Consider the following 288,358-nt stretch of genomic DNA (forward strand, 5'->3'; position numbering starts at 1 on the left):
GGTCTGGTGGAGGTGGAGGCAATGTGATGGTCTGGTGGAGGTGGAGGTAATGTGATGGTCTGGTGGAGGTGGAGATAATGTGATGGTCTGGAGGCAATGTGATGGTCTGGTGGAGGTGGAGGCAATGTGATGGTCTGGTGGAGGTGGAGGCAATGTGATGGTCTGGTGGGGGTGGAGGTAATGTGATGGTCTGGTGGAGGTGGAGCAATGTGATGGTCTGGTGGAGGTGGAGGCAATGTGATGGTCTGGTGGAGGCAATGTGATGGTCTGGTGGAGGTGGAGGCAATGTGATGGTCTGGTGGAGGCAATGTGATGGTCTGGGAGGCAATGTGATGGTCTGGTGGAGGTGGAGGCAATGTGATGGTCTGGTGGAGGTGGAGGCAATGTGATGGTGGTGGATGGTCTGTGATGGTCTGGGGGTGGAGGCAATGTGATGGTCTGGGGAGGTAGAGGCAATGTGATGGTCTGGTGGAGGTGGAGGCAATGTGATGGTCTGGTGGAGGCATTGTTATGGTCTGGTGGAGGTGGAGGCAATGTGATGGTCTGGTGGAGGTGGAGGCAATGTGATGGTCTGGTGGAGGCATTGTGATGGTCTGGTGGAGGTGGAGGCAATGTGATGGTCTGGTGGAGGCATTGTGATGGTCTGGTGTGGAGGCAATGTGATGGTCTGGTGGACGTGGAGGCAATGTGATGGTCTGGTGGAGGTGGAGGCAATGTGATGGTCTGGTGGAGGTGGAGGCAATGTGATGGTCTGGTGGAGGTGGAGGCAATGTGATGGTCTGGTGGAGGTGGAGGCAATGTGATGGTCTGGTGGAGGTGGAGGCAATGTGATGGTCTGGTGGAGGTGGAGGCAATGTGATGGTCTGGTGGAGGTGGAGGCAATGTGATGGTCTGGGGGCTTTGGTGGTGGTAATGTGATGGTCTGGGGGCTTTGGTGGTGGTAATGTGATGGTCTGGTGGAGGTGGAGGCAATGTGATGGTCTGGTGGAGGTGGAGGCAATGTGATGGTCTGGTGGAGTGGAGGCAATGTGATGGTCTGGTGGAGGCAATGTGATGGTCTGGTGGCAATGTGATGGTGGTGGGCAATGTGATGGTCTGGTGGAGGTGGAGGCAATGTGATGGTCTGGTGGAGGTGGAGGCAATGTGATGGTCTGGTGGAGGTGGAGGCAATGTGATGGTCTGGTGGATGTGATGGTCTGGGGGTGGATAATGTGATGGTCTGGTGGAGGTGGAGGCAATGTGATGGTCTGGTGGAGGTGGAGGCAATGTGATGGTCTGGGGGCTTTGGTGGTGGTAATGTGATGGTCTGGTGGAGGTGGAGGCAATGTGATGGTCTGGTGGAGGCAATGTGATGGTCTGGTGGAGGCAATGTGATGGTCTGGTGGAGGTGGAGGCAATGTGATGGTCTGGTGGAGGTGGAGGCAATGTGATGGTCTGGTGGAGGTGGAGGCAATGTGATGGTCTGGGGGAGGTGGAGGCAATGTGATGGTCTGGGGAGGTAGAGGCAATGTGATGGTCTGGTGGAGGTGGAGGCAATGTGATGGTCTGGTGGAGGCTTTGGTCTGGTGGAGGTGGAGGCAATGTGATGGTCTGGTGGAGGTGGAGGCAATGTGATGGTCTGGTGGATGCATTGTTATGGTCTGGTGGAGGTGGAGGCAATGTGATGGTCTGGTGGAGGCATTGTGATGGTCTGGTGGAGGTGGAGGCAATGTGATGGTCTGGTGGAGGTGGAGGCAATGTGATGGTCTGGTGGAGGTGGAGGCAATGTGATGGTCTGGTGGAGGCATTGTGATGGTCTGGTGGAGGTGGAGGCAATGTGATGGTCTGGTGGAGGTGGAGGCAATGTGATGGTCTGGTGGACGTGGAGGCAATGTGATGGTCTGGTGGAGGTGGAGGCAATGTGATGGTCTGGTGGAGGCATTGTGATGGTCTGGTGGAGGTGGAGGCAATGTGATGGTCTGGTGGAGGTGGAGGCAATGTGATGGTCTGGTGGAGGCATTGTGATGGTCTGGTGGAGGTGGAGGCAATGTGATGGTCTGGTGGAGGCATTGTGATGGTCTGGTGGAGGTGGAGGCAATGTGATGGTCTGGTGGACGTGGAGGCAATGTGATGGTCTGGTGGAGGTGGAGGCAATGTGATGGTCTGGTGGAGGTGGAGGCAATGTGATGGTCTGGTGGACGTGGAGGCAATGTGATGGTCTGGTGGAGGTGGAGGCAATGTGATGGTCTGGTGGAGGCAATGTGATGGTCTGGGGGAGGTGGAGGCAATGTGATGGTCTGGGGAGGTGGTGGTAATGTGATGGTCTGGTGGAGGTGGAGGCAATGTGATGGTCTGGTGGAGGTGGAGGCAATGTGATGGTCTGGTGGAGGTGGAGGCAATGTGATGGTCTGGTGGAGGCAATGTGATGGTCTGGTGGAGGTGGAGGCAATGTGATGGTCTGGTGGAGGTGGAGGCAATGTGATGGTCTGGTGGAGGTGGAGGCAATGTGATGGTGGGGGGGGCTTTGGTGGTGGTAATGTGATGGTCTGGGGCTTTGGTGGTGGCAATGTAATGGTCTGGTGGAGGTGGAGGCAATGTGATGGTCTGGTGGAGGTGGAGGCAATGTGATGGTCTGGTGGAGGTGGAGGCAATGTGATGGTCTGGTGGAGGCAATGTGATGGTCTGGGAGGTGGAGGCAATGTGATGGTCTGGTGGAGGTGGAGGCAATGTGATGGTCTGGTGGAGGTGGAGGCAATGTGATGGTCTGGTGGAGGTGGAGGCAATGTGATGGTCTGGTGGAGGTGGAGGCAATGTGATGGTCTGGTGGACGTGGAGGCAATGTGATGGTCTGGTGGAGGTGGAGGCAATGTGATGGTCTGGTGGAGGCAATGTGATGGTCTGGGGAGGTGGAGGCAATGTGATGGTCTGGGGGAGGTGGTGGTAATGTGATGGTCTGGGGAGGTGGAGGCAATGTGATGGTCTGGTGGAGGTGGAGGCAATGTGATGGTCTGGTGGAGGTGGAGGCAATGTGATGGTCTGGGGAGGTGGAGGCAATGTGATGGTCTGGTGGAGGTGGAGGCAATGTGATGGTCTGGTGGAGGTGGAGGCAATGTGATGGTCTGGTGGAGGTGGAGGCAATGTGATGGTCTGGGGGGCTTTGGTGGTGGTAATGTGATGGTCTGGGGGCTTTGGTGGTGGTAATGTAATGGTCTGGTGGAGGTGGAGGCAATGTGATGGTCTGGTGGAGGTGGAGGCAATGTGATGGTCTGGTGGAGGTGGAGGCAATGTGATGGTCTGGTGGAGGCAATGTGATGGTCTGGTGGAGGTGGAGGCAATGTGATGGTCTGGTGGAGGTGGAGGCAATGTGATGGTCTGGTGGAGGTGGAGGTAATGTGATGGTCTGGTGGAGGTGGAGATAATGTGATGGTCTGGTGGAGGTGGAGGCAATGTGATGGTCTGGGGGGGGCTTTGGTGGTGGTAATGTGATGGTCTGGTGGAGGTGGAGGCAATGTGATGGTCTGGTGGAGGCAATGTGATGGTCTGGTGGAGGCAATGTGATGGTCTGGTGGAGGTGGAGGCAATGTGATGGTCTGGTGGAGGTGGAGGCAATGTGATGGTCTGGTGGAGGTGGAGGCAATGTGATGGTCTGGGGGAGGTGGAGGCAATGTGATGGTCTGGTGGAGGTGGAGGCAATGTGATGGTCTGGTGGAGGTGGAGGCAATGTGATGGTCTGGTGGGCTTTGGTGGAGGCAATGTGATGGTCTGGGGGCTTTGGTGGTGGTAATGTGATGGTCTGGTGGAGGTGGAGGCAATGTGATGGTCTGGTGGAGGTGGAGGCAATGTGATGGTCTGGTGGAGGCAATGTGATGGTCTGGTGGAGGCAATGTGATGGTCTGGTGGAGGCAATGTGATGGTCTGGTGGAGGTGGAGGCAATGTGATGGTCTGGTGGAGGTGGAGGCAATGTGATGGTCTGGTGGAGGTGGAGGCAATGTGATGGTCTGGTTGAGGTGGAGGCAATGTGATGGTCTGGGGAGGTGGAGGTAATGTGATGGTCTGGTGGAGGTGGAGATAATGTGATGGTCTGGTGGAGGTGGAGGCAATGTGATGGTCTGGGTGGTAATGTGATGGTCTGGTGGAGGCAATGTGATGGTCTGGTGGAGGCAATGTGATGGTCTGGTGGAGGCAATGTGATGGTCTGGTGGAGGTGGAGGCAATGTGATGGTCTGGTGGAGGTGGAGGCAATGTGATGGTCTGGTGGAGGTAGAGGCAATGTGATGGTCTGGGGAGGTGGAGGCAATGTGATGGTCTGGCAATGTGATGGTCTGGTGGAGGTGGAGGCAATGTGATGGTCTGGTGGAGGCATTGGATGGTCTGGTGGAGGTGGAGGCAATGTGATGGTCTGGTGGAGGTGGAGGCAATGTGATGGTCTGGTGGAGGCATTGTGATGGTCTGGTGGAGGTGGAGGCAATGTGATGGTCTGGTGGAGGCATTGTGATGGTCTGGTGGAGGTGGAGGCAATGTGATGGTCTGGTGGACGTGGAGGCAATGTGATGGTCTGGTGGAGGTGGAGGCAATGTGATGGTCTGGTGGAGGCATTGTGATGGTCTGGTGGAGGTGGAGGCAATGTGATGGTCTGGTGGACGTGGAGGCAATGTGATGGTCTGGTGGAGGTGGATGGTCTGGTGGATGGATGGTCTGGTGGAGGTGGAGGCAATGTGATGGTCTGGTGGAGGCATTGTGATGGTCTGGTGGAGGTGGAGGCAATGTGATGGTCTGGTGGAGGTGGAGGCAATGTGATGGTCTGGTGGAGGCATTGTGATGGTCTGGTGGAGGTGGAGGCAATGTGATGGTCTGGTGGAGGCATTGTGATGGTCTGGTGGACGTGGAGGCAATGTGATGGTCTGGTGGACGTGGAGGCAATGTGATGGTCTGGTGGAGGTGGAGGCAATGTGATGGTCTGGTGGAGGTGGAGGCAATGTGATGGTCTGGTGGGTGGAGGCAATGTGATGGTCTGGTGGAGGTGGAGGCAATGTGATGGTCTGGTGGAGGCAATGGATGGTCTGGGGGAGGTGGAGGCAATGTGATGGTCTGGGGGAGGTGGTGGCAATGTGATGGTCTGGGGGAGGTGGAGGCAATGTGATGGTCTGGTGGAGGTGGAGGCAATGTGATGGTCTGGTGGAGGTGGAGGCAATGTGATGGTCTGGGGAGGTGGAGGCAATGTGATGGTCTGGTGGAGGTGGAGGCAATGTGATGGTCTGGTGGAGGTGGAGGCAATGTGATGGTCTGGTGGAGGTGGAGGCAATGTGATGGTCTGGGGGGGGCTTTGGTGGTGGTAATGTGATGGTCTGGGGGGGGCTTTGGTGGTGGTAATGTAATGGTCTGGTGGAGGTGGAGGCAATGTGATGGTCTGGTGGAGGTGGAGGCAATGTGATGGTCTGGTGGAGGTGGAGGCAATGTGATGGTCTGGTGGAGGCAATGTGATGGTCTGGTGGAGGTGGAGGCAATGTGATGGTCTGGTGGAGGTGGAGGCAATGTGATGGTCTGGTGGAGGTGGAGGTAATGTGATGGTCTGGTGGAGGTGGAGATAATGTGATGGTCTGGTGGAGGTGGAGGCAATGTGATGGTCTGGTGGACGTGGAGGCAATGTGATGGTCTGGTGGAGGTGGAGGCAATGTGATGGTCTGGTGGAGGCAATGTGATGGTCTGGGGGAGGTGGAGGCAATGTGATGGTCTGGGGGAGGTGGTGGTAATGTGATGGTCTGGTGGAGGTGGAGGCAATGTGATGGTCTGGTGGAGGTGGAGGCAATGTGATGGTCTGGTGGAGGTGGAGGCAATGTGATGGTCTGGTGGAGGCAATGTGATGGTCTGGTGGAGGTGGAGGCAATGTGATGGTCTGGTGGAGGTGGAGGCAATGTGATGGTCTGGTGGAGGTGGAGGCAATGTGATGGTCTGGTGGGCTTTGGTGGTGGTAATGTGATGGTCTGGTGGGCTTTGGTGGAGGCAATGTGATGGTCTGGTGGAGGTGGAGGCAATGTGATGGTCTGGTGGAGGTGGAGGCAATGTGATGGTCTGGTGGAGGTGGAGGTGGATGGTCTGGTGGAGGCAATGTGATGGTCTGGTCTGGCAATGTGATGGTCTGGTGGAGGTGGAGGCAATGTGATGGTCTGGTGGAGGTGGAGGTAATGTGATGGTCTGGTGGAGGTGGCAATGTGATGGTCTGGTGGAGGTGGAGGCAATGTGATGGTCTGGGGGGCTTTGGTGGTGGTAATGTGAGGTGGTCTGTGATGGTCTGGTGGAGGCAATGTGATGGTCTGGTGGAGGCAATGTGATGGTCTGGAGGTGGAGGCAATGTGATGGTCTGGTGGAGGTGGAGGCAATGTGATGGTCTGGTGGAGGTGGAGGCAATGTGATGGTCTGGTGGAGGTGGAGGCAATGTGATGGTCTGGTGGAGGTGGAGGCAATGTGATGGTCTGGTGGAGGTGGAGGCAATGTGATGGTCTGGGGGGCTTTGGTGGTGGTAATGTGATGGTCTGGTGGGCTTTGGTGGTGGCAATGTGATGGTCTGGTGGAGGTGGAGGCAATGTGATGGTCTGGTGGAGGTGGAGGCAATGTGATGGTCTGGTGGAGGCAATGTGATGGTCTGGTGGAGGTGGAGGCAATGTGATGGTCTGGTGGAGGTGGAGGTAATGTGATGGTCTGGTGGAGGTGGAGCAATGTGATGGTCTGGTGGAGGTGGAGGCAATGTGATGGTCTGGTGGAGGTGGAGGCAATGTGATGGTCTGGTGGAGGTGGAGGCAATGTGATGGTCTGGTGGAGGTGGAGATAATGTGATGGTCTGGTGGAGGTGGAGGCAATGTGATGGTCTGGGGGGCTTTGGTGGTGGTAATGTGATGGTCTGGTGGAGGTGGAGGCAATGTGATGGTCTGGTGGAGGCAATGTGATGGTCTGGTGGAGGCAATGTGATGGTCTGGTGGAGGTGGAGGCAATGTGATGGTCTGGTGGAGGTGGAGGCAATGTGATGGTCTGGTGGAGGTAGAGGCAATGTGATGGTCTGGGGAGGTAGAGGCAATGTGATGGTCTGGGGGAGGTAGAGGCAATGTGATGGTCTGGTGGAGGTGGAGGCAATGTGATGGTCTGGTGGAGGCATTGTTATGGTCTGGTGGAGGTGGAGGCAATGTGATGGTCTGGTGGAGGTGGAGGCAATGTGATGGTCTGGTGGAGGCATTGTGATGGTCTGGTGGAGGTGGAGGCAATGTGATGGTCTGGTGGAGGCATTGTGATGGTCTGGTGGAGGTGGAGGCAATGTGATGGTCTGGTGGACGTGGAGGCAATGTGATGGTCTGGTGGAGGTGGAGGCAATGTGATGGTCTGGTGGAGGCATTGTGATGGTCTGTGGTGGAGGTGGAGGCAATGTGATGGTCTGGTGGACGTGGAGGCAATGTGATGGTCTGGTGGAGGTGGAGGCAATGTGATGGTCTGGTGGAGGTGGAGGCAATGTGATGGTCTGGTGGAGGTGGAGGCAATGTGATGGTCTGGTGGAGGTGGAGGCAATGTGATGGTCTGGTGGAGGTGGAGGCAATGTGATGGTCTGGTGGAGGTGGAGGCAATGTGATGGTCTGGTGGAGGTGGAGGCAATGTGATGGTCTGGGGAGGTGGAGGCAATGTGATGGTCTGGTGGTGGTGGCAATGTGATGGTCTGGTGTGGAGGCAATGTGATGGTCTGGTGGAGGTGGAGGCAATGTGATGGTCTGGTGGAGGCAATGTGATGGTCTGGTGGAGGCAATGTGATGGTCTGGTGGAGGCAATGTGATGGTCTGGTGGAGGTGGAGGCAATGTGATGGTCTGGTGGAGGTGGAGGCAATGTGATGGTCTGGTGGAGGTGGAGGCAATGTGATGGTCTGGTTGAGGTGGAGGCAATGTGATGGTCTGGTGGAGGTGGAGGCAATGTGATGGTCTGGTGGAGGTGGAGCAATGTGATGGTCTGGTGGAGGTGGAGGCAATGTGATGGTCTGGGGGCTTTGGTGGTGGTAATGTGATGGTCTGGTGGAGGTGGAGGCAATGTGATGGTCTGGTGGAGGCAATGTGATGGTCTGGTGGAGGCAATGTGATGGTCTGGTGGAGGTGGAGGCAATGTGATGGTCTGGTGGAGGTGGAGGCAATGTGATGGTCTGGTGGAGGTAGAGGCAATGTGATGGTCTGGGGAGGTAGAGGCAATGTGATGGTCTGGGGAGGTAGAGGCAATGTGATGGTCTGGTGGAGGTGGAGGCAATGTGATGGTCTGGTGGAGGCATTGTTATGGTCTGGTGGAGGTGGAGGCAATGTGATGGTCTGGTGGAGGTGGAGGCAATGTGATGGTCTGGTGGAGGCATTGTGATGGTCTGGTGGAGGTGGAGGCAATGTGATGGTCTGGTGGAGGCATTGTGATGGTCTGGTGGAGGTGGAGGCAATGTGATGGTCTGGTGGACGTGGAGGCAATGTGATGGTCTGGTGGAGGTGGAGGCAATGTGATGGTCTGGTGGAGGCATTGTGATGGTCTGGTGGAGGTGGAGGCAATGTGATGGTCTGGTGGACGTGGAGGCAATGTGATGGTCTGGTGGACGTGGAGGCAATGTGATGGTCTGGTGGAGGTGGAGGCAATGTGATGGTCTGGTGGAGGCATTGTGATGGTCTGGTGGAGGTGGAGGCAATGTGATGGTCTGGTGGAGGTGGAGGCAATGTGATGGTCTGGTGGAGGCATTGTGATGGTCTGGTGGAGGTGGAGGCAATGTGATGGTCTGGTGGAGGCATTGTGATGGTCTGGTGGACGTGGAGGCAATGTGATGGTCTGGTGGACGTGGAGGCAATGTGATGGTCTGGTGGAGGTGGAGGCAATGTGATGGTCTGGTGGAGGTGGAGGCAATGTGATGGTCTGGTGGACGTGGAGGCAATGTGATGGTCTGGTGGAGGTGGAGGCAATGTGATGGTCTGGTGGAGGCAATGTGATGGTCTGGGGGAGGTGGAGGCAATGTGATGGTCTGGGAGGTGGTGGTAATGTGATGGTCTGGGGGAGGTGGAGGCAATGTGATGGTCTGGTGGAGGTGGAGGCAATGTGATGGTCTGGTGGAGGTGGAGGCAATGTGATGGTCTGGGGAGGTGGAGGCAATGTGATGGTCTGGTGGAGGTGGAGGCAATGTGATGGTCTGGTGGAGGTGGAGGCAATGTGATGGTCTGGTGGAGGTGGAGGCAATGTGATGGTCTGGGGGCTTTGGTGGTGGTAATGTGATGGTCTGGGGGGGCTTTGGTGGTGGTAATGGAGGCAATGTGATGGTCTGGTGGAGGTGGAGGCAATGTGATGGTCTGGTGGAGGTGGAGGCAATGTGATGGTCTGGTGGAGGTGGAGGCAATGTGATGGTCTGGTGGAGGCAATGTGATGGTCTGGTGGAGGTGGAGGCAATGTGATGGTCTGGTGGAGGTGGAGGCAATGTGATGGTCTGGTGGAGGTGGAGGTAATGTGATGGTCTGGTGGAGGTGGAGATAATGTGATGGTCTGGTGGTGGAGGCAATGTGATGGTCTGGTGGACGTGGAGGCAATGTGATGGTCTGGTGGAGGTGGAGGCAATGTGATGGTCTGGTGGAGGCAATGTGATGGTCTGGGGGAGGTGGAGGCAATGTGATGGTCTGGGGGAGGTGGTGGTAATGTGATGGTCTGGGGGAGGTGGAGGCAATGTGATGGTCTGGTGGAGGTGGAGGCAATGTGATGGTCTGGTGGAGGTGGAGGCAATGTGATGGTCTGGGGGAGGTGGAGGCAATGTGATGGTCTGGTGGAGGTGGAGGCAATGTGATGGTCTGGTGGAGGTGGAGGCAATGTGATGGTCTGGTGGAGGTGGAGGCAATGTGATGGTCTGGGGGCTTTGGTGGTGGTAATGTGATGGTCTGGGGGGCTTTGGTGGTGGTAATGTAATGGTCTGGTGGAGGTGGAGGCATTGTGATGGTCTGGTGGAGGTGGAGGCAATGTGATGGTCTGGTGGAGGTGGAGGCAATGTGATGGTCTGGTGGAGGCAATGTGATGGTCTGGTGGAGGTGGAGGCAATGTGATGGTCTGGTGGAGGTGGAGGCAATGTGATGGTCTGGTGGAGGTGGAGGTAATGTGATGGTCTGGTGGAGGTGGAGATAATGTGATGGTCTGGTGGAGGTGGAGGCAATGTGATGGTCTGGGGGCTTTGGTGGTGGTAATGTGATGGTCTGGTGGAGGTGGAGGCAATGTGATGGTCTGGTGGAGGCAATGTGATGGTCTGGTGGAGGCAATGTGATGGTCTGGTGGAGGTGGAGGCAATGTGATGGTCTGGTGGAGTTGGAGGCAATGTGATGGTCTGGTGGAGGTGGAGGCAATGTGATGGTCTGGGGGAGGTGGAGGCAATGTGATGGTCTGGTGGAGGTGGAGGCAATGTGATGGTCTGGTGGAGGTGGAGGCAATGTGATGGTCTGGGGGGCTTTGGTGGTGGTAATGTGATGGTCTGGGGGCTTTGGTGGTGGTAATGTAATGGTCTGGTGGAGGTGGAGGCAATGTGATGGTCTGGTGGAGGTGGAGGCAATGTGATGGTCTGGGGGGTGGAGGCAATGTGATGGTCTGGTGGAGGTGGAGGCAATGTGATGGTCTGGTGGAGGTGGAGGTAATGTGATGGTCTGGTGGAGGTGGAATGTGATGTCTGGTGGAGGTGGAGGCAATGTGATGGTCTGGTGGAGGTGGAGGCAATGTGATGGTCTGGTGGAGGTGGAGGCAATGTGATGGTCTGGTGGAGGTGGAGATAATGTGATGGTCTGGTGGAGGTGGAGGCAATGTGATGGTCTGGGGGGGGGCTTTGGTGGTGGTAATGTGATGGTCTGGTGGAGGTGGAGGCAATGTGATGGTCTGGTGGAGGCAATGTGATGGTCTGGTGGAGGCAATGTGATGGTCTGGTGGAGGTGGAGGCAATGTGATGGTCTGGTGGAGGTGGAGGCAATGTGATGGTCTGGTGGAGGTAGAGGCAATGTGATGGTCTGGGGAGGTAGAGGCAATGTGATGGTCTGGGGAGGTAGAGGCAATGTGATGGTCTGGTGGAGGTGGAGGCAATGTGATGGTCTGGTGGAGGCATTGTTATGGTCTGGTGGAGGTGGAGGCAATGTGATGGTCTGGTGGAGGTGGAGGCAATGTGATGGTCTGGTGGAGGCATTGTGATGGTCTGGTGGAGGTGGAGGCAATGTGATGGTCTGGTGGAGGCATTGTGATGGTCTGGTGGAGGTGGAGGCAATGTGATGGTCTGGTGGACGTGGAGGCAATGTGATGGTCTGGTGGAGGTGGAGGCAATGTGATGGTCTGGTGGAGGCATTGTGATGGTCTGGTGGAGGTGGAGGCAATGTGATGGTCTGGTGGACGTGGAGGCAATGTGATGGTCTGGTGGAGGTGGAGGCAATGTGATGGTCTGGTGGAGGTGGAGGCAATGTGATGGTCTGGTGGAGGTGGAGGCAATGTGATGGTCTGGGGGAGGTGGAGGCAATGTGATGGTCTGGTGGAGGTGGAGGCAATGTGATGGTCTGGTGGAGGTGGAGGCAATGTGATGGTCTGGTGGAGGTGGAGGCAATGTGATGGTCTGGGGGGGGCTTTGGTGGTGGTAATGTGATGGTCTGGGGGGGGCTTTGGTGGTGGTAATGTAATGGTCTGGTGGAGGTGGAGGCAATGTGATGGTCTGGTGGAGGTGGAGGCAATGTGATGGTCTGGTGGAGTTGGAGGCAATGTGATGGTCTGGTGGAGGCAATGTGATGGTCTGGTGGAGGCAATGTGATGGTCTGGTGGAGGCAATGTGATGGTCTGGTGGACGTGGAGGCAATGTGATGGTCTGGTGGACGTGGAGGCAATGTGATGGTCTGGTGGAGGTGGTGGTCTGGTGGAGGTGGAGGCAATGTGATGGTCTGGTGGAGGCATTGTGATGGTCTGGTGGAGGTGGAGGCAATGTGATGGTCTGGTGGAGGTGGAGGCAATGTGATGGTCTGGTGGAGGCATTGTGATGGTCTGGTGGAGGTGGAGGCAATGTGATGGTCTGGTGGAGGCATTGTGATGGTCTGGTGGACGTGGAGGCAATGTGAACGTGGAGGCAATGTGATGGTCTGGTGGAGGTGGAGGCAATGTGATGGTCTGGTGGAGGTGGAGGCAATGTGATGGTCTGGTGGACGTGGAGGCAATGTGATGATCTGGTGGAGGCAATGTGATGGTCTGGTGGAGGCAATGTGATGGTCTGGGGGAGGTGGAGGCAATGTGATGGTCTGGGGGAGGTGGTGGTAATGTAATTTTCTGGGGGAGGTGGAGGCAATGTGATGGTCTGGTGGAGGTAGAGGCAATGTGATGGTCTGGTGGAGGTGGAGGCAATGTGATGGTCTGGTGGACGTGGAGGCAATGTGATGGTCTGGTGGAGGTGGAGGCAATGTGATGGTCTGGTGGAGGCAATGTGATGGTCTGGGGGAGGTGGAGGCAATGTGATGGTCTGGGGGAGGTGGTGGTAATGTGATGGTCTGGTGGACGTGGAGGCAATGTGATGGTCTGGTGGAGGTGGAGGCAATGTGATGGTCTGGTGGAGGCATTGTGATGGTCTGGTGGAGGTGGAGGCAATGTGATGGTCTGGTGGACGTGGAGGCAATGTGATGGTCTGGTGGAGGTGGAGGCAATGTGATGGTCTGGTGGAGGTGGAGGCAATGTGATGGTCTGGTGGACGTGGAGGCAATGTGATGGTCTGGTGGAGGTGGTGGTAATGTGATGGTCTGGTGGAGGTGGAGGCAATGTGATGGTCTGGTGGAGGCATTGTGATGGTCTGGTGGAGGTGGAGGCAATGTGATGGTCTGGTGGAGGTAGAGGCAATGTGATGGTCTGGTGGAGGTGGAGGCAATGTGATGGTCTGGTGGACGTGGAGGCAATGTGATGGTCTGGTGGAGGTGGAGGCAATGTGATGGTCTGGTGGAGGCAATGTGATGGTCTGGTGGAGGTGGAGGCAATGTGATGGTCTGGTGGAGGTGGAGGCAATGTGATGGTCTGGTGGAGGTGGAGGTAATGTGATGGTCTGGTGGAGGTGGAGATAATGTGATGTCTGGTGGAGGTGGAGGCAATGTGATGGTCTGGTGGAGGTGGAGGCAATGTGATGGTCTGGTGGAGGTGGAGGCAATGTGATGGTCTGGTGGAGGTGGAGGCAATGTGATGGTCTGGGGGGGGTGGAGGTAATGTGATGGTCTGGTGGAGGTGGAGATAATGTGATGGTCTGGTGGAGGTGGAGGCAATGTGATGGTCTGGGGGGGGCTTTGGTGGTGGTAATGTGATGGTCTGGTGGAGGTGGAGGCAATGTGATGGTCTGGTGGAGGCAATGTGATGGTCTGGTGGAGGCAATGTGATGGTCTGGTGGAGGTGGAGGCAATGTGATGGTCTGGTGGAGGTGGAGGCAATGTGATGGTCTGGTGGAGGTAGAGGCAATGTGATGGTCTGGGGAGGTAGAGGCAATGTGATGGTCTGGGGAGGTAGAGGCAATGTGATGGTCTGGTGGAGGTGGAGGCAATGTGATGGTCTGGTGGAGGCATTGTTATGGTCTGGTGGAGGTGGAGGCAATGTGATGGTCTGGTGGAGGTGGAGGCAATGTGATGGTCTGGTGGAGGCATTGTGATGGTCTGGTGGAGGTGGAGGCAATGTGATGGTCTGGTGGAGGCATTGTGATGGTCTGGTGGAGGTGGAGGCAATGTGATGGTCTGGTGGACGTGGAGGCAATGTGATGGTCTGGTGGAGGTGGAGGCAATGTGATGGTCTGGTGGAGGCATTGTGATGGTCTGGTGGAGGTGGAGGCAATGTGATGGTCTGGTGGACGTGGAGGCAATGTGATGGTCTGGTGGAGGTGGAGGCAATGTGATGGTCTGGTGGAGGTGGAGGCAATGTGATGGTCTGGTGGAGGTGGAGGCAATGTGATGGTCTGGGGAGGTGGAGGCAATGTGATGGTCTGGTGGTCTGGTGGAGGTGGAGGCAATGTGATGGTCTGGTGGAGGTGGAGGCAATGTGATGGTCTGGGGGGGCTTTGGTGGTGGTAATGTGATGGTCTGGGGGGGGCTTTGGTGGTGGTAATGTAATGGTCTGGTGGAGGTGGAGGCAATGTGATGGTCTGGTGGAGGTGGAGGCAATGTGATGGTCTGGTGGAGGTGGAGGCAATGTGATGGTCTGGTGGAGGCAATGTGATGGTCTGGTGGAGGCAATGTGATGGTCTGGTGGAGGCAATGTGATGGTCTGGTGGAGGTGGAGGCAATGTGATGGTCTGGTGGAGGTGGAGGCAATGTGATGGTCTGGTGGAGGTGGAGGCAATGTGATGGTCTGGTTGAGGTGGAGGCAATGTGATGGTCTGGGGGGGGTGGAGGTAATGTGATGGTCTGGTGGAGGTGGAGGCAATGTGATGGTCTGGTGGAGGTGGAGGCAATGTGATGGTCTGGGGGGCTTTGGTGGAGGCAATGTGATGGTCTGGTGGAGGTGGAGGCAATGTGATGGTCTGGTGGAGGCAATGTGATGGTCTGGTGGAGGCAATGTGATGGTCTGGTGGAGGTGGAGGCAATGTGATGGTCTGGTGGAGGTGGAGGCAATGTGATGGTCTGGTGGAGGTAGAGGCAATGTGATGGTCTGGGGGAGGTAGAGGCAATGTGATGGTCTGGGGGAGGTAGAGGCAATGTGATGGTCTGGTGGAGGTGGAGGCAATGTGATGGTCTGGTGGAGGCATTGTTATGGTCTGGTGGAGGTGGAGGCAATGTGATGGTCTGGTGGAGGTGGAGGCAATGTGATGGTCTGGTGGAGGCATTGTGATGGTCTGGTGGAGGTGGAGGCAATGTGATGGTCTGGTGGAGGCATTGTGATGGTCTGGTGGAGGTGGAGGCAATGTGATGGTCTGGTGGACGTGGAGGCAATGTGATGGTCTGGTGGAGGTGGAGGCAATGTGATGGTCTGGTGGAGGCATTGTGATGGTCTGGTGGAGGTGGAGGCAATGTGATGGTCTGGTGGACGTGGAGGCAATGTGATGGTCTGGTGGACGTGGAGGCAATGTGATGGTCTGGTGGAGGTGGTGGTCTGGTGGAGGTGGAGGCAATGTGATGGTCTGGTGGAGGCATTGTGATGGTCTGGTGGAGGTGGAGGCAATGTGATGGTCTGGTGGAGGTGGAGGCAATGTGATGGTCTGGTGGAGGCATTGTGATGGTCTGGTGGAGGTGGAGGCAATGTGATGGTCTGGTGGAGGCATTGTGATGGTCTGGTGGACGTGGAGGCAATGTGATGGTCTGGTGGACGTGGAGGCAATGTGATGGTCTGGTGGAGGTGGAGGCAATGTGATGGTCTGGTGGAGGTGGAGGCAATGTGATGGTCTGGTGGACGTGGAGGCAATGTGATGATCTGGTGGAGGCAATGTGATGGTCTGGTGGAGGCAATGTGATGGTCTGGGGGAGGTGGAGGCAATGTGATGGTCTGGGGGAGGTGGTGGTAATGTAATTTTCTGGGGGAGGTGGAGGCAATGTGATGGTCTGGTGGAGGTAGAGGCAATGTGATGGTCTGGTGGAGGTGGAGGCAATGTGATGGTCTGGTGGACGTGGAGGCAATGTGATGGTCTGGTGGAGGCATGTGATGGTCTGTGGAGGCAATGTGATGGTCTGGGGAGGTGGAGGCAATGTGATGGTCTGGGGAGGTGGTGGTAATGTGATGGTCTGGTGGACGTGGAGGCAATGTGATGGTCTGGTGGAGGTGGAGGCAATGTGATGGTCTGGTGGAGGCATTGTGATGGTCTGGTGGAGGTGGAGGCAATGTGATGGTCTGGTGGACGTGGAGGCAATGTGATGGTCTGGTGGAGGTGGAGGCAATGTGATGGTCTGGTGGTGGAGGCAATGTGATGGTCTGGTGGAGGTGGAGGCAATGTGATGGTCTGGTGGAGGTGGTGGTAATGTGATGGTCTGGTGGAGGTGGAGGCAATGTGATGGTCTGGTGGAGGCATTGTGATGGTCTGGTGGAGGTGGAGGCAATGTGATGGTCTGGTGGAGGTAGAGGCAATGTGATGGTCTGGTGGAGGTGGAGGCAATGTGATGGTCTGGTGGACGTGGAGGCAATGTGATGGTCTGGTGGAGGTGGAGGCAATGTGATGGTCTGGTGGAGGCAATGTGATGGTCTGGGGAGGTGGAGGCAATGTGATGGTCTGGTCGTGGAGGCAATGGATGGTCTGGTGGAGGTGGAGGCAATGTGATGGTCTGGTGGAGGTGGTGGTAATGTGATGGTCTGGTGGAGGTGGAGGCAATGTGATGGTCTGGTGGAGGCATTGTGATGGTCTGGTGGAGGTGGAGGCAATGTGATGGTCTGGTGGAGGTAGAGGCAATGTGATGGTCTGGTGGAGGTGGAGGCAATGTGATGGTCTGGTGGACGTGGAGGCAATGTGATGGTCTGGTGGAGGTGGAGGCAATGTGATGGTCTGGTGGAGGCAATGTGATGGTCTGGGGGAGGTGGAGGCAATGTGATGGTCTGGGGAGGTGGTGGCAATGTGATGGTCTGGTGGACGTGGAGGCAATGTGATGGTCTGGTGGAGGTGGAGGCAATGTGATGGTCTGGTGGAGGCAATGTGATGGTCTGGGGGAGGTGGAGGCAATGTGATGGTCTGGGGGAGGTGGTGGTAATGTGATGGTCTGGTGGACGTGGAGGCAATGTGATGGTCTGGTGGAGGTGGAGGCAATGTGATGGTCTGGTGGAGGCATTGTGATGGTCTGGTGGAGGTGGAGGCAATGTGATGGTCTGGTGGACGTGGAGGCAATGTGATGGTCTGGTGGAGGTGGAGGCAATGTGATGGTCTGGTGGACGTGGAGGCAATGTGATGGTCTGGTGGAGGTGGAGGCAATGTGATGGTCTGGTGGAGGCAATGTGATGGTCTGGGGGAGGTGGAGGCAATGTGATGGTCTGGTGGACGTGGAGGCAATGTGATGGTCTGGTGGAGGTGGAGGCAATGTGATGGTCTGGTGGAGGTGGAGGCAATGTGATGGTCTGGTGGAGGTGGAGGCAATGTGATGGTCTGGTGGAGGTGGTGGTAATGTGATGGTCTGGAGGCAATGTGATGGTCTGGTGGAGGCAATGTGATGGTCTGGTGGAGGTGGAGGCAATGTGATGGTCTGGTGGAGGTGGAGGCAATGTGATGGTCTGGTGGAGGTGGAGGCAATGTGATGGTCTGGTCTGGAGGCAATGTGATGGTCTGGTGGAGGTGGAGGCAATGTGATGGTCTGGTGGAGGCAATGTGATGGTCTGGGGAGGTGGAGGCAATGTGATGGTCTGGGGAGGTGGTGGTAATGTGATGGTCTGGTGGACGTGGAGGCAATGTGATGGTCTGGTGGAGGTGGAGGCAATGTGATGGTCTGGTGGAGGCAATGTGATGGTCTGGTGGAGGTGGAGGCAATGTGATGGTCTGGGGGAGGTGGTGGTAATGTGATGGTCTGGTGGACGTGGAGGCAATGTGATGGTCTGGTGGAGGTGGAGGCAATGTGATGGTCTGGTGGAGGCATTGTGATGGTCTGGTGGAGGTGGAGGCAATGTGATGGTCTGGTGGACGTGGAGGCAATGTGATGGTCTGGTGGAGGTGGAGGCAATGTGATGGTCTGGTGGAGGTGGAGGCAATGTGATGGTCTGGTGGACGTGGAGGCAATGTGATGGTCTGGTGGAGGTGGTGGTAATGTGATGGTCTGGTGGAGGTGGAGGCAATGTGATGGTCTGGTGGAGGCATTGTGATGGTCTGGTGGAGGTGGAGGCAATGTGATGGTCTGGTGGACGTGGAGGCAATGTGATGGTCTGGTGGAGGTGGAGGCAATGTGATGGTCTGGGGGAGGTGGAGGCAATGTGATGGTCTGGGGGAGGTGGAGGCAATGTGATGGTCTGGGGGGGCTTTGGTGATGATAAAGAGGATTGCACAGGGTAAAAGGGATCTTGAAGATGGAAGGCTATCACTCCATTTAGTTTTTTTTTTCTTTCTTCACCTTTATTTAACCAGTTAGGCCAGTTGAGAACAAGTTCTCATTTACAACTGCTACCTGGCCAAGATAAAGCAAAGCAGTGAGAGACAAACAACAACACAGAGTTACACATGGAGTAAACAAATATACAGTCAATAACACAATATAAAAATGACCCATTTTTTTCTCTCCAAATGTTGCTGTTTTGTGTCAGCAATTAGACATTGTTCTTAGGGAGGGGCTAGTTACCCCTTAGCACCATATGTTTACAGGCACAGTAATAATTAGATATTAAAACTGATGGCAGTAGGCAGATTATACAATAGTAACCACCTCACACACAGTGCTTGTCTTGATCAGCGTAAAAGGTCAAAATCGAATAAGAAGTTGTCAGAGCAATCTTTTAAATTAAATTATTAGGACACAAACACCTTAATCGATGTCTGAGTGTTGGAGTGTGCCCCCTGTCTGTCTGGTTTGCTTAATATCAGGAATTTGATGTATATATTTTACTCCAGCATTGCAAAGTACATTTAAATCAGTTACTTTTAGACATTTACTCGAGTAGTATTTTACTGGATGACTTTGGAGTCATTTTGTTGTTGTTGCAGACGGTCCGTTTGAATTTAGGAAATGCTCCATAATTATTTGTGCTCCATGAAGAAATCCAACAATGTGTGCCCCACCATCTCTCATCGAGACAACTCTCATCGAGACATCTCGAGCCCTCTCTCATCGAGCCATCTCTCATCGAGTCCTCTCTCCTCGAGCCCTCTCTCATCGAGCCCTCTCTCATAGTCCTCTCTCATCGAGACATCTCTCATCGAGACATCTCTCATCGAGCCCTCTCTTATCGAGACATCTCTCATCGAGCCCTCTCTCATAGTCCTCTCTCATCGAGACATCTCTCATCGAGACATCTCTCATCGAGCCCTCTCTTATCGAGACATCTCTCATCGAGCCATCTCTCATCTCTCATCGAGCCATCTCTCATCGAGCCCTCTCTCATCGAGCCCTCTCTCATCGAGCCCTCTCTCATCGAGTCCTCTCTCATCGAGCCCTCTCTCATCGAGACATCTCGAGCCCTCTCTCATCAAGCCCGGTCTCATCGAGCCCTCTCTCATCGAGACATCTCTCATCGAGCCATCTCTCGAGTCCTCTCTCATCGAGCCATCTCTCATCGAGCCCTCTCTCATCGAGCCATCTCTCATCGAGTCCTCTCTCATCGAGCCCTCTCTCATCGAGTCCTCTCTCATCGAGCCCTCTCTCATCGAGCCATCTCTCATCTCTCATCGAGCCCTCTCTCATTGAGACATCTCTCATCGAGCCCTCTCTCATCGAGCCCTCTCTCATCGAGCCCTCTCTCATCGAGCCATCTCTCATCGAGTCCTCTCTCATCGAGCCATCTCATCGAGCCATCTCTCATTGAGACATCTCTCATCAAGCCCTCTCTCATCGAGACATCTCGAGACATCTCTCATCGAGCCATCTCATCGAGCCATCTCTCATCGAACCTTCTCTCATCGAGCCATCTCTCATCGAGACATCTCGAGCCCTCTCTCATCGAGCCATCTCTCATCGAGTCCTCTCTCATCGAGCCATCTCTCATCGAGCCCTCTCTCATCGAGACATCTCTCATCGAGCCCTCTCTCATCGAGCCCTCTCTCATCGAGCCCTCTCTCATCGAGTCCTCTCATCGAGCCATCTCATCGAGCCATCTCTCATTGAGACATCTCTCATCAAGCCCTCTCTCATCGAGACATCTCGAGACATCTCTCATCGAGTCCTCTCTCATCGAGCCATCTCTCATCGAACCTTCTCTCATCGAGCCATCTCTCATCGAGACATCTCGAGACATCTCTCATCGAGTCCTCTCTCATCGAGCCATCTCTCATCAAGCCCTCTCTCATCGAGTCCTCTCTCATCGAGCCATCTCATCGAGCCATCTCTCATCGAACCTTCTCTCATCGAGCCATCTCTCATCGAGTCCTCTCTCATCGAGACAGGTGGGTCCACCCCAAAGTCCTGCATATTAAGATGACAGACACCTTTCTCCAACAATGAGAGAAACAGACAAGATGGTGGCGTACACATTGTTGGAACACTTCCATTGAGAAATTGATTTTATTTGAATAAAACAAGAACAAGAACATTTTCCGAGACAGTATCGCCAAACTGACTGCTAAACTTGGAACGACCAGTATAATGGATACCAAAAAACGTTCGGTTAAATCACATATGGTATTATAATATGTAGCTAGCTGCTGCAGTGAGTTGGTCACTCGGAAATTGAAAACAGGTCACCAACAAACAGCAAGGTCAAAGGTCAAAGAGGATCCTTGGCCGAAGATGGGTTTGTTTGGCTCCGCTGCCAGCGTCACAATGCAGCCAAGCGTGTAATGCATACTTGTCCCTAGTTGTTCATCCTCCTCACCAAGGGTGTAATGCATACTTGTCCCTAGTTGTTCATCCTCCTCACCAAGGGTGTAATGCATACTTGTCCCTAGTTGTTCATCCTCCTCACCAAGCGTGTAATGCATACTTGTCCCTAGTTGTTCAACCTCCTCACCAAGCGTGTAATGCATACTTGACCCTAGTTGTTCAACCTCCTCACCAAGCGTGTAATGCATACTTGTCCCTAGTTGTTCATCCTCCTCACCAAGCGTGTAATGCATACTTGACCCTAGTTGTTCATCCTCCTCACCAAGCGTGTAATGCATACTTGACCCTAGTTGTTCAACCTCATCACCAAGCATGTAATGCATACTTGTCCCTAGTTGTTCATCCTCCTCACCAAGCGTGTAATGCATACTTGTCCCTAGTTGTTCATCCTCCTCACCAAGCGTGTAATGCATACTTGTCCCTAGTTGTTCATCCTCCTCACCAAGCGTGTAATGCATACTTGTCCCTAGTTGTTCAACCTCCTCACCAAGCGTGTAATGCATACTTGTCCCTAGTTGTTCATCCTCCTCACCAAGCGTGTAATGCATACTTGTCCCTAGTTGTTCAACCTCCTCACCAAGCGTGTAATGCATACTTGTCCCTAGTTGTTCATCCTCCTCACCAAGCGTGTAATGCATACTTGTCCCTAGTTGTTCATCCTCCTCACCAAGCGTGTAATGCATACTTGTCCCTAGTTGTTCATCCTCCTCACCAAGCGTGTAATGCATACTTGTCCCTAGTTGTTCATCCTCCTCACCAAGCGTGTAATGCATACTTGTCCCTAGTTGTTCATCCTCCTCACCAAGCGTGTAATGCATACTTGACCCTAGTTGTTCAACCTCATCACCAAGCGTGTAATGCATACTTGTCCCTAGTTGTTCAACCTCCTCACCAAGCGTGTAATGCATACTTGTCCCTAGTTGTTCAACCTCCTCACCAAGCGTGTAATGCATACTTGTCCCTAGTTGTTCATCCTCCTCACCAAGCGTGTAATGCATACTTGTCCCTAGTTGTTCATCCTCCTCACCAAGCGTGTAATGCATACTTGTCCCTAGTTGTTCAACCTCCTCACCAAGCGTGTAATGCATACTTGACCCTAGTTGTTCAACCTCCTCACCAAGCGTGTAATGCATACTTGTCCCTAGTTGTTCATCCTCCTCACCAAGCGTGTAATGCATACTTGACCCTAGTTGTTCATCCTCCTCACCAAGCGTGTAATGCATACTTGACCCTAGTTGTTCAACCTCATCACCAAGCATGTAATGCATACTTGTCCCTAGTTGTTCATCCTCCTCACCAAGCGTGTAATGCATACTTGTCCCTAGTTGTTCATCCTCCTCACCAAGCGTGTAATGCATACTTGTCCCTAGTTGTTCATCCTCCTCACCAAGCGTGTAATGCAAACTTGTCCCTAGTTGTTCATCCTCCTCACCAAGCGTGTAATGCATACTTGTCCCTAGTTGTTCATCCTCCTCACCAAGCGTGTAATGCATACTTGTCCCTAGTTGTTCAACCTCCTCACCAAGCGTGTAATGCATACTTGTCCCTAGTTGTTCATCCTCCTCACCAAGCGTGTAATGCATACTTGTCCCTAGTTGTTCAACCTCCTCACCAAGCGTGTAATGCATACTTGTCCCTAGTTGTTCATCCTCCTCACCAAGCGTGTAATGCATACTTGTCCCTAGTTGTTCATCCTCCTCACCAAGCGTGTAATGCATACTTGTCCCTAGTTGTTCATCCTCCTCACCAAGCGTGTAATGCATACTTGACCCTAGTTGTTCAACCTCCTCACCAAGCGTGTAATGCATACTTGTCCCTAGTTGTTCATCCTCCTCACCAAGCGTGTAATGCATACTTGACCCTAGTTGTTCATCCTCCTCACCAAGCGTGTAATGCATACTTGACCCTAGTTGTTCAACCTCATCACCAAGCGTGTAATGCATACTTGTCCCTAGTTGTTCATCCTCCTCACCAAGCGTGTAATGCATACTTGTCCCTAGTTGTTCATCCTCCTCACCAAGCGTGTAATGCATACTTGACCCTAGTTGTTCAACCTCATCACCAAGCGTGTAATGCATACTTGTCCCTAGTTGTTCATCCTCCTCACCAAGCGTGTAATGCATACTTGTCCCTAGTTGTTCATCCTCCTCACCAAGCGTGTAATGCATACTTGTCCCTAGTTGTTCATCCTCCTCACCAAGCGTGTAATGCATACTTGTCCCTAGTTGTTCATCCTCCTCACCAAGCGTGTAATGCATACTTGACCCTAGTTGTTCAACCTCATCACCAAGCGTGTAATGCATACTTGTCCCTAGTTGTTCAACCTCCTCACCAAGCGTGTAATGCATACTTGTCCCTAGTTGTTCAACCTCCTCACCAAGCGTGTAATGCATACTTGTCCCTAGTTGTTCATCCTCCTCACCAAGCGTGTAATGCATACTTGTCCCTAGTTGTTCATCCTCCTCACCAAGCGTGTAATGCATACTTGTCCCTAGTTGTTCATCCTCCTCACCAAGCGTGTAATGCATACTTGTCCCTAGTTGTTCATCCTCCTCACCAAGCGTGTAATGCATACTTGACCCTAGTTGTTCAACCTCATCACCAAGCGTGTAATGCATACTTGTCCCTAGTTGTTCAACCTCCTCACCAAGCGTGTAATGCATACTTGTCCCTAGTTGTTCAACCTCCTCACCAAGCGTGTAATGCATACTTGTCCCTAGTTGTTCATCCTCCTCACCAAGCGTGTAATGCATACTTGTCCCTAGTTGTTCAACCTCCTCACCAAGCGTGTAATGCATACTTGTCCCTAGTTGTTCATCCTCCTCATCAAGCGTGTAATGCATACTTGTCCCTAGTTGTTCATCCTCCTCACCAAGCGTGTAATGCATACTTGTCCCTAGTTGTTCAACCTCCTCACCAAGCGTGTAATGCATACTTGTCCCTAGTTGTTCATCCTCCTCATCAAGCGTGTAATGCATACTTGTCCCTAGTTGTTCATCCTCCTCACCAAGCGTGTAATGCATACTTGTCCCTAGTTGTTCATCCTCCTCATCAAGCGTGTAATGCATACTTGTCCCTAGTTGTTCATCCTCCTCACCAAGCGTGTAATGCATACTTGTCCCTAGTTGTTCAACCTCCTCACCAAGCGTGTAATGCATACTTGTCCCTAGTTGTTCAACCTCCTCACCAAGCGTGTAATGCATACTTGTCCCTAGTTGTTCAACCTCCTCACCAAGCGTGTAATGCATACTTGTCCCTAGTTGTTCAACCTCCTCACCAAGCGTGTAATGCATACTTGTCCCTAGTTGTTCAACCTCCTCACCAAGCGTGTAATGCATACTTGTCCCTAGTTGTTCATCCTCCTCACCAAGCGTGTAATGCATACTTGTCCCTAGTTGTTCAACCTCCTCACCAAGCGTGTAATGCATACTTGTCCCTAGTTGTTCATCCTCCTCACCAAGCGTGTAATGCATACTTGTCCCTAGTTGTTCATCCTCCTCACCAAGCGTGTAATGCATACTTGACCCTAGTTGTTCAACCTCATCACCAAGCGTGTAATGCATACTTGTCCCTAGTTGTTCAACCTCCTCACCAAGCGTGTAATGCATACTTGTCCCTAGTTGTTCAACCTCTTCACCAAGCGTGTAATGCATACTTGTCCCTAGTTGTTCAACCTCCTCACCAAGCGTGTAATGCATACTTGTCCCTAGTTGTTCAACCTCCTCACCAAGCGTGAGAATAAAAAAATAAAAAAAACATTATTTATTTCTGATAAAATGGAGAGTTTTATTTCTGTAACAAAGCCATTTTACAGCAACAAAAAAAAATAATATATAACACAGGAGTTACAATAATTTTCGGCATAATAAATACACTCCATTAAATCAACTATACATTTCTTTTTACTTTAGTCTTTTTCCATCATCGGATCACTGACAGATGTGATCATCTGTACAAAGTTGATGACGTCACCATCTTGTCTGTCCACCAACCAATCAGGAAACGGAAGTGGAAGTCCTTGTAGCTATTACAGTATCTAACTATTTGGACTATTATTCATGTAGTCATGTGATGTGCGTATATTTACCGTTAAGTTGACATGGGGGGGGGAGGAAATAAGTATTTTATTTTACAAGTACTCACTATTGTATAAGTAAATAAGTACTTATAGGTACTTAGACGTTTAATAAGGTTGGTTTGCAAGGAGAGGAGTGGCGAGAGGGAGGGAGACACAGAGGGAGGGAGACACGGTGGGAGAGGGAGGGAGACACAGAGGGAGGGAGACACGGAGGGAGGGAGACACGGAGGGAGGGAGACAGGCAGACACGGTGAGAGAGGGAGACAGGCAGACAGTGGGAGAGGGAGACAGGCAGACACAGTGAGAGAGGGAGACAGGCAGACACGGTGGGAGAGGGAGACAGGCAGACACGGTGGGAGAGGGAGACAGGCAGACACGGTGGGAGAGGGAGACAGGCAGACACGGTGGGAGAGGGAGACAGGCAGACACGGTGGGAGAGGGAGGGAGGGAGACACGGTGGGAGAGGGAGGGAGGGAGACACGGTGGGAGAGGGAGGGAGGGAGACAGGCAGACACAGTGGGAGAGGGAGGGAGGGAGACAGGCAGACACAGTGGGAGGGAGACATTGGTATGTTTACATATTCAAGACCTTCTTGACTGTGAAGATGATGTCTTTGATCTGAGGTACACTGTGGTCCTCCAGGATCTTAGCGTAGGGCATGGGGATGTCGACACCAGTCACGCGGACTGCAGGGGCATCCAGATAGTTGAAGGCTGGGCCTGGAAACAGGACAGATCATTACTATTTAGATTTATTTTACCAGGTAGACACGTTGAGAACACCTTTATTTAACCAGGTAGGCTAGTTGAGAACACCTTTATTTAACCAGGTAGGCCAGTTGAGAACACCTTTATTTAACCAGGTAGGCCAGTTGAGAACACCTTTATTTGACCAGGTAGGCTAGTTGAGAACACCTTTATTTAACCAGGTAGGCTAGTTGAGAACACCTTTATTTAACCAGGTAGGCCAGTTGAGAACACCTTTATTTAACCAGGTAGGCCAGTTGAGAACACCTTTATTTAACCAGGTAGGCCAGTTGAGAACACCTTTATTTAACCAGGTAGGCCAGTTGAGAACACCTTTATTTAACCAGGTAGGCTAGTTGAGAACACCTTTATTTAACCAGGTAGGCTAGTTGAGAACACCTTTATTTAACCAGGTAGGCCAGTTGAGAACACCTTTATTTAACCAGGTAGGCCAGTTGAGAACACCTTTATTTAACCAGGTAGGCCAGTTGAGAACACCTTGCAACTGCGACCTGGCCAAGATAAAGCGTAGCAATTCGACACATACAACAATACAGATTTACAAATGGAATAAACAAAACATACAGTAGAACAAAAGAAAACAAAAAGTCTATATACAGTGAGTGCAAATGAAGTAAGATAAGGGAGTTAAGGCCGTGGTGGCGAAGTAATTACAATATAGCAATTAAAACACGGGAATGGTAGGTGTGCAGAAGATGAATGTGCAAGTAGAGATACTGGGGTGCAAACGAGCATAAATAAATAAATAAATACTGTATGGGGATGAGGTAGGTAGATAGATGGGCTGTTTACAGATGGGCTATGTACAGGTGCAGTGATCTGTGAGCTGCTCTGACAGCTGGTGCTTAAAGCTAGTTTGTAGAGTGTTGGAGGCTAATTTATAGATGACATCACCGAAGTCGAGGATCGGTAGGATGGTCAGTTTTACGAGGGTATTTTTGGCAGCATGAGTGAAGGATGCTTTGTTGCGATATAGGAAGTCAATTCTAGATTTAATTTTGGATTGGAGATGCTTAATGTGAGTCTGGAAGGAGAGTTTACAGTCGAACCAGGCACCTAGGTATTTGTAGTTTCCCACGTATTCTAAGTCAGAGCCGTCCAGAGTAGTGATGCTGGACGGGCGAGCAGGTGCGGGCAGTGATTGGTTGAATAGCATGCATTTGGTTTCCCCTGAGCGACATCATTGATGTATACAGAGAAGAGAGTCGGCCCGAGAATTGAACCCTGTGGCACCCCCATAGAAACTGCCAGAGGTCCGGACAACAGGCCCTCCGATTTGACACACTGAACTCAGAAGTAGTTGATCGGTTGAATAGCATGCATTTAGTTTTCCCTGCGTTTAAGACCAGTTAGAGGCCACTTGTGTATGAGCTTCATGCTTTTTAAATTGTTAACTCGATCAAAACACTTTCCCCATTCGGAAAGTATCCATACCCCTTGATATGTTCCACATTTAGTTACGTTACGTAAAATGGATTTATAAAAAAAATGAAATTCCACATCGTCTATCTACACACAACACCCCATAATGACAAAGCAAAAACAGGTTAGCCAAAAACAAAACACAAACCTGAAATACCTTATTTAAAATAAATATTCAGACTCTTTGCTCGGTACTTTGTTGAAGTACCTTTGGCAGCGTTTACAGCCTCGAGTCTTCTTGGGTATGACACTACAAGCTTGGCACACCTGTATTTGGAGAGTTTCTCCCATTCCTCTCTGCAGATCCTCTCAAGCTCAGTCAAGTTGGATGGGGAACGTCGCTGCACAGCTATTTTCAGATCTCTCCAGAGATGTTAGATGGGGGTCAATTCCTGCTCTGGCTGGGCCACTCAAGGACATTCAGAGACTTGTCCAGAAGCCACTCCTGTGTTGTCTTGGCTGTGTGCTTAGGGTCGTTGTCCTATTGGAAGGTGAACCTTCGCCCCAGTCTGAGGTCCTGAGCGCTCTGGAGCAGGTTTTCATTAAGCATCTCTCTGTACTTTGCTCCGTTCATCTTTCCCTCAATCCTGACTAGTCTCCCAGCCCCTGACGCTGAAAAACATCCCCACAGCATGATGCTGCCACCACCATGCTTCATCGTAGGGATGGTGCCAGGTTTCCTCCAGATGTGACACTTGGCATTCAGGCCAAAGAGTTCAATCTTGGTGTCATCAGACCAGAGAATCTTGTTTCTCATGGCCTGAGTCCTTTAGGTGCCTTTTGGCAAACTCCAAGCGGGCTGTCATGTGCCTTTTACTAAGTAGTAGCTTCCGTCTGGCCACTCTACCATAAAGACCTGGTTGGTGGAGTGCTGCAGAGATGGTTGTCCTTCTGGAAGGTTCTCCCATCTCCACAGGAGAATTCTAGAGCTCTATCAGAGTGACCATCGGGTTCTTTGTCACCTCCCTGACCAAGGCCCTGATCCCCTGATTGCTCAGTTTGGCCGGGCAGCCAGCTCTAGGAAGAGTCTTGGTGGTTCCAAACTTCTTCCATTTAAAAATGATGGAGGCCACTGTGTTCTTGGGGACCTTCAATGCTGCAGACATTTTTTGGTACCTTTCCCCAGATGTGTGCCAACAATCCTGTCTCGGAGCTCTACGGAGAATTCCTTCGATCTCATGGCTTGGTTTTTGCTCTGACATGCGCTGTCAACTGTGGGACTTTATATAGACAGGCGTGTGCCTTTCCAAATCATGTCCAATCAATTTAATTTACCACAGGTGGACACCAATGAAGTTGTAGAAACATCTCAAGGTTGATCAATGGAAACAGGATGCACCTGAGATCAATTTAGTCTCATAGCAAAAGGGTCTGAATAGTTATGTAAATAAGGTATTGTTTCTTTTTTCTAAAAACCTGTATATACTTTGTCATTAGGGGGTATTGTGATGTCATTAGGGGGGTAATTGTGATGTCATTAGGGGGGTATTGTGATGTCATTAGGGGGTATTGTGATGACATTAGGGGGTATTGTGATGACATTAGGGGGTATTGTGATGACATTAGGGGGTATTGTGATGACATTAGGGGGTATTGTGATGACAGTATTGTGTGTAGATTGATGAGGGGAAAAAAGCAATTTAATCAAGTTTAGAATAAGGCTGTAATAAAATGTGGGAAAAGGTTCTGAATATCCTCCCAATGCATTGTATATATTCACATGCCTGTATTCCTACTACACTGAACAAAAATATAAAAACGCAACATGGAGCCATTTAATTGATTTTACTGAGGGAATCAGTCAATTTCAATAAATTGATTAGGCCCTAATATGTGTATTTCACATGATACAGATATGTATCTGTTGGTCACAGATACCTTAAATATTTTAAAAAGGGCCCCGGGATCTCGTCACGGTAATTCTGTGCATTAAAATTGCCATCGATAAAGTGCAATTGTGTTCATTGTCCGTAGCTTATGCCTGCCCCATACCATAACACCACAGCCACCATGGGGTTGTTCACAACAATGACATCTGTGGTTGTGAGGCCGGCTGGACGTACTACCAAACTCTCTAAAACAACGTTGGAGGAGGTTTATGGTAGAGAAATAAACATTTCATTCTCTGGTGGACATTCCTGCAGTCAGTATGCCAATTGCAGACTCCCTCAAATCTTGAGATATCTGTGGTATTGTGTTGAGTGACAAAACGGCACATTTTAGAGTGGCCCTTTATTGTCCCCCAGCACAAGGTGCACCTGTGTAATAATCATGCTGTTTAATCAGCTTCTTGATATGCCACACCTGTCAGGTGAATGGATTATCTTGGCAAAGGAGAAATGCTCACTGATCCGGGATGTAAACTAATTTGTGCATAACATTTTAGAGAAATCAGCTATTTGTGCGTCTGGAACATTTCTGTGATATTTTATTTCAGCTCATGAAACACGGGACCAACACTTATATATATATATTTGTGTTCAGGTTATGCATTCCCATGCCTGTACTGGCCCTCCAACATCACTCCTACCAGCAACCTGATCTTCCAAGGCAGCATTCCATCTAGTTCACCCATGTTTACAGAGGCCCAACCTAGCTTAGCCTTCAGAAACGACAGCATGGGGATGCATGGTGTTATGAACGCAGTGCTACTTACACAACAATGACAAAGTCATGGACAAAAAAAAACAAGTTCAATGGCAAATCTCCAATGGAAATACTTTAGTCCAAGGATTAGGCTTAATCTGCATCCGGGAAACCAGTCTATGCATGTATAAAAATGAAGAGCACGTACCCTCCATGATCCTGGCACAGATCTCAGCCCCTACTCCGTACTGGGGCCAGCCCCCTTCCACCGTGACCAGATGGCCAGTCTTCATCACGCTGGCCTCAATGGTCTCCACATCCAGAGGTCTTATGGTACGCAGGTTAACCACCTAGCAGGGGAGAGACCAGGTTATAACCACCTAGCAGGGGAGAGACCAGGTTATAACCACCTAGCAGGGGAGAGACCAGGTTATAACCACCTAGCAGGGGACAGACCAGGTTATAACCACCTAGCAGGGGACAGACCAGGTCATAACCACCTAGCAGGGGACAGACCAGGTCATAACCACCTAGCAGGGGACAGACCAGGTCATAACCACCTAGCAGGGGACAGACCAGGTTATAACCACCTAGCAGGGGACAGACCAGGTTATAACCACCTAGCAGGGGAGAGACCAGGTTATAACCACCTAGCAGGGGAGAGACCAGGTTATAACCACCTAGCAGGGGAGAGACCAGGTTATAACCACCTAGCAGGGGAGAGACCAGGTTATAACCACCTAGCAGGGGAGAGACCAGGTTATAACCACCTAGCAGGGGACAGACCAGGTTATAACCACCTAGCAGGGGACAGACCAGGTTATAACCACCTAGCAGGGGACAGACCAGGTTATAACCACCTAGCAGGGGAGAGACCAGGTTATAACCACCTAGCAGGGGACAGACCAGGTTATAACCACCTAGCAGGGGAGAGACCAGGTTATAACCACCTAGCAGGGGAGAGACCAGGTTATAACCACCTAGCAGGGGAGAGACCAGGTTATAACCACCTAGCAGGGGAGAGACCAGGTTATAACCACCTAGCAGGGGAGAGACCAGGTTATAACCACCTAGCAGGGGAGAGACCAGGTTATAACCACCTAGCAGGGGAGAGACCAGGTTATAACCACCTAGCAGGGGAGAGACCAGGTTATAACCACCTAGCAGGGGAGAGACCAGGTTATAACCACCTAGCAGGGGAGAGACCAGGTTATAACCACCTAGCAGGGGAGAGACCAGGTTATAACAACCTAGCAGGGGAGAGACCAGGTTATAGCCACCTAGCAGGGGAGAGACCAGGTTATAGCCACCTAGCAGGGGAGAGACCAGGTTATAACCACCTAGCAGGGGAGAGACCAGGTTATAACCACCTAGCAGGGGAGAGACCAGGTTATAACCACCTAGCAGGGGAGAGACCAGGTTATAACCACCTAGCAGGGGAGAGACCAGGTTATAACCACCTAGCAGGGGAGAAACAAGCAGTGAAGAGAACAGTACTTCTGTGGGGGGGGGGGTATTTTGTAAATCTATCAGATAGAGGTGATGTGTAGGAGAGTGCTGACACAGCAGTGAGATGGATTGAACTCATGCTGCCAGCGTTATGTCCATGTGCTCCAGAAGCAGGGGCTTACACCGCCAGACGACATGTACAACTTCAAACGTTGAATTTAAAAACACACTCGCCGACTCCAACCTCATTCCTTATTTGTAAGCGTAGATGTATTCAACAATAGATAGAAAGTAGTGACATTGCAAGAGCAGTGGGAGTTCCTATTGGTTTAGTTCATACACAAACCAATAGAAATCTGTTATTTTTTTGAACCACATAACTGAAGACGACACTCACCTCACATTCAACCCCCTCTTTGGCCAGGACGGCCGCAGCATCCAGGCAGAACCCCACACACCGGGAATGTGACACGAGAGTGATGTGAGTTCCTGACCAAAACACACAACGGTTGGGTACAAACGTTTTGTAATGCATTCAGAAACTAGCCATACACCCCTCGACTTCTTCCACATTTTGTTGCGTTACAAACTGAATTCAACACGCAGTGCATTCGGAAAGTATTCAGACCCCTTGACTTTTTCCACATTGTTACGTTAGAGCCTTATTCTAAAACCGATTAAATAAATACAAATCCTCGTCTATCTGCACACAATACCCCATAATGACATCACAATACCCCATAATGACATCACAATACCCCATAATGACATCACAATACCCCATAATGACATCACAATACCCCATAATGACATCACAATACCCCATAATGACATCACAATACCCCATAATGACATCACAATACCCCATAATGACAAAGCAAAAACAGGTGTAACCATTTTTGCAAATGTACTCAAAATAAAAAACAGAAATACCTTATTTACATAAGTTTTCAGACCCTTTGCAATGAGACTCTGAATAAAGCTCAGGTGCATCCTGCTTCTATTGATCATCCTTAAGATGTTTCTACAACTTGATTGGACTCCACCTGTGGTAAATTCAATTGATTGGACATGATTTGAAAAGGCACACATCTGTCTATATAAGGTCCCACAGTTGACAGTGCATGTCAGAGCAGAAACCAAGCCATGAGGTCGAATGAATTGTCTATAGAGCTTTGAGACAGGATTGTGTTGAGGCACAGATCTGGGGAAGGGTACCAACACATTTCTGCAGCATTGAAGGTCCCTAAGAACACAGTGGCCTCCATCATTCTTAAATGGAAGAAGTTTGGAACCACCAAGACTCTTCCTAGAGCTGGCCGCCCGGCCAAACAGAGCAATCAGGGGATCAGGGCCTTGGTCAGGGAGGTGACTAAGAACTCGATGGTCATTCTGACAGAGCTCTAAAGTCCCTGTGGAGATGGGAGAACATTCCAGATGGACAGCCATCTCTGCAGCACTCCACCAATCAGGCCTTTATGGTAGAGTGGCCAGACGGAAGCCACTCCTCAGTAAAAGGCACATGTCAGCCCACTTGGAGTTTGCCAAAAGACACCTAAAGACTTTCAGACCACGAGAAACAAGATACTCTGGTCTGATGGAACCAAGATTGAACTCTCTGGCCTCTATTCCATTCATCATGTCTGAAGGAAACCTGGCACAATCCCTACGATGAAGCATGGTGGTGGCAGCATCATGCTGTGGGCATGTTTTTCAGAGGAAAGGACTGGGAGACTAGTCAAGATCGAGGGAAAGATGAACAGAGCAAAGTACAGAGGGATCCTTGATGAAAACCTGCTCCAGTGTGCTCAGGCACTCAGACTGGGGCAAAGGTTCACCTTCCAACAGAACAACGACCCTAAGCACACAACCAAGACAGCACCGGGAGTGGCTTCGGGACAAGTCTCTGAATGTCCTTGAGTGGCCCAGCCAGAGCCCGGACTTGAACCCGATCGAACATCTCTGAAGAGACCTTAAAATAGCTGTGCAGCGACACTCCCCATCCAACCTGACAGAGCTTGAGAGGATCTGCAGAGAAGAATGGGAGAAACTCCCCAAATACAGGTGTGGCAAGCTTGAAGCATCATATCAAAGAAGACTCGAGGCTGTCATCACTGCCAAAGGTGCTTCAACAAAGTACCGAGTAAAGGGTCTGAATACTTATGTAAATGTGATTATTTTTTATTTTATTATATATAAATTAGCAAACATTTTGAAAAAACTTTTTTTTCTTTGTCATTATGGGATATTGTGTGTAGATTGATGAGGGCGAAAAAGAATGCAATAAATTATAGAGTTAAAGCTGTAACGTAACAAAATGTAAAATCAGGCTTAAACACATCAAAATGTGGAAAAGGTCAGGAGGTGTGAATCCGATCTGTAACACTGTGTAAACAACCCAAAAGGTCAGGAGGTGTGAATCCGATCTGTAACACTGTGTAAACAACCCAAATGGCTCCCTATAGTAAACTACCTTTGACCAGATTTGGGATGCAGACCGATGAAGATTCAATTAAGACATCATGCTAATTTGCTTTATCAACGATGCAATTTGCTAACAATGCTACATCGATTATCTTTCCCAATGACACGATCAATTATCTTTCCCAATGACACGATCAATTATCTTTCCCAATGACACGATCAATTATCCTTCCCAATGACACGATCAATTATCCTTCCCAATGACACGATCAATTATCCTTCCCAATGACACGATCAATTATCCTTCCCAATGACACGATCAATTATCCTTCCCAATGACACGATCAATTATCCTTCCCAATGACACGATCAATTATCCTTCCCAATGACACGATCAATTATCCTTCCCAATGACACGATCAATTATCCTTCCCAATGACACGATCAATTATCCTTCCCAATGACACGATCAATTATCCTTCCCAATGACACGATCAATTATCCTTCCCAATGACACGATCAATTATCCTTCCCAATGACACGATCAATTATCCTTCCCAATGACACGATCAATTATCCTTCCCAATGACACGATCAATTATCCTTCCCAATGACACGATCAATTATCCTTCCCAATGACACGATCAATTATCCTTCCCAATGATGATCAATTATCCTTCAATCAATTATCCTTCCCAATGACACGATCAATTATCCTTCCCAATGACACGATCAATTATCCTTCCCAATGACACGATCAATTATCCTTCCCAATGACACGATCAATTATCCTTCCCAATGACACGATCAATTATCCTTCCCAATGACACGATCAATTATCCTTCCCAATGACACGATCAATTATCCTTCCCAATGACACGATCAATTATCCTTCAATTATCCTTCCCAATGACACGATCAATTATCCTTCCCAATGACACGATCAATTATCCTTCCCAATGACACGATCAATTATCCTTCCCAATGACACGATCAATTATCCTTCCCAATGACACGATCAATTATCCTTCCCAATGACACGATCAATTATCCTTCCCAATGACACGATCAATTATCCTTCCCAATGACACGATCAATTATCCTTCCCAATGACACGATCAATTATCCTTCCCAATGACACGATCAATTATCCTTCCCAATGACACGATCAATTATCCTTCCCAATGACACGATCAATTATCCTTCCCAATGACACGATCAATTATCCTTCCCAATGACACGATCAATTATCCTTCCCAATGACACGATCAATTATCCTTCCCAATGACACGATCAATTATCCTTCCCAATGACACGATCAATTATCCTTCCCAATGACACGATCAATTATCCTTCCCAATGACACGATCAATTATCCTTCCCAATGACACGATCAATTATCCTTCCCAATGACACGATCAATTATCCTTCCCAATGACACGATCAATTATCCTTCCCAATGACACGATCAATTATCCTTCCCAATGACACGATCAATTATCCTTCCCAATGACACGATCAATTATCCTTCCCAATGACACGATCAATTATCCTTCCCAATGACACGATCAATTATCCTTCAATTATCCTTCCCAATGACACGATCAATTATCCTTCCCAATGACACGATCAATTATCCTTCCCAATGACACGATCAATTATCCTTCCCAATGACACGATCAATTATCCTTCCCAATGACACGATCAATTATCCTTCCCAATGACACGATCAATTATCCTTCCCAATGACACGATCAATTATCCTTCCCAATGACACGATCAATTATCCTTCCCAATGACACGATCAATTATCCTTCCCAATGACACGATCAATTATCCTTCCCAATGACACGATCAATTATCCTTCCCAATGACACGATCAATTATCCTTCCCAATGACACGATCAATTATCCTTCCCAATGACACGATCAATTATCCTTCCCAATGACACGATCAATTATCCTTCCCAATGACACGATCAATTATCCTTCCCAATGACACGATCAATTATCCTTCCCAATGACACGATCAATTATCCTTCCCAATGACACGATCAATTATGTGAATGTTTTAACAGGGGATGTTACAATGAACATTTACATTACCACAAAAAATATGTAATTCTCCTTCTCTCCAGCTCTTGCTACCTACCTTGTCTTTCCACCTTGGCCTTTCCAATAGGTAAGACAAAGTCTTTGTGCATAACCTCCTCAGACAGGTCAAAGGGCACACCGTACATCAGCTCATTCTCCAGGAACACCACTGTTGAAGGAAAAATACATTAAAAGGGGTTTTCGATTAGCACACGTCACCATGGTTACTTAAATGTCTACACTACAGGACATGAGCAGATCTACAGTGATCCCTCTCATCCTCGACCACCACCTCCTAGGGACCTGGGGGCCTCCTCCTGGGGACCACAAGCTCCTAGGGACATCCTCCTAAGGACCTGGGGGCCTACTCCTGGGGACCACCACCTCCTAGGGACCTGGGGGCCTCCTCCTGGGGACCACCACCTCCTAGGGACCACCACCTCCTAGGGACGTGGGGGCGTCCTCTTGGGGACCACCACCTCCTAGGGACCTGGGGGCGTCCTCTTGGGGACCACCACCTCCTAGGGACCTGGGGGCGTCCTCCTGGGGACCACCACCTCCTAGGGACCTGGGGGCGTCCTCCTGGGGACCACCACCTCCTAGGGACCTGGGGGCGTCCTCTTGGGGACCACCACCTCCTAGGGACCTGGGGGCGTCCTCCTGGGGACCACCACCTCCTAGGGACCTGGGGGCGTCCTCCTGGGGACCACCACCTCCTAGGGACGTCTTCCTGGGGACCACCACCTCCTAGGGACGTCCTCCTAGGGACCTGGGGGCGTCCTCTTGGGGACCACCACCTCCTAGGGACCTGGGGGAATCCTCTTGGGGACCACCACCTCCTAGGGACCTGGGGGCATCCTCTTGGGGACCACCACCTCATAGGGACCTGGGGGCGTCTTCCTGGGGACCACCACCTCCTAGGGATCTGGGGGCATCCTCCTGGGGACCACCACCTCCTAGGGACCTGGGGGTGTCCTCCTGGGGACCACCGCCTCCTGGGGACCACCACCTCCTAGGGACGTCCTCCTGGGGACCACAACCTCCTAGGGACCCGGGGGGACGTCCTCCTAGGGACCTGGGGGCGTCCTCCTGGGGACCACCACCTCCTAGGGACCTGGGGGCGTCCTCTTGGGGACCACCACCTCCTAGGGACCTGGGGGCGTCCTCCTGGGGACCACCACCTCCTAGGGACCTGGGGGCGTCCTCCTGGGGACCACCACCTCCTAGGGACGTCTTCCTGGGGACCACCACCTCCTAGGGACGTCCTCCTAGGGACCTGGGGGCGTCCTCCTAGGGACCACCACCTCCTAGGGACCTGGGGGCATCCTCTTGGGGAAGTCCTCCTGGGGACCCGGGGGCGTCCTCCTGGGGACCTGGGGGCGTCCTAGGGACCACCACCTCCTAGGGACACGGGGGCGTCCTCCTGGGGACGTCCTCCTGGGGACCAACACCTCCTAGGGACGTCCCCCTGGGGACCAACACCTCCTAGGGACGTCCCCCTGGGGACCACCACCTCCTAGGGACGTCCCCCTGGGGACCACCACCTCTCCTAGGGACCTGGGGGCGTCCTCCTGGGGACCAACACCTCCTAGGGACGCCCTCTTGGGTACCACCACCTCCTAGGGACCTGGGGGCGTCCTCCTGGGGACCACCACCTCCTAGGGACGTCCTCTTGGGGACCACCACCTCCTAGGGACCTGGGGACCACCACCTCCTAGGGACCTGGGGGCGTCCTCTTGGGGACCACCACCTCCTAGGGACCTGGGGGCGTCCTCTTGGGGACCACCACCTCCTAGGGACCTGGGGGCGTCCTCTTGGGGACCACCACCTCCTAGGGACCTGGGGGCGTCCTCTTGGGGACCACCACCTCCTAGGGACCTGGGGGCATCCTCCTGGGGACCACCACCTCCTAGGGACCTGGGGGTGTCCTCCTGGGGACCACCACCTCCTAGGGACCTGGGGGCGTCCTCCTGGGGACCACCACCTCCTAGCGACCTGGGGGCGTCCTCCTGGGGACCACCACCTCCTAGCGACCTGGGGGCGTCCTCTTGGGGACCTGGGGGCGTCCTCCTGGGGACCACCACCTCCTAGCGACCTGGGGGCGTCCTCTTGGGGACCACCACCTCCTAGCGACCTGGGGGCGTCCTCCTGGGGACCACCACCTCCTAGCGACCTGGGGGCGTCCTCTTGGGGACCACCACCTCCTAGGGACCTGGGGACGTCCTCCTGGGGACCACCACCTCCTAGGGACCTGGGGACCACCACCTCCTAGGGACCTGGGGGCGTCCTCTTGGGGACCACCACCTCCTAGGGACCTGGGGGCGTCCTGTTGGGGACCACCACCTCCTAGGGACCTGGGGGCATCCTCTTGGGGACCAACACCTCCTAGGGACGTCCTCCTAGGGACCACAACCTCCTAGGGACCTGGGGGCGTCCTCCTGGGGACCACCACCTCCTAGGGACCTGGGGGTGTCCTCCTGGGGACCTGGGGGCGTCCTAGGGACCACCACCTCCTAGGGACCCGGGGGCGTCCTCCTGGGGACGTCCTCCTGGGGACAAACACCTCCTAGGAGCGTCCTCCTGGGGGCGTCCTCCTAGGGACCCAGGGACGTCCTCCTGGGGACCACCACCTCCTAGGGACCTGGGGCGTCCTCCTGGGGACCACCACCTCCTGGGGGCGTCCTCCTGGGGACCACCACCTCCTAGGGACCTGGGGACGTCCTCCTGGGGACCACCACCTCCTGGGGGCGTCCTCCTGGGGACCACCACCTCCTAGGGACCTGGGGGCGTCCGCCTGGGGACCACCACCTCCTAGCGACCTGGGGGCGTCCTCCTGGGGACCACCACCTCCTAGGGACGTCCTCCTAGGGACCACCACCTCCTAGGGACCCGGGGCGTCCTAGGGGCCCGACCCGGGGGCGTCCTCCTAGGGACCCGGGGGGCGTCCTCCTAGGGACCCGGGGGGCGTCCTCCTAGGGACCCGGGGGGGCGTCCTCCTAGGGACCCGGGGGGCGTCCTCCTAGGGACCCGGGGGGCGTCCTCCTAGGGACCCGGGGGGCGTCCTCCTAGGGACCCGGGGGGCGTCCTCCTAGGGACCCGGGGGGCGTCCTCCTAGGGGCGTCCTCTATCCTTTTATTGGTTTATTTAGGTATGGACTGTTGACCGTAGTCCAGCTCTTAGCTACCAATGTTGTACACCATGGCTGATGAACTAAACTGGCCATTCTGATTAATTGGTCGACCTCTAGTGGAGAACTACTGTACTACAATGAGCGCAAAGTATTGGGACAGTGAAATGTTTCGTTGTTCTGGCTCTGTGGAGAACTACAGTACTACAATGAGCTCCAAGAGTATTGAGACATGTTTAGTTGTTTTGGCTCTGTACTTCAGCACTTTGGATTTGAAATGATACAATGACTGAGGTTAAAGTCCAGGCTGTCAGTTTTACATGAGGGCATTTTTGGTACATAGTAACCCCATTTAAAAGGTGACCAAAAGCATTGGGACAGTCAGAAGGTAGTAATTGGTCCCATATTCCTAGCAGGCAACGACTACATCTGAGAGGTTAGCATGTCTTGGAGGTATGATATAAAATGTTAACCTCCCCTGTTATTGTAATGGTGAGAGGATAGCATGTCTTGGGGGTATGATATAAAATGCTAACCTCCCCTGTTATTGTAATGGTGAGAGGTTAGCATGTCTTGGGGTTATGATATAGAATGCTAACCTCCCCTGTTATTGTAATGGTGAGAGGTTAGCATGTCTTGGGGTTATGATATAAAATGCTAACCTCCCCTGTTATTGTAATGGTGAGAGGTTAGCATGTCTTGGGGGTATGATATAAAATGCTAACCTCCCCTGTTATTGTAATGGTGAGAGGATAGCATGTCTTGGGGGTATGATATAAAATGCTAAACCAAAACACAAAATGTGTCACTATCCCAATACTTTTGGAGCTCACTGTATCTCCAATACTTTTGAGGTAGCGAGGAGATAAGATGCAAGGAGTCACGGAAAGACAAAATGGACCCTAGTCCCCCAGAAGTAGTGCACTATATAGGGAATAGGGTGGCATTTGGGATGCAGATTATTGCTCACCAGGGTTGTTGTCCCTGATGGCTGCTTTGAGGAGTCCTCTGGCGTCCTCAGAGTTCCAGGGACTGATTACTTTGAGGCCGGGGCAGTGGCCGTACCAGGCTGCGAAACACTGGGAGTGTTGGGCTGCCACACCTGCAGACAAAGGAACAAAAATAACATTCTTTACCCAACGACATTTCAACTATCCCAGAAAGATAAAAGAACGCTAGTGTTTCCCCATGCTGATCCAAAGAGAGAGATACTAGTGTTTCCCCATGCTGATCCAAAGATATGCTAGTGTTTCCCCATGCTGATCCAAAGAGAGAGATGCTAGTGTTTCCCCATGCTGACCCAAAGGGAGAGATGCTAGTGTTTCCCCATGCTGATCCAAAGATGCTAGTGTTTCCCCCATGCTGACCCAAAGAGATGCTAGTGTTTCCCCCATGCTGACCCAAAGAGAAGTTAGTGTTTCCCCATGCTGACCCAAAGAGATGCTAGTGTTTCCCCATGCTGATCCAAAGGGAGAGATGCTAGTGTTTCCCCATGCTGATCCAAAGAGATGCTAGTGTTTCCCCATGCTGATCCAAAGGGAGAGATGCTAGTGTTTCCCCATGCTGATCCAAAGGGAGAGATGCTAGTGTTTCCCCATGCTGATCCAAAGGGAGAGATGCTAGTGTTTCCCCATGCTGATCCAAAGGGAGAGATGCTAGTGTTTCCCCATGCTGATCCAAAGGGAGAGATGCTAGTGTTTCCCCATGCTGATCCAAAGGGAGAGATGCTAGTGTTTCCCCATGCTGACCCAAAGGGAGAGATGCTAGTGTTTCCCCATGCTGATCCAAAGAGAGAGATGCTAGTGTTTCCCCATGCTGATCCAAAGAGATGCTAGTGTTTCCCCATGCTGACCCAAAGGGAGAGATGCTAGTGTTTCCCCATGCTGATCCAAAGAGAAGCTAGTGTTTCCCCATGCTGATCCAAAGAGATGCTAGTGTTTCCCCATGCTGACCCAAAGAGATGCTAGTGTTTCCCCATGCTGACCCAAAGAGATGCTAGTGTTTCCCCATGCTGACCCAAAGAGATGCTAGTGTTTCCCCCATGCTGACACAAAGAGAAGCTAGTGTTTCCCCATGCTGACCCAAAGAGAAGCTAGTGTTTTTCCTCTAGCACTAAGACACTTGATTCAACAAATCATTTCCTTTTCAAAGCCTTTGTTTGTTAAACAGGTGTGTTAGTGCGAGGGCAAAAACTAAAAATGTGAGTCCCGAGGGCCCAGGATTGGGGAAAACGACAGGCATAGATGTTTGTTTATTTACCTGCGGAGGAGCCGTTGGGGCCGCGGAACACAATGGGGACAGGCTGGGCTCCGGCTGACATGTAGTAGGTCTTAGCAGCGGAGTTGATCACCTGGTCGATGGCTTGCATGGAGAAATTCCAGGTCATGAACTCACAGATTGGCCTCAGCCCAGCCTGGAAACACAGGAGGACAAGATGATTGAGTCTAGTCCTATATTGTGTACTTTTTCAGATCGTGCAATACTTCTGACCAGAGCCTTATGGGCCCTGTGTAGGACTCAGGGTGCCCTGTGTAGAGGGTATTGTGCCCTGTGTAGGGTGCCCTGTGTAGGGGGTAGGGTGCCCTGTGTAGGGGGTATTGTGCCCTGTGTAGAGGGTATTGTGCCCTGTGTAGAGGGTAGGGTGCCCTATGTAGAGGGTAGGGTGCCCTATGTAGAGGGTAGGGTGACATTTGGTATGCACCTAATGAGAAGTCTCATCTTCCTACCACATTCAAATTGGGTTAGTGAAGACATGCTTGTACAATGTTACTTTCTTAAGGAATAGGACATTTCCATACATTCCATTGTAATAACAATACTAATTGACTTACGAATGCCGCACCAACGGCAATGCCTGCAAAGCCCATCTGTAAGGGGAGAAAAATGCATCTGTTACAACACGTTCTAGAGCCCATCGCATTTAGGGCCGCAACACGTTCCAGAGGCCATCGCATTTAGGGCCGCAACACGTTCCAGAGGCCATCGCATTTAGGGCCGCAACACGTTCCAGAGGCCATCGCATTTAGGGCCGCAACACGTTCCAGAGGCCATCGCATTTAGGGCCGCAACACGTTCCAGAGGCCATCGCATTTAGGGCCGCAACACGTTCCAGAGGCCATCGCATTTAGGGCCGCAACACGTTCCAGAGCCCATCGCATTTAGGGCCGCAACACGTTCCAGAGGCCATCGCATTTAGGGCCGCAACACGTTCCAGAGCCCATCGCATTTAGGGCCGCAACACGTTCCAGAGCCCATCGCATTTAGGGCCGCAACACGTTCCAGAGCCCATCGCATTTAGGGCCGCAACACGTTCTAGAGCCCATCGCATTTAGGGCCGCAACACGTTCTAGAGCCCATCGCATTTAGGGCCGCAACACGTTCCAGAGGCCATCGCATTTAGGGCCGCAACACGTTCCAGAGGCCATCGCATTTAGGGCCGCAACACGTTCCAGAGGCCATCGCATTTAGGGCCGCAACACGTTCCAGAGGCCATCGCATTTAGGGCCGCAACACGTTCCAGAGGCCATCGCATTTAGGGCCGCAACACGTTCCAGAGGCCATCGCATTTAGGGCCGCAACACGTTCCAGAGGCCATCGCATTTAGGGCCGCAACACGTTCCAGAGCCCATCGCATTTAGGGCCGCAACACGTTCCAGAGGCCATCGCATTTAGGGCCGCAACACGTTCCAGAGCCCATCGCATTTAGGGCCGCAACACGTTCCAGAGCCCATCGCATTTAGGGCCGCAACACGTTCTAGAGCCCATCGCATTTAGGGCCGCAACATGTTCTAGAGCCCATCGCATTTAGGGCCGCAACACGTTCTAGAGCCCATCGCATTTAGGGCCGCAACACGTTCTAGAGCCCATCGCATTTAGGGCCGCAACACGTTCTAGAGCCCATCACATTTAGGGCTGCAACACACACAAAGAAAAAAACAGTATTGTCTTTCTTACAGTCTGTCTGTTTTTACCTCTGTGATTGGCGTGTCAATGATTCGTTTGTCTCCATATTTCTTCCACAGTCCCCTGCTCACCTATAAATTCACCAGCCGGGAGAAAAACACCAATCAACTAGTCAAAATGATCAGTTTGAACAAAATACATTTAAAATATATTTTAACAATACTATCATGGAATGAAATACATATACAATTAACAAATATAGAAAATATATCAGAACAAATATACTGAACAAAAATAAACAATTAAATAAATTTGACTGAGTTACAGTTCATATAAATAAACGTATTAGGCCCTAATCTGTTGATTTCACACGACTGGGAATAGACATGCATCTGTCGATCACAGATACCTTAAAAACCGGTGCCACACAACGGACCTCAGTCTTTCTGTGCATTCAAATCGCCATCGATAAAATGCAAAACGAAAACATTTTTTCCGCTGTCTGTATCTTATGCCTGCCCATACTATAATCCCACCGTCACCATGGAGCACGAAGGAGAAATACTCACGGACAGGGATGTAAACACATTTGTTCACAAAATGTGAGAGAAATAAGCTTTTTGTGTTTATGGAACATTTCTGGGATCTTTTATTTCAGCTCATGAAACAGGGGGAACCAACACTTCACATGATGTGTTTATATTTAGTGTATATTTATTTTAAACAACTTTTGAAATCTGCATCCTGATTTGCATGTAGTTTGTCATTGTGTACTCATACCTTGTAGGCTCCATCATACTGGGCCACCTCCTCCCCCAGAAGGAAGACTTTCTCATCCCTCTCCAGTTCCTCATCCATCGCCTGGTTGAGGGCATCTCGGACATTCACCTGAAATAGAGACATTACACGATGTGACTACTATACAAAAATGACTTGATAATAAAATCATAATAGGTTCATTTTAGTTGTTGCCCTTTTCATTGCAAGCAGAATCTGTCGCTTTAAAGATCAAAACAAGTGCAGAGCCTGTGGTCTAGAAACATAAACTCCTCTCCCCACCAGAGACCAGGCTTCATCAAAACAAGTGCAGAGCCTGTGGTCTAGCAACATAAACTCCTCTCCCCACCAGAGACCAGGCTTCAATCTGCAATCCAAAACGTCATACTGTTTCTCCCATCTCTCCGTCTCTCTCTATGTGATTTCAGCACTGTTTTAATAAAGTGGGGATGGTGTTAGGGGGTGTTAGGGATCTTGGGGGTGTTCTTCCACAGCATATGAAGATCGGCAGTAGTATCTTGAGTGGAGATATGACATACATTTGACTACATACATGTGACTACATAAATGACATACATGAAACGGTGAATCAGACTACATACAAAAATGCCAGATTTGATTACATACAAGATTAAATACATTTGACACTTTAATAAATGGCTGCTGTGGCTCCAGCCGAGTACAAAACGGCAGTTTACCAAAAAAACACCAGTCGTTTAACCTTCTCGATGTAACAGTTGTGATAATGGGACAGTTCGGGGGTACAACATTTCTCAAGCCTGGATTGAGGTACACGTTTTCCAAAACATTTCTAGTGTCGGCTCTGCGGTGTCTTAATATACGATGATACCGCAGCTGTATGTAACCGGGTCGGATCTATAGCCTAAGGTCAGGCCTTGACATCCCACATGGATACAACGTTCATCATAGCCCGTAACGTGGTTAACATTTCATGATTTCTTTAAATCTACATTTTACCGTATAAACAATTTACTGCTTTTCTTAACAGCACAATTGCTAGTAGTGAACACAGCTGATAGCTGCGGTGAAGGTTATTAGCTAGATTAGCAAAGATGCTAGCTAGTTCTCACCTGCACAGCCGCTGGAGAGGTCTTGCTGAACTCTCTACGCAGGACCACCGAGACGGCACTCTACACAAGACAAGACAGAAAATGGTTCTCGTTAAGGTCTCATCCTTATTTGAACAATATAATTGTCTGAACTTTGAATTAAAACGGAATAAACACCTTCCCGGAGCGAAGAAAACACCTAATCGACGCCATCTTTGACCTGTCCTCTGTGAGGGAGGAGCGACTTGTCCTGTGAAAGGATCAGATCCAATCAGAGCGTTTCTTTGCGAGTCAGTCAAAGGCAATCGATGTCGAAAACCAATCACGACCATTCTCATGGAAAGGAAGCGGAAGTACTCTGTGCGACTGGGAAAATCCAAGGGCAAAAGCAAAAAGCAGCATAACCAGCTTTTTGCATCGCAAAGAAATGTATTTTGTCTTACAAAAAAACCTGCCAACTATTCGTAAATGTAGCATAGCAGAGCTTCAATTCCGATATTTGTGCTTAGCTGCCACTTTAGATTTACTATGCTTAAGTTTCTGATGTAGCTAGCATAGCACAGACTAGTGATGACACTGACCGTGTATTTACATAGCAAGGCGCAAAACAAAAGTCACAGCACTAACCATGTTAAGACAGATGTATGTACATGACATAGTTGGACACACAAGCCATCAAACCTGTCAGTTCTGTGCTAAATTCAACTCAAACAGTGTTTAAAAACTTTTTTTTTTGAACATTTATTTATCTATGTAAGTCCAATCTTACATAGATACTTGCTATATTGTATTTACTTTGCCACCATGGCCTTTTTTGCCTTTACCTCCCTTCTCACCTCATTTGCTCACATTGTATATAGACTTGTTTATACTGTATTATTGACTGTATGTTTGTTTTACTCCATGTGTAACTCTGTGTCGTTGTATGTGTCGAACTGCTTTGCTTTATCTTGGCCAGGTCGCAATTGTAAATGAGAACTTGTTCTCAACTTGCCTACCTGGTTAAATAAAGGTGAAATATATATATATATATTTTTAATCCTTTTTTGTTGGGGTTGCTAGGCGACGTAGGTCCTGTGACGTGTTTGTAGTTAGGGATCGTGACCGGTGGGGTGTCAAGTTACTTTACGGACAGTACGATACATTTTATATCCACTAAAATAAAAACACACAGAGCAACGAGTTCAACAAACCACACATTTCAGTCCATGATTTTAATAAAATAAGTATAATACGGCAATGTAGATAACATTGTTTTTTTCTTTTTTTCCGACACAGCTGTGCAGGGTCAAACATACAAACCCCAAACAGTTATGAATTTTAATGTTTTAATGCAGCAGACGGACAATATATGGTTTCATACAACCCCCACCACCCCAACCCAAAAAAGGGTTTGGAAAATGTTAGTAACTTCATCTTAAAGTGCAGTCATCTTCAATCATAAAATATTTTTGTTTTCCTGTCACCGAGTTGTTAATTCATACTGCCAAAAGGTGGTATAGTATTTACTTGAAAACTCCATACTCAGCAGTGCAAATCAGAAAGGTTGGCAGGCAGCGATGATAGAAAAACTTAATTATAAACTAACAGCATTATTAATTACATAAACTATGCAGCATGGAGCATTCTTATTGGAGAAACGGCTGCCAAAGAAACACAATGTCATACTGAAGCCTCACTTAGACGACCCCCTGAACTGGAAAAGAGAGAGAGAGAGGTGAGAGATTGGATAAAATTACATAATGTGGGGAAATGTATTCTGGGTATTGTTACATACAAGGACACAACACTCTGTTAGTGATGTAAAAAGAAGGTAACAATAAGCAGAGATAATGAAACTCGATGGTTGCGTTTACACTGGGCAGCCCAGTTCTTATCTGTTGCCCAATTATTGGCAAAGGATATGATCTGATTGGCCAAAATACCAATTATTGGCAAAGGATATGATCTGATTGGCCAAAATACCAATTATTGGCAAAGGATATGATCTGATTGGCCAAAATACCAATTATTGGCAAAAGATAAGAATTGGGCTACCTGTGCAAATGCAGCCAATTAGTCATTGTCCTGAATGTACCAATGTATCAATCTACAAAACAGGTTAATCTTGTAATGTTGACAAGACAAAGCATTTCAGACAGTTATGCAGATTGTAACTTTGCTTTTCAGACAGATTGAGGATGTACTGTTCCTTCAGTTCCTCTGACAGTGGTTGGATGTAACAGAGGTACAGATTATGATGATCAATAACAGATTAGCTAGTTAACTCATTTCAGGATTAGGATTAATTTCTTGTAAACACCAGAATCGATTTTTAGATACATTCTCCCAGTAAACCGCTCACAGTTGTGTGTCAATCCTGGATCGTAGAGAAAAGCCCTCCCCCTCGGTCAAGTGCAGCAGAGAAATAGTCGGTCCTTCAACATCTTTACACTGCTATTTTGCAGAGGAAAAAGCAAAACAATCTTTTAAAAAAAGGTATTTGAATCTTAATTTGTATACTGTTACTGATTAATACCAGTAAGTACAGCATGTCACCATTTGGGTTAATTATTTTGCATACTGAATGATGACAGATTTCTGGTGGTTCTCGTTTACTAAACAAGCGGCCATGGGTAAACTGAGGTTTTAATCCTTGCAGCGTCCATTGATTTTTTTTGTATCTATTTGTGCATTTGAAAAACGGCACCCTATCCCCTATATAGCAGACTACTACTAAAGTAGTGCACTATATAGGAAATTGGATGCCATTTGGGACACAAGGCCATATATTGACGCAGGCACAGAGATGAATGTGGCACATAGATATAAGCAACACAGACAGTCCAACAGCATCACATCTCCTTCCATTCTTTCCAAGAAAACAAAAAGCTAAAAAAAAATAGATACAATAAACATAACAGACCGACAGTTCTTTCATAGTCGTCTCACCGTGATGACACAGACAGTTCTTTCATAGTCGTCTCACTGTGATGACACAGACAGTTCTTTCATAGTCGTCTCACTGTGATGACACAGACAGTTCTTTCATAGTCGTCTCACTGTGATGACACAGACAGTTCTTTCATAGTCGTCTCACTGTGATGACACAGACAGTTCTTTCATAGTCGTCTCACTGTGATGACACAGACAGTTCTTTCATAGTCGTCTCACTGTGATGACACAGACAGTTCTTTCATAGTCGTCTCACTGTGATGACACAGACAGTTCTTTCATAGTCGTCTCACTGTGATGACACAGACAGTTCTTTCATAGTCGTCTCACTGTGATGACACAGACAGTTCTTTCATAGTCGTCTCACTGTGATGACACAGACAGTTCTTTCATAGTCGTCTCACTGTGATGACACAGACAGTTCTTTCATAGTCGTCTCACTGTGATGACACAGACAGTTCTTTCATGGTCGTCTCACTGTGATGACACAGACAGTTCTTTCATAGTCGTCTCACTGTGATGACACAGACAGTTCTTTCATAGTCGTCTCACTGTGATGACACAGACAGTTCTTTCATAGTCGTCTCACTGTGATGACATGCTGTTGGTTGGTGGATGTCAGGTCAGAGTCCCAGACAGTTCTTTCATAGTCGTTTCACTGTGATGACATGGCTGTTGGATGTCAGGTCAGAGTCCCAGTCCCTCTAAAACACCTGTGGTTCATGTGTTTGCTTTCTGAATCACTTCCCTCACAGTTGCTTTTGTACGTTTCATTCAAGTCACTTCGATGTAAATAAGAAGAAAGACGTTCCACTGAAATCATAAAGTCATTCACTGCAGTCTTCCAGATAGACACCAGGCTGATGCCACCTCATCTTTAAGCCACCTGTACAGTCCACTGACCAGTCATTTTTGTGCTAAAGGGAGAACCAACGAGGCGGCCATATTGGAAAGGAGTTGATGCCCCGTCCCCTACCTCAAACCTTAAGGGGCGGGGCTGGGGGTCAACTCATCGGACGGGAACTAAATTTAGAAGCAAAAAAAAACAAAGAGCAAAAATATGATTGAGCAGGACGACAGGTAACCTTTAGGGGTGACTGGGACCACAGGGTCAGGACGACAGGTAACCTTTAGGGGTGACTGGGGCCACAGGGTCAGGACGACAGGTAACCTTTAGGGGTGACTGGGGCCACAGGGTCAGGACGACAGGTAACCTTTAGGGGTGACTGGGACCACAGGGTCAGGACGACAGGTAACCTTTAGGGGTGACTGGGGCCACAGGGTCAGGACGACAGGTAACCTTTAGGGGTGACTGGGACCACAGGGTCAGGACGACAGGTAACCTTTAGGGGTGACTGGGGCCACAGGGTCAGGACGACAGGTAACCTTTAGGGGTGACTGGGACCACAGGGTCAGGATGACAGGTAACCTTTAGGGGTGACTGGGACCACAGGGTCAGGACGAGAAGGAAGAGCGGTCCTCTTCAGAGTGTTGGATGCTGCGGTCGATGGTCACTGCTTTCTTCAGTTTGCCTATACTGAATGACGTGATGGAGCTGAGGAGGGCACCACGCCCCACACCGTTGGCAGGAGGAGGACCTGGCCCAGGGAGAGGAGGATGCGGAGGGGCGTGGGACTGGCCAGGGTTATCACTTGGAGGAGGTAGAGGAGGAGGAGGAGGAGGTGGTGCAACTCCTGCATCAACAAGAAATCAACGGTTAAAACATTGAGTGGTAGTCTGATGTATAAGAATACAGCAATATAAATGTTTTCTGTAACAGTGTTTCCAATGTCATCAATTAAACCACCACCACAGGGATCACAATCTACAATGTTACACTTGAGCTTCAAGCAGTGTTTGAGTCTGCAAAGGCTTCTGAGCAAAACAATTTGTTGGGAGGTAGACAATATCAATGACAATGGTGAAAATAAATATCCCCCCCAAAAAAGGAATAAACGTTAATGTTTTGATCATTGCAGATTGTGACCTTTTAAAGTTGCAGACACCCTTTTACCAAGCAAGCAAAGGCAAATCAATGCAGGAGATTAAATATAGATCTTTAATTAAATTGTAACTACCAATATTTGATGTTTTAGTGAGCAGAAATCTGAAGGTTGGTGTTTGAAAATGGTGAGGTGTTTCAACTTCTTTAATGGACGACAACCCCGCGCCATTTTCAAACGGACGACACCCCGCGCCATTTTCAAACGGACGACAACCCCGCGCCATTTTCAAACGGACGACAACCCCGCGCCATTTTCAAACGGACGATAACCCCGCGCCATTTTCAAACGGACGACAACCCCGCGCCATTTTCAAACGGACGACAACCCCGCGCCATTTTCAAACGGACGACAACCCCGCGCCATTTTCAAACGGACGACAACCCCGCGCCATTTTCAAACGGACGACAACCCCGCGCCATTTTCAAACGGACGACAACCCCGCGCCATTTTCAAACGGACGACAACCCCGCGCCATTTTCAAATCGACGACACCCCGCGCCATTTTCAAACCGACGACACCCCGCGCCATTTTCAAACGGACGACACCCCGCGCCATTTTCAAACGGACGACACCCAGCGCCATTTTCAAACGGACGACACCCAGCGCCATTTTCAAACGGACGACACCCAGCGCCATTTTCAAACGGACGACACCCAGCGCCATTTTCAAACGGACGACACCCAGCGCCATTTTCAAACGGACGACACCCAGCGCCATTTTCAAACGGACGACACCCCGCGCCATTTTCAAACGGACGACACCCCGCGCCATTTTCAAACGGACGACAACCCCGCGCCATTTTCAAACGGACGACAACCCCGCGCCATTTTCAAACGGACGATAACCCCGCGCCATTTTCAAACGGACGACAACCCCGCGCCATTTTCAAACGGACGACAACCCCGCGCCATTTTCAAACGGACGACAACCCCGCGCCATTTTCAAACCGACGACACCCCGCGCCATTTTCAAACGGACGACACCCAGCGCCATTTTCAAACGGACGACACCCCGCGCCATTTTCAAACGGACGACACCCCGCGCCATTTTCAAACGGACGACACCCAGCGCCATTTTCAAACGGACGACACCCCGCGCCATTTTCAAACGGACGACACCCAGCGCCATTTTCAAACCGACGACAACCCCGCCCCATTTTCAAACGGACGACAACCCCGCCCCATTTTCAAACGGACGACAACCCCGCGCTATTTTCAAACGGACGACAACCCCGCGCCATTTTCAAACGGACGACAACCCGCGCCAGTTCCAAAACGGACATCTCACTATTATAAAACTGATATAAATCGAATTGGATTTTGTAATTTACTCTGTTAAGATTGTCATCTAGAATAGGTTCTAGATTCTATAGTATAAAAGCTCTAAAATATGTCTATAATTAAGATATGTGGATCCTGCAAAAACAATGTGTGTTTCTCCATTTAGTATTAGTTGCATCTGGTTTGCTCTGAGCAGTATCATTACATACTTCTACTATGGAGACAAGCCTAACAATCACCACCTTCCGGAGACACCTGAAACCCCACCTCTTTAAGGAATACCTAGGATAGGATAAAGTAATCCTTCTCCCCCCCCCTTAAAAGACCTAGATGCACTATTGTAAAGTGGCTGTTCCACTGGATGTCATAAGGTGAAAGCACCAATTTGTAAGTCGCTCTGGATAAGAGCGTCTGCTAAATGACTTAAATGTAAAATGTAAAATGTAAATGTACAGAGTACTGTAGTGTAGTGTTTCAGGGTCGACTACAGCTTTAAAAAACACATATAGGAATCATTATTGAATTACTTTACCCCACACATGTTCAAAATGGTGCATGCTCTACTTGGCAGACAGACAGCAAAAAAGGGGAGGAAAAGAGAGGCAGATTAATCACTGTTATTGGTCAACGGGTACCTTGAGGAGTACAATCAACACTACTGTTAAATCAAAACTAAAATGTTCATTATTTACAGTATGGTGTGATTACTGATTAGCTGAGTGGAAAATGAATGGGAAAGTATGTATAAACAAGAAAGGAAAAACACATTGAAGTATGATCAGAATAACTACTCAGATGGTCCATCTTGAATTTTTAATATGTTTAATTTTATGATGATGTTGTCCTCATATCATAAGGACATCATAAAATTAAACATTTTAAAAATTCAAGTAACCAGTCAGGATCACCAGCTAAAAACTAAAATAGTCTCACTAGTATCTACCACTAGTCTAATATACAGTATGGTTGTTATATATATATATATATACCAATATGCATGCATACAAATACAATCTTCCTTATAAATCACAGGCAATAACATGATCATACTTTTTGATAGAACTCAAGACCGCATGAAATCATATATATATATTTTTAAAGTCTCAAAACGGCCGGCCTCTATCTAAACCTCTGTACCAGTGCTTAATCTAAGCTAATACTATGGACGATCTATTATAATGCCTCTGTTTTACCACAAGGGGGAGCCCCACCATACGGAAAACAGTGCTAAGACATGGTAACAAACACAATATAGACCTCATGCACATCACTGTGGAGGAACTATTACTTAAATGAGTATCAATGGGCAGGGTGCTGATTGATTTCAAAACTGCCAGAGTTATAGCCTGAGTGAACCTGAGGGTCTGGTATCTACCATAGAGTTATAGTCTGAACCTGGGGGTCTGGTATTTACCATAGAGTTATAGTCTGAACCTGGGGGTCTGGTATCTACCATAGAGTTATAGTCTGAACCTGGGGGTCTGGTATTTACCATAGAGTTATAGTCTGAACCTGGGGGTCTGGTATCTACCATAGAGTTATAGTCTGAACCTGAGGGTCTGGTATCTACCATAGAGTTATAGTCTATGAACCTGAGGGTCTGGTATCTACCATAGAGTTATAGTCTATGAACCTGAGGGTCTGGTATCTACCATAGAGTTATAGTCTATGAACCTGGGGGTCTGGTATCTACCATAGAGTTATAGTCTATGAACCTGAGGGTCTGGTATCTACCATAGAGTTATAGTCTGAACCTGAGGGTCTGGTATCTACCATAGAGTTATAGTCTGAACCTGAGGGTCTGGTATCTACCATAGAGTTATAGTCTATGAACCTGAGGGTCTGGTATCTACCATAGAGTTATAGTCTGAACCTGAGGGTCTGGTATCTACCATAGAGTTATAGTCTGAACCTGAGGGTCTGGTATCTACCATAGAGTTATAGTCTGAACCTGAGGGTCTGGTATCTACCATAGAGTTATAGTCTATGAACCTGAGGGTCTGGTATCTACCATATAGTTATAATCTCAACCTGAGGGTCTGGTATCTACCATAGAGTTATAGTCTATGAACCTGAGGGTCTGGTATCTACCATAGAGTTATAGTCTATGAACCTGAGGGTCTGGTATCTACCATAGAGTTATAGTCTATGAACCTGAGGGTCTGGTATCTACCATAGAGTTATAGTCTGAACCTGAGGGTCTGGTATCTACCATAGAGTTATAGTCTATGAACCTGAGGGTCTGGTATCTACCATAGAGTTATAGTCTATGAACTTGAGGGTCTGGTATCTACCATAGAGTTATAGTCTATGAACCTGAGGGTCTGGTATCTACCATAGAGTTATAGTCTGAACCTGAGGGTCTGGTATCTACCATAGAGTTATAGTCTATGAACCTGAGGGTCTGGTATCTACCATAGAGTTATAGTCTGAACCTGAGGGTCTGGTATCTACCATAGAGTTATAGTCTATGAACCTGAGGGTCTGGTATCTACCATAGAGTTATAGTCTATGAACCTGAGGGTCTGGTATCTACCATAGAGTTATAGTCTGAACCTGAGGGTCTGGTATCTACCATAGAGTTATAGTCTATGAACCTGAGGGTCTGGTATTTACCATAGAGTTATAGTCTGAACCTGAGGGTCTGGTATCTACCATAGAGTTATAGTCTGAACCTGAGGGTCTGGTATCTACCATAGAGTTATAGTCTGTCTGAACCTGAGGGTCTGGTATCTACCATAGAGTTATAGTCTGTCTGAACCTGAGGGTCTGGTATCTACCATAGAGTTATAGTCTATGAACCTGAGGGTCTGGTATCTACCATAGAGTTAGTCTGAACCTGAGGGTCTGGTATTTACCATAGAGTTATAGTCTGAACCTGAGGGTCTGGTATCTACCATAGAGTTAGTCTGAACCTGAGGGTCTGGTATTTACCATAGAGTTATAGTCTGAACCTGAGGGTCTGGTATCTACCATAGAGTTATAGTCTGAACCTGAGGGTCTGGTATCTACCATAGAGTTATAGTCTGTCTGAACCTGGGGGTCTGGTATCTACCATAGAGTTATAGTCTGAACCTGAGGGTTTGGTATCTACCATAGAGTTATAGTCTGAACCTGAGGGTCTGGTATTTACCATAGAGTTATAGTCTGAACCTGAGGGTCTGGTATTTACCATAGAGTTATAGTCTGAACCTGAGGGTCTGGTATCTACCATAGAGTTATAGTCTATGAACCTGAGGGTCTGGTATCTACCATAGAGTTATAGTCTGAACCTGAGGGTCTGGTATCTACCATAGAGTTATAGTCTGAACCTGGGGGTCTGGTATCTACCATAGAGTTATAGTCTGAACCTGAGGGTCTGGTATCTACCATAGAGTTATAGTCTGAACCTGGGGGTCTGGTATCTACCATAGAGTTATAGTCTGAACCTGAGGGTCTGGTATCTACCATAGAGTTAGTCTGAACCTGAGGGTCTGGTATCTACCATAGAGTTATAGTCTATGAACCTGAGGGTCTGGTATCTACCATAGAGTTATAGTCTATGAACCTGAGGGTCTGGTATTTACCATAGAGTTATAGTCTGTGTGAACCTGAGGGTCTGGTATCTACCATAGAGTTATAGTCTATGAACCTGAGGGTCTGGTATCTACCATAGAAGTTATAAATTACACGATGGATGGTGTATCAATACACCCAGTCACTACAAAGATACAGGCGTTCTTCCTAACTCAGTTGCCGGAGAGGAAGGAAACCACTCAGGGATTTCACCATGAGGCCAATGGTGACTTTAAAACGGTTACAGAGTTTAATGGCCGTGACAGGAGAAAACTGAGGATGGATCAACAACATTGTAGTCACTCCACAATAATAATATAAATGACGGAGGGAATAGAAGGAAGCCTTTACAGAATAAAAACATTCTGAAACATGCTTCCTGTTTGCAATAAGGCACTAAAGTAAAACAGCAAAACATTTGGCAAAGAAATGTCCTTTATGTCCTGAATACAAATCATTATGTTTGGGGCAAATCCAAAAAAACACATCACTGAGTACCACTTCATATTTTCAAGCATGGCTGCATCATGTTATGGGTATGCTGGTCATCGTTAAGAACTGGGGAGTTTTTTAAAATAAAAATAAAGGGAATGGAGCTAAGCACAGTAAAAATCCTAGAGGACAAGCTGGTTCAGTCTGCTTTCCACCAGACACTGGGAGATGAATTCACCTTTCAGCACGACAATAACCTAAAACACACAGCCAACTCTACACTGGAGTTGCTTACCGAAACAAAATAGAATGTTCCTGAGAGGCTTAGTTACAGTTTTGACTGAAATTGTCTTGAAAACCTGATTTTACCAGGTAAGTTGACTGAGAACACATTCTCATTTACAGCAACAACCTGGGGAATAGTTACAGGGGGGATGAATAAGCCAATTGGAAGCTGTCTAGCAATGATTAACAACCAATTTGACAGAGCTTGAAGAATAAAAAAATGCTAATCTTGTACAATCCAACTGTGCAAAGCTCTGAGACTTGCCCAGAACGACTCACAACTGTCATGGCTGCCGAAGGTGATTCTAACATGAATTGACTTCGGAGGTTGAATACTTATCATTTAAATCAAGATATTAGTGTTTTATTTTAATTAAAAATATATATATATTTTTTTTTTATATACAAAAATTGTAATTCTTCTTCTACTTTGACAGAGTACTTTGTGTAGATGGATTGTCATTTTTGTCAACCATTTGAACCCCACTTGGTAACAACAACAAGGAAAATGTCAAAGGGGTGTGAATACTTTGTGAAGGCACTGTATGATCCACTGTATGATCCACTGTATGATCCACCCACTGTATGATCCACTGTATGATTCACCCACTGTATGATTCACTGTATGATCCACCCACTGTATGATCCACCCACTGTATGATTCACCCACTGTATGATTCACCCACTGTATGATTCACCCACTGTATGATCCACCCACTGTATGATTCACCCACTGTATGATTCACTGTCTGATTCACCCACTGTATGATTCACCCACTGTATGATCCACCCACTGTATGATTCACCCACTGTATGATTCACTGTATGATTCACCCACTGTATGATCCACCCACTGTATGATCCACTATGATCCACCCACTGTATGATCCACTGTATGATCCACTGTATGATCCATCCACTGTATGATCCACTGTATGATCCACTGTATGATCCACTATGATTCACCCACTGTATGATCCACTGTATGATCCACTATGATTCACCCACTGTATGATCCACTATATGATCCACTATGATTCACCCACTGTATGATCCACTGTATGATTCACTGTATGATCCACTGTATGATCCACTGTATGATCCACTGTATGACCCACTGTATGATCCACTGTATGATCCACTGTATGATCCACTGTATGATCCACTGTGATTCACCCACTGTATGATCCACTGTATGATTCACTGTATGATCCACTGTATGATTCACGTTGGAATGATTTCTGAATGGCAAACGGATTTATAGTAGATCGACTTTAGTCAGTAAATACAACACCTTTTTATAAAACTACTCAACACTTGCTGTTTTAGTTGTCAATTAAAACCCAGTAAATAGCCTACAATAAGCTCCTAGAAACGCATCGGACAGATTTTGGTGAGAGTGAAACCTCTTGCTTTGGCTTTTCCTCTCTGCTGCTTTTCCCTGTCATGGCTTTGTGACTGACAGGCGCTTGTCCTATCAAATCGCTAGAAGACGTTCGTTCTAGTGGGAGAAGCTTGTCCTATCAAATCGCTAGAAGACGTTCGTTCTAGTGGGAGAAGCTTGTCCTATCAAATCGCTAGAAGACGTTCGTTCTAGTGGGAGAAGCTTGTCTCAAAGTGGGAGAAGCTTGTCTTATCAAATCGCTAGAAGACGTTCGTTCTAGTGGGAGAAGCTTGTCCTATCAAATCGCTAGAAGACGTTCATTCTAGTGGGAGAAGCTTGTCCTATCAAATCGCTAGAAGACGTTCGTTCTAGTGGGAGAAGCTTGTCCTATCAAATCGCTAGAAGACGTTCGTTCTAGTGGGAGAAGCTTGTCCTATCAAATCGCTAGAAGACGTTCGTTCTAGTGGGAGAAGCTTGTCCTATCAAATCGCTAGAAGACGTTCGTTCTAGTGGGAGAAGCTTGTCCTATCAAATCGCTAGAAGACGTTCGTTCTAGTGGGAGAAGGCTCGACGGACAAGTAAACAGAAAACCTTTAAATGAAAAGTAGCCTAGTTAATACGAAGTGGAAAACGTATCCGACTGAAAATGAGTGCGTAACAGGTCGATTAGCCGCCAGACGGCGCTAGTGGAAAACACTGTTTACTAGAACAGGCTGATTAGCCGCCAGACGGCGCTAGTGGAAAACACTGTTTAATATAACAGGCTGATTAGCCGCCAGACGGCGCTAGTGGAAAACACTGTTTAATATAACAGGCTGATTAGCCGCCAGACGGCGCTAGTGGAAAACACTGTTTAATATAACAGGCTGATTAGCCGCTAGACGGCGCTAGTGGAAAACACTGTTTACTATAACAGGCTGATTAGCCGCTAGACGGCGCTAGTGGAAAACACTGTTTAATATAACAGGCTGATTAGCCGCTAGACGGCGCTAGTGGAAAACACTGTTTAATATAACAGGCTGATTAGCCGCCAGACGGCGCTAGTGGGAAACACTGTTTAATATAACAGGCTGATTAGCCGCCAGACGGCGCTAGTGGGAAACACTGTTTAATATAACAGGCTGATTAGCCGCCAGACGGCGCTAGTGGAAAACACTGTTTAACATAACAGGCTGATTAGCCGCCAGACGGCGCTAGTGGAAAACACTGTTTAATATAACAGGCTGATTAATGCAACTTTTTAGTAACATCTTCATGGTAATATGGTTGGTACCTACCTGTAGTGTGAGGAGGGGTGGGGGAGGAGGGAGAGGTCGGTGGGGAGCTGGCTCCTGAACCTAAAGACAGGAAGATAGACATCCGATCAGTCAGTCAGCCAGTCAGTCCACCAGTCAGTCAGTCAGCAAGTGAGACGGTCAGTCAGTTAGCCAGCCAATCAGCCAGCATTGCATTGTAAACAGTGTTGCCATGTCAGTGTTGCCATGTCAGTGTTGCCAGGGTAAACAAAGCTGTTATGTCATCCATGTGTATGGACATTTTCTAATGCCAGTATTAAAATCCTAAACTATAGTACTATATAACTATCGAAGTCAGCGGTCTCTCCAACCCTGCCCCTGGAGAGCTACCCTCCAGGGGCAGGAGGGTAGCTCTCCAGGAACAGGGTTGGAGTTAAAACCTACAGGAGGGTAGCACTCCAGGAACAGGGTTGGAGTTAAAACCTACAGGAGGGTAGCTCTCCAGGAACAGGGTTGGAGTTAACCTATAGGAGGGTAGCTCTCCAGGAACAGGGTTGGAGTTAACCTATAGGAGGGTAGCTCTCCAGGAACAGGGTTGGAGTTAACCTATAGGAGGGTAGCTCTCCAGGAACAGGGTTGGGATCCGAGCTTTACTATGTTATTACCTTGCAGCCTCCACTAGAGCATGCTTTAGCCACATTGAAAAACACAGTTCACATTTTAGTCTTATAATAAAGAGTTAATACATTTGTTTGAGCACTCGGCAGGAGTATATTAATGGTCTATTTAAACCATAGTGCTGATGACATACCAGAGTTGTTGTTGTACTTCACAGAGAGATCCTCCTCGTTCTCATAGGCCGACTGTCTGGACTTCTACAGAACAAACAAACAAACATATTTCTATCAATGACAATTCTGCTACACAATGATAATGAATCGTGTGTGTGTTAGGGATCTGCTTTTTTCCCTTTCAAGATTATTCAATACGTATCTAGACACATGGACTGGTACCATACAGGAACCATACGTATCTAGACACATGGACTGGTACCATACAGGAACCATACGTATCTAGATACATGGACTGGTACCACACAGGAACCATACGTATCTAGATACATGGACTGGTACCACACAGGAACCATACGTATCTAGATACATGGACTGGTACCATACGTATCTAGATACATGGACTGGTACCATACAGGAACCATACGTATCTAGATACATGGACTGGTAACATACGTATCTAGATACATGGACTGGTACCATACAGGAACCATATGTATCTAGACACATGGACTGGTACCATACAGGAACCATACGTATCTAGATACATGGACTGGTACCATACAGGAACCATACGTATCTAGATACATGGACTGGTACCATACGTATCTAGATACATGGACTGGTACCACACAGGAACCATACGTATCTAGATACATGGACTGGTACCATACAGGAACCATACGTATCTAGATACATGGACCGGTACCATACGTATCTAGATACATGGACTGGTACCATACAGGAACCATACGTATCTAGACACATGGACCGGTACCATACGTATCTAGATACATGGACTGGTACCACACAGGAACCATACGTATCTAGACACATGGACCGGTACCATACGTATCTAGATACATGGACTGGTAACATACATATCTAGATACATGGACTGGTACCATACAGGAACCATATGTATCTAGACACATGGACTGGTACCATACAGGAACCATACGTATCTAGACACATGGACTGGTACCATACAGGAACCATACGTATCTAGAAACATGGACTGGTACCATACAGGAACCATACGTATCTAGATACATGGACTGGTACCATACAGGAACCATACGTATCTAGACATATGGACTGGTACCATACAGGAACCATACGTATCTAGATACATGGACTGGTACCACACAGGAACCATACGTATCTAGACACATGGACTGGTACCATACAGGAACCATACGTATCTAGATACATGGACTGGTACCATACAGGAACCATACGTATCTAGATACATGGACTGGTACCATACAGGAACCATACGTATCTAGATATATGGACTGGTACCATACGTATCTAGATACATGGACTGGTACCATACAGGAACCATACGTATCTAGACACATGGACTGGTACCATACGTATCTAGATATATGGACTGGTACCATACAGGAACCATACGTATCTAGACACATGGACTGGTACCATACAGGAACCATACGTATCTAGACACATGGACCGGTACCATACGTATCTAGATACATGGACTGGTAACATACATATCTAGATACATGGACTGGTACCATACAGGAACCATATGTATCTAGACACATGGACTGGTACCACACAGGAACCATACGTATCTAGATACATGGACTGGTACCATACAGGAACCATACGTATCTAGACACATGGACTGGTACCATACAGGAACCATACGTATCTAGATATATGGACTGGTACCATACAGGAACCATACGTATCTAGATACATGGACTGGTACCATACGTATCTAGATATATGGACTGGTACCATACAGGAACCATACGTATCTAGATACATGGACTGGTACCATACAGGAACCATACGTATCTAGATATATGGACTGGTACCATACAGGAACCATACGTATCTAGATACATGGACTGGTACCATACAGGAACCATACGTATCTAGACACATGGACTGGTACCATACAGGAACCATACGTATCTAGATATATGGACTGGTACCATACGTATCTAGATACATGGACTGGTACCATACAGGAACCATACGTATCTAGATACATGGACTGGTACCATACGTATCTAGATACATGGACTGGTACCATACAGGAACCATACGTATCTAGATACATGGACTGGTACCATACGTATCTAGATATATGGACTGGTACCATACAGGAACCATACGTATCTAGATACATGGACTGGTACCATACGTATCTAGATATATGGACTGGTACCATACAGGAACCATACGTATCTAGATACATGGACTGGTACCATACAGGAACCATACGTATCTAGACACATGGACCGGTACCATACGTATCTAGACACATGGACCGGTACCATACGTATCTAGACACATGGACTGGTACCATACTGGAACCATACGTATCTAGATACATGGACTGGTACCATACGTATCTAGATACATGGACTGGTACCATACAGGAACCATACGTATCTAGATATATGGACTGGTACCATACAGGAACCATACGTATCTAGATACATGGACTGGTACCATACAGGAACCATACGTATCTAGATACATGGACTGGTAACATACGTATCTAGATACATGGACTGGTAACATACGTATCTAGATACATGGACTGGTACCATACGTATCTAGATACATGGACTGGTACCATACATACAGTTGAAACCGGAAGTTAATAAAGGAGACTAGACATCTACCCCCCCACTACCACTATCAGATTAGAGCCATAATGGAGACTGGACATCTACCACCCCACTACCACTATCAGATTAGAGCCATAAGGGAGACATCTACCACTATCAGATTAGAGCCATAATGGAGACTAGACATCTACCCCCCCCCACTACCACTATCAGATTAGAGCCATAATGGAGACTAGACATCTACCCCCCCACTACCACTATCAGATTAGAGCCATAATGGAGACTAGACATCTACCACTATCAGATTAGAGCCATAATGGAGACTAGACATCTACCCCCCCCACTACCACTATCAGATTAGAGCCATAAAGGAGACTAGACATCTACCCCCCACTACCACTATCAGATTAGAGCCATAATGGAGACTAGACATCTACCCCCCATTACCACTATCAGATTAGAGCCATAATGGAGACTAGACATCTACCCCCCACTACCACTATCAGATTAGAGCCATAATGGAGACTAGACATCTACCACTATCAGATTAGAGCCATAATGGAGACTAGACATCTACCCCCCACTACCACTATCAGATTAGAGCCATAAAGGAGACTAGACATCTACCCCCCACTACCACTATCAGATTAGAGCCATAATGGAGACTAGACATCTACCCCCCACTACCACTATCAGATTAGAGCCATAAAGGAGACTAGACATCTACCACTATCAGATTAGAGCCATAATGGAGACTAGACATCTACCCCCCTACTACCACTATCAGATTAGAGCCATAAGGAGACATCTACCCCCCCACTACCACTATCAGATTAGAGCCATAATGGAGACTAGACATCTACCACCCCACTATCAGATTAGAGCCATAATGGAGACTAGACATCTACCCCCACTACCACTATCAGATTAGAGCCATAATGGAGACATCTACCCCCCACTACCACTATCAGATTAGAGCCATAAGGGAGACATCTACCACTATCAGATTAGAGCCATAAGGAGACATCTACCACTATCAGATTAGAGCCATAATGGAGACTAGACATCTACCCCCCACTACCACTATCAGATTAGAGCCATAATGGAGACTAGACATCTACCCCCCACTACCACTATCAGATTAGAGCCATAATGGAGACTAGACATCTACCACTATCAGATTAGAGCCATAATGGAGACTAGACATCTACCCCCCACTACCACTATCAGATTAGAGCCATAAAGGAGACTACACATCTACCCCCCACTACCACTATCAGATTAGAGCCATAATGGAGACTAGACATCTACCCCCGTTACCACTATCAGATTAGAGCCATAATGGAGACTAGACATCTACCCCCCACTACCACTATCAGATTAGAGCCATAATGGAGACTAGACATCTACCACTATCAGATTAGAGCCATAATGGAGACTAGACATCTACCCCCCACTACCACTATCAGATTAGAGCCATAAAGGAGACTAGACATCTACCCCCCACTACCACTATCAGATTAGAGCCATAATGGAGACTAGACATCTACCCCCACTACCACTATCAGATTAGAGCCATAAAGGAGACTAGACATCTACCCCCCACTACCACTATCAGATTAGAGCCATAAAGGAGACTAGACATCTACCCCCCACTACCACTATCAGATTAGAGCCATAATGGAGACTAGACATCTACCACTATCAGATTAGAGCCATAATGGAGACTAGACATCTACCCCCACTACCACTATCAGATTAGAGCCATAAAGGAGACTAGACATCTACCCCCCCCCCCACTACCACTATCAGATTAGAGACATAATGGAGACTAGACATCTACCCTCCCCACTACCACTATCAGATTAGAGCCATAATGGTGACATCTACCCCCCACTACCACTATCAGATTAGAGCCATAATGGAGACTAGACATCTACCACCCCACTACCACTATCAGATTAGAGTCATAATGGAGACTAGACATCTACCCCCCCACTACCACTATCAGATTAGAGCCATAATGGAGACTAGACATCTACCCCCCCACTACCACTATAAGATTAGAGCCACAATGGAGACTAGACATCTACCACTATCAGATTAGAGTCATAATGGAGACTAGACATCTACCCCCCACTACCACTATAAGATTAGAGCCATAATGGAGACTAGACATCTACCCCCCACTACCACTATCAGATTAGAGCCATAATGGAGACTAGACATCTACCCCCCACTACCCCTATCAGATTAGAGCCATAATGGAGACTAGACATCTACCCCCCACTACCACTATAAAATTAGAGCCACAATGGAGACTAGACATCTACCCCCCACTACCCCTATCAGATTAGAGCCATAATGGAGACTAGACATCTACCCCCCACTACCCCTATCAGATTAGAGCCATAATGGAGACTAGACATCTATCCCCCCACTACCACTATCAGATTAGAGCCATAAAGGAGACTAGACATCTACCCCCTCCCCCACTACCAGATTAGAGCCATAATGGAGACTAGACATCTACCCCCTACTACCACTATCAGATTAGAGCCATAAGGAGACATCTACCCCCCCCACTACCACTATCAGATTAGAGCCATAATGGAGACTAGACATCTACCACCCCACTATCAGATTAGAGCCATAATGGAGACTAGACATCTACCCCCCACTACCACTATCAGATTAGAGCCATAATGGAGACATCTACCCCCCACTACCACTATCAGATTAGAGCCATAATGGAGACTAGACATCTACCACCCCACTATCAGGTTAGAGTCATAATGGAGACTAGACATCTACCCCCCACTACCACTATCAGATTAGAGCCATAATGGAGACTAGACATCTACCCCCCACTACCACTATAAGATTAGAGCCACAATGGAGACTAGACATCTACCCCCCCCCACTACCCCTATCAGATTAGAGCCATAATGGAGACTAGACATCTACCCCCACTACCCCTATCAGATTAGAGCCATAATGGAGACTAGACATCTACCCCCCACTACCCCTATCAGATTAGAGCCATAAAGGAGACTAGACATCTACCCCCCCACTACCACTATCAGATTAGAGCCATAATGGAGACTAGACATCTACCCCCCCACTACCACTATCAGATTAGAGCCATAATGGAGACTGGACATCTACCACTATCAGATTAGAGCCATAATGGAGACTAGACATCTACCCCCCACTACCACTATCAGATTAGAGCCATAAGGGAGACATCTACCACCCCACTACCACTATCAGAATAGAGCCATAATGGAGACTAGACATCTACCACCCCACTACCACTATAAGATTAGAGCCACAATGGAGACTAGACATCTACCCCCCCACTACCACTATAAGATTAGAGCCATAATGGAGACTAGACATCTACCCCCCCACTACCACTATCAGATTAGAGCCATAATGGAGCCTAGACATCTACCACTATCAGATTAGAGCCATAATGGAGACTAGACATCTACCCCCCACTACCACTATCAGATTAGAGCCATAATGGAGACTAGACATCTACCCCCCCCCCACTACCACTATCAGATTAGAGCCATAATGGAGACTAGACATCTACCCCCCACTACCCCTATCAGATTAGAGCCATAATGGAGACTAGACATCTACCCCCACTACCACTATAAGATTAGAGCCATAATGGAGACTAGACATCTACCCCCCACTACCACTATCAGATTAGAGCCATAATGGAGCCTAGACATCTACCACTATCAGATTAGAGCCATAATGGAGACTAGACATCTACCCCCCACTACCACTATAAGATTAGAGCCACAATGGAGACTAGACATCTACCCCCCACTACCCCTATCAGATTAGAGCCATAATGGAGACTAGACATCTACCACCCCACTACCACTATCAGATTAGAGCCATAATGGAGACTAGACATCTACCACCCCACTACCACTATCAGATTAGAGCCATAATGGAGACTAGACATCTACCACCCCACTACCACTATCAGATTAGAGCCATAATGGAGACTAGACATCTACCCCCACTACCACTATAAGATTAGAGCCACAATGGAGACTAGACATCTACCCCCACTACCCCTATCAGATTAGAGCCATAATGGAGACATCTACCACCCCACTACTACTATCAGAATAGAGCCATAATGGAGACTAGACATCTACCACCCCACTACCACTATCAGATTAGAGCCATAATGGAGACTAGACATCTACCCCCCACTACCACTATCAGATTAGAGCCATAATGGAGACTAGACATCTACCCCCCACTACCCTATCAGATTAGAGCCATAATGGAGACTAGACATCTACCCCCCACTACCACTATCAGATTAGAGCCATAATGGAGACTAGACATCTACCCCCCACTACCACTATCAGATTAGAGCCATAATGGAGACATCTACCACCCCACTACCACTATCAGAATAGAGCCATAATGGAGACTAGACATCTACCACCCCACTATCAGATTAGAGCCATAATGGAGACGTCTACCCCCCCCCCCACTACCCCTATCAGATTAGAGCCATAATGGAGACTAGACATCTACCTCCCCCAACTACCACTATCAGATTAGAGCCTGTTTTTTGTCCCCCCACTTTGGTTCTGAAATCACCATCCCCCACTAAATAAACTAGTAATTTATGCAGATTACATTTTTGAGCCAGTAATGAAATCAATATTTATTGTTAACAAATGAGCTATGACAAAGCCAATGAATATAAATAGCACAACGTTGGATTTCACTTCGAACTCAAAATCAAATGGCTTTTTTTGACCATTTGGAAGTCATTACAGAGTGACTGTTGGACAGCATCTCAATGCTAGAGGCACCACTACAGACCCTGGTTCGATCCCGGGCTGTATCACAACCGGCCGTGAACGGGAGTCCCATAAGGCGGCGCACAATTGGCCCAGCGTCATCCGGGTTAGGAGAGGGTTTGCCCGGGGTAGGCATTCATAGTAAAATAAGAATTTGCTCTTAACTGACTTGCCTAGTTAAATAAATGTGTTTATCTTCTATCACTTCAGCCATGCAGTGTGCCTGTCATTCTTGGGGAAAAAGCACCCAATTGTCATTCTTGGGGAAAAAGCACCCAATTGTCATTCTTGGGGGAAAAAGCACCCAATTGTCATTCTTGGGGGAAAAAGCACCCAATTGTCATTCTTGGGGAAAAAGCACCCAATTGTCATTCTTGGGGGAAAAAGCACCCAATTGTCATTCTTGGGGAAAAAGCACCCAATTGTCAAAATGGCTTTTTGACCATTTGGAAGGGAAAAAGCACCCAATTGTCATTCTTGGGGGGAAAAAGCACCCAATTGTCATTCTTGGGGGAAAAAGCACCCAATTGTCATTCTTGGGGAAAAAGCACCCAATTGTCATTCTTGGGGAAAAAGCACCCAATTGTCATTCTTGGGGGAAAAAGCACCCAATTGTCATTCTTGGGGAAAAAGCACCCAATTGTCATTCTTGGGGGAAAAAGCACCCAATTGTCATTCTTGGGGGAAAAAGCACCCAATTGTCATTCTTGGGGGAAAAAGCACCCAATTGTCATTCTTGGGGAAAAAGCACCCAATTGTCATTCTTGGGGGAAAAAGCACCCAATTGTCATTCTTGGGGAAAAAGCACCCAATTGTCATTCTTGGGGAAAAAAAGCACCCAATTGTCATTCTTGGGGGAAAAAGCACCCAATTGTCATTCTTGGGGAAAAAGCACCCAATTGTCATTCTTGGGGAAAAAGCACCCAATTGTCATTCTTGGGGGAAAAAGCACCCAATTGTCATTCTTGGGGGAAAAAGCACCCAATTGTCATTCTTGGGGGAAAAAGCACCCAATTGTCATTCTTGGGGGAAAAAGCACCCAATTGTCATTCTTGGGGGAAAAAGCACCCAATTGTCATTCTTGGGGGAAAAAGCACCCATTGTCATTCTTGTCATTCATTCTTGGGGAAAAAGCACCCAATTGTCATTCTTGGGGGAAAAAGCACCCAATTGTCATTCTTGGGGAAAAAGCACCCAATTGTCATTCTTGGGGAAAAAGCACCCAATTGTCATTCTTTGGGAAAAAGCACCCAATTGTCATTCTTGGGGAAAAAGCACCCAATTGTCATTCTTGGGGGAAAAAGCACCCAATTGTCATTCTTTGGGGAAAAAGCACCCAATTGTCATTCTTGTGGGGAAAAAGCACCCAATTGTCATTCTTGTGGGGAAAAAGCACCCAATTGTCATTCTTTGGGAAAAAAAAAGTCATTCACCCAATTGTCATTCTTGGGGAAAAAAAGTCATTCCCAATTGTCATTCTTGGGGGAAAAGCACCCAATTGTCATTCTTGGGGGAAAAAGCACCCAATTGTCATTCTTGGGGAAAAAGCACCCAATTGTCATTCTTGGGGGAAAAGCACCCAATTGTCATTCTTGGGGGAAAAAGCACCCAATTGTCATTCTTGGGGAAAAAGCACCCAATTGTCATTCTTGGGGGAAAAGCAAAGATACATTCATAGAAAACAACTCAAGTTTTTTTTTTTTACTTGAGTAAAAGTCTAAAAGTATTTGGTTTTAAATGTACTTTAGTATCAAAAGTAAAAGTAAAGTATAAATAATTTCAAATTCCTTAAATTAGGCAAAGGATTTTCTTGATTTTTCAATTAATGGATTGCTAAGGGGTACTCTCCAACACTTTTAAATAAATAAAAAAGCATTTGTGTTTAGTGATTCTACCAGATCAGAGGCAGTAGGGATGACCAGGGATGTTCTCTGTTTAGTGAGTCCTCCAGATCAGAGGCAGTAGGGATGACCAGGGATGTTCTCTTGATAAGTGTGTGAATTTGACCATTTTCCTGTCCTGCTAAGCATTCAAAATGTAACAAGTACTTTTGGGTGACAGGGGAAAATGTATGGAGTTAAAAGTACATTATTGTCTTTAGGAATGTAGTGAAGTAAAGTAAATATAAATAGTAAAGTACAAATACCCCCCAAAACAACAACAGTTCTTTAAAGTATTACTTAAAGTACTTTATACTGCTGATCGTTGCATCCCTAGAGTCTGTGACGGTGTGTCTGTGACGGTGTGCCTGTGACGGGGTGCCTGTGACGGTGTGCCTGTGACGGTGTGCCCGAGTCTGTGACGGTGTGCCCGAGTCTGTGACGGTGTGCCCGAGTCTGTGATGGTGATCTCTACCTTTCTAGCCAGTATCTTCCTCCTCCTCTTCTCCTCCTCTGAGCCATGGTGGGACTGAGCTCTGGTCAGCCTCCTGTGCTGCTGGTTCTGAGGAGATGATCAAACACCAATCAATCCATCAATCGTTTGTTCCTTTCTTCCACCCATCCACCCACCCATCCATCCCTCCATCCATCCAGCCATCCATCCCAGCTTTTCTGGCTTCAGGAAACTATTCATCTTATCTGTCTCCAGTCTGGCTCCAGGAAGCTGTAAGGAGTAAATATACCAACCGTTTTCTGCTCTTCTTGGAGTCGCTTTTCCATGCACTCTTTGGCGGTTTTCAAGGCGTCTCTTAATTTGGTGGGGATCTTGAACTGGAGTTTCTCTGAGTGAAACAGCAGCACATCGCTGAACAGCCTACCAGGACAGAGAGACAGAGAGACAGACTTCATTATTGACCGTTTTCATAGATGGGTAACGTGCAGCACTTGTCTACAAAGGCAAATAAAGTGACGACTTCTTCAGTGGTCGGCTATGGTGCGATCTTCTCACGGATGGGTTGTTGAAATGCACTCTACTCACGGTGTCTGCAGCAGTTGTGCAACAGTGGGCATCCCAGTCTTACAGGCATCTGTGGACAGGATGGATTGCAGCACAGACACTACGGAGAGAGGAGATGAGGGGACAACATCAGGAGAGGAGAGGACAACATCGGGAGAGATGAGATGAGAGGACAACATCGGGAGAGAGGAGAGGACAACATCGGGAGAGAGGAGAGGACAACATCGGGAGAGAGGAGAGGACAACATCAGGAGAGATGAGAGGACAACATCGGGAGAGATGAGAGGACAACATCAGGAGAGGAGAGGACAACATCGGGAGAGATGAGAGGACAACATCGGGAGAGATGAGATGAGAGGACAACATCGGGAGAGATGAGATGAGAGGACAACATCGGGAGAGAGGAGATGAGAGGACAACATCGGGAGAGAGGAGAGGACAACATCGGGAGAGATGAGAGGACAACATCGGGAGAGATGAGAGGACAACATCGGGAGAGATGAGAGGACAACATCGGGAGAGATGAGAGGACAACATCGGGAGAGAGGAGAGGACAACATCGGGAGAGATGAGGAAAGGGAAACAGTGTATAAAAGCCCCTTAGATTTGAATTTAGAATCCTCTAAATGTAATTAGATCGACAAGGACATTTTATTGATCTGCCAGTATTTTCATTTAGAGATTCTGGTAAACTCTGATGTTTCCTTTTATATGTCCTATCAATTATTATTCCCCATGGCAACCACTTGTTATTCCCCATGGCAACCACTTGTTATTCCCCATGGCAACCACTTGTTATTCCCCATGGCAACAAGACATTTGTATGGAAAAAGGCGTAACTTTCTTCACCAGTTCTCTTACCATTTTATACAAAGCCTACCAGATGATGTAACTGTAATGTTAATTCTGTGTGTGTTATTTTTCTCTTATTGTAAATTGAGTATAGAGATTGTTGACATTAATGTAGTAATTTTAAATGTATTTTATTCTGTTTCCCCTCTGTACACAGACCACGTGTATATACTCTGTTTCGTCATTAAATTCAATCAAAATGTGATTCAACTCCTAGACTGGGCTCCTGTGTCTGTCCCTCTTTGACCAGAGTGCAGTCTGGTATCCGTTTACTCCAAGTGACCTATCCGCACAGAGTATCAGACTCCTTTTTAATGGTCTTTTCGAACCCGGAATGATGGACATCGGAGACTGAAGACAACCAGATCTCCCAAGGGACCCAGGCCCAGATGACCGTCCACAACGGCAGATACAGCAGCTGTAAACGACTGGAGCAAAAACATAGGCAACCCTACCAACGCTCTCTAAGAACCACTCAAAGTGCTTACAGAGGTGAGGGTATTCTAACTGGTGAGCCCTCCGCCACAGGTCAGCTTCAGGCAAGCCACGCCCCCGACGAAGACAACCATGGTGATATGACGACACTGCTAACAACCCAGCAGACGTCATCACGAGGGGGGGGGGGAAACTCTGGCTGAGCTAACACGAGTGAACCACTGGACTCTGGAACCGCTTCCTGCAACAGACACGTGATGCTCAGTACAGCTAGAGAAGAGGCACACCGCTGAATGTCGCTAAATGTACTTTCTGAGGACAGGTCAACTTTACTCCTGATCCTGTAAAAAGTAGACTGGAGCACGTCTCATCACAGTTGGAAAGGAGCTCTGTGAGTCCGTGTACCAAACTATGATTTCAACTGTTGGTGATCCCAAGCCCTCAAGGCACGACGTGGAGACTTTCCTGCTTATAAAGGACAGCGGGAGAGTTTCGCAGAAGAGATCAAGGCCCTCGAAGCCGACAAGCCAGTACAGAGGAGATCAAGCCCCTTGAAGACGACAAGCCAGTACAGAGGAGATCAAGGCCGACAAGCCAGTACAGAGGAGATCAAGGCCCTTGAAGACGACAAGCCAGTACAGAGGAGATCAAGGCCCTCGAAGCTGACAAGCCAGTACAGAGGAGCAGCTGTCTCTGTTCATCGTCTCCTGAGTACGACCAAAGCCCTAGGTCTTATTTGGGTTGGCAACCGGCCTCGTCAAGCTGAATCGCTGTCTCTTGACGTTCTCCATCCTGTCGTTTTGGACTCCAGGACTAGAAAGAGTGTTTGCCGAGATTTGTCGGGCCTTCAGGATAAGACTTGGTCCATTCAACGACATCAACGCATCTCGAGTGCAGGAAATGGCGAGCAAATCCTGTTGTCCCGAAGACGGCAGACCTCCCTCCATCCTGCCTCTGGTTTTACAAGCAGTTTTTCCTTACTTACTTTATCGTCCCCATGGGGACATTTTATTGCAGTGTCATGTACACATTTAAAGTAGCGTTTAAATACAAAACAAAATTGACAATACAACTTTCATAAAAGTTACATACCATTTAAAAATATATATATTTTTTTATAATAAAGACTAGCCTGCTGGCCTTACTGAGTCGATAAAAAAACAGCCTGAGCTATTTGGGAGGGATATCACACCTGGCACAAATGATTGTCTGGTTCTGTTTTCCCCTGCTGAGGGATGCCCTATACCTGCGCCCAGAGGGGAGTATTTCAAAGTCAGGGTACATCGGGTGGCTTGGGTCAAAAATGATTTTGTGAGCCGGAGGGCCCTGACCTTAAAGATCTCATCCAGGTCTGTCTGTTTGACTCCAAGTAACTTGCTTACTGTGGTGATAATCCTTCATATTTCTCTGGCAAAAACCTTTGATGGCTCCCCGCTGCTTCATTGCCCGACGAGGGAAACCCTTTGAGATCCTGTCGGACAATGGGACCAATTTACGAGGAGCGAACAGAGAGCTGCAAGTCCTTCGTGGCCCTCGGATCTACGCTCCCAGAAACAGCTGGCTGAACAGAAGATTACCCGAACGCACCACATTTTGGAGGCGCCTGGGAGAGGGAAATAAGGTCTGTGAAGAATGCTCTTCATGTAGCAGTCGGAGACAAAATCACAACATGAAGATGTCCTTCTGACGATCCTCACGGAGGTGAAAGGTATTCTGAACTCCAAGCACCGTGGCTATGTTTCAGCAGACGTAGCAGACCCTCATCCAGTTACACCTAATCTGCTCTTGATGGGGCTGCATGATGCTTCTTGGACGATGCCATTGGTCAGATCCTGGTGGACCACTTATTCATGCGGAACTATTTGCCAAGTCTACAGCAGAGGCCGAAGTGACTGAAGGACAAGTGGCCATGATAGTGGAGACATAGCTACCACGAGCTTCATGGCCTATCGGACGGATAGTGAAGACGGTACCTGTTGCAGATGGAAGAATCCGGACTGCGGAGGTCAGACGGAGAGTGAAGATGATACCAGGTGCAGATGGAAGAATCCGGACTGCGGAGGTCAAGGATCGAATCTACCTACATCCAGTTGCCAAATTGGTGAAGCTTCTCACAGTGTTAGACAACGCAGACCTGCCTTCGATAAAAAGGAAGATGGAGGCCTTACCTACGTTTGAATTAGTTACACTAATTCTGGGGCGGCTGTAGAAAAAGCCCCCTAGATTGGAATTTAGAATCCTCTAAATGTAATTAGATCGACAAGGACATTTTATTGATCTGCCAGTATTTTCATTTAGAGATTCCGGTAAACTCTGATGTTTCCTTTTATATGTCCTATCAATTATTATTGGATAATTCCCCATGGCAACCACTTGTTATTCCCCATGGCAACCACTTGTTATTCACCATGGCAACCACTTGTTAGTACAAAAAGTTGGCTTTCGCAGAGATCAAAACGTGATCATTTGCAGGGATATATTTGTTCAGTTTTGACCAAATGTAACTCGGAACAAATACTTATTTCACTTTTATAATATTCCTGTTGTTATTGTTGTATGTAAATACAAGACATTTGTATGAAAAAGGCGTAACTTTCTTCACCAGTTCTCTTACCATTTTATACAAAGACTACCAGATGATGTAACTGTAATGTTAATTCTGTGTGTTATTTTTCTCTTATTGTAAATAGAGTATAGAGATTGCTGACATTACTGTTACATTACTGACATTAATGTAATATTGTTAATGGGATTGTTAATGGGATTTACATTGTAGTAATTTTAAATTTCTTTTATTCCGTTTCCCCTCTGTACACAGACCACATGTATATACTCTGTTAAACCCCTAAGCTGTGTTCGAATACCCATAGTAACATACTGTATACTTAATGAGTACAGTGCCTTGCGAAAGTATTCGGCCCCCTTGAACTTTGCGACCTTTTGCCACATTTCAGGCTTCAAACATAAAGATATAAAACTGTATTTTTTTGTGAAGAATCAACAACAAGTGGGACACAATCATGAAGTGGAACGACATTTGGGCATTTCAAACTTTTTTAACAAATCAAAAACTGAAAAATTGGGCGTGCAAAATTATTCAGCCCCTTTACTTTCAGTGCAGCAAACTCTCTCCAGAAGTTCAGTGAGGATCTCTGAATGATCCAATGTTGACCTAAATGACTAATGATGATAAATACAATCCACCTGTGTGTAATCAAGTCTCCGTATAAATGCACCTGCACTGTGATAGTCTCAGAGGTTCGCAAAGTTCAAGGGGGCCGAATACTTTCGCAAGGCACTGTATATACACTACAGACTATTAGTTAATTTTAGTATACTGTAAACTAACGGTATCCTTTCAGTTGATTGTACTAGCGCTTCGCCTGTCTACCGGAGGTTGATGCTGTTGCTATGCAACTTCTTAATAGCTTGTTAGCATAGCTAACAAACTACTAGCTAGACATCTTATGACTTCATTATCCATGTCCATTGAGAACGCATGACTATAACACTTAGCTAAGATAATAATGACGTGAATAATCAAGTCAATAACTGTTGGGTAGTTAGTTAGCCTATAGTTAATATACTGGCAACTAACGTTAGGTAGCTAGCTAACAACATACCGGTACATACTGCTGTAATGATATGTGGTTTGTAAGGACAGCGTAGCTAACAAATTGTCACCCAATTTGAAAAGTCATTCGTTTTAATTTTTTTTTTTTTTTTTAACATTGCTCAACATTTCCTTAACATTTGTCATAATTAGTTAAAGCAATGAACTTGTATTGGCTGAATACGTTGTAAAGCCACGCCCATTTTCGGAAGAATTGCATTATGGACCCTAAAAAGCACAGAAATAGTTTTTTTCATTGATTGTTTACTTTGTATATTTGCGAATGTAGTACATCATCAGGGAACTTTTGGCATACTCACTGTATCCATAGTATGACCAATAAGCATTCAATATACTCAAATTTACATCACAAATAGTACAGCTAGCGAGGGTACTATGAGTATTGGAACACAGCTCTAGACTGGGCTTCTGTGTCTGTCATCACTCTTTGACCAGAGTGCAGTCTGGTATCCGTTTACTCCAAGTGGTCTAGCCACACAGACTCCGTTTTAAAATCAGAGTCATGTTCATTAGGAGAAAGGGCAGGGAAACGTCAGGAGAGAGGACCTCAGGAGAGGGGGCAGGGAAACGCCAGGAGAGAGGACAGGGAAACGTCAGGAGAGAGGACAGGGAAACGTCAGGAGAGAGGGCAGGGAAACGTCAGGAGAGAGGGCAGGGAAACGTCAGGAGAGAGGGCAGGGAAACGTCAGGAGAGAGGGCAGGGAAACGTCAGGAGAGAGGGCAGGGAAACGTCAGGAGAGAGGGCAGGGAAACGCCAAGAGAGAGGGCAGGGAAACGCCAGGAGAGAGGACAGGGAAACGCCAAGAGAGAGGGCAGGGAAACGCCAGGAGAGAGGACAGGGAAACTCCAGGAGAGAGGACAGGGAAACGCCAGGAGAGAGGCCAGGGAAACGCCAGGAGAGAGGCCAGGGAAACGCCAGGAGAGAGGCCAGGGAAACGTCAGGAGAGAGGGCAGGGAAACGTCAGGAGAGGGCAGGGAAACGCCAGGAGAGAGGGCAGGGAAACGCCAGGAGAGAGGGCAGGGAAACGCCAGGAGAGAGGGCAGGGAAACGCCAGGAGAGAGGGCAGGGAAACGCCAGGAGAGAGGGCAGGGAAACGTCAAGAGAGAGGGCAGGGAAACGCCAGGAGAGAGGACAGGGAAACGCCAGGAGGGAGGACAGGGAAACGCCAGGAGAGAGGACAGGGAAACGTCAAGAGAGAGGGCAGGGAAACGCCAGGAGAGAGGGCAGGGAAACGCCAGGAGAGAGGGCAGGGAAACGCCAGGAGAGAGGGCAGGGAAACGCCAGGAGAGAGGGCAGGGAAACGCCAGGAGAGAGGGCAGGGAAACGTCAGGAGAGAGGACAGGGAAACGTCAGGAGAGAGGACAGGGAAACGTCAGGAGAGAGGACAGGGAAACGTCAGGAGAGAGGACAGGGAAACGTCGGAGAGAGAGGACAGGGAAACGTCAGGAGAGAGAGGACAGGGAAACGTCAGGAGAGAGGACAGGGAAACGTCAGGAGAGAGGACAGGGAAACGTCAGGAGAGAGGACAGGGAAACGCCAGGAGAGAGGGCAGGGAAACGCCAGGAGAGAGGGCAGGGAAACGCCAGGAGAGAGGACAGGGAAACGTCAGGAGAGAGGACAGGGAAACGCCAGGAGAGAGGGCAGGGAAACGCCAGGAGAGAGGACAGGGAAACGCCAGGAGAGAGGACAGGGAAACGCCAGGAGAGAGGACAGGGAAACGCCAGGAGAGAGGACAGGGAAACGTCAGGAGAGAGGACAGGGAAACGTCAGGAGAGAGGACAGGGAAACGCCAGGAGAGAGGACAGGGAAACGCCAGGAGAGAGGACAGGGAAACGCCAGGAGAGAGGACAGGGAAACGCCAGGAGAGAGGACAGGGAAATGTCAGGAGAGGGGGCAGGGAAATGTCAGGGTCATGTTCATTAGGAGGAAAATGCAAGAGCTTACACAGGCAGCACCAGTCAAAAGACGGCGTAGTGGAAACAGATCAGAATTGGGCTAGTAGTGTAGGTATCTTAGTACCTACCCACTGAGGTGTCAGGTACTGGTGTGGTACCTACCCACTGAGGTGTCAGGTACTGGTGTGGTACCTACCCACTGAGGTGTCAGGTACTGGTGTGGTACCTACCCACTGAGGTGTCAGGTACTGGTGTGGTACCTACCCACTGAGGTGTCAGGTACTGGTGTGGTACCTACCCACTGAGGTGTCAGGTACTGGTGTGGTACCTACCCACTGAGGTGTCAGGTACTGGTGTGGTACCTACCCACTGAGGTGTCAGGTACTGGTGTGGTACCTACCCACTGAGGTGTCAGGTACTGGTGTGGTACCTACCCACTGAGGTGTCAGGTACTGGTGTGGTACCTACCCACTGAGGTGTCAGGTACTGGTGTGGTACCTACCCACTGAGGTGTCAGGTACTGGTGTGGCTACCTACCCACTGAGGTGTCAGGTACTGGTGTGCTACCTACCCCTACCCACTGAGGTGTCAGGTACTGGTGTGGTACCTACCCACTGAGGTGTCAGGTACTGGTGTGGTACCTACCCACTGAGGTGTCAGGTACTGGTGTGGTACCTACCCACTGAGGTGTCAGGTACTGGTGTGGTACCTACCCACTGAGGTGTCAGGTACTGGTGTGGTACCTACCCACTGAGGTGTTAGGTACTGGTGTGGTACCTACCCACTGAGGTGTCAGGTACTGGTGTGGTACCTACCCACTGAGGTGTTAGGTACTGGTGTGGTACCTACCCACTGAGGTGTTAGGTACTGGTGTGGTACCTACCCACTGAGGTGTTAGGTACTGGTGTGGTACCTACCCACTGAGGTGTCAGGTACTGGTGTGGTACCTACCCACTGAGGTGTTAGGTACTGGTGTGGTACCTACCCACTGAGGTGTTAGGTACTGGTGTGGTACCTACCCACTGAGGTGTTAGGTACTGGTGTGGTACCTACCCACTGAGGTGTAAGTCACAGCAGGGTACTGGTCGACAGGCACAGCATCAGGAGGTCTTCCGTACGTCATTTCATACAGTAAGTGTCCAAACGAGTATACGTCTATACTCTCTGTCGTCTGAAATGGTGAACAGAAACTAGACATCAGGGTTAGACATCAGGGTTAACATAAACTAGACATCAGGGTTAGACATCAGGGTTAAATGAAACTAGACATCAGGGTTAGACATCAGGGTTAACAGAAACAAGACATCAGGGTTAGACATCAGGGTTAGACATCAGGGTTAACAGAAACTAGACATCAGGGTTAGACATCAGGGTTAACAGAAACTAGACATCAGGGTTAGACATTGTCTGCACCCCAAAGTCCTAGCGGCTCTGCTCAAAAGTAGTGCACTATGTAGGGAGTAGGGCGCTAGTTGGGAAGGGAGCTAGTTGGGCAGGGTGCTAGTTGGGCAGGGAGCTAGTTGGGCAGGGTGCTAGTTGGGTAGGGAGCAGGGAGCTTAGTTGGGTAGGGAGCAGGGTGCTTAGTTGGGTAGGGAGCTAGTTGGGTAGGGAGCTAGTTGGGTAGGGAGCTAGTTGGGTAGGGAGCTAGTTGGGTAGGGAGCAGGGAGCTAGTTGGGTAGGGAGCAGGGAGCTAGTTGGGTAGGGAGCAGGGAGCTAGTTGGGTAGGGAGCAGGGTGCTAGTTGGGTAGGGAGCAGGGTGCTAGTTGGGTAGGGAGCAGGGTGCTAGTTGGGTAGGGAGCAGGGAGCTAGTTGGGTAGGGAGCAGGGAGCTAGTTGGGAAGGGAGCTAGTTGGGTAGGGAGCTAGTTGGGTAGGGAGCTAGTTGGGTAGGGGGCAGGGTGCTAGTTGGGCAGGGTGCTAGTTGGGCAGGGTGCTAGTTGGGTAGGGTGCTAGTTGGGTAGGGTGCTAGTTGGGTAGGGTGCTAGTTGGGTAGGGAGCTAGTTGGGTAGGGAGCTAGTTGGGTAGGGAGCAGGGTGCTAGTTGGGCAGGGAGCAGGGTGCTAGTTGGGCAGGGAGCAGGGTGCTAGTTGGGCAGGGAGCAGGGTGCTAGTTGGGCAGGGAGTTAGTTGGGCAGGGTGCTAGTTGGGCAGGGTGCTAGTTGGGCAGGGTGCTAGTTGGGCAGGGAGCTAGTTGGGCAGGGAGCTAGTTGGGCAGGGTGCTAGTTGGGCAGGGAGCAGGGTGCTAGTTGGGCAGGGTGCTAATTGAGCAGGGTGCTAGTTGGGCAGGGAGCAGGGTGCTAGTTGGGCAGGGTGCTAGTTGGGCAGGGTGCTAGTTGGGCAGGGAGTAGGGTGCTAGTTGGGCAGGGAGCTAGTTGGGAAGGGTGCTAGATGGGCAGGGTGCTAGATGGGCAGGGAGCTAGTTGGGCAGGGAGCTAGTTGGGCAGGGAGCTAGTTGGGCAGGGTGCTAGTTGGGCAGGGTGCTAGTTGGGCAGGGTGCTAGTTGGGCAGGGAGCTAGTTGGGCAGGGAGCTAGTTGGGCAGGGTGCTAGTTGGGCAGGGTGCTAGTTGGGCAGGGTGCTAGTTGGGCAGGGAGCTAGTTGGGCAGGGAGCTAGTTGGGCAGGGAGCTAGTTGGGAAGGGGGCAGGGTTCTAGTTGGGTAGGGTGCTAGTTGGGCAGGGAGCTAGTTGGGAAGTAGGCAGGGTGCTAGTTGGGCAGGGTGCTAGTTGGGCAGGGTGCTAGTTGGGAAGGGGGCAGGGTGCTAGTTGGGCAGGGTGCTAGTTGGGCAGGGAGCTAGTTGGGCAGGGAGCTAGTTGGGCAGGAGGCAGGGTGCTAGTTGGGCAGGGTGCTAGTTGGGCAGGGTGCTAGTTGGGCAGGGTGCTAGTTGGGCAGGGAGCAGGGTGCTAGTTGGGCAGGGAGTAGGGTGCTAGTTGGGCAGGGAGCAGAGTGCTAGTTGGGCAGGGAGTAGGGTGCTAGTTGGGCAGGGTTCTAGTTGGGCAGGGTGCTAGTTGGGCAGGGTGCTAGTTGGGCAGGGAGCTAGTTGGGCAGGGAGCTAGTTGGGCAGGGAGCTAGTTGGGCAGGGTGCTAGTTGGGCAGGGTGCTAGTTGGGCAGGGAGCAGGGTGCTAGTTGGGCAGGGTGCTAATTGAGCAGGGTGCTAGTTGGGCAGGGAGCAGGGTGCTAGTTGGGCAGGGTGCTAGTTGGGCAGGGAGTAGGGTGCTAGTTGGGCAGGGAGCTAGTTGGGCAGGGAGCTAGTTGGGCAGGGTGCTAGTTGGGCAGGGAGCTAGTTGGGCAGGGAGCTAGTTGGGCAGGGTGCTAGTTGGGCAGGGTGCTAGTTGGGCAGGGTGCTAGTTGGGCAGGGTGCTAGTTGGGCAGGGAGTAGGGTGCTAGTTGGGCAGGGAGCTAGTTGGGCAGGGAGCTAGTTGGGCAGGGAGCTAGTTGGGCAGGGTGCTAGTTGGGCAGGGTGCTAGTTGGGCAGGGTGCTAGTTGGGCAGGGAGCTAGTTGGGTAGGGAGCAGGGTGCTAGTTGGGCAGGGAGCAGGGTGCTAGTTGGGCAGGGAGCAGGGTGCTAGTTGGGCAGGGAGCAGGGTGCTAGTTGGGCAGGGAGTTAGTTGGGCAGGGTGCTAGTTGGGCAGGGTGCTAGTTGGGCAGGGTGCTAGTTGGGCAGGGTGCTAGTTGGGGCAGGGTGCTAGTTGGGCAGGGTGCTAGTTGGGCAGGGTGCTAGTTGGGCAGGGTGCTAGTTGGGCAGGGAGCTAGTTGGGCAGGGAGCTAGTTGGGCAGGGGAGCTAGTTGGGCAGGAGCTAGTTGGGCAGGGGAGCTAGTTGGGCAGGTGCTAGTTGGGCAGGGTGCTAGTTGGGCAGGGAGCAGGGTGCTAGTTGGGCAGGGTGCTAATTGGGCAGGGTGCTAGTTGGGCAGGAGCAGGGTGCTAGTTGGGCAGGGTGCTAGTTGGGCAGGGTGCTAGTTGGGCAGGGAGTAGGGTGCTAGTTGGGCAGGGAGCTAGTTGGGAAGGGTGCTAGATGGGCAGGGTGCTAGATGGGCAGGGAGCTAGTTGGGCAGGGAGCTAGTTGGGCAGGGTGCTAGTTGGGCAGGGTGCTAGTTGGGCAGGGTGCTAGTTGGGCAGGGAGCTAGTTGGGCAGGGTGCTAGTTGGGCAGGGTGCTAGTTGGGCAGGGTGCTAGTTGGGCAGGGTGCTAGTTGGGCAGGGTGCTAGTTGGGCAGGGAGCTAGTTGGGCAGGGAGCTAGTTGGGCAGGGAGCTAGTTGGGAAGGGGCAGGGTTCTAGTTGGGTAGGGTGCTAGTTGGGCAGGGAGCTAGTTGGGAAGTAGGCAGGGTGCTAGTTGGGCAGGGTGCTAGTTGGGCAGGGTGCTAGTTGGGAAGGGGGCAGGGTGCTAGTTGGGCAGGGTGCTAGTTGGGCAGGGAGCTAGTTGGGCAGGGAGCTAGTTGGGCAGGAGGCAGGGTGCTAGTTGGGCAGGGTGCTAGTTGGGCAGGGTGCTAGTTGGGCAGGGTGCTAGTTGGGCAGGGAGCAGGGTGCTAGTTGGGCAGGGAGTAGGGTGCTAGTTGGGCAGGGAGCAGAGTGCTAGTTGGGCAGGGAGTAGGGTGCTAGTTGGGCAGGGTGCTAGTTGGGCAGGGTGCTAGTTGGGCAGGAGCTAGTTGGGCAGGGAGCTAGTTGGGCAGGGAGCTAGTTGGGCAGGGAGCTAGTTGGGCAGGGCTAGTTGGGCAGGGTGCTAGTTGGGCAGGAGCAGGGTGCTAGTTGGGCAGGGTGCTAATTGAGCAGGGTGCTAGTTGGGCAGGGAGCAGGGTGCTAGTTGGGCAGGGTGCTAGTTGGGCAGGGAGTAGGGTGCTAGTTGGGCAGGGAGCTAGTTGGGCAGGGAGCTAGTTGGGCAGGGTGCTAGTTGGGCAGGGAGCTAGTTGGGCAGGGAGCTAGTTGGGCAGGGTGCTAGTTGGGCAGGGTGCTAGTTGGGCAGGGTGCTAGTTGGGCAGGGTGCTAGTTGGGCAGGGTGCTAGTTGGGCAGGGAGTAGGGTGCTAGTTGGGCAGGGAGCTAGTTGGGCAGGGAGCTAGTTGGGCAGGGAGCTAGTTGGGCAGGGAGCTAGTTGGGCAGGGTGCTAGTTGGGCAGGGTGCTAGTTGGGCAGGGAGCTAGTTGGGTAGGGAGCAGGGTGCTAGTTGGGCAGGGAGCAGGGTGCTAGTTGGGCAGGGAGCAGGGTGCTAGTTGGGCAGGGAGCAGGGTGCTAGTTGGGCAGGGAGTTAGTTGGGCAGGGTGCTAGTTGGGCAGGGTGCTAGTTGGGCAGGGTGCTAGTTGGGCAGGGTGCTAGTTGGGCAGGGTGCTAGTTGGGCAGGGAGCTAGTTGGGCAGGGAGCTAGTTGGGCAGGGAGCTAGTTGGGCAGGGAGCTAGTTGGGCAGGTGCTAGTTGGGCAGGGTGCTAGTTGGGCAGGGAGCAGGGTGCTAGTTGGGCAGGGTGCTAATTGAGCAGGGTGCTAGTTGGGCAGGGAGCAGGGTGCTAGTTGGGCAGGGTGCTAGTTGGGCAGGGTGCTAGTTGGGCAGGGAGTAGGGTGCTAGTTGGGCAGGGAGCTAGTTGGGAAGGGTGCTAGATGGGCAGGGTGCTAGATGGGCAGGGAGCTAGTTGGGCAGGGAGCTAGTTGGGCAGGGTGCTAGTTGGGCAGGGTGCTAGTTGGGCAGGGTGCTAGTTGGGCAGGGTGCTAGTTGGGCAGGGTGCTAGTTGGGCAGGGAGCTAGTTGGGCAGGGAGCTAGTTGGGCAGGGAGCTAGTTGGGCAGGGAGCTAGTTGGGCAGGGTGCTAGTTGGGCAGGGTGCTAGTTGGGCAGGGAGCTAGTTGGGCAGGGAGCTAGTTGGGAAGGGGGCAGGGTTCTAGTTGGGTAGGGTGCTAGTTGGGCAGGGAGCTAGTTGGGAAGGAGGCAGGGTGCTAGTTGGGCAGGGTGCTAGTTGGGCAGGGTGCTAGTTGGGAAGGGGGCAGGGTGCTAGTTGGGCAGGGTGCTAGTTGGGCAGGGAGCTAGTTGGGCAGGGAGCTAGTTGGGCAGGAGGCAGGGTGCTAGTTGGGCAGGGTGCTAGTTGGGCAGGGTGCTAGTTGGGCAGGGTGCTAGTTGGGCAGGGAGCAGGGTGCTAGTTGGGCAGGGAGTAGGGTGCTAGTTGGGCAGGGAGCAGAGTGCTAGTTGGGCAGGGAGTAGGGTGCTAGTTGGGCAGGGTGCTAGTTGGGCAGGGTGCTAGTTGGGCAGGGAGCTAGTTGGGCAGGGAGCTAGTTGGGCAGGGAGCTAGTTGGGCAGGGAGCTAGTTGGGCAGGGAGCTAGTTGGGCAGGGTGCTAGTTGGGCAGGGTGCTAGTTGGGCAGGGTGCTAATTGAGCAGGGTGCTAGTTGGGCAGGGAGCAGGGTGCTAGTTGGGCAGGGTGCTAGTTGGGCAGGGAGCTAGTTGGGCAGGGAGCTAGTTGGGCAGGGAGCTAGTTGGGCAGGGTGCTAGTTGGGCAGGGTGCTAGTTGGGCAGGGTGCTAGTTGGGCAGGGAGCTAGTTGGGCAGGGAGCTAGTTGGGCAGGGAGCTAGTTGGGCAGGGAGCTAGTTGGGCAGGGAGCTAGTTGGGCAGGGTGCTAGTTGGGCAGGGTGCTAGTTGGGCAGGGTGCTAGTTGGGCAGGGAGCTAGTTGGGCAGCGTGCTAGTTGGGCAGGGTGCTAGTTGGGCAGGGTGCTACTTGGGCAGGGAGCTAGTTGGGCAGGGAGCTAGTTGGGCAGGGAGCTAGTTGGGAAGGGAGCTAGTTGGGCAGGGTGCTAGTTGGGCAGGGTGCTAGTTGGGCAGGGAGCTAGTTGGGCAGGGAGCTAGTTGGGAAGGGGGCAGGATGCTAGTTGGGCAGGGTGCTAGTTGGGCAGGGAGCTAGTTGGGAAGGAGGCAGGGTGCTAGTTGGGCAGGGTGCTAGTTGGGCAGGGTGCTAGTTGGGCAGGGTGCTAGTTGGGCAGGGTGCTAGTTGGGCAGGGAGCTAGTTGGGCAGGGTGCTAGTTGGGCAGGGTGCTAGTTGGGAAGGGAGCTAGTTGGGCAGGGTGCTAGTTGGGCAGGGTGCTAGTTGGGCAGGGAGCTAGTTGGGAAGGGGGCAGGGTGCTAGTTGGGCAGGGAGCTAGTTGGGAAGGAGGCAGGGTGCTAGTTGGGCAGGGTGCTAGTTGGGCAGGGTGCTAGTTGGGCAGGGTGCTAGTTGGGCAGGGTGCTAGTTGGGCAAGGGTGCTAGTTGGGCAAGGGTGCTAGTTGGGCAAGGGTGCTAGTTGGGCTGGGTGCTAGTTGGGCAAGGGTGCTAGTTGGGAAGGGGGCAGGGTGCTAGTTGGGCAGGGTGCTAGTTGGGCAGGGTGCTAGTTGGGCAGGGTGCTAGTTGGGCAGGGAGCTAGTTGGGAAGGGGGCAGGGTGCTAGTTGGGCAGGGTGCTAGTTGGGCAGGGAGCTAGTTGGGCAGGGTGCTAGTTGGGCAGGGTGCTAGTTGGGCAGGGAGCTAGTTGGGCAGGGAGCTAGTTGGGCAGGGTGCTAGTTGGGCAGGGAGCTAGTTGGACAGGGAGCTAGTTGGACAGGGAGCTAGTTGGACAGGGTGCTAGTTGGGCAGGGAGCTAGTTGGGCAGGGAGCTAGTTGGGCAGGGAGCTAGTTGGGAAGGGGGCAGGGTTCTAGTTGGGTAGGGTGCTAGTTGGGCAGGGAGCTAGTTGGGAAGGAGGCAGGGTGCTAGTTGGGCAGGGTGCTAGTTGGGCAGGGTGCTAGTTGGGAAGGGGGCAGGGTGCTAGTTGGGCAGGGTGCTAGTTGGGCAGGGAGCTAGTTGGGCAGGGAGCTAGTTGGGCATGAGGCAGGGTGCTAGTTGGGCAGGGTGCTAGTTGGGCAGGGTGCTAGTTGGGCAGGGAGCAGGGTGCTAGTTGGGCAGGGAGTAGGGTGCTAGTTGGGCAGGGAGCAGAGTGCTAGTTGGGCAGGGTGCTAGTTGGGCAGGGTGCTAGTTGGGCAGGGAGCTAGTTGGGCAGGGAGCTAGTTGGGCAGGGAGCTAGTTGGGCAGGGTGCTAGTTGGGCAGGGAGCAGGGTGCTAGTTGGGCAGGGTGCTAATTGAGCAGGGAGCAGGGTGCTAGTTGGGCAGGGAGCTAGTTGGGCAGGGAGCTAGTTGGGCAGGGAGCTAGTTGGGCAGGGAGCTAGTTGGGCAGGAGTTGGGCAGGGTGCTAGTTGGGCAGGGTGCTAGTTGGGCAGGGTGCTAGTTGGGCAGGGAGCTAGTTGGGCAGGGAGCTAGTTGGGCAGGGAGCTAGTTGGGCAGGGAGCTAGTTGGGCAGGGAGCTAGTTGGGCAGGGAGCTAGTTGGGCAGGGTGCTAGTTGGGCAGGGTGCTAGTTGGGCAGGGTGCTAGTTGGGCAGGGAGCTAGTTGGGCAGGGTGCTAGTTGGGCAGGGTGCTAGTTGGGCAGGGTGCTAGTTGGGCAGGGAGCTAGTTGGGCAGGGAGCTAGTTGGGCAGGGAGCTAGTTGGGAAGGGAGCTAGTTGGGCAGGGTGCTAGTTGGGCAGGGAGCTAGTTGGGCAGGGAGCTAGTTGGGAAGGGGGCAGGATGCTAGTTGGGCAGGGTGCTAGTTGGGCAGGGAGCTAGTTGGGAAGGAGGCAGGGTGCTAGTTGGGCAGGGTGCTAGTTGGGCAGGGTGCTAGTTGGGCAGGGTGCTAGTTGGGCAGGGAGCTAGTTGGGCAGGGAGCTAGTTGGGCAGGGAGCTAGTTGGGCAGGGTGCTAGTTGGGCAGGGAGCTAGTTGGGAAGGGAGCTAGTTGGGCAGGGTGCTAGTTGGGCAGGGAGCTAGTTGGGAAGGGGGCAGGGTGCTAGTTGGGCAGGGAGCTAGTTGGGAAGGAGGCAGGGTGCTAGTTGGGCAGGGTGCTAGTTGGGCAGGGTGCTAGTTGGGCAGGGTGCTAGTTGGGCAGGGTGCTAGTTGGGCAGGGTGCTAGTTGGGCAAGGGTGCTAGTTGGGCAAGGGTGCTAGTTGGGCTGGGTGCTAGTTGGGCAAGGGTGCTAGTTGGGAAGGGGGCAGGGTGCTAGTTGGGCAGGGTGCTAGTTGGGCAGGGTGCTAGTTGGGCAGGGTGCTAGTTGGGCAGGGTGCTAGTTGGGCAGGGAGCTAGTTGGGAAGGGGGCAGGGTGCTAGTTGGGCAGGGTGCTAGTTGGGCAGGGAGCTAGTTGGGCAGGGTGCTAGTTGGGCAGGGTGCTAGTTGGGCAGGGTGCTAGTTGGGCAGGGAGCTAGTTGGGCAGGGAGCTAGTTGGGCAGGGTGCTAGTTGGGCAGGGAGCTAGTTGGACAGGGAGCTAGTTGGACAGGGAGCTAGTTGGACAGGGAGCTAGTTGGGCAGGGTGCTAGTTGGGCAGGGAGCTAGTTGGGCAGGGAGCTAGTTGGGCAGGGAGCTAGTTGGGAAGGGGGCAGGGTGCGAGTTGGGCAGGGTGCTAGTTGGGCAGGGTGCTAGTTGGGCAGGGAGCTAGTTGGGCAGGGAGCTAGTTGGGCAGGGAGCTAGTTGGGCAGGGAGCTAGTTGGGCAGGGAGTAGGGTGCTAGTTGGGCAGGGAGCTAGTTGGGCAGGGGGCTAGTTGGGCAGGGAGCTAGTTGGGCAGGGAGTAGGGTGCTAGTTGGGCAGGGAGTAGGGTGCTAGTTGGGCAGGGAGCTAGTTGGGAAGGGTGCTAGTTGGGCAGGGAGCTAGTTGGGCAGGGTGCTAGTTGGGCAGGGTGCGAGTTGGACAGGGTGCTAGTTGGACAGGGTGCTAGTTGGACAGGGTGCTAGTTGGACAGGGTGCTAGTTGGGCAGGGTGCTAGTTGGGCAGGGTGCTAGTTGGGCAGGGAGCTAGTTGGGCAGGGAGCTAGTTGGGCAGGGAGCTAGTTGGGCAGGGAGCTAGTTGGGCAGGGAGCTAGTTGGGAAGGGGGCAGGGTGCTAGTTGGGCAGGGTGCTAGTTGGGCAGAGTGCTAGTTGGGCAGGGAGCTAGTTGGGCAGGGAGCTAGTTGGGCAGGGAGCTAGTTGGGCAGGGAGCTAGTTGGGAAGGGGGCAGGGTGCTAGTTGGGCAGGGTGCTAGTTGGGCAGGGTGCTAGTTGGGCAGGGTGCTAGTTGGGCAGGGGGCAGGGAGCTAGTTGGGCAGGGTGCTAGTTGGGCAGGGAGCTAGTTGGGCAGGGAGCTAGTTGGGCAGGGAGTAGGGTGCTAGTTGGGCAGGGTGCTAGTTGGGCAGGGAGATAGTTGGGAAGGGTGCGAGTTGGGCAGGGTGCGAGTTGGGCAGGGTGCTAGTTGGGCAGGGAGATAGTTGGGAAGGGTGCTAGTTGGGCAGGGAGCTAGTTGGGAAGGGTGCTAGATGGGCAGGGAGCTAGTTGGGAAGGGTGCTAGTTGGGCAGGGAGCTAGTTGGGAAGGGGGCAGGGAGCTAGTTGGGCAGGGTGCTAGTTGGGCAGGGTGCTAGTTGGGCAGGGTGCTAGTTGGGCAGGGTGCTAGTTGGGAAGGGGGCAGGGAGCTAGTTGGGCAGGGAGCTAGTTGGGCAGGGAGCTAGTTGGGCAGGGAGCTAGTTGGGCAGGGTGCTAGTTGGGCAGGGTGCTAGTTGGACAGGGTGCTAGTTGGGCAGGGTGCTAGTTGGGCAGGGTGCTAGTTGGGCAGGGTGCTAGTTGGGCAGGGAGTAGGGTGCTAGTTGGTCAGGGTGCTAGTTGGGCAGGGAGTAGGGTGCTAGTTGGGCAGGGAGCTAGTTGGGCAGGGAGCTAGTTGGGCAGGGAGCTAGTTGGGCAGGGAGCTAATTGGGCAGGGAGCTAGTTGGATAGGGTGCTAGTTGGGCAGGGTGCTAGTTGGGCAGGGTGGTAGTTGGGCAGGGTGCTAGTTGGGCAGGGTGCTAGTTGGGCAGGGTGCTAGTTGGGTAGGGTGCTAGTTGGGCAGGGTGCTAGTTGGGCAGGGTGCTAGTTGGGCAGGGTGCTAGTTGGGCAGGGAGTAGGGTGCTAGTTGGGCAGGGAGCAGGGTGCTAGTTGGGCAGGGAGCAGGGTGCTAGTTGGGCAGGGAGTTAGTTGGGCAGGGAGTAGGGTGCTAGTTGGGCAGGGAGTAGGGTGCTAGTTGGGCAGGGTGCTAGTTGGGCAGGGTGCTAGTTGGGCAGGGTGCTAGTTGGGCAGGGTGCTAGTTGGGCAGGGAGCTAGTTGGGCAGGGTGCTAGTTGGGCAGGGAGCAGGGTGCTAATTGAGCAGGGTGCTAATTGGGCAGGGAGCAGGGTGCTAGTTGGGCAGGGTGCTAGTTGGGCAGGGAGTAGGGAGCTAGTTGGGAAGGGTGCTAGATGGGCAGGGTGCTAGATGGGCAGGGAGCTAGTTGGGCAGGGAGCTAGTTGGGCAGGGTGCTAGTTGGGCAGGGTGCTAGTTGGGCAGGGAGCTAGTTGGGCAGGGTGCTAGTTGGGCAGGGTGCTAGTTGGGCAGGGTGCTAGTTGGGCAGGGTGCTAGTTGGGCAGGGAGCTAGTTGGGCAGGGAGCTAGTTGGGCAGGGAGCTAGTTGGGAAGGGTGCTAGTTGGTCAGGGAGCTAGTTGGGAAGGGTGCTAGTTGGTCAGGGAGCTAGTTGGGCAGGGAGCTAGTTGGGAAGGAGGCAGGGTGCTAGTTGGGCAGGGTGCTAGTTGGGCAGGGAGCTAGTTGGGAAGGAGGCAGGGTGCTAGTTGGGCAGGGTGCTAGTTGGGCAGGGTGCTAGTTGGGCAGGGAGCTAGTTGGGCAGGGAGCTAGTTGGGCAGGGAGCTAGTTGGGAAGGAGGCAGGGTGCTAGTTGGGCAGGGTGCTAGTTGGGCAGGGTGCTAGTTGGGAAGGGTGCAGGGTGCTAGTTGGGCAGGGTGCTAGTTGGGCAGGGTGCTAGTTGGGCAGGGTGCTAGTTGGGCAGGGAGCTAGTTGGGCAGGGAGCTAGTTGGGCAGGGAGCTAGTTGGGAAGGGGGCAGGGTGCTAGTTGCTAGTTGGGCAGGGAGCTAGTTGGGAAGGGTGCAGGGTGCTAGTTGGGCAGGGTGCTAGTTGGGCAGGGAGCTAGTTGGGAAGTGAGCTAGTTGGGAAGTGAGCTAGTTGGGAAGGGGGCAGGGTGCTAGTTGGGCAGGGTGCTAGTTGGGCAGGGAGCTAGTTGGGCAGGGAGCTAGTTGGGCAGGGAGCTAGTTGGGCAGGGAGCTAGTTGGGCAGGGAGCTAGTTGGGCAGGGTGCTAGTTGGGAAGGAGGCAGGGTGCTAGTTGGGCAGGGTGCTAGTTGGGCAGGGTGCTAGTTGGGCAGTGTGCTAGTTGGGCAGGGTGCTAGTTGGGAAGGGGGCAGGGTGCTAGTTGGGCAGGGTGCTAGTTGGGCAAGGGTGCTAGTTGGGCAAGGGTGCTAGTTGGGCAAGGGTGCTAGTTGGGCAAGGGTGCTAGTTGGGCAGGGAGCTAGTTGGGCAGGGAGCTAGTTGGGAAGGGGGCAGGGTGCTAGTTGCTAGTTGGGCAGGGAGCTAGTTGGGCAGGGAGCTAGTTGGACAGGGAGCTAGTTGGGCAGGGTGCTAGTTGGGAAGGGGCTAGTTGGGCAGGGTGCTAGTTGGGCAGGGTGCTAGTTGGGCAGGGTGCTAGTTGGGCAGGGTGCTAGTTGGGAAGGGTGCTAGATGGGCAGGGTGCTAGTTGGGCAGGGTGCTAGTTGGGCAGGGTGCTAGTTGGGCAGGGAGCTAGTTGGGCAGGGAGCTAGTTGGGCAGGGAGCTAGTTGGGCAGGGTGCGAGTTGGGCAGGGTGCGAGTTGGGCAGGGTGCTAGTTGGGCAGGGTGCTAGTTGGGCAGGGTGCTAGTTGGGCAGGGTGCTAGTTGGGCAGGGTGCTAGTTGGGCAGGGTGCTAGTTGGGCAGGGAGTAGGGTGCTAGTTGGGCAGGGAGCTAGTTGGAAAGGGTGCTAGATGGGCAGGGTGCTAGTTGGGCAGGGAGCTAGTTGGGAAGGGGGCAGGGTGCTAGTTGGGCAGGGTGCTAGTTGGGCAGGGTGCTAGTTGGGCAGGGAGCTAGTTGGGCAGGGAGCTAGTTGGGCAGGGAGCTAGTTGGGCAGGGAGCTAGTTGGGCAGGGAGCTAGTTGGGAAGGGGGCAGGGTGCTAGTTGGGCAGGGTGCTAGTTGGGCAGGGTGCTAGTTGGGCAGGGTGCTAGTTGGGCAGGGAGCTAGTTGGGCAGGGGGCAGGGAGCTAGTTGGGCAGGGTGCTAGTTGGGCAGGGTGCTAGTTGGGCAGGGAGCTAGTTGGGCAGGGAGCTAGTTGGGCAGGGAGCTAATTGGGCAGGGAGCTAGTTGGATAGGGTGTAGGGTGCTAGTTGGGAATCAGAATTGACATCTACAGAGAAAAATCCATTTAAAAAACACTCGTCACCACAGAACACTTATAATCCATCCCCTTTAGGCCGGCTTCCCGGACCTTGATTCGACCGAAACACACTTTTACTGGAGATTCCTTCATTGAGTCCTTATCCCCTTACACTGTGTATAAGACAGTAGTTTTGGAATTGTTAGTTAGATTACTTGTTGGTTATCACTGCATTGTCGGAACTAGAAGCACAAGCATTTCGCTACACTCGCATTAACATCTGCTAACCATGTGTATGTGACAAATAAAATTTGATTTGATTTGATTTGATTTTGATAATTATTTTTAAAATGAGGAGCAGGTTTCATCTAGGTCAGTAAAACTGGTCCTTTAAGTAGGGCTCTGAGTTTTCCCTGGCGACGCCCTCTCTATAAGGTTGGTATTGTCAGACACTGCAGTACATTCCCATGTGATCTGTATTAATGACACTACTACAACTAAAACTGACATTGTAGTCTTTCAGCAGATGGTCTCACCCAGAGCCACTTACAGTAGTGACTGATTACATAAAAAACAACAACATTATTCTCATTACTTTCTCATATTGGTCCTCCGTGGGAATCGAACCCACAACCCTGGTGTGGCAAGCACCATACTGTACCCACCGACACACATCCCACTGTACCAACTGTACCAGGGGAGGCCGTACCAGGGAGGCCGTACTAGGGGAGGCCGTACCAGGGGAGGCCGTACCAGGGGAGGCCGTACCAGGGGAGGCCGTACCAGGGGAGGCCGTACCAGGGCAGGCCCAGGAGGCCGTACCAGGGGAGGCCCGGCTGGCCGTACTAGGGGAGGCCCTACCAGGGCAGGCCCAGGAGGCCGTACCAGGGCAGGCCGTACCAGGGCAGGCCGTACCAGGGGAGGCCGTACCAGGGGAGGCCCGGCTGGCCGTACTAGGGGAGGCCCGGCTGGCCGTACTAGGGGAGGCCCTACCAGGGCAGGCCCAGGAGGCCGTACCAGTGCAGGCCCGGCTGGCCGTACCAGGGCAGGCCCAGGAGGCCGTACCAGGGCAGGCCCAGGAGGCCGTACCAGGGCAGGCCCAGGAGGCTGTCCAGTACTTACGTTGATTTTCCTGAACTGTGTGATGTAGGGCCGGTAGTACGAGGGCAGGCCCAGGAGGCTGTTCTCTATGTCCAGTACTTTACACGTGTTGTCTTCTATCACTATGTTAGAGGCATGGAGGTGGCCGTACGGAAAACCTTTGTCATGGAGGAACCTCAGAACCTGACGGGAATGAAACAAGACAAGAGTTTAGGATGGTTTCACTCTGAACAGTGACCATGTAGCAAAACCACGTGACTTGACTGCCATTGAATGAAATGGGAATTAAGGACCGTGGCTTTAACAGGTGACATCCAGTGTGACAAATGACATTCAATAGCTGCAGGGGGGGGGGATAATTTGGAGTCTGATCCAGAGGGTGATGCCCCCTGATCCTAGGGGTGAGGAACATGGCCTTGAGCTGTGTGTGATGTCCCAGGGGTGGTTGAGGAGATGAAAGACAACATTTTATAAGTATTAGTGTTCATTGTTTCTGTGTGTTTAAATCTCCAGAATCAGTCTTCCATATGTCTTTAATCTGTTGCAGCTCCAGACCACAGTGTGTGTGTGTGTGGTGTGTGTCTGTGTGGTGTGTCTGTGTGTCTGTGTGTGTGGTGTGGTGTGGTGTGGTGTGGTGTGTGTGTGTGTGTGTGTGTGGTGTGGTGTGTGTGGTGTGTGTGGTGTGGTGTTGTGTGTGGTGTGTGTGTGTGTGTGTGTGGTGTGTCTGTGTGTCTGTGGTGTGTGGTGTGGTGTGTGGTGTTGTGTGTGTGTGTGTGGTGTTGTGTGTGTGTGTGTGTGTGTGTGTGTGTGTGTGTGTGTGGTGTGGTGTGTGGTGTGGTGTGTGTGTGTGTGTGGTGTGTGGTGTGGTGTGTCTGTGTGTGGTGTGGTGTGTCTGTGTGGTGTGTCTGTGTGTGGTGTGTCTGTGTGTGGTGTGTCTGTGTGTGTGTGTGTGTGTGTGTGGTGTGTGTGGTGTGGTGTTGTGTGTGGTGTGTCTGTGTGTGTGTGGTGTGTGTGTGTGTGGTGTGGTGTTGTGTGTGGTGTGTCTGTGTGTGTGTGGTGTGTCTGTGTGTGTGTGTGGGTGTGTGTGTGTGTGTGTGTGTGGTGTGTCTGTGTGTGTGTGTGTGTGGTGTGGTGTTGTGTGTGTGTGTGTGTGTGGTGTGGTGTGTGTGGTGTGGTGTTGTGTGTGGTGTGTCTGTGTGTGTGTGTGTGGTGTGGTGTTGTGTGTGGTGTGTCTGTGTGTGTGTGTGTGTGTGTGTGTGTGGTGTGTGGTGTTGTGTGTGGTGTGTGTGGTGTGTGTGTGTGTGTGGTGTGTGTGGTGTGTGTGTGTGTGGTGTGTGTGTGTGTGTGTGTGTGTGTGTGTGTGGCGTGTGTGTGTACCTCCAGAATCTGTCGACCGTACGTCCTGATCTGCTGTAGCTCCAGTCCCTGGATCTTCTTGGGGCTGCAGTACTTCCTCATAAAGGCCTCTTTAGGCTTCACCTACAGTCAGGAAGGAGAGCTTCAGTTCACAATTAACCAACATGAGAAGTGTAAAAACATTTTTTTTAAACATAGCACAAGTTATATGGTTTTAACCCTTTACACTCCTACCCGAATACGGGTTGAAAATGGCAGATTTGGACACAAATAAAAACCTAAACTGGAACGTAGTGGCTGTACAGTAACACGCTATACATGAGGTCAGAGGTCAGTGGCTGTACAGTAACATGCTATACATGAGGTCAGAGGTCAGTGGCTGTACAGTAACATGCTATACACGAGGTCAGAGCTCAGTGGATGTGCAGTAACATTCTATACATGAGGTCAGAGGTCAGTGGCTGTACAGTAACATTCTATATATGAGGTCAGAGCTCAGTGGATGTACAGTAACATTCTATACATGAGGTCAGAGGTCAGTGGCTGTACAGTAACATTCTATACATGAGGTCAGAGGTCAGGCTCTGTGCTTCACAGCTCTATATGGGTTTTGACTGACTGACGATCTGAACTTGAGCACTGCGCATCACAAGAAGTCCCCCCCCCCCTCCCCCTATCCCTCCTGCTGATTGGGCAACGTCTGCTAATGTTGTGTTGACAGAGTGAGGGACAATGCTGTACATTAAAGACGACTCCGTGTATTTAGAAAGATGAGACGTTGAGGATTATAATAAAAACAGCTCTGACGTCATACAAGACAAAACACCCGTCCAAATGTGCACTTCACATTTCCCAAATCATAAAACTCAAGTCATATACTCTGTCAACGTTTATGATCACTGTGTTTGATAGTACAGTTAACAAATCAAATGTTATTTGTCACGTTGGTTAAACAACAGGTGTGTTGGAACAGTGAAATGCTGACTTACAGGCCCTTGTCAACAACGCAGAGAGAAATAATATAATAGAAAACTAAAACACGTAATAATATATATACAAAGAGTACCAATAACATGGCTGTATACAGGGACTACCAGTACTGAGTAACAGTAACATGGCTGTATACAGGGAGTACCAGTACTGAGTAACATGGCTGTGTACAGGGAGTACCAGTACTGAGTAATATGGCTGTGTACAGGGAGTACCAGTAACAATAACATGGCTGTAGACAGGGAGTACCAGTACTGAGTAATATGGCTGTGTACAGGGAGTACCAGTAACAATAACATGGCTGTATACAGGGAGTATCAGTACTGAGTAACATGGCTGTAGACAGGGAGTACCAGTACTGAGTAACAATAACATGGCTGTATACAGGGAGTACCAGTACTGAGTAACAATAACATGGCTGTGTACAGGGAGTACCAGTACTGAGTAACAATAACATGGCTGTATACAGGAAGTATCAGTACTGAGTAACAATAACATGGCTGTATACAGGGAGTACCAGTACTGAGTAACATGGCTGTATACAGGGAGTTCCAGTACTGAGTAACATGGCTGTATACACGGAGTACCATCAGAGCAGGCGGTCAGTCCTGTTAGAATCAGAGCAGGCGGTCAGTCCTGTTAGAATCAGAGCAGGCGGTCAGTCCTGTTAGAATCAGAGCAGGCGGTCAGTCCTGTTAGAATCAGAGCAGGCGGTCAGTCCTGTTAGAATCAGAGCAGGCGGTCAGTCCTGTTAGAATCAGAGCAGGCGGTCAGTCCTGTTAGAATCAGAGCAGGCGGTCAGTCCTGTTAGAAACAGAGCAGGCGGTCAGTCCTGTTAGAATCAGAGCAGGCGGTCAGTCCTGTTAGAATCAGAGCAGGCGGTCAGTCCTGTTAGAATCAGAGCAGGCGGTCAGTCCTGTTAGAATCAGAGCAGGCGGTCAGTCCTGTTAGAATCAGAGCAGGCGGTCAGTCCTGTTAGAATCAGAGCAGGCGGTCAGTCCTGTTAGAATCAGAGCAGGCGGTCAGTCCTGTTAGAATCAGAGCAGGCGGTCAGTCCTGTTAGAATCAGAGCAGGTGGTCAGTCCTGTTAGAATCAGAGCAGGTGGTCAGTCCTGTTAGAATCAGAGCAGGTGGTCAGTCCTGTTAGAATCAGAGCAGATGGTCAGTCCTGTTAGAATCAGAGCAGGTGGTCAGTCCTGTTAGAATCAGAGCAGGTGGTCAGTCCTGTTAGAATCAGAGCAGGTGGTCAGTCCTGTTAGAATCAGAGCAGGTGGTCAGTCCTGTTAGAATCAGAGCAGGTGGTCAGTCCTGTTGGGGTTAGAAACAGAGCAGGTGGTCAGTCCTGTTGGGGTTAGAAACAGAGCAGGTGGTCAGTCCTGTTGGGGTTAGAAACAGAGCAGGTGTTCAGTCCTGTTGGGGTTAGAAACAGAGCAGGTGTTCAGTCCTGTTGGGGTTAGAAACAGAGCAGGTGGTCAGTCCTGTTGGGGTTAGAAACAGAGCAGGTGGTCAGTCCTGTTGGGGTTAGAAACAGAGCAGGTGGTCAGTCCTGTTAGAATCAGAGCAGGTGGTCAGTCCTGTTAGAAACAGAGCAGGTGGTCAGTCCTGTTGGGGTTAGAAACAGAGCAGGTGGTCAGTCCTGTTAGAATCAGAGCAGGTGGTCAGTCCTGTTAGAATCAGAGCAGGTGGTCAGTCCTGTTAGAATCAGAGCAGGTGGTCAGTCCTGTTAGAATCAGAGCAGGTGGTCAGTCCTGTTGGGGTTAGAAACAGAGCAGGTGTTCAGCAGTCTGGTGGCTTGTAGATAATAACAGGCTCAGAGACAGTTTCTATCAGGACCTCATGCTCTAATACGGTCAGCCTGACAGTAAGGCAGTGAACAGCTCGTGGCTCGGGGGCGTGTGGTCCTTGATGATGCTGCAGGCCTTCCTCGGTCACCGTTGAGTAGATTTCTAGGATGGGCGGGAGAATGTTCCTAGTGATGTACTGGGCCGTCTTCACCACCCGTTGGCGGGCCTTGTGGTCGTGGGCGGAGCAATTCTCGTACCGGGACGTAATGCAACCGGTCGGGGCGATCTGGAGGGTGCAGCGGTACCAGGACGTAATGCAACCGGTCGGGGCGATCTGGAGGGTGCAGCGGTACCGGGACGTAATGCAACCGGTCGGGGCGATCTGGATGGTGCAGCGGTACCAGGACGTAATGCAACCGGTCGGGGCGATCTGGAGGGTGCAGCGGTACCGGGACGATCTGGATGGTGCAGCGGTACCAGGACGATCTGGATGGTGCAGCGGTACCAGGATGATCTGGATGGTGCAGCGGTACCGGGACGTAATGCCACCGGTCGGGACGATCTGGATGGTGCAGCGGTACCAGGACGATCTGGATGGTGCAGCGGTACCAGGATGATCTGGATGGTGCAGCGGTACCGGGACGATCTGGATGGTGCGGCAGTACCAGGATGATCTGGATGGTGCAGCGGTACCAGGACGTAATGCCACCGGTCGGGGCGATCTGGATGGTAGTATTTGGAGAGGACCCGGGGCTTCATGCCGAATTTCTTCAGCCGCCTTAGAAAGTAGAGACGCTGTTGCGCCATCTTGACAAGAATCGTGGTCTTTTTGGTCTATGTCACGTCCTCAGTCCCCTAGGAACATAACACTGCCTACTCTCTACTGCAGTCCAGTTGATGTGGATCACATCAGCTTTGGAAAACGAAAGCACCTGGTCATCTGGATCAGCGACAGTCTTCCTCGACAGCTCGAAGGGAGCACAGAATGTGTTAAACTCGTCTGGCAGGGTACGGATATCTCCGTTCGTCCAGGGTTTTTGGTTGGGGGTTTGTCCGGATTGTTATTGTGGGTACAACGCCAGCATAGTCAACTTACACACACACACACACACACACGCACACACACACTTACCCTACCAGACATGCCACCAGGGGTCTTTTCACAATCCACACATCCAGAACAAAGAAAACGTACAGTATTATATAAAGCAATTATTGCTCAAATAAACAGTACACCTGTTTTTTTTTTTAAACAAATAAAGCAACACCTCTCCCCTATTTGGCCTAGATAGTTTGTATGTATTGATATGTCGGCTATGTGTGCCTTTAAATTATTTATTTTTTAAGTTGATGTAGTTCTGTCCTTGAGCTGTTCTTGTCTATAAACGTTTTACATTATATCATGTTTCATGTTGGACCCCAGGAAGCTGCTGCTTTTCACAACAGCTAATGGGGATCCTAATGAAACAACCAAAAATCAACACATTTCCTAATGAAGCCAGTGACCAACGATGTACTGTATATATCTTCTTCAACATTGATGGGTCCTGGTGGATTAATCTTTGAAACATAGTTAAATGAAAATTCTAAAAAACCCAGTCCTGCAGCATTGAGTCTGCCTCCTCAATTGCATTGTGAAAGCCTAACACTAATATCGTATTAGCTAGTCACGTTGGCAATAGAACAAGCTTTTAAAATGACGCCCACCTGACCCAGATTGATATTTATAAACATACTGTACTTATAACGTACTTATAAACAACAACAGTAATTGTGTGATGTGGCTGGGATACAGAGTTCGAGTTCCAAACAAAACGACTACAAGTGCTCTAGTTCCTCAACTAGGAAAGCTCAAAATAGCTTCTTGTGTTACTAAATGTATCCAGAGTATTTTCAGATTTTGTTACCACCATGGCCTTTGTTTTTTGCCTTTACCTCCCTTCTCTCACCTCATTTGCTCACATCGTATATAGACTTGTTTATACTGTATTATTGACTGTATGTTTTGTTTTACTCCATGTGTAACTCTGTGTTGTTGTATGTGTCGAACTGCTTTGCTTTATCTTGGTCAGGTCGCAGTTGTAAATGAGAACTTGTTCTCAACTTGCCTACCTGGTTAAAAAGGTGTTCTCAACTGGCCTACCTGGTTAAATAAAGGTGTTCTCAACTGGCCTACCTGGTTAAATAAAGGTGTTCTCAACTAGCCTACCTTTATTTTTTTTATTTTTTTATTTAACCTTTATTTAACCAGGTAGGCTAGTTGAGAACAAGTTCTCATTTGAAACTGCGACCTGGCCAAGATAAAGCATAGCAGTGTGAACAGACAACACAGAGTTACACATGGAGTAAACAATTAACAATTCAATAACACAGTAGAAAAAAAAAATGGGCAGTCTATATACAATGTGTGCAAAAGGCATGAGGAGGTAGGCGAATAATACAATTTTGCAGATTAACACTAGGGTGATAAATGATCAGATGGTCATGTACAGGTAGAGATATTGGTGTGCAAAAGAGCAGAAAAGTAAATAAATAAATAAAAAAAACAGTATAAAAACAGTATGGGAATGAGGTAGGTGAAAATGGGTGGGCTATTTACCAATAGACTATGTACAGCTGCAGCGATCGGTTAGCTGCTCGGATAGCTGATGTTTGAAGTTTGTGAGGGAGATAAAAGTCTCCAACTTCAGCGATTTTTGCAGTTCGTTCCAGTCACAGGCAGCAGAGTACTGGAACGAAAGGCGGCCAAATGAGGTGTTGGCTTTAGGGATGATCAGTGAGATACACCTGCTGGAGCATGTGCTACGGATGGGTGTTGCCATCGTGACCAGTGAACTGAGATAAGGCGGAGCTTTACCTAGCATGGACTTGTAGATGACCTGTAGCCAGTGGGTCTGGCGACGAATATGTAGCGAGGGCCAGCCGACTAGAGCATACAAGTCGCAGTGGTGGGTGGTATAAGGTGCTTTGGTGACAAAACGGATGGCACTGTGATAGACTGCATCCAGTTTGCTGAGTAGAGTGTTGGACGCCATTTTGTAGATGACATCGCCGAAATCGAGGATCGGTAGGATAGTCAGTTTTACTAGGGTAAGCTTGGCGGCGTGAGTGAAGGAGGCTTTGTTGCGGAATAGAAAGCCGACTCTTGATTTGATTTTCGATTGGAGATGTTTGATGCGAGTCTGGAAGGAGAGTTTGCAGTCTAGCCAGACACCTAGGTACTTATAGATGTCCACATATTCAAGGTCGGAACCATCCAGGGTGGTGATGCTAGTCGGGCATGCGGGTGCAGGCAGCGATCGGTTGAAAAGCATGCATTTGGTTTTACTCGCGTTTAAGAGCAGTTGGAGGCCACGGAAGGAGTGCTGTATGGCATTGAAGCTCGTTTGGAGGTTAGATAGCACAGTGTCCAATGACGGGCCGAAAGTATATAGAATGGTGTCGTCTGCGTAGAGGTGGATCAGGGAATCGCCCGCAGCAAGAGCAACATCATTGATATATACAGAGAAAAGAGTCGGCCTGAGAATTGAACCCTGTGGCACCCCCATAGAGACTGCCAGAGGACCGGACAGCATGCCCTCCGTTTTGACACACTGAACTCGGTCTGCAAAGTAATTGGTGAACCAGGCAAGGCAGTCATCCGAGAAACCGAGGCTATTGAGTCTGCCGATAAGAATATGGTGATTGACAGAGTCGAAAGCCTTGGCGAGGTCGATGAAGACGGCTGCACAGTACTGTCTTTTATCAATGGCGGTTATGATATCGTTTAGTACCTTGAGCGTGGCTGAGGTGCACCCGTGACCGGCTCGGAAACCAGATTGCACAGCGGAGAAGGTACGGTGGGATTCGAGATGGTCAGTGACCTGTTTGTTGACTTGGCTTTCGAAGACCTTAGATAGGCAGGGCAGGATGGATATAGGTCTATAGCAGTTTGGGTCCAGGGTGTCTCCCCCTTTGAAGAGGGGGATGACTGCGGCAGCTTTCCAATCCTTGGGGATCTCAGACGATATGAAAGAGAGGTTGAACAGGCTGGTAATAGGGGTTGCGATAATGGTGGCAGATAGTTTCAGAAATAGAGGGTCCAGATTGTCAAGCCCAGCTGATTTGTACGGGTCTAGGTTTTGCAGCTCTTTCAGAACATCTGCTATCTGGATTTGGGTAAAAGGAGAACCTGGAGAGGCTTGGGCGAGGAGCTGCGGGGGGCGGAGCTGTTGGCCGAGGTTGGAGTAGCCAGGCGGAAGGCATGGCCGGCCGTTGAGAAGTGCTTATTGAAGCTTTCGATAATCGTGGATTTATCGGTGGAGACCGTGTTACCTAGCCTCAGTGCAGTGGGCAGCTGGGAGGAGGTGCTCTTGTTCTCCATGGACTTCACAGTGTCCCAGAACTTTTGGAGTTGGAGCTACAGGATGCAAACTTCTGCCTGAAGAAGCTGGCCTTAGCTTTCCTGACTGACTGCGTGTATTGGTTCCTGACTTCCCTGAACAGTTGCATATCACGGGGGGCTATTCGATGCTATTGCAGTCCGCCACAGGATGTTTTTGTGCTGGTCGAGGGCAGTCAGGTCTGGAGTGAACCAAGGGCTGTATCTGTTCTTGGTTCTGCATTTTTTGAACGGAGCATGCTTATCTAAAATGGTGAGGAAGTTACTTTTAAAGAATGACCAGGCATCCTCAACTGACGGGATGAGGTCAATGTCCTTCCAGGATACCCGGGCCAGGTCGATTAGAAAGGCCTGCTCACAGAAGTGTTCTAGGGAGCGTTTGACAGTGATGAGGGGTGGTCGTTTGACTGCGGCTCCGTGGCGGATACAGGCAATGAGGCAGTGATCGCTGAGATCCTGGTTGAAGACAGCGGAGGTGTATTTGGAGGGCCAGTTGGTCAGGATGACGTCTATGAGGGTGCCCTTGTTTACAGAGTTAGGGTTGTACCTGGTGGGTTCCTTGATGATTTGAGTGAGATTGAGGGCATCTAGCTTACATTGTAGGACTGCCGGGGTGTTAAGCATATCCCAGTTTAGGTCACCTAACAGAACAAACTCTGAAGCTAGATGGGGGCGATCAATTCACAAATGGTGTCCAGGGCACAGCTGGGAGCTGAGGGTGGTCGGTAGCAGGCGGCAACAGTGAGAGACTTATTTCTGGAGAGGGTAATTTTCAAAATTAGTAGTTCGAACTGTTTGGGTATGGACCTGGAAAGTATGACATTACTTTGCAGGCTATCTCTGCAGTAGACTGCAACTCCGCCCCTTTGGTAGTTCTATCTTGACGGAAGATGTTATAGTTGGGTATGGAAATCTCTGAATTTTTGGTGGCCTTCCTGAGCCAGGATTCAGACACGGCAAGGACATCAGGGTTAGCAGAGTGTGCTAAAGCAGTGAGTAAAACAAACTTAGGGAGGAGGCTTCTGATGTTGACATGCATAAAACCAAGGCTTTTTCGATCACAGAAGTCAACAAATGAGGGTACCTGGGGACATGCAGGGCCTGGGTTTACCTCCACATCACCCGCGGAACAGAGAAGGAGTAGTATGAGGGTGCGGCTAAAGGCTATCAAAACTGGTCGCCTAGAGCGTTGGGGGCAGAGGATAAGAGGAGCAGGTTTCTGGGCATGGTAGAATATATTCAGGGCATAATGCGCAGACAGGGGTATGGTGGGGTGCGGGTACAGCGGAGGTAGGCCCAGGCACTGGGTGATGATGAGAGAGGTTGTATCTCTGGACATGCTGGTTGTAATGGGTGAGGTCACCGCATGTGTGGGAGGTGGGACAAAGGAGGTAACAGGGGTATGCAGAGTGGATCTAGGGCACATATGTCAGAGTCAAGGCCCGCGGGCCACATCCGGCCCGCAAGAAGGTTTTTTACGGCCCCTGGGATGATCTTGATTTATTATTAGAACCGCCCGCAGCAAGCCGGCAGCCCGCAGATCTTTTACACGCACCAATACTACATTTCCCACAATGCAAAGGTGACGCACCGAGCAGTAGGCTGCTTCATTTCAATATTTATTGGCACAGCAGTCGTCAGCATCACAGTAAAATTAACTTTCAGATACCCATCAAAAATGGCAAAACGGAAGGTGGATACTGAGAACCGGGGGTTTCAAACAAGGTGGGAGTCGGAGTATATGTTCACGAAGGTAGCTGGAAAACCTGTGTGTCTTCTGTGTGGAGAAAGTGTGGCGGTACTGAAAGAGTATAATCTGAGACGACATTATGAAACGAAACACGCGGACAAAAACAAGAATATGGACATGGAACAAAGGCTACAAAAGGCAGAGGAATTAAAACGAGGCCTCAAATCTCGACAGGCTCTGTTCAAAAAAGCCAAATCACAAGGCCAGGCTGCTGTCAAGGCCAGTTTTATTTTGGCAGAAGAGATCGCTAAATCAGCCCGGCCATTTACGGAGGGGGATTTCATCAAAAACTGCATGATTAAAGTTTGTGACGAAGTTTGCCCAGAAAAAAGGCAACTCTTTTTAAATGTGAGTCTGAGCAGAAACACCATTGCCGAGAGAGTAGACCAGTTGTCCATCAATCTAAAAGAGCAGCTTGTGAAAAAGGGAAAAGATTTTATTGCATATTCCTTGGCTGTGGATGAGAGCACCGACATTTCTGACATTGCCCAGTTGTCAATTTTCATCCGCGGAGTGGACTCCAACCTAAGCGTGACAGAGGAGTTTTTGGCTTTACGTCCTATGCATGGCACAACTACGGGGCATGATTTGTATGAAGAGGTGTCAAGATGTGTAAATGAGATGGAGCTGCCTTGGGAAAAACTCGTGGGTTTGACAACCGACGGAGCACCTGCGATGTGTGGACACAGGAGCGGACTGGTGGCGAAGATACGGGAAAAGATGCAAGAGGAAAACGCGACAGGTGAGCTGACAGCTTATCATTGTATCATACACCAGGAAGCGTTGTGCGGTAAAGCCTTGAAAATGGAGCATGTAATGAGCATCATCACGCGCACAGTTAACTTTATCAGAGCCAAAGGTTTGAATCACCGCCAGTTCAAGGCATTTCTGACGGAGTTAGAAACGGAGCATGGTGATTTGCCTTATCACACAGAGGTGCGATGGCTAAGCCAGGGAAAGGTGCTTCAAAGATGTTTCGAGCTTCGTGAGGAGATTTGTCTGTTCTTGGACAGCAAAGGGAAAGACACAACACAACTCCGAGACGAAATGTTTCTGTGTGAAATGGCTTTTCTGTGTGACATTACGAGTCATCTGAATGCAATAAACTTGCAGCTGCAGGGTCGGGATCGTGTCATCTCTGATATGTACAGTACAGTGAAGGCATTTAAAACCAAACTGACTCTGTGGGAGACGCAGATGCGGAAAGAAAATTTGAGCCACTTTCCCAGCTGCCAGACCATGAAAGAGAAGCTCTCTACCAGTGCGTTCCCGAGCACACAGTTGGCTGATAAAATAGGTATGCTTGCCGCTGACTTTCGACGCCGATTTGCTGACTTTGAAGCACAAAAAGCAGGTTGGAACTGCTCGGTAACCCATTTGCTGTTGACGTGGAAAGCTCACCACCAAACCTCCAAATGGAGTTGATTGACCTCCAATGCAATGATGCACTGAGGGCAAAATATGCGGCAGTGGGTGCTGCGGAGTTCGCCCGTTTCCTCCCCGGCACAATGCCCCAGCTGCGCATCCAGGCTGCTCAAACGTTGTCTATGTTTGGCAGCACATACCTGTGTGAACAACTGTTTTCTTTGATGAACCTGAACAAAACATCACACAGAAGTCGACTTACTGCTGAACACCTCCACTCAATTCTGAGGATTTCTTCAGCTCAGAGCCTTACCCCGAACATTGATGAACTTGTGGAAAAGATGGGACACCACCAAGTATCACCCTCAACCTCAAACAAGTGAACATTACTGTGCAATCACATATTTAGAGTTTTTACTCAGTTCAAGTTTAAAAGTTAAAATTTAATATTTGTTTTCACTGCATGTTACTTCTCCTTAAACAAAGTGTTGTTTTTGATTAATAGATTTTTGCACTTTATTTTTTTGTATTTCAATCCAATTATATTTTAAAAATATTTCAGTTGAGTGGATGATAGAAAATTGCTATTATTGTTTTTTCTTTGAAGTAAATTTAGCCCACTTTTGCTAAAATAGAAAATATAGTCTACTGATGGTGCCTTGAATACCGGTTTCTTTCATTTAATGTTCATGTTATGGGGATATTTATATAAAGGAAATTTGTCTTTTGTGTCTGTTGAAAATTAAAGATTACTGACAGAGCCATAAGAAAATATTGCTTTATTTATCTGATCATATTGTAATATATTTGTTAGGTTTTCAGTAGGTTCAATTAGGTTCACTAGACTATATGCGTCATTTAAAAATTTTTCAATGAACATTCGAACAGTCCGGCCCTCGTCTTGTAGCTGATTTTTTTATTTGGCCCTCCGTCCATTTGACTTTGACACCCCTGATCTAGGGGCTCCATTGTGAACTAAAACAATGATAACTAACCTGAACAACAGTATACAAGGCATATTGACATCTGAGAGAGACATACAGCGAGGCATAGAGTAATCACAGGTGTTGAATTTGGAAAGCTAGCTAAAAACAGTAGGCGAGGCTAATCCGCTAGCACAACAAACAGCAGGTAAAATGGCGTTGACTAGGCAACGGGGCCGACAGGTAAGACAAACAAGCAGAAAGGAGTACCGTGATTAATGGACAGTCCAGCGTGCGTCAGCTATGTAGCCAAGAGATCAGTGTCCAGGGGGCAGCGGTGGATGGGCAGGGTGGATGGGCAGGGGGGCTGGGCTGGCGAGTGTTATCCAGGTTTTTAAAAAACTAACAATGACTAGGTTAGCGTCTGGAGGTTCTTGAGTGTGTCATAAAAATAAAAATAAGAGTAAAAGTAATAGCGATTCCGTATCACATTGGGTGAGGCAGGTTTCCGGAAGGTATAAACAAATTAAAAATCAAAAAGAGATAGAAAGTAAATGGGGTCAGAGAGTGATTGGGACGCGGTGGTTCAGACGGTTAGCAGGCCTGTGCTAACAAGCTAACAGTTCGTAGGCCCGAGCTAGACAAGGTAGCAGTTAGCGGACCGGAGCTTGACAAGCTAGCCGTTAGCAGGCCGAATTAGCAAGCAGGGAGATAGCGAGGGCTAGAGAGTTAACCTTTGGGGGACGTCGCGATGGGGTGAGTCTGTTTATTCCTCTTCATGCGGTGAGCTGGAGATACAGCGATTCAGAAAGCTCGCGGGCCTTGGCCAGCAGATGGATCTTTGGCGATGTCGCAGCGGAAAAGCCTGTTGAAACCCCCTCGGACGATTATGTCGGCGGACCAGTCGTGATGGATCGGCGGGGCTCCGTGTCGGCAGTAGAGGGTCCAGGCCAATTGGCAAATTAGGTATTTTTGGACCTCTTCGGCTAGTCGGGAGATGGGCTTAGCTCGAGGCTAGCTCCAGGCTAACTGGTGCTTGCTCTGGGACAGAGACGTTAGCCAGGAGTAGCCACTCGGATTGCAGCTAGCTATTTACGATGATCCGGTATAAAGGTTCAGAGCTTGCGGTTGGAATCCGGAGATGTGGTAGAGAAAAAGCAGTCTGATATGCTTTGGGTAGATGTCGCGCTGGTGTCCTAGTTAGCGTTGAAGACGGCTAGCAGTGGCTAGCTACTAGCTAGTAGCTAGTTAGCTGGCTAGCTTCTGATGAGGGTTCCGATTCTAAAGTATAGAAAAAGCAGATCCGTACCACATTGGGTGATGCGGGTTGCAGGAGAGTATATTCAGCCTGTAGTTGGAAAGTGAGATTAAAATATGTACGAAATATATACAGAAAAAAACGAGGAAAAACTATATTTACACTATACAGGACGGGACAAGACAAAACACACGTCCGACTGCTACGCCATCTTGGAATGAGAGGTTGGTTGAATAAATGTGTTCTCAACTAGCCTACCTGGTTAAATAAAGGTGTTCTCAACTAGCCTACCTGGTTAAATAAAGGTGTTCTCAACTAGCCTACCTGGTTAAATAAAGGTGTTCTCAACTAGCCTACCTGGTTAAATAAAGGTGTTCTCAACTAGCCTACCTGGTTAAATAAAGGTGTTCTCAACTAGCCTACCTGGTTAAATAAAGGTGTTCTCAACTAGCCTACCTGGTTAAATAAAGGTGTTCTCAACTAGCCTACCTGGTTAAATAAAGGTGTTCTCAACTAGCCTACCTGGTTAAATAAAGGTGTTCTCAACTAGTCTACCTGGTTAAATAAAGGTGTTCTCAACTAGTCTACCTGGTTAAATAAAGGTGTTCTCAACTAGTCTACCTGGTTAAATAAAGGTGTTCTCAACTAGCCTACCTGGTTAAATAAAGGTGTTCTCAACTAGCCTACCTGGTTAAATAAAGGTGTTCTCAACTAGCCTACCTGGTTAAATAAAGGTGTTCTCAACTAGCCCTACCTGGTTAAATAAAGGTGTTCTCAACTAGCCTACCTGGTTAAATAAAGGTGTTCTCAACTAGCCTACCTGGTTAAATAAAGGTGTTCTCAACTAGCCTACCTGGTAAAATAAAGGTGTTCTCAACTAGCCCTACCTGGTTAAATAAAGGTGTTCTCAACTAGCCTACCTGGTTAAATAAAGGTGTTCTCAACTGACCTACCTGGTTAAATAAAGGTGTTCTCAACTAGCCTACCTGGTTAAATAAAGGTGTTCTCAACTAGCCTACCTGGTTAAATAAAGGTGTTCTCAACTAGCCTACCTGGTTAAATAAAGGTGTTCTCAACTAGCCTACCTGGTTAAATAAAGGTGTTCTCAACTAGCCTACCTGATTAAATAAAGGTGTTCTCAACTAGCCTACCTGGTTAAAATAAAGGTGTTCTCAACTAGCCTACCTGGTTAAATAAAGGTGTTCTCAACTAGCCTACCTGGTTAAATAAAGGTGTTCTCAACTAGCCTACCTGGTTAAATAAAGGTGTTCTCAACTAGCCTACCTGGTTAAATAAAGGTGTTCTCAACTAGCCTACCTGGTTAAATAAAGGTGAAATAAATAAAATAATAAATAAATAAACAAATGCATTGAAAAGTGCAGTACATTTAAAATGCAGTGTGATGTTGGGATTCAGTCGTGTGTCAGGTGAGCTGTTGTGTCCTCCCCTTTAGTCTAATCATGTTCCCATAATCTCCAAATTGTTCCCGTTCAATTGCTACCATGGTTATGATTTTCATCTTTCTTCTGTAAGAATCAGATCCATATAGGCCATTTCCCAGGAGTGTGAAGGGTTCAGGTCAACCCTGAGAGCAGCACCGTGGTCAGGTCAACCCTGAGAGCTGCACCGTGGTCATGTTCAGGTCAACCCTGAGAGCTGCACCGTGGTCATGTTCAAGTCAACCCTGAGAGCTGCACCGTGGTCATGTTCAGGTCAACCCTGAGAGCTGCACCGTGGTCATGTTCAGGTCAACCCTGAGAGCTGCACCGTGGTCATGTTCAAGTCAACCCTGAGAGCTGCACCGTGGTCATGTTCAAGTCAACCCTGAGAGCTGCACCGTGGTCATGTTCAAGTCAACCCTGAGAGCTGCACCGTGGTCATGTTCAGTAAGCACGAAACAGGGAGATATTATTTGAATTTGTCCAATAAGAAACGCTCGTTTTGTTTTTGTTGTTATGGTGTGTCCTAATGAACACAACCCAGCCTTGATGATATGTTTACCTTACATATGAGATCCCTCAGAGTGCCTTTTTCCTTAAACATCCTGATGACCAGAGCAGACAACTCACTGGTGTTGGCAAACGTCACCGGGTAGATGTACGGATTCTGGAGAGGAAAAACAACAGAACTCAGACAACAGAAATAACTCAGCCATTCTGTCTGCCTCAAGACAACAGAAATAACTCAGCCATTCTGTCTGCCTCAAGGCAACATAAATAACTCAGCCATTCTGTCTGCCTCAAGACAACATAACTAACTCAGCCATTCTGTCTGCCTCAAGGCAACATAACTAACTCAGCCATTCTGTCTGCCTCAAGACAACATAACTAACTCAGCCATTCTGTCTGCCTCAAGGCAACACAAATAACTCAGCCATTCTGTCTGCCTCAAGGCAACACAAATAACTCAGCCATTCTGTCTGCCTCGGCCAACATAAATAACTCAGCCATTCTGTCTGCCTCAAGGCAACATAAATAACTCAGCCATTCTGTCTGCCTCAAGGCAACATAAATAACTCAGCCATTCTGTCTGCCTCAAGGCAACATAAATAACTCAGCCATTCTGTCTGCCTCAAGACAACAGAAATAACTCAGCCATTCCGTCTGCCTCAAGGCAACATAAATAACTCAGCCATTCCGTCTGCCTCAAGGCAACACAAATAACTCAGCCATTCCGTCTGCCTCAAGGCAACACAAATAACTCAGCCATTCTGTCTGCCTCAAGGCAACAGAAATAACTCAGCCATTCTGTCTGCCTCAAGGCAACAGAAATAACTCAGCCATTCTGTCTGCCTCAAGGCAACAGAAATAACTCAGCCATTCTGTCTGCCTCAAGGCAACACAAATAACTCAGCCATTCTGTCTGCCTCAAGGCAACACAAATAACTCAGCCATTCTGTCTGCCTCAAGGCAACATAAATAACTCAGCCATTCTGTCTGCCTCAAGGCAACATAAATAACTCAGCCATTCTGTCTGCCTCAAGGCAACATAAATAACTCAGCCATTCTGTCTGCCTCAAGGCAACACAAATAACTCAGCCATTCTGTCTGCCTCAAGGCAACACAAATAACTCAGCCATTCTGTCTGCCTCAAGGCAACACAAATAACTCAGCCATTCTGTCTGCCTCAAGGCAACACAAATAACTCAGCCATTCTGTCTGCCCCAAGGCAACACAAATAACTCAGCCATTCTGTCTGCCTCAAGACAACATAACTCAGCCATTCTGTCTGCCTCTAAGCAACAGAAATAACTCAGCCATTCTGTCTGCCTCAAGGCAACACAAATAACTCAGCCATTCTGTCTGCCTCAAGGCAACACAAATAACTCAGCCATTCTGTCTGCCTCAAGGCAACACAAATAACTCAGCCATTCTGTCTGCCTCAAGGCAACACAAATAACTCAGCCATTCTGTCTGCCTCAAGACAACATAACTCAGCCATTCTGTCTGCCCCAAGGCAACACAAATAACTCAGCCATTCTGTCTGCCTCAAGGCAACACAAATAACTCAGCCATTCTGTCTGCCTCAAGGCAACATAACTCAGCCATTCTGTCTGCCTCAAGGCAACAGAAATAACTCAGCCATTTTGTCTGCCTCAAGGCAACAGAAATAACTCAGCCATTCTGTCTGCCTCAAGGCAACAGAAATAACTCAGCCATTCTGTCTGCCTCAAGGCAACACAAATAACTCAGCCATTCTGTCTGCCTCAAGGCAACACAAATAACTCAGCCATTCTGTCTGCCTCAAGGCAACACAAATAACTCAGCCATTCTGTCTGCCTCAAGGCAACACAAATAACTCAGCCATTCTGTCTGCCTCAAGGCAACACAAATAACTCAGCCATTCTGTCTGCCTCAAGACAACATAACTCAGCCATTTTGTCTGCCCCAAGGCAACACAAATAACTCAGCCATTCTGTCTGCCTCAAGACAACATAAATAACTCAGCCATTCTGTCTGCCTCAAGGCAACACAAATAACTCAGCCATTCTGTCTGCCTCAAGGCAACACAAATAACTCAGCCATTCTGTCTGCCTCAAGGCAACACAAATAACTCAGCCATTCTGTCTGCCTCAAGGCAACACAAATAACTCAGCCATTCTGTCTGCCTCAAGGCAACACAAATAACTCAGCCATTCTGTCTGCCTCAAGACAACATAAATAACTCAGCCATTCTGTCTGCCTCAAGGCAACATAAAGTTTGTTTTGGTTGGGTTTCAGATAATTTTATGTGACGGTAATAAAATGTAGTGTGTCATTTAGTAATTTTGTCATTTTTGTAAATAAGAATATCATTTAATTTCTAAAGATGCCTACGTCAACGTGGACACTACCATGATTATGAATCATCCTGAATGAGTCGTGAATAATGCCGAGTGAGAAAGTTAAGTGGGTCAAAGATCATGCTAACCTCCCATGTTACTGGTAATGATGAAACTGCAAATGCAGCCAACACGTTTCTAGAATCACAAGCTTGATGTTGTCATTTGCGTGCTAGGAATATGGGACCAAATACTACACTATTGATTACTTTATTTATAAGAATCTTTAGGGATGACAATAATTTGACACCTATTTTTAACAACAAAATTAAAATTTATTGTTGAACAAAATCTCCTTCTTAAATTAGTATAAAACAATACAATTCCCCCATTTTCTGGGCGCATACAATATAGCTCAGTGATTGAATTATTCATTTTACACAGTAATTTTGCTCATCGTAGCTCCCGAGTGGCGCAGTGGTCTAAGGCACTGTGCATCTCAGCGCAAGAGGCGTCACTACAGTCCCTGGTTCGAATCCAGGCTGTATCACATCTGGCCCAGAGTCGTTCGGGTTTGGCCAAGGTCTGACCGTCATTGTAAATAAGAATTTGTTCTTGACTGACTTGCCTAGTTAAAAGATTCAATTTAAACATGTAATTAAAATCTAAATCGAGGGTGTCAATAATTTGGGACTCCACTGTATTTGCAGTACTTTTGACCAACAAGGTGCCATTGGGAACGAAGGCAGAAACTTGCACATTGAAGTAGTAAACCCGAGTCACAACTCTTGTTAGCGTATTAATTGCCAATGACTCCTGTTAACTAGGAGAGCGTGAACGGAGGCGAGAAGAGATGTTCAGCTGACTAAACTCATGCTTCGCATGGATAATGTAACTGTGTTCTGTTGTGCTACAGACAGAGACAACGTTCCACATGGCAACCTATTTTCAACATAGTGCACGACATGGGGCTCTGGTCAAAAGTAGGGCACTATATAGGGAATAGGGTAGCGTTCAGGACGCAGCCGGAGAGAGACGGAACACATCTTGTATCTGCACTGCGTTCAGCTCAGGCAGTCACGCGTTTTTCCCAACCCTCTCTCTCTTACGTTTACCCAAAGGGCTCCCTATTCCCTATACAGTGCACTACTTTTGACCAGAGCCCTATGTCGTGCACTTGACCGCTACCCTATTCCATATACAGTGCACTACTTTTCGCCAGGGCCCATTGGTAATAAGCTGCTATTTGGGATACACCCTTAGGCTACAACCTATTGCTCCGGGAACAACAGAGAGAGAGCTTGAGAAAGGGTAAGGGTGGGGAAAAGTCAGGAGTATGAGGGGGTCAAGGTTTAACATGTAATGTATAGATCAGAGTAGGAGGGGTCAAGGTTTAAGAGTATGAGGGGTCAAGGTTTAACATGTAATGTATAGATCAGAGTATGAGGGGTCAAGGTGTAAGAGTATGAGGGGTCAAGGTTTAAGAGTATGAGGGGTCAAGGTTTAACATGTAATGTATAGATCAGAGTATGAGCGAGAAAGTACATGATTTTCTTCTGGTCAGGTGGTTAGATAGAAATGTAATGTAGCCCACACCAACTACAGTCCCATAGTCTGACCCCACACTAGCTATTAACATGGTCACTACATTTCATAGTGAATGTTGTAGGGGTTGATGGTCACTACATTTCATAGTGAATGTTGTAAGGGGTTGATGGTCACTACATTTCATAGTGAATGTTGTAAGGGGTTGATGCTCACTACATCTCATAGTGAATGTTGTAAGGGGTTGATGCTCACTACATCTCATAGTGAATGTTGTAAGGGGTTGATGCTCACTACATTTCATAGTGAATGTTGTAAGGGGTTGATGCTCACTACATCTCATAGTGAATGTTGTAAGGGGTTGATGCTCACTACATTACATAGTGAATGTTGTAAGGGGTTGATGCTCACTACATCTCATAGTGAATGTTGTAAGGGGTTGATGCTCACTACATTACATAGTGAATGTTGTAAGGGGTTGATGCTCACTACATTTCATAGTGAATGTTGTAAGGGGTTGATGCTCACTACATTACATAGTGAATGTTGTAAGGGGTTGATGCTCACTACATTTCACAGTGAATGTTGTAGGGGTTGATGCTCACTACATTTCATAGTGAATGTTGTAAGGGGTTGATGCTCACTACATTTCATAGTGAATGTTGTAGGGGTTGATGCTCACTACATTTCACAGTGAATGTTGTAAGGGGTTGATGCTCACTACATTTCATAGTGAATGTTGTAAGGGGTTGATGCTCACTACATCTCACAGTGAATGTTGTAAGGGGTTGATGCTCACTACATCTCACAGTGAATGTTGTAAGGGGTTGATGCTCACTACATTACATAGTGAATGTTGTAAGGGGTTGATGCTCACTACATTACATAGTGAATGTTGTAAGGGGTTGATGCTCACTACATTTCATAGTGAATGTTGTAAGGGGTTGATGCTCACTACATTTCATACTGAATGTTGTAAGGGGTTGATGCTCACTACATTACATAGTGAATGTTGTAAGGGGTTGATGCTCACTACATTACATAGTGAATGTTGTAAGGGGTTGATGCTCACTACATTACATAGTGAATGTTGTAAGGGGTTGATGCTCACTACATTACATAGTGAATGTTGTAAGGGGTTGATGCTCACTACATTTCATACTGAATGTTGTAAGGGGTTGATGCTCACTACATCACATAGTGAATGTTGTAAGGGGTTGATGCTCACTACATCTCATAGTGAATGTTGTAAGGGGTTGATGCTCACTACATTTCATAGTGAATGTTGTAAGGGGTTGATGCTCACTACATCTCATAGTGAATGTTGTAAGGGGTTGATGCTCACTACATTTCATAGTGAATGTTGTAAGGGGTTGATGCTCACTACATTTCATAGTGAATGTTGTAAGGGGTTGATGCTCACTACATTTCATAGTGAATGTTGTAAGGGGTTGATGCTCACTACATTTCATAGTGAATGTTGTAAGGGGTTGATGCTCACTACATTTCATAGTGAATGTTGTAAGGGGTTGATGCTCACTACATTTCATAGTGAATGTTGTAAGGGGTTGATGCTCACTACATTTCATAGTGAATGTTGTAAGGGGTTGATGCTCACTACATTTCATAGTGAATGTTGTAAGGGGTTGATGCTCACTACATTTCATAGTGAATGTTGTAAGGGGTTGATGCTCACTACATTTCACAGTGAATGTTGTAAGGGGTTGATGCTCACTACATTTCACAGTGAATGTTGTAAGGGGTTGATGCTCACTACATTTCACAGTGAATGTTGTAAGGGGTTGATGCTCACTACATTTCACAGTGAATGTTGTAAGGGGTTGATGCTCACTACATCTCATAGTGAATGTTGTAAGGGGTTGATGCTCACTACATCTCATAGTGAATGTTGTAAGGGGTTGATGCTCACTACATCTCATAGTGAATGTTGTAAGGGGTTGATGCTCACTACATTACATAGTGAATGTTGTAAGGGGTTGATGCTCACTACATTTCATAGTGAATGTTGTAAGGGGTTGATGCTCACTACATTTCATAGTGAATGTTGTAAGGGGTTGATGCTCACTACATTTCATAGTGAATGTTGTAAGGGGTTGATGCTCACTACATTTCACAGTGAATGTTGTAAGGGGTTGATGCTCACTACATTTCACAGTGAATGTTGTAAGGGGTTGATGCTCACTACATTTCACAGTGAATGTTGTAAGGGGTTGATGATCACTACATTTCACAGTGAATGTTGTAAGGGGTTGATGCTCACTACATTTCACAGTGAATGTTGTAAGGGGTTGATGCTCACTACATCTCATAGTGAATGTTGTAAGGGGTTGATGCTCACTACATCTCATAGTGAATGTTGTAAGGGGTTGATGCTCACTACATTTCACAGTGAATGTTGTAAGGGGTTGATGCTCACTACATCTCATAGTGAATGTTGTAAGGGGTTGATGCTCACTACATTACATAGTGAATGTTGTAAGGGGTTGATGCTCACTACATCTCATAGTGAATGTTGTAAGGGGTTGATGCTCACTACATTACATAGTGAATGTTGTAAGGGGTTGATGCTCACTACATTTCATAGTGAATGTTGTAAGGGGTTGATGCTCACTACATTTCATAGTGAATGTTGTAAGGGGTTGATGCTCACTACATTTCATAGTGAATGTTGTAAGGGGTTGATGGTCACTACATTTCATAGTGAATGTTGTAAGGGGTTGATGGTCACTACATTTCATAGTGAATGTTGTAAGGGGTTGATGCTCACTACATTTCATAGTGAATGTTGTAAGGGGTTGATGCTCACTACATTTCATAGTGAATGTTGTAAGGGGTTGATGCTCACTACATTACATAGTGAATGTTGTAAGTACGTTCTACTGGGGGAGTTCAGGTAATGTCAGCCCTACTCAGAGGGGGGGGGTACGTTCTTTGCACGAGCACAAATCACCACATCTGTAATCCCAGCCCTGAAAACATACATTATTTTATTTTTTATTTCAGAAAACTCCAATGTCCTCTGATAATACTTCTCCCGTGTGAATCGTCATCCCTGTGTTTTGAGGGATATTACAGAGTTTAAACAGCTACTGGGCCCAGTTTGGGTCAGAACTGAAGTGCTATGTTCGTAGCCTACAGATGAATGACCGGTTTTTGTCACATATCAACTTTCCCAGTGCCCGTACTTTTAAAAGACGAAGAAGTGGACAATATTGTGCCAATGAATTGATAACTTGCCAAATCCGTCAGGTAATTAAATGTCTGCAGGTTAAAAGTCCATGGTTCTTGTTAATATGCATTGTTATTTTGACTTTCTCTGAACTGAAGGTCATTAGGTCAATATTAGACTGTCCTGGTAATGTGACACGCCTAGAAGAGCCTCCCGACTTCCGTCAAAACAGTCCAAAACAGTCCAGAGGCAGTTTGGTTAAAAATAATCACGTCCGAATCGTCCGCTGGAAAAACGGATATGCTGTAATTTAATATTTAGATAACCAACGTTCTATAGTAACACTAGTCCCCCTAAAGCAGACCTTTGACTTGCTGAAGAGCTGTGTTATTGTAGTCTGTACGGATCCAATAGACAGGGCTTGGGCCTTGTTTAGGGCTCCTCCGAGATTCAGTGATCTTGTTGGCAGAACAGTTGTTCCTGATAGTGGTGACCGGGGTCTTCTCTAGGAAAGTCCTCTACCTTGTTAGCAGACCAGTTGTTCCTGATTGTGGTGACCGGGGTCTTCTCTAGGAAGGTCCTCTACCTCGTTAGCAGAACAGTTGTTCCTGATTGTGGTGACCGGGGTCTTCTCTAGGAAGGTCCTCTACCTTGTTAGCAGAACAGCTGTTCCTGATAGTGGTGACCAGGGTCTTCTCTAGGAAGGTCCTCTACCTTGTTAGCAGAACAGCTGTTCCTGATAGTGGTGACCGGGGTCTTCTCTAGGAAGGTCCTCTACCTCGTTAGCAGAACAGCTGTTCCTGATAATAGTGACCGGGGTCTTCTCTAGGAAGGTCCTCTACCTCGTTAGCAGAACAGCTGTTCCTGATAGTGGTGACCGGGGTCTTCTCTAGGAAGGTCCTCTACCTTGTTAGCAGAACAGTTGTTCCTGATTGTGGTGACCGGGGTCTTCTCTAGGAAGGTCCTCTACCTTGTTAGCAGAACAGTTGTTCCTGATTGTGGTGACCGGGGTCTTCTCTAGGAAGGTCCTCTACCTTGTTAGCAGAACAGTTGTCCCTGATAGTGGTGGCCTATATATTACATTACATTAAAACATGTTTTTAAAATTTTATTTTACCTTTATTTAACTAGGCAAGTCAGTTAAGAACAAATTCTTATTTTCAATGACAACAACAGATTTGTACCTTGTCAGCTCGGGGGTTTGAACTTGCAACCTTCCGGTTACTAGTCCAACGCTCTAACCACTAGGCTACCCTGCCGCCTCTACACTCTAACCACTAGGCTACCCTGCCACCTCTACACTCTAACCACTAGGCTACCCTACCACCTCTACACTCTAACCACTAGGCTACCCTGCCGCATCTACACTCTAACCACTAGGCTACCCTGCCACCTCTACACTCTAACCACTAGGCTACCCTGCCGCCCCTCCACTCTAACCACTAGGCTACCCTGCCACCTCTACACTCTAACCACTAGGCTACCCTGCCGCCTCTACACTCTAACCACTAGGCTACCCTGCCGCCTCTACACTCTAACCACTAGGCTACCCTGCCACCTCTACACTCTAACCACTAGGCTACCCTGCCACCTCTACACTCTAACCACTAGGCTACCCTGCCCCCTCTACACTCTAACCACTAGGCTACCCTGCCCCTCTACACTCTAACCACTAGGCTACCCTGCCGTCCTCTACACTCTAACCACTAGGCTACCCTGCCACCTCTACACTCTAACCACTAGGCTACCCTGCCCCCTCTACACTCTAACCACTAGGCTACCCTGCCACCTCTACACTCTAACCACTAGGCTACCCTGCCTCCTCTACACTCTAACCACTAGGCTACCCTGCCTCCTCTACACTCTAACCACTAGGCTACCCTGCCTCCTCTACACTCTAACCACTAGGCTACCCTGCCACCTCTACACTCTAACCACTAGGCTACCCTGACACCTCTACACTCTAACCACTAGGCCACCCTGCCACCTCTACACTCTAACCACTAGGCTACCCGCCACCTCTACACTCTAACCACTAGGCTACCCTGCCACCTCTACACTCTAACCACTAGGCCACCCTGCCACCTCTACACTCTAACCACTAGGCTACCCTGCCACCTCTACACTCTAACCACTAGGCTACCCTGCCACCTCTACACTCTAACCACTAGGCCACCCTGCCACCTCTACACTCTAACCACTAGGGTACCTGCCACCCGTTTAGTAAATAGTGATAGACTAAGTGTTGTTTTAGCTCTAAGGTAGTGTCAATAGACAATATATGAATAAAAATACAAATGGGCACAACAGTCGGCATCGACTAGGGCTGGCAAGCGTCGGCATCGACTAGGGCTGGCAAGCGTCGGCATCGACTAGGGCTGGCAAGCATCGGCATCGACTAGGGCTGGCAAGCGTCGGCATCGACTAGGGCTGGCAAGCGTCGGCATCGACTAGGGCTGGCAAGCGTCGGCATCGACTAGGGCTGGCAAGCGTCGGCATCGACTAGGGCTGGCAAGCGTCCGCATCGACTAGGGTTGCAAAATCCTGGAAACTTTCACACTATTATTTACGACTGAGGGTAGAGGTACTAAGGCAGCCCTATGGGCCCCTATGAGAGGTACTAAGGCAGCCCTATGGGCCCCTATGAGAGGTACTAAGGCAGCCCTATGGGCCCCTATGAGAGGTACTAAGGCAGCCCTATGGGCCCCTATGAGAGGTACTAAGGCAGCCCTATGGGCCCCTATGAGAGGTACTAAGGCAGCCCTATGGGCCCCTATGAGAGGTACTAAGGCAGCCCTATGGGCCCCTATGAGAGGTACTAAGGCAGCCCTATGGGCCCCTATGAGAGGTACTAAGGCAGCCCTATGGGCCCCTATGAGAGGTACTAAGGCAGCCCTATGGGCCCTATGAGAGGTACTAACAGCCCTATGGGCCCCTATGAGAGGTACTAAGGCAGCCCTATGGGCCCCTATGAGAGGTACTAAGGCAGCCCTATGGGCCCCTATGAGAGGTACTAAGGCAGCCCTATGGGCCCCTATGAGAGGTACTAAGGCAGCCCTATGGGCCCTGGTCAAAAGTAGAACACTGTAAAATCGGGAATAGGGTGCCGTTTGTAACACAGTGGCAGTATAGTGTTAAGCAGACTACGATGGTCACATTCCTGTGGGGCCCATAGGGCTGCAGCATATTAAATCTGGGCAACAGGATTTTATTTAAATAAGGAACACATCAGATCAGCTGATTCCCGGCAGTCGGGGGGCAGGGGGTTGATTACCGTCAGTCGGGGGGGCAGGGAGTTGATTCCCGGCAGTCGGGGGGCAGGGGGTTGATTACCGTCAGTCGGGGGGGGCAGGGAGTTGATTCCCGGCAGTCGGGGGGGGTTGATTCCCGGCAGTCGGGGGGCAGGGAGTTGATTCCCGGCAGTCGGGGGGGGCAGGGGTTGATTCCCGGCAGTCAGTGGGCAGGTAGTGTGCTGTGAGGCCTCTTTTCAGAGAATATTCACACAGACAGCATTGGTAGGAGCTAGATGATACATACACACACACACACACACACACACACACACACACACACACACACACACACACACACACACACACACATACATACATACATACATACATACCGAGAGTTGGTAGAAGAAATCTGCTATCCACAAATCTATTTTCAAAGAGTATACGTACAGTGAGGCTGGGTAGGAGCTTCATGGTCGACTGAAGGTCTTTGTCTGACAGGAATTTATCTGGACCCAAGTCAACCTGTGCAACAACAAAACCACAAACTTAACACATACTTTACCAGCCAAAAGACCTCCAGGTGATAGGAACACAATACAGGTTAGAATTACTTTAGACCTATAAACGCAATTGTCTGTCGCTAGCAAGTGAAAACCAGTCAGCGCCTTGCCCAAGAATAGTTGTACCTGCAGTATAAAACAGGTTTTGATTCTACCTCTCTGTACCTTTGCATTGTAAAGCAGCTATAAGATGACAATGAAGTTCTAAAATAATTGATTAAAAGTACCAACAGTAACAGTAAACAGCAAATAGCAACAGCAGACATACCCAACTCAACACTTGACGTTCCTTGGGTTGTTCTTTGTTTTTGATTAGGAAATATTTCTTCCGTATCCTCCACCCTGAAAGATGATAAAAACATGTTCATTTTAATATCACATTTTCCTGATTAACAGTCCATTTACATGACAGCTTTATCGGAGTCACAATGGTGAGTTCATGGTCAACAGAGTTGGTGTATAACCAATCAATTTAGAGGGAAAGGGGGGGGATACTTAGTTGTACAACTGAATGCATTCAACTGAAATGTGTGTTCTGCATTTAACCCCTCTGAATCAGAGAGGGGCGGGGCTGCCTTAACTCGACATCCAATGTCTTCGGGCGACCGGGGATTTAGTCCACTTAATTATGAAATCAATTCACCTCGCTTTATTTACAAAAGCTCTTCGAGGCTATCAGAGTTATGAAAAAGCTCTTCGAGGCTATCAGAGTTATGAAAAAGCACTTTGAGGCTATCCGAGTTATTATAATCAGGCTGCAATAACAGACATAGCATTATAATCAGGCTGTAATGACAGACATAACATTATAATCAGGCTGCAATAACAGACATAGCATTATAATCAGGCTGTAATGACAGACATAACATTATAATCAGGCTGCAATAACAGACATAGCATTATAATCAGGTTATAATAACATGTTAACATGCCTGATTATAATGCTGTCATGTTATTACAGCCATATTATAATGCTATGTCTTTTTATACGGCTCAATTATCAATTTGTTTTGTTTTTGTAAACCAATCTATGATGATGAATAATGTGTCATACAGCCTTATTATAATGCTATCTTGTCTGTATTATTAAGTTATTACAACGTTACTTATTGCTGCTATTTTCATTGACTTGACCAAAGCTTTTGATACGGTAGACCATTCCATTCTTGTGGGCCGGCTCAGGAGTATTTGGTATCTCTGAGGGGTCTTTGGCCTGGTTTGCTAACTACCTCTCTCAAAGAGTGCAGTGTATAAAGTCATGCAATCTGCTGTCTCAGCCACTGCCTGTCAGCAAGGGAGTACCCCAAGGCTCGATCCTAGGCCCCACGCTCTTCTCAATTTACATCAACAAAGCTCAGGCAGTAGGAATCTCGCTCATCCATTTACATGCAGATAATACAGTCTCATACTCGAGTGGCTAGATGTTCTTTACCATTCGGCCATCAGATTTGTTACCAATGCTCCTTATAGGACACATCACTGCTCTCTATACTCCTCTGTAAACTGGTCATCTCTGTATACCCGTCGCAAGACCCACTGGTTGATGCTTATTTATAAAACCCTTTTAGGCCTCACTCCCCCCTTTCTGAGATATCTACTGCAGCCCTCATCCTCCACATACAACACCCGTTCTGCCAGTCACATTCTGTTAAAGGTCCCCAAAGCACACACATCCCTGGGTCGCTCCTCATTTCAGTTCGCTGCGACTGGAACGAGCTGCAACAAACACTCAAACTGGACAGTTTTATCTCCATCTCTTCATTCAATGACTCAATCATGGACACTCTTACTGACAGTTGTGGCTGCTTTGCATGATGTATTGTTGTCTCTACCTTCTTGACCTTTGTGCTGTTTTTTTGTGCCCAATAATGTTTTGTACCATGTTGTGTTGCTACCATGTTGTCATGTGGTGTTGCTACCGTGTGGTCATGTTGTGTTGCTACCGTGTGGTCATGTGGTGTTGCTACCGTGTGGTCATGTGGTGTTGCTACCATGTGGTCATGTGGTGTTGCTACCATGTGGTCATGTGGTGTTGCTACCATGTTGTCATGTGGTGTTGCTACCATGTGGTCATGTGGTGTTGCTACCATGTGGTCATGTGGTGTTGCTACCATGTGGTCATGTGGTGTTGCTACCATGTGGTCATGTGGTGTTGCTACCATGTTGTCATGTGGTGTCGCTACCATGCTGTGTTGTCATGTGGTGTCTCTACCATGTGGTCATGTGGTGTCGCTACCATGTGGTGTCGCTACCATGTGGTGTCGCTACCATGTGGTGTCGCTACCATGTGGTGTTGCTACCATGTGGTGTTGCTACCATGTGGTGTTGCTACCATGTGGTCATGTGGTGTTGCTACCATGTGGTCATGTGGTGTTGCTACCATGTGGTCATGTGGTGTTGCTACCATGTGGTCATGTGGTGTTGCTACCATGTGGTCATGTGGTGTTGCTACCATGTTGTCATGTGGTGTCGCTACCATGCTGTCATGTGGTGTCGCTACCATGCTGTCATGTGGTGTCGCTACCATGCTGTCATGTGGTGTCGCTACCATGCTGTCATGTGGTGTCGCTACCATGCTGTGTTGTCATGTGGTGTCTCTACCATGTGGTCATGTGGTGTCGCTACCATGTGGTGTTGCTACCATGCTGTCATGTGGTGTCTCTACCATGTGGTCATGTGGTGTCGCTACCATGTGGTGTCGCTACCATGCTGTCATGTGGTGTCGCTACCATGCTGTGTTGTCATGTGGTGTCTCTACCATGTGGTCATGTGGTGTCGCTACCATGCTGTCATGTTGTGTCGCTACGATGCTGTGTTGTCATGTGGTGTTGCTGCCATGCTGTGTTGTCATGTCGTGTCGCTACCATGCTGTGTTGTCATGTGTTGCTGCCATGCTGTGTTGTCATGTTGTGTCGCTACGATGCTGTGTTGTCATGTGGTGTTGCTGCCATGCTGTGTTGTCATGTGGTGTCGCTACCATGCTGTGTTGTCATGTGTTGCTGCCATGCTGTGTTGTCATGTGTTGCTGCCATGCTGTGTTGTCATGTGTTGCTGCCATGCTGTGTTGTCATGTGTTGCTGCCATGCTGTGTTGTCATGCTGTGTTGCTGCCATGCTGTGTTGTCATGTGGTGTTGCTGCCATGCTGTGTTGTCATGTGGTGTCGCTACCATGCTGTGTTGTCATGTGTTGCTGCCATGCTGTGTTGTCATGTGGTGTCGCTACAATGCTGTGTTGTCATGTGTTGCTGCCATGCTGTGTTGTCATGTGTTGCTGCCATGCTGTGTTGTCATGTGTTGCTGCCATGCTGTGTTGTCATGTGTTGCTGCCATGCTGTGTTGTCATGTGTTGCTGCCATGCTGTGTTGTCATGTGTTGTTGCCATGCTGTGTTGTCATGTGGTGTCGCTACGATGCTGTGTTGTCATGTGTTGCTGCCATGCTGTGTTGTCATGTGGTGTCGCTACGATGCTGTGTTGTCATGTGTTGCTGCCATGCTGTGTTGTCATGTGGTGTCGCTACGATGCTGTGTTGTCATGTGGTGTCGCTGCCATGTTGTGTTGTCATGTGGTATCGCTACCATGCTGTGTTGTCATGTGGTGTCGCTGCCATGCTGTGTTGTCATGTGTTGCTGCCATGCTGTGTTGTCATGTGTTGTTGCCATGCTGTGTTGTCATGTGGTGTCGCTACGATGCTGTGTTGTCATGTGGTGTCGCTACGATGCTGTGTTGTCATGTGTTGCTGCCATGCTGTGTTGTCATGTGGTGTCGCTACAATGCTGTGTTGTCATGTGTTGCTGCCATGCTGTGTTGTCATGTGTTGTTGCCATGCTGTGTTGTCATGTGGTGTCGCTACGATGCTGTGTTGTCATGTGTTGCTGCCATGCTGTGTTGTCATGTGGTGTCGCTACGATGCTGTGTTGTCATGTGTTGCTGCCATGCTGTGTTGTCATGTGGTGTCGCTACGATGCTGTGTTGTCATGTGGTGTCGCTGCCATGTTGTGTTGTCATGTGGTATCGCTACCATGCTGTGTTGTCATGTGGTGTCGCTGCCATGCTGTGTTGTCATGTGTTGCTGCCATGCTGTGTTGTCATGTGTTGTTGCCATGCTGTGTTGTCATGTGGTGTCGCTACGATGCTGTGTTGTCATGTGTTGCTACCATGCTGTGTTGTCATGTGGTGTCGCTACGATGCTGTGTTGTCATGTGTTGCTGCAATGCTGTGTTGTCATGTGGTGTTGCTGCCATGCTGTGTTGTCATGTGGTGTCGCTACCATGCTGTGTTGTCATGTGTTGCTGCCATGCTGTGTTGTCATGTGGTGTCGCTACGATGCTGTGTTGTCATGTGTTGCTGCCATGCTGTGTTGTCATGTGGTGTCGCTACGATGCTGTGTTGTCATGTGTTGCTGCCATGCTGTGTTGTCATGTGGTGTCGCCATGCTGTGTTGTCATGTGTTGCTGCCATGCTGTGTTGTCATGTGTTGCTGCCATGCTGTGTTGTCATGTGTTGCTGCCATGCTGTGTTGTCATGTGTTGCTGCCATGCTGTGTTGTCATGTGTTGCTGCCATGCTGTGTTGTCATGTGTTGCTGCCATGCTGTGTTGTCATGTGTTGCTGCCATGCTGTGTTGTCATGTGTTGTTGCCATGCTGTGTTGTCATGTGTTGTTGCCATGCTGTGTTGTCATGTGGTGTCGCTGCCATGCTGTGTTGTCATGTGGTGTCGCTACCATGCTGTGTTGTCATGTGGTGTCGCTACCATGCTGTGTTGTCATGTGTTGCTGCCATGCTGTGTTGTCATGTGTTGCTGCCATGCTGTGTTGTCATGTGGTGTCGCTACGATGCTGTGTTGTCATGTGGTGTTGCTGCCATGCTGTGTTGTCATGTGGTTTTGCTGCCATGCTGTGTTGTCATGTGGTGCTGCCATGCTGTGTTGTCATGTGTTGCTACCATGCTGTGTTGTCATGTGGTGTCGCTACCATGCTGTGTTGTCATGTGTTGCTGCCATGCTGTGTTGTCATGTGGTGCTGCCATGCTGTGTTGTCATGTGTTGCTACCATGCTGTGTTGTCATGTGTTGCTACCATGCTGTGTTGTCATGTGTTGCTACCATGCTGTGTTGTCATGTGTTGCTGCCATGCTGTGTTGTCATGTGGTGTCGCTACCATGCTGTGTTGTCATGTGGTGTCGCTACCATGCTGTGTTGTCATGTGTTGCTGCCATGCTGTGTTGTCATGTGGTGTCGCTGCCATGCTGTGTTGTCATGTGGTGTCGCTGCCATGCTGTGTTGTCATGTGGTGTCGCTGCCATGCTGTGTTGTCATGTGGTGTCGCTACCATGCTGTGTTGTCATGTGGTGTCGCTACCATGCTGTGTTGTCATGTGTTGCTGCCATGCTGTGTTGTCATGTGTTGCTGCCATGCTGTGTTGTCATGTGTTGCTGCCATGCTGTGTTGTCGTGGTGTCGCTACCATGCTGTGTTGTCATGTGGTGTCGCTACCATGCTGTGTTGTCGTGTGTTGCTGTCATGCTGTGTTGTCATGTGGTGTCGCTGCCATGCTGTGTTGTCATGTGGTGTCGCTGCCATGCTGTGTTGTCATGTGGTGTCGCTACCATGCTGTGTTGTCATGTGGTGTTGCTACCATGCTGTGTTGTCATGTGTTGCTGCCATGCTGTGTTGTCATGTGTTGCTGCCATGCTGTGTTGTCATGTGTTGCTACCATGCTGTGTTGTCATGTGTTGCTGCCATGCTGTGTTGTCATGTGTTGCTGCCATGCTGTGTTGTCATGTGTTGCTGCCATGCTGTGTTGTCATGTGTTGCTGCCATGCTGTGTTGTCATGTGTTGCTGCCATGCTGTGTTGTCATGTGTTGCTGCCATGCTGTGTTGTCATGTGTTGCTGCCATGCTGTGTTGTCATGTGTTGCTGCCATGCTGTGTTGTCATGTGTTGCTACCATGCTGTGTTGTCATGTGTTGCTGCCATGCTGTGTTGTCATGTGGTGTCGCTACGATGCTGTGTTGTCATGTGGTGTTGCTGCCATGCTGTGTTGTCATGTGGTGTTGCTGCCATGCTGTGTTGTCATGTGGTGCTGCCATGCTGTGTTGTCATGTGTTGCTACCATGCTGTGTTGTCATGTGGTGTCGCTACCATGCTGTGTTGTCATGTGTTGCTGCCATGCTGTGTTGTCATGTGGTGTCGCTGCCATGCTGTGTTGTCATGTGGTGTCGCTGCCATGCTGTGTTGTCATGTGGTGTCGCTACCATGCTGTGTTGTCATGTGGTGTTGCTACCATGCTGTGTTGTCATGTGGTGCTGCCATGCTGTGTTGTCATGTGTTGCTGCCATGCTGTGTTGTCATGTGTTGCTGCCATGCTGTGTTGTCATGTGTTGCTACCATGCTGTGTTGTCATGTGGTGTCGCTACCATGCTGTGTTGTCGTGTGTTGCTGTCATGCTGTGTTGTCATGTGGTGTCGCTGCCATGCTGTGTTGTCATGTGGTGTCGCTGCCATGCTGTGTTGTCATGTGGTGTCGCTACCATGCTGTGTTGTCATGTGGTGTTGCTACCATGCTGTGTTGTCATGTGTTGCTGCCATGCTGTGTTGTCATGTGTTGCTGCCATGCTGTGTTGTCATGTGTTGCTACCATGCTGTGTTGTCATGTGTTGCTACCATGCTGTGTTGTCATGTGTTGCTGCCATGCTGTGTTGTCATGTGTTGCTGCCATGCTGTGTTGTCATGTGTTGCTGCCATGCTGTGTTGTCATGTGTTGCTGCCATGCTGTGTTGTCATGTGTTGCTGCCATGCTGTGTTGTCATGTGTTGCTGCCATGCTGTGTTGTCATGTGTTGCTGCCATGCTGTGTTGTCATGTGTTGCTACCATGCTGTGTTGTCATGTGTTGCTGCCATGCTGTGTTGTCATGTGGTGTCGCTACGATGCTGTGTTGTCATGTGGTGTTGCTGCCATGCTGTGTTGTCATGTGGTGTTGCTGCCATGCTGTGTTGTCATGTGGTGCTGCCATGCTGTGTTGTCATGTGTTGCTACCATGCTGTGTTGTCATGTGGTGTCGCTACCATGCTGTGTTGTCATGTGTTGCTGCCATGCTGTGTTGTCATGTGGTGTCGCTGCCATGCTGTGTTGTCATGTGGTGTCGCTGCCATGCTGTGTTGTCATGTGGTGTCGCTACCATGCTGTGTTGTCATGTGGTGTTGCTACCATGCTGTGTTGTCATGTGGTGCTGCCATGCTGTGTTGTCATGTGTTGCTGCCATGCTGTGTTGTCATGTGTTGCTGCCATGCTGTGTTGTCATGTGTTGCTACCATGCTGTGTTGTCATGTGGTGTCGCTACCATGCTGTGTTGTCATGTGTTGCTGTCATGCTGTGTTGTCATGTGGTGTCGCTGCCATGCTGTGTTGTCATGTGGTGTCGCTGCCATGCTGTGTTGTCATGTGGTGTCGCTACCATGCTGTGTTGTCATGTGGTGTTGCTACCATGCTGTGTTGTCATGTGTTGCTGCCATGCTGTGTTGTCATGTGTTGCTGCCATGCTGTGTTGTCATGTGTTGCTACCATGCTGTGTTGTCATGTGTTGTTGTCATGTGTTGCTACCATGCTGTGTTGTCATGTGTTGCTGCCATGCTGTGTTGCTGCCATGCTGTGTTGTCATGTGTTGCTACCATGCTGTGTTGTCATGTGTTGCTGCCATGCTGTGTTGTCATGTGTTGCTACCATGCTGTGTTGTCATGTGTTGCTACCATGCTGTGTTGTCATGTGTTGCTGCCATGCTGTGTTGTCATGTGTTGCTACCATGCTGTGTTGTCATGTGTTGCTGCCATGCTGTGTTGTCATGTGTTGCTACCATGCTGTGTTGTCATGTGTTGCTGCCATGCTGTGTTGTCATGTGTTGCTACCATGCTGTGTTGTCATGTGTTGCTGCCATGCTGTGTTGTCATGTGTTGCTACCATGCTGTGTTGTCATGTGTTGCTACCATGCTGTGTTGTCATGTGTTGCTGCCATGCTGTGTGGTCATGTGTTGCTGCCATGCTGTGTTGTCATGTGTTGCTGCCATGCTGTGTTGTCATGTGTTGCTGCCATGCTGTGTTGTCATGTGTTGCTGCCATGCTGTGTTGTCATGTGTTGTTGCCATGCTGTGTTGTCATGTGTTGTTGCCATGCTGTGTTGTCATGTGTTGCTGCCATGCTGTGTTGTCATGTGTTGCTGCCATGCTGTGTTGTCATGTGTTGCTGCCATGCTGTGTTGTCATGTGGTGTTGCCATGCTGTGTTGCCATGCTGTGTTGTCATGTGTTGCTGCCATGCTGTGTTGTCATGTGTTGCTGCCATGCTGTGTTGTCATGTGTTGCTGCCATGCTGTGTTGTCATGTGTTGCTGCCATGCTGTGTTGTCATGTGTTGCTACCATGCTGTGTTGTCATGTGTTGCTACCATGCTGTGTTGTCATGTGTTGCTGCCATGCTGTGTTGTCATGTGTTGCTACCATGCTGTGTTGTCATGTGTTGCTGCCATGCTGTGTTGTCATGTGTTGCTACCATGCTGTGTTGTCATGTGTTGCTGCCATGCTGTGTTGTCATGTGTTGCTACCATGCTGTGTTGTCATGTGTTGCTACCATGCTGTGTTGTCATGTGTTGCTGCCATGCTGTGTTGTCATGTGTTGCTGCCATGCTGTGTTGTCATGTGTTGCTGCCATGCTGTGTTGTCATGTGTTGCTGCCATGCTGTGTTGTCATGTGTTGCTGCCATGCTGTGTTGTCATGTGTTGTTGCCATGCTGTGTTGTCATGTGTTGTTGCCATGCTGTGTTGTCATGTGTTGCTGCCATGCTGTGTTGTCATGTGTTGCTGCCATGCTGTGTTGTCATGTGGTGTTGCCATGCTGTGTTGCCATGCTGTGTTGTCATGTGTTGCTGCCATGCTGTGTTGTCATGTGTTGCTGCCATGCTGTGTTGTCATGTGTTGCTGCCATGCTGTGTTGTCATGTGTTGCTGCCATGCTGTGTTGTCATGTGTTGCTACCATGCTGTGTTGTCATGTGTTGCTGCCATGCTGTGTTGTCATGTGTTGCTGCCATGCTGTGTTGTCATGTGTTGCTGCCATGCTGTGTTGTCATGTGTTGCTGCCATGCTGTGTTGTCATGTGTTGCTGCCATGCTGTGTTGTCATGTGTTGCTGCCATGCTGTGTTGTCATGTGTTGCTGCCATGCTGTGTTGTCATGTGTTGCTGCCATGCTGTGTTGTCATGTGTTGCTGCCATGCTGTGTTGTCATGTGTTGCTACCATGCTGTGTTGTCATGTGTTGCTACCATGCTGTGTTGTCTTAAGTCTCTTTAGGTAGTGTCTCTCGTCGTGATGTGTGTTTTGTCCTATATTTAAATTTGCATGCAAGTCCCCCGTCTCCTCAGGAGGCCTTTTTTAATTTTGGTTATCTGTCATTGTAAATAAGAATAAATGTTCTTAACTGACTTGCCTAGTTAAATAAAATATTAAATAAAATCCTTAAAACTTACCAATGTCTTTCAGAGGCTCCACCACTTCCCACTTAGGATCCGACCTGAAGAACATGGATACCTGCTGTAAGGCGATTTCTGTCGAGAAGGAGGAGACGAGGGTCAGTGTGACAACCTTCCATATGAACAACAATTACCCAATTTATCAACTCAAAATATACCACTACCCTTCAAAAGTTTGGGGTCACTTAGAAATGTCCATGTTTTTGAAAGAAAAGCAAAACATTTTTTTTTTTGTCCATTTTAAAATAACATCAAATTGATCAGAAATACAGTGTAGATATTGTTAATGTTGTAAATGACTATTGTAGCTGGAAACGGCAGATTTTTTTATGGAATATCTACATAGGCGTACAGACCACCATTATCAGCAACCATCACTCCTGTGTTGCAATGGCACGTTGTGTTAGCGCAGCCTCTCTTAAAGTACGGGTCTCTGACCTGTTGATAGTGGGTCGCGACGTGTCAGTGTAAATGTATAATTATTTCATGAATTACTGGAATTGATTTGGCCAAGTGCATCTGCGTTCTCTGTTCAGTGCGCCGTCTGCTCAAGCAGCTCTCTGCTCAGTTTGGCAGCTGTGTGAATGGGAGAGGGAGATGCCCGTGTGCTCAGCGGTTAACCGGGTCGTTTTTTTCTTGAAGCTCACTCCGCTACACACGATGCAGCGCTGTCGTTCAACAGTACTGACTTGTCACTCCCACTCGCCGCTGTCATCAAATGGACTCATAGCTAGCCACAAATTCTGACTGAGCTCAATTGTTTTGAAACGCATACTCGTCGATTAGTTTCTCTCTCCTTCAAACAAACTTTTAAGGAGGAGCGCCCACAATGTGTTTTGTGCTTAGTAATGAGTCTCTCATAACGAACAAATGTAATAAAACGACACGTCCTGATCAAACATCCACAGGGCTTCGGCAAACAGGGCTTCAGGAAACGGCTTCAGGAAACAGGGCTTCAGGAAAAAGGGCTTCGACAGTGGAAAAGTCAGTCAGCTATCAAGGAATTGTCATCATTTTATAACAGGTGATGATAAGCAGAAATAAGGGAGTACTAACTAACTCTCATAGTAGTTAGTAGATGTGAGTTTCTCTTTCAAACAATACCATGGCCTTGTACACAGCTAATAGCTAACGTTAGCCAAAGCAAGCCAGCTACTGATAGTGTAACCATAGTAACAGTACAGATGAAACATGATCAGGCCTACTGTACATCTTACTGTAGAAATTATTGATGAAAACTAGTCTAGGTTGGAACTGCTGCTGTTAAAATACAATAATAATAGTTATTCTTAGTTGGAATAAACTGATTGAAGCAAGATGCTTTTTTGAGGTAAACCCACTCTCACAGTTCTGGGGTTGTTCCATCTACAACAGGAAGTGGTCTCCTGCCTGACTGAACCCACTCACACAGTTCTGGGTTGTTCATCTAAAGCAGGAAGTGGTCTCCTGCCTGACTGAGAACCCACTCACACAGTTCTGGGTTGTTCATCTAAAGCAGGAAGTGGTCTCCTGCCTGACTGAGAAAGCAGCAGATGTTCTGGTCCAGTTTGGCACCACTCTGTACTCAACTCTGACACAACAAGTACAGAAACAGTTTCAAGGCTGAGCATAACCTCAGTGTTACAATGTCAAAAACAGAGCCCAGAATAGACATGCTCTCATTAGGACTGTGTGTGTGTTTTCTGGTTTAAATCTGTGTGATGTGATCAATCAGTTTATTCCAGTTCAGAATAAAAAATATATATGTATTGTATTTTAAGAGCAACAGTTCCAACCTAGACTTTATTTTAACAATAATTTCTACAGTCAGATGTACAATAGGCCTGATCATTTCATCTGTACTGTTACTATGGGTTGTGTGTGTTCTGTTACTATGGGTTGTGTGTGTTCTGTTATTCATCTGTACTGTTACTATGGGTTGTGTGTGTTCTGTTATTCATCTGTACTGTTACTATGGGTTGTGTGCGTTCTGTTATTCATCTGTACTGTTACTATGGGTTGTGTGCGTTCTGTTATTCATCTGTACTGTTACTATGGGTTGTGTGTGTTCTGTTATTCATCTGTACTGTTACTATGGGTTGTGTGCGTTCTGTTATTCATCTGTACTGTTACTATGGGTTGTGTGTGTTCTGTTACTATGGGTTGTGTGTGTTCTGTTATTCATCTGTACTGTTACTATGGGTTGTGTGTGTTCTGTTATTCATCTGTACTGTTATTATGGGTTGTGTGTGTTCTGTTATGCATCTGTACTGTTACTATGGGTTGTGTGCGTTCTGTTATTCATCTGTACTGTTACTATGGGTTGTGTGCGTTCTGTTATTCATCTGTACTGTTACTATGGGTTGTGTGTGTTCTGTTATTCATCTGTACTGTTACTATGGGTTGTGTGTGTTCTGTTATTCATCTGTACTGTTATTATGGGTTGTGTGTGTTCTGTTATGCATCTGTACTGTTACTATGGGTTGTGTGTGTTCTGTTACTATGGGTTGTGTGTGTTCTGTTACTATGGGTTGTGTGTGTGTGTTCTGTTATTCATATGTACTGTTACTATGGGTTGTGTGTGTTCTGTTACTCATCTGTACTGTTACTATGGGTTGTGTGCATTCTGTTACTATGGGTTGTGTGTGTTCTGTTATTCATCTGTACTGTTACTATGGGTTGTGTGTGTTCTGTTACTATGGGTTGTGTGTGTTCTGTTACTCATCTGTACTGTTACTATGGGTTGTGTGTGTTCTGTTACTATGAGTTGTGTGTGTTCTGTTATTCATCTGTACTGTTACTATGGGTTGTGTGCGTTCTGTTACTATGGGTTGTGTGTGTTCTGTTACTATGGGTTGTGTGCGTTCTGTTATTCATCTGTACTGTTACTATGGGTTGTGTGTGTTCTGTTACTATGGGTTGTGTGTGTTCTGTTATTCATATGTACTGTTACTATGAGTTGTGTGTGTTCTGTTACTCATCTGTACTGTTACTATGGGTTGTGTGCATGTTGTTACTATGGGTTGTGTGTGTTCTCTTACTATGGGTTGTGTGTGTTCTGTTATTCATCTGTACTGTTACTATGGGTTGTGTGTGTTCTGTTACTATGGGTTGTGTGTGTTCTGTTATTCATATGTACTGTTACTATGGGTTGTGTGTGTTCTGTTACTCATCTGTACTGTTACTATGGGTTGTGTGCATTCTGTTACTATGGGTTGTGTGTGTTCTGTTACTATGGGTTGTGTGTGTTCTGTTATTCATCTGTACTGTTACTATGGGTTGTGTGTGTTCTGTTACTATGGGTTGTGTGTGTTCTGTTATTCATATGTACTGTTACTATGGGTTGTGTGTGTTCTGTTACTCATCTGTACTGTTACTATGGGTTGTGTGTGTTCTGTTACTATGAGTTGTGTGTGTTCTGTTATTCATCTGTACTGTTACTATGGGTTGTGTGCGTTCTGTTACTATGGGTTGTGTGTGTTCTGTTACTATGGGTTGTGTGCGTTCTGTTATTCATCTGTACTGTTACTATGGGTTGTGTGTGTTCTGTTACTATGGGTTGTGTGTGTTCTGTTATTCATATGTACTGTTACTATGAGTTGTGTGTGTTCTGTTACTCATCTGTACTGTTACTATGGGTTGTGTGCATGTTGTTACTATGGGTTGTGTGTGTTCTCTTACTATGGGTTGTGTGTGTTCTGTTATTCATCTGTACTGTTACTATGGGTTGTGTGTGTTCTGTTACTATGGGTTGTGTGTGTTCTGTTATTCATATGTACTGTTACTATGGGTTGTGTGTGTTCTGTTACTCATCTGTACTGTTACTATGGGTTGTGTGCATTCTGTTACTATGGGTTGTGTGTGTTCTGTTACTATGGGTTGTGTGTGTTCTGTTATTCATCTGTACTGTTACTATGGGTTGTGTGTGTTCTGTTACTATGGGTTGTGTGTGTTCTGTTATTCATATGTACTGTTACTATGGGTTGTGTGTGTTCTGTTACTCATCTGTACTGTTACTATGGGTTGTGTGCATTCTGTTACTATGGGTTGTGTGTGTTCTGTTACTATGGGTTGTGTGTGTTCTGTTACTATGGGTTGTGTGTGTTCTGTTATTCATCTGTACTGTTACTATGGGTTGTGTGTGTTCTGTTACTATGGGTTGTGTGTGTTCTGTTACTCATCTGTACTGTTACTATGGGTTGTGTGCATTCTGTTACTATGGGTTGTGTGTGTTCTGTTACTATGGGTTGTGTGTGTTCTGTTATTCATCTGTACTGTTACTATGGGTTGTGTGTGTTCTGTTACTATGGGTTGTGTGTGTTCTGTTACTCATCTGTACTGTTACTATGGGTTGTGTGTGTTCTGTTACTCATCTGTACTGTTACTATGGGTTGTGTGCATTCTGTTACTATGGGTTGTGTGTGTTCTGTTACTATGGGTTGTGTGTGTTCTGTTATTCATCTGTACTGTTACTATGGGTTGTGTGTGTTCTGTTACTATGGGTTGTGTGTGTTCTGTTACTCATCTGTACTGTTACTATGGGTTGTGTGTGTTCTGTTATTCATCTGTACTGTTACTATGGGTTGTGTGTGTTCTGTTACTATGGGTTGTGTGTGTTCTGTTATTCATCTGTACTGTTACTATGGGTTGTGTGTGTTCTGTTACTATGGGTTGTGTGTGTTCTGTTACTCATCTGTACTGTTACTATGGGTTGTGTGCATTCTGTTACTATGGGTTGTGTGTGTTCTGTTATTCATCTGTACTGTTACTATGGGTTGTGTGTGTTCTGTTACTATGGGTTGTGTGTGTTCTGTTACTCATCTGTACTGTTACTATGGGTTGTGTGCGTTCTGTTACTATGGGTTGTGTGTGTTCTGTTACTATGGGTTGTGTGCGTTCTGTTATTCATCTGTACTGTTACTATGGGTTGTGTGTGTTCTGTTATTCATATGTACTGTTACTATGGGTTGTGTGTGTTCTGTTACTATGGGTTGTGTGTGTTCTGTTATTCATCTGTACTGTTACTATGGGTTGTGTGTGTTCTGTTATTCATCTGTACTGTTACTATGGGTTGTGTGTGTTCTGTTACTATGGGTTGTGTGTGTTCCGTTATTCATCTGTACTGTTACTATGGGGTGTGTGTGTTCTGTTATTCATCTGTACTGTTACTATGGGTTGTGTGTGTGTGTTCTGTTATTCATCTGTACTGTTACTATGGGTTGTGTGTGTGTGTTCTGTTATTCATCTGTACTGTTACTATGGGTTGTGTGTGTTCTGTTATTCATCTGTACTGTTACTATGGGTTGTGTGTGTGTGTTCTGTTATTCATCTGTACTGTTACTATGGGTTGTGTGTGTTCTGTTACTATGGGTTGTGTGTGTTCTGTTATTCATATGTACTGTTACTATGGGTTGTGTGCGTTCTGTTACTATGGGTTGTGTGTGTTCTGTTATTCATCTGTACTGTTACTATGGGTTGTGTGTGTTCTGTTATTCATCTGTACTGTTATTATGGGTTGTGTGCGTTCTGTTATTCATCTGTGTGATGTGATCAATCTGTTCATTCCAGTTCAGAATGAAAATTATTTATTGTATTTTAACAGCAACAGTTCCAACCTAAACAGATATGTAAGAGTGTTTTTAATGGGGGGAAATAAACATGAATAGATATTTAATTTCATTGTTATTTGTTTTTGTCTATATTGCATTTGTTTTAGGCAATGAAATGTACAGATATGTATAGTTGCATATTTTCCTCAGTTTGGGTCCCAGGAAAACAGAATTTCTCATTTGGGTCCCAGGCTGAAAAAGTTTAAGAATCCCTGTGTTAGCTAATCCAAGTTTAACACGGTACAAAGGCCATTAAGATCATTAGAAAACCGTTTTGTTATGTTAGCACAGCTGTTCTAATTAAAGAAGCAATAAAACTGGCCTTCTTTAGACTAATTGAGTATCTGGAGCATCAGCATTTGTGGGTTCGATTACAGGCTCAAAAACAGCCAGAAACAATTAACTTTCTTCTGAAAGTCGTCAGGTCTGTTCTTGTTCTGAGAAATTAAGGCTATTCCATGCGAGAAATTGTCAAGAAACTGAAAATCTCGTACAACGCTGTGTACTACTCCCTTCACAGAACAGCGCAAACTGGCCCTAACCAGAATAGAAAGAGGAGTGGGAGGCCCCGGTGCACAACTGAGCAAGAGGACAAGTACATTAAAGTGTCTAGTTTGAGAAACAGACGCCACACAAGCCCTCAACTGGCAGCTTCATTAAATAGTACCCGCAAAACACCAGTCTCAACGTCAACAGTGAAGAGGTGACTCCGGGATGCAGGCCTTCTAGACAGAGTTCCTCTGTTCAGTGTCTGTGTTCTTTTGCCTTAATCTTTTCTTTTTATTGACCAATCTGAGATATGGCATAGAAGAAGGCCAGCATCCCAGAGTCGCCTCTTCACTGTTGACGTTGAGACTGGTGTTTTGCGGATCCTATTAATATGAATTACCGTATTCTAAAATGTGATTTCTGTTCTTCTGATCAACGTAGGTGGACGCCCTAATCAGGTTACGCACCCAATGGATATGGGTCTGGTACATTTCTCAAATGTCCGGTAAAATTAAAATGCTTATGTCCAACACCACATTTTCCTAACTGACACCCTGTATCACATCCATGCTAGACACGCCCACCAAACCCTGTATCACACCCATGCTAGACACGCCCACCAAACCCTGTATCACACCCATGCTAGACACGCCCACCAAACCCTGTATCACACCCATGCTAGACACGCCCACCAAACCCTGTATCACACCCATGCTAGACACGCCCACCAAACCCTGTATCACACCCATGCTAGACACGCCCACCAAACCCTGTATCACACCCATGCTAGACACGCCCACCAAACCCTGTATCACACCCATGCTAGACACGCCCACCAAACCCTGTATCACACCCATGCTAGACACGCCCACCAAACCCTGTATCACACCCATGCTAGACACACCCACCAAACCCTGTATCACACCCATGCTAGACACGCCCACCAAACCCTGTATCACACCCATGCTAGACACGCCCATCAAACCCTGTATCACACCCATGCTAGACACGCCCACCAAACCCTGTATCACACCCAAGACACGCCCACCAAACCCTGTATCACACCCATGCTAGACACGCCCACCAAACCCTGTATCACACCCATGCTAGACACGCCCACCAAACCCTGTATCACACCCATGCTAGACACGCCCACCAAACCCTGTATCACACCCATGCTAGACACGCCCACCAAACCCTGTATCACACCCATGCTAGACACGCCCACCAAACCCTGTATCACACCCATGCTAGACACACCCACCAAACCCTGTATCACACCCATGCTAGACACGCCCACCAAACCCTGTATCACACCCATGCTAGACACGCCCATCAAACCCTGTATCACACCCATGCTAGACACGCCCACCAAACCCTGTATCACACCCATGCTAGACACGCCCACCAAACCCTGTATCACACCCATGCTAGACACGCCCACCAAACCCTGTATCACACCCATGCTAGACACGCACATCAAACCCTGTATCACACCCATGCTAGACACGCACATCAAACCCTGTATCACACCCATGCTAGACACGCACATCAAACCCTATATCACACCCATGCTAGACACACCCACCAAACCCTGTATCACACCCATGCTAGACACGCCCACCAAACCCTGTATCACACCCATGCTAGACACGCCCACCAAACCCTGTATCACACCCATGCTAGACACACCCACCAAACCCTGTATCACACCCATGTTAGACACGCCCACCAAACCCTGTATCACACCCATGCTAGACACGCCCACCAAACCCTGTATCACACCCATGCTAGACACACCCACCAAACCCTGTATCACACCCATGCTAGACACACCCACCAAACCCTGTATCACACCCATGTTAGACACACCCACCAACCCTAAGAGTTCACACACCTGTGTAGTTGGCAGAGTAGTTGTTGGTGTCGAGGAACTTCTTGACCAGTTGGCAGGTGGCTAGGATGTGATGCTGAGTAATAAAGTCTAGATAGACCTGTAGTCCTCTCTGTCTCTCTGCTATGAACTCCCTGTCCATGTTACCTAGCAACTTCTTAGGTGGTAGAGGCAGGCTGACGCCAGAGACCTGGGGGACGAGGTTGAATAGAGGGATGGGGGGTAGCAAGAATGAGTGGGAGAGAGAATGAGTGGGAGAGCAAGAGAGAGAGAGAATGAGGAGGACAGCGAGAGGGGAGAGAGAGAACGAGAGAGAATGAGATAGATAAAGAGATAAAGAGAGAAAGAACGAGTTGACACATAGGAATGTAGGGTTCACAGAATGGATAATGGTCAGGAAATGAGCTGGTAAAACCTCAGCAGAAACCTCAGCTTCCTTTTAACGACGGCTTCTCAAAAATGTGTAATGACCAACAAAGAATACTCAGTATGAACACATCGCCTTCATAAAAACACAAAGTTTGCTTCCCAAATGGCACCCCATTCCCATTGGGTGCTGGTCCAAAGTAGTGAGCTATGTAGGGAATAGGGTGCTGTTCCAAAGTAGAGAGCTATGTAGGGAATAGGGTGCTGGTCCAAAGTAGTGAGCTATGTAGGGAATAGGGTGATGTTCCAAAGTAGAGAGCTATGTAGGGAATAGGGTGCTGGTCCAAAGTAGTGAGCTATGTAGGGAATAGGGTGCTGTTCCAAAGTAGAGAGCTATGTAGGGAATAGGGTGCTGGTCCAAAGTAGTGAGCTATGTAGGGAATAGGGTGCTGGTCCAAAGTAGTGAGCTATGTAGGGAATAGGGTGCTGGTCCAAAGTAGTGAGCTATGTAGGGAATAGGGTGCTGGTCCAAAGTAGTGAGCTATGTAGGGAATAGGGTGCTGGTCCAAAGTAGTGATCTATGTAGGGAATAGGGTGCCATTTGGGACCCAGACAGATGTGGGAAAAGGCACTTGTGACCTCTTTGTACCGGTGGAAGTCAAGCCGCACTTACCAACAAACTGCTATTCAACATATCAAAGTCGCTGTATCGCTTTATGACCTGCAACAATAAGAAACAGGTTGAATTGTGGGAAGAAAAAAAACAACCAAAGGCTTCTTTCTTGAGGTTGAGAGAGAGCTCAGTTAAAAATTTTTTTTAAAAGGTGAAAATAGATTTCTAATCTTATTTACAGTACAACATGAAAATATGTTATGTTGAAGAACAAAAAGTCTAATTGAGCCCGATAGTTTGAGGTAAGGTTGAGGTTTAAAGTAGGCTAAAAAAATATATATTCTTATTTACCTGCCAACTGTTTTCTGTACACACACCCCTTTGTACTCGAATGATGTATTCCTGGACAGGAAATGAAAAAGGAACAGGAAATGATTATTTGTGATATGACTTATCAAAGCCATTCATCTCATATGTAGAGCCTAGATTATATATATATATATATACACAGTTTAAATCAGAAGTATACATACACTTTAGCCAAATACATTTCAACTCAGTTTTTCACAATTCCTGACATTTAATCCTAGTAAAAATGGCCTGTTTTAGGTCAGTTAGGATCACCACTTTATTTTAAGAATGTGAAATGTCAGAATAATATTAGAGAGAAGGATTTATTTCAGCTTTTATTTCTTTCATCACATTGCCAGTGGGTCAGAAGTTTGCATACACTCAATTAGTATTTGGTAGCATTGCCATTAAATTGTTTAACTTGGGTCAAATGTTTTGGGTAGCCTTCCACAAGCTTCCCACAATAAGTTGGGTGAATTTTGGCCTATTTCTCTTGACAAAGCTGGTGTAACCGAGTCAGGTTTCTAGGCCTCCTTGCTCACACATGCTTTTTCAGTTCTGCCCCAAAAAAATCCTATGGGATTGAGGTCAGGGCCTTGTGATGGACACGCCAATACATTGACTTTGTTGTCCTTAAGCCATTTTGCCACAACTTTGGAAGTATGCTTGGGGTCATTGTCCATTTGGAAGACCCATTTGTGACCAAGCTTTAACTTCCTGACTGATGTCTTGAGATGTTGCTTCAATATATCCACATAATTTTCCTTTCTCATTATGCCATCTATTTTGTAAAGTGCACCAGTCCCTTCTGCAGCAAAGCACCACCACAACATGACGCTGCCACCCCCGTGCTTCACGGTTGGGATGATGTTCTTCGGCTTGCAAGCCTCCCCCTTTTTCCTCCAAACATAACGATGGTGATTATGGCCAAACAGTTCTATTTTTATTTCATCAGACCAAAGGACATTAATCCAAAAGGTATGTGCCGTTGTAAACCGTAGTCTGGCTTTTTTATGGCGGTTTTGGAACAGTGGCTTCTTCCTTGCTAAGCGGCCTTTCAGGTTATGTCGATACAGGACTCGTTTTACTGTGGATATAGATAGTTTTGTACCGGTTTCCTTCAGCATCTTCACAAGGTCCTTTGCTGTTGTTCTAGGATTGATTTGCACTTTTCGCACCAAAGTACGTTCATCTCTAGGAGACAGAAATGTCAGAGCTCCTTCCTGAGCGGTATGACGGCTGCGTGGTCCCATTGTGTTTATACTTGCGTACTATTGTTTGTACAGATGAAAGTGGTACCTTCAGGCATTTGGAAATTGCTCCCAAGGATGAACCAGACTTGTAGAGGTCTACAATTAATTTTTCTGAGGTCTTGGCTGATTTCTTTAGATTTTCACATGATGTCAAGCAAATAGGCTCTGAGTTTGAAGGTAGGCCTTGAAATACATCCACAGGTCCACCTCCAATTGACTCAAATTATGTCAATTAGCCTAAAGCCAGCTTATAAAGCCATGACATCATTTTCTGGAATTTTCCAAGCTGTTTAAAGGCAGTCAACTTAGTGTAAACTTCTGACCCACTAGAATTGTGATATAGTGAATTATAAGTTAAATAATATGTCTGTAAACAATTGTTGGAAAAATTATTTGTGTCAGTCATGCACAAAGTAGATGTCCTAACCAACTTGCCAAAACTATAGTTTGTTAACAAGACATTTGTGGAGTGGTTGAAAAACAGGTTTTGATGACTCCAACCTAAGTGTATGTAAACTTGCGACTTCAACTGTATATACATATATACACACAGAGCTCCAACAGTACTGGGACAGTGACACACAAGTTGTTGTTTTGACTCTGTACGCCAGCACCAATCTCACACCCCCAAGACATGCTAACCTCTCACCATTACAATAACAGGGGAGGTTAGCATGTTATATCATACCCCCAAGACATGCTAACCTCTCACCATTACAATAACAGGGGAGGTTAGCATTTTATATCATACCCCCAAGACATGCTAACCTCTCACCATTACAATAACAGGGGAGGTTAGCATTTTATATCATAACCCCAAGACATGCTAACCTCTCACCATTACAATAACAGGGGAGGTTATAGCATTGTTGGGGAAGTATGATATTTGTGTTTCTCTAACTTTCTGAAGCATCATTATTCACACGTCATTCGGGATTAGCCGTAATCATGGTAGCATCCACATTAATGTAGAAATGTTACGAAACATATTCTATTCTCAAGCATTTCGCTACACTCGCATTAACATCTGCTAACCATGTGTATGTGACAAATACAATTTGATTTGATTTGATTAACAATAAAAGTGAATCCAAAAATGACACAATAGATAATTTACCATTAATTTATATTATGCACAAAATAATCTAAAACACAACCAAAACAAACAGCAAATTCATCCATAAAGTTTATAGAGTCACAAGCTTGATCTATTCAGTCCTTCACTAAAAGCTTGATCTATTCAGTCCTTCACTAAAAGCTTGATCTATTCAGTCCTTCACTAAAAGCTTGATCTATTCAGTCCTTCACTAAAAGCTTGATCTATTCAGTCCTTCACTAAAGCTTGATCTATTCAGTCCTTCACTAAAAGCTTGATCTATTCAGTCCTTCACTAAAAGCTTGATCTATTCAGTCCTTCACTAAAAGCTTGATCTATTCAGTCCTTCACTAAAAGCTTGATCTATTCAGTCCTTCACTAAAAGCTTGATCTATTCAGTCCTTCACTAAAAGCTTGATCTATTCAGTCCTTCACTAAAAGCTTGATCTATTCAGTCCTTCAAAAAAAGCTTGATCTATTCAGTACTTCACTAAAAGCTTGATCTATTCAGTCCTTCACTAAAAGCTTGATCTATTCAGTCCTTCACTAAAAGCTTGATATATTCAGTCCTTCACTAAAAGCTTGATCTATTCAGTCCTTCACTAAAAGCTTGATCTAGTCAGTCCTTCACTAAAAGCTTGATCTATTCAGTCCTTCACTAAAAGCTTGATCTATTCAGTCCTTCACTAAAAGCTTGATCTATTCAGTCCTTCACTAAAAGCTTGATCTAGTCAGTCCTTCACTAAAAGCTTGATCTATTCAGTCCTTCACTAAAAGCTTGATCTATTCAGTCCTTCACTAAAAGCTTGATCTATTCAGTCCTTCACTAAAGGCTTGATCTATTCAGTCCTTCACTAAAAGCTTGATCTATTCAGTCAGTCCTTCACTAAAAGCTTGATCCATTCAGTCAGTCCTTCACTAAAAGCTTGATCTATTCAGTCTTTCACTAAAAGCTTGATCTATTCAGTCAGTCCTTCACTAAAAGCTTGATCTATTCAGTCAGTCCTTCACTAAAAGCTTGATCTATTCAGTCCTTCACTAAAAGCTTGATCTAGTCAGTACTTCACTAAAGGCTTGATCTATTCAGTCCTTCACTAAAAGCTTGATCTATTCAGTCAGTCCTTCACTAAAAGCTTGATCTATTCAGTCAGTCCTTCACTAAAAGCTTGATCTATTCAGTCCTTCACTAAAAGCTTGATCTAGTCAGTCCTTCACTAAAAGCTTGATCTAGTCAGTCCTTCACTAAAAGCTTGATCTAGTCAGTCCTTCACTAAAAGCTTGATCTAGTCAGTCCTTCACTAAAAGCTTGATCTAGTCAGTCCTTCACTAAAAGCTTGATCTATTCAGTCCTTCACTAAAAGCTTGATCTATTCAGTCCTTCACTAAAAGCTTGATCTATTCAGTCCTTCACTAAAAGCTTGATCTAGTCAGTCCTTCACTAAAGGCTTGATCTATTCAGTCCTTCACTAAATCCTCCTCCTGGAGACAAAGGCTTACTGAACTGATGACCTACTTTTCTAGAAGAGATGAAAAAAGATCATTATTAGAAATTATTTATTGATAGGGCCTACTTTCTCCTAGCCTGGATCCATCAGGAAATTATTTATTGATAGGGTCTACTTTCTCCTAGCCTGGATCCATCAGGAAATTATTTATTGATAGGGTCTACTTTCTCCTAGCCTGGATCCATCAGGAAATTATTTATTGATAGGGTCTACTTTCTCCTAGCCTGGATCCATCAGGAAATTATTATGAATGATTTTCACTTCATCAAACTTCATGAGGAAACAGAAGGATTGTGTTAGGATCCAGGAGTAACTTTCCCGGCCTTGTGTGAGGCATGGTTAAGATCAACTTGCCGTCATCTCCTTGTCATGCCCGTCTCACGTGATTCCTCCGTGATGACGTTACTCCCACACTCAAAAAAAACAACAACACAGAAGACCGGGATAAAAGGAGACGACATAGAACAAGAAATACTAGAAGGGGTAAAGCCTCTCGGGAACATGGCAAGACTGTTCTAGTAGTTATATTTCGATAGGAGAGGACACAGTGGTCAGCAATCCTTCATCCGTCTCGACAACGTTTCACTCCAGTCACAATGTTCTATGATAGTATGTATTTGTCACTGCATATTAAGTTAACCAGGGACATATTCATCGAGCAGTAGGCGTGCAGATCTGAAATCAGTGTTGCCTTTCAGATCAATAACGAAGAAGATTACATGGAGAGGGGAGACCTGATCCTAGATCAACACTTCTACTCTGATACCTAGTATTCAAATAGCGTTCCCCCAAAATCATTCACTGCAACTGAAGGCTAACACTATAGGCCTGAGTGGGTCGTACTGTGCATACGTCTCAAAATGGCACCCTATTCCCTATGTAGTTGCACTACTTTTGACCAGATCCCCATAGGGACCTGGACAAAAGTAGGGTACTATATAGGGTGTCATTTGGGACACATCTAAGGTCTGACAGGGTGACATGGTAGTACAGTAGCTGGAATAACACAAGCCAAGGGTCCAAAGGTCTGGTTTAAACCTCACCAGGATAATCCACTGCGGGCCACTTAAACACCACTGAGCCTAAGCTATATGCCACTCACATAAACATTATTGTTCAATGTGCTAAAGGTGATACATTCAGGCTGGCGGCAAACTGTGGTCCATCCCAGTTTAAAACAACCACACCTGAGTGTATAATGAAGTCTCTTTTTTATTGACATTCAAATTCACATCAGATACGTCATGCCCATAGAGGGCACCTGCCTGTTAGAAAAGAAAAAAAAACGACGTAAAAATACAATTCTGTAATAATTACCAGCCATCTAGCAGTTTTATATAGTTGGCTTTAGCTAGCCCAGATAGGTTTCCGATCAACTAAGTTAGAGTAGCTAGCTTGTCTAACTATATTAGGTGGCATGCCTGCTGGTAAGGTTGGTAGACTTCAGAAACGCAAGCAATAACTGTACTGAATAAGACTCACATTCCTTTCAATCTTTTACCCAGATTTTAGTAGAGACGCAGAGAAACAGTTTATTCTACCCAGATTTTAGTAGAGACGCAGAGAAACAGTTTATTCTACCCAGATTTTAGTAGAGACGCAGAGAAACAGTTTATTCTACCCAGATTTTAGTAGAGACGCAGAGAAACAGTTTATTCTACCCAGTTTATTCTACCCAGATTTTAGTAGAGACGCAGATTTTAGTAGAGAGAGAAACAGTTTATTCTACCCAGATTTTAGTAGAGACGCAGAGAAACAGTTTATTCTACCCAGATTTTAGTAGAGACGCAGAGAAACAGTTTATTCTACCCAGATTTTAGTAGAGACGCAGAGAAACAGTTTATTCTACCCAGATTTTTTAGCAGAGATGAAGATAACGTTTATTTTATCCAGATTTTTATTTTTTTTAATACACCAGTCAGGACAGAGACAGCTCAAGAGCAGAGGAGGCTGGTGGGAGGGGCTATTGGACAGGCTCGTATTAAATGGAACGGTGTCAAACGTGGTTTCCAAATGTTTAACACCTTCCATTGCAATGCGGCTGTCCACCTACAGCTCCTCCCACCAGCCTCCTCTGCTCATTAGGTAGAAGATAAGCAGATAAAACAATGATTATGGCTCTAGATTGGTCTTTGAAAAATGAGAAATAAAAATGCTAACCACAAATTCATCGGATTGTAGAAAACTAGATAAAAGGGCGTCATTAGCAATTAACCCTTAAAAGTACCAAGCCATTCTCACGTACTTTGTGCCCCCAAAACTATTTATTTGGGGTGCACGACGGCCCTGATTCAAATCCATACGATCTAGTTAGCCATGTAGGCTACCTTAAGTTATCATTGCACCCTGACTTTACCCAAACACAATATGTGGCGTTTTGTCTACCAGTAACGTTATTTACACAGTTTGGCAGTGTTTATTGTGGAAAGACTCAACAAAATGACTGTAAAAAGGAAACCTCTCAACCATCAACATGACTATTTAGCAAAAGCCCCCCCACACACACACACCTTTTATACGTGATACATTACATTTTAGTTAGGGTTTAGCTAACAGCTGTCATTATCTAAAAAGACAAGAACAAAAATAGTTATTAGGGGAGTTAAAACGTTTACTCGTTTTTAACTCTTTAAAACGGTAACCTATTTCCGTAATGACTTTATACCCCTGAGCTAAACTAGCTACAGTAGCTATTGAATAGTTAGCAGCTGAGCTAACTATCCAGCTGACTGTCAAAATGTCAACAGCAGCCGTTTCATTAACAACGAACTGGTTGATCAACACTTTCCAAACACGTCGTTACAACAAAACACTAAACAACCGTTAAAAAAAGTGTTAAAAGATCAACAACGAAACTGGGTTTATTTTAATATATATTATTTATTTTTTTAATAGAAGATGGTCTGACGTCCATAAATAAACTGTTTGTTTGTTAATCTTCACCGTGATAAATTGAGTTAGGTAACTACTTCCTACGGTTTGTGTCCACTTGCCCGGTCGAAGCAGACTCACCGTGTGAGATTGTAGATTTTGGCTGGCCTCGATCAGTGCTGTAAGGGCCACCGTATCATCCAATAGTACCCTTCCCGGGGACTGCTTCTCCAAAAACGCCATCCCGGTGCCCCAGATCACTAACGAACCAAACGATAAAACACCTTCCGGTGTGAAACCAAAGCAGATGGACGTGAAGTCAAACTAGCCGATTAGATAGCAGAGTATTTTAGTTAGAAATGAGGACAGGAAGGGCAGGGTTGACACTTGACAGAATAGATTCCCCCCCGACCTCCTACATTTGCTTACAGCTGCACTGGGGTCACACAGACTTCCTGTTTAGATTAAAACAAGGACTGAGCCAACGCGAGATATGAATAGTAAAAACCTACCTCAATACAAGGATGAGACGACTGAAAAAACGAGAAGTAGTTCGATCTTCTCAGTGAAACAGTTGGGATAATGGGACCATTTGGAGTACAACACATTTCTCAAGACATACTTTCTTGCATCGACACTGCTGTTTGAATCTGAACAGGAAATCTGTCGGACCCTAGTGCAGCTGTACACTAGCGTAGGAATCTATTCTGGCTAGGTTGACACAGGCTGGCTGTGTCATCAGACCAAGTTCAGGATTGGTAATGGGTGCTCGTAACTAATACATAGCTGCCCTGCAGATACCCGCCCCCAGTCCAGGGGTGGAGACAGCCAGATGGTCGGTTTGTTTCATTTCACAAAACAGGTTTGGCCATACATTTGATAATCGGATTAGGAAATACATTTCGAATAAGTACAACAATTGGGTTTGAAAGATCTATGAAGTGTATGTCCATGTGTGATTATTCACTATAATTGTGTTTATATTTATCACTAAAGAAACAATACAACATCCATAGTAGGCAACCTAGAAAATGCTTAGATGACATTTATTAGGAATTCAGATGTGCCTTATATACATTGACCGAGGTCTTTATTATGTCATTTATTTACAAACCAGCTAAGAAGGATCTTTGATCAAACAAAAGTAGCCTCAAATTCAATAAATCATCATTTAAACTAAGAACATTATACGCAATTATTTGTAATACAAGAGCACAAGACCATGTAACGCTTATTTGAAAATTATGAGCAAAACAAGGATTATTCCAGTGCCACTGATTTAGCAGGCATTTGTCAGAAGATGCTTCGGAGGCAGTCCCACAACAAGACACTACCTCTGAGCTGTTCCTAGAGGGGTGTGAGACGGATAGATTGTCTATCACACAGGTACTCAAGCCATACAAACATAAAAGGATCTCCAAAAAGCCAGTTAAACAAAAGTACAGGTTTGCAGTACAACATATTTTAAATCCCTGCCGCCAGAACCAAATCTCACGTTAGCTCAAGTCTGTCATGTCAAGAGAGACTACAAATTTTTCACCAACTAGCCTCAAATCCAGTCTGTTTGTGCTAACATTCCACCCATTCTCTGTTTGGCATAACAAGGAGTAGAATGTTAGCACAAACAGACTGGATTTGAGGCTAGTTGGTGGATATATTGTAGCCTCAAATCCAGTCCGTTTGTGCTAACATTCCACCCATTCTCTGTTTGGCATAACAAGGAGTAGAACACAAACAGACTGGATTTGAGGCTACAATATTCCCTCCAACTGTCATCATCATCATCCTCATCATCATCCTCACGCCCTTGGTTGCTGATCCTCTGGCATCATGATCATGACCTCCCCCTCCATGACCACTTTATCTTTGACGGAGCAGGTCACTGCGATGAAGGCGAAGGACATCTTGATCTTCTTCACCTCGGCTTCAGCCAGAACCTCCTCCCCGATGTACAGAGGCGCCGGGAACCTGATTTCCTGGTACAGGAAGATACAGCCGCTCCCCGGCATCTTGGTCCCCAGAATGGCCGAGATCAGTCCGTTTATCAGCACGCCGTGGACGATGGGCGTCTCGAACGACGTGGTCTTGGCATAGGTCGGGTCCAGGTGAATGGGGTTTACGTCGCCGGTGAGCTCGGCGAAGACCGCCACGTCCCTGGCGCTGAAGGCCTTGGTGAGAGAGGCTCGCTCCCCGACATGGAGGTGACGTGGCTGGGGTAATGTAACCAACGGCAGGGGGCCCCTGGCCCTTTGAATGCAGTTAAGAGCTGCATAGTTGAAATTAGAGCACAAATGTTGTTTACTAAAGACATTTCTGAAAATGAAGTTCATTCTAGGTATTGTTTTGTCTTCAGTGTTATGGGTCACTGTGTTGATTCAAGAACCAACAGCTTTGCTCAGTCCAGCTCCAGCTCACGACTATTCCCAGACAGAGTTAACAGGATAGGTGATACCTAGGAGGAGGGAGGGAGGGAGGGGGGGGTAGTTTTGATACAGATGTTTACATTACGCAGCAGGGTTTGGTCAATTCGAATGAATAGGCAGTCAGTAGTTTACCTGAGTAACTCTGAAAGAGCACAGTTCATTCCGATAGAATCCCAACAGTGTCAGGGCACTCCACAACTTCACCAGACCACTGAAAGAAATAAAACAGACCCAGTCACATCCTCTAAAGAAGGAATCTCCAACCCTGTTCCTGGAGAGCTACCCTCCTATAGGTTAACTCCAACCCTGTTCCTGGAGAGCTACCCTCCTATAGGTTAACTCCAACCCTGTTCCTGGAGAGCTACCCTCCTATAGGTTAACTCCAACCCTGTTCCTGGAGAGCTACCCTCCTATACCCTCCTATAGGTTAACTCCAACCCTGTTCCTGGAGAGCTACCCTCCTATAGGTTAACTCCAACCCTGTTCCTGGAGAGCTACCCTCCTATAGGTTAACTCCAACCCTGTTCCTGGAGAGCTACCCTCCTATAGGTTAACTCCAACCCTGTTCCTGGAGAGCTACCCTCCTATAGGTTAACTCCAACCCTGTTCCTGAAGAGCTACCCTCCTATAGGTTAACTCCAACCCTGTTCCTGAAGAGCTACCCTCCTATAGGTTAACTCCAACCCTGTTCCTGAAGAGCCCTGTTCCTGAAGAGTTCCTGAAGAGCTACCCTCCTATAGGTTAACTCCAACCCTGTTCCTGGAGAGCTACCCTCCTATAGGTTAACTCCAACCCTGTTCCTGAAGAGCTACCCTCCTATAGGTTAACTCCAACCCTGTTCCTGGAGAGCTACCCTCCTATAGGTTAACTCCAACCCTGTTCCTGAAGAGCTACCCTCCTATAGGTTAACTCCAACCCTGTTCCTGGAGAGCTACCCTCCTATAGGTTAACTCCAACCCTGTTCCTGAAGAGCTACCCTCCTATAGGTTAACTCCAACCCTGTTCCTGAAGAGCTACCCTCCTATAGGTTAACTCCAACCCTGTTCCTGAAGAGCTACCCTCCTATAGGTTAACTCCAACCCTGTTCCTGAAGAGCTACCCTCCTATAGGTTAACTCCAACCCTGTTCCTGAAGAGCTACCCTCCTATAGGTTAACTCCAACCCTGTTCCTGGAGAGCTACCCTCCTATAGGTTAACTCCAACCCTGTTCCTGGAGAGCTACCCTCCTATAGGTTAACTCCAACCCTGTTCCTGAAGAGCTACCCTCCTATAGGTTAACTCCACCCTTTTTTGTATTTTCCCCTGTTCCTGAAGAGCTACCCTCCTACTGCAGGTTAACTCCAACCCTGTTCCTGGAGAGCTACCCTCCTATAGGTTAACTCCAACCCTGTTCCTGAAGAGCTACCCTCCTATAGGTTAACTCCAACCCTGTTCCTGGAGAGCTACCCTCCTATAGGTTAACTCCAACCCTGTTCCTGAAGAGCTACCCTCCTATAGGTTAACTCCAACCCTGTTCCTGGAGAGCTACCCTCCTATAGGTTAACTCCAACCCTGTTCCTGAAGAGCTACCCTCCTAATAGGTTAACTCCAACCCTGTTCCTGGAGAGCTACCCTCCTATAGGTTAACTAACCCAACCCCTGTTCCTGAAGAGCTACCCTCCTATAGGTTAACTCCAACCCTGTTCCTGGAGAGCTACCCTCCTATAGGTTAACTCCAACCCTGTTCCTGAAGAGCTACCCTCCTATAGGTTAACTCCAACCCTGTTCCTGGAAGCTACCCTCAACTAGGTTAACTCCAACCCTGTTCCTGGAGAGCTACCCTCCTAGAGGTTAACTCCAACCCTGTTCCTGGAGAGCTACCCTCCAATAGGTTAACCCCAACCCTGTTCCTGGAGAGCTACCCTCCCCAGGCTAATTAACTCCAACCCTGTTCCTGAAGAGCTACCCTCCTATAGGTTAACTCCACCCCCTGTTCCTGAAGAGCTACCCTAATCTACTAGGTTAACTCCAACCCTGTTCCTGAAGAGCTACCCTCCTATAGGTTAACTCCAACCCTGTTCCTGAAGAGCTACCCTCCTAATCAGGTTAACTCCAACCCTGTTCCTGAAGAGCTACCCTCCAGGTTAACTCCAACCCTGTTCCTGAAAGCTACCCTCCTATAGGTTAACTCCAACCCTGTTCCTGAAGAGCTACCCTCCTATAGGTTAACTCCAACCCTGTTCCTGGAGAGCTACCCTCCTATAGGTTAACTCCAACCCTGTTCCTGAAGAGCTACCCTCCTATCAAGGTTAACTCAACCCTGTTCCTGGAGAGCTACCCTCCTATAGGTTAACTCCAACCCTGTTCCTGGAGAGCTACCCTCCTATAGGTTAACTCCAACCCTGTTCCTGAAGAGCTACCCTCCTATAGGTTAACTCCAACCCTGTTCCTGAAGAGCTACCCTCCTATAGGTTAACTCCAACCCTGTTCCTGGAGAGCTACCCTCCTATAGGTTAACTCCAACCCTGTTCCTGGAGAGCTACCCTCCTATAGGTTAACTCCAACCCTGTTCCTGGAGAGCTACCCTCCTATAGGTTAACTCCAACCCTGTTCCTGGAGAGCTACCCTCCTATAGGTTAACTCCAACCCTGTTCCTGGAGAGCTACCCTCCTATAGGTTAACTTCAACCCTGTTCCTGAAGAGCTACCCTCCTATAGGTTAACTCCAACCCTGTTCCTGAAGAGCTACCCTCCTATAGGTTAACTCCAACCCTGTTCCTGAAGAGCTACCCTCCTATAGGTTAACTCCAACCCTGTTCCTGAAGAGCTACCCTCCTATAGGTTAACTCCAACCCTGTTCCTGAAGAGCTACCCTCCTATAGGTTATTTTTTATTTATTTTTTGTATTTTCTCCCTGAATTTTGATCTCGCCTCATCACTGCAGCTACGTAACGGGTTCGGGAGGCGAAGGTGGAGTCATGCGTCCACCTTAACACCCGCCTGCTTAACCCGGAAGCCTGCTTAACCCGGAAGCCAGGAGCACCAACATGTCAGAGGAAACACTGTTAAACTGACTACCGGGGTCAGCCTGCAGAATTTTGCCCAAGACTTGCATGCGGGGGTAAATGTTTACGGCCAGTTAGTTACCTGTTGTACACACGGAGCACACCTGTTAGTGTGCTCTCATCAAACTTCAACAGATCAAAAGGGAAGGCACCTCCAACCTAAAACAGAGGACAGAAGTTGAACAAAAAAATGTTAATCGATGTTTTCAGTTCAGACTATACTAAGGGAATTCCAAAGTGAGCTTGAATAGAAATAACCCCACCCCCAGGCTAATCAACTAGAAATAACCCCACCCCCAGGCTAATCAACTAGAAATAACCCCACCCCCAGGCTAATCAACTAGAAATAACCCCACCCCCAGGCTAATCAACTAGAAATAACCCCACCCCCAGGCTAATCAACTAGAAATAACCCCACCCCAGGCTAATCAACTAGAAATAACCCCACCCCCAGGCCAATCAACTAGAAATAACCCCACCCCAGGCCAATCAACTAGAAATAACCCCACCCCCAGGCTAATCAACTAGAAATAACCCCACCCCCAGGCTAATCAACTAGAAATAACCCCACCCCCAGGCTAATCAACTAGAAATAACCCCACCCCCAGTCTAATCAACTAGAAATAACCCCACCCCAGTCTAATCAACTAGAAATAACCCCACCCCCAGTCTAATCAACTAGAAATAACCCCACCCCAGTCTAATCAACTAGAAATAACCCCACCCCAGGCTAATCAACTAGAAATAACCCCACCCCAGGCTAATCAACTAGAAATAACCCCACCCCAGGCTAATCAACTAGAAATAACCCCACCCCCAGGCTAATCAACTAGAAATAACCCCACCCCCAGGCTAATCAACTAGAAATAACCCCACCCCCAGCCTAAATGCGAACAAGGATTAAGTGCCCAGTGTGAGAGACTGGAATGGGACATTAACAACTTTTAAATCCATGGAAACGGAAGATGGCAACAAATACAAAGTGCTGCAAATAGCAATGTAATATGAAGAACAACCACAATTCCCTTGACATGAGGAATACATGAGTAATGAGAGGCACTCACTGTACATTACATCGATCAACGTTCAAGTAACAGACACATATCAACATCAACTGTTCATAGGAGACTGGGTGAATCAGGCCTTCATGGTCAAATTGCGGCAAAGAAACCACTACTAAAGGACATCAATAAGAAGAGACTTGCTTGGGCCAAGAAACACGAGCAATGGACATGGAGATTTTTGGTTCCAACCGCCGTATCTTTGTGAGACGCGGGGTGGGTGAACGGATCCCTGTCTTAGGTCAGTTAGGATCGCCACTTTATTTTAAGAATGTGAAATGCCAGAATAATAGTAGAGAGAATAATTTATTTCAGATTTTATTTCTTGCATCGCATTCCCAGTGGGTCAGAAGTTTACATACACTCAATTAGTATTTGGTAGCATTGCTGTTAAATTGTTCAACTTAGATCAAACGTTTAGGGTAGCTTTCCACAAGCTTCCCACAACAAGTTGGGTGAATTTTGGCCCATTCCTCCTGACAGAGCTGGTGTAACTGAGTCAGGTTTGTAGGCCTCCTTGCTCGCACACGCTTTTTCAGTTCTGCCTGCAAATTTTCTATAGGATTGAGGTCAGGGCTTTGTGATGGCCACTCCAATACCTTGACTTTGTTGTCCTTAAGCCATTTTGGCACAACATTGGAAGTATGCTTGGGGTCATTGTCCATTTGGAAGACCCATTTGCGACCAAGCTTTAACTTCCTGACTGATGTCTTGAGATGTTGCTTCAATATATCCATATAATTTTCCTACCTCATGATGCCATCTATTTTGTGAAGTGCACCAGTCCCTCCTGGAGCAGTGGCTTCTTCCTTGCTGAGCGGCCTTTCAGGTTAATGTCGATATAGAACTAGTTTTTCTGTGGATACAGATACTTTTGTACCCGTTTCTTCCAGCATCTTCACAAGGTCCTTTGCTGCTGTTCTGGGATTGATTTGCACTTTTCGCACCAAAGTACGTTCATCTCTCGGAGACAGAACGCGTCTCTTTCCTGAGCGGTATGACGGCTGCGTGATCCCATGGTGTTTATACTTGCGTACTATTGTTTGTACAGATGAACGTGGTACCTTCAGGTTTTTGGAAATTGCTCCCAAGGATGAACCAGACTTGTGGAGGTCTACAATTATTTTTCTGAGGTCTTGGCTGATTTCTTTAGATTTTCACATGATGTCAAGCAAATAGGCACTGGGTTTGAAGGTAGGCTTTGAAATACATCCACAGGTCCACCTCCAATTGACTCAAATTATGTCAATTAGCCCGTCAGAAGCTTCTAAAGCCATGACATAATTTCCTGGAATTTCCCAAGCTGTTTAAAGGCACAGTCAACTTAGTGTAAACTTCTGACCCACTAGAATTGTTATACAGTGAATTATAAGTTAAATAATATGTCTGTAAACAATTGTTGGAAAAATTACTTGTGTCATGTGTAACAGTATAGCTTCCATCCCTCTCCTCGCCCCTACCTGGGCTCGAACCAGGGATCCTCTGCACACATCAACAACAGTCAACCACGATGCATCGTTACCCATCGCGCTACAAAAGCCACGGCCCATGCAGAGTAAGGGGAACAACTACTTCAAGGTCTCAGAGCGAGTGACGTCACTCGATTGAAACGCTATTAGTGCGCACCACCGCTAACTAGCAAGCCATTTCACACCGGTTACACATGCACAAAGTAGATGTCCTAACCGACTTGTCAAAACTATAGTTTGTTAACAAGAAATTTGTGGAGTGGTTGAAAAACAAAGTTAATGACTCCGACGTAAGTGTATGTAAACTTCCGACTTCAACAACATTCAGTACACTACTACTATTTTATTCCCCTGCCGTCTTTATGCTCCGGTTGTAATTTTATTTTTTATTTTATGGGGGGAAATGTTTGATTGCTCAAGAGGTAAAAGGGGAAGTCGGATGTTTGTAATAAATGTGACTAGTTGTGGAAAATACTGGCGATGAAGAAAAAAAAGGTAAGGAAGAAGGTTCATATTATGTCAAACAGGTTAGATTACAACAATGTGTCTGACCACTCAATGTAAACACTAAATACCAGAGTCTGCAGTAAGTTGTTTTTAGGGGGGGGGGCTAAACACAGTCACAGCCGTTGCCGACATGGAACGGTGTATTCAAAGGGTCCCTTTGTTATTCTAAAACAAACACTTGATTGCGTTTCAAATCCCGAATGACTCGTATGCTGTGTGTTATGACATGAACGAATGGTTGACTGATACAGTAGCCCATATAAGATTTGAAAATATAGGCCTAAGGGTAGCCTAGTGGTTAGAGCGTTGGACTAGTCACCGGAAGGTTGCAAGTTCAAACCCCCGAGCTGACAAGGTACAAAATCTGTCGTTCTGCCCCTGAACAAGGCAGTTAACCCACTGTTCCTAGGCCGTCATTGAAAATAAGAATTTGTTCTTAACTGACTTGCCTAGTTAAATAAAAGGTAAAAAAAAATAATAAAATTACAGTAGTAAGATGGAAACAGGATGTGCTCTTTGGCCTACAGTTCAATGGTGGTTATACAAGGCTGCTATACTAAAGCCTACTAAATGATAAGAACATTATGTTCTAAGTTCAATGTGGTTATACAAGGCTGCTAACTAAAGCCTAAAAATATAATGAAAATTACAGTTCAAGTTATACAAGGCTGCTATACTAAAGCCTACTAAATGATAATGAACATTATGGCCTACAGTTCAATGGTGGTTATACAAGGCTGCTATACTAAAGCCTACTAAATGATAATGAACATTATGGCCTACAGTTCAATGGTGGTTATACAAGGCTGCTATACTAAAGCCTACTAAATGATAATGAACATTATGGCCTACAGTTCAATGGTGGTTATACAAGGCTGCTATACTAAAGCCTACTAAATGATAATGAACACGAGATCAAGAAAAAGTTTAGGAATGTGATTTTTTTTTTTTTTTGGGGGACAATTTGGAACAGCGTAAACAGTAAATAAATTAAATAAATAAAAATTATAAGTAATACCAGGCGCTGTTCTAACAGGGAGAAGAAAAAAAACATGTAAATACAGTAAAAGATTTTTTAAAAACAGACCATTTGTTCCATTGTTTATCAGACGTTGTTTTTGCTTGAGGCTCATGGAATTAGTAGGATATTAAACAAACAGGATCAGTCTTATTTCTGTAGCTAGATAGAGATTAATCATTTATAAAGTCAGGCACATTTATAAAGTCAGGCAACAGCGATCCCTATCCAACACAGGAGAACGTGCATTTATTGATCAAATAAATATATACACTGCTCAAAATAAATAAAGGGAACACTAAAATAACACATCCTAGATCTGAATGAATGAAATATTCTTATTAAATACTTTTTTCTTTACATAGTTGAATGTGCTGACAACAAAAATCACACAAAATTATCAATGGAAATCAAATTTATCAACCCCATGGAGGTCTGGATTTGGAGACACACTCAAAATTAAAGTGGAAAACCACACTACAGGCTGATCCAACTTTGATGTAATGCATCAATGCCTTCTTCTTGCTGGAACTGCTGACACACTCCAGCCACATGAGGTCTAGCATTGTCTTGCATTAGGAGGAACCCAGGGCCAACCGCACCAGCATTTGGTCTCACAAGGGGTCTGAGGATCTCATATCGGTACCTAATGGCAGTCAGGCTACCTCTGGCGAGCACATGGAGGGCTGTGCGGCCCCCCAAACAAATGCCACATGCTGGAGGATGTTGCAGGCAGCAGAACGTTCTCCACGGCGTCTCCAGACTGTCACGTCTGTCACATGTGCTCAGTGTGAGCCTGCTTTCATCTGTGAAGAGCACATGGCGCCAGTGGCGAATTTGCGAATCTTGGTGTTCTCTGGCAAATGCCAAACGTCCTGCACGGTGTTGGGCTGTAAGCTCAACCCCCACCTGTGGATGTCGGGCCCTCATACCACCCTCATGGAGTCTGTTTCTGACCGTTTGAGCAGACACATGCACATTTGTGGCCTGCTGGAGGTCATTTTGCAGGGCTCTGGCAGTGCTCCTCCTGCTCCTCCTTGCACAAAGGCGGAGGAGGTAGCAGTCCTGCTGCTGGGTTGTTGCCCTCATACGGCCTCCTCCACATCTCCTGATGTACTGGCCTGTCTCCTGGTAGCGCCTCCATGCTCTGGACACTACACTGACAGACGCAGCAAACCTTCTTACCACAGCTCGCATTGATCTCCCATCCTGGATGAGCTGCACTACCTGAGCCACTTGTGTGGGTTGTAGACTCTGTCTCATGCTACCACTAGAGTGAAAAGCACCGCCAGCATTCAAAAGTGACCAAAACATCAGCCAGGAAGCATAGGAACTGAGAAGTGGTCTGTGGTCCCCACCTGTAGACACACTTTTTTTGTGTTGCACCATTGTGCCTTTGGAAAGTATTCAGACCCCTTGACTTTTCCCACATTTTTTACGTTACGTTACTTAATTTCTAAAGTGAATTAAATAAAAAGGATCCTCAGTTACATCTACACACAATAACCCATAATGACAAAACAGGTTTCACATTTTTTGCAGATTTATTTAAAATAAAAAACAAAAATACCTTATTTACATAAGTATTCAGACCCTTTACTATGAGAGTCGAAATTGAGCTCAGGTGCATCCCGTTTCCACTGATCGTCCTGGGATGTGAGTCCACCTGTGGTAAATTCAATTGATTGGACATGATTTGGAAAGGCACACACACCTGTCTATATAATGTCCCACAGTTGACAGTGCATGTCAGAGCAAAAACCAAACCATAAGGTTAAAGGAACTGTCCGTAGAGCTCCGAGACAGGATTGCGTCGAGGCACAGATCTGGGGAAGGGTACCAAAAAATGTCTGCAGCATTGAAGGTCCCCAAGAACACAGTGGCCTCCATCATTCTCAAATGGATGATGTTTGGAACCACCAAGACTCTTCATAGAGCTGGCGTCCCGGCCAAACTGAGCAATAGGGGGAGAAGGTGACCAAGAACCTGATGGTCACTCTGACAAAGCTCCAGAGTTCCTCTGTGGGGATGGGAGAACCTTCCAGAAGGACAACCATCTCTGCAACACACCACCAATCAGGCCTTTATGGTAGAGTGGCAAGACGGAAGCCACTCCTCAGTAAAAGGCACATGACAACCCATTAAGTTTGCCAAAAGGCACCTAAAGGACTCAGGCCATGAGAAACAAAATTCTCTGGTATGATGAAACCAAGATTGAACTCTTTGGCCTGAATGCCAAGTGTCACGCCTGGGGGAAATCTGGTACCATCCCTACGGTGAAGCATGGTGGTGGCAGCATCATGCTGTGGGGATGTTCTTCAGCTGCAGGGACCGGGAGACTAGTCAGGATTGGGGCAAAGATGAACAGAGCAAATTACAGAGAAATCATTGTTGAAAACCTGCTCCAGAGCGCTCAGGACATCAGACTGGGGTGAGGGTTCACCTTCCAACAGGATAACGACCCTCACCAAACAACCAAGACAACACAGGAGTGGCTTCGGGACAAGTCTCTGAATGTCCTTGAGTTGCCCAACCAGAGCCCGGACTTGAACCCAATCAAACATCTCCTGAGAGACCTGAAAATAGCTGTGCAGCGACGCTCCCCTTCCAACCTGACAGAGCTTGAGAGGATCTGCAGAGAAGAATGGGAGAAACTCCCAAAATACAGGTGTGCCAAGCTTGTAGCGTCATACCCAAGAAGACTTGAGGCTGTAATCGCTACCAAATGTGCTTCAACAAACTCCTGAGTAGGCCTCCCGGGTGGCGCAGTGGTTAAGGGCGCTGTACTGCAGCGCCATCAGAGACTCTGGGTTCGCGCCCAGGCTCTGTCGTAACCGGCCGCGTCCAGGAGGTCCGTGGGGTGACGCACAATTGGCCTAGCGTCGTCCGGGTTAGGGAGGGCTTGGTCGGTAGGGATGTCCTTGTCTCATCGCACACCCGCGACTCCTGTGGCAGGCCGGGCGCAGTGCGCGCTAACCAAGGTTGCCAGGTGCACGGTGTTTCCTCCAGCACATTGGTGCGGCTGGCTTCCGGGTTGGATGCGCTGTGTTAAGAAGCAGTGCGGCTAGGTTGGGTTGTGTATCGGAGACTTTCAACCTTCGTCTCTCCCGAGCCCGTACGGGAGTTGTAGCGATGAGACAAGATAGTAGCTACTACAACAATTGGATACCACGAAATTGGGGAGAAAAAGGGGTAAAAAAAATAATAATTTAAAATAAAAAACTCCTGAGTAAAAGCTCTGAATACTTATGTAAATGTAATATTTCAGTTTGACATTGTTGATAAATTAGCAAAAAGGTCTAAAAAACCTGTTTTTGTTTTGTCATTATGGACTATTGTGTGAAGGGGGGAAATAAATGAATACGTTTTAGAATAAGGTTGTAACATAACAAAATGTGGAAAAAGTCAAGGGGTCTGAATTCTTTCCTAAGGCACTGTATGTAATAACCATATAGGCAACCATTTCAGTAGCAAGTCTTAGTGATGGACTGTGCCACCCCCACGGCCTCCACAATGGATCAGTCCACTCAGCCATGATTTTTATTTGAGCTATATGCTCAACCAACAGCCTATCGCCCAAACAATCCACCAGTCGACTAAATGGGGTCAGCCCTAAAAGAAATGTATACATTATTTTAGCTTGAAGTTGGATTGAACAGTGTAAACCAATCAGAATGGTGAAAGCCTCATTTATAAATGTATGCATTGTCACCCCAGGGTCACGAACTACACAAAGCATATTTAATACTTGTACATTTAAGTCACTTTAGCAGACGCTCTTATCCAGAGCGACTTACATGACCGATTAGGTTTAAGTCCCTTGCTCAAGAGGCATATCGGAAGATTTTTTTTTTGTCTCCGGGATTCGAACCAGCGACCTTTCTATTACTGGCCCAACGCCCTTAACTGCTTGGCTAGCTGCCCTAGTTATTCAAATACATACAAAAATACCATCAAGACTGATATGATAATTTTGCCCATAATTGCCCAGCTCTAATCCATACGGATTTGTTCTGTTTCATTTCAGTTCGGATCCAGCCCGGTCTAGCATCACTTTACCTCTCCATACAGGTCCCTGAGGCCAGAGACGATGAGCTGCTTCAGTTGGGCTGCACTGAGTCTGGTGCTTTCATTCTCCAACACTCTGAGGGAGGAAAGGGTTCAAAAGTGGTCATGAATTAACAAGTGTTTACTATGATGCATTCAAATCAAATCTTTGTGAATCCGTGCATCCTTACTGCAGGGTTCGAAATGCACACACAGCACAGAGTAGTTTGAAAGTGAGTTGTGAATACCAATGCCAATGTCACCTCACAGTTGTTTGTCTAGTGTGTACTCTAGTCGGGGAAAGGAGTTATTCCTGACCACGTGACCAGATCAGATAAAAACTATAGGGCCTCGGGAAAAGAGGCAGGAAGTCAATTGAAAAATAAACATTTAGCATCAAATGGGGAAAAAAACTTTGATCAAGTGGTGGTGACACTTACAGGGAGATCCTCATATAGTGGTAAACGGATGTGTTTTTGTACACAAGTCGCTCATAAGTCGCAGGTTCGTCCTGTATGTCTGCGCGCCGCATTCTATTTGGCTACAAGCGTCGGGTGTCCTTCAAAACAAAACAAAAAGTAGCAGTACCGTTAAAACTACTATGGTCTGACAATGTAACGTTAAGTCAGTATTTTAGCCTATAACATGTCAAAGGTGATATACAAGTTGGCGATTCAATGCATTGCAACGTGTAGGTATTAATGATTTAACGTTATGCACAGTTCGCTGTTGCAGAAACCTGGATCTGATGAGGCTAACGTTAGCTAGCAGCTCAGCTAACTAGCAAGCTACTGAGGTTTGAAATGGGCCTAGCTAAATATCTGAAATATTATATTGGTTCTTGATGACAGAATCGTTTACTGTACTTTATACACTCACCAACTGCGTCAACCTGTTGCTGCTGAATCCACTTGAACCTTTTTTATTTTTTATAAAAGTCTGTAATAATGAACTTGCCTGTTGATAAGTGCTTGACCCAACGTGCCTGACAAAACGTGCTTGTCCTGAAGCTACGCATGCGCAGAACATGTACATTTTGAAAACAGTGGTAGATCTTAAATTAACTCCTGCCTCTTAAACCCCATTGGATAAGAAGGTCAGAGGGGCGGGACTTCGGGCTTTCAATTCAAGGGGCTTTATTGACATGGAGAAAAATATGCTAACATTGCCAAAGCAAGTGAAGTAGATAATATACAAAAGTGAATTATACTTCCAAGCTTTCTCATCCAATGGATTTTCAAATCAAATGTATCTATATAGCCCTTCTTACATCAGCTGATATATCAAAGTGCTGTACAGAAACCCAGCCTAAAACCCCAAACAGCAAGCAATGCAGGTGTAGGAGCACGGTTTTGAGAAGGAGGCGAGGAGAGAGTGTATATAGGACACGAGGTGATCCAATTGAGTTTTTCCCAACGAGAACAGAAGCGCCGAGTACTCTTGCTAAAATCAAGTGTCGCCACCTAGCGAAACAATGAGGCAATAACACAAAACAAAGCTTCTTGGTCGCGTACACAGTTTAGCATATGTCATAGCGGGTGCAGCGAAATGCTTATGTTACTAGCTTCTATCAATGCAGTACAATGTCAAACAAATACACACATAATAAAAATGCAAATTAAAAAATGTCGGAACGAATTGTCGTTTTGGAATACTCCTTTCTGATTTTTATATAATATATTTTATATGTTATATATTATAGCGTGCATTATTTCCCTATAATGCACAGTGTATTTGCACGGTAGAATTTAATAGCAATAGTTAATTTGACATGTTTTTGAAAGCAAAAGTCAAACAGGGGATACCGGTACTGAGTCAATGTGCGGGGGTACAGGTTAGTCGAGGTAATTTGTACATATAGGTAGGGGTAAAGTGACTATGCATAGATAATAAACAGCGAGTAGCAGCAGTGTAAAAACAAAGGGTGGGGGTTCAATATACATTATTAATTGTTCAGCTTGGGGGTAGAAGCTGTTAAGGAGTCTTTTGGACCTAGACTTGGTGCTCCGGTACCGCTTGCCGTGCGGTAGCAGAGAGAACGGTCTATGACTTGGGTGGCTGGAGTCTTTGACAATTTTAAGGGCCTTCCTCTGACACTGCCTGGTGTAGAGGTCCTTGATGGCAGGGAGCTTGTGTAACAGTATAACTTTAGACCGTCCCCTCGCCCATACCCGGGCGCGAATCAGGGACCCTCTGCACACATCAACAACAGTCACCCACGAAGCATCGTTACCCATCGCTCCACAAAAGCCACAGCCCTTGCAGAGCAAGGGGAACTACTACTTCAAGGTCTCAGAGTAAGTGACGTCACCGATTGAAACGCTATTTAGCGCGAACACCGCTAACCATTTCACATCCGTTACACTTGGCCCCAGTGATGTACTGGGCCAAACGCACTACCCTCTGTAGCACCGTACGATCGGAGGCAGAGCAGTTACCATACCAGGTGGTGATGCAACCGGTCAGGATTCTCTCGATGGTGCAGCTGTAGAACCTTATGAGGATCTGGGGACCCATGCCATATCTTTTCAGTATCCTGGGGGGGAAAAGGTGTTATCGTGCCCTCTTCATGTCTGTCTTGGTGTGTTTGGACCATGATAGTTCGTTGGTGATGTGGAACTTGGAACTTGAAGCTCTCGACCTGCTCCACTACAGCCCCGTCGATGAGAATGGGATGTGCTCAGTCCTCCTTTTCCTGTAGTCCACAATCATCTCCTTTGTCTTGCTCATATTGAGGGAAAGGTTGTTGTCCTGGCACCACACTGCCAGGTCTCTGACCTCCTCCCTATAGACTGTCTCATCGTTGAGGGAGAGGTTGTTGTCCTGGCACCACACTGCCAGGTCTCTGACCTCCTCCCTATAGGCTGTCTCATCGTTGTCGTTGATCAGGCCTACCACTGTGGTGTCATCAGCAAACTTAATGAGGGTGTTGGAGTCGTGCTTGGCCACGCAGCTGTGGGTGAACAGGGAGTACAGGAGGGGACTGAGCACGTCCCCCTGAGGGGCCCCAGTGGTGAGGATCAGCGTGGCAGATGTGTTGTTGCCTAACCTTACCACCTGGGGGTGGACCGTCAGGAAGTCCAGGATCCAGTTGCAGAGGGAGGTTTTTGGTCTCAGGGTCCTTAGCTTAGTGATGAGCTTTGTGAGCACTATGGAGTTGAACGCTGAGCTGTAGTCAATGAATAGCATTCTCACATAGGTGTTCCTTTTGTCCAGGTGGGAAAGGGCAGTGTGGAGTGTAATAGAGATTGTGTCATCTTTGGATCTGTTGGGGCGGTATGCAAATTGGAGTGGGCCTATAGTTTCTGGGATGATGGTGTTGATGTGACCCATGACCAGCCTTTCAAAACACTTCATGGCTACAGACGTGAGTGCTACGGGGCAGTAGTCATTTAGGCAGGTCACCTTCGTATTCTTGGGCACAGGGACTATGCTGGTCTGCTTACAACATGTGGGTATTACAGACTCAGTCAGGGAGAGGTTGAAAATGTCAGTGAAGTTCAGTGGCGATTTAAGCATGTAAATCTTGGTAGGGCAAAGACACTATACAACTCAAGACTAAACAATACAAAGAGACAAATACACTATACAACACAAGACTAAACAATACATTAATTGCACTATAACGGTGACAAACGGTGCCCACAAACTGTTAGGGCCTACATAAAGCTGTCCCAACAGGCAGAGCTTTCTTTTCAGCACCAAGAAGGGAATCCTTACCGCCGCTACACCTGGTTATCAGTGGAGCCTTATCTGGCAGCGAAACAGTTCATTCAGCTCCAATTAATACCTTTAAAAAAGCATTGCTGATTGATGGCTGACTTGTTTAAACAAATGGGGTTTCTAATGCCAGTTGAGATGTACGAGCTATTGCATAAGGGGACGACAAGCGGATAACAGGCAATCCGTGATTTTGATTAAAACATTAATGAGCGTAAGGATGGACGGAGTCAATATAACTATTTGTTTAGCACTTTTGAAATGTACAGCGACAGAATTCAGAACATGGGCTGTTTTTACAGTGTTCTCCCTGTACACCGGGTCAGAACTGTAGGATAAATAAAAGGTGCATATAAGCAGACAAGGAAAGCTCTTACAATATTCAATGATTACATTTCTCTAAAACAGGTTATAGGCTACACGTGCACCACCATGTCAGAACAGTAGGTGAAATTAAGAGGGATAAATAGACCAAATTATTAGGCTGAGGCACATGGGCTACTAACATTTTCTCTGTATACATCAATGATGTCGCTCTTGCTGCTGGTGATTCTCTGCTCCACCTCTACGCAGATGACACCATTCTGTATTCTTCTGGCCCATTTTGGACACTGTGTTAACTAACCTCCAGGCGAGCTTCGTCTGGACCATGATAGTTCGTACAACTCACATACACACATAGAACTCTCCTTCCGTGGCCTCCAACTGTTCTTAAATGTAAGTAAAACCAAATGCATGCTCTTCAACCGATTGCTGCCCGCATATGCCTGCCTGTCCAGCATCACTACTCTGGACAGTTCTAACTTAGAATGTGTGGACAACTACAAATACCTAGGTGTCTGGTTAAACTAAACTCTCCTTCCAGACTCACATTAAGCATCTCCAATCCAAAATTAAATCTAGAATTGACTTCCTATATTGCAACAAAGCACCCTTCACTCGTGCTGCCAAACATACCCTCGTAAAACTGACTATCCTACCGATCCTCGACTTCGGCGATGTCATTTACAAAATAGCCTCCAACACTCTACTCAGCAAATTGGATGCAGTCTATCATAGTGCCATCCATTTTGTCACCAAAGCCCCATATACTACCCACCACTGCGACCTGTACGCTCTCGTTGGCTGGCCCTCGCTTCATATTCGTCGCCAAACCCACTGGCTCCAGGTCATCTATAAGTCTTTGCTAGGTAAAGCCCTGCCTTATCTCAGCTCACTGGTCACCATAGCAGCACCCACCCGTAGGACACGCACATATATTTCACTGGTCACCATAGCAGCACCCACCCGTAGCACGCTCTCCAGCAGGTATATCTCACTGGTCACCCCCAAAGCCAATTCCCCCTTTGGCCGCCTTTCCTTCCAGTTCTCTGCTGCCAATGACTGGAAGGAACTGCAAAAATCACTGAAGCTGGAGACTCATATCTCAATCTCTCTAACTGTAAGCACCAAAAACAACTCGATGTTGTTGGTAATCAGGCCTATCAAATCAAATCAAATTTATTTATATAGCCCTTCGTACATCAGCTGATATCTCAAAGTGCTGTACAGAAACCCAGCCTAAAACCCCAAACAGCAAACAATGCAGGTGTAAAAGCACGGTGGCTAGGAAAAACTCCCTAGAAAGGCCAAAACCTAGGAAGAAACCTAGAGAGGAACCAGGCTATGTGGGGTGGCCAGTCCTCTTCTGGCTGTGCCGGGTAGAGATTATAACAGAACATGACCAAGATGTTCAAATGTTCATAAATGACCAGCATGGTCGAATAATAATAAGGCAGAACAGTTGAAACTGGAGCAGCAGCACAGTCAGGTGGACTGGGGACAGCAAGGAGTCATCATGTCAGGTAGTCCTGGGGCACGGTCCTAGGGCTCAGGTCCTCCGAGAGAGAGAAAGAAAGAGAGAATTAGAGAGAGCATATGTGGGGTGGCCAGTCCTCTTCTGGCTGTGCCGGGTGGAGATTATAACAGAACGTGGCCAAGATGTTCAAATGTTCATAAATGACCAGCATGGTTGAATAATAGTAAGGCAGAACAGTTGAAACTGGAGCAGCAGCATGGCCAGGTGGACTGGGGACAGCAAGGAGTCATCATGTCAGGTAGTCCTGGGACATGGTCCTAGGGCCCAGGCCAGTTGACCAGTTATCACTATTGTCTCATCAGCAAACTTGATGACTGAGTTGGAGACGTGCTTAGCCACACAGTCGTGGGTGAACAGGGAGTACAGGAAGGGGGGCTGAGCACACACCCCTGAGGGGCCCCAGTGTTGAGGATCAGCATGGCAGAAGTGTTGTTGCCTACCTTCACCACCTGGGGTCAGCCCATCAGGAAGTCTAGTACCCAGTTGCACAGGGCGGGGTTCAGGTGTTGAAGGCTTAACTGTTGTAGATGAACAGCATTCTTACATAGTTATTCCTCTTATCCGGGCAGTGTAATGGAGATTTCTTCGTTTGTGGATCTGTTGGGATGGTATGAAAGTTGTAGTGGGTCTAGGGTGTCGGGTAAGGTGGCTCCCAACGCACTTCACGATGAAAAGAATTGAGCACATTCAATCTCATCCAAACCCTGGCCTTCCTTAAACTGTTGCTTGAAACCTAAAACGAACCCCCCAAACCTTTCCTCAAAGCTTTTCCCCGAACCCTTGAATCAATATCGCTAAGCTTTTCTCACCCCATGTCAAGGCCCAGCCCCAAAAACAGCTGTAGCTCCACCCCATATCAAGGCTCAGTCCCAAAAACAGCTGTAGCTCCACCCCATAATCAAGGCTCAGTCCCAAAAACAGCTGTAGCTCCACCCCATATCAATGCCCAGCCCCAAAACAACAAAGTCCAATGTCATTAGTCCATGAATTTCATGTCAGCATGAGAAAAGAGTTTTATTTGGTGCTTTACGTGAACAAGCAAAAACATTGAGTAGATTGACAACTCATTAACATGTACAAGGATAACGAGTGTCACAAATTATTTTTTTGTCTCAGTGTAACTTAACGACATGGCATCAGCTAAAACTAAACAAAGCAAACTTGAAAATATGCAGGCGTTGGTTGTTGTGTCTCATTGCATCGATACTCTATCGTCATGCATCGATACCATCAGGTTATATCACATATAACAGGGTATAGCAGCGCTTGAAGAAAAAGTACTTGGTTAATAATAATATTACAAAATGTACGTCATTGTAGCTCAATTGTTTTTAATAACATTTATTTGATCATAAAACACAATGACAAATGTTCCTTCAATATGTTCCGAATGTACAAGGTGTAACATGTTGTCTGTGGATAATAGTAAGACCATGTACCAACCTTCAACAAGACAAATCAATCTAACAACAACTAGAAGTAGTTTGATTTGAGTTTGTGTCTTCCTTTACATCTTGTGTTTTCAGGCGGGATCAGTCTCAGACACTACCGACCACAGTCCCTTCAGCTGACTCAGAGGTAACACAAACTCAAATACAATATAAAATCATGTTTTGGCAAAATCATGTAAGTAAGTTTAGTAACACATTGGCAATTAAACAAAGAATATAACATTTGAAATTAAGGTCCTTAAATCACTAAATAAATACAATGTCACAATATTGTATCCCAGTCTTCCCAACCAAATTCAAGCATGAAACCGCAGCCAGCTGGTTGATGGGCTCATTCCCTGAGGACTAGATTAGAAAAATATTACATCATTTACAGATTATTAGATTTTTTACAGATAAACGCTCACTGTAGGCTGGTTTCCTGGACACAGATTAAACCTAAAACCTAGTACCTTACTGAAACCCTGACTGAAACCTGAAACCCTGACTGAAACCTAGTCACTGACTGAAACCCCGACTGACAACTGAAACCCTGACTGAAACCTAGTCCCTGACTGAAACCTAGTCGCTGACTGAAACCTAGTCCCTGACTGAAACCTAGTCCCTGACTGAAACCTGAAACACTGACTGAAACCTAGTCCCTGACTGAAACCTGAAACACTGACTGAAACCTAGTCCCTGACTGAAACCCTGACTGAAACCTTGTCCTTGACTGAAACCTGGTCCCTGACTGAAACCTAGTCCCTGACTGAAACCTGAAACCTTGACTGAAACCTAGTCCCTGACTGAAACCTAGTCCCTGACTGAAACCTAGTCCCTGACTGAAACCTAGTCCCTGACTGAAACCTGAAACCCTGACTGAAACCTAGTCCCTGACTGAAACCTGAAACCCTGACTGAAACCTGAAACCCTGACTGAAACCTAGTCCCTGACTGAAACCTAGTCCCTGACTGAAACCTGAAACCCTAAATGAAATCTATTCCCGAATTAAACCTGAAACCCTGACTGAAACCTAGTCACTGACTGAAACCCCGACTGACAACTGAAACCCTGACTGAAACCTAGTCCCTGACTGAAACCTAGTCGCTGACTGAAACCTAGTCCCTGACTGAAACCTAGTCCCTGACTGAAACCTGAAACACTGACTGAAACCTAGTCCCTGACTGAAACCTGAAACCTAGTCCCTGACTGAAACCCTGACTGAAACCTTGTCCTTGACTGAAACCTGGTCCCTGACTGAAACCTAGTCCCTGACTGAAACCTGAAACCTTGACTGAAACCTAGTCCCTGACTGAAACCTAGTCCCTGACTGAAACCTAGTCCCTGACTGAAACCTGAAACCCTGACCGAAACCTAGTCCCTGACTGAAACCTAGTCCCTGACTGAAACCTGAAACCCTGACTGAAACCTAGTCCCTGACTGAAACCTAGTCCCTGACTGAAACCTGAAACCCTAAATGAAATCTATTCCCGAATTAAACCTGAAACCCTGACTGAAACCTAGTCACTGACTGGAACCTAGTCCTTGACAAACCTCATCCCTGACTGGAACTCATGTTCAATGGAGATCAAACCCCCATTGAAAGTGCTTCTTTGTCTAGGACTAGGTTTAACTTTGCCCGGGAAACGGGCACTATAAAGTCTAAGCTCCAGGTAGGCAGTCTCAGGAGAGTTTCTTGTTGGAGCCAGAGCCAGTGTTGTGTTGGTTATTGATAAAGTCCATGATGAGCTGAGCTGTCTTGCGAGGGCGCTCCATCACCACAGAGTGACCACAGTTGTCCAGCAGGTCCACCTGACAGCCAGAGACAGCCTCCTTCAGCATAGATGATCCAGAAACATCCACCACCTGATAGAGGAAGAGAGGAGAGGAGGGAGGGAGTCCAATTAAGAGGAACACTCTTTCTATCTAGAACCTAAACGTGTTCTTTGGCTGTCCCTATAGGAGAACACTTTGAATAACCCTTTTTGGGTTCCATGTAGAACTTTAAAAGTTAGCCTAGTGGTTAGAGTGTAGGGACGGCAGGTAGCCTAGTGGTTAGAGTGTAGGGACGGCAGGTAGCCTAGTGGTTAGAGTGTAGGGACGGCAGGTAGCCTAGTGGTTAGAGTGTAGGGACGGCAGGTAGCCTAGTGGTTAGAGTGTAGGGACGGCAGGTAGCCTAGTGGTTAGAGTGTAGGGACGGCAGGTAGCCTAGTGGTTAGAGTGTAGGGACGGCAGGTAGCCTAGTGGTTAGAGTGTAGGGACGGCAGGTAGCCTAGTGGTTAGAGTGTAGGGACGGCAGGTAGCCTAGTGGTTAGAGTGTAGGGACGGCAGGGTAGCCTAGTGGTTAGAGTGTAGGGACGGCAGGTAGCCTAGTGGTTAGAGTGTAGGGACGGCAGGTAGCCTAGTGGTTAGAGTGTAGGGACGGCAGGTAGCCTAGTGGTTAGAGTGTAGGGACGGCAGGTAGCCTAGTGGTTAGAGTGTAGGGACGGCAGGTAGCCTAGTGGTTAGAGTGTAGGGACGGCAGGTAGCCTAGTGGTTTGAGTGTAGGGACGGCAGGTAACCTAGTGGTTAGAGTGTAGGGACGGCAGGTAGCCTAGTGGTTAGAGTGTAGGGACGGCAGGTAGCCTAGTGGTTAGAGTGTAGGGACGGCAGGTAACCTAGTGGTTAGAGTGTAGGGACGGCAGGTAACCTAGTGGTTAGAGTGTAGGGACGGCAGGTAGCCTAGTGGTTAGAGTGTAGGGACGGCAGGTAGCCTAGTGGTTAGAGTGTAGAGGCGGCAGGGTAGCCTAGTGGTTAGAGTGTAGGGACGGCAGGTAGCCTAGTGGTTAGAGTGTAGGGACGGCAGGTAGCCTAGTGGTTAGAGTGTAGGGACGGCAGGTAGCCTAGTGGTTAGAGTGTAGGGACGGCAGGTAGCCTAGTGGTTAGAGTGTAGGGACGGCAGGTAGCCTAGTGGTTAGAGTGTAGGGACGGCAGGTAGCCTAGTGGTTAGAGTGTTGGGCCAGTAACCGAAAGGTTGCTGGATCGAAACCCCGAGCTGACAAGGTAAAAATCTGACGTTCTGCCCCTGAACAAGGCAGTTAACCCACTGTTCCTAGACTGTCATTGTAAATAAGAATTTGTTCTTAACTGACTTGTCTAGTTAAATAAAGGTTAAATACATATATTTTTTAAAGGCTTGGAACCAAAAATGGTTCTCCTATGGGGACAGCCGAATAGCCCTTTTTCTATTCTGTTTTAATCATTACGATTATAAAGACAAAACAGTAAATAACCTAAAAATAGTCACATACATTATATTCAAAACCAAATCCCTTTTTTCTAAGAGTGTACAAGTAGTGTACAAGTAGTGTACAAGTAGTGTACAAGTAAGTAGTGTACAAGTAGTGTACAAGTAGTGTACAAGTAGTGTATGCACATCCAGTTACTTGCAACTTGCATTACTTGAAATAAAATAAAGATACTCTGTTGATTGCTCCCACAGTTTTATTGTGCAAGGTTACGACCCAACGCTCCTGGGATGCTTACCTGGTCATGCTTCCCCCAGATGACCTGTGTTGGGGCTGTGATCAGATGCATGTTCTCATGTAAGGAGTGTCTGGACTTCTCTCCTACGATCTCCATGAACACTGAGGAAAGATAGAATAATACCTACTCACTGAGGAAAGATAGAATACCTATTCACTAAGGAAAGATAGAAGAATACCTATTCCCTAAGGAAAGATAGGGAATAGGTATTCTTCTATCTTTCCTTAGGGAATAGGTATTCTTCTAAGGAAATATATAATACCTATTCACTAAGGAAAGATAAGTGAATAGTTATTCCTCTACACATGCATATACAATATGCACCACAAAACCCCAAAAACATTCCACCAGGTGTGATTGACAAGTCTGACAGAATCATTAAATTATTCAATGAATGTTTTTGAAGGAGACATTCAAACCAAGTCCCTCACACTCTCTGTAGAAGTCGTTGTTTGGAACTCGAACATCCACCAATCCCTGAAGAATCTGGCAAAAGAATAATGAAGGTTATTGTAAGGAACCAGGCAGTAGATTGTCTTTCAAAAAAAAAAAAATGCCAACAAGTAGAAGAGAAGCTTTTGAGTAGTTCTAGTAGTTCTAGTAGTTCTAGTAGTAGTTCTAGTAGTTCTAGTAGTAGTTCTAGTAGTTCTAGTAGTAGTTCTAGTAGTTCTAGTAGTAGTTCTAGTAGTTCTAGTAGTTCTAGTAGTTCCAGCCGCCAACAACAAAACTAAGACCTGGATTCAATCCGATCAGCAGTAGATCTGCGTGATCGTGCGCATGACATTCATTTTTCGATTGAGCCGAACGTTTGCACCGTTTACCACGAACGCGGAAACAAATGCTTTTGGAAAAGTCCAATTGCCCGACAAAGACAAAGTGCGATCGGATTGAATCACGGCCTATAAGTAATCCCAACTGAAATGTATCAATGACTACCTGTTGAGGGATCTTGAAGCGTACGAAAGAGCAGAGTTTGAGCATATCGTCCATCTCCTCTGGGGTAGAGGGGATCAGAGGGATGCCCTGGGGATCCAGGCTCCCACTCAGTTCCTGGTCCTTCTGCAACTCCCTCAGACGATCCACAAACGGACTCTCGGTAGGAAGACCTGAAAAAAAAGACCACAAATAAACTGAACAAAAATATAAAACGCAACATCAAATCAAATTGTATTTGTCTCATGAGCCTGAATACAACAGGTGTAATAGACCTTACAGTGAAATGCTTATATACAGGCCCTTAAAAAACTATGCAGTATCAGGAAAAATAAAGTGTTAAAGTAATTACTAAAATAAACTGAAGTAAAAAAGAAAACAGAAAAAGAACAAGTAATTAAAGAGCACCAGTAAAATAACAATAGTGAGGCTATACTCAGGGAGTCCGGTGCAGAGTCAATGTGCAGGAGCACCGGTTAGTTGATGTAATATGTGCATGTAGGTAGAGTTAAAGTGACTATGCATAGATAATAACAGAGAGTAGCAGCAGCATGGGAGGGTGCAAATAGTCTGGGTAGCCATTTTATAAGCTGTTCAAGAGTCTTACGGCTTGGGGGTAGAAGCTGTTAAGAAGCCTTTTAGACCTAGACTTGGTGCTCCGGTACTGCTTGCCGTGCGGTAGCAGAGAGAACAGTCTATGACTAGGGTGGCTGGAGTCTTTGGCAATTTTTAGGGCCTTCCTCTGACACTGCCTGGTATAGAGGTCCTGGATGGCAGGAAGCTTAGCCCCAGGGATGTACTAGGCCGTACACACTACCCTCTGTAGTGCCTTGCGGTCGGAGGCCGAGCAGTTGCCATAACAGGCAGTGATGCAACCGGTCAGGATGCTTTCGATGGTGCAGTTGTAGAACTTTGAGGATCTGGGGACCCATGCCAAATCTTTTCAGTCTCCTGAGGAGGAATAGGCTTTGTTGTGCCCTCTTCACGACTGTCTTGGTAGGTTTGGATCATGATAGTTCCTTGGTGATGTGGACACCAAGGAATTTGAAACTCTCAACCTGCTCCACTACAGCCACGTCGATGAGAATGGGGGCGTGGCTCGGTCCTTCTTTTCCCGAAGTCCACAATCATCTCCTTTGTCTTGAGCACTTTGAGGGAGAGGTTGTTATCCTGGCACCACACAGTGTTGTTACCTACCCTCACCCCCTGGGGGCGGCCCATCAGGAAGTCCAGGATCCAGTTGCAGAGGGAGGTGTTGTTACCTACCCTCACCCCCTGGGGGCGGCCCATCAGGAAGTCCAGGATCCAGTTGCAGAGGGAGGTGTTGTTACCTACACTCACCACCTAGGGGCGGCCCATCAGGAAGTCCAGGATCCAGTTGCAGAGGGAGGTGTTGTTACCTACCCTCACCCCCTGGGGGCGGCCCATCAGGAAGTCCAGGATCCAGTTGCAGAGGCAGGTGTTGTTACCTACACTCACCCCCTGGGGGCGGCCCATCAGGAAGTCCAGGATCCAGTTGCAGAGGGAGGTGTTGTTACCTACCCTCACCCCCTGGGGGCGGCCCATCAGGAAGTCCAGGATCCAGTTGCAGAGGGAGGTGTTGTTACCTACCCTCACCCCCTGGGGGCTGCCCATCAGGAAGTCCAGGATCCAGTTGCAGAGGGAGGTGTTGTTACCTACACTCACCCCCTGGGGGCGGCCCATCAGGAAGTCCAGGATCCAGAAGTCCACAATCATGGCACCACACTGTGTTGTTACCTACACTCACCACCTGGGGGCGGCCCATCAGGAAGTCCAGGATCCAGTTGCAGAGGGAGCTGTTTAGACCCAGGATCCTTAGCTCAGTGATGAGCTTTGAGGGCAGTATGTTAGGGGGAGGGACGAGCTCTACAGCCGAGTCCAAAAGCTGAAGAACATTCCGCACATCCAGGTACTTTCCGCAGGTGGAGTTATCGACAAAACTCACGGAAAACAGGAAGGGAAAAACCACTGCTGCTCATGTTCCCAGGTGATATGTATTTACAATGTTTCTACCCGTTTTCATCAGGCATCCATATCCCAGGTGGGGGGTGGAAGGTCCTATATATAGGGGCAGTACTCAGTGACATCACTTCCTGAAACAGGTAGGTACATTAAAAAAAAATAATAATAATGTATAACATAGTTTCACAATATTAACATTCAATGTATCAATATATATGATCATACAACAGGAAATGTGATCAATATTTACTCTACTCTGAGTCTCACAACTCAATCGCTGGTTTTCTGACCCTCCCAAAAGATAGAATTTGTAGATAATTGGCCCTCTTTCTGGGACTCCCCCACAAACAGGACCAAACCTGGCCTGTTGAGGAGTGACGGACTCCATCCTAGCTGGAGGGGTGCTCTCATCTTATCTACCAACATAGACAGGGCTCTAACTCCTCTAGCTCCACAATGAGATAAGGTGCAGGCCAGGCAGCAGGCTGTTAGCCAGCCTGCCAGCATAGTGGAGTCTGCCACTAGCACACTCAGTGTAGTCAGTTCAGCTATTCCCATTGAGACCGTGTCTGTGCCTCGATCTAGGTTGGGCAAAACTAAACATGGCGGTGTTCACTTTAGCTATCTCACTAGGATAAAGACCTCCTCCATTCCTGTCATTATTGAAAGAGATTGTGTTATCTAACATCTCAAAATAGGGCTACTTAATGTTAGATCCCTCACTTCCAAGGCAGTTATAGTCAATTAACTAATCACTGATCATAACCTTGATGTGATTGGCCTGACTGAAACATGGCTTAAGCCTGATGAATTTAGTGTGTTAAATGAGGCCTCACCTCCTGGTTACACTAGTGACCATATCCCCCACACATCCCGCAAAAGGCGGAGGTGTTGCTAACATTTACATTTACATTTAAGTCATTTAGCAGACGCTCTTATCCAGAGCGACTTTACGATAGCAAATTTCAACTTACCCATTTTCGTCTTTTGAGCTTCTAGTCATGAAATCTATGCAGCCTACTCAATCACTTTTTATAGCAACTGTTTACAGGCCTCCTAGGCTATATACAGCGTTCCTCATTGAGTTCCCTGAATTCCTATCGGACCTTGTAGTCATAGCAGATAATATTCTAATCTTTGGTGACTTTAATATTCACATGGAAAAGTCCACAGACCCACTCCAAAAGGCTTTCGGAGCCATCATCGACTCAGTGGGTTTTGTCCAACATGTCTCTGGACCTACTCACTGCCACAGTCATACTCTGGACCTAGTTTTATCCAACATGTCTCTGGACCTACTCACTGTCACAGTCATACTCTGGACCTAGTTTTATCCAACATGTCTCTGGACCTACTCACTGTCACAGTCATACTCTGGACCTAGTTTTATCCAACATGTCTCTGGACCTACTCACTGTCACAGTCATACTCTGGACCTAGTTTTATCCAACATGTCTCCGGACCTACTCACTGTCACAGTCATACTCTGGACCTAGTTTTATCCAACATGTCTCCGGACCTACTCACTGCCACAGTCATACTCTGGACCTAGTTTTGTCCAACATGTCTCCGGACCTACTCACTGCCACAGTCATACTCTGGACCTAGTTTTATCCAACATGTCTCCGGACCTACTCACTGCCACAGTCATACTCTGGACCTAGTTTTATCCAACATGTCTCTGGACCTACTCACTGTCACAGTCATACTCTGGACCTAGTTTTGTCCAGTGGAATAAATGTTGTGGATCTTAATAATCTCCTCATAATCCTGGACTATCGGACCACCATTTTATTACGTTTGGCAACAAATAATCTGCTCAGACCCCAACCAAGGATCATCAAAAGCTGTGCTATAAATTCTCAGACAACCCAAAAGATAACTAGATGCCCTTCCAGACTCCCTCCGCCTACCCAACGACGTCAGAGTACAAAAATAATTTAACCACCTAACTGAGGAACTCAATTTAACCTTGCGTAATAACCTAGATGCAGTCGCACCCCTAAAAACTAAAAACATTTGTCATAAGAAACTAGCTCCCTGGTATACAGAAAATACCCGAGCTCTGGAAAAGCTTCCAGAACATTGGAATGGAAATAGTGCTCCACCAAACTGGAAGCCTTCCAACTAGCTTGGAGAGACAGTACCGTATCGAAGAGCCCTTACTGCTGCTCCACCAAACTGGAAGTCTTCCTACTAGCTTGGAGAGACAGTACCATATCGAAGAGCCCTCACTGCTGCTCGATCATCCTATTGTTCCAACTTAATTGAGGAAAATAAGAACAATCCGAAATGTATTTTTGTTACTGTTGCAAAGCTAACTAAAAAGCAGCATTCCCCAAGAGAGGATGGCTTTCACTTCAGCAGTGATAAATTCATGAATTTCTTTGACGAAAAGATCATAATCATTAGAAACCAAATTACGGACTCCTCTTTAAATCTGCGTATTTCTCCAAAACTCAGTTGTCTATACAGATCTACCAGGACCTCAGATCAATGGAGACACTCAAGTTTTTAAAATCCTGTTTCTCTTGACCCATTCATGAAAATATTCATGTCCTCTAAACCTTCAAGCTGCATACTGGACCCTATTCCAACTAAACTACTGAAAGAGCTGCTTCCTGTGCTTGGCCCTCCTATGTTGAACATAATAAAAACGTCTCTCTATCCACCGGATGTGTACCAAACTCACTAAAAGTGGCAGTAATAAAGCCTCTCTTGAAAAAGCCAAACCTTGACCCAGAAAATCTTTAAAAACTAAAAATCAGCCGATATCGAATCTCCCATTCCTCTCAAAAGGTTTTAAAAAGCTGTTGCCCAGCAACTCACTGACTTCCTGAAGACAAACAATGTATACGAAACGCTTCAGTCTGGTTTTAGACCCCATCATAGCACTGAGACTGCACTTGTGAAGGTGGTAAATGACCTTTTAATGGCATCAGACCGAGGCTCTGCATCTGTCCTCGTGCTCCTAGACCTTAAGAGTTGCTTTTGATACCATCGATCACCACATTATTCTAGAGAGATTGGAAACCCAAATTGGTCGACACGGACAAGTTCTGGCCTGGTTCAGATCTTATCTGATGGAAAGATATCAGTTTGTCTCTGTGGATGGTTTGTCCTCTGACAAATCAATTATACGTTTCGGTGTTCATCAAGGTTCCGTTTTAGGACCACTATTCTTTTCACTATATATTTTACCTCTTGGGGATGTTATTCGAAAACATAATGTTAACTTTCACTGCTATGCGGATGACACACATCTGTACATTTCGATGAAACATGGTGAAGCCCAAAAATTGCCCTCCCTGGAAGCCTGTGTTTCAGACATAAGGATGTGGATGGCTGCAAATGTTCTACTTTTAAACTCGGAGAAAACGGAGATGCTTGTTCTAGGTCCCAAGAAAGAAAGAGATCTTCTGTTGAATCTGACAATAAATATTGATGGTTGTTCAGTCGTCTCAAATAAAACTGAAGGACCTCGGCGTTACTCTGGACCCTGAGCTCTCTTTTGACGGACATATCAAGACTATTTCTAGGACAGCTTTTTTCCATCTAGGTAACGTTTGCAAAAATCAGAAACTTTCTGTCCAAAAATGCAGAAAAATTGATCCATGCTTTATCACTTCTAGGTTAGCCTACTGCAATGCTCTACTTTCCAGCTACCTGGATAAAGGATTAAATAAACTTCAGTTAGTGCTAAATACGGCTGCTAGAATCCTGACTAGAACCAAAAACTTTGATCATATTACTCCAGTACTAGCCTCTCTACACTGGCTTCCTGTCAAAGCAAGGGCTGATTTCAAGGTTTTACTGCTAACCTACAAAGCATTACATGGGCTTGCTCCTACCTATCTCTCTGATTTGGTCCTGCCGTACATACCTACACGTACGCTACGGTCACAAGACGCAGGCCTCCTTACTGTCCCTAGAATATCTTAGCAAACAGCTGGAGGCAGGGCTCTCTCCTATAGAGCTCCATTTTTATGGAATGGTCTGCCTACCCATGTGAGAGACGCAAACTTTATTGAAGACTTATCTCTTCAGTAGATTCTATAATTGAGTGTAATCTAGCCCAGGGGTGTGAAGGTAAACGGAAAGGCACTGGAGCGACGAACCGCCCTTGCGGTCTCTGCCTGGCCGGTTCCCTCTCTGCCTCTGACCCTATTACGGGGGCTGAGTCACTGGCTTACTGGTGCTCTTCCATGCCGTCCCTAGGAGGGGTGCGTCACTTGAGTAGGGTTGAGTCACTGATGTGATCTTCCTGTCCGGGTTGGCGCCCCCTATTGGTTTGTGTCGTGGGGGAGATCTTCATGTGCTATACTCGGCCACTGTCTCGGTGGCTGGTCTCAGACAATCCCGCAGGTGAAGAAGCCGGATGTGCAGGTCCTGGGTTGATGTGGTTACACATGGTTTGCGGTTGTGAAGCCAGTTAGACACACTGCCAAATTCTCTAAAACGAAGTTGGAGGTGGCTTATGGTAGAGAAATTAACATTAAATTCTCTGGCAACAGCTCTGGTGGACATTCCTGCAGTCAGCATGCCAATTGCATGCTCCCTCAAAATTTGAGACATCTGTGGCATTGTGTTTTTGTGACAAAACAGCACATTTTAGAGTGGCCTTTTATTGTCCCCAGCACAAGGGGACAATGATTATGTAATGATTATGCTGTATAACCAGCTTCTTGATATGCCACACCTGTCAGGTGGTTGGATTATCTTGGCAAAGGGATAAATGCTCATTAACAGGGATGGAAACAAATTTGTTCACAAAATCTGAGAGAAATAATATGTTTGTGCGTCTGGAACATTTCTGGGATCTTTTATTTCAGCTGTTGCGTTTATATTTTTTGGTCAGTGTAAATAAACATCTAAGAAAATGATCCCGAAGGCCTGTTGGCATGAGGAGTTCTATAATTCATAATATAATTCATCATTTGAGCATGTATTTATTAAATTGTGAATCAACATTAGGAATATTTCAACCCCACAAACACACCCTTGTTAAAAAGACAATTAAATTATAGAATAGGTAGCATATATAAAAAATACATAAAAAAAAGTGTTATATGATTGCAAACTTGCGGGAAACTATGTCACTATGGACATTTTCTGCAGCCATTTTGAAAAGTTACTTTAGAACTAAGCTGTACCTGCTACTTTAGAACTAAGCTGTACCTGTTACTTTAGAACTAAGCTGTACCTGTTACTTTAGAACTAAGCTGTACCTGTTACTTTAGAACTAAGCTGTACCTGTTACTTTAGAACTAAGCTGTACCTGCTACTTTAGAACTAAGCTGTACCTGTTACTTTAGAACTAAGCTGTACCTGCTACTTTAGAACTAAGCTGTACCTGCTACTTTAGAACTAAGCTGTACCTGCTACTTTAGAACTAAGCTGTACCTGTTACTTTAGAACTAAGCTGTACCTGCTACTTTAGAACTAAGCTGTACCTGCTACTTTAGAACTAAGCTGTACCTGCTACTTTAGAACTAAGCTGTACCTGCTACTTTAGAACTAAGCTGTACCTGCTACTTTAGAACTAAGCTGTACCTGTTACTTTAGAACTAAGCTGTACCTGTTACTTTAGAACTAAGCTGTACCTGCTACTTTAGAACTAAGCTGTACCTGTTACTTTAGAACTAAGCTGTACCTGCTACTTTAGAACTAAGCTGTACCTGCTACTTTAGAACTAAGCTGTACCTGCTACTTTAGAACTAAGCTGTACCTGTTACTTTAGAACTAAGCTGTACCTGCTACTTTAGAACTAAGCTGTACCTGCTACTTTAGAACTAAGCTGTACCTGCTACTTTAGAACTAAGCTGTACCTGCTACTTTAGAACTAAGCTGTACCTGCTACTTTAGAACTAAGCTGTACCTGCTACTTTAGAACTAAGCTGTACCTGTTACTTTAGAACTAAGATGTACCTGTTACTTTAGAACTAAGCTGTACCTGCTACTTTAGAACTGTAAACTGTACCTGTTACTTTAGAACTAAGCTGTACCTGTTACTTTAGAACTAAGCTGTACCTGTTACTTTAGAACTGTAAACTGTACCTGCTACTTTAGAACTAAGCTGTACCTGCTACTTTAGAACTAAGCTGTACCTGTTACTTTAGAACTAAGCTGTACCTGCTACTTTAGAACTAAGCTGTACCTGCTACTTTAGAACTAAGCTGTACCTGTTACTTTAGAACTAAGCTGTACCTGTTACTTTAGAACTAAGCTGTACCTGCTACTTTAGAACTGTAAACTGTACCTGTTACTTTAGAACTAAGCTGTACCTGTTACTTTAGAACTGTAAGCTGTACCTGTTACTTTAGAACTGTAAGCTGTACCTGTTACTTTAGAACTGTAAGCTGTACCTGTTACTTTAGAACTGTAAGCTGTACCTGTTACTTTAGAACTGTAAGCTGTACCTGTTACTTTAGAACTGTAAGCTGTACCTGTTACTTTAGAACTGTAAGCTGTACCTGTTACTTTAGAACTAAGCTGTACCTGTTACTTTAGAACTAAGCTGTACCTGTTACTTTAGAACTAAGCTGTACCTGTTACTTTAGAACTGTAAGCTGTACCTGTTACTTTAGAACTAAGCTGTACCTGCTACTTTAGAACTAAGCTGTACCTGTTGTAGAACTAAGCTGTACCTGTTACTTTAGAACTAAGCTGTACCTGTTACTTTAGAACTAAGCTGTACCTGCTACTTTAGAACTAAGCTGTACCTGTTACTTTAGAACTAAGCTGTACCTGTTACTTTAGAACTAAGCTGTACCTGTTACTTTAGAACTAAGCTGTACCTGTTACTTTAGAACTGTAAGCTGTACCTGTTGCTTTAGAACTGTAAACTGTACCTGCCGGACAGATGAGGGTGACACTGCAAAGGTCGTTGGGGTAACGGGCTGCATACACCCCAGCAACGTTTCCTCCCATGGAGGTGCCCACGAGATGGAAGGGCCTCTTGGTCAGACGGACACTCTCCACGAACTGGACACACACAGAGGGGACACAGAGGGGACACAGAGACATGTACTGTAATCCAGCATGAAAACATACCAGTAGCAGTTCACAGCAGTCGTTCTGCCCCTGAACAAGGCAGTTAACCCACTGTTCCTAGGCCGTCATTGAACATAGGAATTTGTTCGTAACTGACTTGCCTGGTTAAATAAAGATAAAATTAAATACAAAAATAAATATACACACAGTATAAGATAATAAGTTCCCATTTTCCCCAAAACATTTATCTTTATGTATCAGTATATTTGAATTCAACCATATGATTTGGTGCTTTTTCTGTCATTTTTTCCCGGGGGATAATATTGAAAATGTAACCAAGCTTTTATGGATTCTTTGAGGAAATGTCCATTAAGAAATAATGCAGTAACGAAGTCACAAGTCTTTATTTCTATAAAAGTAAATATTTTTGAAAAATAAAAAGTTGGTATTTTTCTAAGATTTTACATGAGATCCAACTCATATTTACATATAGTTTGAATCCATGAGGGTTTCAGGGATTGATTCAAAGCTTCAATGTTCTTTATGTTCAGCCCTCCCCTTGTCATGTGTAATTATAGATGTATTTCCGTTTGACCTTTTCTGGTAAACTGAAAGATCTAAAGATGTAAAGATATTGGCTTCAAACTGCAGAAATGGGGATGGAAGTGACAAGAAGAGACAGACGAACTGAGAGACAATGAATGTGTTTATCAACCACACTCTGACAAAAGACAAAGCTTTATCTTTCCACTACAATAGTCTTTCGTCAATCTTAATTAGTTTCAACTAAATGGAATGTACAGTGCATTCGGAAAGTATTCAGACCACTTGACTTTTTCAACATTTTGTTACGTTACAGCCTCATTCTAAAATGCATTAAATCGTTCCCCCCCCCTCATCAATCTACACACAATACCCCAGAATTACATCACAATACCCAACAATGACATCACAATACCCCATAATGACATCACAATACCCCACAATGAAAAAGAAAAAACTGCCTTTTAGAAATTCTTGCAAATGTATAAAAAAAATAAAAAAGGAAATATCACATTTACATTCAGACTCTTGACTCAGTACTTTGTTGAAGCCCCTTTGGCAGCGATTTCAGCCTTATATCTTCTTGGGTACGTCGCTACAAGCTTGGCACACCTGTATTTGGGGAGTTTCTCCCATTCTTCTCTACAGATCCTCTCAAGCGCTGTCAGGTTGGATGGGGAGTGTCGCTGCACAACTATTTCCAGGTCTCTCAGGAGATTTTCGATCGGGTTCGAGTCCGGGCTCTGGCTGGGCCACTCAAGGACATTCAGAGACTTGTCCCGAAGCCACTCCTGCGTTGTCTTGGCTGTGTGGTTAGGGTCGTTGTCCTGTTGGAAGGTGAACCTTCACCCCAGTCTGAGGTCCTGAGCAATCTGGAGCAGGTTTTCATCAAGGATCTCGCTGTACTTTGCTCCATTCATCTTTCTTCGATCCTGACTAGTCTCCCAGTCCATGCCACTGATCCCCACAGCATGATGCTGCCACCACCATGCTTCACCGTAGGGATGGTGCCAGGTTTCCTCCAGATGTGATGCTTGGCATTCAGGTCAAAGAGTTCAATCTTGGTGTCATCAGACCAGAGAATCTTGTTTCTCATGGTCTGAGTGTCTTTAGGTGCCTTTTGGCAAACTCCAAGTTGGCTGTCATGTGCCTTTTACTGAGGGGTGGCTTCCGTCTGGCCACTCTACCATAAAGGCCTGATTGGTGGAGTGCTGCAGAGATGGTTGTCCTTCTGGAAGGTTCTCCCATCTCTACAGAGGAACTCTGGAGCTCTGTCAGAGTGACCATCAGGTTCTTGGTCACCTCTCTGACCAAGGCCCTTCTCCCCGATTGCTCAGTTTGGCCGGGCGGCCAGCTCTAGGAAGAGTCTTGGTGGTTCCAAACTTCTTCCATTTAAGAATGATGGAGGCCACTGTGTTCTTGGGGACCTTAAATGCTACAGAAATGTTTTGGTACCCTTCCCCAGATCTGTGCCTCGACACAACCCTGCCTCAGGGCTCTACGGACAATTCCTTCAACCTCATTGGCTTGGTATTTGCTCTGACATGCACTGTCAACTGTGGGACCTTATATAGACAGTGTGTGTGCCTTTCCAAATCATGTCCAATCAATTGATTTTACCACAGGTGGACTCCAATCAAGTTGACGAAACATCTCAATGATGATCAATGGGAACAGGATCTGAATACTTATGGGGTATTGTGTGTATATCAGTGAGGAAAAAAATATAATTTAATACATTTTAGAATTAGTGTGTAATGTAACAAAAAAAAAAAAGTTAAGGGGTCTGAGTACTTTCAGAATGCACTGTAGATGCCAATCATGTCCACTGGGCCATTGCGCCACTTAATTGGTACGCAACACAGCAAAAGATAGTTGGACTTTCTTAGGGAACCCGCTCTGAAAATGGCACATTTCTCATCATTTATGCCAGGCACCCATGTTGTCCAAAAAGTTACACTTTTGATTTATCTGTCAAATTAATCCCCCCCCCCCCCCCAAGAATCTTCATGATCATCCAGGTGCTTTCAGGTGCTTTTTGGAAAACTTGAGTCAACTTTTTGGACTTCATGGGTCCCATTATGTGTGGTGAAAATCAAACCCTGCATTCCACAGTAAGAACCTCATACCAACCGTCAGCATGGTGGTGGTAGTGTGATGGTTTGGGGATGCTTTGCTGCATCAGGACCTGGATGACTTGCATTAATTCTGCTCTGTATCAAAGAATTCTACAGGAGAATGTCTGGCCATCTGTCTGTGAACTGAAGCTAAAACGCAGCTGGGTCACGCAGCGAGACAATGATCCAAAATACATAATCAAGTCTACATGAAAATGGTTTTCGAATGGCCTAGTCAAAGTCCAGACCTAATCCAATTTGAGATGTTGTGGCAGGGCCTGAAACGAGCAGTTCACGCTTGAAAACCCACAAATGACCCCGTTCTGCATGGAAGAGTGGGCCAAAATTCCTCCACAGCGGTCTGAGAGACTGATTATCAACTACAGGAAGTGTTTGGTTGGAGTCATTGCAGCTAAAGGAGGCACAACCAGTTGTTGAGTGTAAGGGGGGAAATTACATTTTCACACTTGGGAATTGGGGGTTTTATAACTTTGTTAATGAAGTTCCCTTTATCTAATATTAGGTTTTGGTTGAAGATCTTATTGGCAAAAAAATGGCGCTGAAGAACATGCCTGACGTTTTACAATCTTTTACAAATTGTGCTGTTTTGTAATGTTTTTGCATAACTTATTTTTTTACTTATTGTGTTATAATGTGGTTCTACCGTCTCTGATGACTGAGAAACACTTGTGGACATCCAAAAAGCGACTGGAAGAAATGTTTTCCTTTAACGAGTCCGACGAGAAGGATATCCTGCTTTCACTGGAACAGGCCCAGATCCAAGCCTTTCACAGGAACAGGCCCAGATCCAAGCCTTTCACTGGAACAGGCCCAGATCCAAGCCTTTCACAGGAACAGGCCCAGATCCAAGCCTTTCACTGGAACAGGCCCAGATCCAAGCCTTTCACTGGAACAGGCCCAGATCCAAGCCTTTCACAGGAACAGGCCCAGATCCACGCCTTTGCGTGAAGAAAAGACGCCGGAAAAGGGGACGCAGATCGGGGATCCTTCTGAGAATCCGTAGGCGAGCGAGTAAACTCCCAATGCCTTCCATTCTCCTTGCTAACGTGCAATCGTTAGAAAAATTGACGACATATTAAGATTATCCTACCAACGGGACATTAAAAACTGTATTGAATCTTATGTTTCACCGAGACGTGGCTGAATGAAGAAACAAACAGTATAGAGCTGGCAGGATGTTCCATGCACCGGCAGAACAGAGACGCTACCTCTGGTAAGACCAGGGTATGTGTCTTTTTGTCAATAACAGCTGGTGTGTGATGTTTAATATTAAAGAAGTCTCGAGGTATTGCTCGCCTGAGGTAGAGTACCTTATGATAAGCTGAAGACCACACTATCTACCAAGAGAGTTCTCATCTGTATTATTCGTAGCCGTCTATTGACCACCACAAAGTGAAGCTGGCACTAAGACCGCTCTCAACCAACTCTATGAAGGCCATAAGCAAAGAAGAAAATGCTCATCCAGAAGCGGCGCTCCTAGTGGCCGGGGACTTTAATTCCAAGCAAACAAATCATTTTTACCAGGATGTCACTTTTTCTTTTTTTTTTTACCTTTATCTTACTAGGCAAGTCAGTTAAGAACGAATCCTTATTTTCAATGACGGCCTAGGAACAGTGGGTTAACTGCCTGTTCATGTGCATGTGCAACCACGGGGGAAATAAATCCAAGACCAACTTTACTCCATGAACAGAGATGCCTACAAAGCCCTCCTTACAAGCAACAACTAAAGCAGGAAGTACCAGTGACTCGCTCAATACGGAAGTGGTCAGATGAAGAGGATGCTACAGGACTGTATTGCAGCACAGACTGGAATATGTTCCGGGATTCATCCAATGGCTATCTGAAGATGTTTTTTTACATTTTTTTATTTGACCTTTATTTAACCAGGTAGGCTAGTTGAAAACAAGTTCTCATTTACATCTGCGACCTGGCTAAGATAAAGCAAAGCAGTGCGACACAAACAACAACAGAGTTACACATGGAGTAAACAAACAAGCCATTAACACAACAAACAAGTCAATAAGACAAAATAAAAAAAGAAAGTCTATATACAGTGTGTGCAAATGGCATGAGGTGGTAAGGCAATAAATGGGCCATAGTAGAGAAGTAATTGCAATTTAGCAAATTGACACAGGAGTGATAGATGTGCAGATGATGATGTGCAAGTAGAAATACTGGTGTGCAAAAGAGCAGAAAAGTAAATAAAAACAATATGGGGATGAGGTAGGTAGTTGACTGGATGGGGTATTTACAGATGGGCTATGTACAGCTGCAGCGATCGGTTAGCTGCTCAGATAGCTTTTGTTTAAAGTTAGTGAGGGAAATATAAGTTTCCAGCTTCAGCGATTTTTGCAATTCGTTCCTGTCATTGGCAGCAGAGAACTGGAAGGAAAGGCGGCCAAAGGAGGTGTTGGCTTTGGGATGACCAGTGACATATACCTGCTACCTGGAGCGCGTGCTATGGGTGGGTGTTGCTATGGTGACCAGTGAGCTGAGACAAGGCAGAGCTTCAATTAGCAAAGACTAAAAGATGACCTTGAACCAGTGGGTTTGGCGACGAATATGTAGTGAGGGCCAGCCAACGAGAGCATACAGGTCGCAGTGGTGGGTGGTACATGGGGCTTTGGTGACAAAACGGATGGCACTGTGATAGACTGCATCCAATTTGCTGAATAGAGTGTTGGAGGCTATTTTGTAAATGACATCGCCGAAGTCGAGGATCGGTGGGATAGTCAGTTTTACGAGGGTATGTTTGGCGGAGTGAGTGAAGGAGGCTTTGTTGCGAAATAGGAAGCCGATTCTAGATTTAATTTTGGTTTGGAGATTTTTAATATGAGTCTGGACTGAGAGTTTACAGTCTAGCCAGACACCTAGGTATTTGTAGTTGTCCACATATCCTAAGTCGGAACCGTCCAGAGTAGTGATGCTAGTCGGGCGGGCGGGTAGCGAACGGTTGAAAAGCATGCATTTAGTTTTACTAGATTTTAAGAGCAGTTGGAGGCCACGGAAGGAGTGTTGTATGGCATTGAAGCTCATTTGGAGGTTTGTTAACACAGGTAAGGGCCAGAAGTATACAGAATGGTGTCGTCTGCGTAGAGGTGGATCAGAGACTCACCAGCAGCAAGAGCGACATCATTGATGTATACAGAGAAAAGAGTCGGCCCGAGAACTGAACCCTGTGGTGCCCCCATAGAGACTGCCAGAGGTCCGGACAACAGGCCCTCCAATTTGACCCACTGAACTCCATCTGAGAAGTAGTTGGTGAACCAGGCGAGGAAGTGATTTGAGAAACCAAGGCTGTTGAGTCTGCCGATAAGAATAAGGTGATTGACAGAGTCGAAAGCCTTGGCCAGGTACTTATTATGACTGAGATATGCGGTTGTCTCACCTAGCTAAAGAGTTTCTGCTAAATGACTCAATTGTAAATGTAAAATGTTACTTTGGTACAGTAACAGTATATGGTGTTTACAGTGGTGTAACGTGACGGAGAGCTTACAGAAGAAAAATGAATGTAATCAATCAATCAAATCAAACCAACCAATCAGTACCTGTCGTATCCTCTTGACCTGTCCCTCTATGGAATAGTCTCTGGCATCGGTGCGGCTGGTGCCCTCGTGTCCGGGCATGTCAATGCACAGCAGGTGCTGGTGCTTGGGCAGGAACTACAGGTAGAGACAAACAGCACAGTTAACACCTCAACCACACTGTCTATCTACTACAGATAGACATACAGCACAGTTAACACCTCAGACATACATCACAGTTAACACCTCAGACATACATCACAGTTAACACCTCAGACATACAGCACAGTTAACACCTCAGACATACATCACAGTTAACACCTCAGACATACAGCACAGTTAACACCTCAGACATACAGCACAGTTAACACCTCAGACATACAGCACAGTTAACACCTCAGACATACAGCACAGTTAACACCTCAGACATACATCACAGTTAACACCTCAGACATACATCACAGTTAACACCTCAGACACAGCACAGTTAACACCTCAGACATACATCACAGTTAACACCTCAGACATACAGCACAGTTAACACCTCAGACATACAGCACAGTTAACACCTCAGACATACAGCACAGTTAACACCTCAGACATACATCACAGTTAACACCTCAGACATACAGCACAGTTAACACCTCAGACATACAGCACAGTTAACACCTCAGACATACAGCACAGTTAACACCTCAGACATACAGCACAGTTAACACCTCAGACATACAGCACAGTTAACACCTCAGACATACAGCACAGTTAACACCTCAGACATACATCACAGTTAACACCTCAGACATACAGCACAGTTAACACCTCAGACATACAGCACAGTTAACACCTCAGACATACATCACAGTTAACACCTCAGACATACAGCACAGTTAACACCTCAGACATACAGCACAGTTAACACCTCAGACATACAGACATACAGCACAGTTATATACAAGGTACATCACAGTTAAAAACGAAAAACATTACTTGAGTCTACATATCCTGTCTACTTGATCCATTAATGATCCTTATCCTGTTATTACACTACTAACAACATAATCGTTACATTATTCTGTAGGTATTAACATTGTTACAGTAGTAATTACATCGTTACATTATTCTGTAGGTATTAACATTGTTACAGTAGTAATTACATCGTTACATTATTCTGTAGGTATTAACATTGTTACAGTAGTAATTACATACGTTACATTATTCTGTAGGTATTAACATTGTTACAGTAGTAATTACATCGTTACATTATTCTGTAGGTATTAACATTGTTACAGTAGTAATTACATCGTTACATTATTCTGTAGGTATTAACATTGTTACAGTAGTAATTACATCGTTACATTATTCTGTAGGTATTAACATTGTTACAGTAGTAATTACATCGTTACATTATTCTGTAGGTATTAACATTGTTACAGTAGTAATTACATCGTTACATTATTCTGTAGGTATTAACATTGTTACAGTAGTAATTACATCGTTACATTATTCTGTAGGTATTAACATTGTTACAGTAGTAATTACATCGTTACATTATTCTGTAGGTATTAACATTGTTACAGTAGTAATTACATCGTTACATTATTCTGTAGGTATTAACATTGTTACAGTAGTAATTACATCGTTACATTATTCTGTAGGTATTAACATTGTTACAGTATTCTGTAGGTATTAACATCAGTAGTAATTTACATTATTCTGTAGGTATTAACATTGTTACAGTAGTAGTTATTATTAACATCAGTAGTTACATTATTCTGTAGGTATTAACATTGTTACAGTAGTAATTACATCGTTACATTATTCTGTAGGTATTAACATTGTTACAGTAGTAATTACATCGTTACATTATTCTTAGGTAGGTATTAACATTGTTACAGTAGTAGTAATTACATCGTTACATTATTCTGTAGGTATTAACATTGTTACATCGTAGTAATTACATCGTTACATTATTCTGTAGGTATTAACATTCAGTAGTAATTGTTACATTAGGTATTAACATTGTTACTGTAGTAATTACATCGTTACATTATTCTGTAGGTATTAACATTGTTACAGTAGTAATTAGTTACATTATTCTGTAGGTATTAACATTGTTACAGTAGTTACATTATTCTGTAGGTATTAACATTGTTACAGTAGTAATTACATCGTTACATTATTCTGTAGGTATTAACATTGTTACAGTAGTAATTACATCGTTACATTATTCTGTAGGTATTAACATTGTTACAGTAGTAATTACATCGTTACATTATTCTGTAGGTATTAACATTGTTACAGTAGTAATTACATCGTTACATTATTCTGTAGGTATTAACATTGTTACAGTAGTAATTACATCGTTACATTATTCTGTAGGTATTAACATTGTTACAGTAGTAATTACATCGTTACATTATTCTGTAGGTATTAACATTGTTACAGTAGTAATTACATCGTTACATTATTCTGTAGGTATTAACATTGTTACAGTAGTAATTACATCGTTACATTATTCTGTAGGTATTAACATTGTTACAGTAGTAATTACATCGTTACATTATTCTGTAGGTATTAACATTGTTATTAACATTGTTACAGTAGTATTACATTACAGTAGTAATTACGTTACATTATTCTGTAGGTATTAACATTGTTACAGTAGTAATTACATCGTTACATTATTCTGTAGGTATTAACATTGTTACAGTAGTAATTACATCGTTACATTATTCTGTAGGTATTAACATTGTTACAGTAGTAATTACATCGTTACATTATTCTGTAGGTATTAACATTGTTACAGTAGTAATTACATCGTTACATTATTCTGTAGGTATTAACATTGTTACAGTAGTAATTACATCGTTACATTATTCTGTAGGTATTAACATTGTTACAGTAGTAATTACATCGTTACATTATTCTGTAGGTATTAACATTGTTACAGTAGTAATTACATCGTTACATTATTCTGTAGGTATTAACATTGTTACAGTAGTAATTACATCGTTACATTATTCTGTAGGTATTAACATTGTTACAGTAGTAATTACATCGTTACATTATTCTGTAGGTATTAACATTGTTACAGTAGTAATTATTCATCATTGTTACATTATTCTGTTACATTAGGTATTAACATTGTTACAGTAGTAATTACATCGTTACATTATTCTGTAGGTATTAACATTGTTACAGTAGTAATTACATCGTTACATTATTCTGTAGGTATTAACATTGTTACAGTAGTAATTACATCGTTACATTATTCTGTAGGTATTAACATTGTTACAGTAGTAATTACATCGTTACATTATTCTGTAGGTATTAACATTGTTACAGTAGTAATTACATCGTTACATTATTCTGTAGGTATTAACATTGTTACAGTAGTAATTACATCGTTACATTATTCTGTAGGTATTAACATTGGTAATTAACATTATTCTGTAGGTATTAACATTGTTACAGTAGTAATTACATCGTTACATTATTCTGTAGGTATTAACATTGTTACAGTAGTAATTACATCGTTACATTATTCTGTAGGTATTAACATTGTTACAGTAGTAATTACATCGTTACATTATTCTGTAGGTATTAACATTGTTACAGTAGTAATTACATCGTTACATTATTCTGTAGGTATTAACATTGTTACAGTAGTAATTACATCGTTACATTATTCTGTAGGTATTATTCTGTAGGTATTAACATTGTTACAGTAGTAATTACATCGTTACATTATTCTGTAGGTATTAACATTGTTACAGTAGTAATTACATCGTTACATTATTCTGTAGGTATTAACATTGTTACAGTAGTAATTACATCGTTACATTATTCTGTAGGTATTAACATTGTTACAGTAGTAATTACATCGTTACATTATTCTGTAGGTATTAACATTGTTACAGTAGTAATTACATCGTTACATTATTCTGTAGGTATTAACATTGTTACAGTAGTAATTACATCGTTACATTATTCTGTAGGTATTAACATTGTTACAGTAGTAATTACATCGTTACATTATTCTGTAGGTATTAACATTGTTACAGTAGTAATTACATCGTTACATTATTCTGTAGGTATTAACATTGTTACAGTAGTAATTACATCGTTACATTATTCTGTAGGTATTAACATTGTTACAGTAGTAATTACATCGTTACATTATTCTGTAGGTATTAACATTGTTACAGTAGTAATTACATCGTTACATTATTCTGTAGGTATTAACATTGTTACAGTAGTAATTACATCGTTACATTATTCTGTAGGTATTAACATTGTTACAGTAGTAATTACATTATTCTGTTAACATTATTCTGTAGGTATTAACATTGTTACAGTAGTAATTACATCGTTACATTATTCTGTAGGTATTAACATTGTTACAGTAGTAATTACATCGTTACATTATTCTGTAGGTATTAACATTGTTACAGTAGTAATTACATTATTCGTTACATTATTCTGTAGGTATTAACATTGTTACAGTAGTAATTACATCGTTACATTATTCTGTAGGTATTAACATTGTTACAGTAGTAATTACATCGTTACATTATTCTGTATTCTGTAACAGGTATTAACATTGTTACAGTAGTAATTACATCGTTACATTATTCTGTAGGTATTAACATTGTTACAGTAGTAATTACATCGTTACATTATTCTGTAGGTATTAACATTGTTACAGTAGTAATTACATCGTTACATTATTCTGTAGGTATTAACATTGTTACAGTAGTAATTACATCGTTACATTATTCTGTAGGTATTAACATTGTTACAGTAGTAATTACATCGTTACATTATTCTTATTCATTGTTAGGTATTAACATTGTTACAGTAGTAATTACATCGTTACATTATTCTGTAGGTATTAACATTGTTACAGTAGTAATTACATCGTTACATTACTGTAGGTATTAACATTCTGTAGGTATTACATTGTTACATAGTATTACATGTTACATTATTCTGTAGGTATTAACATTGTTACAGTAGTAATTACATCGTTACATTATTCTGTAGGTATTAACATTGTTACAGTAGTAATTACATCGTTACATTATTCTGTAGGTATTAACATTGTTACAGTAGTAATTACATCGTTACATTATTCTGTAGGTATTAACATTGTTACAGTAGTAATTACATCGTTACATTATTCTGTAGGTATTAACATTGTTACAGTAGTAATTACATCGTTACATTATTCTGTAGGTATTAACATTGTTACAGTAGTAATTACATCGTTACATTATTCTGTAGGTATTAACATTGTTACAGTAGTAATTACATCGTTACATTATTCTGTAGGTATTAACATTGTTACAGTAGTAATTATTCTGTAGGTATAACGTTACATTATTCTGTAGGTATTAACATTGTTACAGTAGTAATTACATCGTTACATTATTCTGTAGGTATTAACATTGTTACAGTAGTAATTATTCGTATTAACATTATTCTGTTACATTAGGTATTAACATTGTTACAGTAGTAATTACATCGTTACATTATTCTGTAGGTATTAACATTGTTACAGTAGTAATTACATCGTTACATTATTCTGTAGGTATTAACATTGTTACAGTAGTAATTACATCGTTACATTATTCTGTAGGTATTAACATTGTTACAGTAGTAATTACATCGTTACATTATTCTGTAGGTATTAACATTGTACAGTAGTATTAACATTGTTACAGTAGTAATTACATCGTTAACACATTATTCTGTAGGTATTAACATTGTTACATTAGTAATTATTAACATTGTTACAGTAGTAATTACATTATTCTGTAGGTATTAACATTGTTACAGTAGTAATTACATCGTTACATTATTCTGTAGGTATTAACATTGTTACAGTAGTAATTACATCGTTACATTACATTATTCTGTAGGTATTAACATTGTTACAGTAGTAATTACATCGTTACATTATTCTGTAGGTATTAACATTGTTACAGTAGTAATTACATCGTTACATTATTCTGTAGGTATTAACATTGTTACAGTAGTAATTACATCGTTACATTATTCTGTAGGTATTAACATTGTTACAGTAGTAATTACATCGTTACATTATTCTGTAGGTATTAACATTGTTACAGTAGTAATTACATCGTTACATTATTCTGTAGGTATTAACATTGTTACAGTAGTAATTACATCGTTACATTATTCTGTAGGTATTAACATTGTTACAGTAGTAATTACATCGTTACATTATTCTGTAGGTATTAACATTGTTACATTACAGTTACAGTAGTAATTACATCGTTACATTAGTAATTACATCAGTAGTAATTACATTATTCTGTAGGTATTAACATTGTTACAGTAGTAATTACATCGTTACATTATTCTGTAGGTATTAACATTGTTACAGTAGTAATTACATCGTTACATTATTCTGTAGGTATTAACATTGTTACAGTAGTAATTACATCGTTACATTATTCTGTAGGTATTAACATTGTTACAGTAGTAATTACATCGTTACATTATTCTGTAGGTATTAACATTGTTACTGTAGTAATTACATGGTTACAAAGGTATAACAGCAATGTAACATGACTGTTCACCAGTGTTGTAGTCCGAGTCACTATAGCTATGTCCGAGTTGAATCCCAAGTCCCCTGTGCACGAGTCCGAGTCACTATGGCTATGTCCGAGTTGAATCCCAAGTCCCCTGTGCTCGAGTCCGAGTCACTATGGCTATGTCCGAGTCGAGTCCCAAGTCCCCTGTGCTCGAGTCCGAGTCACTATGGCTATGTCCGAGTTGAATCCCAAGTCCCCTGTGCTCGAGTCCGAGTCACTATGGCTATGTCCGAGTCGAGTCCCAAGTCCCCTGTGCTCGAGTCCGAGTCACTATGGCTATGTCCGAGTTGAATCCCAAAGTCCGAGTCACTATGGCTATGTCCGAGTGAGTCCCAAGTCCCCTGTGCTCGAGTCCGAGTCACTATGGCTATGTCCGAGTTGAATCAGAGTCCAAGTCAGAGTCAACAATGCTCGAGTCAAGAGTCCCTATGACTAAAGTCCGAGTCCCGGCGCTCCAGTCCGAGTCCCAGCGCTCCAGTCCGAGTCCCAGCGCTCCAGTCCGAGTCCCAGCGCTCCAGTCCGAGTCCCAGCGCTCCAGTCATGGGTCACAGTGCAAGTCCTGGTCCCAGTGTCACTGGATCTGAGTCCTGGTCCCAGTGCTCCAGTCTGAGTCACTGCGTCTGAGTTCAATATTAAATGTGGTATTTTCTGTTGGTTTATGTGCAGATAAAAAAAAAAACTTTTGAAAGGAAAATGAATGATTCAGTGGTTCTTCGGACATATTTGGCATTCTGGTTAGTGTTTTTTGTTTTGTCACTTGCTTGCCGGATACTCGTCTCTCTGCTACATTTACACTTCTTTTGATTTGGTAGAGGAAATCTGCCCGGCAACAACTAGTGGCGGGGAGACTTTCATGCGAGTATTGAAGTTAAGCAAATATTTTCCTCCTTCCCCATTGGTCATAATTGCCTTCAATATCCAATAGCCAATGAAACAAATACGCTGTTCGTACACAGGCGCACACATTTGATGTTAACGTTCAATAGTTAAGTCACATCAATAATGATGTTTTGAAGGGATGAATGGTCTCTAGATGGCTATTGGCTATTGGCTATTGGCTATTGGCTATTGGCTATTGGCTATTGGCTATTATTATTTGTAATAATTGTAAGTGTGAGCTGGGTGGGCATTCTATGTTGTGTGTCTGGTTTGTCTATTTCTATGTTTGGCCTGATATGGTTCTCAATCAGAGGCAGGTGTTAGTCATTGTCTCTGATTGGGAACCATATTTAGGTAGCCTGTTTTGTGTTGGGTTTTGTGGGTGATTGTTCCTGTCTCTGTGTTTGCACCAGATAGGACTGTTTAGGTTTTCACTTTTCTTGTTTTGTTTAGTCTGTTCATGTATAGTAGTCTTTATTAAAAACATGAATAACCACCACGCTGCATTTTGGTCCGCCTCTCTTTCACCAGAAGAAAACCCTTACAGGCGGGCTGCTTTCTGAGAATTCATAAGCATTTACATTTAAGTCATTTAGCAGACGCTCTTATCCAGAGCGACTTACAAATTGGTGCTTTCACCTTATGACATCCAGTGGAACAGCCACTTTACAATAGTGCATCTAGGTCTTTTAAGGGGGGGGGGGGGGGTTTGACTCCGCTGTCCTGGCGTCGTGAGGGAGTTTGTTCCACCATTGGGGGGCCAGTAAGCGATCGAATAAACCCCCACTTCCTTCCATTCTGCTAGCAAATGTACAATCTTTGGACAATAAAATAGATGACCTACGGGGAAGATTAAACTACCAACATGACATTCAAAACTGATACCTTATGCTTCACGGAGACGTGGCTGAACGACGACACCATCAACATACAGCTGGCTGGTTATACGCTGTACCGGCAGGATAGAACAGCCATGTCTGGTAAGACAAGGGGTGGCGGACTATGTATTTTTGTAAATAACAGCTGATGCACGATATCTAAGGAAGTCTCGAGCTATTGCTCGCCTGAGGTAGAGTATCTCATGATAAGCTGTAGACCACACTATCTACCTAGAGAGTCTGTATTTTTCATAATTCTCATCTCTATCCCTCCTGATTCCTGCTTACAAGCAAAAAGTAAAGCACATACCCCAACCAGAAGCCATGGATTACAGGCAACATCCGGACTGAGCTAAAGGCTAGAGCTGCTGCTTTCAAGGAGTGGGACTGTCACGTAGAGTAGGCCAGAAGGCTAAACTGGATAACCTAACCTCTATCAAAATAAAAAGATGGCGGAGCCGCAAAAGTTCTTCTGTGCAAAGGTGTTTATTTACAAGTGATTCCGGAACAAAAAAACAACAGTCCTGCCATCAACGTCTACCTTATGGGACAGCTTAAAAACAATGCTGCCCCATCCACAGCTCAATCCAAAAATGCCTCTCCATAACTGAAAGAGAGGCTCCTTTTATAGGGCTAGCCCCTCCCCTCAGAACAATTAACCCTAATTAATTAATCAATTAACAATACAAACCTACATTTTCCATGAACTAAACATACTAAAGGATATACATTGCAACACGGTTTTAAACAATATCACAACATAACATTTACAACATTACATCACTACTGACAATATCTTTCAATATGCCCATATGCATTAATGAGCCATTTGGGACAGGCACTATAAAGCCAACCCAATTCCCTTAGCTCGGGTCCTTTTCCAGCATACCCGGAAGCTACAGAGATGGAGAGAGAGGAACAGAACAAACAAACAATGCGCTCATCCACAACATTGATAAGTATAATAATTATTGTATCTCTCAAATATGAACATTGACAAGTGTGAAATGCATGCACCAAGACAGAAGTTAATTTGTGTGTCGACCCACATTGTTAACTTATGGTATAATGGCGCAGGGAGGAGTGATGAATATGTGTGTGCGTTAAAGAACCAAATGCTGCCCGCGGCCAGTGACGGACTTCTACGTCACAGGGACTCTAACCCGTAAGCTTATAAGAAATCCAGCTATGACCTCCGACGAATCATCAAACAGGCAAAGCGTCAATACAGGACTCGATTCGTACTACACCGGCTCCGACGCTTGTTGGATGTGGCAGGGCTTGTAAACCATTACAGATAACAAAGGGAAGCACAGCCGAAAGCTGCCCAGTGACATGAGCCTACCAGACGAGCTAAACTACTTCTATGCTCGACTCGAGGCAAATAACACTGAAACATGCATGAGAGGACCAGCTGTTCCGGAAGGCTGTGTGATCACGCTCTCCACAGCCGATGTGAGAAACAAGGCCGCAAAGCCAGACGAATTACCAGGATGTGTGCTGACCAACTGGCAAGTGTCTTCACTGACATGTTCAACATCTCCCTGTCCAAGTCTGTAATACCAACATGTTTTAAGAAGAACACCATAGTGCCTGTGCCCAAGAACACTAAGGTAGCCTGCCTAAATGACTACCGACCAGTAGCACTCACGTCTGTAGCCATGAAGTGCTTTGAAAGGCTGGTGATGGCTCACATCAACACCATTATCCCAGAAACCCTAGACCCACTCCAATTTGCATACCACCCAAACAGATCCACAGATGATGCAATCTCTATTGCACTCCACACTGCCCTTTCCCACCTGGACAAAAGAAACACCTATGTGAGAATGGTATTCATTGAATAGAGCTCAGCGTTCAACACCATAGTGCCCTCAAACCTCATCAATAAGCTAAGGACCCTGGGACTAAACACCTCCCTCTGCAACTGTATCCTGGACTTCCTGACAGGCCTCACCCAAGGGGTAAGGGGTAGGTAACAACACATCTGCCACGCTGATCCCCAACACAGGGGCCCCGAAGGGGTGCGTGCCCAGTCCCCTCCTGTACTCCCTGTTCACTCGTGACTGCACGGCCAGGCACGACTCCAGCACCATCATTAAGTTTGCCGATGACACAACAGTGCCTGATCACCGACAACAACGAGACAGCCTATAGGGAGGAAGTCAGAGACCTGGTTGTGTGGTGCCAGGACAACAACCTCTCCCTCAACGTGATCAAGACAAAAATGAGATGATTGTGGACTACTGGACCGAGCACGCCCCCATTCTCATCGACGGGGCTGCAGAGGAGCAGGTTGAGTTCCTTGGTATCCACATCACTAACAAACTAGAACGGTCCAAACACACCAAGACAATTGTGAAGAGGGCGTGACAAAACCCATTCCCCCTCAGGAGACTGAAAAAATTTGGCATTGGTCCTCAGATCCTCAAAAGGTTCTACAGCTGCAACATCGAGGGCATTCTGACGTATTGCATCACCGCCTGGTATGGCAACTGCTTGGCCTCCGACCACGAGGCACTACAGAGGGTAGTGCATACGACCCAGTACATCACTGGGGCCAAGCTTCCTGCCATCCAGGACCTCTATACCAGGCGGTGTCAGAGGAAGGCCCTAAAAATTGTCAAAGACTCCAACCACCCTAGTCATAGACTGTTCTCTCTGCTACCGCACGGCAAGCGGTATCGGAGCACCAAGTCTAGGTCCAAGAGGCTTCTAAACAGCTCCAACCCCGAAGCCATAAGACTCCTGAACATCTAATCAAATGGCTACCGAGACTATTTGCATTGCGCCCCCCCCCCCTCTCCCTCTTTTAATTAAACTGCTGCTACTCTCTGTTGTTATCCTCTATGCATAGTCACTTTAATAACTCTACCTACATGTACATATTAACTCAACTAACCGGTGCCCCCGCACATTGACTCTGTACCGGTACCCCCCAGTATATAGGCTCGCTATTGCTATTTTACTGCTGCTCTTTAATTACTTTGATTTGTTATTCTTATCAGTATTTTTTTTAAACTGCATTGTTGTTTAGGGGCTCGTAAGTAAGCATTTCAATATAAGGTTGTATTCTGTTGTATGTGACTAATAAAATTTGATTTGATGACCAGCTGATCAAATCAAATTTGATTTGTCACGTGGGCTGATGATGTGGGACGGATGACGTAGGCTGCATGTGCCGTTGTGGCGTGTCCTTCCCACTGCTATAGCTACAGAACACTTGCTGCTCAGCACACCCAATATTCTGCTTATCACAGTGACCAATCCAGTCCAAAAACAAGTCATGAGAAGGCCAGTCCGAGTCACCAATAGTCAAGAAGGCAAGTCATGAAAATCTGGACTCGAGTCAGAGTCCTGGACACAAGTACTACAACACTGCTGTTTACTATGATACTGTATGGTCTGATGTACTGTGGTACTGTTTACTATGGTACTGTATGGTCTGATGTACTATGATACTGTATGTCTGATGTACTGTGGTACTGTATGGTCTGATGTACTGTTTACTATGATACTGTATGGTCTGATGTACTGTTTACTATGATACTGTATGGTCTGATGTACTGTTTACTATGATACTGTATGGTCTGATGTACTGTGGTACTGTATGGTCTGATGTACTATGATACTGTTTACTATGGTACTGTATGGTCTGATGTACTATGATACTGTTTACTATGGTACTGTATGGTCTGATGTACTATGATACTGTTTACTGTGGTACTGTATGGTCTGATGTACTGTGGTACTGTATGGTCTGATGTACTATGGTACTGTTTACTATGATACTGTATGGTCTGATGTACTGTGGTACTGTATGGTCTGATGTACTATGATACTGTATGGTCTGATGTACTGTTTACTATGATACTGTATGGTCTGATGTACTGTTTACTATGATACTGTATGGTCTGATGTACTGTGGTACTGTATGGTCTGATGTACTATGGTACTGTATGGTCTGATGTACTATGATACTGTATGGTCTGATGTACTGTGGTACTGTATGGTCTGATGTACTGTGGTACTGTATGGTCTGATTTCAGGTTGACATTATATGTGATATTCAGCAGACACTAAAAGTGTATTTTTAGTAAATGTGATTCCTGCTAAATGTGTGCATGTCTGTCCTACGGCTGTCCATACTGTACCTTAGCCACAGGCAGCCACATGTCCTTGTTAGCAGAAAAGCCGTGGAGCATGAGAATAGTGGGTCGGCCCGGACCAGGCTTCCCTCTGTGGGAGTAACAGAACCGGTACCCTCTGTTCTCAGAGTAGACAACCTGCAGGCCCAGCCGCCGACGCCAGTACCTGATACAGGGCCGGGGGGAGACAGTCATGGGTCAATTAGGAGAAAGACAGAGTCAGTTAATGACAACAGCAACAGGAAAACTAACAGAAAGGCAGTAACAGAAAGGCAGTAACAGGAAAACTAACAGAAAGGCAGCAACAGGAAAACTAACAGAAAGGCAGCAACAGGAAAACTAACAAAGGCAGCAACAGGAAAACTAACAGAAAGGCAGTAACAAAGGCAGTAACAGGAAAACTAACAGAAAGGCAGTAACAGAAAGGCAGTAACAGGAAAACTAACAGAAAGGCAGTAACAGAAAGGCAGTAACAGAAAGGCAGTAACAGGAAAACTAACAGAAAGGCAGTAACAGAAAAACTAACAAAGGCAGTAACAGAAAGGCAGTAACAGGAAAACTAACAGAAAGGCAGTAACAGAAAGGCAGCAACAGAAAGGCAGTAACAGAAAGGCAGCAACAGAAAGGCAGCAACAGAAAGGCAGTAACAGAAAGGCAGCAACAGAAAGGCAGCAACAGGAAAACTAACAGAAAGGCAGTAACAGAAAGGCAGTAACAGAAAGGCAGCAACAGAAAGGCAGCAACAGGAAAACTAACAGAAAGGCAGCAACAGGAAAACTAACAGAAAGGCAGTAACAGAAAGGCAGTAACAGGAAAACTAACAGAAAGGCAGTAACAGAAAGGCAGCAACAGAAAGGCAGTAACAGAAAGGCAGCAACAGAAAGGCAGCAACAGAAAGGCAGTAACAGAAAGGCAGCAACAGAAAGGCAGCAACAGGAAAACTAACAGAAAGGCAGTAACAGAAAGGCAGTAACAGAAAGGCAGCAACAGAAAGGCAGCAACAGGAAAACTAACAGAAAGGCAGCAACAGGAAAACTAACAGAAAGGCAGTAACAGAAAGGCAGTAACAGGAAAACTAACAGAAAGGCAGTAACAGAAAGGCAGCAACAGAAAGGCAGCAACATGAAAACTAACAGAAAGGCAGTAACAGAAAGGCAGCAACAGAAAGGCAGCAACAGGAAAACTAACAGAAAGGCAGTAACAGAAAGGCAGTAAAAGAAAGGCAGCAACAGAAAGGCAGCAACAGGAAAACTAACAGAAAGGCAGTAACAGAAAGGCAGTAACAGAAAGGCAGCAACAGGAAAACTAACAGAAAGGCAGTAACAGGAAAACTAACAGAAAGGCAGCAACAGGAAAACTAACAGAAAGGCAGTAACAGAAAGGCAGCAACAGAAAGGCAGCAACAGAAAGGCAGCAACAGAAAGGCAGCAACAGAAAGGCAGCAACAGAAAGGCAGCAACAGAAAGGCAGCAACAGAAAGGCAGCAACAGGAAAACTAACAGAAAGGCAGTAACAGGAAAACTAACAGAAAGGCAGCAACAGGAAAACTAACAGAAAGGCAGTAACAGAAAGGCAGTAACAGAAAGGCAGCAACAGAAAGGCAGTAACAGGAAAACTAACAGAAAGGCAGCAACAGAAAGGCAGTAACAGAAAGGCAGCAACAGAAAGGCAGCAACAGGAAAACTAACAGAAAGGCAGTAACAGGAAAACTAACAGAAAGGCAGCAACAGGAAAACTAACAGAAAGGCAGTAACAGAAAGGCAGTAACAGAAAGGCAGCAACAGAAAGGCAGCAACAGGAAAACTAACAGAAAGGCAGCAACAGAAAGGCAGCAACAGGAAAACTAACAGAAAGGCAGTAACATAAAGGCAGTAACAGGAAAACTAACAGAAAGGCAGTAACAGAAAGGCAGTAACAGAAAGGCAGTAACAGAAAGGCAGTAACAGGAAAACTAACAGAAAGGCAGTAACAGAAAAACTAACAGAAAGGCAGTAACAGAAAGGCAGTAACAGGAAAACTAACAGAAAGGCAGCAACAGAAAGGCAGCAACAGAAAGGCAGCAACAGAAAGGCAGCAACAGGAAAACTAACAGAAAGGCAGCAACAGGAAAACTAACAGAAAGGCAGCAACAGGAAAACTAACAGAAAGGCAGTAACAGAAAGGCAGCAACAGAAAGGCAGCAACAGGAAAACTAACAGAAAGGCAGTAACAGAAAGGCAGTAACAGAAAGGCAGCAACAGAAAGGCAGCAACAGAAAAACTAACAGAAAGGCAGTAACAGAAAGGCAGCAACAGAAAGGCAGCAACAGGAAAACTAACAGAAAGGCAGTAACAGAAAGGCAGCAACAGAAAGGCAGCAACAGGAAAACTAACAGAAAGGCAGTAACAGAAAGGCAGTAACAGAAAGGCAGCAACAGAAATGCAGCAACAGGAAAACTAACAGAAAGGCAGTAACAGAAAGGCAGCAACAGAAAGGCAGCAACAGGAAAACTAACAGAAAGGCAGTAACAGAAAGGCAGTAACAGAAAGGCAGCAACAAAGGCAGCAACAAAGGCAGCAACAGGAAAACTAACAGAAAGGCAGTAACAGAAAGGCAGTAACAGAAAGGCAGCAACAGAAAGGCAGCAACAGAAAGGCAGCAACAGAAAAACTAACAGAAAGGCAGTAACAGAAAGGCAGCAACAGAAAGGTAGCAACAGGAAAACTAACAGAAAGGCAGTAACAGGAAAACTAACAGAAAGGCAGCAACAGGAAAACTAACAGAAAGGCAGTAACAGAAAGGCAGTAACAGAAAGGCAGCAACAGAAAGGCAGCAACAGAAAGGCAGCAACAGAAAGGCAGTAACAGAAAGGCAGCAACAGAAAGGCAGCAACAGAAAGGCAGCAACAGGAAAACTAACAGAAAGGCAGCAACAGAAAGGCAGTAACAGAAAGGCAGCAACAGAAAGGCAGCAACAGAAAGGCAGCAACAGGAAAACTAACAGAAAGGCAGTAACAGGAAAACTAACAGAAAGGCAGCAACAGGAAAACTAACAGAAAGGCAGTAACAGAAAGGCAGTAACAGAAAGGCAGCAACAGAAAGGCAGTAACAGGAAAACTAACAGAAAGGCAGTAACAGAAAGGCAGTAACAGAAAGGCAGTAACAGGAAAACTAACAGAAAGGCAGTAACAGAAAGGCAGTAACAGGAAAACTAACAGAAAGGCAGTAACAGAAAGGCAGTAACAGGAAAACTAACAGAAAGGCAGCAACAGAAAGGCAGTAACAGAAAGGCAGCAACAGAAAGGCAGTAACAGAAAGGCAGCAACAGAAAGGCAGCAACAGAAAGGCAGTAACAGAAAGGCAGCAACAGAAAGGCAGCAACAGAAAGGCAGCAACAGGAAAACTAACAGAAAGGCAGTAACAGAAAGGCAGTAACAGGAAAACTAACAGAAAGGCAGTAACAGAAAGGCAGTAACAGGAAAACTAACAGAAAGGCAGTAACAGAAAGGCAGTAACAGGAAAACTAACAGAAAGGCAGCAACAGAAAGGCAGCAACAGAAAGGCAGCAACAGAAAGGCAGTAACAGAAAGGCAGCAACAGAAAGGCAGCAACAGAAAGGCAGCAACAGAAAGGCAGTAACAGAAAGGCAGCAACAGGAAAACTAACAGAAAGGCAGTAACAGGAAAACTAACAGAAAGGCAGCAACAGAAAGGCAGCAACAGAAAGGCAGCAACAGAAAGGCAGCAACAGAAAGGCAAAAAAACAATAGTACAGTGCAGTAGGGAAAAAGGACCATACACCCCCCCCCCCCAATAATGGACATAAAGGGCTTGTTGAGTATCCCCCCCCAATAATGGACATAAAGGGCTTGTCGCGTCCCCCCCCCAACAATGGACATAAAGGGCTTGTTGAGTATCCCCCCCCCCCAATAATGGACATAAAGGGCTTGTTGAGTATCCCCCCCAATAATGGACATAAAGGGCTTGTCGAGTATCCCCCCCCAACAATGGACATAAAGGGCTTGTTGAGTATCCCCCCTCCAATAATGGACATATAGGACTTGTCGAGTATCCCCCCCAGCAATGGACATAAAGGGCTTGTCGCGTATCCCCCCCAACAATGGACATAAAGGGCTTGTTGAGTATCCCCCCCCCAATAATGGACATAAAGGGCTTGTTGAGTATCCCCCCCCCAATAATGGACATAAAGGGCTTGTTGAGTATCCCCCTCCAATAATGGACATATAGGACTTGTCGAGTATCCCCCCCAGCAATGGACATAAAGGGCTTGTCGAGTATCCCCCCAACAATGGACATAAAGGGCTTGTTGAGTATCCCCCTCCAATAATGGACATATAGGACTTGTCGAGTATCCCCCCCAGCAATGGACATAAAGGGCTTGTCGAGTATCCCCCAACAATGGACATATACGGCTTGTCGAGTATCCCCCCAATAATGGACATATACGGCTTGTCGAGTATCCCCCCCCAATAATGGACATAAAGGGCTTGTCGAGTATCCCCCCCCCAACAATGGACATATACGGCTTGTCGAGTATCCCCCCCTCAACAATGGACATATAGGGCTTGTCGAGTATTCCCCCCAATAATGGACATATGGGGCTTGTCGAGTATTCCCCCAATAATGGACATATAGGGCTTGTCGAGTATCCCCCCAACAATGGACATATAGGGCTTGTCAAGTATCCCCCCCAACAATGGACATATAGGGCTTGTCGAGTATCCCCCCCCAACAATGGACATATAGGGCTTGTCGAGTATCCCCCCCAACAATGGACATATAGGGCTTGTCGAGTATCTCCCCCAACAATGGACATATAGGGCTTGTCGAGTATCCCTGGGGAGTGGGCCATTATAAGGAGTTCAAAGTGGACATTTGGAAAGAGCCTGAAAGAAGGGCTCTGCTGAAAAGCATGAGTCAGCAGGTCAGTGAGAGGTCTGCGCCCCAGACATCACTCTCAAAGAATGGACAAGAAGTGAACTTGATTGACAAAGGAGAAGAAGAGTGCCTAGGAGATATGTCTTGGCTGTGGACAGCAGCAGAGGACAAAACTGAATTAGTGCCTCTTCAATGTGAAAGCAGACTGAGTATGTGAAACCATCACACAAATGGTCCAGGGTAATGGAGTGAAACCATCACGCAATGGTCCAGGGTAATGGAGTGAAACCATCACGCAATGGTCCAGGGTAATGGAGTGAAACCATCACGCAATGGTCCAGGGTAATGGAGTGAAACCATCACGCAATGGTCCAGGGTAATGGAGTGAAACCATCACGCAATGGTCCAGGGTAATGGAGTGAAACCATCAGCAATGGTCCAGGGTAATGGAGTGAAACCATCACGCAATGGTCCAGGGTAATGGAGTGAAACCATCACGCAATGGTCCAGGGTAATGGAGTGAAACCATCACGCAATGGTCCAGGGTAACGGAGTGAAACCATCACGCAATGGTCCAGGGTAACGGAGTGAAACCATCACGCAATGGTCCAGGGTAACGGAGTGAAACCACCACGCAATGGTCCAGGGTGAAACCCATGGTCCAGGGTAACGGAGTGAAACCACCACGCAATGGTCCAGGGTAACGGAGTGAAACCACCACGCAATGGTCCAGGGTAACGGAGTGAAACCACCACGCAATGGTCCAGGGTAACGGAGTGAAACCACCACGCAATGGTCCAGGGTAACGGAGTGAAACCACCACGCAATGGTCCAGGGTAACGGAGTGAAACCACCACGCGATGGTCCAGGGTAACGGAGTGAAACCAATGGTCCAGGGTAACGGAGTGAAACCATCACGCGATGGTCCAGGGTAACGGAGTGAAACCATCACGCGATGGTCCAGGGTAACGGAGTGAAACCATCACGCGATGGTCCAGGGTAACGGAGTGAAACCATCACGCGATGGTCCAGGGTAACGGAGTGAAACCATCACGCGATGGTCCAGGGTAACGGAGTGAAACCATCACGCGATGGTCCAGGGTAACGGGTGAAACCATCACGCGATGGTCCAGGGTAACGGAGTGAAACCATCACGATGGTCCAATGGTCCCACGGAGTGAAACCATCACGCGATGGTCCAGGGTAACGGAGTGAAACCATCACGCGATGGTCCAGGGTAACGGAGTGAAACCATCACGCGATGGTCCAGGGTAACGGAGTGATGGTCCAGGGTAACGGAGGTAATGGAGTGAAACCATCACGCGATGGTCCAGGGTAATGGAGTGAAACCATCACGCGATGGTCCAGGGTAACGGAGTGAAACCATCACGCGATGGTCCAGGGTAACGGAGTGAAACCATCACGCAATGGTCCAGGGTAACGGAGTGAAACCATCACGCAATGGTCCAGGGTAACGGAGTGAAACCATCACGCAATGGTCCAGGGTAATGGAGTGAAACCATCACGCAATGGTCCAGGGTAATGGAGTGAAACCATCACGCAATGGTCCAGGGTAATGGAGTGAAACCATCATGGTCCAGGGCAATGGTCCAGGGTCCAGGGGAGTGAAACCATCACGCAATGGTCCAGGGTAATGGAGTGAAACCATCACGCAATGGTCCAGGGTAATGGAGTGAAACCATCACGCAATGGTCCAGGGTAATGGAGTGAAACCATCACGCAATGGTCCAGGGTAATGGAGTGAAACCATCACGTAAACATTGGCAATAAATAGTCCCCAGCCCCCCAAACCCTGCTACCTCTCTCTTTCTCTCTCTCCTTACGGAGGAGGACACCAACACAGAAAGACAGTTGAGTTTGACCGCTGCCCACTAAGCTACTGCAATATGAAAATAGCTCTGGTGACTCTGCTTCCCCCCGGGATAGACTGACTTAAGGGAAATGTGTGTGTGTCTGTGTGTGTGTGGTTTATGTGTGAACAATGTTCATCTAAGACTGTACTATTGACCTTGGATGAGTGATTCAACACAACACTCCCAGCCACAGCCAAGTCCCCACAGCAGCCTTGGTGACAAGATCATGACTGACAGGACAGCTAGTGGGGCCACTCTGTTCTATCTAGTCAGTCCACAGGTCAGGTTGCAGAAGGTAATTCTACTGAACAGATGCCCTAACTTAATTTGACCCATTTTTACAAAACAGGAAAATAAATCCTGCAGTAACAGGAAATGTGAATTATAATGAATGGACATTTTTGTAGGAGTGGGCTACATTTTTCATTAGGTCAAATCAAGTCAGAAATGTATAAATGGAAATTAGAAACTTTAAGATTATTATTTTTAATTTAACATTTATTTAACTAGGCAAGTCAGTTAAGAACAAATTCTTATTTACAGTGACGGCCTACCGGGGAACAGTGGGTTAACTGCCTTGTTCAGGGGCAGAACAACAGATCGGGGATTCGATCCAGCAACCTTTCGGTTACTGGCCCAAAGCACCTGCCACCTTTTAAAACCTCGAACACAGCACAATCTTGCATTTCTACAAGGAGGATCAAATTAAGATACGGCATCTGTACTCCTTTGTATTGCCTTCAGATAATACTGTGTTGCTCCATGCTCTGGGTGGCCTTTACTCCACTAGATTAGAAATGAGGCAAAGGTAATGGTTGAGTATTGTCAAGGGTAGAAATAGGAAACAAATCACTATGGTAACTCCCCAATGTAAAAATCCACAAATTCTATGTAACAAACACATAAAATTCCACCAATGTCAAAATGACTTCACTTTGGGAAATCTGTCCTCCCACGCCCCAATTCCACCCCTGGGTACAGTACTGTAACAACAACTAAAACAGGAAGAATAGACAACGGTCGTTGTGTACAGAATCAGAATGTTATGGATGGATCTACATTTACATAATGGGTAGCTGGAAAATGGGGGAGTTTTTCATAAAAGTTTTTCAATTTCAGTCAAGGGGACGGTTTAGTATTTCGTTAATCTCGTCCAAGGGGAGGGTTATGTCGTTTGTAATTGACGAAATGTAAATATTTCTCAGTGTTTCAGAATTTATTTAATTTATTTGACCTTTAACTAGGCAAGTCAGTTAAGAACAAATTCCTATTTTCAATGACGGCCTAGGAACAGTCCATGTAATATAATTGCCTCGTTCAGGCGCAGAACGACAGATTTGTACCTTGTCAGCTCGGGGATTTGAACTTGCAACCGGTGACTAGTCCAACGGTGACTAGTCCAACGCTCTAACCACTAGGCTACGCTGCCACCTCTACACTCTAACCACTAGGCTACGCTGCCACCTCTACACTCTAACCACTAGGCTACGCTGCCACCTCTACACTCTAACCACTAGGCTACGCTGCCACCTCTACACTCTAACCACCAGGCTACGCTGCCGAATGAGTTGTTAATTAGTCTATATATCCCCGATGCCACCCCTCCTCTCTGATTCTCCGCTGGGCGCGCAATATCAAGTACGCCTATTGGATATTTAGTGTGGTCTCAATCAAATGATCTATGGGCTATAGGCTACGAAGTACACGCTGGGAGAAGCACAGAGCAAAGTTATATTTTAAGATATCTGCTGGGATAGCATTAGGGCTGTGGCGGTCTTGACATTTCGTCAGCCAGTGATTGTACTGCAAATAACGGTTGGTCTCACGGACATGGACCGTTAATTAACGAACACATTCAGCATCTCCTGGCTTCCACACGCAGCCTACAAGCCACCGATGCAGACTCCTGGCTTCCGCACGCAGCCTACAAGCCACCGATGCAGACTCCTGGCTTCCACACGCAGCCTACAAGCCACCGATGCAGACTCCTGGCTTCCACACGCAGCCTACAAGCCACCGATGCAGACTCCTGGCTTCCACACGCAGCCTACAAGCCACCGATGCAGACTCCTGGCTTCCACACGCAGCCTACAAGCCACCGATGCAGACTCCTGGCTTCCACACGCAGCCTACAAGCCACCGATGCAGACTCCTGGCTTCCACACACAGCCTACAAGCCACCGATGCAGACTCCTGGCTTCCACACACAGCCTACAAGCCACTGATGCAGACTCCTGGCTTCCACACGCAGCCTATAAGCCACTGATGCAGACATCTATATTCTAATAACTCCATGTAATATAGTCTACCTACACCATCACAATAAATCTATGTAATATAGTCTACCTACACCATCACAATAAATCCATGTAATATAGTCTACCTACACCATCACAATAAATTCATGTAATATAGTCTACACCATCACAATAAATCCATGTAATATAGTCTACATACACCATCACAATAAATCCATGTAATATAGTCTACCTACACCATCACAATAAATCCATGTAATATAGTCTACACCATCACAATAAATCCATGTAATATAGTCTACCTACACCATCACAATAAATCCATGTAATATAGTCTACCTACACCATCACAATAAATCCATGTAATATAGTCTACCTACACCATCACAATAAATCCATGTAATATAGTCTACCTACACCATCACAATAAATCCATGTAATATAGTCTACCTACACCATCACAATAAATCCATGTAATATAGTCTACCTACACCATCACAATAAATCCATGTAATATAGTCTACCTACACCATCACAATAAATCCATGTAATATAGTCTACCTACACCATCACAATAAATCCATGTAATATAGTCTACACCATCACAATAAATCCATGTAATATAGTCTACACCATCACAATAAATCCATGTAATATAGTCTACACCATCACAATAAATCCATGTAATATAGTCTACACCATCACAATAAATCCATGTAATATAGTCTACACCTTCACAATAAATCCATGTAATATAGTCTACACCATCACAATAAATCCATGTAATATAGTCTACCTACACCATCACAATAAATCCATGTAATATAGTCTACCTACACCATCACAATAAATCCATTATTTATTTTAGACAGGTCTAAAGAAACATGACATGAACAAAATGAAGTTTATTTCAGTAGAACAGAATAACATACTCTGAGTTGTCCTTATCAGATCAGGTCCTGTCCTTATGTTAGGTCCTGATCTGGCTATGCCAAATGGCTGTAGGCTACACTAGTTCATTTAGCAGACTAGATTTAGCTTAGAATTACGTGCATTATTTTACAGTATGAAGAATACAATTGAAAAAAGCTGAATTAAAATAGAAAATGTATTTTCTCCAACCGATTTGAGGGAGTGTCACACGGCTATTCTGTGTTGAGAGGTCAACAAATAAACAGGTCCTCCTAGATGCTTAGAGTAATTAATATAACTTTAGTTGTGATACAAACGTTGGGATATATGTTTAGATGCATAATACATTGTAAGGCTGCATGACGAGACTAATGGTGATTTGAAAAAAGTTGCTTGAAAAGCTTTGCTTTGTGTTTTTTTGCGCAGGCTGTACACACTTCATCAGTCTCTCATCCTCCTCTTTTTAGTAGAGGCCCTCACTCTGTTTTCTCACGCAGTTGCATAGCCTATAGAAATGTTGCGCAACATGAGCTCTCATGAAGTGTTTGATTCGATTTTCCATTACATTTGCATTGATGTCAGAGTGATTAGAGGGACAATCGAGTGCTGAGTACCAGGCAGCTAACAAGTTTGGTAGGCTACTAATGACCATAAGCAGCATCAGAGCTTAGAGAAGCGTAATTACCGTGACTACATGTGGAATTTGACTACCTTCATGACTAGTGACTGCCGGTGTGGTGGCTGCCCTAGGCTGCATTACACACCGCAATGGATATTCCAACCCTGAGCCCCGGCCTGCTCTGCTCTTGTTGATCAAAAACGTTGTTGTGTGCTCTCTAACTAACCAATGGCTGTGCTGTGTAGGCCTACAGAGGCGGTTCAGGAGGAGAGTCAAATGCTTCTTCGTTATGTTCATGTTATTAGGCCTCCTCTATAAAATGCACTCTAGCCTATACGGTCTGTTCGGTTTGAGAAGGAGAGCGCAAAAGTGAGAAGGAGGACCGGAGGTCAACTTTGATAGCTTGCTACTACTATCATAGAATATTGTTAAAAACAATATGTTTCTTGCCCGTGATGTATTTATCAGAGTTATTGACCTCACAATAAGCCAGATTCTGCTAACTCACACTGTGATGCTGAAAGCAGCAGTCACGGTCACAATCAATCAGAAATGGACAGCTGAGCTGAAAGACGCATTCCAGTAGGCATAACCGATTTCAACGTCTTCATTTTAATTACTAACAACAAGATGACTTTGTGTTGGAGCCCATTTCTTCCCATTTAAGAAATAAGAGCAAGGCCTGTTTGACAGAGAAAATTAGGCTACAGGCTGCTATATCAATAGACTGGTCAATCCTCCATCCACCATGCACTCTTTAAATAACAGCCCTTCATAGACACGGAGGTAGGCTAAGTTAAAACCAGGACTGGAATGGACATGCACTCTTTAAATAACAGCCCTTCATAGACACAGAGGTAGGCTAAGTTAAAACCAGGACTGGAATAGACATGCACTCTTTAAATAACAGCCCTTCATAGACACAGAGGTAGGCTAAGTTAAAACCAGGACTGGAATGGACATGCACTCTTTAAATAACAGCCCTTCATAGACACAGAGGTAGGCTAAGTTAAAACCAGGACTGGAATGGACATGCACTCTTTAAATAACAGCCCTTCATAGACACGGAGGTAGGCTAAGTTAAAACCAGGACTGGAATAGATTGGGTATGACAGGCCTATGTTCCATAGGCCTTCCTTTAGTAAAGACAGGCCTACCACTCGTTAGCTTAAGATTTATAAGAGAATAATACTGATTAATTAAAGTCTATAACAGCAGTTTGGTCCGCAACGCTTTATGATACAAACTAACTGTTTGGGAAAGAGGTGACTCCAAAGCATATAGGGATATAATTGTTTAGTTTCTTTGACATTCAGGAGGTACAACCTTCTATAGTTTAGGAGACAAAAAAAATGTCCATCTATTACTATCACTATTAATTGATGAAGCTATTCACTTTCTGTCCAATAGAAGATGTTTAAACCCAGACAGCTTTTAGGGAAACACTTGTGACCTTGACTCGTTGGGTTAAACCACAGAAGAAGAGTAGACAGCAGTACTCTGTCTGGGGTGGAAAGGTAAAACTAACTTCTGAACGTCTCAGATTTAATCATTTGCAAACAGGGACAGTTTCATGGCAAATATAAGACACACTGTTTTGGCATTGGAGAATTATGATCAAATGAACACATAGTCCTCTCTCTCACTCCATTCTTAGCCTGTAATTTGTGCAGTGTTAAAAAAATTATCCGTGAAAATGTAAAATGACGTAGAATTGCATGACAGAAATGCTATTTTTTTTCTCTGACCTACAAATACGATGATAAAATCAGCAAAAAAAAAACGTCCCTTTTTCAGGACCATGTCTTTCAAAGATAATTCGTAAAAATCCAAATAACTTCACAGATCTTCATTGTAAAGGGTTAAAAACACTGTTTCCATGCTTGTTCAATGGACCATAAACAATTAATGAACATGCACCTGTGGAACGGTCGTTAAGACACTAACAGCTTACAAACGGTTGGCAATTAACGTTATGAAAACTTAGGACACTAGAGAGGCCTTTCTACTGACTCTGAAAAGCACCAAAAGAAAGATGCCCATGGTCCCTGCTCATCTCCGTGATCGTGCCCTTGGCATGCTGCAAGGAGGCATGAGGACTGCAAACGTGGCCAGGGCAATAAATTGCAATGTCCGTACTGTGAGACGCCTAAGACAGCGCTACAGGGAGACGGGAGGGACAGCTGATCGTCCTCGCAGCGGCAGACCACGTGTAACAACACCTGCACTGGATCGGTACATCCGAGTTACACCAGGAACACACAATCCCTCCATCAGTGCTCAGACTGTCCGCAATAGGCTGAGAGAGGCTGGACTGAGGGCTTGTAGGCCGGTTGTAAAAGCAGGTCCTCACGAGACGTCACCGGCAACAACGTCGCCTATGGGCACAAACCCACCGTCGCTGGACCAGACAGGACTGACAAAAAGTGCTCTTCACTGATGAGTCGCGGTTTTGTCTCACCAGGGGTGATTGTTGGATTCGCGATTATCGTCGAAGGAATGAGCGTTACACCGAGGCCTGTACTCTGGAGCGGGATCGATTTGGTGGTGGAGGGTCCATCATGGTCTGAGGCGGTATGTCACAGCATCATCGGACTGAGCTTGTTGTCATTGCAGGCAATCTCAACGCTGTGCGTTACAGGGAAGACATCCTCCTCCCTCATGTGGTACCCTTCCTGCAGGCTCATCCTAACATGACCCTCCAGCATGACAATGCCACCAGTCATACTGCTCGTTCTGTGAGCGATTTCCTGCAAGACGGGAATGTCAGTGTTCAGCCATGGACAGCGAAGAGCCCGGATCTCAATCCCATTGAGCACGTCTGGGACCTGTTGGATCAGAGGGTGAGGGCTAGGGCCATTCCCCCCAGAAAGGTCTGGGACCTGTTGGATCGGAAGGTGAGGGCTAGGGCCATTCCCCCGAGAAATGTCTGGGACCTGTTGGATCGGAGGGCTAGGGCCATTCCCCCGAGAAATGTCTGGGACCTGTTGGATCGGAGGGCTAGGGCCATTCCCCCGAGAAATGTCTGGGACCTGTTGGATCGGAGGGCTAGGGCCATTCCCCTGAGAAATGTCTGGGACCTGTTGGATCGGAGGGCTAGGGCCATTCCCCTGAGAAATGTCTGGGACCTGTTGGATCGGAGGGTGAGGGCTAGGGTCATTCCCCCGAGAAATGTCCGGGAACCTGCAGGTGCCTTGGTGGAAGAGTGGGGTAACATTTCACGGCAAGAACTGGCAAATCTGGTGCAGGAGGAGATGCACTACAGTACTTAATGTAGCTGGTAGCCACACCAGATACCGACTGTTACTTTTGATTTTGACCCCCTTTGTTCAGGGACACATTATTCCATTTCTGCAAGTCACATGTCTGTGGAACTTGTTCAGTTTATGTCTCAGTGAGACAGTGAGAGAACGTTTCTTTTTTTGCTGAGTTTAGATTCCGAGGCAATGCTTATACAGTAAATTATATCTTTCCACCACTACTCTTGTCCACGGTGGTCTGCGAACCCACAACCTTCTCGCCCGCAACCCTGTGCTCTATCAAAATTCCTGCGTTGCCATGTAATGCTTACAGGATGAAGAACAGTTTCTAAACTGGCATATCCACTGTGGCATATCTCTGCTATCCACTTTGTTTCATTTTTGGGTATAGGGGTCACTTGTTTATTTTTTTAGAGGGTTTAGGGAATATAGATTTTGCTGGAGGGCCGGCCAACCATTTTCACTCCTTTAGTGCAGTTCTTACCAGTTGTAGACATGGATGATAGCAGCAGGCCACATGTAGAATGAGGCAAAGAAGGCCAGGATAGGGATGACTAGAGTTCCTCCCGCCAGGACAAACATATTCACCACATCTACATCCATGGCTGTAGCGCTGCAGTTCCCTGCAAACAACACAGTTATTAACACCCGCACCATGAGCCAGTTAAACATATTAACACCTGCAACATGAGCCAGTTAAACATATTAACCTTTTTGGGATAGAGGGCAGCATTTTCACTTTTGGATGAATAGCGTGCCCAGAGTGAACTGCCTCCTACTCTGTCCCAGATGCTAATATATGCATATTATTATTGGATAGAAAACACTGAATTTTCTAAAACTGTTTGAATGATGTCTGTGAGTATAACAGAACTCATATGGCAGGCGAAAACCTGAGAAAAATCCAACCACGAAGTGGGACATCTGAGGTTTGTAGTTGGCTTGGCCTACCAAATACACATTGAGATATGGATGAGGTTGCACTTCCTAGGGCTTCCACTAGATGTCAACCGTCTTTGGAAACTTGAATGAGGATTCTGCTCATGAGACCTCTGAGTCAGTGGTCTGGCAGAAAGCCTTGGTCTCATGACACGCGCTCCCAACAGAGTTACCTCTCGTTCCAGTGCCTTTCTGAAGACAAAGGAATTCTCCGGTTGGAACATTATTGATGTTTTATGTTAAAAACATCCTAATGATTGATTCTATACATCGTTTGACATGTTTCTAAAAGACTAACAGAACTTTTAGAGTTTTTGTCTGGATGAAATGCTCGCGCCTCATGAAGATGGATTACTGGGCTGAACACGCTAACAACAAGTGGCTATTTGGACATAAACGATGGCACTTTATGGAACAAAGCAGTCATTCATTGTTGAACTGGGATTCATGGGAGTGCCTTCTGATGAAGATCAAAGGTAAGTGAATATTTATGGTGTTGTTTCTAACTTTGTTGATTCCAAAATGGCGGATATTCCTCTGGCTGTTTTGGGTTCTCTGAGCGCCGTTCTCAGATTATGCTTTTTCCGTAAAGTTTTTTTATTTTTTAATCTGACACAGCGGTTGCATTAATTAGAAGTCTATTTTTAATTCTGTGAATAACACTAGTATCTTTTATCAATGTTTATTATGAGTATTCACCGGATGTTTTGGAATCAAAACATTATTGCACGTAACGCGCCAAAGTAAACTGAGATTTTTGGATATAAATATGCACATTATCAAACAAAACATACATGTATTGTGTTACATGATGTCCTATGAGTGTCATCGGATGAAGATCATCAAAGGTTAGTGATTTATTTTATCTCTATTTCTGCTTTTGTGATCTTATTTCTTTAAAAATATTTTTTAATTTCACACGCTGCCTTTTCAGCGGAATGTTGTCGAGGGGTTCCGCCTGTGCTAGAAAGGTTAACACCTGCAACATGAGCCAGTTAAACATTAACACCTGCAACATGCGCCTGTTAAACATATTAACACCTGTAACATGAGCCAGTTAAGTGGCAGCAACAGTCCTGAACCTAGCTTACAGTCCTGAACCTAGCTTACAGTCCATGGTGGCAGCAACAGTCCTGAACCTCGTTTACAGTCCTGAACCTAGCTTACAGTCCTGAACCTAGCTTACAGTCAATGGTGGCAGCAACAGTCCGAAACCTAGCTTACAGTCCATGGTGGCAGCAACAGTCCTGAACCTAGCTCACAGTCCACGGTGGCAGCAACAGTCCTGAACCTAGCTCACAGTCCTGAACCTAGCTTACAGTCCATGGTGGCAGCAACAGTCCGAAACCTAGCTTACAGTCCATGGTGGCAGCAACAGTCCTGAACCTAGCTCACAGTCCACGGTGGCAGCAACAGTCCTGAACCTAGCTTACAGTCCACGGTGGCAGCAACAGTCCTGAACTTAGCTTACAGTCCATGGTGGCAGCAACAGTTCTAAATCTAGCTTACAGTCCATGGTGGCAGCAACAGTCCTGAACCTAGTTTACAGTCCATGGTGGCAGCAACAGTCCTGAACCTAGCTTACAGTCCATGGTGGCAGCAACAGTCCTGAACCTAGCTTACAGTCCATGGTGGCAGCAACAGTCCTGAACCTAGCTTACAGTCCATGGTGGCAGCAACAGTCCTGAACCTAGCTTACAGTCCTGAACCTAGCTTACAGTCCATGGTGACAGCAACAGTCCTGAACCTAGCTTACAGTCCTGAACCTAGCTTACAGTCCATGGTGGCAGCAACAGTCCTGAACCTAGCTTACAGTCCTGAACCTAGCTTACAGTCCATGGTGGCAGCAACAGTCCTGAACCTAGCTTACAGTCCATGGTGGCAGCAACAGTCCGAAACCTAGCTTACAGTCCTGAACCTAGCTTACAGTCCATGGTGGCATCAACAGTCCTGAACCTAGCTTACAGTCCTGAACCTAGCTTACAGTCCACGGTGGCAGCAACAGTCCTGAACTTAGCTTACAGTCCATGGTGGCAGCAACAGTTCTGAACCTAATTTCCCTGGGGTGGCAGGGTAGCCTAGTGGTTAGAGTGTTGGACTAGTAACCGGAAGGTTGCAAGTTCATATCCCCTGAGCTGACAAGGTACAAATCTGTCGTTCTGCCACCGAACAGGCAGTTAACCCACTGTTCCCAGGCCGTCATTGAAAATAAGAATTTGTTCTTAACTTGACTAGTTAAATAAAGGTGAGAAAGTATTTTTTAAAGCCTAGCTTATACAGTCCATGGTGGCAGCAACAGTCCTGAACCTAAATTACAGTCCACCCTAGTCATTTTCCACACACATTACGCACACACACACATACACACGCACATTACACACATACACGCACACAATGTAAGACTGCCATTTGAGTTTAGTTATGTAAAAGGGTCAGCTCTGAGCAGACCATTAATTGGAAACTGCAGTCATTCACCATTCAGGACACTGCTGTGCAGTGTATTCACCCAATCCCCTAGGGGTATCAACTGTCCATTGTTCTGCATAGGGACTGTCGACTCATGTTTCAGGACACACTTCTGAAATTATTACGTATACACAGCCTCACCATTTCCCAATAAAAAACTATTGAAACAAAAGAATTATGTTACTTCCTGTTTTTTTTACACATCAGACACACACACAATAACAATCAGATCAGGTGCCGGAAAATAGCCAATAGCCAGAAAAACACCCACGATCGTCATAATAGATCTCACTAATATCCTTACTCACTAATATGGTTATCAGTAAGCTAATCGGCCATCTTTAAAATGTTAAGTTTCAGGTGAATAGGCTAGTATTTCCTGGCCGGCCATATAATCTGGCTACACAGTATTAAATGCATGCAATTAATGGCTACAATCAGTTCTGTTACCGTACTGTAGGATAGACTTCGGTTGTCACAATGAAACACTCCTCTCGCTCTCTCCCTCTCTTCTCTTCCTGCAGTCTTTCTATGAAAATACCCGCGTAATCTTCACCGAAAGCCTACATTTCTATCAACTGACTCTTCACCTAGAGATGTCATGAAGCAATGTTCACTGAGATATGTAACAACGTTTCATCTATCTTAAAGGGAAGGACGATAAAAGCAACAAAAAAAATTACATAAAATGACTGCCGACATCAAGTCAAGGAAAAGGAAGCTCGACCAATAGAGAGGGAGTCAGATCCATATTTATGTAAGTGCTTTACCGAAGAGGGGCGTCAGAAACGTGGGAGAAGAGCCAAAGCCAGTGACATTAATGCACTGTCTCAAACACAGATACAATTTAAATACGAGGGAAATGTATTTGTGAATGTTTACTTAAATTATGTAGTATACCAGACACCTACTTTTTTTTTTTTTCACCTATCATTTCAACCTAAAAAGTGTATTTCATTGTGTGTTGATGCATTTACAGTTGAAGTCGGAAGTTTATATACACTTAGGTTGGAGTCATTAAAACTCATTTTTCAACCACTCCACAAATTTCTTCTTAACAAACTATAGTTTTGGCAAGTCAGTTAGGACATCTACTTTTGCATGACACAAGTAATTTTTCCAACAATTGTTTACAGACAGATTATTTAACTTATAATTCACTATATCACAATTCCAGTGGGTCAGAAGTGTACATACACTAAATTGACTGTGCCTTTAAACATCTCGGAAATTCCAGAAAATTATGTCTTGGCTTTAGAAGCTTCTGATAGGCTAATTGACATCATTTGAGTCAATTGGAGGTGTACCTGTGGATGTATTTCAAGGCCTACCTTCAAACTCAGTGCCTCTTTGCTTGACATCATGGGAAAATCAAAATGAATCAGCCAAGACATTAGAAAAAAACATTGTAGACCTCCACAAGTCTGGTTCATCCTTGGGAGCAATTTCCAAACGCCTGAAGGTACCATGTTCATCTGTACAAACAATAGTACGCAAGTATAAACACCATGGGACCACGCAGCCGTCATACCGCTCAGAAAGGAGATGTGTTCTGTCTCCTAGAGATGAACGTACTTTGGTGCGAAAAGTGTAAATCAATCCCAGAACAACAGCAAAGGACCTTGTGAAGATGCTGGAGGAAACAGGTGCAAAAGTATCTATCTCCACAGTAAAACGAGTCCTATATCGACATATCCTGAAAAGTCGCTCAGCAAGGAAGAAGCCACTGGTCCAAAACCGCCATGAAAAAGCCAGACTATGGTTTGCAACTGCACAGGGGGACAACGATCGTACTTTTTTGGAGAAATGTCCTCTGATGAAACAAAAATATAACTGTTTGGCCATAATGACCATCGTTATGTTTGGAGGCAAAAGGGGAATGCTTGCAAGCCGAAGAACACCATCCCAACCGTGAAGCCCGGCGGTGGCAGCATCATGTTGTGGAGTTGCTTTGCTGCAGGAGAGACTGGTGCACATCACAGAATAGATGGCATCATGAGGGAGGGCAATTACAGTGCCTTGTGAAAGTATTCGGCCCCCTTGAACTTTGCGACCTTTTGCCACATTTCAGGCTTCAAACATAAAGATATAAAACTGTATTTTTTTGTGAAGAATCAACAACAAGTGGGACACAATCATGAAGTGGAACGACATTTATTGGATATTTCAAACTTTTTTAACAAATCAAAAACTGAAAAATTGGGCGTGCAAAATTATTCAGCCCCCTTAAGTTAATACTTTGTAGCGCCACCTTTTGCTGCGATTACAGCTGTAAGTCGCTTGGGGTATGTCTCTATCAGTTTTGCACATCGAGAGACTGAAATCTTTTCCCATTCCTCCTTGCAAAACAGCTCGAGCTCAGTGAGGTTGGATGGAGAGCATTTGTGAACAGCAGTTTTCAGTTCTTTCCACAGATTCTCGATTGGATTCAGGTCTGGACTTTGACTTGGCCATTCTAACACCTGGATATGTTTATTTTTGAACCATTCCTTTGTAGATTTTGCTTTATGTTTTGGATCATTGTCTTGTTGGAAGACAAATCTCCGTCCCAGTCTCAGGTCTTTTGCAGACTCCATCAGGTTTTCTTCCAGAATGGTCCTGCATTTGGCTCCATCCATCTTCCCATCAATTTTAACCATCTTCCCTGTCCCTGCTGAAGAAAAGCAGGCCCAAACCATGATGCTGCCACCACCATGTTTGACAGTGGGGATGGTGTGTTCAGGGTGATGAGCTGTGTTGCTTTTACGCCAAACATAACGTTTTGCATTGTTGCCAAAAAGTTCAATTTTGGTTTCATCTGACCAGAGCACCTTCTTCCACATGTTTGGTGTGTCTCCCAGGTGGCTTGTGGCAAACTTTAAACGACACTTTTTATGGATATCTTTAAGAAATGGCTTTCTTCTTGCCACTCTTCCATAAAGGCCAGATTTGTGCAATATACGACTGATTGTTGTCCTATGGACAGAGTGTCCCACCTCAGCTGTAGATCTCTGCAGTTCATCCAGAGTGATCATGGGCCTCTTGGCTGCATCTCTGATCAGTCTCCTCCTTGTATGAGCTGAAAGTTTAGAGGGACGGCCAGGTCTTGGTAGATTTGCAGTGGTCTGATACTCCTTCCATTTCAATATTATCGCTTGCACAGTGCTCCTTGGGATGTTTAAAGCTTGGGAAATCTTTTTGTATCCTAATCCGGCTTTAAACTTCTTCACAACAGTATCTCGGACCTGCCTGGTGTGTTCCTTGTTCTTCATGATGCTCTCTGCGCTTTTAACGGACCTCTGAGACTATCACAGTGCAGGTGCATTTATACGGAGACTTGATTACACACAGGTGGATTGTATTTATCATCATTAGTCATTTAGGTCAACATTGGATCATTCAGAGATCCTCACTGAACTTCTGGAGAGAGTTTGCTGCACTGAAAGTAAAGGGGCTGAATAATTTTGCACGCCCAATTTTTCAATTTTTGATTTGTTAAAAAACTGTGAAATATCCAATAAATGTCGTTCCACTTCATGATTGTGTCCCACTTGTTGTTGATTCTTCACAAAAAAATACAGTTTTATATCTTTATGTTTGAAGCCTGAAATGTGGCAAAAGGTCACAAAGTTCAAGGGGGCCGAATACTTTCGCAAGGCACTGTATGTGGATATATTGAAGCAACATCTCAAGACATCAGTCAGGAAGTTAAAACTTGGTCACAAATGGATCTTCCAAATGGACAATGACCCCAAGCATACTTCCAAAGTTGTGGCAAAATGGCTTAAGGACAACAAAGTCAAGGTATTGGAGTGGCCATCACAAAGCCCTGACCTCAATCCTGTAGAAGATTTGTGGGCAGAACTGAAAAAGCGTGTGTGAGCAAGGAGGTCTACAAACCTGACTCAGTTACACCAGCTCTGTCAGGAGGAATGGGCCAAAATTCACCCAACTTATTGTGGTAAGCTTGTGGAAGGCTACCCGAAACGTTAGACCCAAGTTAAACAATTTAAAGGCAATGCTACCAAATACTAATTGAGCGTACGTAAACTTCTGACACACTTGGGAATGTGATGAAAAAAAGAAAATCTGAAATAAATTATTCTCACTACTATTATTCTGACATTTCACATTCTTAAAATAAAGTGGTGATCCTAACTGGCCTAAAATAGGGGAATTTTTACTAGGATTAAATGTCAGGAATTGTGGAAAAACTGAGTTTAAATGTATTTGGCTAAGGTGTATGTAAACTTCCGACTTCGACTGTATACTGTAGATCTCAAGCCTTCACTTCCTTAACATCACTCTTTGGTTAGTGAGTGAGTGTAGAGAATGAGGTGGTGTTAGAACACTGAGTGAGCCAGAGCTAGAATGAGGTGGTGTGAAAACACTGAGTGATCACAGAGATAGAATGAGGTGGTGTTAGAACACTGAATGATCACAGAGAGAGAATGAGGTGGTGTTAGAACACTGAATGATCACAGAGAGAGAATGAGGTGGTGTTAGAACACTGAGTGATCACAGAGAGAGAATGAGGTGGTGTTAGAACACTGAGTGATCACAGAGAGAGATTGAGGTGGTGTTAGAACACTGAATGATCACAGAGAGAGAATGAGGTGGTGTTAGAACACTGAGTGAGCCAGAGCTAGGAATGATCACAGAGAGAGAATGAGGTGGTGTTAGAACACTGAGTGATCACAGAGAGAGAATGAGGTGGTGTTAGAACACTGAATGATCACAGAGAGAGAATGAGGTGGTGTTAAAACACTGAATGATCACAGAGAGAGAATGAGTTGGTGTTAGAACACTGAGTGAGCCAGAGTTAGGAATGATCACAGAGAGAGAATGAGGTGGTGTTAGAACACTGAAAGATCACAGAGAGAGAATGAGGTGGTGTTAGAACACTGAGTGATCACATAGAGAGAATGAGGTGGTGTTAGAACACTGAGTGAGCCAGAGTTAGGAATGATCACAGAGAGAGAATGAGGTGGTGTTAGAACACTGAGTGATCACAGAGAGAGAATGAGGTGGTGTTAGAACACTGAGTGATCACAGAGAGAGAATGAGGTGGTGTTAGAACACTGAGTGATCACAGAGAGAGAATGAGGTGGTGTTAGAACACTGAGTGATCACAGAGAGAGAATGAGGTGGTGTTAGAACACTGAGTGATCACAGAGAGAGAATGAGGTGGTGTTAAACACTGAGTGAGCCAGAGTGATGACAGAGAGAGAATGAGGTGGTGTTAAAACACTGAGTGAGCCAGAGCTAGGAATGATCACAGAGAGAGAATGAGGTGGTGTTAAAACACTGAGTGAGCCAGAGCTAGGAATGATCACAGAGAGAGAATGAGGTGGTGTTAAAACACTGAGTGAGCCAGAGCTAGGAATGATCACAGAGAGAGAATGAGGTGGTGTTAAAACACTGAGTGAGCCAGAGCTAGGAATGATCACAGAGAGAGAATGAGGTGGTGTTAGAACACTGAGTGAGCCAGAGCTAGGAATGATCACAGAGAGAGAATGAGGTGGTGTTAGAACACTGAGTGAGCCAGAGCTAGGAATGATCACAGAGAGAGAATGAGGTGGTGTTAGAACACTGAGTGAGCCAGAGCTAGGAATGATCACAGAGAGAGAATGAGGTGGTGTTAGAACACTGAGTGAGCCAGAGCTAGGAATGATCACAGAGAGAGAATGAGGTGGTGTTAGAACACTGAGTGAGCCAGAGCTAGGAATGATCACAGAGAGAGAATGAGGTGGTGTTAAAACACTGAGTGATCACAGAGAATGAGAGAATGTTAGGTGTGTTAGAACACTGATGATCACAGAGAGAGAATGAGGTGGTGTTAGAACACTGAGTGAGCCAGAGCTAGGAATGATCACAGAGAGAGAATGAGGTGGTGTTAGAACACTGAGTGAGCCAGAGCTAGGAATGATCACAGAGAGAGAATGAGGTGGTGTTAGAACACTGAGTGAGCCAGAGCTAGGAATGATCACAGAGAGAGAATGAGGTGGTGTTAAAACACTGAGTGAGCCAGAGCTAGGAATGATCACAGAGAGAGAATGAGGTGGTGTTAGAACACTGAGTGATCACAGAGAGAGAATGAGGTGGTGTTAGAACACTGAGTGAGCCAGAGCTAGGAATGATCACAGAGAGAGAATGAGGTGGTGTTAGAACACTGAGTGATCACAGAGAGAGAATGAGGTGGTGTTAGAACACTGAGTGAGCCAGAGCTAGGAATGATCACAGAGAGAGAATGAGGTGGTGTTAAAACACTGAGTGAGCCAGAGCTAGGAATGATCACAGAGAGAGAATGAGGTGGTGTTAAACACTGAGTGAGCCAGACACTGAGGTGGTGTTAGAACACTGAGTGAGCCAGAGCTAGGAATGATCACAGAGAGAGAATGAGGTGGTGTTAAAACACTGAGTGAGCCAGAGCTAGGAATGATCACAGAGAGAGAATGAGGTGGTGTTAAAACACTGAGTGAGCCAGAGCTAGGAATGATCACAGAGAGAGAATGAGGTGGTGTTAAAACACTGAGTGAGCCAGAGCTAGGAATGATCACAGAGAGAGAATGAGGTGGTGTTAGAACACTGAGTGATCACAGAGAGAGAATGAGGTGGTGTTAGAACACTGAGTGAGCCAGAGCTAGGAATGATCACAGAGAGAGAATGAGGTGGTGTTAAAACACTGAGTGAGCCAGAGCTAGGAATGATCACAGAGAGAGAATGAGGTGGTGTTAAAACACTGAGTGAGCCAGAGCTAGGAATGATCACAGAGAGAGAATGAGGTGGTGTTAAAAACACTGAGTGATCACAGAGAGAGAATGAGGTGGTGTTAGAACACTGAGTGATCACAGAGAGAGAATGAGGTGGTGTTAGAACACTGAGTGATCACAGAGAGAGAATGAGGTGGTGTTAGAACACTGAGTGATCACAGAGAGAGAATGAGGTGGTGTTAGAACACTGAGTGAGCCAGAGCTAGGAATGATCACAGAGAGAGAATGAGGTGGTGTTAGAACACTGAGTGAGCCAGAGCTAGGAATGATCACAGAGAGAGAATGAGGTGGTGTTAAAACACTGAGTGAGCCAGAGCTAGGAATGATCACAGAGAGAGAATGAGGTGGTGTTAAAACACTGAGTGATCACAGAGAGAGAATGAGGTGGTGTTAGAACACTGAGTGATCACAGAGAGAGAATGAGGTGGTGTTAGAACACTGAGTGATCACAGAGAGAGAATGAGGTGGTGTTAGAACACTGAGTGAGCCAGAGCTAGGAATGATCACAGAGAGAGAATGAGGTGGTGTTAGAACACTGAGTGAGCCAGAGAGAGAATGAGGTGGTGTTAGAACACTGAGTGAGCCAGAGCTAGGAATGATCACAGAGAGAGAATGAGGTGGTGTTAAAACACTGAGTGAGCCAGAGCTAGGAATGATCACAGAGAGAGAATGAGGTGGTGTTAAAACACTGAGTGAGCCAGAGCTAGGAATGATCACAGAGAGAGAATGAGGTGGTGTTAAAACACTGAGTGAGCCAGAGCTAGGAATGATCACAGAGAGAGAATGAGGTGGTGTTAGAACACTGAGTGATCACAGAGAGAGAATGAGGTGGTGTTAGAACACTGAGTGATCACAGAGAGAGAATGAGGTGGTGTTATCACAGAGAGAGAATGAGGTGGTGTTAGAACACTGAGTGATCACAGAGAGAGAATGAGGTGGTGTTAGAACACTGAGTGAGCCAGAGCTAGGAATGATCACAGAGAGAGAATGAGGTGGTGTTAAAACACTGAGTGAGCCAGAGCTGAGGTGGTGTTAGAACAAGTGATCACAGAGAGAGAATGAGGTGGTGTTAAAACACTGAGTGAGCCAGAGCTAGGAATGATCACAGAGAGAGAATGAGGTGGTGTTAAAACACTGAGTGAGCCAGAGTTAGGAATGATCACAGAGAGAGAATGAGGTGGTGTTAGAACACTGAGTGATCACAGAGAGAGAATGAGGTGGTGTTAGAACACTGAACACTGAGTGATCACAGAGAGAGAATGAGGTGGTGTTAGAACACTGAGTGATCACAGAGAGAGAATGAGGTGGTGTTAGAACACTGAGTGATCACAGAGAGAGAATGAGGTGGTGTTAGAACACTGAGTGAGCCAGAGCTAGGAATGATCACAGAGAGAGAATGAGGTGGTGTTAGAACACTGAGTGAGCCAGAGCTAGGAATGATCACAGAGAGAGAATGAGGTGGTGTTAAAACACTGAGTGAGCCAGAGCTAGGAATGATCACAGAGAGAGAATGAGGTGGTGTTAAAATGAGCCAGACTGAGTGATCACAGAGAGAGAATGAGGTGGTGTTAGAACACTGAGTGATCACAGAGAGAGAATGAGGTGGTGTTAGAACACTGAGTGATCACAGAGAGAGAATGAGGTGGTGTTAGAACACTGAGTGAGCCAGAGCTAGGAATGATCACAGAGAGAGAATGAGGTGGTGTTAGAACACTGAGTGATCACAGAGAGAGAATGAGGTGGTGTTAGAACACTGAGTGAGCCAGAGCTAGGAATGATCACAGAGAGAGAATGAGGTGGTGTTAAAACACTGAGTGAGCCAGAGCTAGGAATGATCACAGAGAGAGAATGAGGTGGTGTTAAAACACTGAGTGAGCCAGAGCTAGGAATGATCACAGAGAGAGAATGAGGTGGTGTTAAAACACTGAGTGAGCCAGAGCTAGGAATGATCACAGAGAGAGAATGAGGTGGTGTTAGAACACTGAGTGATCACAGAGAGAGAATGAGGTGGTGTTAGAACACTGAGTGATCACAGAGAGAGAATGAGGTGGTGTTAGAACACTGAGTGATCACAGAGAGAGAATGAGGTGGTGTTAGAACACTGAGTGATCAGAGCTAGAATGATCACAGAGAGAGAATGAGGTGGTGTTAGAACACTGAGTGAGCCAGAGCTAGAGCTAGGTGTTAGAACACTGATCACAGAGAGAGAATGAGGTGGTGTTAGAACACTGAGTGAGCCAGAGCTAGGAATGATCACAGAGAGAGAATGAGGTGGTGTTAAAACACTGAGTGAGCCAGAGCTAGGAATGATCACAGAGAGAGAATGAGGTGGTGTTAGAACACTGAGTGATCACAGATGATCACAGAGAGAATGAGGTGGTGTTAGAACACTGAGTGATCACAGAGAGAGAATGAGGTGGTGTTAGAACACTGAGTGATCACAGATCACAGAGAGAATGAGGTGGTGTTAGAACACTGAGTGATCACAGAGAGAGAATGAGGTGGTGTTAGAACACTGAGTGAGCCAGAGCTAGGAATGATCACAGAGAGAGAATGAGGTGGTGTTAGAACACTGAGTGAGCCAGAGCTAGGAATGATCACAGAGAGAGAATGAGGTGGTGTTAGAACACTGAGTGAGCCAGAGCTAGGAATGATCACAGAGAGAGAATGAGGTGGTGTTAAACACTGAGTGAGATCTAGGAATGATCAGAGAGAGAATGAGGTGGTGTTAGAACACTGAGTGATCACAGAGAGAGAATGAGGTGGTGTTAGAACACTGAGTGACAATGAGACTGAGGAAGTGATCACAGAGAGAGAATGAGGTGGTGTTAGAACACTGAGTGAGCCAGAGCTAGGAATGATCACAGAGAGAGAATGAGGTGGTGTTAGAACACTGAATGATCACAGAGAGAGAATGAGGTGGTGTTAGAACACTGAGTGAGCCAGAGCTAGGAATGATCACAGAGAGAGAATGAGGTGGTGTTAAAACACTGAGTGAGCCAGAGCTAGGAATGATCACAGAGAGAGAATGAGGTGGTGTTAAAACACTGAGTGAGCCAGAGCTAGGAATGATCACAGAGAGAGAATGAGGTGGTGTTAAAACACTGAGTGAGCCAGAGCTAGGAATGATCACAGAGAGAGAATGAGGTGGTGTTAGAACACTGAGTGATCACAGATGATCACAGAGAGAGAATGAGGTGGTGTTAGAACACTGAACACTGAATGATCACAGAGAGAGAATGAGGTGGTGTTAGAACACTGAGTGATCACAGAGAGAGAATGAGGTGGTGTTAGAACACTGAGTGATCACAGAGAGAGAATGAGGTGGTGTTAGAACACTGAGTGAGCCAGAGCTAGGAGTGATCACAGAGAGAGAATGAGGTGGTGTTAGAACACTGAGTGAGCCAGAGCTAGGTGGTGTGATCAGAGAGAGAGAGAATGAGGTGGTGTTAGAACACTGAGTGATCACAGAGAGAGAATGAGGTGGTGTTAGAACACTGAGTGATCACAGAGAGAGAATGAGGTGGTGTTAGAACACTGAGTGAGCCAGAGCTAGGAATGATCACAGAGAGAGAATGAGGTGGTGTTAGAACACTGAGTGAGCCAGAGCTAGGAATGATCACAGAGAGAGAATGAGGTGGTGTTAGAACACTGAGTGAGCCAGAGCTAGGAATGATCACAGAGAGAGAATGAGGTGGTGTTAAAACACTGAGTGAGCCAGAGAGAGAAGAGTGTTAGGAATGATCACAGAGAGAGAATGAGGTGGTGTTAGAAACACTGAGTGATCACAGAGAGAGAATGAGGTGGTGTTAGAACACTGAGTGATCACAGAGAGAGAATGAGGTGGTGTTAGAACACTGAGTGAGCCAGAGCTAGAATGATCACAGAGAGAGAATGAGGTGGTGTTAGAACACTGAGTGAGCCAGAGCTAGGAATGATCACAGAGAGAGAATGAGGTGGTGTTAGAACACTGAGTGAGCCAGAGCTGAGTGATCACAGAGAGAGAATGAGGTGGTGTTAGAACACTGAGTGAGCCAGACTAGGAATGATCACAGAGAGAGAATGAGGTGGTGTTAGAACACTGAGTGAGCCAGAGCTAGGAATGATCACAGAGAGAGAATGAGGTGGTGTTAGAACACTGAGTGAGCCAGAGCTAGGAATGATCACAGAGAGAGAATGAGGTGGTGTTAAACACTGAGTGAGCCAGAGCTAGGAATGATCACAGAGAGAGAATGAGGTGGTGTTAGAACACTGAGCCAGAGAGAATGATCACAGAGAGAGAATGAGGTGGTGTTAGAACACTGAGTGATCACAGAGAGAGAATGAGGTGGTGTTAGAACACTGAGTGATCACAGAGAGAGAATGAGGTGGTGTTAGAACACTGAGTGATGAGTGATCACAGAGAGAGAATGAGGTGGTGTTAGAACAGAATGATCACAGAGAGAGAATGAGGTGGTGTTAGAACACTGATGAGCCACTAGATGATCACAGAGAATGAGGTGGTGTTAGAACACTGAGTGAGCCAGAGCTAGGAGTGATCACAGAGAGAGAATGAGGTGGTGTTAGAACACTGAGTGAGCCAGAGCTAGGAATGATCACAGAGAGAGAATGAGGTGGTGTTAAAACACTGAGTGAGCCAGAGCTAGGAATGATCACAGAGAGAGAATGAGGTGGTGTTAAAACACTGAGTGAGCCAGAGCTAGGAATGATCACAGAGAGAGAATGAGGTGGTGTTAGAACACTGAGTGATCACAGAGAGAATGAGGTGGTGTTCGAACACTGAGTGATCACAGAGAGAGAATGAGGTGGTGTTAGAACACTGAGTGATCACAGAGAGAATGATCACAGAGAGAGAATGAGGTGGTGTTAGAACACTGAGTGACACTGAGTGATCACAGAGAGAGAATGAGGTGGTGTTAGAACACTGAGTGAGCCAGAGCTAGGAATGATCACAGAGATGAGGTGGTGTTAGAACTGAGTGGTGTTAAAACACTGAGTGAGCCAGAGCTAGGAATGATCACAGAGAGAGAATGAGGTGGTGTTAGAACACTGAGTGAGCCAGAGCTAGGAATGATCACAGAGAGAGAATGAGGTGGTGTTAGAACACTGAGTGAGCCAGACAGATGATCACAGAGAGAATGAGGTGGTGTTAGAACACTGAGTGAGCCACAGAATGATCACAGAGAGAATGAGGTGGTGTTAGAACACTGAGTGATCACAGAGCTAGTTAGAATGAGTGATCACAGAGAGAGAATGAGGTGGTGTTAGAACACTGAGTGATCACAGAGAGAGAATGAGGTGGTGTTAGAACACTGAGTGAGCCAGAGCTAGGAATGATCACAGAGAGAGAATGAGGTGGTGTTAAACACTGAGTGAGCCAGAGCTAGGAATGATCACAGAGAGAGAATGAGGTGGTGTTAGAACACTGAGTGAGCCAGAGCTCACAGAGAGAGAATGATCACAGAGAGAGAATGAGGTGGTGTTTAAAACACTGAGTGAGCCAGAGCTAGGAATGATCACAGAGAGAGAATGAGGTGGTGTTAGAACACTGAGTGAGCCAGAGCTAGGAATGATCACAGAGAGAGAATGAGGTGGTGTTAGAACACTGAGTGAGCCAGAGCTAGGAATGATCACAGAGAGAGAATGAGGTGGTGTTAGACTGAGTGACACTGAGTGATCACAGAGAGAGAATGAGGTGGTGTTAAACACTGAGTGATCACTAGGAATGAGAGAGAATGAGGTGGTGTTAGAACACTGAGAGCCAGAGCTAGGAATGATCACAGAGAGAGAATGAGCCAGAGCTAGGAATGATCACAGAGAGAGAATGAGGTGGTGTTAGAACACTGAGTGAGCCAGAGCTAGGAATGATCACAGAGAGAGAATGAGGTGGTGTTAGTGAGCTAGGAATGATCACAGAGAGAGAATGAGGTGGTGTTAGAACACTGAGTGATCACAGAGAGAGAATGAGGTGGTGTTAGAACACTGAGTGATCACAGAGAGAGAATGAGGTGGTGTTAGAACACTGAGTGAGCACAGAGCTAGAGAATGAGGAGAATGGTGTTAGAACACTGAGAATGATCACAGAGAGAGAATGAGGTGGTGTTAGAACACTGAGTGAGCCAGAGCTAGGAGTGATCACAGAGAGAGAATGAGGTGGTGTTAGAACACTGAGTGAGCCAGAGCTAGGAATGATCACAGAGAGAGAATGAGGTGGTGTTAAAACACTGAGTGAGCCAGAGCTAGGAATGATCACAGAGAGAGAATGAGGTGGTGTTAGAACACTGAGTGAGCCAGAGCTAGGAATGATCACAGAGAGAGAATGAGGTGGTGTTAGAACACTGAGTGATCACAGAGAGAGAATGAGGTGGTGTTAGAACACTGAGTGATCACAGAGAGAGAATGAGGTGGTGTTAGAACACTGAGTGAGAGTGATCACAGAGAGAGAATGAGGTGGTGTTAGAACACTGAGTGATCACAGAATGATCACAGAGAATGAGGTGGTGTTAGAACACTGAGTGAGCCAGAGCTAGGAATGATCACAGAGAGAGAATGAGGTGGTGTTAGAACACTGAGTGAGCCAGAGCTAGGAATGATCACAGAGAGAGAATGAGGTGGTGTTAGAACACTGAGTGAGCCAGAGCTAGGAATGATCACAGAGAGAGAATGAGGTGGTGTTAGAACACTGAGTGAGCCAGAGCTAGGAATGATCACAGAGAGAGAATGAGGTGGTGTTAGAACACTGAGTGATCACAGAGAGAGAATGAGGTGGTGTTAGAACACTGAGTGAGCCAGAGCTAGGAATGATCACAGAGAGAGAATGAGGTGGTGTTAGAACACTGAGTGATCACAGAGAGAGAATGAGGTGGTGTTAGAACACTGAGTGATCACAGAGAGAGAATGAGGTGGTGTTAGAACACTGAGTGAGCCAGAGCTAGGAATGATCACAGAGAGAGAATGAGGTGGTGTTAGAACACTGAGTGAGCCAGAGCTAGGAATGATCACAGAGAGAGAATGAGGTGGTGTTAGAACACTGAGTGAGCCAGAGCTAGGAATGATCACAGAGAGAGAATGAGGTGGTGTTAGAACACTGAGTGATCAGACTAGAATGATCACAGAGAGAGAATGAGGTGGTGTTAGAACACTGAGAATGATCACAGAGAGAGAATGAGGTGGTGTTAGAACACTGAGTGATCACAGAGAGAGAATGAGGTGGTGTTAGAACACTGAGTGAGCCAGAGCTAGGAATGATCACAGAGAGAGAATGAGGTGGTGTTAGAACACTGAGTGAGCCACAGAATGATCACAGAGAGAGAATGAGGTGGTGTTAGAACACTGAGTGAGCCAGAGCTAGGAATGATCACAGAGAGAGAATGAGGTGGTGTTAAAACACTGAGTGAGCCAGAGCTAGGAATGATCACAGAGAGAGAATGAGGTGGTGTTAGAACACTGAGTGAGCCAGAGCTAGGAATGATCACAGAGAGAGAATGAGGTGGTGTTAGAACACTGAGTGAGCCAGAGCTAGGAATGATCACAGAGAGAGAATGAGAGAATGATCACAGAGAGAGAATGAGGTGGTGTTAGAACACTGAGTGATCACAGAGAGAGAATGAGGTGGTGTTAGAACACTGAGTGATCACAGAGAGAGAATGAGGTGGTGTTAGAACACTGAGTGATCACAGAATGATCACAGAGAATGAGGTGGTGTTAGAACACTGAGTGAGCCAGAGCTAGGAATGATCACAGAGAGAGAATGAGGTGGTGTTAGAACACTGAGTGAGCCAGAGCTAGGAATGATCACAGAGAGAGAATGAGGTGGTGTTAGAACACTGAGTGATCACAGAGAGAGAATGAGGTGGTGTTAGAACACTGAGTGATCACAGAGAGAGAATGAGGTGGTGTTAGAACACTGAGTGATCACAGAGAGAGAATGAGGTGGTGTTAGAACACTGAGTGATCACAGAGAGAGAATGAGGTGGTGTTAGAACACTGAGTGAGCCAGAGCTAGGAGTGATCACAGAGAGAGAATGAGGTGGTGTTAGAACACTGAGTGAGCCAGAGCTAGGAATGATCACAGAGAGAGAATGAGGTGGTGTTAGAACACTGAGTGAGCCAGAGCTAGGAATGATCACAGAGAGAGAATGAGGTGGTGTTAGAACACTGAGTGAGCCAGAGAGGAATGATGAGGTGGTGTTAGAAATGAGGTGTGCCAGAGCTACTGAATGATCACAGAGAGAGAATGAGGTGGTGTTAGAACACTGATGATCACAGAGAGAGAATGAGGTGGTGTTAGAACACTGAGTGATCACAGAGAGAGAATGAGGTGGTGTTAGAACACTGAGTGATCACAGAGAATGAGGTGGTGTTAGAACAATGATCACAGAGAGAGAATGAGGTGGTGTTAGAACACTGAGTGATCACAGAGAGAGAATGAGGTGGTGTTAGAACACTGAGTGATCACAGAGAGAGAATGAGGTGGTGTTAAAACACTGAGTGAGCCAGAGCTAGGAATGATCACAGAGAGAGAATGAGGTGGTGTTAGAACACTGAGTGAGCCAGAGCTAGGAATGATCACAGAGAGAGAATGAGGTGGTGTTAGAACACTGAGTGAGCCAGAGCTAGGAATGATCACAGAGAGAATGAGGTGGTGTTAGAACACTGAGTGAGCACAGAGAGAGAATGAGGTGGTGTTAGAACACTAGTGAGAGCACAGAATGATCACAGAGAGAGAATGAGGTGGTGTTAGAACACTGAGTGATCCAGAGAGAGAATGAGGTGGTGTTAGACACTGAGTGACAGAGATGAGAGAATGAGGTGGTGTTAGAACACTGAATGATCACAGAGAGAGAATGAGGTGGTGTTAGAACACTGAATGATCACAGAGAGAGAATGAGGTGGTGTTAGAACACTGAGTGAGCCAGAGCTAGGAATGATCACAGAGAGAGAATGAGGTGGTGTTAGAACACTGAGTGAGCCAGAGCTAGGAATGATCACAGAGAGAGAATGAGGTGGTGTTAGAACACTGAGTGACACTGAGGTGGTGTTGATCACTGAGTGTGACAGAGAGAGAATGAGGTGGTGTTAGAACACTGAGTGACACTGAGTGATCACAGAGAGAGAATGAGGTGGTGTTAGAACACTGAGTGAGCCAGAGCTAGGAATGATCACAGAGAGAGAATGAGGTGGTGTTAGAACACTGAGTGAGCCAGAGCAGATGATCACAGAGAGAATGAGGTGGTGTTAGAACACTGAGTGAGCCAGAGCTAGGAATGATCACAGAGAGAGAATGAGGTGGTGTTAGAACACTGAGTGAGCCAGAGCAGAGAGAGAATGAGGTGGTGAAGTGATCACAGAGAGAGAATGAGGTGGTGTTAGAACACTGAGTGAGCCAGAGCTAGGAATGATCACAGAGAGAGAATGAGGTGGTGTTAGAACACTGAGTGAGCCAGAGCTAGGAATGATCACAGAGAGAGAATGAGGTGGTGTTAGAACACTGAGTGAGCCAGAGAGAGAATGAGGTGGTGTTAGAACACTGAGTGAGCCAGCAGGAATGAGAGAATGAGGTGGTGTTAGAACACTGAGTGAGCCAGAGCAGAATGATCACAGAGAGAATGAGGTGGTGTTTAGATCACAGGTGGTGTTGAACACTGAGTGATCCAGAGAGAGAATGAGGTGGTGTTAGAACACTAGGAATGATCACAGAGAGAGAATGAGGTGGTGTTAGAACACTGAGTGAGCCAGAGCTGAATGATCACAGAGAGAGAATGAGGTGGTGTTAGAACACTGAGTGAGCCAGAGCTAGGAATGATCACAGAGCTAGGAGAGAGAGAATGAGGTGGTGTTAGAACACTGAGTGAGCCAGAGCTAGGAATGATCACAGAGAGAGAATGAGGTGGTGTTAGAACACTGAGTGAGCCAGAGCTAGGAATGATCACAGAGAGAGAATGAGGTGGTGTTAGAACACTGAGTGATCACAGAGAGAGAATGAGGTGGTGTTAGAACACTGAGTGATCACAGAGAGAGAATGAGGTGGTGTTAGAACACTGAGTGAGCCAGAGCTAGGAATGATCACAGAGAGAGAATGAGGTGGTGTTAGAACACTGAGTGAGCCAGAGCTAGGAATGATCACAGAGAGAGAATGAGGTGGTGTTAGAACACTGAGTGAGCCAGAGCTAGGAATGATCACAGAGAGAGAATGAGGTGGTGTTAGAACACTGAGTGAGCCAGAGCTAGGAATGATCACAGAGAGAGAATGAGGTGGTGTTAGAACACTGAGTGAGCCAGAGAATGAGGTGGTGTTAGAACAGTGATCACAGAGAGAGAATGAGGTGGTGTTAAAACACTGAGTGAGCCAGAGCTAGGAATGATCACAGAGAGAGAATGAGGTGGTGTTAGAACACTGAGTGAGCCAGAGCTAGGAATGATCACAGAGAGAGAATGAGGTGGTGTTAGAACACTGAGTGAGCCAGAGCTAGGAATGATCAGAGAGAAGAGAGAGAATGAGGTGGTGTTAGAACACTGAGTGTGTTAGAACACAGAGCTAGAATGATCACAGAGAGAATGAGGTGGTGTTAGAACACTGAATGATCACAGAGAGAGAATGAGGTGGTGTTAGAACACTGAGTGATCACTAGAAGAGAGAATGAGGTGGTGTTAGAACACTGAGTGATCACAGAGAGAGAATGAGGTGGTGTTAGAACACTGAGTGAGCCAGAGCTAGGAATGATCACAGAGAGAGAATGAGGTGGTGTTAGAACACTGAGTGAGCCAGAGCTGAGGTGGTGTTAAAACAATGATCACAGAGAGAGAATGAGGTGGTGTTAGAACACTGAGTGAGCCAGAGCTAGGAATGATCACAGAGAGAGAATGAGGTGGTGTTAGAACACTGAGTGAGCCAGAGCTAGGAATGATCACAGAGAGAGAATGAGGTGGTGTTAGAACACTGAGTGATCACAGAGAGAGAATGAGGTGGTGTTAGAACACTGAGTGATCACAGAGAGAGAATGAGGTGGTGTTAGAGCACTGAGTGATCACAGAGAGAGAATGAGGTGGTGTTAGAACACTGAGTGATCACAGAGAGAGAATGAGGTGGTGTTAGAACACTGAGTGAGCCAGAGCTAGGAATGATCACAGAGAGAGAATGAGGTGGTGTTAAAACACTGAGTGAGCCAGAGCTAGGAATGATCACAGAGAGAGAATGAGGTGGTGTTAAAACACTGAGTGAGCCAGAGCTAGGAATGATCACAGAGAGAGAATGAGGTGGTGTTAGAACACTGAGTGATCACAGAGAGAGAATGAGGTGGTGTTAGAACACTGAATGATCACAGAGAGAGAATGAGGTGGTGTTAGAACACTGAGTGAGCCAGAGCTAGGAATGATCACAGAGAGAGAATGAGGTGGTGTTAGAACACTGAGTGAGCCAGAGCTAGGAATGATCACAGAGAGAGAATGAGGTGGTGTTAGAACACTGAGTGAGCCAGAGCTAGGAATGATCACAGAGAGAGAATGAGGTGGTGTTAGAACACTGAATGATCACAGAGAGAGAATGAGGTGGTGTTAGAACACTGAGTGATCACAGAGAGAGAATGAGGTGGTGTTAGAACACTGAGTGAGCCAGAGAATGAGGTGGTGGAACACTGAGTGACAGAGAGAGAATGAGGTGGTGTTAGAACACTGAGTGAGCCAGAGCTAGGAATGATCACAGAGAGAGAATGAGGTGGTGTTAGAACACTGAGTGAGCCAGAGCTAGGAATGATCAGGTGGTGTTAAAACACTGAGAGAGAATGAGGTGGTGTTAGAACACTAGAACACTGAGTGATCACAGAGAGAGAATGATAGAACACTGAGTGAGAGAATGAGGTGGTGTTAGAACACTGAACACTGAGTGATCACAGAGAGAGAATGAGGTGGTGTTAGAACACTGAGTGATCACAGAGAGAGAATGAGGTGGTGTTAGAACACTGAGTGAGCCAGAGCTAGGAATGATCACAGAGAGAGAATGAGGTGGTGTTAGAACACTGAGTGAGCCAGAGCTAGGAATGATCACAGAGAGAGAATGAGGTGGTGTTAAAACACTGAGTGAGCCAGAGAGAGAATGAGGTGGTGTTAGAACACTGAGTGAGCCAGAGCTAGGAATGATCACAGAGAGAGAATGAGGTGGTGTTAGAACACTGAGTGATCACAGAGAGAGAATGAGGTGGTGTTAGAACACTGAGTGATCACAGAGAGAGAATGAGGTGGTGTTAGAGCACTGAGTGATCACAGAGAGAGAATGAGGTGGTGTTAGAACACTGAGTGATCACAGAGAGAGAATGAGGTGGTGTTAGAACACTGAGTGAGCCAGAGCTAGGAATGATCACAGAGAGAGAATGAGGTGGTGTTAAAACACTGAGTGAGCCAGAGCTAGGAATGATCACAGAGAGAGAATGAGGTGGTGTTAAAACACTGAGTGAGCCAGAGCTAGGAATGATCACAGAGAGAGAATGAGGTGGTGTTAAAACACTGAGTGAGCCAGAGCTAGGAATGATCACAGAGAGAGAATGAGGTGGTGAGCCAGAGCTGAGTGATCACAAGAACACTGAGTGAGCCAGAACACTAGGAATGATCACAGAGAGAGAATGAGGTGGTGTTAGAACACTGAGTGAGCCAGAGCTAGGAATGATCACAGAGAGAGAATGAGGTGGTGTTAGAACACTGAGTGAGCCAGAGCTAGGAATGATCACAGAGAGAGAATGAGGTGGTGTTAGAACACACAGAGAGAGAATGAGGTGTGTGAGCCAGAGCTAGGAATGATCACAGAGAGAGAATGAGGTGGGTGGTGTTAGAACACTGAGTGAGCCAGAGCTAGGAATGATCACAGAGAGAGAATGAGGTGGTGTTAGAACACTGAGTGAGCCAGAGAATGATCACAGAGAGAGAATGGAACAATGATCACAGAGAGAGAATGAGGTGGTGTTAGAACACTGAGTGATCACAGCCAGAATGAGGTGGTGTTAGAACACTGAATGATCACAGAGAGAGAATGAGGTGGTGTTAGAACACTGAGTGAGCCAGAGCTAGGAATGATCACAGAGAGAGAATGAGGTGGTGTTAGAACACTGAGTGAGCCAGAGCTAGGAATGATCACAGAGAGAGAATGAGGTGGTGTTAGAACACTGAGTGAGCCAGAGCTAGGAATGATCACAGAGAGAGAATGAGGTGGTGTTAGAACACTGAGTGAGCCAGAGCTAGGAATGATCACAGAGAGAGAATGAGGTGGTGTTAGAACACTGAGTGACACTGAATGATCACAGAGAGAGAATGAGGTGGTGTTAGAACACTGAGTGACTAGGAATGATCACAGAGAGAGAATGAGGTGGTGTTAGAACACTGAGTGAGCCAGAGAGAGAATGAGGTGGTGTTAGAACACTGAGTGACACAGAGAGAGAATGAGGTGAGTGATCACAGAGAGAGAATGAGGTGGTGTTAGAACACTGAGTGAGCCAGAGCTAGAATGATCACAGAGAGAGAATGAGGTGGTGTTAGAACACTGAGTGAGCCAGAGCTAGGAATGATCACAGAGAGAGAATGAGGTGGTGTTAGAACACTGAGTGAGCCAGAGAATGATCACAGAGAGAGAATGAGGTGGTGTTAGAACACTGAGTGAGCCAGAGAGAATGAGGTGGTGTTAGAACACTGAGTGATCACAGATGAGAGAATGAGGTGGTGTTAGAACACTGAGTGAGCCAGAGCTAGGAATGATCACAGAGAGAGAATGAGGTGGTGTTAGAACACTGAGTGACAGATGATCACAGAGAGAGAATGAGGTGGTGTTAGAACAGTGAGCCAGAGAATGAGGAGAATGAGGTGGTGTTAGAACACTGAGTGAGCCAGAGCTAGGAATGATCACAGAGAGAGAATGAGGTGGTGTTAGAACACTGAGTGATCACAGAGAGAGAATGAGGTGGTGTTAGAACACTGAGTGATCACAGAGAGAGAATGAGGTGGTGTTAGAACACTGAGTGATCACAGAGAGAGAATGAGGTGGTGTTAGAACACTGAGCCAGTGATCACAGAGAGAGAATGAGGTGGTGTTAGAACACTGAGTGAGCCAGAGCTAGGAATGATCACAGAGAGAGAATGAGGTGGTGTTAAAACACTGAGTGAGCCAGAGCTAGGAATGATCACAGAGAGAGAATGAGGTGGTGTTAAAACACTGAGTGAGCCAGAGCTAGAGAATGATAGAACACTGAGTGAGCCAGAGAGAGAATGAGGTGGTGTTAAAACACTGAGTGAGCCAGAGCTAGGAATGATCACAGAGAGAGAATGAGGTGGGTGTTAGAGAATGATCACTGAGGTGGTGCCAGAACAGGAATGATCACAGAGAGAGAATGAGGTGGTGTTAGAACACTGAGTGAGCCAGAGCTAGGAATGATCACAGAGAGAGAATGAGGTGGTGTTAGAACACTGAGTGAGCCAGAGCTAGGAATGATCACAGAGAGAGAATGAGGTGGTGTTAGAACACTGAGTGATCCAGAGAGAGAATGAGAGGTGGTGTTAGAACACTGAGTGAGCCAGAGCTAGGAATGATCACAGAGAGAGAATGAGGTGGTGTTAGACACTGAGTGAGCCAGAGTGATGATCACAGAGAGAGAATGAGGTGGTGTTAGAACACTGAGTGAGCCAGAGCTAGGAATGATCACAGAGAGAGAATGAGGTGGTGTTAGAACACTGAGTGAGCCAGAGCTAGGAATGATCACAGAGAGAGAATGAGGTGGTGTTAGAACACTGAGTGAGCCAGAGCTAGGAATGATCACAGAGAGAGAATGAGGTGGTGTTAGAACACTGAGTGAGCCAGAAGCTAGGAATGATCACAGAGAGAGAATGAGGTGGTGTTAGAACACTGAGTGAGCCAGAGCTAGGATGATCACAGAGAGAATGAGGTGGTGTTAGAACACTGAGTGATCACAGAGAGAGAATGAGGTGGTGTTAGAACACTGAGTGAGCCAGAGCTAGGAATGATCACAGAGAGAGAATGAGGTGGTGTTAGAACACTGAGTGAGCCAGAGCTAGGAATGATCACAGAGAGAGAATGAGGTGGTGTTAGAACACTGAGTGAGCCAGAGCTAGGAATGATCACAGAGAGAGAATGAGGTGGTGTTAGAACACTGAGTGATCACAGAGAGAGAATGAGGTGGTGTTAGAACACTGATGATCACAGAGAGAGAATGAGGTGGTGTTAGAACACTGAATGATCACAGAGAGAGAATGAGGTGGTGTTAGAACACTGAGTGAGCCAGAGCTAGGAATGATCACAGAGAGAGAATGAGGTGGTGTTAGAACACTGAGTGAGCCAGAGCTAGGAATGATCACAGAGAGAGAATGAGGTGGTGTTAGAACACTGAGTGAGCCAGAGCTAGGAATGATCACAGAGAGAGAATGAGGTGGTGTTAGAACACTGAGTGAGCCAGAGCTAGGAATGATCACAGAGAGAGAATGAGGTGGTGTTAGAACACTGAGTGAGCCAGAGCTAGGAATGATCACAGAGAGAGAATGAGGTGGTGTTAAAACACTGAGTGAGCCAGAGAGAGAATGAGGTGGTGTTAGAACACTGAGTGAGCCAGAGCTAGGAATGATCACAGAGAGAGAATGAGGTGGTGTTAGAACACTGAGTGAGCCAGAGAGAGAATGAGGTGGTGTTAGAACACTGAGTGATCACAGAGAGAGAATGAGGTGGTGTTAAAACACTGAGTGAGCCAGAGCTAGGAATGATCACAGAGAGAATGAGCCAGTGCTAGAACACTGATCACAGAGAGAGAATGAGGTGGTGTTAGAACACTGAGTGAGCCAGAGCTAGGAATGATCACAGAGAGAGAATGAGGTGGTGTTAGAACACTGAGTGAGCCAGAGAGAGAATGAGGTGGTGTTAGAACACTGAGTGATCACAGAGAGAGAATGAGGTGGTGTTAGAGCACTGAGTGATCACAGAGAGAGAATGAGGTGGTGTTAGAACACTGAGTGAGCCAGAGCTAGGAGTGATCACAGAGAGAGAATGAGGTGGTGTTAGAACAATGAGGTGGTGTTAGAACACTAGTGAGAATGATCACAGAGAGAGAATGAGGTGGTGTTAAAACACTGAGTGATGATCACAGAGAGAGAATGAGGTGGTGTTAGAACACTGAGTGAGCCAGAGCTAGGAATGATCACAGAGAGAGAATGAGGTGGTGTTAGAACACTGAGTGATCACAGAGAGAATGAGGTGGTGTTAGAACACTGAGTGATCACAGAGCTGAGAATGAGGTGGTGTTAGAACACTGAGTGATCACAGAGAGAGAATGAGGTGGTGTTAGAACACTGAGTGCCAGAGTGATCACAGAGAGAGAATGAGGTGGTGTTAGAACACTGAGTGAGCCAGAGCTAGGAATGATCACAGAGAGAGAATGAGGTGGTGTTAGAACACTGAGTGAGCCAGAGCTAGGAATGATCACAGAGAGAGAATGAGGTGGTGTTAGAACACTGAGTGAGCCAGAGCTAGAATGATCACAGAGAGAGAATGAGGTGGTGTTAGAACACTGAGTGATCACAGAGCCAGAATGAGAACACTGAATGATCACAGAGAGAGAATGAGGTGGTGTTAGAACACTGAGTGAGCCAGAGCTAGGAATGATCACAGAGAGAGAATGAGGTGGTGTTAGAACACTGAGTGAGCCAGAGCTAGGAATGATCACAGAGAGAGAATGAGGTGGTGTTAGAACACTGAGTGAGCCAGAGAGAGAATCACAGAGAGAGAATGGTGTTAGAACACTGAGTGATCACAGAGAGAGAATGAGGTGGTGTTAGAACACTGAGTGAGCCAGAGCTAGGAATGATCACAGAGAGAGAATGAGGTGGTGTTAGAACACTGAGTGAGCCAGAGCTAGGAATGATCACAGAGAGAGAATGAGGTGGTGTTAGAACACTGAGTGAGCCAGAGCTAGGAATGATCACAGAGAGAGAATGAGGTGGTGTTAGAACACTGAGTGATCACAGAGAGAGAATGAGGTGGTGTTAGAACACTGCCAGATGATCACAGAGAGAGAATGAGGTGGTGTTAGAACAAACACTGAATGATCACAGAGAGAGAATGAGGTGGTGTTAGAACACTGAGTGAGCCAGAGCTAGGAATGATCACAGAGAGAGAATGAGGTGGTGTTAGAACACTGAGTGATCACTAGGAATGATCACAGAGAGAGAATGAGGTGGTGTTAGAACACTGAGTGATCACAGAGAGAGAATGAGGTGGTGTTAGAACACTGAGTGATCACAGAGAGAGAATGAGGTGGTGTTAGAACACTGAGTGATCACAGAGAGAGAATGAGGTGTGTTAGAACACTGAGCCAGAGCTAGGAAGTGATCAGAGAGAGAGAAGGAGGTGGTGTTGATCACAGATCACAGAGAGAATGAGGTGGTGTTAGAACACTGAGTGAGCCAGAGCTAGGAATGATCACAGAGAGAGAATGAGGTGGTGTTAGAACACTGAGTGATCACAGAGAGAGAATGAGGTGGTGATGAGTGATCAGAGAGAGAATGAGGTGGTGTTAGAACACTGAGTGATCACAGAGAGAGAATGAGGTGGTGTTAGAGCCAGAGCTAGGAGTGATCACAGAGAGAGAATGAGGTGGTGTTAGAACACTGAGTGAGCCAGAGCTAGGAATGATCACAGAGAGAGAATGAGGTGGTGTTAAAACACTGAGTGAGCCAGAGCTAGGAATGATCACAGAGAGAGAATGAGGTGGTGTTAAAACACTGAGTGAGCCAGAGCTAGGAATGATCACAGAGAGAGAATGAGGTGGTGTTAAAACACTGAGTGAGCCAGAGCTAGGAATGATCACAGAGAGAGAATAAGGTGGTGTTGTGAGCCAGAGCTAGGAATGATCACAGAGAGAGAATGAGGTGGTGTTAGAGCACTGAGTGAGCCAGAGCTAGGAATGATCACAGAGAGAGAATGAGGTGGTGTTAGAACACTGAGTGAGCCAGAGCTAGGAATGATCACAGAGAGAGAATGAGGTGGTGTTAGAACACTGAGTGAGCCAGAGCTAGGAATGATCACAGAGAGAGAATGAGGTGGTGTTAGAACACTGAGTGTGAGCCAGAGCTAGGAATGATCACAGAGAGAGAATGAGGTGGTGTTAGAACACTGAGTGAGCCACTAGAATGATCACAGAGAGAGAGGTGGTGTTAGAACAATGATCACAGAGAGAGAATGAGGTGGTGTTAGAACACTGAGTGATCACAGAGAGAGAATGAGGTGGTGTTAGAACACTGAGTGATCACAGAGAGAGAATGAGGTGGTGTTAGAACACTGAGTGAGCCAGAGCTAGGAATGATCACAGAGAGAGAATGAGGTGGTGTTAGAACACTGAGTGAGCCAGAGCTAGGAATGATCACAGAGAGAGAATGAGGTGGTGTTAGAACACTGAGCTAGGAATGATCACAGAGAGAGAATGAGGTGGTGTTAGAACACTGAGTGAGCCAGAGCTAGGAATGATCACAGAGAGAGAATGAGGTGGTGTTAGAACACTGAGTGAGCCAGAGCTAGGAATGATCACAGAGAGAGAATGAGGTGGTGTTAGAACACTGAGTGAGCCAGAGCTAGGAATGATCACAGAGAGAGAATGAGGTGGTGTTAAAACACTGAGTGAGCCAGAGAGAGAATGAGGTGGTGTTAGAACACTGAGTGAGCCAGAGCTAGGAATGATCACAGAGAGAGAATGAGGTGGTGTTAGAACACTGAGTGAGCCAGAGAGAGAATGAGGTGGTGTTAGAACACTGAGTGATCACAGAGAGAGAATGAGGTGGTGTTAAAACACTGAGTGAGCCAGAGCTAGGAATGATCACAGAGAGAGAATGAGGTGGTGTTAGAACACTGAGTGAGCCAGAGTTAGGAATGATCACAGAGAGAGAATGAGGTGGTGTTAGAACACTGAGTGAGCCAGAGTCAGGAATGATCACAGAATGAGGTGGTGTTAGAACACTGAATGATCTCGGAGAGAGAATGAGGTGGTGTTAGAACACTGAGTGATCACAGAGAGAGAATGAGGTGGTGTTAGAGCACTGAGTGATCACAGAGAGAGAATGAGGTGGTGTTAGAACACTGAGTGAGCCAGAGCTAGGAGTGATCACAGAGAGAGAATGAGGTGGTGTTAGAACACTGAGTGAGCCAGAGCTAGGAATGATCACAGAGAGAGAATGAGGTGGTGTTAAAACACTGAGTGAGCCAGAGAGAGAATGAGGTGGTGTTAGAACACTGAGTGAGCCAGAGCTAGGAATGATCACAGAGAGAGAATGAGGTGGTGTTAGAACACTGAGTGATCACAGAGAGAGAATGAGGTGGTGTTAGAACACTGAGTGATCACAGAGAGAGAATGAGGTGGTGTTAGAGCACTGAGTGATCACAGAGAGAGAATGAGGTGGTGTTAGAACACTGAGTGATCACAGAGAGAGAATGAGGTGGTGTTAGAACACTGAGTGAGCCAGAGCTAGGAATGATCTGAGTGAGATGATCAGAGAGAATGAGGTGGTGTTAAAACACTGAGTGAGCCAGAGCTAGGAATGATCACAGAGAGAGAATGAGGTGGTGTTAAAACACTGAGTGAGCCAGAGCTAGGAATGATCACAGAGAGAGAATGAGGTGGTGTTAGAACACTGAGTGAGCCAGAGTTAGAACACTGAATGATCACAGAGAGAGAATGAGGTGGTGTTAGAACACTGAGTGAGCCAGAGCTAGGAATGATCACAGAGAGAGAATGAGGTGGTGTTAGAACACTGAGTGAGCCAGAGCTAGGAATGATCACAGAGAGAGAATGAGGTGGTGTTAGAACACTGAGCCAGAGTGATCACAGAGAGAGAATGAGGTGGTGTTAGAACACTGAAGTGATCACAGAGAGAGAATGAGGTGGTGTTAGAACACTGAGTGATCACAGAGAGAGAATGAGGTGGTGTTAGAACACTGAGTGAGCCAGAGCTAGGAATGATCACAGAGAGAGAATGAGGTGGTGTTAGAACACTGAGTGAGCCAGAGCTAGGAATGATCACAGAGAGAGAATGAGGTGGTGTTAAAACACTGAGTGAGCCAGAGCTAGAATGATCACAGAGAGAGAATGAGGTGGTGTTAGAACACTGAGTGAGCCAGATCACAGAGAGAGAATGAGGTGGTGATAGAACACTGAGTGAGAGAGAGAAGAGAATGAGGTGGTGTTAGAACAGAACACTGAGTGATCACAGAGAGAGAATGAGGTGGTGTTAGAACACTGAGTGAGCCAGAGCTAGAATGATCACAGAGAGAGAATGAGGTGGTGTTAGAACAATGAGGTGAGTTAGAACACTGAGTGATCACAGAGAGAGAATGAGGTGGTGTTAGAACACTGAGTGAGCCAGAGCTAGGAATGATCACAGAGAGAGAATGAGGTGGTGTTAGAACACTGAGTGAGCCAGAGCTAGGAATGATCACAGAGAGAGAATGAGGTGGTGTTAGAACACTGATCACAGAGAGAGCCAGTGTTAGAACACTAGGAATGATGATCAGAGAGAGAATGAGGTGGTGTTAAAACACTGAGTGTGAGCCAGAGTTAAAACACTGGAATGATCACAGAGAGAGAATGAGGTGGTGTTAGAACACTGAGTGAGCCAGAGCTAGGAATGATCACAGAGAGAGAATGAGGTGGTGTTAGAACACTGAGTGATCACAGAGAGAGAATGAGGTGGTGTTAGAACACTGAGGAATGTGTTAGAACACTGAGTGAGGTGGTGTTAGAACACTGAGTGATCACAGAGAGAGAATGAGGTGGTGTTAGAACACTGAGTGATCACAGAGAGAGAATGAGGTGGTGTTAGAACACTGAGTGAGCCAGAGCTAGGAATGATCACAGAGAGAGAATGAGGTGGTGTTAGAACACTGAGTGAGCCAGAGCTAGGAATGATCACAGAGAGAGAATGAGGTGGTGTTAGAACACTGAGTGAGCCAGAGCTAGGAATGATCACAGAGAGAGAATGAGGTGGTGTTAGAACACTGAGTGAGCCAGAGCTAGGAATGATCACAGAGAGAGAATGAGGTGGTGTTAGAACACTGAGTGAGCCAGAGCTAGGAATGATCACAGAGAGAGAATGATGTGGTGTTAGAACACAGAGCTAGGAATGATCACAGAGAGAGAATGAGGTGGTGTTAGAACACTGAGTGAGGTGGTGAGAACACTGAGTGAGCCAGAGCTAGGAATGATCACAGAGAGAGAATGAGGTGGTGTTAAAACAGAGTGACACTGAGTGATCACAGAGAGAGAATGAGGTGGTGTTAGAACACTGAGTGATCAGTGGTGCTAGAACACTGAGTGATCACAGAGATGAGAATGAGGTGGTGTTAGAACACTGAGTGAGCCAGAGCTAGGAATGATCACAGAGAGAGAATGAGGTGGTGTTAGAACACAGCCAGAGTGATGATCACAGAGAGAGAATGAGGTGGTGTTAGAACACTGAGTGAGCCAGAGCTAGGAATGATCACAGAGAGAGAATGAGGTGGTGTTAGAACACTGAGTGATCACAGAGAGAGAATGAGGTGGTGTTAGAACACTGAGTGATCACAGAGAGAGAATGAGGTGGTGTTAGAACACTGAGTGATCACAGAGAGAGAATGAGGTGGTGTTAGAACACTGAATGATCACAGAGAGAGAATGAGGTGGTGTTAGAACACTGAGTGAGCCAGAGCTAGGAATGATCACAGAGAGAGAATGAGGTGGTGTTAAAACACTGAGTGAGCCAGAGCTAGGAATGATCACAGAGAGAGAATGAGGTGGTGTTAAAACACTGAGTGAGCCAGAGCTAGGAATGATCACAGAGAGAGAATGAGGTGGTGTTAAAACACTGAGTGAGCCAGAGAATAGGAATGATCACAGAGAGAGAATGAGGTGGTGTTAAAACACTGAGTGAGCCAGAGCTAGGAATGATCACAGAGAGAGAATGAGGTGGTGTTAGAACACACTGAGAATGATCACAGAGAGAGAATGAGGTGGTGTTAGAACACTGAGTGATCACAGAGAGAGAATGAGGTGGTGTTAGAACACTGAGTGATCACAGAATGATCACAGAGAGAGAATGAGGTGGTGTTAGAACACTGAGTGAGCCAGAGCTAGGAAGTGATCACAGAGAGAGAATGAGGTGGTGTTAGAACACTGAGTGAGCCAGAGCTAGGAATGATCACAGAGTGTTAGAATGAGGTGGTGTTAGAACACTGAGTGAGAACAGAGCCAGAGCTAGAGAATGATCACAGAGAGAGAATGAGGTGGTGTTAGAACACTGAGTGAGCCAGAGCTAGGAATGATCACAGAGAGAGAATGAGGTGGTGTTAAAACACTGAGTGATCACAGAGAGAGAATGAGGTGGTGTTAGAACACTGAGTGAGCCAGAGCTAGGAATGATCACAGAGAGAGAATGAGGTGGTGTTAGAACACTGAGTGAGCCAGAGCTAGGAATGATCACAGAGAGAGAATGAGGTGGTGTTAGAACACTGAGTGATCACAGAGAGAGAATGAGGTGGTGTTAGAACACTGAATGATCACAGAGAGAGAATGAGGTGGTGTTAGAACACTGAGTGAGCCAGAGCTAGGAATGATCACAGAGAGAGAATGAGGTGGTGTTAGAACACTGAGTGAGCCAGAGCTAGGAATGATCACAGAGAGAGAATGAGGTGGTGTTAGAACACTGAGTGAGCCAGAGCTAGGAATGATCACAGAGAGAGAATGAGGTGGTGTTAGAACACTGAGTGAGCCAGAGAGAGAATGAGGTGGTGTTAGAACACTGAGTGAGCCAGAGAGAGAATGAGGTGGTGTTAGAACACTGAGTGATCACAGAGAGAGAATGAGGTGGTGTTAGAACACTGAGTGAGCCAGAGCTAGGAATGATCACAGAGAGAGAATGAGGTGGTGTTAAAACACTGAGTGAGCCAGAGCTAGGAATGATCACAGAGAGAGAATGAGGTGGTGTTAAAACACTGAGTGAGCCAGAGCTAGGAATGATCAGGAAGAGAGAGAAGAGGTGGTGACACTGAGTGTGGTGTTAGGAAACACTGAGAATGAGCCAGAGCTAGGAATGATCACAGAGAGAGAATGAGGTGGTGTTAGAACACTGAATGATCACAGAGAGAGAATGAGGTGGTGTTAGAACACTGAATGATCACAGAGAGAGAATGAGGTGGTGTTAGAACACTGAGTGATCACAGAGAGAGAATGAGGTGGTGTTAGAACACTGAGTGAGCCAGAGCTAGGAATGATCACAGAGAGAGAATGAGGTGGTGTTAGAACACTGAGTGAGCCAGAGCTAGGAATGATCACAGAGAGAGAATGAGGTGGTGTTAGAACACTGAGTGAGCCAGAGCTAGGAATGATCACAGAGAGAGAATGAGGTGGTGTTAGAACACTGAGTGAGCCAGAGCTAGGAATGATCACAGAGAGAGAATGAGGTGGTGTTAAACACTGAGTGATCACAGAGAATGAGGTGGTGTTAGAACACTGATGATCACAGAGAGAGAATGAGGTGGTGTTAGAACACTGAGTGAGCCAGAGCTAGGAATGATCACAGAGAGAGAATGAGGTGGTGTTAGAACACTGAGTGAGCCAGAGCTAGGAATGATCACAGAGAGAGAATGAGGTGGTGTTAGAACACTGAGTGATCTAGGAATGATCACAGAGAGAGAATGAGGTGGTGTTAGAACACTGAGTGAGCCAGAGCTAGGAATGATCACAGAGAGAGAATGAGGTGGTGTTAAGTGAACACTGAGTGAGCCAGAGCTAGGAATGATCACAGAGAGAGAATGAGGTGGTGTTAGAACACTGAGATGAGCCAGGTGGTGTTAGGAATGATCACAGAGAGAGAATGAGGTGGTGTTAAAACACTGAGTGAGCCAGAGCTAGGAATGATCACAGAGAGAGAATGAGGTGGTGTTAGAACACTGAGTGATCACAGGTGGTGTTAGAACACTGAGTGATCACAGAGAGAGAATGAGGTGGTGTTAGAACACTGAGTGATCACAGAGAGAGAATGAGGTGGTGTTAGAACACTGAGTGATCACAGAGAGAGAATGAGGTGGTGTTAGAACACTGAGTGAGCCAGAGCTAGGGTGGTGTTAGAACACTGATCACAGAGAGAGAATGAGGTGGTGTTAGAACACTGAGTGAGCCAGAGCTAGGAGTGATCACAGAGAGAGAATGAGGTGGTGTTAGAACACTGAGTGAGCCAGAGCTAGGAGTGATCACAGAGAGAGAATGAGGTGGTGTTAGAACACTGAGTGAGCCAGAGCTAGGAATGATCACAGAGAGAGAATGAGGTGGTGTTAAAACACTGAGTGATCACAGAGAGAGAATGAGGTGGTGTTAGAACACTGAGTGAGCCAGAGCTAGGAATGATCACAGAGAGAGAATGAGGTGGTGTTAGAACACTGAGTGAGCCAGAGCTAGGAATGATCACAGAGAGAGAATGAGGTGGTGTTAGAACACTGTGGAGCCAGTCACAGAGAGAGAATGAGGTGGTGTTAGAACACTGAGTGAGCCAGAGCTAGGAATGATCACAGAGAGAGAATGAGGTGGTGTTAGAACACTGAGTGAGCCAGAGCTAGGAATGATCACAGAGAGAGAATGAGGTGGTGTTAAAACACTGAGTGAGCCAGAGTTAGGAATGATCACAGAGAGAGAATGAGGTGGTGTTAGAACACTGAGTGATCACAGAGAGAGAATGAGGTGGTGTTAGAACACTGAGTGAGCCAGAGCTAGAGAGAGAATGAGGTGGTGTTAGAACACTGAGTGATCACAGGAGAGAATGAGGTGGTGTTAGACACAGTGAGTGATCACAGAGAGAGAATGAGGTGGTGTTAGAACACTGAGTGATCACAGATGAGAGAATGAGGTGGTGTTAGAACACTGTGAGTGATCACAGAGAGAGAATGAGGTGGTGTTAGAACACTGAGTGAGCCAGAGCTAGGAATGATCACAGAGAGAGAATGAGGTGGTGTTAAAACACTGAGTGAGCCAGAGCTAGGAATGATCACAGAGAGAGAATGAGGTGGTGTTAAAACACTGAGTGAGCCAGAGCTAGGAATGATCACAGAGAGAGAATGAGGTGGTGTTAGAACACTGAGTGTTAGGAATGATCACAGAGAGAGAATGAGGTGGTGTTAGAACACTGAGTGATCACAGAGAGAATGATCACAGAGAGAGAATGAGGTGGTGTTAGAACACTGAGTGATCACAGAGAGAGAATGAGGTGGTGTTAGAACACTGAGTGATCACAGAGAGAGAATGAGGTGGTGTTAGAACACTGGGTGATCACAGAGAGAGAATGAGGTGGTGTTAGAACACTGAGTGAGCCAGAGCTAGGAGTGATCACAGAGAGAGAATGAGGTGGTGTTAGAACACTGAGTGAGCCAGAGCTAGGAGTGATCACAGAGAGAGAATGAGGTGGTGTTAGAACACTGAGTGAAGACTGAGTGATCACAGAGAGAGAATGAGGTGGTGTTAGAACACTGAGTGAGCCAGAGCTAGGAATGATCACAGAGAGAGAATGAGGTGGTGTTAAAACACTGAGTGATCACAGAGAGAGAATGAGGTGGTGTTAGAACACTGAGTGAGCCAGAGCTAGGAATGATCACAGAGAGAGAATGAGGTGGTGTTAGAACACTGAGTGAGCCAGAGCTAGGAATGATCACAGAGAGAGAGGTGGTGTTAGAAACACTGAGTGAAGAGAATGAGGTGGTGTTAACACACTGAGCCAGAGCTAGGAATGATCACAGAGAGAGAATGAGGTGGTGTTAGAACACTGAGTGAGCCAGAGCTAGGAATGATCACAGAGAGAGAATGAGGTGGTGTTAGAACACTGAGTGAGCCAGAGCTAGGAATGATCACAGAGAGAGAATGAGGTGGTGTTAGAACACTGAATGATCACAGAGAGAGAATGAGGTGGTGTTAGAACACTGAGTGATCACAGAGAGAATGAGGTGGTGTTAGAACACTGAGTGATCACAGAGAGAGAATGAGGTGGTGTTAGAACACTGAGTGAGCCAGAGCTAGGAATGATCACAGAGAGAGAATGAGGTGGTGTTAAAACACTGAGTGAGCCAGAGCTAGGGCTGATCACAGAGAGAGAATGAGGTGGTGTTAAAACACTGAGTGAGCCAGAGCTAGGAATGATCACAGAGAGAGAATGAGGTGGTGTTAGAACACTGAGTGAGCCAGAGCTAGGAATGATCACAGAGAGAGAATGAGGTGGTGTTAAAACACTGAGTGAGCCAGAGCTAGGAATGATCACAGAGAGAGAATGAGGTGGTGTTAGAACACTGAGTGAGCCAGAGCTAGGAATGATCACAGAGAGAGAATGAGGTGGTGTTAGAACACTGAGTGAGCCAGAGCTAGGAATGATCACAGAGAGAGAATGAGGTGGTGTTAGAACACTGAGTGAGCCAGAGAGAGAATGAGGTGGTGTTAGAACACTGAGTGATCACAGAGAGAGAATGAGGTGGTGTTAGAACACTGAGTGAGCCAGAGAGAATGAGGGAATGATCACTGAGTGAGCCAGAGAGAATGAGGTGGTGTTAGAACACTGAATGATCACAGAGAGAGAATGAGGTGGTGTTAGAACACTGAATGATCACAGAGAGAGAATGAGGTGGTGTTAGAACACTGAGTGAGCCAGAGCTAGGAATGATCACAGAGAGAGAATGAGGTGGTGTTAGAACACTGAGTGAGCCAGAGCTAGGAATGATCACAGAGAGAGAATGAGGTGGTGTTAGAACACTGAGTGAGCCAGAGCTAGGAATGATCACAGAGAGAGAATGAGGTGGTGTTAGAACACTGAGTGAGCCAGAGCAGAGAGAGAATGAGGTGGTGTTAGAACACTGAGTGAGCCAGAGAATGAGGTGGTGTTAGAATGATGACAGAGAGAGAATGAGGTGGTGTTAGAACACTGAGTGAGCCAGAGCTAGGAATGATCACAGAGAGAGAATGAGGTGGTGTTAAAACACTGAGTGAGCCAGAGAGAGAATGAGGTGGTGTTAGAACACTGAGTGATCACAGAGAGAGAATGAGGTGGTGTTAGAACACTGAGTGATCACAGAGAGAGAATGAGGTGGTGTTAGAACACTGAGTGAGCCAGAGCTAGGAATGATCACAGAGAGAGAATGAGGTGGTGTTAAAACACTGAGTGAGCCAGAGCTAGGAATGATCACAGAGAGAGAATGAGGTGGTGTTAAAACACTGAGTGAGCCAGAGCTAGGAATGATCACAGAGAGAGAATGAGGTGGTGTTAGAACACTGAGTGAGCCAGAGCTAGGAATGATCACAGAGAGAGAATGAGGTGGTGTTAGAACACTGAGTGAGCCAGAGCTAAGAATGATCACAGAGAGAGAATGAGGTGGTGTTAGAACACTGAGTGATCACAGAGAGAGAATGAGGTGGTGTTAGAACACTGAGTGAGCCACTAGGAATGATCACAGAGAGAGAATGAGGTGGTGTTAGAACACTGAGTGAGCCAGAGCTAGGAATGATCACAGAGAGAGAATGAGGTGGTGTTAGAACACTGAGTGAGCCAGAGCTAGGAATGATCACAGAGAGAGAATGAGGTGGTGTTAGAACACTGAGTGAGCCAGAGCTAGGAATGATCACAGAGAGAGAATGAGGTGGTGTTAGAACACTGAGTGAGCCAGAGCTAGGAATGATCACAGAGAGAGAATGAGGTGGTGTTAGAACACTGAGTGATCACAGAGAGAGAATGAGGTGGTGTTAGAACACTGAGTGATCACAGAGAGAGAATGAGGTGGTGTTAGAACACTGAGTGAGCCAGAGCTAGGAATGATCACAGAGAGAGAATGAGGTGGTGTTAAAACACTGAGTGAGCCAGAGCTAGGAATGATCACAGAGAGAGAATGAGGTGGTGTTAAAACACTGAGTGAGCCAGAGCTAGGAATGATCACAGAGAGAGAATGAGGTGGTGTTAAAACACTGAGTGAGCCAGAGCTAGGAATGATCACAGAGAGAGAATGAGGTGGTGTTAGAACACTGAGTGAGCCAGAGCTAGGAATGATCACAGAGAGAGAATGAGGTGGTGTTAGAACACTGAGTGAGCCAGAGCTAGGAATAGAATCACAGAGAGAGAATGAGAGGTGGTGTTAGAACACTGAGTGAGCCAGAGCTAGGAATGATCACAGAGAGAGAATGAGGTGGTGTTAGAACACTGAGTGAGCCAGAGCTAGGAATGATCACAGAGAGAGAATGAGGTGGTGTTAGAACACTGAGGTGAGCCAGAGCTAGGAATGATCACAGAGAGAGAATGAGGTGGTGTTAGAACACTGAGTGAGCCAGAGCTAGGAATGATCACAGAGAGAGAATGAGGTGGTGTTAGAACACTGTGATGATAGGAATGAGAGAGAGAATGAGGTGGTGTTAGAGTGACACTGAATGATCACAGAGAGAGAATGAGGTGGTGTTAGAACACTGAGTGAGCCAGAGCTAGGAATGATCACAGAGAGAGAATGAGGTGGTGTTAGAACACTGAGTGAGCCAGAGCTAGGAATGATCACAGAGAGAGAATGAGGTGGTGTTAGAACACTGAGTGAGCCAGAGCTAGGAATGATCACAGAGAGAGAATGAGGTGGTGTTAAAACAGTGAGCCAGAGTGAATGATCACAGAGAGAGAATGAGGTGGTGTTAGAACACTGAGTGAGCCAGAGCTAGGAATGATCACAGAGAGAGAATGAGGTGGTGTTAGAACACTGAGTGATCACAGAGAGAGAATGAGGTGGTGTTAGAACACTGAGTGATCACAGAGAGAGAATGAGGTGGTGTTAGAGCACTGAGTGATCACAGAGAGAGATGATGAGAATGAGGTGGTGTTAGAACACTGAGTGAGCCAGAGAGAATGATCACAGAGAGAGAATGAGGTGGTGTTAGAACACTGAGTGAGCCAGAGCTAGGAATGATCACAGAGAGAGAATGAGGTGGTGTTAACAACACTGAGTGATCCAGAGAGAGAATGAGGTGGTGTTAGAACAATGATCAGCTAGAGAGAGAATGAGGTGGTGTTAAAACACTGAGTGAGCCAGAGCTAGGAATGATCACAGAGAGAGAATGAGGTGGTGTTAAAACACTGAGTGAGCCAGAGCTAGGAATGATCACAGAGAGAGAATGAGGTGGTGTTAGAACACTGAGTGATCACAGAGAGAGAATGAGGTGGTGTTAGAACACTGAGTGATCACAGAGAGAGAATGAGGTGGTGTTAGAACACTGAGTGAGCCAGAGCTAGGAAAGATCACAGAGAGAGAATGAGGTGGTGTTAGAACACTGAGTGATCACAGAGAGAGAATGAGGTGGTGTTAGAACACTGAGTGAGCCAGAGCTAGGAATGATCACAGAGAGAGAATGAGGTGGTGTTAGAACACTGAGTGATCACAGAGAGAGAATGAGGTGGTGTTAGAACACTGAGTGATCACAGAGAGAGAATGAGGTGGTGTTAGAACACTGAGTGATCACAGAGAGAGAATGAGGTGGTGTTAGAACACTGAGTGATCACAGAGAGAGAATGAGGTGGTGTTAGAACACTGAGTGAGCCAGAGCTAGGAATGATCACAGAGAGAGAATGAGGTGGTGTTAAAACACTGAGTGAGCCAGAGCTAGGAATGATCACAGAGAGAGAATGAGGTGGTGTTAAAACACTGAGTGAGCCAGAGCTAGGAATGATCACAGAGAGAGAATGAGGTGGTGTTAAAACACTGAGTGAGCCAGAGCTAGGAATGATCACAGAGAGAGAATGAGGTGGTGTTAAAACACTGATCACAGTGAGCCAGAGCTAGAATGATCACAGAGAGAGAATGAGGTGGTGTTAGAACACTGAGTGATCACAGAGAGAGAATGAGGTGGTGTTAGAACACTGAGTGAGATGATCACAGAGAGAGAGAGAGAATGAGGTGGTGGTGTTAGAACACTGAGTGAGCTAGGAATGACAGAGAGAGAATGAGGTGGTGTTAGAACACTGAGTGAGCCAGAGCTAGGAATGATCACAGAGAGAGAATGAGGTGGTGTTAGAGCACTGAGTGAGCCAGAGCTAGGAATGATCACAGAGAGAGAATGAGGTGGTGTTAGAGCACTGAGTGAGCCAGAGCTAGGAATGATCACAGAGAGAGAATGAGGTGGTGTTAAAACACTGAGTGATCAGCTAGGAAGAGAGAATGAGGTGGTGTTAGAACACTGAGTGAGCCAGAGCTAGGAATGATCACAGAGAGAGAATGAGGTGGTGTTAGAACACTGAGTGAGCCAGAGCTAGGAATGATCACAGAGAGAGAATGAGGTGGTGTTAAACACTGAGTGACAGACTGGAATGATCACAGAGAGAGAATGAGGTGGTGTTAGAACACTGAGTGAGCCAGAGCTAGGAATGATCACAGAGAGAGAATGAGGTGGTGTTAGAACACTGAGTGAGCCAGAGCTAGGAATGATCACAGAGAGAGAATGAGGTGGTGTTAAACACTGAGTGAGCCAGAGCTGATGATCACAGAGAGAGAATGAGGTGGTGTTAGAACACTGAGTGAGCCAGAGCTAGGAATGATCACAGAGAGAGAATGAGGTGGTGTTAGAACACTGAGTGATCACAGACAGAATGAGGTGGTGTTAGAGAGAATGAGGTGGTGTTAGAACACTGAGTGATCACTGAGATGAGAGAATGAGGTGGTGTTAGAACACTGAATGATCACAGAGAGAGAATGAGGTGGTGTTAGAACACTGAATGATCACAGAGAGAGAATGAGGTGGTGTTAGAACACTGAGTGAGCCAGAGCTAGGAATGATCACAGAGAGAGAATGAGGTGGTGTTAAAACACTGAGTGAGCCAGAGCTAGGAATGATCACAGAGAGAGAATGAGGTGGTGTTAAAACACTGAGTGAGCCAGCTAGGAATGATCAGAGCTGAGGTGGTGAATGATCACAGAGAGAGAATGAGGTGGTGTTAAACACTGAGTGAGCCAGAGCTAGGAATGATCACAGAGAGAGAATGAGGTGGTGTTAGAACACTGAGTGATCACAGAGAGAATGAGGTGGTGTTAGTGGTGTTAGAACACTGAGTGATCACAGAGAGAGAATGAGGTGGTGTTAGAACACTGAGTGATCACAGGAGAGAGAATGAGGTGGTGTTAGAACACTGAGTGATCACAGAGAGAGAATCACAGAGAGAGGTGGTGTTAGAACACTGAGTGAGCCAGAGCTAGGAATGATCACAGAGAGAGAATGAGGTGGTGTTAGAACACTGAGTGAGCCAGAGCTAGGAGTGATCACAGAGAGAGAATGAGGTGGTGTTAGAACACTGAGTGAGCCAGAGCTAGGAATGATCACAGAGAGAGAATGAGGTGGTGTTAAAACACTGAGTGATCACAGAGAGAGAATGAGGTGGTGTTAGAACACTGAGTGAGCCAGAGCTAGGAATGATCACAGAGAGAGAATGAGGTGGTGTTAGAACACTGAGTGAGCCAGAGCTAGGAATGATCACAGAGAGAGAATGAGGTGGTGTTAGAACACTGAGTGATCACAGAGAGAGAATGAGGTGGTGTTAGAACACTGAGTGAGCCAGAGAGAATGAGGTGGTGTTAGAACACTGAGTGAGCCAGATCACAGAGAGAGAATGAGGTGGTGTTAGAACACTGAGTGAGCCAGAGCTAGGAATGATCACAGAGAGAGAATGAGGTGGTGTTAGAACACTGAACACTGAGTTAGAACACTGAGTGAGCCAGAGAGAGAATGAGGTGGTGTTAGAACACTGAGTGAGCCAGAGCTAGGAATGATCACAGAGAGAGAATGAGGTGGTGTTAGAACACTGAGTGATCACAGAGAGAGAATGAGGTGGTGTTAGAACACTGAGTGATCACAGAGAGAGAATGAGGTGGTGTTAGAACACTGAGTGATCACAGAGAGAGAATGAGGTGGTGTTAGAACACTGAGTGATCACAGAGAGATCACAGAGAATGAGGTGGTGTTAGAACACTGAGTGAGCCAGAGCTAGGAATGATCACAGAGAGAGAATGAGGTGGTGTTAAACACTGAGTGAGCCAGAGCTAGGAATGATCACAGAGAGAGAATGAGGTGGTGTTAAAACACTGAGTGAGCCAGAGCTAGGAATGATCACAGAGAGAGAATGAGGTGGTGTTAAAACACTGAGTGAGCCAGAGCTAGGAATGATCACAGAGAGAGAATGAGGTGGTGTTAGAACACTGAGTGATCACAGAGAGAGAATGAGGTGGTGTTAGAACACTGAATGATCACAGAGAGAATGAGGTGGTGTTAGAACACTGAGTGATAGGAATGATCACAGAGAGAGAATGAGGTGGTGTTAGAACACTGAGTGATCACAGAGAGAGAATGAGGTGGTGTTAGAACACTGAGTGAGCCAGAGCTAGGAATGATCACAGAGAGAGAATGAGGTGGTGTTAGAACACTGAGTGAGCCAGAGCTAGGAATGATCACAGAGAGAGAATGAGGTGGTGTTAGAACACTGAGGTGGTGTTAGAACACAGAGCTAGGAATGATCACAGAGAGAGAATGAGGTGGTGTTAGAACACTGAGTGAGCCAGAGCTAGGAATGATCACAGAGAGAGAATGAGGTGGTGTTAGAACACTGAGTGATCACAGAGAGAGAATGAGGTGGTGTTAGAACACTGAGTGATCACAGAGAGAGAATGAGGTGGTGTTAGAACACTGAGTGATCACAGAGAGAGAATGAGGTGGTGTTAGAACACTGAGTGATCACAGAGAGAGAATGAGGTGGTGTTAGAACACTGAGTGAGCCAGAGCTAGGAATGATCACAGAGAGAGAATGAGGTGGTGTTAAAACACTGAGTGAGCCAGAGCTAGGAATGATCACAGAGAGAGAATGAGGTGGTGTTAGAACACTGAGTGAGCCAGAGCTAGGAATGATCACAGAGAGAGAATGAGGTGGTGTTAGAACACTGATGATGAGCCAGGTGGTGTTAGGAATGATCACAGAGAGAGAATGAGGTGGTGTTAGAACACTGAGAATGATCACAGAGAGAGAATGAGGTGGTGTTAGAACAGCCAGAGCTAGGAATGATCACAGAGAGAGAATGAGTGAGCCAGAGCTAGGAGTGATCACAGAGAGAGAATGAGGTGGTGTTAGAACACTGAGTGAGCCAGAGCTAGGAGTGATCACAGAGAGAGAATGAGGTGGTGTTAGAACACTGAGTGAGCCAGAGCTAGGAATGATCACAGAGAGAATGAGGTGGTGTTAGAACACTGTGAGCCAGTGATGATCACAGAGAGAGAATGAGGTGGTGGACACTGAGTGATCACTAGGAATGAGAGAGAATGAGGTGGTGTTAGAACACTGAGTGATCACAGAGAGAGAATGATGGAGTTAGAACACTGAGTGATCACAGTGTTAGAACACTGAGGTGGTGTTAGAACACTGAGTGATCACAGAGAGAGAATGAGGTGGTGTTAGAACACTGAGTGAGCCAGAGAATGATCACAGAGAGAGAATGAGGTGGTGTTAGAACACTGAGTGAGCCAGAGCTAGGAATGATCACAGAGAGAGAATGAGGTGGTGTTAGAACACTGAGTGAGCCAGAAACACTAGGAATGATCACAGAGAGAGAATGAGGTGGTTAGAACACTGAGTGAGCCAGAGCTAGGAATGATCACAGAGAGAGAATGAGGTGGTGTTAGAACACTGAGTGATCACAGAGAGAGAATGAGGTGGTGTTAGGTGAGTGAGAACAGACTGAGAATGATCACAGAGAGAGAATGAGGTGGTGTTAGAACACTGAGTGAGCCAGAGCTAGGAATGATCACAGAGAGAGAATGAGGTGGTGTTAGAACACTGAGTGAGCCAGAGCTAGGAATGATCACAGAGAGAGAATGAGGTGGTGTTAGAACACTGAGTGAGCCAGAGCTAGGAATGATCACAGAGAGAGAATGAGGTGGTGTTAGAACACTGAATGATCACAGAGAGAGAATGAGGTGGTGTTAGAACACTGAGTGATCACAGAGAGAGAATGAGGTGGTGTTAGAACACTGAGTGAGCCAGAGCTAGGAATGATCACAGAGAGAGAATGAGGTGGTGTTAGAACACTGAGTGAGCCAGAGCTAGGAATGATCACAGAGAGAGAATGAGGTGGTGTTAAAACACTGAGTGATCACAGAGAGAGAATGAGGTGGTGTAAGAACACTGAGTGAGCCAGAGCTAGGAATGATCACAGAGAGAGAATGAGGTGGTGTTAGAACACTGAGTGATCACAGAGAGAGAATGAGGTGGTGTTAGAACACTGAGTGATCACAGAGAGAGAATGAGGTGGTGTTAGTGTAGAGAATGAGAAGACTGAAGTGATCACAGAGAGAGAATGAGGTGGTGTTAGAACACTGAGTGAGCCAGAGCTAGGAATGATCACAGAGAGAGAATGAGGTGGTGTTAGAACACTGAGTGAGCCAGAGCTAGGAATGATCACAGAGAGAGAATGAGGTGGTGTTAAAACACTGAGTGAGCCAGAGTTAGGAAATGATCACAGAGCTAGGAAGAGAGAATGAGGTGGTGTTAGAACACTGAGTGAGCCAGAGCTAGGAATGATCACAGAGAGAGAATGAGGTGGTGTTAGAACACTGAGTGATCAGCTAGGAATGATCACAGAGAGAGAATGAGGTGGTGTTAGAACACTGAGTGATCACAGAGAGAGAATGAGGTGGTGTTAGAACACTGAGTGACACAGAGAGAGAATGAGGTGGTGTTAGAACACTGAGTGAGCCAGAGCTAGGAATGATCACAGAGAGAGAATGAGGTGGTGTTAGAACACTGAGTGAGCCAGAGCTAGGAATGATCACAGAGAGAGAATGAGGTGGTGTTAGAACACTGAGTGAGCCAGAGCTAGGAATGATCACAGAGAGAGAATGAGGTGGTGTTAGAACACTGAGTGAGCCAGAGCTAGGAATGATCACAGAGAGAGAATGAGGTGGTGTTAGAACACTGAGTGATCACAGAGAGAGAATGAGGTGGTGTTAGAAACACTGAATGATCACAGAGAGAGAATGAGGTGGTGTTAGAACACTGAGGTGATCACAGAGAGAGAATGAGGTGGTGTTAGAACACTGAGTGATCCAGAGAGATGATCACAGAGAGAGAATGAGGTGGTGTTAGAACACTGAGTGAGCCAGAGCTAGGAATGATCACAGAGAGAGAATGAGGTGGTGTTAAAACACTGAGTGAGCCAGAGCTAGGAATGATCACAGAGAGAGAATGAGGTGGTGTTAAAACACTGAGTGAGCCAGAGCTAGGAATGATCACAGAGAGAGAATGAGGTGGTGTTAGAACACTGAGTGAGCCAGAGCTAGAATGATCACAGAGAGAGAATGAGGTGGTGTTAGAACATCACAGAGAGAGAATGAGGTGGTGTTAGAACACTGAGTGAGTGATCACAGAGAGAGAATGAGGTGGTGTTAGAACACTGAGTGAACACTGAGTGATCACAGAGAGAGAATGAGGTGGTGTTAGAACACTGAGTGAGCCAGAGCTAGGAATGATCACAGAGAGAGAATGAGGTGGTGTTAGAACACTGAGTGATCACAGAGAGAGAATGAGGTGGTGTTAGAACACTGAGTGAGCCAGAGCTAGGAATGATCACAGAGAGAGAATGAGGTGGTGTTAGAACACTGAGTGAGCCAGAGCTAGGAATGATCACAGAGAGAGAATGAGGTGGTGTTAGAACACTGAGTGAGCCAGAGCTAGGAATGATCACAGAGAGAGAATGAGGTGGTGTTAGAACAGAACACCAGAGCTAGGAATGATCACAGAGAGAGAATGAGGTGGTGTTAGAACACTGAGTGAGCCAGAGCTAGGAATGATCACAGAGAGAGAATGAGGTGGTGTTAGAACACTGAGTGAGCCAGAGAGGAATGATCACAGTTAGAGAATGAGGTGGTGTTAGAACACTGAGTGAGCCAGAGAGAGAATGAGGAATGATCACAGAGAGAGAATGAGGTGGTGTTAAAACACTGAGTGATCACAGAGAGAGAATGAGGTGGTGTTAGAACACTGAGTGATCACAGAGAGAGAATGAGGTGGTGTTAGAACACTGAGTGAGCCAGAGCTAGGAATGATCACAGAGAGAATGAATGGTGTGGTGTTAGAACACTGAGTGATCACAGAGAGAGAATGAGGTGGTGTTAGAACACTGAGTGAGCCAGAGAGGAATGATCATGAGAGTGAGGTGGTGTTAAACACTGAGTGAGCCAGAGCTAGGAATGATCACAGAGAGAGAATGAGGTGGTGTTAGAACACTGAGTGATCACTAGGAATGAGAGAGAATGAGGTGGTGTTAGAACACTGAGTGATCACAGAGAGAGAATGAGGTGGTGTTAGAACACTGAGTGATCACAGAGAGAGAATGAGGTGGTGTTAGAACACTGAGTGAGCCAGAGCTAGGAATGATCACAGAGAGAGAATGAGGTGGTGTTAGAACACTGAGTGAGCCAGAGCTAGGAATGATCACAGAGAGAGAATGAGGTGGTGTTAGAACACTGAGTGAGCCAGAGCTAGGAATGATCACAGAGAGAGAATGAGGTGGTGTTAGAACACTGAGTGAGCCAGAGCTAGGAATGATCACAGAGAGAGAATGAGGTGGTGTTAAACACTGAGTGAGCCTAGGAATGATCACAGAGAGAGAATGAGGTGGTGTTAGAACACTGAGTGAGCCAGAGCTAGGAATGATCACAGAGAGAGAATGAGGTGGTGTTAGAACACTGAGTGAGCCAGAGCTAGGAATGATCACAGAGAGAGAATGAGGTGGTGTTAGAACACTGAGTGAGCCAGACAGAAGAGAGGTGGTGTTAGAACAATGAGGTGGTGTTAGAACACTGAGTGAGCCAGAGCTAGAATGATCACAGAGAGAGAATGAGGTGGTGTTAGAACACTGAGTGAGCCAGAGCTAGGAATGATCACAGAGAGAGAATGAGGTGGTGTTAGAACACTGAGTGATCACAGAGAATGAGGTGGTGTTAGAACACTGAGTGATCACAGAGAGAGAATGAGGTGGTGTTAGAACACTGAGTGAGCCAGAGCTAGGAATGATCACAGAGAGAGAATGAGGTGGTGTTAGAACACTGAGTGAGCCAGAGCTAGGAATGATCACAGAGAGAGAATGAGGTGGTGTTAAAACACTGAGTGAGATCACAGAGAGAGAATGAGGAACACTGAGTGAGCCAGACAGAGATGAGAATGAGGTGGTGTTAGAACACTGAGTGAGCCAGAGCTAGGAATGATCACAGAGAGAGAATGAGGTGGTGTTAGAACACTGAGTGAGCCAGAGCTAGGAATGATCACAGAGAGAATGAGGTGGTGTTAGAACACTGAGTGAGCCAGAGCTAGGAATGATCACAGAGAGAGAATGAGGTGGTGTTAGAACACTGAGTGAGCCAGAGCTAGGAATGATCACAGAGAGAGAATGAGGTGGTGTTAGAACACTGAGTGAGCCAGAGCTAGGTGGGAATGATCACAGAGAGAGAATGAGGTGGTGTTAGAACACTGAGTGAGCCAGAGCTAGGAATGATCACAGAGAGAATGAGGTGGTGTTAGAACACTGAGTGAGCCAGAGCTAGGAATGATCACAGAGAGAGAATGAGGTGGTGTTAGAACACTGAGTGATCACAGAGAGTGATCACAGAGAGAGAATGAGGTGGTGTTAGAACACTGAGTGAGCCAGAGCTAGGAATGATCACAGAGAGAGAATGAGGTGGTGTTAGAACACTGAGTGAATGATCACAGAGAGAGAATGAGGTGGTGTTAGAACACTGAGTGAGCCAGAGCTAGGAATGATCACAGAGAGAGAATGAGGTGGTGTTAGAACACTGAGTGAGCCAGAGCTAGGAATGATCACAGAGAGAGAATGAGGTGGTGTTAGAACACTGAGTGATCACAGAGAGAGAATGAGGTGGTGTTAGAACACTGAGTGATCACAGAGAGAGAATGAGGTGGTGTTAGAACACTGAGTGAGCCAGAGCTGGTGGAATGATCACAGAGAGAGAATGAGGTGGTGTTAGAACACTGAGTGAGCCAGAGCTAGGAATGATCACAGAGAGAGAATGAGGTGGTGTTAGAACACTGAGTGAGCCAGAGCTAGGAATGATCACAGAGAGAGAATGAGGTGGTGTTAGAACACTGAGTGAGCCAGAGCTAGGAATGATCACAGAGAGAGAATGAGGTGGTGTTAAAACACTGAGTGAGCCAGAGCTAGGAATGATCACAGAGAGAGAATGAGGTGGTGTTAGAACACTGAGTGAGCCAGAGCTAGGAATGATCACAGAGAGAGAATGAGGTGGTGTTAGAACACTGAGTGAGCCAGAGCTAGGAATGATCACAGAGAGAGAATGAGGTGGTGTTAGAACACTGAGTGAGCCAGAGAGAATGATCACAGAGAGAATGAGGTGGTGTTAGAACACTGAGTGAGCCAGAGAGAGAATGAGGTGGTCACAGAGAGAGAATGAGGTGGTGTTAGAACACTGAGTGAGCCAGAGCTAGGAATGATCACAGAGAGAGAATGAGGTGGTGTTAGAACACTGAGTGAGCCAGATCTAGAGAATGAGGTGATAGAACACAGTGAGCCAGAGAGAATGATGAGGTGGTGTTAGAACACTGAGTGAGCCAGAGCTAGGAATGATCACAGAGAGAGAATGAGGTGGTGTTAGAACACTGAGTGAGCCAGAGCTAGGAATGATCACAGAGAGAGAATGAGGTGGTGTTAGAACACTGAGTGATCACAGAGAGAGAATGAGGTGGTGTTAGAACACTGAGTGATCACAGAGAGAGAATGAGGTGGTGTTAGAACACTGAGTGAGCCAGAGCTAGGAATGATCACAGAGAGAGAATGAGGTGGTGTTAGAACACTGAGTGAGCCAGAGCTAGGAATGATCACAGAGAGAGAATGAGGTGGTGTTAGAACACTGAGTGAGCCAGAGCTAGGAGTGATCACAGAGAGAGAATGAGGTGGTGTTAGAACACTGAGTGAGCCAGAGCTAGGAATGATCACAGAGAGAGAATGAGGTGGTGTTAAAACACTGAGTGATCACAGAGAGAGAATGAGGTGGTGTTAGAACACTGAGTGAGCCAGAGCTAGGAATGATCACAGAGAGAGAATGAGGTGGTGTTCACAGAGAGAGAATGAGGTGGTGTTAGAACACTGAGTGAGCCAGAGCTAGGAATGATCACAGAGAGAGAATGAGGTGGTGTTAGAACACTGAGTGAGCCAGAGAGAGAATGAGGTGGTGTTAGAACACTGAGTGAGCCAGAGCTAGGAATGATCACAGAGAGAGAATGAGGTGGTGTTAGAACACTGAGTGATCACAGAGAGAGAATGAGGTGGTGTTAGAACACTGAGTGATCACAGAGAGAGAATGAGGTGGTGTTAGAACACTGAGTGATCACAGAGAGAGAATGAGGTGGTGTTAGAACACTGAGTGATCACAGAGAGAGAATGAGGTGGTGTTAGAACACTGAGTGAGCCAGAGAATGAGGTGGTGGAATGATCACAGAGAGAGAATGAGGTGGTGTTAAAACACTGAGTGAGCCAGAGCTAGGAATGATCACAGAGAGAGAATGAGGTGGTGTTAAAACACTGAGTGAGCCAGAGCTAGGAATGATCACAGAGAGAGAATGAGGTGGTGTTAAAACACTGAGTGAGCCAGAGCTAGGAATGATCACAGAGAGAGAATGAGGTGGTGTTAAAACACTGAGTGAGCCAGAGCTAGGAATGATCACAGAGAGAGAATGAGGTGGTGTTAGAACACTGAGTGAGCCAGAGGAATGATCACTGAGGTGGTGAGCACTGAGTGAGAGTGGTGTTAGAACACTGAATGATCACAGAGAGAGAATGAGGTGGTGTTAGAACACTGAGTGAGCCAGAGCTAGGAATGATCACAGAGAGAGAATGAGGTGGTGTTAGAACACTGAGTGAGCCAGAGCTAGGAATGATCACAGAGAGAGAATGAGGTGGTGTTAGAACACTGAGTGAGCCAGAGCTAGGAATGATCACAGAGAGAGAATGAGGTGGTGTTAGAACACTGAGTGAGCCAGAGCTAGGAATGATCACAGAGAGAGAATGAGGTGGTGTTAGAACACTGAATGATCACAGAGAGAGAATGAGGTGGTGTTAGAACACTGAATGATCACAGAGAGAGAATGAGGTGGTGTTAGAACACTGAGTGAGCCAGAGCTAGGAATGATCACAGAGAGAGAATGAGGTGGTGTTAAAACACTGAGTGAGCCAGAGCTAGGAATGATCACAGAGAGAGAATGAGGTGGTGTTAGAACACTGAGTGAGCCAGAGCTAGGAGTGATCACAGAGAGAGAATGAGGTGGTGTTAGAACACTGAGTGAGCCAGAGTGGTGTTAAAAATGATCACAGAGAGAGAATGAGGTGGTGTTAAACACAGTGCCAGAGTAGATGATCACAGAGAGAGAATGAGGTGGTGTTAGAACACTGAGTGAGCCAGAGCTAGGAATGATCACAGAGAGAGAATGAGGTGGTGTTAGAACACTGAGTGATCACAGAGAATGAGGAGAATGAGGTGGTGTTAGAGCACTGAGTGATCACAGAGAGAGAATGAGGTGGTGTTAGAACACTGAGTGAGCCAGAGCTAGGAATGATCACAGAGAGAGAATGAGGTGGTGTTAGAACACTGAGTGAGCCAGAGAGAGAATGAGGTGGTGTTAGAACACTGAGTGAGCCAGAGCTAGGAATGATCACAGAGAGAGAATGAGGTGGTGTTAGAACACTGAGTGAGCCAGAGCTAGGAATGATCACAGAGAGAGAATGAGGTGGTGTTAGAACACTGATCACAGAGAGAGAATGAGGTGGTGTTAAAACACTGAGTGAGCCAGAGCTAGGAATGATCACAGAGAGAGAATGAGGTGGTGTTAGAACACTGAGTGAGCCAGAGTTAGGAATGATCACAGAGAGAGAATGAGGTGGTGTTAGAACACTGAGTGAGCTCAGAGAGAGAATGAGGTGGTGTTAGAAAATGAGAGCTGGTGATCAGAGAGAATGAGGTGGTGTTAGAACACTGAGTGATCACAGAGAGAGAATGAGGTGGTGTTAGAACACTGAGTGAGCCAGAGCTAGGAATGATCACAGAGAGAGAATGAGGTGGTGTTAGAACACTGAGTGATCACAGAGAGAGAATGAGGTGGTGTTAGAACACTGAGTGATCACAGAGAGAGAGAGAATGATCACAGAGAGAATGAGGTGGTGTTAGAACACTGAGTGATCACAGAGAGAGAATGAGGTGGTGTTAGAACACTGAGTGATCACAGAGAGAGAATGAGGTGGTGTTAGAACACTGAGTGAGCCAGAGCTAGGAATGATCACAGAGAGAGAATGAGGTGGTGTTAGAACACTGAGTGAGCCAGAGCTAGGAATGATCACAGAGAGAGAATGAGGTGGTGTTAAAACACTGAGTGAGCCAGAGCTAGGAATGATCACAGAGAGAGAATGAGGTGGTGTTAGAACACTGAGTGATCACAGAGAATGAGAATGAACACAGAGCTAGGAATGAGAGAATGAGGTGGTGTTAGAACACTGAGTGAGCCAGAGCTAGAATGATCACAGAGAGAGAATGAGGTGGTGTTAGAACACTGAGTGATCAGAGAATGAGGTGGTGTTAGAGGAATGATCACAGAGAGAGAATGAGGTGGTGTTAGAACACTGAGTGAGCCAGAGTGGTGGACATGATCACAGAGAGAGAATGAGGTGGTGTTAGAACACTGAGTGATCACAGATCACAGAGAGAGAATGAGGTGGTGTTAGAACACTAGAACACTGAATGATCACAGAGAGAGAATGAGGTGGTGTTAGAACACTGAGTGAGCCAGAGAGAGAATGAGGTGGTGTTAGAAACTGAGTGAGTTAGACACTGAGAGAATGATCACAGAGAGAGAATGAGGTGGTGTTAGAACACTGAGTGAGCCAGAGCTAGGAATGATCACAGAGAGAGAATGAGGTGGTGTTAGAACACTGAGTGAGCCAGAGCTAGGAATGATCACAGAGAGAGAATGAGGTGGTGTTAGAACACTGAGTGAGCCAGAGCTAGGAATGATCACAGAGAGAGAATGAGGTGGTGTTAGAACACTGAGTGATCACAGAGAGAGAATGAGGTGGTGTTGAGGTGGTGAACACTGAGTGAGCCAGAGCTAGGAATGATCACAGAGAGAGAATGAGGTGGTGTTAAACACTGAGTGAGCCAGAGCTAGGAATGATCACAGAGAGAGAATGAGGTGGTGTTAGAACACTGAGTGAGCCAGAGCTAGGAATGATCACAGAGAGAGAATGAGGTGGTGTTAGAACACTGAGTGAGCCAGAGCTAGGAATGATCACAGAGAGAGAATGAGGTGGTGTTAGAACACTGAGTGAGCCAGAGAGAGAATGATGGTGTTAGAACAGAGAGAGAATGAAGAGAGAGAATGAGGTGGTGTTAGAACACTGAGTGATCACAGAGAGAGAATGAGGTGGTGTTAGAACACTGAGTGAGCCAGAGAGAGAATGAGGTGGTGTGGTGTTAGAGACACTGAGGTGAGCCAGAGACTAGGAATGATCACAGAGAGAGAATGAGGTGGTGTTAGAACACACCAGAGCTAGAATGATCACAGAGAGAGAATGAGGTGGTGTTAGAACAGAACACTGAGTGATCACAGAGAGAGAATGAGGTGGTGTTAGAACACTGAGTGAGCAGAGAGAGAATGAGGTGGTGTTAGAACACTGAGAGCCAGAGCTAGGAATGATCACATAGAGAGAATGAGGTGGTGTTAAAACACTGAGTGAGCCAGAGCTAGGAATGATCACAGAGAGAGAATGAGGTGGTGTTAGAACACTGAGTGAGCCAGAGCTAGGAATGATCACAGAGAGAGAATGAGGTGGTGTTAGAACACTGAGTGAGCCAGAGCTAGGAATGATCACAGAGAGAGAATGAGGTGGTGTTAGAACACTGAGTGAGAGAATGATCACAGAGAGAATGAGGTGGTGTTAGAACACTGAGTGAGAATGATCACAGAGAGAGAATGAGGTGGTGTTAGAACACTGAGTGAGCCAGATCACAGAGAATGAGGTGGTGTTAGAACACTGAGTGATCACAGAGAGAGAATGAGGTGGTGTTAGAACACTGAGTGAGCCAGAGAGAGAATGAGGTGGTGTTAGAACACTGAGTGAGTCAGAGAGAGAATGAGGTGGTGTTAGAACACTGAGTGATCACAGAGAGAGAATGAGGTGGTGTTAGAACACTGAATGATCACAGAGAGAGAATGAGGTGGTGTTAGAACACTGAGTGAGCCAGAGCTAGGAATGATCACAGAGAGAGAATGAGGTGGTGTTAAAACACTGAGTGAGCCAGAGCTAGGAATGATCACAGAGAGAGAATGAGGTGGTGTTAGAACACTGAGTGAGCCAGAGCTAGGAGTGATCACAGAGAGAGAATGAGGTGGTGTTAGAACACTGAGTGAGCCAGAGATGAGAGAATGAGGTGGTGTTAGGAATGATGATCACAGAGAGAGAATGAGGTGGTGTTAGAACACTGAGTGAGCCAGAGCTAGGAATGATCACAGAGAGAGAATGAGGTGGTGTTAGAACACTGAGTGAGCCAGAGAGAGAATGAGGTGGTGTTAGAACACTGAGTGAGCCAGAGCTAGGAATGATCACAGAGAGAGAATGAGGTGGTGTTAGAACACTGAGTGAGCCAGAGAGAGAATGAGGTGGTGTTAGAACACTGAGTGATCACAGAGAGAGAATGAGGTGGTGTTAAAACACTGAGTGAGCCAGAGCTAGGAATGATCACAGAGAGAGAATGAGGTGGTGTTAGAACACTGAGTGAGCCAGAGAGAGAATGAGGTGGGAATGATCACAGAGAGAGAATGAGGTGGTGTTAGAACACTGAGTGATCACAGAGTTAGAGATGATCACAGAGAGGTGAGGTGGTGTTAGAACACTGAGTGATAGGAATGATCACAGAGAGAGAATGAGGTGGTGTTAGAACACTGAGTGAGCCAGAGCTAGGAATGATCACAGAGAGAGAATGAGGTGGTGTTAGAACACTGAGTGAGCCAGAGCTAGGAATGATCACAGAGAGAGAATGAGGTGGTGTTAAAACACAGAGCTGAGGTGGTGAACACTGAGTGAGCCAGAGTGATCACAGAGAGAATGAGGTGGTGTTAGAACACTGAGTGATCACAGAGAGAGAATGAGGTGGTGTTAGAAACACATGATCACAGAGAATGAGGTGGTGTTAGAACACTGAGTGATCACAGAGAGAGAATGAGGTGGTGTTAGAACACTGAGTGATCACAGAGAGAGAATGAGGTGGTGTTAGAACACTGAGTGAGCCAGAGCTAGGAATGATCACAGAGAGAGAATGAGGTGGTGTTAGAACACTGAGTGAGCCAGAGCTAGGAATGATCACAGAGAGAGAATGAGGTGGTGTTAAAACACTGAGTGAGCCAGAGAGAGAATGAGGTGGTGTTAGAACACTGAGTGAGCCAGAGCTAGGAATGATCACAGAGAGAGAATGAGGTGGTGTTAGAACACTGAGTGATCACAGAGAGAATGAGGTGGTGTTAGAACACTGAGTGATCACAGAGAGAGAATGAGGTGGTGTTAGAACACTGAGTGATCACAGAGAGAGAATGAGGTGGTGTTAGAACACTGAGTGATCACAGAGAGAGAATGAGGTGGTGTTAGAACACTGAGTGAGCCAGAGCTAGGAATGATCACAGAGAGAGAATGAGGTGGTGTTAAAACACTGAGTGAGCCAGAGCTAGGAATGATCACAGAGAGAGAATGAGGTGGTGTTAAAACACTGAGTGAGCCAGAGCTAGGAATGATCACAGAGAGAGAATGAGGTGGTGTTAAAACACTGAGTGAGCCAGAGCTAGGAATGATCACAGAGAGAGAATGATCACAGAGAGAGAATGAGGTGGTGTTAGAACACTGAATGATCACAGAGCCAGAATGAGGTGGTGTTAGAATGATCACAGAGAGAGAATGAGGTGGTGTTAGAACACTGAGAAGCCAGAGCTAGGAATGATCACAGAGAGAGAATGAGGTGGTGTTAGAACACTGAGTGAGCCAGAGCTAGGAATGATCACAGAGAGAGAATGAGGTGGTGTTAGAACACTGAGTGAGCCAGAGCTAGGAATGATCACAGAGAGAGAATGAGGTGGTGTTACTGAACACTGAGTGATCACAGAGAGAGCTGAGGTGGAATGAACACAGAGAGAGAATGAGGTGGTGTTAGAACACTGAGTGAGCCAGAGCTAGGAATGATCACAGAGAGAGAATGAGGTGGTGTTAGAACACTGAGTGATCACAGAGAGAGAATGAGGTGGTGTTAGAACACTGAGTGATCACAGAGAGAGAATGAGGTGGTGTTAGAACACTGAGTGAGCCAGAGCTAGAATGATCACAGAGAGAGAATGAGGTGGTGTTAGAACACTGAGTGAGCCAGAGCTAGGAATGATCACAGAGAGAGAATGAGGTGGTGTTAGAACACTGAGTGAGCCAGAGCTAGTGATCACAGAGAGAGAATGAGGTGGTGTTAGAACACTGAGTGAGCCAGAGCTAGGAATGATCACAGAGAGAGAATGAGGTGGTGTTAGAACACTGAGTGAGCCAGAGCTAGGAATGATCACAGAGAGAGAATGAGGTGGTGTTAAAACACTGAGTGAAAACACTGGAATGATCACAGAGAGAGAATGAGGTGGTGTTAGAACACTGAGTGAGCCAGAGCTAGGAATGATCACAGAGAGAGAATGAGGTGGTGTTAGAACACTGAGTGAGCCAGAGAGAGAATGAGGTGGTGTTAGAACAGAACACTGGTGATCACAGAGAGAGAATGAGGTGGTGTTAGAACACTGAGTGAGCCAGAGCTAGGAATGATCACAGAGAGAGAATGAGGTGGTGTTAAGAAGAGTGATCACAGAGAGAGAATGAGGTGGTGTTAGAACACTGAGTGAGCCAGAGCAGAGAGGAATGATCACAGAGAGAGAATGAGGTGGTGTTAGAACACTGAGTGAGCCAGAGCTAGAATGAGGAATGGTGTTAGAACACTGAGTGAGCCAGACTAGAATGATCACAGAGAGAGAATGATAGAACACACAGAGAGAGAATGAGGTGGTGTTAGAACACTGAGTGATCACATCAGAGAGAATGAGGTGGTGTTAGGAATGATCACAGAGAGAGAATGAGGTGGTGTTAGAACACTGAGTGAGCCAGAGTGAATGCCAGAGAGTGATCACAGAGAGAGAATGAGGTGGTGTTAAACACTGAGCCAGAGCTAGGAATGATCACAGAGAGAGAATGAGGTGGTGTTAAAACACTGAGTGAGCCAGAGCTAGGAATGATCACAGAGAGAGAATGAGGTGGTGTTAGAACACTGAGTGAGCCAGAGCTAGGAATGATCACAGAGAGAGAATGAGGTGGTGTTAGAACACTGAGTGAGCCAGAGAGAGAATGAGGTGGTGTTAGAACACTGAGTGATCACAGAGAGAGAATGAGGTGGTGTTAGAACACTGAGCCAGAGCTAGGAATGATCACAGAGAGAGAATGAGGTGGTGTTAGAACACTGAGTGAGCCAGAGCTAGGAATGATCACAGAGAGAGAATGAGGTGGTGTTAGAACACTGAGTGAGCCAGAGCTAGGAATGATCACAGAGAGAGAATGAGGTGGTGTTAGAACACTGAGTGAGCCAGAGAGAAGAGGTGGTGTTAGAACACTGAGTGAGCCATGAGTTAGGAATGATCACAGAGAGAGAATGAGGTGGTGTTAGAACACTGAGTGAGCCAGAGCTAGAATGATCACAGAGAGAGAATGAGGTGGTGTTAGAACACTGAGTGAGCCACAGAGAGAGAATGAGGTGGTGTTAGAACACTGAGCCAGAGCTAGGAATGATCACAGAGAGAGAATGAGGTGGTGTTAGAACACTGAGTGACAGCTAGGAATGATCACAGAGTTAGAACAGAGAATGAGGTGGTGTTAGAACACTGAGTGAGCCAGAGCTAGGAATGATCACAGAGAGAGAATGAGGTGGTGTTAGAACACTGAGTGAGCCAGAGCTAGGAATGATCACAGAGAGAGAATGAGGTGGTGTTAAAACACTGAGTGATCACAGAGAGAGAATGAGGTGGTGTTAGAACACTGAGTGATCACAGAGAGAGAATGAGGTGGTGTTAGAACACTGAGTGATCACAGAGAGAGAATGAGGTGGTGTTAGAACACTGAGTGAGCCAGAGCTAGGAGTGATCACAGAGAGAGAATGAGGTGGTGTTAGAACACTGAGTGAGCCAGAGCTAGGAGTGATCACAGAGAGAGAATGAGGTGGTGTTAGAACACTGAGTGATCACAGAGAGCGGTACTAGGCTAATTATAGGATCATCACCAATAGTTTTTATCAAATCAAAGTTTATTGGTCATGTACACATATTTGCAGATGTTATCGTAGGGTGCAGCGAAATGCTTGTGTTTCTTGCTCCAACAGTAACACCCAATCCAAAGCAATACAGACACAGTCCATAAAGTAAAAATAAAGAAATATCTGAATGAGCAATGTCGAAGTCCGGAATATATATAGCTATCTATCTAATATATACATATATGAACGTTCTCTCACTGTCAACTGGGTTTATTTTCAGCAAACTTAACATGGGTAAATATTTGTATGAACATAAGATTCAACAACTGAGACATAAACTGAACAAGTTCCACAGACATGTGACTAACACAAATGGAATAATGTGTCCCTGAACAAAGGGGGGGGGGTCAAAATCAGAAGTAACAGTCAGTATCTGGGGTGGCCACCAGCTGCATTAAGTACTGCAGTGCATCTCCTCCTCATGGACTGCACCAGATTTGCCAGTTCTTGCTGTGAGATGTTACCCCACTCTTCCACCAAGGCACCTGCATGTTCCCGGACATTTCTGGAGGGAATGGCCCTAGCCCTCACCCTCTGATCCAACAGGTCCCAGACGTGCTCAATGGGGTTGAGATCCGGGCTCTTCGTTGACCATGGCTGAACACTGACATTCCCGTCTTGCAGTATGACTGGTGGCATTGTCATGCTGGAGGGTCATGTTAGGATGAGCCTGCAGGAAGGGTACCACATGAGTTAGGAGGATGCCTTCACTGTCACGCACAGCGCCAATGGGATTGAGATCTGGGCTCTTCGTCTACTTTTGTTCTGACAAATGAAGGCTATTCCAAGGTCTGATTCACACAGTCTCCTCTGAACAGTTGATGTTGAGATGCGTCTGTTACTTGAACATTGTGAAGCATTTATTTGGGCTGCAATATTAGGTGCAGTTAACTCTAATGAACTTATCCTCTGAAGCAGAGGTAACTCTGGGTCTTAATTTCCTGTGGCGGTCCTCATGAGAGCCAGTTTCATCATAGCGCATTGATGGTTTTTACGACTCGTCTTGATAGAAACTTTCAACATTATTGAACATTTTCCCGTGTGTTATTTCATAGTTTTGATGTCTTCATTATTCTACAACGTAGAAAACAGTAAATAAATATATTAAAAAATCCTTGAATGAGTATGTGTGTCCAAACTTTTGTCTGGTACTGTATATACACACACAGTGCCTTGCAAATGTATTCATCCCCCTTGGCATTTTTCCTATTTAGTTGCATTACAACCTGTGATATACATTTATTTTTATTTGGATATCATGTTATGGACATAAACAAAATAGTCCAAATTGGTGAAGTGAAATGAAAATATAACTTGTTTCAAAAAATATAAAAAAATAAAAACGTAAAAGTGTTGCGTGCACCACAACAAGAGAGGGCCGCCACCAAAAATCATGGAACAGGCAAGGAAGGCATTAACCAGAGAGGCAACAAAGATGAAGGAGCTGCAAAACTCCACAGCGGAGATTGGAGTATCTGTCCATAGGACCACTTTAAGCCGTACACTCCACAGAGCTGGGCTTTACAGAAGAGTGGCCAGAAAAAAAGCCATTGCTTAAAGAAAAAGATAAGCAACTATGTTTGGTGTTTGCCAAAAAGCATGTTGGAGACTCCCCAAACATATGGAAGAAGGTCAGATGAGACTAAAATTGAGCTTTTTGGCCATCAAGGAAAACGCTATGTCTGGCGCAAACACCTCTCATCACCCCGAGAACACCATATTTTTCATCGGGGACTGGGAAACTGGTCAGAATTGAAGTAATGATGGATGGCGCTAAATACAAGGATATTCTTGATGGAAACCTGTTTCAGTCTTCCAGAGATTTGAGACTGGGACAGAGGTTCCCCTTCCAGCAGGACAATGACCCTAAGTATACTGCTAAAGCAAGTGGTTTAAGTGGAAACATTTAAATGTCTTGGAATGGCCTAGTCAAAGCCCAGACCTCAATCCAATTGAGAATCTGTGGTGTATGACTTAAAGATCGCTGTACATCAGTGGAACCCATCCAACTTGAAGGAGCCAGAGCAGTTTTGCCTTGATGAATGGGCAAATATCCCAGTGGGTGTCTGAGCTGTGCGCCAGGTTTCTTGTTGGTTTCACAATTAAAAATATTTTGCATCTTCAAAGCGGTAGGCATGTTGTGTAAATCAAATGATTACAAACCCCGTGATGATACCATCACATCTACGCTGTGCTAAACTGTTCATGTCAGATACCATCACATCTACGCTGTGCTAAACTGTTCATGTCAGATACCATCACATCAACGCTGTGCTAAACTGTTCATGTCAGATACCATCACGTCAACACTGTGCTAAACTGTTCATGTCAGATACCATCACATCAACACTGTGCTAAACTGTTCATGTCAGATACCATCACATCAACGCTGTGCTAAACTGTTCATGTCAGATACCATCACGTCAACACTGTGCTAAACTGTTCATGTCAGATACCATCACATCAACACTGTGCTAAACTGTTCATGTCAGATACCATCACATCAACGCTGTGCTAAACTGTTCATGTCAGATACCATCACGTCAACACTGTGCTAAACTGTTCATGTCAGATACCATCACATCAACGCTGTGCTAAACTGTTCATGTCAGATACCCTCACATCTACGCTGTGCTAAACTGTTCATGTCAGATACCATCACATCAACGCTGTGCTAAACTGTTCATGTCAGATACCATCACATCTACGCTGTGCTAAACTGTTCATGTCAGATACCATCACATCAACACTGTGCTAAACTGTTCATGTCAGATACCATCACGTCAACACTGTGCTAAACTGTTCATGTCAGATACCATCACGTCAACACTGTGCTAAACTGTTCATGTCAGATACCATCACATCTACGCTGTGCTAAACTGTTCATGCCAGATACCATCACATCTACGCTGTGCTAAACTGTTCATGCCAGATACCATCACATCAATTCTGTGCTAAACTGTTCATGTCAGATACCATCACATCTACGCTGTGCTAAACTGTTCATGCCAGATACCATCACATCAACGCTGTGCTAAACTGTTCATGTCAGATACCATCACGTCAACACTGTGCTAAACTGTTCATGTCAGATAACATCACGTCTACGCTGTGCTAAACTGTTCATGTCAGATACCATCACGTCAACACTGTGCTAAACTGTTCATGTCAGATACCATCACATCTACGCTGTGCTAAACTGTTCATGTCAGATACCATCACGTCAACACTGTGCTAAACTGTTCATGTCAGATACCATCACTTCTACGCTGTGCTAAACTGTTCATGTCAGATACCATCACGTCAACACTGTGCTAAACTGTTCATGTCAGATACCATCACTTCAACGCTGTGCTAAACTGTTCATGTCAGATACCATCACATCTACGCTGTGCTAAACTGTTCATGTCAGATACCATCACATCAACACTGTGCTAAACTGTTCATGCCAGATACCATCACATCAACGCTGTGCTAAACTGTTCATGTCAGATACCATCACGTCAACACTGTGCTAAACTGTTCATGTCAGATACCATCACGTCTACGCTGTGCTAAACTGTTCATGTCAGATACCATCACATCTACGATGTGCTAAACTGTTCATGTCAGATACCATCACGTCAACACTGTGCTAAACTGTTCATGTCAGATACCATCACGTCTACGCTGTGCTAAACTGTTCATGTCAGATACCATCACGTCAACACTGTGCTAAACTGTTCATGTCAGATACCATCACTTCTACGCTGTGCTAAACTGTTCATGTCAGATACCATCACGTCACGCTGTGCTAAACTGTTCATGTCAGATACCATCACGTCAACACTGTGCTAAACTGTTCATGTCAGATACCATCACGTCTACGCTGTGCTAAACTGTTCATGTCAGATACCATCACGTCTACGCTGTGCTAAACTGTTCATGTCAGATACCATCACTTCTACGCTGTGCTAAACTGTTCATGCCAGATACCATCACATCAACGCTGTGCTAAACTGTTCATGTCAGATACCATCACGTCAACACTGTGCTAAACTGTTCATGTCAGATACCATCACGTCTACGCTGTGCTAAACTGTTCATGTCAGATACCATCACATCTACGATGTGCTAAACTGTTCATGTCAGATACCATCACGTCAACACTGTGCTAAACTGTTCATGTCAGATACCATCACATCTACGCTGTGCTAAACTGTTCATGTCAGATACCATCACGTCAACACTGTGCTAAACTGTTCATGTCAGATACCATCACGTCAACGATGTGCTAAACTGTTCATGTCAGATACCATCACGTCAACACTGTGCTAAACTGTTCATGTCAGATACCATCACGTCTACGCTGTGCTAAACTGTTCATGTCAGATACCATCACGTCAACACTGTGCTAAACTGTTCATGTCAGATACCATCACTTCTACGCTGTGCTAAACTGTTCATGTCAGATACCATCACGTCTACGCTGTGCTAAACTGTTCATGTCAGATACCATCACGTCAACACTGTGCTAAACTGTTCATGTCAGATACCATCACGTCTACGCTGTGCTAAACTGTTCATGTCAGATACCATCACGTCTACGCTGTGCTAAACTGTTCATGTCAGATACCATCACTTCTACGCTGTGCTAAACTGTTCATGCCAGATACCATCACATCAACGCTGTGCTAAACTGTTCATGTCAGATACCATCACGTCAACACTGTGCTAAACTGTTCATGTCAGATACCATCACGTCTACGCTGTGCTAAACTGTTCATGTCAGATACCATCACATCTACGATGTGCTAAACTGTTCATGTCAGATACCATCACGTCAACACTGTGCTAAACTGTTCATGTCAGATACCATCACATCTACGCTGTGCTAAACTGTTCATGTCAGATACCATCACGTCAACACTGTGCTAAACTGTTCATGTCAGATACCATCACGTCAACGATGTGCTAAACTGTTCATGTCAGATACCATCACGTCAACACTGTGCTAAACTGTTCATGAAAAGGATAAGAAACTACACTATGAAACAAAGATAAATTATTGAATCACAAAACCCACTGATATTGAATCAGATGGCTTATTCATCACAAAACCCACTGATATTGAATCAGATGGCTTATTCATCACAAAACCCACTGATATTGAATCAGATGGCTTATTCATCACAAAACCCACTGATATTGAATCAGATGGCTTATTCATCACAAAGCCCACTGATATTGCCAACTACTTTGATGATTGTTTAATTGGCAAGATGAGCAAACTTAGGGATGACATGCCAGCAACAAACACTGACACTACACATCCAAGTATATCTGACCAAATTATGAAAGACAAGAATCGCAATTTTCAAACACTGACACTACATATCCAAGTATATCAGACCAGATTATGAAAGACAAGAATTGTACATTGTCATTCCGTAAAGTGAGTGTGGAAGAAGTGAAAAAAGTATTGTTGTCTATCAACAATGACAAGCCCCCGGGGTCTGACAACTTGGATGGAAAATTACTGAGGATAATAGTGGACAATATTACATCTCCTATTTGCCACATCTTCAATTTCATCCTAGTAGAAAGTATGTGTCCTCAGGCCTGGAGGGAAGCTAAAGTCATTCCACTACCTAAGAATAGTAAAGCCCCCTTTACTGGTTCAAATAGCCGACCAATCAGCCTGTTAACGACACTTGGTAAACCTTTGGAAAAAATTGCACTGCTCTACCTTCTTAACAACACTATCAACAAGGCAGGTCCTACAGGCCCTAGTTTCTACCTTCTTAACAACACTATCAACAAGGCAGGTCCTACAGGCCCTAGTTTCTACCTTCTTAACAACACTATCAACAAGGCAGGTCCTACAGGCCCTAGTTTCTACCTTCTTAACAGCACTACCAACAAGGCAGGTCCTACAGGCCCTAGTTTCTACCTTCTTAACAACACTATCAACAAGGCAGGTCCTATAGGCCCTAGTTTCTACCTTCTTAACAGCACTATCAACAAGGCAAGTCCTACAGGCCCTAGTTTCTACCTTCTTAACAACACTATCAACAAGGCAGGTCCTACAGGCCCTAGTTTCTACCTTCTTAACAGCACTACCAACAAGGCAGGTCCTACAGGCCCTAGTTTCTACCTTCTTAACAACACTATCAACAAGGCAGGTCCTACAGGCCCTAGTTTCTACCTTCTTAACAACACTATCAACAAGGCAGGTCCTATAGGCCCTAGTTTCTACCTTCTTAACAGCACTATCAACAAGGCAAGTCCTACAGGCCCTAGTTTCTACCTTCTTAACAACACTATCAACAAGGCAGGTCCTACAGGCCCTAGTTTCTACCTTCTTAACAGCACTACCAACAAGGCAGGTCCTACAGGCCCTAGTTTATACCTTCTTAACAACACTATCAACAATGCAGGTCCTACAGGCCCTAGTTTCTTCCTTCTTAACAACACTATCAACAAGGCAGGTCCTACAGGCCCTAGTTTCTACCTTCTTAACAACACTATCAACAAGGCAGGTCCTACAGGCCCTAGTTTCTACCTTCTTAACAACACTATCAACAAGGCAGGTCCTATAGGCCCTAGTTTCTACCTTCTTAACAGCACTATCAACAAGGCAGGTCCTATAGGCCCTAGTTTCTACCTTCTTAACAGCACTATCAACAAGGCACGTCCTACAGGCCCTAGTTTCTACCTTCTTAACAACACTATCAACAAGGCAGGTCCTACAGGCCCTAGTTTCTTCCTTCTTAACAACACTATCAACAAGGCAGGTCCTACAGGCCCTAGTTTTGTAGCACCTGGACTACTGTTCAGTCATGTGGTCAGGTGCCACAAAGAAGAACTTAGGAAAATTACACTTGTCTCAGAACAGGACAACACGGCTGGCCCTTGGATGTACACAGAGAGCTAATATTAATAATATGCATGTCACTCTCTCCTGGCTCAAAGTGGAGGAGAGATTGACATCATCACTACTTGTATTTGTGAGAGGTATTGACATGTTGAATGCACCGAGCTGTCTGTTTGAACTACTGGCACACAGCTTGGACAGACTGTGAAGCAACACAAACATAGACACAGGCACAACTACTGGCGCACAGCTCAGACACCCATTGATACCCCACAAGACATGCCACCAGAGGTCTCTTCACAGTCCCCAAGTCCAGAACAGACTATGGGAGGCACACAGTACTACATAGAGCCATGACTACATGGAACTCTATTCCACATCAAGTAACTGACACAAGCAGTAATGGAGATCCATAATAAACCCCAGGAAGAGTAGCTGCTGCCTTGGCAGGAACTAACGGGGATCCATAATAAACCCCAGGAAGAGTAGCCGCTGCCTTGGCAGGAACTAATGGGGATCCTTAATAAACCCTAGGAAGAGTAGCCGCTGCCTTGGCAGGAACTAATGGGGATCCATAATAAACCCCAGGAAGAGTAGCTGCTGCCTTGACAGGAACTAATGGGGATCCATAATAAACCCCAGGAAGAGTAGCTGCTGCCTTGGCAGGAACTAATGGGGATCCATAATAAACCCCAGGAAGAGTAGCTGCTGCCTTGGCAGGAACTAATGAGGATCCATAATAAACCCCAGGAAGAGTAGCTGCTGCCTTGGCAGGAACTAATGGGGATCCATAATAAACCCCAGGAAGAGTAGCTGCTGCCTTGGCAGGAACTAATGGGGATCCATAATAAACCCCAGGAAGAGTAGCTGCTGCCTTGGCAGGAACAAACGGGGATCCATAATAAATATAATCTCAATTTAAAAAGCAACACCACACGGCATAACGACTCGCCCGTATTTGAGCTAGATAGCTTCCTGCCTCTATGCTGATAGACCTCTCACCACATCCTAGAGAGAGACAGAAACACAGAAACAGAGAGAGAGAGAGAGAGAGACTGAAACAGAGAAACAGAGAGAGAGAGAGAGGCTGAAACAGAGAGAGAGAGAGAGACTTTAGCCAACATTATAGAAGATATGTGTGACGTCTTTTTTTAATCACACATCTAAAAAGGAAGTGTTGTGTTTCAGATAGCTTAAACACACACACACAGCAGCTGCTACTTCTCCTGGCTCTCTGTACCCTCAGCCAGACTGTTGTTAACCTGTCAGTGAGCATGTCGGGTAGTGTTAGTGTTTGGACGGTAGTGAGCTGGATGGTGCTGGGCATGGTTCTCGGGCTCAGTGGTGGGGGCTCAGCCCTGAAGATCTGCACCTTCAACATCCAGTCCTTTGGAGAGAAGAAAATAGAGAAGCCAGAGGTGGTTGATGTCATATTGGCTGTAAGTAGTCTACATTTATTTAGTTTAACCAGTTGCAAACTGTAGTCTGGATTTGAACTTGCAACCTTTCGGTTACTAGTCCAACGCTCTAACCACTAGGCTACCCTGCCGCCCCCCGTCCTTGCTGAGCGGCCTTTCAGGTTATGTCGATATAGGACTCATATACTCATCTCTTCTGAACCACTGGAATTGTGATACAGTGAATTATAAGTGAAATAATCTGTCTGTAAACAAATGTTGGTAAAAATGACTTGTGTCATGCACAAAGTAGATGTCCTAACTGACTTGCCCAAACTATAGTTTGTTATAACAAGAAATATGTGGAGTGGTTGAAAAAATGAGTTTTAATGACTCCAACCTAAGTGTATCTACACGTCCGACTTCAACTGCACGTGGATGTTGAATCCCTTATAATGTGCGTAGAAACTGGATGTGGTTGTTCCATTCGCAGTCTGCAGTTATGGTCTCTTTTGTGGTGTTCCTGCTAACAATGAGTTGCGCAGTCGGTTCTGCAAACAGGGGTTGACATTTGAACCTTAGACTCTGTACATGTTTACACCAGACGAGTTCACCACATTGTGTCATTACCTCACAACTATGACTTCAGCATAATAAATCATAATAAAACAGGATCCCTCGAAAACGAGACGGTGCATGTCAAGGGGCAACAATCTTGTCATTACAATTTACATTAATAGATGAGGCTGTGCATTTACTGTGTGGATAATGCAGTGCATGCCATGTATAGATAAGGTTGTGCATGTAATGTATAGATAAGGTTGTGCATGTAATGTATAGATAAGGTTGTGCATGTAATGTATAGATAATGTTGTGCATGTAATGTATAGATAAGGTTGTTCATGTAATGTATAGATAATGCTGTGCATGTAATGTATAGATAAGGTTGTGCATGTAATGTATAGATAATGATGTGCATGTAATGTATAGATAGATAATGCTGTACATGTACTGTATATACAATGCTGTGCATGTACTGTATATATAATGCAGTGCATGGATAATGCTGTGCATACACGACATGGATAATGCGGTGCATGTACTGTATAGATAATGCTGCACATATACTGTATGGATAATGCTGTGCGTGTACTGTATGGACAATGTGGTGTGTCTAATGTGTAGATAATGCTGTGCATATGCTGTATAGATAATGCTGGACATACACGATATGGATAATGCTGTTCGTGTCATGTATAGATAATGCGGTGCATATACTGTATAGATAATGCTGTGCATGTACTGTATGTACATCAGTAACACTCAGGATGTGTATTTGATTATTTTATAGTTCCAGTTACTGGTGTGTTTTGTTGGGTGTAAGCAAAAGACCCCTGAATTGTAGTGTGTAGAAATACGTTCCCATGGAAAGCAGAGGTGAGGAAGGTGATTGTGCAGATGTTACAACGTCCTTCCGAATACGGAAGTGTTGCGTAAAGAAGGTTGTCCTGACCTCAACCTATTGAACTGCGTATAAATATGTTCCATGGAAAGCAGAGGTCAGCAAGGGGGATCTGGTGCGACAACATTCTTTAGTAAAACAGAACAGAGTCTGAGTGAGGTCAGGTTAGCGTGAGAATTGGATCTGTGAGAAAATAACTATATTATATAACTAATGAAGTACACTATGTGGTGGGCGTTGTCCTCTAAGGGAAATTAAACTTCCTGTATATTAAGTACGCTGCCTTTCTAAAGTTTGGGGTCACTTCAGAATGTCCTTGTTTTTGAAAGAAAAGCACATTTTTTTTGTCCAGCTAACACAACGTGCCATTGGAACACAGGAGTGATGGTTGCTGATAATGGACCTCTGTACACCTATGTAGATATTCCATTAAAAATCTGCTGTTTCCAGCTACAATAGTCATTTACAACATTAACAATGTCTACACTGTATTTCTGATCAATGTTATGTTATTTTAATGGACAACAAAATGTGAATTTCTTTCCAAAACAAGGACATTTCTAAGTGACCCAAAACTTTTGAATGGTAGTGTGTATAATATACAGGAAGTTTAATTTCCCATAGAGGAGAATGTCCACCACATAGTTAAACCCTGGCCATCTGAGGAAGTACTTGATGTTAAGTTGAGGTTTCTCATACACATGCACCAGCATCTCTATCAGTGTACTAAAAGCCGTCTCTATATTGCAGCTGATCGCTCGCTGTGACATCATGCTGGTGATGGAGATTAAAGATCTCAGTGCGAAGGCTTTCCCTCAGCTCATGACTCAACTCAACAGGTAGGGTTGACCTGAAAGACACAGTTAAAATGGCAATGGCTGGTGTGATGACCAAGGCCCGAAAGACACAGTTAAAATGACAATGGCTGGTGTGATGGCCAAGGCCTGAAAGACACAGTTAAAATGACAATGGCTGGTGTGATGACCAAGGCCTGAAAGAAACAGTTAAAATGACAATGGTTGGTGTGATGACTAAGGCCTGAAAGACACAGTTAAAATGACAATGGCTGGTGTGATGGCCAAGGCCTGAAAGACACAGTTAAAATGACAATGGCTGGTGTGATGACCAAGGCCTGAAAGACACAGTTAAAATGGCAATGGCTGGTGTGATGACCAAGGCCTGAAAGACACAGTTAAAATGGCAATGGCTGGTGTGATGACCAAGGCCTGAAATACATACTCCCCTGTTACAATAACACTAGTGTGTATTAGTCTGGGTGTTATAAGGACAAAGAGTTGGGGAAGCTACTCTGAAAATGTAGTTTACCAAACTACCAATTACAGTGCATTCGGGAAGTATTCAGACCCCTTGACTTTTTCTACATTTTGTTACGTTACAGCCTTCATTTTAAAATGGATTAAATTGTTTTTCTTCCTCATCAATCTACATAAAATACCAAAACAAAAAAACAGGTTTTTAGACATATCACATTTACATAAGTATTCAAGTACTCTTTAATCAGTACTTTGTTGAAGCACCTTTGACAGTGAATACAGCCTCAAGTCTTCATGGGTATGACGCTTCAAGTTCGGCACACCTGTATTTGGGGAGTTTCTCCCATTTTTCTCTGCGCAGATCCTGCGTTGTCTTGGCTGTGTGTTTAGGGTCGTTGTCCTGTTGGAAGATTTATCTTTGCCCCAGTCCGAGGTTCTGAGGGTTCTGGAGCAGGTCTCTCTGTACTTTGCTCCGTTCATCTTTCCCTCGAACCTGACTAGTCTCCTGTTCCCTGACACTGAAAAACATCCCCACAGCATGATGCTGCCACCACCATGCTTCACCGTAGGGATGGTGCCAGGTTTCCTCCAGACGTGACGCTTGGCATTCAGGCCAAAGAATTCAATCTTGGTTTCACCAGACCAGAGAATCTGGTTTCTCAATCTTGTTTAGGTGTCTTTTGGCAAACTCCAAGTGGGCTGTCATGTGCCTTTTACTGAGGAGTGGCTTCCGTTTGGCCACTCTATCATAAAGGCCTGATTGGTGGAGTCCTGCAGAGATGGTTGTCCTTCTGGAAGGTTTTCCCATCTCCACAGAGGAACTCTGGTGCTCTGTCAGAGTGACCCATCGGGTTCTTGGTCACCTCCCTGACCAAGGCCCCCTCTCCCCTGATTGCTCAGTTTGGCCGGGTGGCCAGCTCTAGGTATTCTTGGTGGTTTCTAAAGACCTGTTTTCGCTTTGTGATTACATGTAGATTGATGAGAAATTTATATTTAATCCAGTTTAAAATAAGGCTGTAACGTAACAAAAATGTGGAAAAGGGTCAAGAGGTCTGAATACTTTCTGAATGCACTGTACTTAACACTGGAAGAATTTAAGATACCCTTAAGAAAAATATATTTTGCTTTAACTGAAGTTACTTTGAAAAAGTAGTTCACTACATCCAAACTACTTTGTGAAAAATTATCATATCTAAATCTAAAGGGGCATGGACAACAAACAGCAAGAATAGATCCCTTTGGAATCAGATGTGATCCCTTTGGAATCAGATGTGATCCCTTTGGAATCAGATGTGATCACTTTGGAATCAGATGTGATCACTTTGGAATCAGATGTGATCACTTTGGAATCAGATGTGATCCCTTTGGAATCAGATGTGATCACTTTGGAATCAGATGGGATCCCTTTGGAATCAGATGTGATCACTTTGGAATCAGATGTGATCCCTTTGGAATCAGATGTGATCACTTTGGAATCAGATGTGATCACTTTGGAATCAGATGTGATCCCTTTGGAATCAGATGTGATCCCTTTGGAATCAGATGTGATCACTTTGGAATCAGATGGGATCACTTTGGAATCATATGGGATCACTTTGGAATCAGATGGGATCACTTTGGAATCAGATGTTTACATAATGTGTAAATTAGCCAAATGAAATACAAAAAGTGTTTCAAGTGAGGTCTGATGCTGAAAAAGAAAGGATGTTTTTTACCTACTTCACCCATATTTTATATCATTTTGGCCCCCCCAAAAAAGTTGTGTGTAGTTCGCTACAGCACTACATGACAAAAAGGTCATTAACTAGTGAAAACACTACCTAGATTTACATACAGTTCAACTACTACCAAGCTACTGCAGAATGTAGTTACATTTCTAGTTGAATTACATATAGTTCACTACTCCCCAACACTGTCAATAAAGTACATTAAGTCATCCGTCCGTTCATCCATCCACTCATCCATCCATCCATCCATTCATCCATCCATTCATTCATCCATCCACTCATCCATCCATCCATCCATCCATTCATTCATCCATCCATCCATTCATCCATCCACTCATTCATTCATCCATCCATTCATTTGTTTGATGGTTCATTAATGTATTAATTCATCTATTTACCCATCCATCCATCCAACCCCCTGCTCCCTCTGTCCTCTGCAGTGACTACAGCTCCAGGAAGAATGAGTATAACTATGTGATCAGTGACAGACTGGGACGTAAGTCCTACAAGGAGCAGTACGCCTTTATCTACAGGTAAGTCCTACAAGGAGCAGTACGCCTTTATCTACAGGTAAGTCTTACAAGGAGCAGTAAGCCTTTATCTACAGGTAAGTCCTACAAGGAGCAGTAAGCCTTTATCTACAGGTAAGTCCTACAAGGAGCAGTAAGCCTTTATCTACAGGTAAGTCCTACAAGGAGCAGTACGCCTTTATCTACAGGTAAGTCCTACAAGGAGCAGTACGCCTTTATCTACAGGTAAGTCCTACAAGGAGCAGTAAGCCTTTATCTACAGGTAAGTCCTACAAGGAGCAGTACGCCTTTATCTACAGGTAAGTCCTACAAGGAGCAGTAAGCCTTTATCTACAGGTAAGTCCTACAAGGAGCAGTATGCCTTTATCTACAGGTAAGTCCTACAAGGAGCAGTAAGCCTTTATCTACAGGTAAGTCCTACAAGGAGCAGTATGCCTTTATCTACAGGTAAGTCCTACAAGGAGCAGTACACCTTTATCTACAGGTAAGTCCTACAAGGAGCAGTACACCTTTATCTACAGGTAAGTCCTACAAGGAGCAGTACGCCTTTATCTACAGGTAAGTCCTACAAGGAGCAGTACACCTTTATCTACAGGTAAGTCCTACAAGGAGCAGTACGCCTTTATCTACAGGTAAGTCCTACAAGGAGCAGTACACCTTTATCTACAGGTAAGTCTTACAAGGAGCAGTACACCTTTATCTACAGGTAAGTCCTACAAGGAGCAGTACGCCTTTATCTACAGGTAAGTCCTACAAGGAGCAGTAAGCCTTTATCTACAGGTAAGTCCTACAAGGAGCAGTACACCTTTATCTACAGGTAAGTCCTACAAGGAGCAGTACGCCTTTATCTACAGGTAAGTCCTACAAGGAGCAGTACACCTTTATCTACAGGTAAGTCTTACAAGGAGCAGTACACCTTTATCTACAGGTAAGTCCTACAAGGAGCAGTACGCCTTTATCTACAGGTAAGTCCTACAAGGAGCAGTAAGCCTTTATCTACAGGTAAGTCCTACAAGGAGCAGTACGCCTTTATCTACAGGTAAGTCCTACAAGGAGCAGTAAGCCTTTATCTACAGGTAAGTCCTACAAGGAGCAGTACACCTTTATCTACAGGTAAGTCCTACAAGGAGCAGTACGCCTTTATCTACAGGTAAGTCCTACAAGGAGCAGTAAGCCTTTATCTACAGGTAAGTCCTACAAGGAGCAGTAAGCCTTTATCTACAGGTAAGTCCTACAAGGAGCAGTACACCTTTATCTACAGGTAAGTCTTACAAGGAGCAGTAAGCCTTTATCTACAGGTAAGTCCTACAAGGAGCAGTATGCCTTTATCTACAGGTAAGTCCTACAAGGAGCAGTACGCCTTTATCTACAGGTAAGTCCTACAAGGAGCAGTACACCTTTATCTACAGGTAAGTCCTACAAGGAGCAGTAAGCCTTTATCTACAGTTAAGTCCTACAAGGAGCAGTAAGCCTTTATCTACAGGTAAGTCCTACAAGGAGCAGTAAGCCTTTATCTACAGGTAAGTCCTACAAGGAGCAGTGCGCCTTTATCTACAGGTAAGTCCTACAAGGAGCAGTACGCCTTTATCTACAGGTAAGTCCTACAAGGAGCAGTATGCCTTTATCTACAGGTAAGTCCTACAAGGAGCAGTACGCCTTTATCTACAGGTAAGTCCTACAAGGAGCAGTACGCCTTTATCTACAGGTAAGTCCTACAAGGAGCAGTAAGCCTTTATCTACAGGTAAGTCCTACAAGGAGCAGTACCCCTTTATCTACAGGTAAGTCCTACAAGGAGCAGTACCCCTTTATCTACAGGTAAGTCCTACAAGGAGCAGTACGCCTTTATCTACAGGTAAGTCCTACAAGGAGCAGTATGCCTTTATCTACAGGTAAGTCCTACAAGGAGCAGTAAGCCTTTATCTACAGGTAAGTCCTACAAGGAGCAGTAAGCCTTTATCTACAGGTAAGTCCTACAAGGAGCAGTATGCCTTTATCTACAGGCAAATCCTACAAGGAGCAGTATGCCTTTATCTACAGGTAAGTCCTACAAGGAGCAGTATGCCTTTATCTACAGGCAAGTCCTACAAGGAGCAGTATGCCTTTATCTACAGGCAAATCCTACAATTTTGCCTGTGCTTACAGCTGTATTCGGTTAATTTTTATCCTTAAAAAAAAACTTTAGTCCTTGCCGATGACAAGCATACTGATAACATGATGCAGCATCACCATGCTTGAAAATATGAAGAGTGGTACTCAGTGATTAGTGGGGCGGCAGGTAGCCTAGTGGTTAGAGGGGTAGCAGGTAGCCTAGTGGTTAGGGCAGCAGGTAGCCTAGTGGTTAGAGGCAGGTAGCCTAGTGGTTAGAGTGTAGAGGAGGCAGGTAGCCTAGCTGTTAGAGGCAGGTAGCCTAGTGGTAAGAGGGGCGGCAGGTATCCTAGTGGTTAGAGGGGCGGCAGGTGGCCTAGTGGTTAGAGGGGCGGCAGGTGGCCTAGTGGTTAGTGCGGCAGGTGGCCTAGTGGTTAGAGGGGTGGCAGGTAGCCTAGTGGTTAGAGGAGGCAGGTAGCCTAGTTGTTAGAGGAGGCAAGTAGCCTAGTGGTTAGAGGAGGCAGGTAGCCTAGTGGTTAGAGGGGCGGCAGGTGGCCTAGTGGTTAGAGGGGGAGGCAGGTAACCTAGTGGTTAGAGGGGGGAGGCAGGTGGCCTAGTGGTTAGAGGGGCGGCAGGTGGCCTAGTGGTTAGAGGAGGCAGGTGGCCTTGTGGTTAGAGCGTTGGACTAGTAACTGAAAGGTTGCTAGCTCGATTCCCCGAGTTGACAAGGTAAAAATATGTCGTTCTGCCCCTGAACAAGGCAGTTAACCCACTGTTCCCCTGAACAAGGCAGTTAACCCACTGTTCCCCTGAACAAGGCAGTTAACCCACTGTTCCCCTGAACAAGGCAGTTACCCCACTGTTCCCCGGATCAAGGCAGTTAATCCACTGTTCCCCTGATCAAGGCAGTTACCCCACTGTTCCCCTGAACAAGGCAGTTAACCCACTGTTCCCCTGAACAAGGCAGTTAACCCCACTGTTCCCCTGAACAAGGCAGTTAACCCACTGTTCCCCTGAACAAGGCAGTTAACCCACTGTTCCCCTGAACAAGGCAGTTAACCCACTGTTCCCCTGAACAAGGCAGTTAACCCACTGTTCCCCTGAACAAGGCAGTTAACCCCACTGTTCCCCTGAACAAGGCAGTTAACCCACTGTTCCCCTGAACAAGGCAGTTAACCCACTGTTCCCCTGAACAAGGCAGTTAACCCACTGTTCCCCTGAACAAGGCAGTTAACCCACTGTTCCCTGAACAAGGCAGTTAACCCACTGTTCCCCCTGAACAAGGCAGTTAACCCACTGTTCCCCTGAACAAGGCAGTTAACCCACTGTTCCCCTGAACAAGGCAGTTAACCCACTGTTCCCCCTGAACAAGGCAGTTAACCCACTGTTCCCCTGAACAAGGCAGTTAACCCACTGTTCCCCTGAACAAGGCAGTTAACCCACTGTTCCCCTGAACAAGGCAGTTAACCCACTGTTCCCTGAACAAGGCAGTTAACCCACTGTTCCCCTGAACAAGGCAGTTAACCCCACTGTTCCCCTGAACAAGGCAGTTAACCCACTGTTCCCCTGAACAAGGCAGTTAACCCACTGTTCCCCTGAACAAGGCAGTTAACCCACTGTTCCCCTGAACAAGGCAGTTAACCCCACTGTTCCCCTGAACAAGGCAGTTAACCCACTGTTCCCCTGAACAAGGCAGTTAACCCACTGTTCCCCTGAACAAGGCAGTTAACCCACTGTTCCCCTGAACAAGGCAGTTAACCCACTGTTCCCCTGAACAAGGCAGTTAACCCACTGTTCCCCCTGAACAAGGCAGTTAACCCACTGTTCCCTGGTAGGCCGTCAATGTAAATAAGAATTAGTTTAATAAAAATAAATTTAAAAAAAAACAGTAAGAGCAAATGTTGCTATGGTAACCAGGGAAGAATCACCAACAAAGTCACGTGACTTTGTGTCGGTGGTGGAAACGATTATTTTTTTTCAATATTTGGTCAATCTAATTTAAAACTTTAGTTATTGAAATGTGCTGTTCCTCTAAGTGTGTGTCATGGTAATTAAAGAAATGGAGATGGTAGGAATGGTAGGAATAGGGTTTTCATAGCTTATAGTTATAGTGAGGCATTTTGGGGTGGTTTGTAGGTGTGGAGTTATTATTGGGGATTATAATGGGCGAGTTGTAATGGTAGTGGTAGTAGTGGTGACTGTGGCAGTAGTAGTAGTGGTAGTTACTGCAATAACAGTAGTATGAGTAGTTAACTGTAGTAAACTCTAGCACAAAGCTTTATTAAAGTTGAGTCCGTCTGTACGCCCTGGACTAGCTATGCCCTGGACCAGAGCTGGACCCAAGTAGACCAGGCCTAGCTAGCTACTATCTATATCCTGGACAAAAGCAAATTTGTGAAGATGAGAGCTGGCCCAGAGCTAGTTAGTGCAGACGTTAGCTAGACCAGAGCTAGTGTGGACCAGAGCTAGCTGGCTACTAGCTTCACTCTGAACCGGAGCTGGCCCAGAGCTAGTTAGTGCAGACGTTAGCTAGATCAGAGCTAGTGTGGACCAGAGCTAGCTGGCTACTAGCTTCACTCTGAACCGGAGCTGGCCCAGAGCTAGTTAGTGCAGACGTTAGCTAGACCAGAGCTAGTGTGGACCAGAGCTAGCTGGCTACTAGCTTCACTCTGAACCGGAGCTGGCCCAGAGCTAGTTAGTGCAGACGTTAGCTAGACCAGAGCTAGTGTGGACCAGAGCTAGCTGGCTACTAGCTTCACTCTGAACCGGAGCTGGCCCAGAGCTAGTTAGTGCAGACGTTAGCTAGACCAGAGCTAGCTGGCTACTAGCTACACTCTGAACCGGAGCTGGCCCAGAGCTAGTTAGTGCAGACGTTAGCTAGACCAGAGCTAGTGTGGACCAGAGCTAGCTGGCTACTAGCTACACTCTGAACCGGAGCTGGCCCAGAGCTAGTTAGCTAGACCAGAGCTAGTGTGGACCAGAGCTAGCTGGCTACTAGCTACACTCTGAACCGGAGCTGGACCAGAGCTAGTTAGTGCGTACCAGAACTGGACCACAACTAGTGCGGACCAGAGCTAGCTAGCTACTATATGCCCTGGCCCAGAGCTAGTTAGTGCAGACCAGAGCTAGATCATTGCGCTAGGGTCTCATACCCAACTCTGTTGCTCGGCAACGTTGGCTCAAAACATTGCCAGGGTAACATCAGCTATAAGCAACTCAACACGTATCAGTTCCTGCTCTCTGATATGGACATTTGATCAAAATCTTAAGGATTTTGCTTTCTTTTAGACCTGTTATAAACACACTGTAAAACAAAACTGTTGATTTTACAGTAATCTGTAATTTACTGTAAATTCCAAATAAACTTTGGTCAACTTTACAGCAAAGTTTATTTGGAATTTACATTAACATACTGTACTTTTTTTTTTTTTACAGTAATTTACATGTAACCGGCTTACAGTATATTACCGTAATAACAGTAGGATGATTTTTTACATTTTTTTTGTTAGAGTGCATGTATGGGCCTGAGAACTGTCACAGACCATAAGCAAAGCACTGAACTAGTACTAAAGGAAGTGTGATGACATGTGTTTCTCAGACAGAGGCTGGTGTCAGTGAAGGAAGTGTACCAGTACCCTGACACCCAACCTGGAGATGAGGATGCCTTCTCCAGGGAACCTTTCATCGTCTGGTTCTCTTCCCCCAAAACAGGTGACTGTCTGGCTGAACTAACCAACACATTATTGCCGTTAGACTAGATGTTATCGGGGCAGGAAACTTCACTGCAGAGCTACACTTCATTTACAATTCTTGCTCGCAGTTTTAACACCGAAGAAGAAATATCGAATTGGCAAGTTGCTTTAACAGTTAGAAGGCAGTAGGTTAAACTGGCATATTGTAATCACAGCTGTAAAAGTTGCCTGGGACAACAAGTATCCCTCTTTCCCTGCAGCCGTCCAGGACTTTGTGATCATTCCGATCCACACCACTCCAGAGACGTCCGTCAGGGAGATAAATGAACTGTATGATGTGTTCCAAGATGTCAAACAACGATGGACCTCAAAGGTAGAGCACACACACACCTACCTACCATGGTTTGGATTGACCTATTTCCTATACACACACACACACACACACACACACACACACACACACACACACACACCTACCTACCATGGTTTGGATTGACCTATTTCCTATACACACACACACACACACACACCTACCTACCATGGTTTGGATTGACCTATTTCCTATATATACACACACACACACACACACACCTACCTACCATGGTTTGGATTGACCTATTTCCTATATATATACACACACACACACCTACCTACCATGGTTTGGACTGACCTATATCCTATATATACACACACACACCTACCTATCATGGTTTGGATTGACCTATATCCTATATATACACACACACACACCTACCTATCATAGTTTGGATTGACCTATTTCCTATACACACACACACACACACACACACACACACACACACACACACACACCTACCTACCATGGTTTGGATTGACCTATTTCCTATACACACACACAAACACACACACCTACCTATCTTGGTTTGGACTGACCTATATCCTATACACACACACACGCACGCACGCACGCACGCACGCACGCACGCACGCACGCACGCACGCACGCACGCACACACACACACACACACACACACACACACACACACACACACACACACACATATATATATATATATAGTTGTAGTCTATCAGCAGTTTAATAATTTCCTATCAATCAATCAAATGTATTTATAAAGCCCATTTTACATCAGCTGATATCTCAAAGTGCTGTACAGAAACCCAGCTTAAAACCCCAAACGGCAAGCAATGCAGATGTAGACGCACGGTGGCTAGGAAAAACTCCCTAGAAAGACCAGAAACCACCTTCCTAGTGGTTTATCAGTAAGTTGTATCATTTCTGGTTTCACCCTGGTAAAAAAAAAACGTGCACAGGTAAAGTTTATAACAACATACAGTATCTCCCAGAAATAGCTACAAGCTCATATAACTCCACTGGTAAACCACAACAGTCACCACCAACAGTAGAGATCAATGCTCTCCATGGTGTGTGATATTTGTAACAATGAGATATTTGTAACAATGATGTATTTGTAACAATGATGTATTTGTAACAATGATGTATTTGTAACAATGATGTATTTGTAACAATGATGTATTTGTAACAATGAGATATTTGTAACAATGATGTATTTGTAACAATGAGATATTTGTAACAATGAGATATTTGTAACAATGAGATATTTGTAACAATGAGATATTTGTAACAATGATGTATTTGTAACAATGAGATATTTGTAACAATGAGATATTTGTAACAATGAGATATTTGTAACAATGAGATATTTGTAACAATGATGTATTTGTAACAGTGTGAATTTGTAACAGTGTGAATTTGTAATAGTGTGTATTTGTAATAAATGTTCAGATTACTATGGGTCTTAGCAGATACAATTTCTATAAATGGTGGAAAAAAAGACCCTAAAATGACACCTTACTAAACCAAATTTGTGTTCACTGTAAACTGTAAAAGATTAAAACAGATTATTCTGGTACAAAAAAAAATCTCCATTGAGCATGTTTTTTTTTGTTGTCCAATGTACTTTGCACACCTGTGGTAGTTTCCATGCTCAATCTCACATCTCCTTTCTTCAGAATGTGATCATCATGGGCGACTTCAATGCGGCCTGCGGCTACGTACCCAAGAAGCAGTGGAGCAGCATCCGCCTGCGGTCTGACAGCAGCTTCCTGTGGCTGACGGGTGACACCATCGACACCACCGTCAAGGAGTCCACAGACTGTGCCTATGACAGGTCAGAGGGCGTTGCCATAGAAACATACATCAGGGGTCGTACGTGCACATCCCTAATGGCGTCCCTTTGAGTGTAACGAATGTGGTTAAGCTTTAAGCTCAGCGGGTTAAAACAGACTTGTAATGTGACCTAGGAGCCAACCCGATCAGTATACTGAGCAGGTGCTGGATGTCAACGTAACTGTTCATCAGCCAGAACGTCTTCTTTAGGATTTCTCTTTCTGCTCCTGTCTGATCCCATCCTTGTTCCTCTGTCTGTCTATAGGGTTGTCCTCCACGGGGACAAGATGATCCAGGCCGTCAACCCAACCTCTCTGGATGTGTTTGACTTCAGACGGGCCTACGGACTAACCGAGCTACAGGTATAGCAAGCACCCTCTCCTCTCTCTCTCTCTCTCTCTCTCTCTCGACAGATCTGAAATGCATCTAATGTAGACTGTACCAACTAGAGATCCAAAACGTCTGAATGTAAAACAGTGTCAGTGTTAAATCCTCTGATGGTGTCAGTGTTAAAGCCTCTGATGGTGTCAGTATTAAATCCTCTGATGGTGTCAGTGTTAAATCCTCTGATGGTGTCAGTGTTAAAGCCTCTGATGGTGTCAGTGTTAAAGCCTCTGATGGTGTCCGTGTTAAATCCTCTGATGGTGTCAGTGTTAAATCCTCTGATGGTGTCAGTGTTAAAGCCTCTGATGGTGTCAGTGTTAAAGCCTCTGATGGTGTCAGTGTTAAAGCCTCTGATGGTGTCAGTGTTAAAGCCTCTGATGGTGTCAGTGTTAAAGCCTCTGATGGTGTCAGTGTTAAAGCCTCTGATGGTGTCAGTATTAAATCCTCTGATGGTGTCAGTGTTAAATCCTCTGATGGTGTCAGTGTTAAAGCCTCTGATGGTGTCAGTGTTAAATCCTCTGATGGTGTCAGTGTTAAATCCTCTGATGGTGTCAGTGTTAAATCCTCTGATGGTGTCAGTATTAAATCCTCTGATGGTGTCAGTGTTAAAGCCTCTGATGGTGTCAGTGTTAAATCCTCTGATGGTGTCAGTGTTAAATCCTCTGATGGTGTCAGTGTTAAATCCTCTGATGGTGTCAGTGTTAAAGCCTCTGATGGTGTCAGTGTTAAAGCCTCTGATGGTGTCAGTGTTAAATCCTCTGATGGTGTGTGTTTGTGTGTTCCAGGCCCTGGCGGTGAGTGACCACTACCCAGTGTGCATCACTGTGAAGGCCGCTCCGAGGAATAAGGGTTAACGTCTTGTCCTCGTAACGGTACCGTCCTGAGGACGTCTCGGTGTCCCTCGGTGGTCTGTGTGCGTCCTGCAGTGTTTGCTTTGCTCCAGTCCAGAGCCATCAGGCTAAAGCTAAATTAATCAATTAAT

The 288,358-nt window shown here is 46.2% G+C and overlaps 6 protein-coding genes across 13 annotated transcripts in view; 1 reads left to right on the forward strand and 5 right to left on the reverse strand.

The window, feature by feature from the left end:
• Window positions 1-24,179: 24,179 nt before the first annotated feature.
• Window positions 24,180-44,389, reverse strand: LOC115123663 (pyruvate dehydrogenase E1 component subunit beta, mitochondrial-like). The gene is made up of 11 exons (XM_065004601.1): window positions 44,282-44,389; window positions 44,126-44,185; window positions 43,038-43,145; window positions 42,326-42,388; window positions 41,186-41,221; window positions 40,614-40,767; window positions 39,325-39,456; window positions 35,286-35,396; window positions 31,107-31,198; window positions 29,469-29,610; window positions 24,180-25,204 (listed from the first exon to the last, which is right to left on the reverse strand). Exons 1-11 carry the CDS (start codon window positions 44,315-44,317, stop codon window positions 25,059-25,061), a joined length of 1,080 nt encoding a protein of 359 aa, XP_064860673.1. The 5' UTR covers window positions 44,318-44,389; the 3' UTR covers window positions 24,180-25,058.
• Window positions 44,390-45,303: 914 nt separating this feature from the next.
• Window positions 45,304-142,142, reverse strand: pxk (PX domain containing serine/threonine kinase). 2 transcript variants are annotated; one of them, XM_065004606.1, is made up of 18 exons: window positions 141,751-142,142; window positions 134,885-134,935; window positions 134,594-134,641; window positions 133,558-133,744; window positions 125,581-125,658; window positions 116,344-116,417; window positions 115,963-116,037; window positions 105,285-105,389; window positions 90,854-90,955; window positions 89,498-89,659; window positions 76,241-76,358; window positions 68,392-68,470; window positions 68,100-68,226; window positions 67,828-67,914; window positions 58,028-58,091; window positions 57,259-57,318; window positions 50,858-50,885; window positions 48,644-48,732 (listed from the first exon to the last, which is right to left on the reverse strand). In XM_065004606.1, exons 1-17 carry the CDS (start codon window positions 141,850-141,852, stop codon window positions 50,869-50,871), a joined length of 1,536 nt encoding a protein of 511 aa, XP_064860678.1. In that variant the 5' UTR covers window positions 141,853-142,142; the 3' UTR covers window positions 48,644-48,732; window positions 50,858-50,868. The 2 variants fall into 2 exon arrangements, with proteins under 2 accessions (XP_064860677.1, XP_064860678.1); XM_065004605.1 differs by lacking the exon at window positions 50,858-50,885 and having other exon boundaries at window positions 45,304-48,732; window positions 141,751-142,139.
• Window positions 142,143-142,634: 492 nt separating this feature from the next.
• Window positions 142,635-143,939, reverse strand: LOC115124325 (hydroxyacyl-thioester dehydratase type 2, mitochondrial). The gene has a single exon (XM_029653738.2). The coding sequence runs from the start codon at window positions 143,937-143,939 to the stop codon at window positions 143,409-143,411; it is 531 nt and encodes a 176-aa protein (XP_029509598.1). The 3' UTR covers window positions 142,635-143,408.
• A 33-nt stretch (window positions 143,940-143,972) lies between these two features.
• On the reverse strand, window positions 143,973-156,213 carry rpp14 (ribonuclease P/MRP 14 subunit). Of its 2 annotated transcripts, none has more exons than XM_029653740.2 (6): window positions 156,135-156,213; window positions 155,618-155,736; window positions 155,190-155,274; window positions 147,158-147,234; window positions 144,165-144,243; window positions 143,973-144,061 (listed from the first exon to the last, which is right to left on the reverse strand). In XM_029653740.2, exons 2-6 carry the CDS (start codon window positions 155,707-155,709, stop codon window positions 144,005-144,007), a joined length of 390 nt encoding a protein of 129 aa, XP_029509600.1. In that variant the 5' UTR covers window positions 155,710-155,736; window positions 156,135-156,213; the 3' UTR covers window positions 143,973-144,004. The 2 variants fall into 2 exon arrangements, with proteins under 2 accessions (XP_029509600.1, XP_029509599.1); XM_029653739.2 differs by having other exon boundaries at window positions 156,057-156,196.
• Window positions 156,214-161,743: 5,530 nt separating this feature from the next.
• On the reverse strand, window positions 161,744-212,254 carry abhd6a (abhydrolase domain containing 6, acylglycerol lipase a). 6 transcript variants are annotated; one of them, XR_010459891.1, is made up of 10 exons: window positions 212,013-212,253; window positions 208,637-208,775; window positions 194,360-194,519; window positions 181,850-181,963; window positions 175,478-175,610; window positions 166,647-166,816; window positions 166,142-166,196; window positions 165,711-165,811; window positions 163,200-164,051; window positions 161,744-163,108 (listed from the first exon to the last, which is right to left on the reverse strand). XR_010459891.1 is itself a non-coding variant. In XM_065004624.1 (9 exons), the coding sequence occupies exons 2-9, from the start codon at window positions 208,753-208,755 to the stop codon at window positions 163,869-163,871; spliced, it is 1,035 nt and encodes a 344-aa protein (XP_064860696.1). In that variant the 5' UTR covers window positions 208,756-208,775; window positions 212,008-212,254; the 3' UTR covers window positions 161,744-163,868. The 6 variants fall into 6 exon arrangements, 2 of the variants coding, with proteins under 2 accessions (XP_064860696.1, XP_064860693.1); XR_010459890.1 differs by having other exon boundaries at window positions 161,744-163,016; window positions 163,072-164,051; XR_010459888.1 differs by having other exon boundaries at window positions 161,744-163,034; window positions 163,072-164,051.
• A 61,441-nt stretch (window positions 212,255-273,695) lies between these two features.
• LOC115118112 (deoxyribonuclease gamma-like) overlaps window positions 273,696-288,358 on the forward strand; it is a 17,356-nt gene continuing 2,693 nt past the window's right edge. Inside the window, exons 1-8 of the mRNA XM_029646656.2 lie at window positions 273,696-274,075; window positions 276,246-276,334; window positions 278,937-279,029; window positions 284,711-284,823; window positions 285,065-285,177; window positions 286,836-286,993; window positions 287,258-287,354; window positions 288,162-288,358. The exon at window positions 288,162-288,358 is cut by the window's right edge and continues 2,693 nt beyond it. Of these exons, the coding sequence (XP_029502516.2) occupies window positions 273,911-274,075; window positions 276,246-276,334; window positions 278,937-279,029; window positions 284,711-284,823; window positions 285,065-285,177; window positions 286,836-286,993; window positions 287,258-287,354; window positions 288,162-288,230 (897 nt within the window). The 5' untranslated portion in view covers window positions 273,696-273,910 and the 3' untranslated portion in view covers window positions 288,231-288,358. The remainder of the gene's footprint in view (window positions 274,076-276,245; window positions 276,335-278,936; window positions 279,030-284,710; window positions 284,824-285,064; window positions 285,178-286,835; window positions 286,994-287,257; window positions 287,355-288,161) is intronic.

Source organism: Oncorhynchus nerka, linkage group LG2, assembly GCF_034236695.1.
Source record: "Oncorhynchus nerka isolate Pitt River linkage group LG2, Oner_Uvic_2.0, whole genome shotgun sequence".
Lineage (NCBI taxonomy): Eukaryota > Metazoa > Chordata > Actinopteri > Salmoniformes > Salmonidae > Oncorhynchus > Oncorhynchus nerka.

What these genes read in the sequence shown, in the direction of transcription:
- rpp14 (XM_029653740.2), bottom strand. Translation starts at nt 155,709, where the DNA reads ATGCGGCGCGCAGACATACAGGACGAACCTGCGACTTATGAGCGACTT. An exon ending in GTGCTCCGTGTGTACAACAG is followed by an intron (nt 144,244 to 147,157) that starts GTAACTAACTGG and finishes TATTTCTTTCAG; the next exon opens with TGGTCTGGTGAAGTTGTGGA. An exon ending in GCTCTTTCAGAGTTACTCAG is followed by an intron (nt 144,062 to 144,164) that starts GTAAACTACTGA and finishes CCCTCCTCCTAG; the next exon opens with GTATCACCTATCCTGTTAAC.
- abhd6a (XM_065004624.1), bottom strand. Translation starts at nt 208,755, where the DNA reads ATGGATGTAGATGTGGTGAATATGTTTGTCCTGGCGGGAGGAACTCTA. An exon ending in TGTGGCTGCCTGTGGCTAAG is followed by an intron (nt 181,964 to 194,359) that starts GTACAGTATGGA and finishes CTCTACCTGTAG; the next exon opens with TTCCTGCCCAAGCACCAGCA. An exon ending in TCTGGGGGAAGCATGACCAG is followed by an intron (nt 164,052 to 165,710) that starts GTAAGCATCCCA and finishes TTCCTCTATCAG; the next exon opens with GTGGTGGATGTTTCTGGATC.
- LOC115124325 (XM_029653738.2), bottom strand. Translation starts at nt 143,939, where the DNA reads ATGAACTTCATTTTCAGAAATGTCTTTAGTAAACAACATTTGTGCTCT.
- LOC115123663 (XM_065004601.1), bottom strand. Translation starts at nt 44,317, where the DNA reads ATGGCGTCGATTAGGTGTTTTCTTCGCTCCGGGAAG. An exon ending in TTGACACGCCAATCACAGAG is followed by an intron (nt 41,222 to 42,325) that starts GTAAAAACAGAC and finishes CTCCCCTTACAG; the next exon opens with ATGGGCTTTGCAGGCATTGC. An exon ending in GGCCAAGGTGGAAAGACAAG is followed by an intron (nt 31,199 to 35,285) that starts GTAGGTAGCAAG and finishes TGTTTTGGTCAG; the next exon opens with GAACTCACATCACTCTCGTG.
- pxk (XM_065004605.1), bottom strand. Translation starts at nt 141,852, where the DNA reads ATGGCGTTTTTGGAGAAGCAGTCCCCGGGAAGGGTACTATTGGATGAT. An exon ending in GTACAGAAAACAGTTGGCAG is followed by an intron (nt 134,642 to 134,884) that starts GTAAATAAGAAT and finishes TTATTGTTGCAG; the next exon opens with GTCATAAAGCGATACAGCGA. An exon ending in TGTGACTTACACCTCAGTGG is followed by an intron (nt 68,471 to 76,240) that starts GTAGGTACCACA and finishes CTCTCTCCGTAG; the next exon opens with TGTCTGTGCTGCAATCCATC.